General features: G+C 44.8%; 11 protein-coding genes and 2 long non-coding RNA genes across 22 annotated transcripts; 7 read left to right on the top strand and 6 right to left on the bottom strand.

Annotated features, from left to right (window-relative positions):
• The first annotated feature begins 4,537 nt into the window (after nt 1-4,537).
• Nucleotides 4,538-26,481, top strand: fn1a (fibronectin 1a). The gene is made up of 49 exons (XM_029137025.3): nt 4,538-4,938; nt 5,714-5,839; nt 5,921-6,055; nt 6,227-6,358; nt 6,473-6,610; nt 7,193-7,351; nt 7,825-8,007; nt 8,101-8,283; nt 8,382-8,558; nt 10,372-10,527; nt 10,847-10,975; nt 11,059-11,202; nt 13,184-13,305; nt 13,457-13,625; nt 13,749-13,934; nt 14,035-14,163; nt 14,263-14,352; nt 14,433-14,627; nt 15,606-15,884; nt 15,961-16,224; nt 16,314-16,408; nt 16,565-16,733; nt 16,822-16,908; nt 17,084-17,275; nt 17,863-18,135; nt 18,470-18,584; nt 18,664-18,740; nt 18,818-18,907; nt 18,992-19,258; nt 19,362-19,478; nt 19,570-19,734; nt 19,843-19,998; nt 20,079-20,192; nt 20,276-20,545; nt 20,683-20,894; nt 21,146-21,233; nt 21,323-21,508; nt 21,602-21,691; nt 21,779-21,970; nt 22,193-22,282; nt 22,822-22,930; nt 23,044-23,263; nt 23,395-23,565; nt 23,656-23,794; nt 23,968-24,135; nt 24,925-25,050; nt 25,144-25,250; nt 25,348-25,467; nt 25,558-26,481. Exons 1-49 carry the CDS (start codon nt 4,809-4,811, stop codon nt 25,624-25,626), a joined length of 7,500 nt encoding a protein of 2,499 aa, XP_028992858.1. The 5' UTR covers nt 4,538-4,808; the 3' UTR covers nt 25,627-26,481.
• Nucleotides 26,482-26,874: 393 nt separating this feature from the next.
• Nucleotides 26,875-30,596, top strand: umps (uridine monophosphate synthetase). Its single transcript, XM_029137694.3, has 10 exons — nt 26,875-27,126; nt 27,485-27,638; nt 27,875-27,999; nt 28,099-28,286; nt 28,385-28,482; nt 28,572-28,732; nt 28,816-28,933; nt 29,011-29,186; nt 29,422-29,536; nt 29,813-30,596. Exons 1-10 carry the CDS (start codon nt 26,977-26,979, stop codon nt 29,989-29,991), a joined length of 1,464 nt encoding a protein of 487 aa, XP_028993527.1. The 5' UTR covers nt 26,875-26,976; the 3' UTR covers nt 29,992-30,596.
• A 1,400-nt stretch (nt 30,597-31,996) lies between these two features.
• On the top strand, nt 31,997-33,368 carry LOC121201919 (uncharacterized). The gene is made up of 2 exons (XR_005897112.2): nt 31,997-32,058; nt 32,164-33,368. It is a non-coding gene; the product is annotated as an uncharacterized LOC121201919 (long non-coding RNA).
• Nucleotides 33,369-37,410: 4,042 nt separating this feature from the next.
• cryba2b (crystallin, beta A2b) lies at nt 37,411-40,067 on the top strand. 2 transcript variants are annotated; one of them, XM_029136757.2, is made up of 5 exons: nt 37,411-37,628; nt 38,231-38,449; nt 39,212-39,353; nt 39,444-39,586; nt 39,692-40,067. In XM_029136757.2, the coding sequence occupies exons 1-5, from the start codon at nt 37,411-37,413 to the stop codon at nt 39,837-39,839; spliced, it is 870 nt and encodes a 289-aa protein (XP_028992590.1). In that variant the 3' UTR covers nt 39,840-40,067. The 2 variants fall into 2 exon arrangements, with proteins under 2 accessions (XP_028992590.1, XP_028992589.1); XM_029136756.3 differs by having other exon boundaries at nt 37,498-37,624; nt 38,261-38,449.
• A 1,769-nt stretch (nt 40,068-41,836) lies between these two features.
• Nucleotides 41,837-46,899, top strand: fev (FEV transcription factor, ETS family member). Of its 3 annotated transcripts, none has more exons than XM_029137812.3 (3): nt 41,837-41,897; nt 44,258-44,329; nt 45,235-46,899. In XM_029137812.3, exon 3 carries the CDS (start codon nt 45,294-45,296, stop codon nt 45,765-45,767), a length of 474 nt encoding a protein of 157 aa, XP_028993645.1. In that variant the 5' UTR covers nt 41,837-41,897; nt 44,258-44,329; nt 45,235-45,293; the 3' UTR covers nt 45,768-46,899. The 3 variants fall into 3 exon arrangements, with proteins under 3 accessions (XP_028993645.1, XP_028993643.1, XP_028993644.1); XM_029137810.3 differs by lacking the exon at nt 41,837-41,897 and adding an exon at nt 42,909-43,630; XM_029137811.3 differs by lacking the exon at nt 41,837-41,897 and adding an exon at nt 43,789-43,922.
• A 6,293-nt stretch (nt 46,900-53,192) lies between these two features.
• cdk5r2b (cyclin-dependent kinase 5, regulatory subunit 2b (p39)) lies at nt 53,193-56,121 on the bottom strand. The gene has a single exon (XM_029137411.3). It carries the CDS (start codon nt 55,836-55,838, stop codon nt 54,951-54,953), a length of 888 nt encoding a protein of 295 aa, XP_028993244.1. The 5' UTR covers nt 55,839-56,121; the 3' UTR covers nt 53,193-54,950.
• Nucleotides 56,122-84,971: 28,850 nt separating this feature from the next.
• On the bottom strand, nt 84,972-102,566 carry wnt10a (wingless-type MMTV integration site family, member 10a). The gene is made up of 4 exons (XM_029137649.3): nt 102,106-102,566; nt 100,377-100,642; nt 96,771-97,144; nt 84,972-87,509 (listed from the first exon to the last, which is right to left on the bottom strand). Exons 1-4 carry the CDS (start codon nt 102,165-102,167, stop codon nt 86,985-86,987), a joined length of 1,227 nt encoding a protein of 408 aa, XP_028993482.1. The 5' UTR covers nt 102,168-102,566; the 3' UTR covers nt 84,972-86,984.
• A 3,097-nt stretch (nt 102,567-105,663) lies between these two features.
• On the top strand, nt 105,664-109,343 carry LOC129603528 (uncharacterized). The gene is made up of 2 exons (XR_008693447.1): nt 105,664-105,738; nt 108,327-109,343. It is a non-coding gene; the product is annotated as an uncharacterized LOC129603528 (long non-coding RNA).
• A 224-nt stretch (nt 109,344-109,567) lies between these two features.
• wnt6b (wingless-type MMTV integration site family, member 6b) lies at nt 109,568-124,427 on the bottom strand. Its single transcript, XM_029137562.3, has 4 exons — nt 123,386-124,427; nt 116,437-116,657; nt 112,752-113,053; nt 109,568-111,735 (listed from the first exon to the last, which is right to left on the bottom strand). Exons 1-4 carry the CDS (start codon nt 123,463-123,465, stop codon nt 111,274-111,276), a joined length of 1,065 nt encoding a protein of 354 aa, XP_028993395.1. The 5' UTR covers nt 123,466-124,427; the 3' UTR covers nt 109,568-111,273.
• Nucleotides 124,428-130,017: 5,590 nt separating this feature from the next.
• On the bottom strand, nt 130,018-140,853 carry cfap65 (cilia and flagella associated protein 65). Of its 2 annotated transcripts, none has more exons than XM_029137647.3 (35): nt 140,728-140,853; nt 140,396-140,539; nt 140,107-140,291; nt 139,893-139,995; nt 139,575-139,741; nt 139,118-139,323; nt 138,845-138,981; nt 138,532-138,757; nt 138,086-138,354; nt 137,854-138,018; nt 137,470-137,696; nt 137,192-137,348; nt 136,968-137,096; nt 136,557-136,808; nt 136,331-136,470; nt 136,101-136,185; nt 135,864-136,010; nt 135,485-135,650; nt 135,230-135,358; nt 134,926-135,139; nt 134,637-134,765; nt 134,442-134,532; nt 134,264-134,349; nt 134,117-134,183; nt 133,923-134,033; nt 133,595-133,786; nt 133,264-133,410; nt 132,982-133,125; nt 131,906-132,022; nt 131,677-131,811; nt 131,551-131,595; nt 131,237-131,460; nt 131,032-131,154; nt 130,522-130,881; nt 130,018-130,420 (listed from the first exon to the last, which is right to left on the bottom strand). In XM_029137647.3, the coding sequence occupies exons 2-35, from the start codon at nt 140,471-140,473 to the stop codon at nt 130,375-130,377; spliced, it is 5,199 nt and encodes a 1,732-aa protein (XP_028993480.1). In that variant the 5' UTR covers nt 140,474-140,539; nt 140,728-140,853; the 3' UTR covers nt 130,018-130,374. The 2 variants fall into 2 exon arrangements, with proteins under 2 accessions (XP_028993480.1, XP_028993481.1); XM_029137648.2 differs by having other exon boundaries at nt 140,396-140,475; nt 140,728-140,806.
• Nucleotides 140,854-141,025: 172 nt separating this feature from the next.
• Nucleotides 141,026-143,507, bottom strand: LOC114847301 (motor neuron and pancreas homeobox protein 1-like). The gene is made up of 3 exons (XM_029136867.3): nt 142,846-143,507; nt 142,157-142,317; nt 141,026-141,965 (listed from the first exon to the last, which is right to left on the bottom strand). Exons 1-3 carry the CDS (start codon nt 143,303-143,305, stop codon nt 141,684-141,686), a joined length of 903 nt encoding a protein of 300 aa, XP_028992700.1. The 5' UTR covers nt 143,306-143,507; the 3' UTR covers nt 141,026-141,683.
• Nucleotides 143,508-150,818: 7,311 nt separating this feature from the next.
• Nucleotides 150,819-195,496, bottom strand: myo1b (myosin IB). 4 transcript variants are annotated; one of them, XM_029135891.3, is made up of 32 exons: nt 195,161-195,496; nt 188,719-188,864; nt 186,036-186,151; nt 175,762-175,856; nt 173,381-173,485; nt 172,231-172,277; nt 170,920-170,983; nt 168,675-168,773; nt 167,558-167,661; nt 166,428-166,575; nt 165,906-166,024; nt 165,450-165,536; nt 165,270-165,335; nt 163,319-163,423; nt 161,925-161,987; nt 161,548-161,748; nt 161,250-161,476; nt 160,956-161,156; nt 160,009-160,102; nt 159,014-159,163; nt 158,855-158,923; nt 158,692-158,778; nt 158,292-158,378; nt 157,398-157,484; nt 156,764-156,850; nt 155,910-155,984; nt 155,676-155,810; nt 155,211-155,317; nt 154,955-155,087; nt 154,521-154,673; nt 153,915-154,045; nt 150,819-153,824 (listed from the first exon to the last, which is right to left on the bottom strand). In XM_029135891.3, the coding sequence occupies exons 2-32, from the start codon at nt 188,842-188,844 to the stop codon at nt 153,692-153,694; spliced, it is 3,501 nt and encodes a 1,166-aa protein (XP_028991724.1). In that variant the 5' UTR covers nt 188,845-188,864; nt 195,161-195,496; the 3' UTR covers nt 150,819-153,691. The 4 variants fall into 4 exon arrangements, with proteins under 4 accessions (XP_028991724.1, XP_055360875.1, XP_028991727.1 ...); XM_055504900.1 differs by lacking the exon at nt 156,764-156,850; XM_029135894.3 differs by lacking the exons at nt 157,398-157,484; nt 158,292-158,378 and having other exon boundaries at nt 195,161-195,492.
• Nucleotides 195,497-196,232: 736 nt separating this feature from the next.
• LOC114846806 (eIF5-mimic protein 2-A-like) lies at nt 196,233-204,727 on the top strand. 3 transcript variants are annotated; one of them, XM_029135897.3, is made up of 12 exons: nt 196,234-196,391; nt 197,269-197,342; nt 199,063-199,239; nt 199,441-199,535; nt 199,642-199,707; nt 199,816-199,951; nt 202,154-202,263; nt 202,364-202,534; nt 202,878-203,024; nt 203,275-203,413; nt 203,690-203,812; nt 203,929-204,727. In XM_029135897.3, exons 2-12 carry the CDS (start codon nt 197,279-197,281, stop codon nt 203,958-203,960), a joined length of 1,260 nt encoding a protein of 419 aa, XP_028991730.1. In that variant the 5' UTR covers nt 196,234-196,391; nt 197,269-197,278; the 3' UTR covers nt 203,961-204,727. The 3 variants fall into 3 exon arrangements, with proteins under 3 accessions (XP_028991733.1, XP_028991730.1, XP_028991731.1); XM_029135898.3 differs by lacking the exon at nt 196,234-196,391 and adding an exon at nt 196,525-196,571; XM_029135900.3 differs by lacking the exons at nt 203,275-203,413; nt 203,690-203,812; nt 203,929-204,727 and adding an exon at nt 203,114-203,264 and having other exon boundaries at nt 196,233-196,391.
• The last annotated feature ends 2,455 nt before the right edge of the window (nt 204,728-207,182 follow it).

The following is a 207,182-nucleotide window of genomic DNA, read 5'->3' as shown; positions in this document are numbered from 1 at the left end:
GTTTAAGAACATATTGTCATTCAGTTTAATGACGATCAGATCCCATTTTACGACCGATCCATTCCATTGTACTTTTTGTCCTTCTCGTACTCCACTGTGACCGTCAGCGACACAGTGTTCCGTCTCCAACCGAGCGCCTGACTCGGCTGCGGTTCCTCCGGCTTCCGCCCCTGGGTTCCCTGCGGGGGGTCGACAGCTCTGTGCATTACGTTGTGTGCCCAGGGGACAAACCAAATGCTGCGTTGTTGACATCACCGCGTCTGTTTGTTTACAGTGGAGAGATGGAGAGAGACGGGATGAGGGAAGGAGGGGATCGGGAGCAAATGTGGACAGTGGCATGTTAGGAAACATGGGAAAAGCCAGTGTGACACTGCAGTGGAAGGAGAATGAAGCAGCATGTGTTCATAAACCCTGAATAAGCAAATTTAACCTACTTTGCCTGATTGGTTTGTTTAGCCCTCAGAGTCTTCATTGAATAATCAAACAGTCACAGTAAGCACTTAGTGCCTGTTTGCTTTTAGTCTTTGGATGAGCTTTCAATTATCTGCAGCTTATATCAGTGTATTATTCTTTGAATAGCTGCAGGTCAGACTTGAGTTTGTTTGTTTGTTTGTTTCTTGGATCTCTGTAAAGTCGTCTAGTTTAGGAGCAGAGAAAACAGCCTTATTTCTATTATTTAACAGAAACCTAAGGTTATTAAGTAGTTTAAAGGGGGTTACAAGATTCAGCATCAGTAAAATGGGAGATACTGTAGGAGGTTGCTTTAGAGCAATGTTTTAGTCAGAGTTGGTGTGATCTGTTGCTTATCTAACACAGGATTTCGATGGTAGATGTTTTTGATAAAATAATAAAAAAAAAACTACTGACAAAGTCTTCCGTTGATGAGACTCAGCGCTCACATGGACAAACAGCAGCTCAACGCCGAATCTCACATTTTCCAAAACAACAAAACATTGCTCATTACCATGACAGTAACAGTGGAAGTGGCCCATGAGGTGTACATGACACACTTCCTGTCTGCCTGTTACAATTCAGCAGATGGAGATCTGAATCATCCATATCTGTGGTCCTCTAATGCTCGTGGAGGTGGTCGAGGGCCGTGATTCTCCCACGCTCTTTTGGCTGCAGCTTTCCAGCACGTCGCCACAGCAAATCACTGTGAGGTCACACGCGAGGGGGGGGGGGCACACGTGAGCACTTCCTGGGGGTGCACACACTCAGGAAAACATTTTTATCTATCAGCTTTGTTTGCTGGAAATGAGACGAAGCTTCTCGAAAGGAATCCCTGTTCACCGCCTGAGCTCAGGTTGGGACAGATGATGACGATGGCCTCAACTAAGCGTCTTAGTCCTTTAAAGGTGCAGAAACAAAGATAAACGCCGATGGGACCGATGATTTATGAAGCGTTTTGAAGCAAGGCCGCTGTTTTAAATACGGACATGCTTTTTGAAAATACCTTGAGCTAATCCACCCGGGAGAAGCGTGGAGTCTGAACTCCTAATCACTCCATCTTCCACCACTCAGACTGTGACCTCATCTCCCTTGAGGAGAGGGAGACCAGAGGAGGAGGAGGAGGAAGAAGAGGGGGAGCGGGGGGAGGGGCAACGGCAGAAACCCTGACAGGGAATAGGAATGGAATCAGTTTAACACACAAGGCATTCTTACTGCTTGTATAAGTAAGTTCCGGCAAAGGAGACAGAAGATAGAACTGAGAAACTGTTGCAATATCAGAAATCCTACAACAATCAAGCGAAGGATCCGACAACAGAGAGAAGTAGCGTTTTGTAAAAAGGGGGCTCAGGGTTTAGACAGAGCCCATAGCTCCACTTAAGCCCCTGGTCGGGCACTGGAAACAGAGATAATCCAAATCTAAACATTAGACGTGACACCTTGACACCATGGGGGGTTTGGGCGACATTGACACTTCATGACGCCACATTCACAGAAAGGTCACCTGAAGGGAAGCCAAACCTGGAGGAATGCTCAGAAAGGGAACCAAACAATGCAGCAGCTGTACAGAGGTTGCACAGCTGTGGTCGCTTTCCTCACCCATGGCCCCTTTCTGCGGGTGATAATTCCACATGTATTGTGTAACACCAGTCACGGTGTTACTGTATGATTTCCACACGTCAGCATGAAACAGCTTAAATTTCTCAACTCCCCATTCATTTTCATGAGCTCTCCTTGTTTTGCAGCTTGGACAGTCCGTTGAGGGTTGTTTCAACCTCCCGCAGCCTTGAACTAAAACCTTCTCCAGGGTTTTTCATGCTTCACTTTCTTTAATCTCTCAGCTTTCTGGTCTTTTTTCATGCACTCTGTCTGCTTTTCACTTTTTTCTACCTTTTATTTTCCCCTTTTGAGATCGTGAGTTTATCATAGTCTGGTGAAAAGCGGCCTTCGTGTCTGTGACAACTCGTAGTGTTATTGTCTTCACTAAACCAAGCTCCATACAACCTTATTCCCTTTTAATGGCAAAGTACCACTTAAACCAGTTGAATTAACCATAAGAGGATTTCTGTGCAGCCACAGTGGGCAGTTCGCTTGCACAATAACCAGATAATGGCTTTCGACGGGAATTCCTGGCTCCACCAACATTCATCACAACGCTGCAGTAGCAGAAGCGGTAACGACATGGTGACCGCGAGGAAATGATTTCACTTTGGGGTACAATGAAAATACTGGTCAAAATAAATGATTCACTTTTGCAGGGAATTGTTGTTTTACAGTAACTGAGTGTTGGGCTAAACTCAGAACATCACAGTATGAAACAGGACCAAGAAGCACAATTAGAAGCCACCACTCAGTAGAAGTACTGGCTTTGGTGGTTAGTTCTCTCAGTTAGTTTCAGTTCAGTGGATTATTGGCTTACAGCAAAACATAACTATCCCACTACATCACACTGATAACGCTTATTATTCTGGCATGAGCCAATGACACATGCTGGTTTCTTCTGCTCTGCCCAATTTTGATTGATTCTACAGGTTCAACACACTAAATCCTGTAAGAGAGGAAGGAAAGAAGGAAGGAACTGCAGTTTCATGGGAACATCACAGAGCCATCAGTTGTATACGCCGACAGATAAACAAGCAGATTGCATTTACACTGTAGCTCTGTAACTAGAAACACGTGTGGTGCTTTCCTGCTCAGTTTCCAGTTGAGCTGGATCATGTTTGTAAAACAGACGCTCTGACTAAAGCTGAAACACGGCCTTCACGCACCGCACGATCTTGATCCTGTGATCACGGCACGGATGTAACACATGGATCCATGTGATCATGGTGATTGTCTGGTGGTGATAAGTGAACGCTCCATGAATCAAACTGGTAATGATGATGTCATGGTACTGTACTGTAGATCTGAATGATGTCAACATGAAGTCTCTAATAACTCAAAAATGTTTTTGTGCTCCATTGATTTCCTCACATGCGACTAAATGACCCACATGTCCCCAGTTAAAACGCCTGCACTGTCAGTTCACCAAGGCTTGATTGACTTGATTTAACCCCTGACTGACTGATGGTGAAGCTGTTTTTCTGGTTTACTGCTGCAGACGTTGAGCTCATGGCACTGCATGGAGGAAATAACCACATCCAGTTTGCTGTTTTTCACTTCTTTCATGGCTGCATCGCCCTAAAAAATGTATGATATTAGGCTATATTTGTTTGATAGTGTGGGCTCTGCATTAAAACCAAGGTGGACATGTATCTTTAAGTCTTGCTGTTGCATCAATTACATCAATTACAACAGACTTGCAAATTGCATCCACATGAGTGTTTCTTTCCCCAGGATTATGTAGACGTGACAAAAGGGCTTTGAGAATGACGTTAAGAACAGAAGAGCTGCAGGAAAAACTTATGTTTTTGATAATCATTACTGGAGTTCCACTTACTGACAGCGTATTAACAAATCACAAGAAAAACTATAATCAGGTTGAAGGGAAAAGACAAAGAGGCAGTACAAAAAAAGACAGATGAGTGAAACTGAATGTAAAACCTAAAACCTGAATTTGTGCTTAGTCAAACTATATGAACTTTGAATGCACTCTGGGCTTTTCCCAATTCTCAACAATAAGAAGCTCAGACAGATAAGAAGCAGATAAGACGCAGCTTTACACAGATCTAAAACCTCAGCTTTTAGCCACAAAGAGTGAAACGGTGCTACCTCCTGGTTGCAAATGACACAAGTCAACATGTATCAGAGAGAATTCGGTTCAGTAAAGCTCCCTGGACACCTAAACACTTTCCAGACATTGAAACTTATGGCTAGGACACTGGAAACGCTCCAGACGCTGACGCCATGTGACGTCATTGCTGTAGATCACTGAGGGGACCGAACGAACCCTATAGACCGCTATAGTGGCCAGCATCACCGCTGATAGGAAGCACAGGGTGCCAGTGTCTCAGCGGGGTGTGCGTGGACCCGTTCAAACGCACAATCTGAGCTGGAGGTGGAGCCTGATGTTTGAGGAGTTCACCACGGTGAATTTCCTTACACGACATTTGCATGAACGTCCGCATCCAGGTTTTGAGGATGCTTGATTTGGGCGGACCCCCGTCGGAAGCGTTCGTCTGCCTCCTGCACGCTGCGTGGGCAGTGACACCCGACGGACCTCCCACCTCCCCGCTAAAAGCAATGGCCAGATAAATCACTCCCACAGGCTGGTAACCTGCAGAGCGCAGAGGAGCGGAGCGCCGCGGAGCGAGACGGGTCAGAGCCAGTCAAAGTTGCCCTGGAACTAATTGATCTCCGTCCCCGGCGCCGTTAGAGCCACGTCCGGCACCGAGCGAGGGCTCCGCGTTTAACCAGCCATGTCCGGCAGCACCTTCACCGCGGTGCTGGTCGCGCTCTGCATCGGGAGCGCGGTCCACTGCATGCCCAAGGAGGCGCACCGGGAGCGGAGACAGGCGCCGCAGCATCACGTCTCTTCAGTCTCTCAGGGTAGGTTTGTCCCGAACGGTTTCATGCAATTGAATTACCCACAAATGGTTCACAGACAACTAGGACACATTCCATTATTATTGCCAAATTCGACATTTTCCCCGTAATTAAAACCATTCTGTGCACAAAAGTCTAACCAGCTGTATTAATATCAGTCGGTTAACTTCAATATCAGCAACTTTCTTCATCTCTTTAACCTCGTGTGAATAGAAGAAGAATCAAAGGCCGACGAAAAAAAAAACATGAAATGAAAAAACATGTTGGCTTTGTTTTTAATTGTAGAAGGAATAGAAAACACTCTGTGAAGTCATGAGATGTGATCGGGAACATGCCCGGTGGGGGGAGAGAGGGCAAAAGTGGAAATTATTCTCCACGCTGTGGAACTGATTTATTACTCTGCCTGGAGGCCCTTTGAAGTCAGGTTAACACGTTCAGCGTCGGTTTCGCAGACACCAGTGAAGTCCTGTGCTACAATAAAATGTTTATTCCAATTTGTTTATCTTGGCATAAAATACCTTTTGCCTTTAACCCTTTAAAAACCTGCTGGTGTGTTCTGGTTAAACCATTTCCAGTGGCTCCGTTTGCCTCCCCAGTTTGAGGCAGGACATCACAAGCTGGTACAATATTTATGTGTGCATGTGGGTGGGGTGTGTTATTTTTGTTGTCTCACATTTTCCCTCTGCGCTATGTGTTTGCTGTGTTGGCAAAGGGACGGGGTGTCGCTTTTATTGGACCTCCTACTGGTTCATACTAGCTGTTTTAACTCTCCCATTAGATGGTTGTATAGAGAACGGCCACTTCTATAACGTGAACGACCAATGGGAGAGGCCCTTTCTGCAGAGCACTCTGATCTGTACCTGCCACGGAGTAGCTGGCATTAAGTGTAAAAGCAAACCTGAAGGTGAGTTCATTACTGCTGTGATCTTAAATCTCAGTCTATATTGCTTAATTAATTGCTTCTTCCATCGTTGTTGGTCTTTAGAGGAAAGGTGCCATGATAAGATCAACCAGCAATTCTACGCTGTGGGAGAAACCTACGAGAGGCCCAAGGATGGGATGATCTGGGACTGTACCTGCATCGGGTCTGGGAGGGGCAAAATCAGCTGCACCATCGCCAGTAAGTGTCTTCTCATGTGGTTTTGCAACTATGCTAATTTTCCAGACTTGTGCCAATAACAGATAGATAGGTAGATAACGGGACACAATGCGGCTCTAGCTTTTCTTTTTGTTAAGGCATGCACACGCGTCATCTCATGTCAAATCAGCGTTTTTCCTTCTGTTTACCCAGATCGCTGCCACGAGGGCGGGGCTTCATATAAAATAGGTGACACCTGGAGGAGGCCCCACGAGACAGGAGGCTACATGTTGGAGTGCGTGTGCCTCGGTAACGGCAAGGGAGAATGGACCTGCAAACCTGTTGGTGAGGAGGATGAACCCATTACCTTAGGTTACACTGGACAGCAAGGTTCAGTTAGCACAAGCTAAGCTAACAGGCTATTAATGGCCTGGCTGCCTGTTGCTCTGCTTCCTGCAGCTGAGCGTTGCTATGACAATGCGGCGGAGGCATCCTACGTCGTCGGGGAGACGTGGGAGAAGCCGTACCAGGGTTGGATGATGGTGGACTGCACCTGTCTGGGAGAGGGGAGTGGACGCATCACATGCACCTCCAGAAGTATGACACCCTTTGCTTTTTTTGTAACAAAACCTTCAACATTGAATAACACACCAGCATCATTTAATTTGTGAAGAACACTGAAGGCCACACACACGGAAAATTCAATTAAACACTGCTGAGATGCTGTCGCTTGTGAAGAAGTCACACATGTCTGTTCAGACGCTAATCCTGGTCAGATGTCGAACACTTGTCAGACCTCCAGCCTCGATGACAGAGCCTAAATCACTCAAAGTGTAGCTCGTTGGTGACTTTCAGCAAGCTGCAGGGGAAATGTTTACCAAATGGGGTTCCAATGAAACCTTTTGCTTGCATCCTTAACGAAAGTGACTGACGCAACACATTGTTGCTGCATAGCAGACTTCAGGGTGGCCTTGGAGATCTCATGTTGTGGATGAGATCATGAATAAATAATGTGATGTAACAACTTGAGAATTGCAAACATGGGAACAGCTGGTGCAGTGGAGTGCAGCTTATTATTTACGGTATCAGCGCTGATTGATCTGTACAATAGAAAAAAGCTGCACGTTGCTGTCTCCAAGTGTCTTTACGTTGAACCTCTGTCCCTTTGGCCGTTCGTAGATCGCTGCAACGACCAGGACACGCTGTCCTCCTACCGCGTTGGAGATACCTGGACCAAGACCGACACCCGAGGCCACCTGCTCCAGTGTCTGTGCACAGGAAATGGCCGAGGCGAATGGAAGTGTGAACGGCACGCCTCACTTCACACCACCAGCCTGGGTGAGAGCTGATAATGTGTCCTGTCCAGCCCCCCCAAGACACACACTCACACACACACGCATACACACACACACACACACACACACACACACACACTGACATAGACCAGCGACAGACTGTAAAGATAATAAATGCCAAGTGTCTATACGTGTTGAAGTAAAAAAGACATGTCTTGTGGCTCAATGCTGACCTCATGCAAAAGAAAGACAGACACGGAAAGAATGAGAGATGAACCATGGGAAAGTTCGTGGGAGCAGCGTGATTGAAGTGGTCTGATGTGATTATAGAGCGTGAGACATTATGTATTTTAGGGACGGTAAAATGAAGGGAAGGGTTTTTCTATAACTGAGACATTGTCAGTTTCAGCCTTATTTAACCTCTCTTTTAGACATTAAAAAGAAATAAACCATATTGTTTGAACCTCTACTGAACCCTGGATGTTGCTGGATGTGACTTGGCTTGTTGCATTTTAGGCACCGGCTCCCGTGTAATCACCAACATCCAGCCCGCGACTGATGCCAAGCTTCACCAGGACGGGCCCTGTCGGACAGACACGGAGCTGAGCTATTTCATCGGCCAGCGATGGATAAAGAACCAGGGGGCCAAGCAAATGATCTGTACCTGCCTTGGCGTGGGAATCAGCTGTGAGCAGTGGGGTAAGATGTGTATATTTGTCTGGAGGAGGAGTCGAAGCGCCGTTTGAAAGCGATCCCATTGACGCTCATATCTTTTTTCCTTTCGTCTCCCAGATGGACCGGCTCCGGTTTATGGGGGCAACTCTGGAGGTCAGCCATGCGTGTTCCCTTTTGTCTACAAGGGGAAGACCTACCACTCCTGCACCTCTGACGGCCGCAGTGATGGGCAGCTGTGGTGCTCCACCGCATCTGATTTTGAAACGGACGAGAAATATTCTTTCTGTACAGAGCAGAATGGTGGGCACATCTAGAATACCTTGATTTCTCACACTTCCATCCACGTTTGTATAAAAAAGCTGAATTGAGCCCCTGTTGATTTTTTTTCCCCCAAACAGCAATTGTGGCGACCCGCGGTGGCAATTCTAACGGCGCTCTGTGCCAGTTCCCCTACCTCTACAACGGGCGGAACTACACGGACTGTACCGCAGACGGACGCAGGGATGGCATGAAGTGGTGCGGCACCACAACGGACTACGATGCAGAACAGCGTTTTGGGTTCTGTCCCATGGCTGGTAAGTGGGAGCGTGTGAGTCTGTGTGTGTCTGTGTGTGGGTGATTGGTGGGGTAGTCCGGATGTTGATGTGTTGGTGTGAAGTTGTGTGTCAGTGGAAACTAGTTTGGTCTCCTGTTTTTTAAATTCCAAAAGAAGTCTGTCTTACGGCAGCCATGTTGTAATCATTGAAAAGCAACACATATTTAAATGTTAAAATGGCACCTTGTAAAAGGATCAAAATATAAATGTGTTCTATTAGTCGTAGCCAAACCTGGATCATCTGGCCATAGGGGTAACTAATGTGATTAGCACTGCTAATTGCAGTGTCCCTCCCAGTCTGAGTCAAAGAGTTAACATGGTCTTCAGTAAATAGACATCTGCTACGAAAACCATTATCAGAGTGACGTTAAAGCGGTTCCAGCTCTGATTGTGTGACCTGATCTCATTTACGGCTTTACACCTTGATTTATAACACGACCCGTCTCACACTCAAGTCGCTGTTGCCCTTTGAGAGATGCGTTGCTTTGTTGTTTAGGCGTCAATTACCTCCCTGTTGGCAACAAAAGAGTCTTGGGCGGCCGAACAGCAGGGGGTCTGTGGAGACGCCCTGAGATGGGAATGATGACGCCAACACCACGGCAGTCAAATATTCAACAGGAATATTATTATTGGTTCAGAAATCAAATAGTTATCAAGGCTTTATGTTAAGTCCAGGTTCTGTAAACACTAATTAACAGATAATGACCTCAACAAACGTTGATAATTATGCTCCTTTTTAAATGAGGTGGATTGAACTAAGTTTTATGGTTCCTTGTTTCCATCAGAAGTGTTTTCAATAGTTACACCAGTTCTGGGACAACACCCTATTGTTAGAAACACCCGCTTGTGATGGAATGGGGGTAAAAACGCTGATGCCTCTGGGCAGCGTCAGGACAGGTCGTCTACTGTAAACTCCCTCCAGCAGCTGGAACAGCAGGGGTCCCTTGATTTGATCGACATTAATGACTTCACAGGGATTGTCAAAACAAACATCGTTGTTGAGATGTTAATTGTGGAGTCTAAAGCGCCGTCATGGGTCTGGAGCCCCGTCTGCTCCACCTGTGGTTGATCTCCAGACAGCCCTGTCTCCCATGTGTTCTCGCCGTGGTGAGGGAAGGGTTTCCCGCTGTGAACCCACATCCAGGGGACGATGTCATTACGCAAACTGCACCATTTACTTCCACGGATTTCACTCTTTCTGAGCAGTTAGACTAATTAAAAGTCACAAGTCTTAAGTTCTGCATGTTAACATTACTGTGATGAGAGTTTGACCTGTCCAGGGTTTGACTTGACCATCTCCAATTGAGGTTTGTCTGAACACAGAGTATCTTTACCTCAGAACCAGACGACTCACATACACGTATATGTGTAACCAGATGTTCACAGGCCTGCATAACGTAACTGATTTATTTATTTCTGGTTGTGGTATTTGAAAACCCCAAATGTTTTCTTTCTGATTAGACAAAAGCTACCTCACTGTTTCAATAACTGGAAGTCACACACACTCATTCGTACCCAGCAGGAGATAAAACATCTGTTTCTGACTTTTAATCAAATCTTCTTTCCCGTGGGCCCAGGTGTGCCGTGACATTCATCCTGCAGAGCTTAGTGTAATAATTGTAGGGTGGAATCCGTTCTCTCAGTCCTCATAATGTGTTGTCATTTTGATAATAGCATGCGCTGTTTGTGTTACCAACCAGGTGTGTACAACATGTTGAAATGTGTTTGGTGCAGGGCCGGTGCGTATCTGGTGCTTTTCTGATGAGCTTTGTCTTGTGCGATTTGCCTCCCAGCGCATGAGGAAGTGTGCACGACGAGTGAAGGCGCCATGTACCGCGTGGGAGACCAGTGGGACAAACGTCACGATGTTCTAGGTCACATGATGCAGTGTACGTGCGTCGGCAACGGCAGAGGCGAATGGAGCTGCGTCGCCTACTCCCAACTCAAAGGTGTGTGGAACCGAGGAGCCGCGGCTGACTGTTACACAAGCGAAACATCTGTGGTCACGGAGGTGTTTTTCCTCTGTAATGACTGTAATGTCAGAGTTCTCTGAGTGAAAAGGTCAAAGGTCACGTGTCCTATAATCCCTCGTCTGACCAAAGGTTGAACATAAGCCTGCACACCTGCGCATTATGAGATCTGATTGCACCTGCAACACACACGCACGCACACACGCACACACACACACACACACACACACACACACACACACACACACACACACACCACCAGCGAGTCTCACCTTACCTTGGTCCCTGTCTCCTACAGACCAGTGTATCGTAGACAGTCTCACCTATGAGGTGAACCAGACCTTCACCAAACTGCATGAGGAGGGTTACATGATGAACTGCACCTGCTTTGGACAAGGACGTGGCCGCTGGAAGTGCGATGCCATAGGTAGGTGTATATAATGTATTAATATCTCATAAGCTAATGAATTTTTCCTGTGTGCTCAGGCTCTTTTGTGACTCCTCCCTCAGATCAGTGCCAAGAGCCAGAAACAAGAACTTTCTATCAGATTGGGGAGTCTTGGGATAAGGTCATCCATGGAATTATGTACAAGTGCTATTGCTACGGCAACGGCATCGGAGAGCTCAGCTGTGAGCCCCAGCAGTCGTACCCTGGTAGGATGATCCGTCTACACTCAGATCTGTTTGTTGTTCTTCCTCATGCCGTGAAGCTTTTCCACTTCATCCCTGTCACGTTGCCTCCTGGGTCTATTTCAGGACGGATGCAGTGACAGCTAGTGATATTTGAGCCACAAGGCCGATGACTTTCATGTACCACACACAGAAGGGAGGGAGTGTGACTTCCTCTCTAACAAGCACACCCCCATTCTGAGCCTTTGTTCTTGCTGGCATGCGTTGTGTCCCCTGTGCTGTTGCCACAGCTGTGCAAAATACACCCCCCAACCAACCCAAACTGACACACACACACACACACACACACACACACACACACACACACACACACACACACACACACACACACACACACACACACACACACACACACACACAGCATTTTGGGTGGATTCCATGTTATCAGTATTCATTAATACATTTCTAAAAAGTTGAATATAAGTTTGAATAGATTGTTATTCTGTGCTGCACTCGGTCTGTAAAGCCTCTCAGGCTTTGTTGTTAGCTTTATAATTATTTACATAAAGAGCGTGCATAAATACGTTGCTCCAAGTGAGAATAGGATGTTTTGCTACTGAACTTGTGAGCTGTGCGTCTGAAGCAGGTTGATGGTTGATGCAAAATCTAGGGCACTGTTCAGCCCTAAGTGGCCGTAATAGCAACCAGCTGTGAACTTGCTGTGTGTGTGTGTGTGTGTGTGTGTGTGTGTGTGTGTGTGTGTGTGTGTGTGTGTGTGTGTGTGTGTGTGTGTGTGTGTGTGTGTGTGTGTGTGTTTGCTTATGCATACAAAAATACAGTCCGCTAAGATTTAGGAGCGGCACATCCAGACTCAAAGTTAGTTTTCTTTCAGAGTAAAAGCACCATAAATGGGAAAACTGAAAACTAGAGCGAGGAATTTTCAAGGTTTGAACTGATAAGATGTCCTTTCTTCTCTGTTTTGTGAGTTTATCTCAGCTTGTCTGGAGCACATTTGGGGGTATTTCTTATTGTTACTTCCCATTTATGGAGGTCCTTATCACCGGCTTTCCATGCATGTTCCCTCATCATGACTGAATGTTGTGTCTATGTGCTCAAAGCAAAGGGGGCGGCGTGTGCGTTCAGGGCTCGCACACATGCAGTGAATGTGTGCGTCGGCATTTCTGTGCGTCCCACATCTGATTCTGTGCAGCCCTCACCCTCACCAGTGGCCTGTGGGTCTGTAATAGGCAGTAATTGGTCCCAGATTGTTTTTGAGGTCTGTGTATCTGCAAGCAACCTCTGGTTAACCGAGCCACTTGCTCAGAAACTTTGATTACAGCTCTGCTATTTGGAAAAGTGGTCAGAAAACCTCAGTTCTTTATAGAAGCTACCAGTTTCTATCAGCACAGTTTATGTCGGGTCTGCTCGCCACATGACTTCTGTATGATTTGATGCAGTTCTTTTTTCTGAAACCAATACAGACTGCAGTCCAAGCCATCAGTTATCTTTAGTTTCTAGCCTGCTAAGCCTTCGTTATTAACCTCCATGTTCTGTAAACTGTCTGTAAACTTTGTTTTCAAATTAGATCCATTCAACTCAACTTAACACTTGTTCTACTAAATACAAACTGAAATGGTAGCTTCACGTCTCCAGGAGAACATGGAAGATCAGAAATGGGAAAAGGGAGAAGGGAATGGAGCAGAGACAGTAGAATGGCTGGAATCTCACACGTGCCTGCTATTTTTCTTCCTCACTCTTTCTTTGCTCTATTCATGGAGATAGGGTTTAACACCCACTGAAACTTAGCAGCTGTCCTGTTGGAGGATGTCCTTATTTTCTTCAAAAGGAAACGTGTTCCCATCTTATTTGATCTCTTGGTTCTTATTGTCCAGGTTTATTTTAATTTTGTTAATACAGTGTGACATTCATACATCTGAGGTTCAATCCCATCACATTCCACTGTACGAATGCCTCACGCGCCGTCCGTGTGGTTTCTGTTCGACAGGTGGCCACCGTCCCGTGCAGGTGATCATTACAGAATCTGGAAACCAGCCCAACTCTCACCCCATTCAGTGGAATGCTCCGTCGTCTGCCCACATCACGCAGTACATTCTCAAATGGAGAGTGGTGAGTTCAGCCATTGTGCATCAGAAGGTTTCTCTTTAAACACGTGTCTCTCTCTCACTCGAGGGCCCCTGACTTTAATCTCCTCAACTTCTGGTTCCAGATCCCATGCTCTCAGCCTTCCCTCACGTCTTATTCTAATCTCCTTCTACAGAAAGACACCCGCAGCCCCTGGAGGGAGGTGTTTATCCCTGGCCACCTCAATTCCTACACCATCTCTGGTCTGAAGCCAGGCATCACATATGAAGGTCAGCTCATCAGCGTGCTGCGCTTCGGCCGCAGGGAGGTCACTCACTTCGACTTCACCACCACTTATGGATCACGTGAGTTGTGTGCATTCACAGTGTCCTTGCAACCCATTTAAATCCTAGTGTGCGTTGCCAGTTGTGATCTCACCAAATATCCAACTGTCCCATTATTCTCGTGCCCCCCTGTTGCTCCGGCAGTGGCTACAACCCAAGGCGAGACAACCCAGCCTCCGCCTGTGGTGGACACGTCCGAGTCTGTGACTGAAATTACCTCCAGCAGCTTTGTCATCTCCTGGGTTTCTGCCTCAGACACAGTCTCTGGTTTCCGAATCCAGTATGAGCTCAGCGAGCAGGGACAGGGCACTGGACAGCCCATGGTGCTAGGTAACTGCAGTACATACGAAATAATAACAGAGATGTGACCAAGAGAGTCCGCTCTCCTCTTCAGGAAACAGAAGATTTATTACCTGCTCCTTTCCCTCAGACCTTCCTCGTACAGCTACCTCTGTGAACATTAATGAGCTTTTGCCTGGACGGAAGTACACGGTTAACGTCTACGAGGTCATACAGGGAGGAGAGGACAACCTCATTCTTACCACTTCACAAACCACCGGTGAGTTATTTCCCATTCCTGCATCTTCAACTGGGTTTAAATAAGATGAGGCAGTGAGAAAAAACAGCGATTTTAATGTTTACCTCATTCGTTTCCAAGCACCTGATGCTCCCGCTGAGCATGAAGTGGAGAAGGTGGAGGAGACTTCCATTATGATCAGCTGGGAAAAGCCCCTGGCTCCCATCACTGGTACGTGAGTCCATCTGCCACCTCCTTTGCATCCACGTTCACCACACCCCGCAAACTCAGCGCGATCTCCCTCCTCTCAGGCTACCGCGTCGTCTACACGCCATCCTTGGAGGGCGAAAGCACGGAGCTGACTCTGCCGGATACCGCAACATCCGTGACCCTCAGCGACCTTCGGCCTGGGAAGCTCTACAACATCAGCATCTATGCTGTGGAAGACAGCCTGGAGAGTGAGCCCATCTTTGTGCAGGTCAACACAGCTGGAGATCCACTGCCAGGTAAATAAGTAGTCTTTCAGTTCTGTCTTATGAGCTATGGGATACCTTTTCCCTGCTATTATCCTGCAAGATGCTCAGTTTTCACTCTTGTCATCCAGAATTAAATTGCAAATCATCTTGTGACCTCTTGAGGGATTTACGTAAAAATTCCTCAGCTCCCACTACTAGGAGCAGAGACGTTTCCAACACAGAGTGAAGTCACTGAGTTTACAGCTGCTGTAGCTGCTCCTAATATGCTTGAGTTATGTTAAAGTCCTCAGTCTGCCAAGTTTAACGTGGTTTCGAGCCAGTCGAGCAGATGCTTGAAGCGCGCGTGTGTGCGTGTGTGCATGTGTGTGTGTGTGTGTGTGTGTGTGTGTGTGTGTGTGTGTGTGTGTGTGTGTGTGTGTGTGTGCGTGTGTGTGTTTGTGCGCTTATTCACTTGAATCTACTGAACTCCTTCTTCTCTTAGCACCAGAAGGTGGTGTGCAGAAACCAAAGAGTATTCTGTGCACCACCCAGAATCAGCCTGGAAGTCATTTTGTGGCCTGTTTAGTGATTTTTGGTTAAACTTTCCAAATCCCAATATTAGAAGTAAAGACTCGACCAACAGACGCAGAAGTCATTCAGGTTGCAGATGCTGTGCTCTGATTCTGCTCGGGTTATGTAAAACGTCTTTGTCTGCCAGGTCCATCATGGGTTCGGGCCAGTTGAGCAGATGCTGGAAGCGTGTGTGTGTGTGTGTGTGTGTGTGTGTGTGTGTGTGTGTGTGTGTGTGTGTGTGTGTGTGTGTGTGTGTGTGTGTGTGTATGCACTTGTTTGCACAGTATGATGGAATGAAGTCACAGTTAATGACCTATGAAACCCACTGAAGTTTGGAACTTCAATGTTCCAAAATCTCCAATGAATTTACAGTCTATTGGAACTTTCCTTCTCTACATATTCGTACCTTCAGTTTATAGTAATCCATGTGAGGTGATGCATTTTTCTGGCCCACAGATGAAGTGACGTCGCCCACAGACCTGCAGTTCTTTGAGACATCCGACAAAAAGATAGTCCTGACGTGGAGCGGCCCGGCCGGCGAGGTCTCCGGTTACCGCGTCACCGCCACCCCCATCGACGACTCCGGCTCCGCCCAGAGGGAGGTGACGCTGCCCGTCAGCCAGAACGCCTACATGGAGGTCACGGACCTGCAGCCAGGAACGCTCTACAGGTTCAACGTCTTCACCATCCACAACGGAGAAGAAAGTTTGCCCCTTATTGGCGAGCGGACCACCAGTGAGTGCGGGAGAACTCTCTTAGATTTGCACCATTGTTCCACATCTCACCCTGTCGGTTCCATCTCGTCCATCAGAGCCCGACGCTCCCACAGACATCCACTTCGCCAACGTCACCGACGTCAGCGCCGTGGCGCTGTGGTTCGCGCCGCGCGCCAAGATCAGCGGCTACCGCCTCCTCCTGTCCGAGAAGGGCTCCAACCCCTGGCAGCTCCGCCTGCCCGCCCGCCTCACGCAGTACACGCTGCTCAACCTGAGGCCCCGCACGGAGTACAGCGTCACGCTGCACGCGGAGCAGGACAGCGCGCTGAGCGAGGGCGAGACGGCGGCGTTCGCCACCGGTGAGTGCGAGGCCGCGTTGAAACCCACGCCCGAACACCCCATGCATGCGTGAAAGACGCCAACACTGGCCTTTTGTGTGCGTTTGCAGCTCCACCGATTGGCAACGCTCCTCAGTTCAGCACCGATGTGACTAACACCTCCATTGTGATATCCTGGACTCCAGTACCACATGTTGGATACAAGGTACCCTGCTAAATTATACTGTACAAGCACATCTCACCACACACCAAATATGTGATAGGGCTCACTTCCAAGTTTCTGGGAAGACATTGACCTCTGACCTTTACCTCCTGTACCCCCGATTACTATCCTCTGACTATGCTTGCGTTTACCTCCCAGCTGACCGTCCGCCCCAGTCAGGGAGGAGAGGCCCCCAGAGACGTGACGTCTGACTCTGGAAGTATTTTCGTTTCTGGCCTGACTCCAGGAGTGGAGTACACCTACAGTGTCCAGCCGGTCATAAACGGCCACGAGCAGGGAATGCCGATCACACGCCGCGTTGTGACCCGTGAGTTCGAATCATGTTTCATCCCCCTGTTTTGGTTTGACCTCTTGCTGTTTTTCCTCGTTTGACTCCTCTTCTTCTTCTTCTTCAGCCCTGTCCCCTCCCACTGATCTTAACCTGGAGTCTAACCCTGGCACCGGAGAGCTCACGGTCCAGTGGAACGGAGGCAGTACATCAGGTACACACACACACACACACACACACACACACACACACACACACACACACACACACACACACACACACACACACACACACACACACACACACACACACACACACACACACACCAGAGTCAAGATTACAACTAACATCACTGTAATGGGTCTTCTTTCTCCCTCTCACACTATAAGACATCACTGGCTACAAGGTGACGTGCACTCCCACCAACGGACAGCAGGGCAACAGCGTGGAGGAGTTTGTGGAGGCAGGTCAGAACTCCTGCACTTTGGACAACCTGAGCCCAGGGATCGAGTACAACATCAGCGTTTTCACTGTTAAGGATGACATGGAGAGTGCTCCTGTGTCCACTGTGATTACACCAGGTGAGATTTAGACATTCATGTACGTCCAGTTATTATAAAACAAAACTTTAGAGATCCTGAATCAGGGGGAGACGCCAGATGTTCTGACATTATCATGATCTTATGGTTTTGTTAGGCAAATGTATGTATGTGACCAGGTAAGAGTAAGCAGAAACATTTATATAAACATAATATCACTGTAATGTGCTTGATAATATTTTGAACTGCGTCTCATAAAATAACACCAGCTTTCAGCATTTTATAGATAAAATGCTGTATTAGTGTTGCTGCTCTAGCTTCTGGGTATATATTAATACATTTCAACAAAGAGGTTTTAGTTCACTGCTAAAACTTCACTAAATTATAATATATACCAGGAAACAGCATTAACTCTTCCACTGTTGTGATATATTGAATATCTCAAACCACTGGAAGTCAACAGTTTTAGTTGCTTGTTCTAACCACTGCTTCCACATGACTGTCTGTCTGTCTGTCTGTCTGTCTGTCTGTCTGTCTGTCTGTCTGTCTGTCTGTCTGTCTGTCTGTCTGTCTGTCTGTCTGTCTGTCCCGTCCTGGTGTCCCCGCCGTCTCCACTCTTACCCACCCAGACGTCCCACAGTTGACGGACCTCAGCTTCGAGGACGTGGGCGACACCAGCATCAGCCTCCGCTGGTCGCCGCTCAACGTCACGGCGGTCACTGGCTACAGGATCACGGTGGTGGCGGCCGGGGAGAGCGTGCCCATCTTTGAAGACATGGTGCTGCCCACGACGGGCCACTACACCGTCCACGGGCTGGAACCCGGCATCGACTATGACATCAGCGTCATCACCGTGTCGGACAACGGCGAGAGCAAGCCCAGAACGGTCACCCAGCAGACCTGTAAGAACCACTGTGATCAGACAGATTATTTAATGGAACACGGTCCTTATTAGCTCTAAGACCTGACTAAGACAAGCTGCTGCAAGCTGTGTTGTCAGCTTTTATAACCTTGAGTGTGTGCTTGCATGTGTGAGCGTGGTCCATCTGTTTTCAGTTGAGGGGAATTATCATACTGACTTTCCCTTTGCCCCCGCTGTGAAAACACAGCTCGTACTCTCACTTATAAAACGAACAAGCTGAAACCACAGCTGATTTTTTTTCCAATATAAGATAGAAGTGTATGAAGCAAATCTACTCAACATACAATTTTAACCCTGTCTGCTTGTTTTATTAGCTGTACCAGCTCCTACAGATCTGACGTTTGGCCAGGTTGGTCCTGACACGATGGAGGTCACCTGGGTGTCTCCCCGCGTCCCAAACACCGCTAACATCAATAGCTTCCTCGTCAGGTAGCAGGGAACATATGCTTCTTTCACTGTCTGCCCATATGTACATTATATATGAAACATTGTTGCTGGTTAAATTCAGGTATCACCCCATTGATTATGAAGATGACATCACAGAGACCATCGTTGGAGGCAGTGATAACCATGTGGTGCTCAGGAGTAAGTCACAGCTAGTGAAGTGTTGAAAATGATGCACAGACACACAAACAACTACATTTGTGCTTTTCTGTCCACAGACTTGCTGCCCAGCACCGAGTACCTAGTGAGTGTGGTGTGTGTGTATGAACAGAGGGAGAGCTCGCCAGTGATTGGCACCCACAAAACAGGTGGGGTTTATGAATGATGCTTTGTCTGTGTGTCCGTTAGTTGTTTCCTTGAATCTTCACGCTCTCTTTTCTGCACCGCTGCAGCTATGGATTCCCCGGTGGGCCTGCGGTTCTCCGAGATCTCCACCAACTCCTTCACCATCCACTGGCTCGCTCCCCAGAGCAAGATCTCCGGGTACCGTATCCGGTACCAGATGGTGGCAGGTGGGAGATCCAAGAACGAGAGGCTGCCCCCCTCCAGGAACCACTTCACTCTCACAGGGCTCACTCCCGACACCGAGTACTTGGTGAACATCGTTGCGGTGAGCGGGACCCAGGAGAGCCTGCCGCTCAGCGGAACCCAGAAGACAAGTATGGAATACTTGCTACATGCTACTGCAGGCAGTTGTCATATTGTCCTCATCGTTATTTCTATGTTTTTATGTATCTGTGTGTTTCTTTGCTTTTTCTACAGTCTCCGATGCACCTACAGACCTGGAAGTGCTGGACTCCACCCCAACTAGTATCACCGTCCGCTGGGATGCTCCTCCTGTCACCGTGCGCTACTACAGAATCACTCACGGAGAAACAGGTACAGTGAGTTAGGACTAAATGTTTTTATAAATAAAAAGAATGTTTTTGTATGTTTATTACATCATTGTTTATTTCTAACCTTCACCCAGGAGGTCACAGTAATTCCAAGGAGTTCACAGTGCCTGGCTCCCAATCTACTGCCACAATCTCCAGCCTGAAGCCTGGTACCGACTACACCATCACCGTCTACGCCGTGACCGGGAGAGGAGACAGCCCAGCTTCCAGCATCCCAATCTATGTCACGCACAAGACAGGTACCGTAGCCACCAGTGAACGCCACACGTTTCCAGCGATCCCCTGCCTCCCTGTGTTTCCATTCGTGATTTCCTCCGTTTGTCATCTCTTCCCAACTCCTCTGCCAGGCCTCGACTCTCCCTCTGGAATGGAGGTGAAAGAAGTGAACGACAACAGCGTCACAGTCAGCTGGAGCCCCGCCAAGGGTCCGATCAAGGGATACCGGATCACTGCAGCCCCTAGAAATGGGCAGGGCTCAACTTTCACTGAGGTGGTGGCTCCAGGTATGTTCTCTTATCGTGTATCCTAACATGCAATGCCCTCGGTAAAGGAAAGGCTAATTGTGTTTTTATCTAATTTCCAGACCAGACAGATTTTACCTTCTCAGGCCTGATGCCTACAGTAGAGTATGTTTTGAGTGTGTACACTCTTGGACAAGATGGGGAGAGCTCCCCAATGGTGGTGAATGCTGTAACAGGTGAGGGTTTCTCTTTTTCAGACATCTGACGAATGTGTTTGGGGAAAAAAAACCTCCTGACTTCTCCTACTTCCCCTTTTTAGAATTAGACCGTCCCAAAGACCTGAGCTTCTCAGACATTGACTCCACCACACTGCGACTGACCTGGGACAGCCCTGAGGGAATTGTCACGTCCTACCGCATCCTCTACTCCAGTTCAGAGGAGGGCGAGCGGGAGCTGCGTCCCGCTCCCAGAGGGGACGCGGAGTCCGCTGTGATTTACGGCCTGCAGCCTGGCACTGAATACACCGTCAAGGTCATCGCCCTGCACGATGACACCGCCAGCACGCCCCTGGTTGGGAAACAAGCTACAGGTATGGGGGGGGGGGGGGGGGGTGATTCACGTTTACAGGTGAATCTCATATTGAAAAAGCGAAGATAACATTCATTTGGGTGGTAACGCGTCCATCTCACAGATTGCGTAACCAGCATTTCTCTGCTCTTTTCTCAGCCATCCCCTCTCCCACCAACCTCCACTTCTCCCAGGTGGGCCCCACCTCTTTCACTATCCACTGGGCTGTGACAGGTCAGGAAAACAGATTGACGGGCCTCACGGGCCTCACAGGCTACCGTGTGGTGGTGAATCCCAAGGACAAGAGCGGACCCACCAAAGAGATCAACCTGGCGCCAGACACCACTCAGGCACACGTCTCTGGCCTGATGGTGAGTGTGGCTCTGTTTTAAAGGTCCCTTTGTACTGTATGTTTTTTATAACCTAAAGAGAGCAGCGCATTTTAAGGTTGTACCTCCTCTTTGCATACATCCACTGGTCTCGATTTGTGTATGTAGAGTGTGAAATCTATCCAGCAGATGTTTTGGATGAGATATCTTTGGCTATGGTTGAATTTGCTTGGTGGAGACTGTAAAACTAGAAACACTACTGGACAGAATTTTGTTTTTTTTTTCCCCATCAGATTGCAACTACTTATGAAGTCCATGTTTACGCCTTGAAAAACTCTCTGACCAGCAGACCAATACAAGGAGAGGTCACCACTCTGGAAAGTAAGTCATTTTTTTTTTAAAGGAATTTTCTATGTTTTTGCTTTAACTCAATCATAATGTCCTGGTTCTGTGTCTTCTCTCCTTCTAAGACATCAGCCCCCCTCGTCGTCTTCGCATCTCGGACGTCAACGACTCGTCCATCACCCTGACCTGGCGTTCCAAGACAGAAACCATCTCTGGTTTCCTGGTTGAGGCCACGCCCATCTCCTCCTCCAGTGGCTACGTACCGATTCAAAAGACCATCGATGCGGACTCGCGCATGTACACGATTAGTGGTACAGAGAGTTCACACACAACACATTCATGGCATCATCAGATTTTAAGAATCACACTTGCTTGACTGATGTGCCGATGTGTTTTCACTCCAGGTCTAGAGCCAGGAACCACTTACAAGATCAACATGTATACTCTGAAAGGAAATGGACGCAGCCCACCTCTCACACTCACTGCTTCCACAGGTATTTATCAGACATCAGCAGCAAGAGCATACGCCCAGGTCCTTTCATGGTGCACTTACTCGCCTCTTCTGCTTCTGTCTTCTTCAGCCAAACCAGTGGTCCACCCACCCACCAACATCCACTTCACCTCCCTGAACCCTAACAGCATCTCCTTCACTTGGGAGCCGTCTCGCAGCCCAAGGGTGACTGGGTACTATGTCACCTACGAGGAGGCCAGCGGTGTGCCTCGAGAACTCATCCCCAGGCCCCACGCAGGCCAGGTCTATGCTGTGATCGATGGTGAGTGATTTAACACAAGACCGACAAATACACCGACAAAATTACTCACCTGGAGGAACAAGGCTTCCAGGTATGCGCACACACACACATTACATGCACATGTCTACTGCTGGAGACTCGAAGACCATTCAGTAACACAAGACCGACAAATACACAGATTCAAAATGGAACTAATAAGAAACGTTTACAGGCTCTCGCTGTGAATTTGTTGTTTGGTCGCAGGTTTAAAACCAGGAACGGAGTACGTCATTAAGATTGTGGCACTGCAGAACGCTTTAAGGAGCACACCTCTAGTGGGCAAAGCCAGAACACGTAAGTACACCCGTTGTCTATCTGTTGGTATGAACAGATGGACTTCTGATCTTACAGTTTTTTCTTTTCTAAAGTAACTGCACAGCTGTAATGTTTAACGTGCTTTAGACTTTGCTGAATGGGGGAAAAAACTCATTTAGGATAAACTGAGAAGTTAATGAGTATTTCTACCTCTTTGCCTAATGTGCTTGAATTAAAACATTCTTACTGTACATTTTAACAGATTGCTTGTGGTGGTGAAATAATAAAATGTGCAGTCATTATGTTGGCCGCAAAAATGTTGATAGACCTGCAAAATCCAACATGGCCTTTTTTATAATACCCACTATCAGGAATGGTGAACAATGCAGCTCATGCAAAGAAGTTTAACTAGTGTCCACTAGTTAATGGTTTTCTCCACGCATAGTGGTTCCTATTTGAATATGACAATGGTTTCTGTTAAGGAAAACGATCCACATGTATCCAGTGACTTCAGTTTGAGAACTATGCAAAGCTGCCCCCTGCTGGTTTCTCTACTAACATACATCTTGTCCAATCAGAGCCTGCTACAAACCATGCGTTACTGGTCCCTGAGCTGCCTCAGCTTCCCAGTTCTCACAGACCCAGCCCTGACATCCTGGATGTTCCAGACTCCTACGATGACAAAATGTAAGAACTGATATTAATTAGGCCCAAGAGTTTTGAAGCGCTTACATCATGGTTTCTCTGTTTGAATTCTTTGTTTTCATGTTTCTTTTTATTTTCATAATCTCTCCTTTTAGCTTCAACTCCAACCATGTTCACTTGACTGGTACTAGTGGCCAGAACCAACCAGGTCAGCAGGGCCAGCACATCTACACAGAGTACCAGAGCCTCGGCCCCAACAATGGACTTCATGGCCCTTACAGTGGACCCAAAGAAGGCCAGAGGCCCACTATCAGGGAACCTCTGATCTACATTCCTGTACCAGGTCCTGATGGTAACAGAGTACCCTTAGTCAAGGTGTGTAAGACTCTTGACTTTCCCTAATTTTTAAGATTGATCAAAATCTTTATCCATAAAAGATTTAATTTGCTTTGGCCATAACTGTTGTAGTGTAATATTATATGTGTGCTGTGCGTTTGACCTTTCAGGTGAGTGATGGCCCTCTGCCAGGCCTTGCGTTTGGTTTCCCTGACAACGAGACAGAGCTGCCCCAGGAAGCAAAGACCATCACCACCATCTCCTGGGCACAGATCCCTCAGACCTCAGAGTATGAGGTGTCCTGTAATCCCATTACTCACCTGGAGGAACAAGGCTTCCAGGTATGCGCACACACACACATCACACGCACATGTCTACTGCTGGAGACTCGAAGACCATTCAGTAACACAACTCCTCCTTTGTACGCGTAGATGCGTATTCCAGGCACCTCCAACAGTGCCACACTGATTGGACTGACATCTGGAGCGTCCTACAATGTTGTGGTGGAAGCTATGAGGGGCGGGGCTAAAGAGAAGGTTCTGGAGGAAGTGGTAACCGTTGGCAACGCCGGTACAGTAGTGCACACTGGAATGAGTGTGCTTTCTTTTCATATTAAGATGAGCCTTAATATGTTTTTTGCAGGAAACAACATCATCATTGTGTTTGACAGAATATATATATATATTTATCTCTATATGTTGGTCTCTAAATATTCTGACCATATCTTTTCTTCTAACCCTTAGTTTCAGGTGACATCCCTCTTACCACTGGCCGTGACGTGTGTTATGACACGTTCACACACACCTATCATGAGGTGGGCTCCGAGTGGGAGCGCATGTCTGAGACAGGCTTCAAGCTGTGGTGTCGCTGCCTGGGCCTGGGCAGTGGCCACTTTAGGTGTGATTCATCCAGTGAGTGGCTTAACAACCTCATCCCAGCATGCTTTGCAAATGTTTAACACACCATGGAATTAGATGTCAAATGATTCTATGTGTTTTAACTCAAAGGAATTTATGAGAGAAAATTTTTTAATTAAATAAAATCATCTGCATAGCGAATAAATTATCTCTCTACTGAGCTCAAACAGCTTTACTCAAGAATTGTAAGTTTTAATTGGCTATTTTAAAGCATACTTATAAATTCCTTAACTATATTGTAATTCAGGCCATAGAATTCACATATTCTTTGTGCCATTGCATGCAGTAAGTAGACTTCAACTTGAGCAGCTTTTTATTTATTTCCTGTATAAATAAAAACATACCTGTGCATAGTAAAACTGGTTTACAGTTTGCTCTGCCTGTGGTTCACCCATGCTGGCCTCCTTGTTGTGTTTCTGCTGTGAAACCTTCACAGTAGGAGAGCTTGAAGCTAAGTGTGGCCCTGCTGCATTCTCAGTAGTTTTTATTGTCTGTGCAGCTAACCTGACAATACTAAAAACTGAAACCATTATCCATGTACATATCATTATATTGTCTGTGGACATTTAATAAAAGTGCTGCCTCTCCACTGGAAAAATGTGCATATTCAACTGGAAACCAGTGGAGATTGTTTGTTATATTTGTGACACTGAAATCTGACTATTGAATTGTTAACTGATGAAAACAATACATCCTGTCTCCTCTCTCTCACGTTTCCCCCCTGTGTGTTCCTCCTGTATGTGCTCTGCTTTTCTTCCCTTCTCTTTGCTTGTTCTCCATCAGAGTGGTGTCACGACAGCGGTAACAACTACCGTGTCGGTGAAAAGTGGGACCGTCGTGGTGAAAACGGTCACATGATGAGCTGTACCTGCCTGGGAAATGGAAAGGGCGAGTTTAAATGCGAACCCCGTAAGTGCAAACACACACACAGAAACATGCTAAATGTCCCAGCAGGGCATTCCATACCCTGGAAGTTTTTAATATATGACTATCATCTTCCAGATGAGTCCACATGTTATGATGATGGGAAGATGTACCAAGTTGGAAACCAGTGGCAGAAGGAATACCTGGGTGCTATCTGTACCTGTACCTGCTATGGAGGACAACAGGTAGGCAACACGTTTGTTTGCGTGTACGGCCAGAACTGATGATGACATGCGACATGATGGAGACCTTGTAACCAGGGTGTCCTCGTGTCATTTTCAGGGCTGGCGCTGTGAGAACTGCAGAAGGCCGGGAGGAGCGAGTGAGGTGGAGGCTGACCTGCTGCAGCCCGTTAGCTCAGATGTCTTCGACCGCTACAGAGAAAATGCTCTACGGAAACTGGTCGGTGTCTCACCACGAGTTTAAACTCACTGTTAGCTGGATTTGTAGATGATGCTAATTCCATCCTCCTCTCTTCTCATCCACGCCCAGAACATCCAGTGTCCGATCGAATGTTTAAGGCCGGAGCTGCTTGCAGACGCTCACGGTCCTGCTGAATGAGGAGGACTGGAGTAGAGGAAGAAGATGAAGTGAGACCTCTGACAGAGTCACAACCACTTTGAGGAACGATCTGGTTCTTGCTTTTTTAAAATAAGATGTTTCATCAGATTTGTGTTTTCAAGGGTGAGCCCAAATGACATCTTCGTGCCTTAAAAAAGACTTTCCAGCACCACCCTGTGTGCCTTTTCTAAGCGCCTGTCCAGCTTTTATGTTGGCGTTAGTCCTCGCTTCTTCATAAGGAACATGGATTTCTAAGATAAGATTTAAATCAATCACAGGCACAAATCCTGCTGCTTTAACACCTCCAACCTGCCTATGCCACCATTTACCAATGCACCATTCACACAAGCACACACACCCAATGCAATACTGTTGTGTGTCATACTGCAATGTTGCATTTTATCTGTTTATATATTGATTTTAAAACATTCCATTTCCGGTCACTGAGCTTTCTTCATTTACCTTAAATTCTTAAACATTACAATTATGAGCCTATGATACACTAAATTTAAACACTGTCTTGCCAATATCACAGTATATTCTCTTGCTGTCACCGGCTAGTGTACATATGGTAGAAAGCCCCAATTTGGGCTATGAAGCCAAAGCTGACCGACCAAAATAAATTTCACAAATAGATAGGAATTTGCCCTTATTTCTAATTGAAATGCCTTTTATTACTTAGATGTTTGTATTTTATTTTGTTTTTTTTATTTATCCCATTTTTTTAGGCATTTTGTTCAATGCTATTTTGGGGTGTACACTTTGTTTTTTTTTTATTAACTTGTTTTTATATTGTTGGTGCCAAACTCTGAACTACTGTGGACTGAATCTTTTTAATAAACAGAGAAAAATCCAGATTGGTTGTTTTATGTGCCAAACGGTCACACTTATATATAAATAAATGTCTTTTTTACAACGAAAATAAAAGTAAAAAATGCATATAATAAACACACAATAACAACACGCAATAAGATGTCATGTCAGCCAGACGTGTGCGTGCGTGCGTGTGTGAAAAACATTTGCACTTTTATTCTGAAATAAATAAATTAGCGGAAGTCACTTATTTCATGCTTTCAGAATAAAATAAAACTGCATAAATAATACATGTTATCGTGTCTACAGTCTGGTCCTATCCTAATCTACAATAATAATCTACAATACAGAACTCCGAGGTGACGTTAAGCCTTTATTCTAGAAATATCTAAGCGGAAACACTACTTTTGGTTCCGTCTCTGAGGGGGCGTGGAGTCAGTCCGGACTCAAGCGGAAACACAAATTGTGTTTCCGTCTGAGAGGGAACGTGAGTCCGGCCACAAGTGAGGGACCAGAACTGTCTGCAGAGTCTACGCGATGGAAAACGTTTGCGTTGAAAGTTTAATCCTGAAACTCCACGATGTGAACGCGGTGAAGTTCGGAGAGTATAAACTGAAGAGCGGCATGATGACGCCCATTTACATCGACCTCAGGGTTCTGGTTTCCCACCCTGCGCTCATGAATCAGGTAAACACGTGTTTCTGTTTCGCTCACCAGCGCTAATAAAGTGGGTTTGAGAGGGATAGAATCTAATGTAATGAATGTAAATATGCTGCAATTGTTCTGTGTAGATGAAAACTCTGTTTATCTTTACGGTAAATTGCCAGTTCCCGTATAACTGGGTGCGTACGTTATCAGCACTTTGTAAGTCCAACAGTAACAGTAATGGATTTTCAATCAACCACTCGGTTCAAAGGTCAAATCCGCATTGTCCCCTGAGGTCAGAGGTCATTCATAACCATGCCTAGTCTTCCACTTATAAGAAATGCATTAAAACAAGCATAATATGTAAATAATGTAGAATCTAATCCTTCATTGTCTGTAGGTGGCCAGTCTAATCTACCAGCGAGTCCAGGATGAAGGGCTGCAGTTTGACTCCGTGTGTGGGGTTCCGTACACAGCCCTGCCTCTGGCCACAATCATCTGCTCCAGGCACGAGCTGCCCATGCTCATCAGGAGAAAGGAGGCCAAGGACTATGGTGGGTGACGGAAAGGCAACACAAGACGTATCATTAATACTATATCGTTAACATAGCGCCGCTTGTGTGGCAACAAGTTTTACCAGCTCTTCTCCCCTTTCTGTATATTTCTTTGCGTTTTTAAATGTCCACTTCCACGCTATATGTGTGCTGTGTTTTTTCAACAAGATGGAAGCGTAATATTTAACAGGTTTTGTAATAGAGAGAAATAAACATTATCATCATCTTTTTCTTAGGAACCAAGCGTCTGGTGGAAGGCTCCTATCAGGAGGGAGACATATGTCTGATCATAGAGGACACGGTGACCAGCGGCAGCAGCATCTTGGAGACCGCTGAAGTGCTCTACAAAGAGGGGCTGAAGGTGCAGTGTGAATGAAAACATCACCGCGCTGGTCATGATGCGGAGCGACTGGATGGGATTTCCACAAACATAGGTTTTATCTGTATGGTGAATCTGTAGGTGACAGACGCCATCGTGCTGATGGACAGAGAGCAGGGCGGCGTGGCGATGCTGGCGTCGCAGGAAATCCGGCTCCATCCCATCATCTCCATGTCCAAGCTGCTCAACGTGCTGCTGGCGGCCGAACGCATCGACGCCCGAACCGCCCAGAGCGTCCGTAAATTCATCCAGGACAACAACACCTACAGGTGCGGTCGAGCCTTGGATTCTCCCGTCATTACAATCAGTGTTAGTGTGCACTTGGGTGTGTGATCATCCCAAAGAAATCTGCACTTCCTGGTTTCAGCCCCAAGGATGAGAACGGCAGCGACGTTCCTGCCACCAAGAAGCCATGTATGGAACAGACCCAGGAGCTGAGCTACGCAGACAGAGCCAAGCTACCAAGTATGTAGTACTATGGTAGTACTACTGTGTCAAATGTACGTTTATGTAGTGGTTGCTACTACTCTAAATCTGTTACCCGCTGCTCACAGATGTTCACCCTCTGGCGTCAAAGCTGCTGAAGATCATGGAGGAGAAGGAGTCCAACCTGTGCGTGTCTGCTGACGTGACCAGCGGCGACGAGCTGCTCCAGCTAGCCGACAGTCTGGGCCCCAAAGTCTGCATGCTCAAGACCCACGTCGACATACTCGAGGCAGGGGTTGAACAAGTTCCCAAGCATTGACTGCATTTGCTGCTAGGACGAACGAGCTGACGGGTTCTGATGTGTGCTTTCAGGACTACACCGCGGCCGTCGGCCGGGATCTGCAGGCTTTGGCCGAGAAACACAACTTCCTCATCTTTGAAGATCGCAAGTTCGCAGACATTGGGAACACAGTCAAGCATCAGTACGAAGGTAAAGTGGAAGCTCAACAACGTGCGAAGTGGTTATTTTTCAGGAAGCTTAATTCTGTTCCGATGTCTGTCCTGCAGGCGGTTTGTACCGGATCTCATCCTGGTCCCACATAGTGAATGCTCACGCGGTGCCGGGGCCCGGGGTGCTCAAGGGACTGGGCGCTGTAGGAAAGCCACTGGGCCACGGCTGTTTGCTCATTGCACAGATGAGCTCCCAGGGTTCACTGGCTACTGGTGAATACACCAAGGCTGTGGTGAGCATGTGGCTGGTTTTCTCCCAGCCTTGGATCAGGCTCAGTAGGGGAAAGGGTCAGACAAAATAGTGTTGTCTGCTTCATAGACATGTATAAAGTTAACAGAAGGTTAGAAACTCTGTCCTTGAACAAACATATGCATACTGTATCTTTCCACTGCATGTCTGTCCTTCTACCTCTTTCTAAGTCTACTGAAATATTTCATTGTGCGTGTTTGTTTTTTGGGTCGTTACAGCTGAACATGGCAGAACAGCACTCGGACTTTGTGATAGGATTTATCTGTGGCTCTAAGATCGCAAAGAGGCCAGAGTTCATCCACATGACCCCTGGGGTGCAGCTACAGGCCGGAGGTGAGCTGAACTTACTATTGTCCTGTAACAGAAGCAGTTGCATTATGGATTTCTGATGCTCTTCAATACACTGATGAGAAAATGCTACAAATATTTTAAGGAATTAGGAAATTTAAATGTAGCTATAGGTGTAAACTGTGGGTTCTGTTCTCTGATGTGACGTGTCTTGAACACAAGGTGGTGCTGCTATACCAGGAATTATCACTGGTCCTGCTCGACAACGTCTCCCCACTATTTAACTACTTGTCTCATCCCTGTGTGCCCCCCCCCCTGCAGGTGATGCGTTAGGCCAGCAGTACACCACCCCAGAGGACGTCATCCAGATAAAAGGCTCTGACGTCATCATCGTGGGCCGGGGCGTCCTGGAAGCCCCTGATCGGCTGAAAGCTGCTGAATTATACAGACAATCAGGCTGGGATGCATATAGAAAGAGAATGGGTCACACTGGAAAGTAGGGGGTCAGAAGCTGGAGCAACAGGAATAGTCCCTAATAAGCACCTTCTTATAAGAACCAAAGTGTATTTACATACTACCACATGTGTCTGTGCGTTACACTGCACTCCCCCATCAAATCGCACACCTGCTTGTGGACCAGCACACGGTTTTCTTAGCTGCCAGGTGTTGCTGACTGTTGCTGTTGCCTCTGACTTATTAATATGCTGCTTTAATTGTGCTCTTCCCAATCCCACCTGTCAATAGGCATCGCAGCCTCACCTGTCCTCTGATCTGCTGAGGGAACCAGTTTATCACTGGTTTGGGGAAATGTGTAAATATGTTTTTAGAGTTAAATCCTCCGATCTATGCAGGGTGGCATGGAATAGGGACTTATGAAGAACTGGCCTTTGAATCAAGGTGTTTTAATAGTTTTGTTCTTTTTTTTACCACTTACTGCTTCCAGTGAAGCCTTCCTTGGTTAAACGTCTAGCGTTCCTGTTTAATTTTGGTTCACTTTAATTTTTTCACAAGCCATCAATGTTGTGCCATCAATTTTGATCTGTAATAAATAAGTAGCGCTACTATAAATAAACATTATTAACGTACGTAACAACGTATTAAATAACGCCTCTATCAATTCTTTGTCAACTATGCATCATGGGTCACCTAATATTGTCTGGTCTGTTTTTGTTTAACTTGAAATGAAGGAACATTTCTTAGTAGTTGGTATTATTATTATTATTATTATTATTATTATTATTAGACAATCAGTGCTGATCTTCAATGTTTTACTCTAAGATCGTAAATTAAGTTTACACAACTTCAGTTTCACCTCTTCATTTAAAGTAAGAAACATTTATAAACAGTCCTGGGGCCAGCTGTTTGGTTAAGTACAACTTTGCTTAGTTATAGTTTAACAAAGTGTTCTCATTTTTGCTTTCCAGTGGATGTGAACTTTGACCCTATTTGCCATTTTCCCTTCATATTTTAATAGAAAAAAGCAATAAAATGGAAATGTTCATAGTTTCACGTTTAGTGGTAAATGTTGGTGTTTCACTCCTGTAAATATAATGGAATATGCATTAATGTTGTGAATGTTGTAACACTTGCCAGGTGACTCATGTCCAATCTCTTAAATGATGCTTCTCCACCATAGCTCCTATGCTGCTCAGGCTGGAGCTGCCACCTCTAAAAGACTTCAAATACAGCCCATGCTAGTTTTAAGCAGGACCTACTTTTTCCACAATATTATGTTTGCTTCACAACCAGAGTTGACAGCTCCATCAGAGCCAATACACACATCATCATCATCATCATCATCATCACTTAGGCGTCCGGAGGAGGGGTTTCCCTTAGTCAGAGATGCAGTAACAGGATTTCTGATAGTCTGCTATCACTGGCTGCTGTTAGATTGACGATAACACATTCTATCAAGCAATATTTTTGTGCGTGTTCCATATTTCTTTCTGGTTTCCCCGTCGGTTTTCCCCTGCAGTGTCAAACTAAACGAATATCAGGAGGAGCCCACGGGCAGCTTTCCCCTAAAGGTGTTGGTCAAGGTGAGCTTCACCGCATCAGAAAGTCATTTGCAAGGCATATAATATGGAAATCACACCCGAACACAGCGACAGAGCAAGTCGTCAGGTACAGTAGCTGCGGGACAAACGCCTTTTTATACGCAGATCAACGGGGGCTCTAGAGTCAAACATACATGTTGCCTGGCACAGATGCGGAGGATGTGAGTGAGAATAATTCATGTGTCCTGGGGGGCGGTCACACACACACACACACACACACACACACACACCCATCCCCCCTTTCTGTCAATATTGGATCAGAGCAACGCACCGTGCGACAGGTGTCTGTGCGCGCACTGCGCCGAGGATCCTCTCTCCAGGAGGGGAGGAGGGGAGAGAGAGAGAGTGGGTGTGTGGTGGTGGGGGGGGGGGGGGGGAGACAGAGGGAGGGAGAGAGCATTTAGAGGTATAAAAGGTGTATACCTGCCACACACAGCACACACTCAGTGCGCGTAAAAGGTGAGCCAGACCCAAAGAGAGCGCCGCCTTCAGGGCTTCGCGTTCCCCGAGGTAGGAGAAAACGTTTAGCGGCCCTTCTTTCCCCCAACCTCTCCTCAACTCTCGCAAGGTTTACTTTTGCTTGGTTTTCTAACTTTTCCTCATTTCCTCCCAAAGGTTTCCAGGAGACGCAGGCGTCCGTCAGCTGTTCGGCGCCCGGCGCATCCTCCTGTCTCCGCCTCCCCGTGCTTCTTTCTCTGGACCGCTGTCTCGGCGCCTTTTCCGTGTCCGTATTTGCTTCACGTTGAGCCCCACGTACAATACCTGAAGACGAAGTTTTGTTCGTTCGGCTCGCGTTACGCAGGTACGGGTTGGCAACTGGAAAAGACGCGCTCGTCACCGCCGACGCGGTCCGCGCAAATGATGGGACCTCGGCTTTATGCTTCAAAACATAGTTTAAGATGAATTTTAAAAAATAAATAGAAAAAATACACAATAATAAGATGTTACGTCAGCTTTTAAAGACTTTATAACAAGATGGCTGTGTTACCTGGAGCCCAGGAGAATAGAATATTTCACTGAATAGCCTTATTTGCATACAGGTGGCAACAGGCAGCACTAGGTCAACAAGCCACCTGACTGGTGGAGTCAGAATCATTTAGTAGGTGGATTTAAAGAAGCCTTATGGAGAAGTCATTGTTTGGCTCCTTAGAGGAGACAAGTAGACGCTTGTCTCGTTTGGCTCAATGGACCTGACCTTTAACAATAGGAAAAGCAAGGTTGCAGCAGGCGAGCGACTGAATTGATGAAGATGTTTAAAGTTAAAAAGGTCGTACATGAATTCATGCAGATGTTCTTGTTCAGGGTTTAACTACACATCTGTCTGCTCAAGTCAGCGTTTATACAGCAGCTCAGTGTCACCGCTGATAACATTGGGGAAGTGTCATTGTTCCGAGTCTTCATGAATCATCCTGGGTTGATCGTCTTCCTATTTGTAGCGTCAGGGTTGACATTTACAGCAGCAAAGACAGATGGAGGGAGACGCGTTCACAATCTTTTTCCCGCCGGCAGATTAGCGATGACGGTGTGTGTTTTCCGCTCGGGGCCCATTCATTACTGTCCACCTTCTACGTCAGCAGCGGCTGCTCCAGACGAGCCCCGCGGAGCGGGAGATGGACCTAATGGGAGGTTGTGTTAATCATTAACTAAACATTAAGCACAGGCTCAGCGGACACCTGATACAGGCCATCTGTCATTTGGATGCAGCATTCGGCCTTTTATTGCTTGTATTATTTATTATTTTGGAGTTTATGTCAGTGTTTTAATGTGTTTGTTTGACATTGTAAAGTGAATGATTTGACAATAAAAGGAGGATCCCTGTGCGAACGTGTCTTTCATCACTGTTTTATGTCTTTTGGATGAACAAAACCTGAAGCTCCACCTTCAAATACGATAAACCCATTTTGCACAGACCATGTTAAATACAGTACCCATCGATCTTCATCACCTAAAAACACCCACTTTATTTAATGATGCTGACCTTGAAAGAAACATGAATGAAGCCAGTCCTTCTTTAACCCCAGAGCCTAATTGCTTCTGCTCGAAGCTCTAGTCAATATTTGTTTAAAGCCATAAGGAGGCAACGCTCGCTCGCAGTCCTCCGTATCCTGGTTACGTTGCCCCGGTTCAGACTGACTGTCCCGACTGGTCCTGCTGCTGCTACACCCTGCCTGCCTGCTCTGGGAGCAACCTTAGCTCCTGGGCCGTTTGTTTAGGATTAAACGTGAGCTGCTTGCTCACGGACGTGTTTTTATTGCAAAGCTGTGAGCACCTGAAGAGTGCAATGTGAAATTTTGTCTTAAAAAAATGCCTGTTTGGAGTTTTGATGTGCATCAGTGTTTTTTTTTTAAAAAAAAGCATTAATCGGTATAAGAACCTCTAGTACAACTTGATTTGTTCTGTCAGCCCGTAAGAAACCCAAACACCTGATAGCTCCTGTTCCCAGAGTCCTGCCCCCTCCGTGACCCCGTGAACTCTGCTCTGCATCAGCTCCATTAAGACCACTGTTTGTATCTGTACGACAGAAACATGATTACATTTGTGGAGTCTGCCAAACTGTTTGCTACTATCTGTAATTGGTGGATCAAGTGCTCTTCCCAGAGGGTGTGTGTGTGTGTGTGTGTGTGTGTGTGTGTGTGTGTGTGTGTGTGTGTGTGTGTGTGTGTGTGTGTGTGTGTGTGTGTGTGTGTGTGTGTGTGTGTGTGTGCTGCCTGTAGGCCATGTGCTGTTTCCTTTGACAGTTACTGATAATGAGGACTCATGCAAATGCCCGAGGCCAACTCCCTGTCCTGCTCGGCTTGCTTTACCTTTGCTCTCTGACTTTTCTGCTGGTCTCTGTCTGACCTGTTGGTGAGTTACTAGATGATAATGTTTGGGATTTTAGAACAGGCACTTGGAATTGTAAAATTGATGGATCTGTGTCGATGACAATAAAAAGGAGGCTAGAATTGTAAAAAACAGTTTTGGAGTCTTGTTTTTTCTGCCGGCCACTTTGAAAGTTCAATTTTCCTGGCTTTTATATGGTCAAATACCAGACTAGCAACTGCTGCATTTGTTCATGTCTGTCATCACAATTCAATACTGATATTTAACAAACATGCAGCACACTATAAGAGAGGGGGTTTATCTCCACTGTTGCAAGCAAAGTTTTATTGAAAAACTGAAGTAATATTATATAAACACATATGTATGTGAGTGTATATTTTTTAAGTGGCTCCAAGTAAAGGCTTTTTGTGGAATATGTTGGGTTTGAGTTGTGTAAGGTCTAAAACCTTGTAAAGTGCATTTTGTGACCTGGCGCTTTATAAATAAAACCGAACTGAATTGGATGAGATAATTATCCTTTTGTCTCTTTTTGTTTCCTGTAGGTAAATCCAGCTGCTTGGGTGTCAGTGCAGAGATCAGGAGGGACAAGTGGAGGTGGTAGAGGCAGATGTCCTGCTCACATCATCTTTACCTGGATTAGTCGCCATGGCAACCTTCCACCTGAAGAAGGGCATTTATTCAGTGCAATCTGTGTGTGTGTGTGTGTGTGTGTGTGTGTGTGTGTGTGTGTGTGTGTGTGTGTGTGTGTGTGTGTGTGTGTGTGTGTGTGTGTGTGTATGTGTGTGTGCTCTTGCATGCAAACACATTTGTGTGTGTGTGCAGGTGGATTCAATGACTATTCAAATAGTTCAGACTCACGCTGACCCAGAAAACACGATCTCTCTTACAGCATCGTTAGCCCACATCGTGAACTGGAGCTGTTCTGCAGCTACAGAACGTTAAAATGATGAAATGAAAGTATTTAGAACTAGTTGGCCACATACTAGAGTTTTTTAAAAATACGGTGAAACATAAGGTGACACATTATCATTATGGCCTCTCCAACAATCCTGACTGTCTATATGTTTATTAATGATTAAAGGTTGCCTATCCTGCACTTTTGACCAAAATTCATGTAAACCAATCTGGGAGCCAGCAATATGTTTAAATTGTGGGATGTCTGCTTAAAGCCCCCTGGAGCTATTCATGGTAGGATACTATTACTGTAGACTCCAGAGCTCTAACTGGTGAATGGTCAGTAAAGGCGTCACGCGACCTGTCGGATGTAGTGAATGGATATTTTTTATAAAGTGAGATATGGATTCAAAGCAGAACTGTACTACCTTTGTACTGGACCTCACGATCTGCTCACTATCGCATGCAAATCACCCCACATGTATTTAACAGGGAAATGAGATACATACGTGTGTGTGTGTGTGTGTGTGTGTGTGTGTGTGTGTGTGTGTGTGTGTGTGTGTGTGTGTGTGTAAATGAGGAATGAGGATGAGATTGTTTAGCCTTCGGTGGAGGAAGATGTGTCTGTATTTACAGTTTACACATATAGTAGTTCAGGTAGAACAAACACATACAGAGATTTACCTTAATTCTCCTTCATCTGATTGACTCTAAAGTTGTGTGTAGCCAAAACTAAAGTAATATCCTCACCATAAAATGTAAAAACTTGCTTTTTGTCCCCAGCAGAACATTGACTCCTCACTGTCCACCTTTGTGAACAGGCTAATGCCCCTGCAGCATGTTTAACACACACACACACACACACACACACACACACACACACACACACACACACACACACACACACACACACACACACACACACACACACACACACACACACCAACATCTGTGTGTATACAAGCCTTTCCTTTCACCTGGCCATCACCTGCTCTGGGGGCAAGCAGGGTGACATGCACACATGTAACGAGACAATGAATGGGTTAACAGGACACAATGAGAAAGCTGTTCATACAAATACGCAGCTCCCACATGCCCACAGGTGAAGGGCAAACGTACACAAGCTGCATCCACACGGCCAAAGCCCAATTAATTAATTAAGACCTCCGCTGTATATTTAGTGAGAAATAGACATAGAGTTAATTACTTACACACATCCTGTGACATCCACCTGTCGCTGTTGCTAAGCCTTTTTGGAATTTGACACCTCCTCTAATTCCATCCCAGCTCTTTCTATGACCTCGTGAATCATTGCTGCTCTAGAGGTCAGAACAAGTTACGGATGACAAAATGTTCATCCATATTTATAAATAAAGTAAATAGACCAGACTCGTTTTACGACTCTGGCACCCTCGATGGCGATACACAACCTCGCCACTAGATGGAAGCAACGACGAGAGAACAATTCGTAGCGCATCACAGACAATCAAAAAAAAAAAATAAACCCGTTTATCAGTTTATCGTAACACACAAAAGGAACAAAGATAGTATGTATCTTCTTAATTTAATTTACAGGCTACGTGTTATAGTTTTAATCTGCAATTTTTTGTAGATGCTCTATATTTATGATATTCTCAAAGAGAATACAGGGTAATTCCTATCCCAATATTCTTATATACGCAGATACATATTATCAATTCCTACTTTGTAATACTTTGCTATAATAATCTATAATAATCTATAATAAGATATTACTATTATTAGTAAAGTTTGCCACATATTGGGGGCATAATGTTACTCATTTCTATGAACAAATCTGCATGTGGGTCTAAAAAAGCCAGACAGTTACACACTGGTGTAGTTTTGCCACTGCAGCGTTTGCTTCATTCAGCTTTTGCGATTCTACATCAGAAGTGAGATGAAGAAACCACTGTACTTTCCCACCAGGGGAACACCTTGGACCCCATTCCAGGATCCCATCCACCTACAGCAGACAGAGAGTGAGGGGGGGGGGCGGCGAGAGAGAGAGGGGATCAGCTCCCAGAATGTCTCTATTATCCAACCACACCAAACAAACTGTTGTGTCAGTGTGTTACCATTGTGTGGTCACGGGGCAGGTTGCCACTGAGCATGGCTGCCATACTGATGACTAAGTCACTTCAGGGCTCCGGGGACAATGGCGCTCTGGAGCCTCCACAAAGAGCGAGGCTAATGCTCCCCTTTCAGCGCGCCCGCTCAGCTGCTGAGTGTGCAAGGCTGCCGGGCAGCTGGGCCGGGGGGGCCGGCCCTATAAAAACACTGGCGAGGGTCTCTCCCCCGACATTGATTATACTGGATCTGTCCCACCTCAGTACTGTCTGTAAGTATATCAACACACTTCCTCAGACTCAGCTGAGACACTGCAGTCGGGAGCTCTGTGTACTGGGGTGGAGCCCGGCAGCCTCCGAGATGCTGCTGTAAATGCTACTTTAAACCGGGGCTTTGTTCGCCAGGGGTCAAAGCGTGGAAGCCGCCTTTTACCCTTGCCTGTGTCTCATACCTCTACAAGTAGGAGGACAGCTAGCAGGAGGATGTCCTAATTTATTAATTGAACTCTGATATGAACTCTCAGATATGCGGTTGCTGGTTGAGTCTCCAGAACGGAAACAGAAACAAATATGTCCTGTGGTGAAATTGAAAAATTATGACTGGATACATTTTTATTAGGAGATTTTTGGAGTGAGAGGTATTTCTTCACCGACTGTCTGCTCCAACTGTGTAACAGAACAGAAGTAGCATCTTTCTACTATTGTTTGTGCTTCCAGCTTAAATATTAAACTTATTATATTATGTAGTTGCAGGATATATTAGCTTAACATCAGCCTCTGCTGTGGTTAGTTACAGCTTTTTCTATGCTTTGACTCAACATCCCTGAAAGCATCCCGACACCACACTGACTCGAGGGCGACACAGTCGTGACATTTAGTTTGATTGTGAAAATCTCTGCATCCTCCAGAGAGTTACCCCCGAAGGGAGAAGACGCAGCCATGAACACTCAACAGATGGAGCAGATGGGCCAGTTCAAGATCACAGTCTGGGAGGAGGAGAACTTCCAGGGCAAGCGCTGCGAGTTCATGTTGGAGTGCCAGAACATCATGGAGAGGGGCTTCAACAAGATCCGCTCCATCAAGGTTGAGAACGGACCGTAAGTCAACGTTGTTGTTGTCTTTTAACTCTGATCTAACTTGACTTATGGGTTTTATTTATAAACTATAATGCAGCCTGTAGAAATGACACATTCATATCTTAGTAAGAGTAACTTAAGGTTTAACAACATGTGGTGAAGTATTTCATTAAATATTGAGGCCTAAAAACAGTGGCTCAAACACAATAAGACTATTTATTTACTTGACTTTTATCTGCTTGAAAAAGTCTAATTAAAGCAGAAATGTCTCAAACACTGACTGTGATCAACAACAAAAAAATTGAAACTTGAATTACCATTTATAGTGTTATTACATTGCTGGTGTGTGTGTGTGTGTGTGTGTGTGTGTGTGTGTGTGTGTGTGTGTGTGTGTGTGTGTGTGTGTGTGTGTGTGTGTGTGTGTGTGTGTGTGCGCGTGTGCATGCATCCATGTGTGACCTTGTTGTGATATGACTTGGCTGCGTGCAGCTGCCGGCTGACTGACTGATTGGAGATCAGATAAAAAAGCTCCGGGTGCAGCAGCAGCAGCAGCCGCAGCACCGACGGGCGGCGGTGGAGGCAGGAGCAGCAAGTGTTTAATGTTTGCTTTGTGCTCTGGGTGACAAAAGAAGCTGCGTGCTCTCCTCCCTATGCCGTTTAGTGGGCGTGGGGCTTCATGGTTGAATGGAAATGAGAGCTTTAGCGTTGTTACATTAAAAACCCCTTTGTGGTTATAACTGGCTGTCTTTTTTAGTTACATGGATTAATGCTTGTGTCCTGTAGTTGGGTGGGCTACGAGTACCCAGAGTTCCAGGGACAGCAGTTCATCCTGGAGAAGGGAGACTACCCCTGCTACGAGGCCTGGAGCGGAAACAGCAGCTACAGGACCGAGCACCTGCTTTCCTTCAGACCCATCAAGTGCGCTGTAAGTTAACCCCCGCCCCCCCCCCCCATCAAGCACACCTACCTTATTCCCATCTGAGCGTGTGCTGCCTCTGTGCGTGGGTCCCTGCAGAACCACAGTGACAGCAAGGTGACCCTGTACGAGTGTGAGGACTTCCAGGGCCGTAAGTTTGAGATGTGCGACGACTACCCCTCCCTACAGGCCATGGGCTGGTGCAGCAAGGAAGTGCCTTCCATCAAAATCAACTCCGGAGCGTAAGTTACACTCTGCTTTATGCAGCCAGATGTAAAATCATATGAATCTTTGCAGTCATTTTGAATATCTAGTATATAATCCCCCCTCTCTCTCTCTCTTTGCAGCTGGGTGGCCTACCAGTTCCCTGGTTACCGTGGCTACCAGTACATCCTGGAGAGAGACAGACACCAAGGCGAGTACAGAAACTACAACGAGTACAGCACCCAGGCCCACACCAACCAGGTGCAGTCCATTCGTAGGATCCAGCACTAAGCCTGCACTGACCCGACCCGGACCCCCCCCGCCACCCAAAATAAAAAACTCTCCCCGAACCCCTTCCTCCACTCGAACCCTGGACAGACCACTGTCACAGAACATTAGAGGGACACACCCTTTCTGTCGCTCTGTGGCTCTGCAAGTACGGATATCTAAGTACCCACTTCTACTACCATGCCAAAGCATGTTCTTGAAATAGGAAATAAAGGCTTTTCTTCAAAACTAGCGACTGTCGGTATTCCTTATTTTTCTTACAATAAAGTCCATCGACTAAATTGATTTACAAATAAAAGTCAAAAGATTGCATAGGCCAATGCAATCACATTAAATGGACTTTGACCTCCATGAATTAGGCTGTAATTAGCTTTTAAAGGTCATCATTTAGTCTTCTAGTGACCATACATGGAAGCATTCCATACTGTGAGGCTTTAGCATGTGTTATATTGTTCTTGTCAGACTGTGTTACTTATTCCAATAAATAACAGCACCAGATTGCATTTGCTTCTATTATTTGTTCACTTACTGCTGCAGGCAAAGGTTCACAAGAGGCCCGTTCAACATACATTTATACCTATTATGTTGATACAGCAACATTAAAAAATCCCTTTACCAAGAATAGATATTTACAAGGGGCCCCTTTAAACCACATAATTACAACTCAGTGCTAATAGCTCTACTATATAGTCGTAGCGATGTGACTTTGTGATCTACTGTATGTTTGATAGTCGGGCCAAGAAGAGCAATTATAGTTAAAAACATTTTTCAAAACAATGTCAAACTAGTGTCTGTTGATATTATTGGACTCAATCTGCTCTTTAATACTGGTGTTTAATGACACAGGCCCTTCATCCGCTCTATGGGGTCTATGTGCAGCCCTGCATCCTTGGCATATTTCTGCGGTACATGCCCTGTCCAAGGTGCTGAACTCTCTTTGAATAACAGGCTTGTTTTGCCCTCAGAGTAGTTTTTTTTTTACTAAAATAAAGACAGAAAGGGAAAAAATGGACGAAAATAAGCAAATAAGCAAAAGCTCAATTTTCTCTGGACAAGTCAGTAGTCTGGTTCTACCCAAAATAACCAGTGTTCATCTAATGAGGACACGATTGAAGGTAGAAAGCTCTCAAATAAGCAGCAGCTGAAGGGAAAATCAAGCAAAGCGTTGAGGGTTTCACTACATCAGACATATACTTATACGTTTTGTCCAAGCAGTTAACTTGTTAACTTTGATTTTTACACCTGAAACTCTTGACTTCATTTACATGTAGCATCAGTAGTATTTCATTTTTAAATTCAATTTGGTGGCGTAAAGAGAACAATAAAGAATCATCCCAATATTTATAGGTTAAACTAAATTTGAGGCCTCAGGTCTTCATCTGCTTTAACTGCTTTGATGACAAATACAAAACTCCCGCCCCCTGCTGGTACAGGAAGTAAGTTAGTGTTACTGTTCAGCACAAACAGAATACTTGTTTAAAGTTTTCTTTGAGCAGTTTCATATAGATGTGTTTTATACATGAAAACCAAAAATAAGTATCATGCAAACTACCAAAGAATAAATGAAGTGAATTAACAGCTGCAGATTGCAGAAGTGGCTGCAAATAAAAAGACTGACTTCCTGGCTACATTTACATGACTATCTGAACCCACACAAATTGCAGTATTTCACTTTTTAAAATAAACAAAATATGCCACAAGCCGTTCTTCACATTAAAAGTCATATTGTAGCATTTGTTTGATTATTCTAATACGACGCCATCACGTTTATTTAACACACGCCAGGATCCTGGAGTGTGTTTGCCTCCACACACACTCTTCCTGTAGGTCCAGGACATGGGATTCCGTGTTACACACCCAGCAACCTGCGCCGGCTCACGATCCCACACCCACAACACCAGGATCTTTTAATAAATGTGTAACTATGCGCACACACCTTTCTCAAATATACATTCCTCTGCAGACTGATTAAAGAGGCTGCTCTCCTGCTTGCAGAGCAGTGGCACTTCAGCAGCACAGTCGGTGGCAAGCGGGGTCACAACAACACTTCACAGCACCCAGGTAGGTTTTTAAGCTTCATAATTTGGGATGAAAGCTTTGTCAGATGAAGTTAGGATTAAATGTTTTGTTAAAACTGCACAAGTTTTGAATGTTGAATCTTTTTAAAACAGAGAAATTGTTTGGCTTGATGTTCTTCTTGATGAATACATCTGCTCAAAAATTAGGAATTTATATACAGTACTATGCGAACTGAAACCTTTGCTTGCTAACAATTTTCTGTTATACAACTCACACACCTGTACCAATTGTAAAATGAGCGTTTGGTTTCATTGAAGCTAAACAAACTTGTGCTTTGTGTAATCAATCCTATTCATTAATTGATCCATGAACATCTGACCACCTGCGGATCGCTGCCTGGAGGCTTCTCACCGGCTGCTTCGCTGGATACGGTCTCGCTTTCGAGGCTTGTTTTAAGTTGCCTGCGACTTGTAATTGGACACAGGCAGCTAAAGCAAGTCTGGGACGCCAGAGACACACCTACACCGCAACCTGGGAGGAATGACAACAATGTGAGTGCAGGAGAGAAGGACCTGCTGCAATCTTAACCCACCAGTTTAAGGTTCTGACCCATTGTAGGCCACCCGGTCTATAAGAACCACTGTGCTGCTTGTTTTGCCACTATCTCCGCCCACCCACTGCCGATTACGTGGATCAGGCGTGCTTGTCTGATCAGCAGCTGAAAAGGAAGGAATGGTAGAAAGAAAGAAGCAGGACGTGGCCATGAGGACGGAGCTTGCCAACAGAAAGCTGCTCTAAAAAACAAGACGAGAGCTTGAATAATCTGATAAAAGATGCCTTTATGTAAAATGTGCTATTAAATAAATTAAACATTATCTGTGTGCATTTGTGTTTTGTCGGAGCTGAATCAGTTGAAACATTGAGGGAAGAAATAAATGGATTATATGTCCCAGTCTGTGTCCAAGACTGATTTAAAGCTGTTTAGCCACAGATCAAAGATAAGAAATCCGACAAGCTCACTGCAACATTTCTATGAGAAATGTAAAATGTAAAAAAAAATGTAAAATTGGACGCCTGCAATTAGTAACATATCAGCAGAGAGGACTGTGCAGAGCCATAAGAAAACAAAGACGGGACCACGTCAGTCAGTATCAGAAGCCATGGTTTTAAAGTTAGTTACAACCTCATTACCCTCAGATTGAGGCCATATAACCCTAAACCCACAAACAGAAGGTCGGGCGGGATGAAATGTTCTTGTTTTCCCATGTGCAGTGAAGCGTGCACGTCAAGGTAAATATTCTTTTTTCAGCATGAAATAGGCCTTTGTTGATTGCCAAGAGGTAAAGAGGCGGAAAAGTGAGGAGGATCTGAACTGGTTTCCATGTCAAACACTTCAATTCACCATAGAAACTCAGATCTTAACGCGGAAACTTTATTAAACTGTGATGGTGGATTGATAAGGGCCGAATTTCTATCGGCCTCTTTTTATTGTGGGCACCAGGCGGGCTGACAGAGGTAAATTGCTCTTTTAATTAAAGCAATGCACCAGGGGAAATTGCTGTCTGAATATTGTCTCAGAGATGGGGGCCAGTGACAGTTGCCTGGAAACTTCAATCTGTCCACCCGCATTTATTCCAGATCACAGTTATGAGATAAAGTTTAATAAAAATCTTTTCCTCCGCCACCAACGAAATGAAATCCAACCCTTTCTGAACAAGCGAACACAATGAGACAGGACTGCGGAGGAAACCTCATGTTCAACATGTATCTCTCGGGTTCGTCACTTTGTCCAGTAAAGACTCATAGACGCAGCGTGTTATGATAGAATGTTTAAAATGCTGCCGTGTGTCGGTGTCTTGAGGCGGCGGTGCTCCGTTTCCAGCGCTCAGCATTGTTCGTGCTTTTCAATCTGAAAGCCCGTCTGCTCTTTTGTCGGAAATCGGAAATCCTTTTTCCTGGACGCGTTTCCTGGCTTCTCTCAGAGGAACCGGCGCAGACGACACGCTTCGCGCAGACTGCAACCGGACCGGGAAACAATTAGGATTTTAATCTGTTTTTTAACTTTAAGTGAGCTTTTGTAATCGTGAACATTGGGTTTTTAGTTCGGCAGCGCCGTGCAGCATTTTGGGTCCGCTTTCTTCCGGATCCTGTTGTTTTTACTGCAAACAGACACAAGGACTGTTTTAGTTCTATCGCCCATTCGTTTGTGGACGCGTTTGATTCCTCCTTGTTTTTAGAGTCTCGGCACAAATGAATTTCTTTTTCTTATTCAAGTGATGCAATTATTAATTACAAGTATAACATCAAATAGGAGACAGAATCACTGCATTCGTTCCAATAATGATGTATGGATTGTGATCATACTGATAAAATAAAATATTGATTTTCTGTGTTTTTTTCAGATCCAACAGAAAATCTGTTGAAAGAAAGCAAAGGAGCATCATGGGGTCCAATTAACACGGGAGTGCAAAAAGGTAAGATGTCTGGCAGGAACTGTGGTTATGACAACGCGGCATTAGAAAAGATAAAAAGACACAGATACGTATCAAAAGTGCGAATCTTTAGTTGCCACCAAACAGAATTTTTAAATCCAAGGAATTAAAAATAAAATGTAAAAGAAATAAATCAGATATGTTATCAAGATCAGGACCAGAAATCATTTTGGCTTTGTTATATGTGTTTTCAAAAATTGTAAGGCAATGCAAAACAAAATAAAACAACAATATTATACAAAAAACATAGTTTCTATATTATTATCCTAAAGTATCTGAACTGACTACTAAAATATATGCTAAGCAAAAATAAAACTAATACTTCTAATAATAATAACACTCTAATTGTGGAATAACCAGGTTAACGAGCCTTTAATTTAAACACAATTGGACAGAATAAAAGAGAAATTTACAACTAGAATCCAACATATACAAAAAAATGTGTTTAAAATTGATGTAACTGTGCCAACACTCAAACGATGTCGAAAACACACATCTATCATTTTATGGTTGAATACCCTACTAATATAATATGACCTAATCATTGTAAACAAAGAAATGAAATCTTATATTGACTGGAATATAAAATTGTATGATCTAAATGTAATCTATTAAATTTTATTAAAACAAATAAACAACCGTGTAATTTGCCAATTATATGTGAACCATATCAATAGATTGCACTTTTTAAAAACGCGTTTTTATTCGAATAATTTGTCAGACTTCGAACAACCGCCACACCTTTATTAATTAATAAACAATAACTACAGGCTAATAAATATGTCGTTTAGACAGATTTGTGGATGTGAAACGAAACAGATGTGTGTGGTTTTAATTAAACAGCTGCTTTGCTCCTCGTGCTTCCCGTTCTCGCTCCCTCCTCTCAGGCAGCGGGCAGATTCAGCTGTGGCAGTTCCTGCTCGAGCTGCTGTCGGACAGCGCCAACATGTCGTGCATCGCCTGGGAGGGCACCAACGGCGAGTTCAAGCTCATCGACCCGGACGAGGTCGCCCGGCGCTGGGGGGAGCGCAAGAGCAAGCCCAACATGAACTACGACAAGCTGAGTCGCGCCCTGCGCTACTACTACGACAAGAACATCATGACCAAAGTCCACGGCAAAAGATACGCCTACAAGTTCGACTTCCACGGCCTGGCGCAGGTGTGCCAGCCGTCCACCACAGAGCAGGCCATCTACAAGTTTCAGGGTAACTTCTCCCCGATTCACTTCTCTGGGATTTCCAAACTGAACCTCGTGGCTCCCGCCGTGGGGCCGTCGGGCTTCTCCTACTGGCCCGGTTCTCCTCCGGCCGCTCTGTATCACAGCCACAACCTCCAGCCTCCTGCGCCCTTTGGCACCGTGTCTCCGTCGCACATCAGCTGTGTCAACAACCTGAGTAACATCAGCAACCACTACAACTGACGTCCAATGTGTCTTTGGGAAAAAATGAGGGAGAGTAATGAGACGGGTGTGACGGAGAGCGCAGAAAGGTCTGTTGGGCTGAGTAGAAAATGACCTAGTTGGTAGGAATTAAACGTGTATGGGTAAATTCAGTAGCATAAAGTCCACACTTTTATGCTGCTAAAACGACAGTTTGGGGCAAATCACGTTAATTGCGTTTCTAATCAAAATGATATTTGTGCCTCCTGCAGGCCGACGCATCTATTCGCCAATTCATTAGGAGAGTTGCCTATCAAATTACGCATAGTGTTTGAACCTTTACGCGCGGTATTTCAATATTCAAATTAATATTATTTTAATCCATTAACTATATTATTTATATACAATCTCAGAAATTAAATAAAAAACTGGACACATTTCTTGACAGATAGGGGGGAATTTAGAAATAAATGAATAGTAGATTATTTTAAATTAATTAACATTGTGTTTGTTTTTGACAGTTTACGGTTATTATTGTTTTCGATGTTCTTATGTTTCCCATTTTTTCTTTCTTGAGCTCCAGTTCATGTATTGTACAAGTGTGTTAGCGCACGTTTTCAAACTGTTACTGGACTACTGGCGCCATCTGGTGGCAATTTAAAGTAGTGCAGCGTGCCGCAACTAAGACATGCAGTCAGGTTACTGCGTGAGCCTAAATGAACCATAGGTGTGAATGTGCGGGGACTCTCTGAACTGGTGACACGTCCAAGGTGAGCTCTCGCGCGTTAAAAGCGGTGATTTTCTGGCGAATTTATTATCACTTTAGTGTCCAAACTCACAAGCACCAGGACATTGTGTCATGAAGAAACCTGAGATATACATCATTACTGTACTGCATCAGTCCCCGAGGTCGCACCACGCCTTTCATGATCATTTACTTTGATTGACGTGCAATAAAACTCCTACTCTAATTGTACAGATTTGTAGTTTGTGTGGCAGACGTGCCAACGAGAATAGAAACAGAGGCTGTGATTCCGTGGCCCATTCTAAGATGGCACACAGGTAATTGCTGCGTTTTTGACCTTGAAGCGAATTAGAACGTGTCCAGTCACAAATGCTCACACTGTAGTAATGAAAAGCCAATAAAGTAAATAATTATAAAAAATTCATGTTATAGGCAGTAGCCCGAGTATCACTGTGTTGAATTGTGTCCAAACCCCTTTGCTCCATTCTCACCTGTGTCCTATTTTACCAAACGTGTTGTCAGAGTTGTTATTGTTGTGTTTCCTCAAATGTTTTCATGATATGGTTTTTAACTGATATTAAATAAAGTCAGGTGATGAGCTAAATAGCGCTTAGTGTTGCTGAAGCTGCTAAAACCCCTATCGACCACACGGCGGCGCCACAACTCTTCCGACGCCCGGTCATCATTTATGTAACTGGGCAATAACGGAGTTGGCTAAATATAGAACATAAAAGCATCTGCAAAAAGCAGATTACTCAGAAACCCTGTTGAAAGTCTGTTGAGGCTTAAGCACTTGGAGGCTAAGTATTTGAACCTGGAGTGGACATAAAATGAATTAAATGTAAAAAAAACAAAACAATAGTGTTGTTTCTCACTGTGCATATTTATAGACAATTAAACCAGAGTGCAGTGAAATAGGTCTGTCAGTGAACTCTCACCTTTGGATCTAATTACTAACCCACAGCACCATCGTGCCTTTGTCATCGTACTATAGGCACAGCTGGTCAAACTCAGGAACCAATGTTCTTGTCAGTGCAAGCGGTCGGTGACTTTCACAGCGTCGTGCTCATCGCGGTCTTCTCTGCCAGCTGCTCCGCTGCTAATCTGACGTTCCTATTGTTGTGTACCCGTCCTCGCTCTTCTTCTTGCATAACAAACCGGGTGGGTGTTTCTCATGCAAGCCGCAGGATCAACAATGCGCCTGCAAAAGACTGAGAAGTGAGAAACGATGCGAGAGGAGGAGGATTAAAGAGAAAATAATTGCATTTAACCCGTTGTGCTCTGACACACGACAGGAATGTTAATCACAACATCCGTAATTTATTCCCTTGTCTCAGGTTCAGCCAGTAATGTTGCCTCATAGCTTGAAGGACATGGGTTTGAGTCCCAGATTTGGCCAGATGTTGTACTGTATGTTTGGACGTTCTCCCACAGTCCTACACTGACTCAGTGGCAGCTGGGGTTGGCTCCAGCATCCCATGATCTTCACGAGGACAAGCGGATCCAATAATGGCTGAAGGACCTGCTCAGATTCCACCATGAACAATATATGAACAATACATGTAGCACCAGATAGCATGGAATAACACAAAGAAGCTAAGTGAATGTTTCAGAAGGTTAAGTGCAGTGGTTTTGAGCTGTTAAGCTCATTTTATACTGACAGGTATCTGTGAGTCACACATTCTGAGAAGAAACACAGGGACTCTTTGTACTAAGAGTGCAGACCATTATGACGAGGACACGGGGTGAGGCAGTCAGTGGGCTTCGTGTGACTTGTGTGAAGCGTTGCATTCAGTGAGTCATGCTTCCAGCTGGAGAGAGTGGTAATGAAGGCTCAGCCAAATTAGAAGAGTACACCTACATAGGGCTTAAATAGCCTACAGAGAGTAAGAGGCTGAGAACGGAGCGAGACCTACTGTAAAGACGCGATGTGGCGAGAAACGAAGAGACATAAAAAGACACACTGAAGAACAAGTAACCACAGAGAACTATGGCCTTTCGTGTGAGACGCCCACCTGTCTGACGCGAAGCCGCAGTAGATTCTGTGACCTAAAAAGCAACACAATGAACTCGGCGAGCTAAAATGCAACGCAGACCCACAATGTGTGCGTGTCAGTCAGCTGCCATGTCATCCACGTCAGTTACATAAAACTAACAGGGCGCATAATCATGCAAATTCATGCAGCGTGAAACGATTCACTGTCAAATATGGAAGGGGGAATCACAATCAGCTCTGTGTAGGTGTGTGGTGAATGAAGAAATGTGCACGGTGTTAGAAATGCGTTGCTTCTTACTGTATGTAATAACTGCTCAAATATAACAAAGTGCTACTTTACTTCCACATTAAAAGATTTTGCAGATGAAGCAGAGAACCTTTCTGTGAACTTGACTCGGTTCTTCTGTATGGAAGCCCGTTTCCGCCACTGGAGATAAAAAAGTGCCTATTTTCTCGAAATATTGAGATGCTTTCTTGAAATATTGACTTATTAACTCAAATACTGAGATGCTTCCTCAAGATATTGACTTACTGCCACCAGGAAGAAGTGTGTGCAATGGTCAGCTACCCGTGCGAGCGGCAAGGACTGACGGTTGTTTCCATTCCATGGTTTTGTACTTCATGAAGGCATCTTCTAGCTTATATTTAAATTCAACAAAACAATATAAACTATGTTTTTAATTATCCGTTTTCCACTTTAATGTTGCTTCATTGACCAACATGTGCCTTTTCATACGTGAGACACCTCAAGAGTACTACAGTGTTTTGCAGTGCGATGTTGATGTTGATATAACATCACACCAACCATAAAGCTACATAAACATACTGTACTCTACACGTGGCTTATGCAAAGTTACTACAAATTGTTTTAAAGTGTGACAATCCAGCCCTCCAGCCACTGGGGGTGCTGTTGTCTCTGTTCCATCTGGTGTTTGTGCTGTGTCACTTCCTGTTCTGTGTTCCTGCAATCGGGCACATTACCAACACCTGTTCAATAGCCCCTTATTTAAGCACTCATACCACAAACCACTTTGTCAGGTCACCCCATACGTTGTCTGTTGTGGTCCAGGGTTTTCTTGTAGTCGAGTCTTGTTGCGTTTTGTCCTTTGTGTTGTGTGTCATTTATTAAGTTAATTTTGCGGTATTCTTTCCTGCTTAGCAGTGATTTTCAGTTTACGTTTATTTTGTGTTCACTATTGTTGTTTATTTTGTCTTGTCTAAAATCAAATTTATTAAGTCAAGTTTTGTCATGTGGTCGTGCATTTGGGTCCTTCCCTCTCTGCTTGTTAGTCTGGTCTATTGTTCCCAGTGTGGGACTTTGGTTTGGTTTGCTTGGCCTAGGCTCTGAGTGAGCGGCTCTAGTAAGTATGTTACTATGGTCCTTGGTACAGAAGCATCCCTGGCGTGTGCAGCCAGTAAGTCCCGCTCTGGTTTGTGAAGTCAGAGCGAAGAGCATGTCTGTAACACTCTGCCTGGTGTCTTACTTCACAAATTCTATACCAGTTTTAACCTCCAGGTTTACTGATCGAAAATAACCTGCTGCTGCATCCTACCCCTGCTGAAATAAACAGGTGCAAGTATGTGTCTATAAAAATAATCCATTTTAGAAACTGGTATTATTATTATTATTATTATTATTATTATTATTATTATTATTATTATTATTATTATTATGGCAGTTCAATCTACTATTGCAAATATCTGCTTTCCACTAAACATTGAAACAATGGATAATAACATATTTCACATTGTTTTGCTGAATTGTCATTTAATGCAATACTTTGCTAAATATTTTACATTTTATCAGCAAAAATGTGCAACAACATTTAACATTGATGGTGTATGTCCAAAAAGTCCTCAGATGTTTCAGAGGACTTTTGCTGAGGAATAAATGATAATTTCTCTGCATAGAAAATACTCAGGAATCTGATTTGATCTGATCTGTTTATTTATTCTAAAATATCACCTGCCATCGTTTGGGTCAACCCCCATTGAAAATTGGTAAAGCTAACATAAGCTAGAAGATGCCTTCATGAAGTGCACATCCATGGAATGGAGACAACCATCATGAGGTGTTCGCAGTCTTTCTCGCCGCTCTCCTGAAAACAATCACGGGTAGCACGCCATTGCACACACTACTTCCTGGTGGCAGTAAGTCACTATTTTGAGTTAGTAAGTCCTTTATCTAAATGTTCTGACAAAGTGTTCCCTTTAATATTTTCTCCAGTGGCAGAAACAGGCTTCCATACTTTGGCACAACTCAGCTGCTAAACCAAATTCAAAGGTGGCGGCCAACTGGCTCTGACTGCGCCTCCACGCCTGAGGTAAGCTAGTTAACGGGATTAAGAGAAGAGACACTCCAGAGACACCTCCACTGGCGCACGTCACTTTTCCATTTGGAAGTCGGTGGAGGTGTTGGCAAACAAAACATGAAGACATTTTTACCCTTTTAATGTCCTAATGTTAAGATGTATTTAGATCCTTTGCCTGAACAAATGTAAAAATATGACCTAAAGCATAATCTGATGGGTTGGTATAGGTCCTTAATGAAATAAGAAACAAATGTTTTTGTCATAGACATATGTTTCTCAGATTTCATTTGTTTCTGTGAAATACACTAAATAAAGGCACCAGAACTGTTTTATAAGGTAGCTAGTGAGGCTCATGATGGTGTTTTTGCCTCCTTATCGTCCAGTTTTCGTGTATTATATTATTGTACTTTCCTTCATTCATTTTCATATCAGTCTTTTATTCTCAGTCATGGAAAGAAATGCTGCTGTCAAGAATCTGCCAATCACAACCCACACGGACCAGCAGAATCCTCTGTGGTACTGTACAGCGTCTAGTGACATGTGTGATTATGTAATATATAGTATAATGTATTTATTAATATCAATATTTAGCATCTCGTGTGTTTCCAGTTGATGTTTTACTGACTGGGTAAAACTGGCCGATCTCCTCTTCAATGCACAGTAAGAAGACGGAATAATGACTGTTGTCGGTTTGCTGGTGATTAGAGAAGAAACATGGAGCAGGGAGTAAAGCCGGCACCAGTCCGGCAGAACCCAGTCAGACGTAACCCAGTGTGAACGTGGACACAAGCCTGCGCCAGCGGCCGAGCGAGTCCTCTAATGATCACCCGCAGTGTGTTGTGCAGTGGCTCTGCCCCCACGCAGCTCACTTTGTCCAGCTCTCATTCACTTACCTTCCCGTTACTATAGAGACGCAGTGGAGAAGAATGCAGAAGGCAGGCGGGCAGACAGGAGACCTGGGCTGAATCTTAATCACGGAGAGAGAAGGCTCAGCACGCTGCACCGGGAGCCTCTTACATAACTCTGCAACAGAACTCTGCCGTGACCTGCAGCCTATAAACCTTCACAGAAATAAAGGACGCTAACAACAACAACAACAGGGCTATTTGGGATTTCCATCCGTTCCCTCTGACCTCATGGAACCGAATGAGCAATTCTGAGCAGCATATAGAAGCTGAATGCGTGTGGGCAGTTTATAAGAATGATGTGTTTGATTTTACAGAATAGATTCATTCATGTATATGAATTAACATATGCTAGTTATCAGTGATCAGTGAGGGAACAGTAATGGGCCGTTGTTCCAGAGTTTCAAGGCTGAAGATTCACATTAGTTTATTTAGGACCATTTAATCAAACTCCTTTTCATTATTAGTCTGACATTTGTCTCCTCTTTTCTGTTTTCTCTCACTTTCTTCATACTCTCATTCTCTTCCTGACCAGCAAACGAGCCCTTCATGCTACATATGCTTGTACATAGGTAGTGTACGTACACAGGCAGAGAGAAACAGAGAGAGAGAGAGAGAGAGTCAGACATTTGTGAGACTGCAGCAGATTCTAACCAATCACATGAAGGAACCCTCCAGCCCACGTGTCTTATTCATAAAAACAGGGGGACAGTCTTACCAATCCAGCTCCATTCTGTCATAGGGTAATTCATGAATTTGATCCTGTTTTAAACCATAGATGCTTCTGCTAATTCACCAGTTTGAACTGTGTCATAAACCATCCATTATCTCTGAAGATCTTTTAAAAAGTGTGCAATGTGTTTTTATACTGTATATACTACACCAAAGCCCTCTCTGCATTGTGGGGTTGTGGTGGTGAAGTGTCTTAGCGTTCAGTCGTCTGTGTTTCTGTTTCATCGCGTGGCCCCATTTGAAACACCCAAGACACCGAGACGGTCCCAAAAATATCCCTTATGTGTGTCAGCAGCCTTCATTGTCCTCTGTACAAGACGCTGCTGCAGCTCTGTGGAGGCAATGCGGCTGTTCTACTCATCTGCAGGTTAAAGAGGCGTTTGCTATATGCAGCACCTTTTGTGTTATCTAAACAGCTGAATTGGAAAAGCTACCGCTGCAATAATGACCCCTGTGATGAATAAGTTGGTTTCATGGCAACAAAACAAAAAAAACTCCTGAGCTTCAGTCTCATGGCAACCTGGTAACATCCCCAGCAGATCCCGGTAAGCGTGTTCGTCATGGACTTATTCCTATTGCATAACTGTGTCTCAAGAGCTCCCTTCAAGTCAAGGATTAGTGGGTGTGGAGTAAGCAGTGGATAAGAGGCTGTCTATGTTAAGTGCCGCTTTAGCAGGGTTTGTACAAACACGGCCCACAAGAGCACGGTGCATTGGGCTCTATGTGGGAATGCATTGAGGTCGATGTGGGAAATGAGCAACACAACGCAAGACAGGCCAGAGATCCTACATAAGCTTGGGTTTATTTCATTATGATCACCATAAACAATAACTGTATTGACCTTTTATTGACATGTAGTAAGAGAGACTGCAACCTTGGTGTGACATCACAGACAAACACGCACATCTAAAACATCCCCTTTCAAGGCCGACGCCAAAAAAAAAAAAAAAAAAAAAAACTGTACAAAAGCTATGCAGGAATTCACAGATGAAAGCGAGGACGGCAAAGACTCCAGCGCCTGAAAGGAAACACCGGCCCGTGGCCGATCGCGTCGTGCCGCCGTGCGAAAACATCAAGGGTTTGTTCACAGCTGTGCAAAATAGCAGCGTTACAGTCCACTTTTCCGAGCAACGGGCTTCACAACACAACAGCGCAGCGATCGCTTAGGAGCGACGCGGCCCCAAATGTTTGGTTTCCAGCGTTGGAGTCGCATCACGTTTAGCTTATGCAATGACATGTGCAAATGGTAATATTCAGTCACCTATTAATAAGAGTTGTACATTCAGTATTTACATTATGAGTGCGTGAGGTGCAGCAAGCCGAGGCCCCACAGCTCGCCGGTACAAAACAGGGCAAAAACACCATCGGACCACTGAGCTCTACGTGTCTTTGTCATGACTGAACTACATCATACGCAGCCACCTTCGAAACAGACAGAGGAGCTTGAAATAGGGGGGAATTTGAACATACTGTGGAATACAGTATGTACATGTAAACCATAGCGCTTCAGGCCAAGAATACTTTATTGGCACGTGTGAGATTTCAAAACAAATCTCTGCATTATGTCGAAAAGCACATCGCCACAGCGGCCGATGTGTAACTGAGAACCACACACAGCGGAGGCCCCAGGTCGATGGGCCAGTTTAGTGCATTTGATCACATTCCAAGGGGAAAATACACACTTCACATATCTTACATCTCTCCCCGTACCCCCCACTGGCTTGGGTGCGGTATGGAAACAAATTATTCCGAAGCAAAATGAGTGAGCAGAAAGTAGAGGTATGGTTTCTGCAGAAGAGGCCTTTTAACGTCTACGCTGTAAAGATGGACTCTATCCTTTTCACAAATACCTACAGATACACCGAGTAATGTTTTTTTGTTCCCTTAAACAAATGCTTCTGATACCTGTTGCATGTTTAGCAGCCTAAAGCCTAAAAAGAAGCACAATAAACCGTATACCTCTACTGACAAACGCTTAGGCTAATGCTGAAAGTGCACTGGGCTGACTCTGGTCTTCTTAAGGTGACTCAAATAGCAGGGAGCGGCAGAGGAATAGCTGCACAGGTCAGCACCTCGGACAGCTCCGCCTCTCGCCTTCTCACAAACACTGTTCTATTCTGGTCTCTTTCTGGAACCTCGCCTCACTGCGACACCCTCTCGCCCCAAACCACCCCCCCCCCCCCCCACACACACACACACACACCCAGAAAGTAGGCTAATCGTGAACGAAACGGCAATTTGCGCGTCACCGAGAATGTGATTTGGAGATTTGTACCACGGAGTCAATCCCTGCGTCACTCGAGGGACAAAGACAAAAGAAGGACAAGATCATTGGCATGCATTTATGAAATCCCCTACACTGTAGCCTAAACACCATAGTAAAGTTGTGTAACATGAGAGAGACATTCAGCCTACATTTCAGAAGCCTTCAATGTCGGCTCTTACATTCAAAACCACTGTTGTGTGATTTTGCGTAACATTCATCTTTTTTTTCTTTAAAAAAAAAAAGACACCAGTTTCTCGTTCGTGTCCAGATCAGCGGTCCAGGTTCGCCTCGACGGTCTCCCGTTGGTTTTTCAGGTCCTGGAAGACCTCGGTGAAAAAGTGCGGGTCCGCATTCAGCTGCAGCATTTTGGCACTCATCCTGTTGATGATCCGGAGCGACGTCTCCCAGAAAACGTCCTTGTTCGACTCGATCATGAACGGCTTGAGCGGATAGGAGATCTCGTTGCCCATGTAGGAGTAGGCGAGGTAGAGGCAAGTCTGAAAGGTGCCCTGCAGCTCGGCCGCGGTGCCGATGCTGTCCGCGACCGCGTCCTCGCACAGCAGGTACACGAACACCACGTTCGCCGGCGTGATGAAGCCCTGGTCCTGCCAGCCCTGCAGCAAAAGAGTCCGGTCGATGTTTCGGAACCAGAGGATCACCTCAGCGCTGTTCAGCTCTTTCAGTTTATAACACCTGCGGCACATAAACTCCCCCAAACAGCGCAGCAGCTCCCCGGTGGACGCCTGGATGACGATCCGCCGCGGGGACACCAGAGACAGGCTGCTGGGCTGCTTCTGGACCGACGCAAGCCTCCCGTTCGGGGCGACGGCGTCGTTGTTGTGCGTGGGCACCGTGGGCACCGGGACCGGAATGGGCGCTTTGGGCTTCTTCTCGTCGTTCTGGTGCGTCTTCCTCGCGTTTTCGCTGTTGAGCTGAGCCACCTGGCTGGACGGCAGCTCGCGGGCGGGCAGCGGGTTCGGGGTGACTTTCTTGGCACTCTTCTTGGCCGAATTGGCCACCAGCTTCTTCCAGGACAGAGAGACGAACATCGAATGCCGCTTGAGGCTCTTGTCGGCTTTGACCCCGTCTCCTGCGGCGTCGGCGTCCATAATAGACGCCTTCTTTGTCGCAGGAGATATGGAGAGGACGGTGCCCATGGCTGCACAGGAGAGAGCCGCGGTGGCGTGGATGCTGCTGCAACTTTAGCGCAGATTCTTCCGCAGGGTGAGAGGCGGCGAGGAGCGGTCACGACAGCGACTGGAACTCCATTTACGCGCGGGGCTGCAGTGGGAGATCGCTCGTCGGCGGCACCGAGAAGAGGCTTCGCGCGGCGGAGTTGGATCCCGGCGGATGCTCTGTCAGCGCCTCGGCACGGAGACGCTGCGACACAAACCCACGGCTGCAGCCCGAGCGAAGATTAGTCGCTTTGCGTAATTCTGGGGCTCGGACGAACCAGCGAGCGCGGCCGCCGACCGACAGCGCCGTCAGCCAATGAGGGAGCCGATCGATGATCGAATCAGGGGGAGTGTCGCTCTTAGGCCTCGGATGCCATTAATAGCCACGTACAGGTACTGTACTAAAACGAGCTGGGTTTCTAAAGCAGTCTAGGCTTTAGGAACACGGGTGTTACGTATGAATCAGACCAAACACCAGCAGCCAAAACCTTCACCCATCAATAATTGTGAATGAAGAGACGCAGCGTCCACAATGATCTGTGCCTCATCCTCATCATTTTTCAGAGCAAATTATCTCTATGGAAATGTTAATGACATACTCCTTAGTCTGTTTGACTGTATGAAAACTGAGCATACGCCCCATAAAACAAGGTAGATATAGGAGTCAACCACAGTTAATCTGTTCGTCTTACATGATTCACAAATTATAAATCATCAAGAATCTAATCACATTCTGTTTTGCTTAGTCACTCTGAGTTGGCATAGAGCTTTGTGACTGAAAGCACATGTTGCACACTTAAACACAGCCCATACGCACAAACAACAAATCACAAATTTAACATAGGGTCACAAAACATCACTCAAAGCAACAATCGAAGTGTAAAAAATATATCTTCATATCTTTTTTTCACTCAACTTGCAAACTGAAAGTAATAACTACTACATGAATTAGGTCCTTTTCCCTGATTCCATGACCATTCTAATCCCCCACACCTATAGAGGGAGCACATAATGTGTTTCGGTCGGTGGCTGATCCAATTACCCACAGTAGAACTGGCACCACTTTGATGCGTTACATGACCGACGGCCGTCTGATCTTTTAAATCAGTTTGAAGTGGAAACAGATACAAATAGCATTCGAGTCTTACGCTGTGGAGTTTTCAGAAAGGGCTTTCACTCTCAGCTGAGTTGGAAAGATTAGGTGTTACGTTCTACACTTAGAGTTTAACTGTATATACTGTAACTGTGCATGTATTCTTGTCTTCTACACCATATACAGGATAAAAACACGTTGCAGGTTAGTAATTTCCTGAAACCATGTCCTGATTTCACCCAAACCCTTTGGCCAACACTCAATCTGGTGGATATTACAATATACAGTTATTTTATAACCAGTGGTTTGGACACTTGGTTAAAGGCAGGAGCGGGTTCATCAGAGCCGTTTTTGCTGAGTCATAACTGCCAGGCTTAGAAGGCAACTGAAAGGACCATATTGATCAGAGTCCTCAGGCTGGAAAAGCAAACTAATTGAAAGCTAATTAATTCTGTGCATCTGAAAGAAACAGCTGAGTTAAATGTTCTCTCCTGTGGGTTTGTGGCTATGACACATGTTCATTAGGGCAGCTATGTTGACCATAAGTTGATTAAATCCAATACATACCAATACAATTGATACATATAAAAATTCGCTATTTGCTATCCAACAATTGAACGTCAATACAACTAATGATGAAATTTTAAAAAGTGCCTGGTTGACTGCTGCAGTTAAAAGTGAAAATTATTCTGTTGATCCAGTCGTTTATAGAAGAAGGCATCTGGAGACCATCATTCCTGGACATAACAGCAAGTTATCATGGGGCTGATTTATAAGAAGGTAGAAACTTTACAAAAAAACAACAAAAATGGGAAATGTCACCAGCGCTGGGTTTGGACAGTGAAGCTCAAGGTTTCTCTTTAGGAACTCAATAGACACTATTATTCAAGATTTAAAATTCAAAAAACCTTCTTAATCCCAGAGGGAAATTATTTTGCACACTTTGATCGCTGTCGCAGATGGAGGTCCACACAAGATGGAAGGGAGTTTAAAAATAAGAATGCTAACACATCTACACACACTCACACCTAATTACTAGCTAAAGTTTTATTATATATGTAATGGCATGGATGAAGATCAACCCTTACAGACAGAGGAGGAGTTGTAACAGGCTGATGGCACCGGCAGGAAGGATCTTCGGTGGCGTCTGTGGAGCACCTAATACTGATTAGCCTTTGGCTGAAGGTGCTCTTCTGTCTTCAAAGCAGCTCTGCAGAGCAACACTGTTCTCATCTGTCCACCTTTTAACAGTTTTAATGGTGGCAGGTAGCTTTTCAACCTTGTATTGTGGCAGCAGATGAATCAAATTGTGATCCGACTTTCCCAAAGGGGGGAGAGCAGTGGAAGAGTCAGCATCCTTAACATCAGGTCCAGTGGCTTCACACCCTCTGTTGGGAGACTCACAAACTGTGTGAATGTAGGAAGTGACTTGTGGAGGCTGGTGTGACCCTCCAACCAGCAGACAGGTCAGCTGCAATATGTTCAAAAAGAATAAGCTCAGGTTTGGATTCTGTGCAGTGTCTGTGTCTGCAAGAAAAATGAGGTACCTACTGGACAGAACACAGTCCCAAACACTGGGGTCACCAGTGTCCTGGCACGGTTGGATCATATACTGTTTACAAGATGTCTCCAACTCACTGGAAAATAAACTTTACCCATAGAGGGAGCAGAAAACACGACGCGCAAACATAACCTTACACTAATCAGTGAGAACAAGAAATCTTCCAGGTGGTTTTCATAGACACATGGGGACAGAACTTTTTGAGTTCTGCCATTTGTTGATCAGTGCCACTGAGTTTAACTGTGATCTATCAGGGTGCAAACTAACATTATTTATCACTTATCAGGTTTTGCAGGCTTTACATTTTGTTCCTTCTGATATACTGCACGACACAGACACATGCAAATAATAAAAAAAAACTAAACAAAAACATCTGCCTTTGTTTGAACTTTCTGATTACACAATCAGGTGTTTTCATTAAAAGCAGGACATCACTAGATTGTGTCTCCAGTTCCCATAGTTAGTTTGCCACCTAGTGGGAAGTTAGTGCAACTGTGAACACCCATAAATATTAGACTCTAGAATATATTTTAGACTGAATAAAAGCCAACATAACATTTATTAGCAAATTAAAATTTATTATCAATATCTGACACACAAACTACATTTTATCCTCTGACATGGCTTTTAAAAAATTACCTCTTATAGAATAAATTAAAAAAAAAGAATAAAACTGTATGAACTGTGTGAACTGTATGATGCAGCTGAATATTGCTGCAAACATTTGTAATATTTGCTGTTGCATTAAATCCTGTAAAATCAGCAGCTTCAGCGTTTTTACTGATGTGGAGGTATGAAAACACGATTCAGACCAAGCTGACCAGCGGAGGGCAGTCGCAGCCGTCTGCAGATCAGCCAAGACTGCGAGGAAATAACTGTCATGAATAACTTTCGAGTGACGCTTCCTGTCATCGGGCGTCTTCGGCACCTCGTCCTAGCACTTAATTAATTCTGGTGAAACCACGGCTCAGCATATCAGGAAGAGAGGAGGAGTGAAAGGTTTCTGAGAGCTCTGACTAATATTAGCTTTACTGACAGAACTCTGACATCAACTGAGCGTGTGCCAGCAGGACAGAAGGAGGCTAAGTGTTCTTATCCTGCTTTAATTGTTTTATGTGTGAAATGCACTCGTCATGACATTTTTAAGATTCTGTGCGTCCTGGATTCAAAAGAAGTAGCTTCATGTTCTAAAGGTATGTTAAAAATGATGAGTAATCGATTTCAATTTGCCTTTTTAATGAAGTATTCAGTGAAGCACTATGTGAGTGTGTTGTGTGTGTTTGTGTGAGTGTCGTGCGTTAGTCAGAGGCTCAGATGTCGTTCCTTATCGAAGATGTGTCTGTCAAAGCCAGTGGGAGGGATTAGCACATCCGATATGGACAGGTGGGCACAGAATAGGATCTACAGTGAGTGAGAGGCAGGTGGGGTCACACACACACACACACACACACACACACACACACACACACACACACACACACACACACACACACACACACACTTGCCAGATACTCATATATTTTCCCGTTCATGATTCATGAGGGAGCAGAATTGTTCACATATGTGTCATAGCACTGTACCACTGGTGTCAAGCTGCTTTATTGAGTTTCTCTTTTATAACTGCATTACTGCATCTACCATCCCTATGTTACATATAAAATCCTACATCTTCTGGACACTTTCTGATATTCTTTTCTTTCTTTCCAATCCGATCAATTTTATCTATTAAAATCAACACTACATATTCCAGCTTTGAAGCAGTTGCTGGCAAAGTCTGTTGCACCATCCAAACGTAACCAGCAACAACACAAAAGACAAAAGCTCCACCTGCTGCTTCCTATTCAATTATTTCACAAAAGGCAAAAACGGTCTTAATGAAACAAGGCTTTAGAAATGCACCAGCTCAATCAAACACAACCAGGTGATCAAAGGATACAACCCCCCCCCCCACACACACACACACAGGTGCAGGTCTTCCCCTCTATATATAACACCAGCCTGCTGTCTAATCCTATATAGTTATGGCTCAAAAAATCACAAACCCTGTACTGAGGACCAGCACTGTTAATATTTGACATATTTAAAAGGATTCAGAATAATGTCTGCGTGTCCTGACATTACGAGTCCGTAATGTTTTACTCCTCACGTCCACCAGGCTGTGCCATTATCTGGCTCTCCTGCTGTGACATATGAGAGCAATCAGTGCAGCCTGAGTGTGTGTGTAGATACTGTACACTAATGTGTGCATGGCTGCGTACCCGAGGGTCTGAATGTACACAATGACATACGCAGCGCGTCACGCTCGCATCCACACTCTTCGGCTTTTATCACATCGCAGTGCAGATGCTGCGGCGCCGCACGCGGGACCGGATCCAATCTGTTCCTCGGTCGGAGAGGGCGCCGAGCTGTTCACAGCGGGGATGGTTGAGCGCGAAGGCTTTGATGCTCGATGGGAGCTACTGAAAGGGAGTAGGCGGAGGACGGGGGGAAAGTGTAGCAGGACACACAAAGTGAAGAGATGCTGACCTTCTTGGAGTAAACTCAGATTGCTCCTCTTGGAAGGACCACAACATATGGGTAACAGATGTTGTGTGTTTTCTTGTCTCTGCTTAGACGTACCCACAGGGCCGAGGCGCTGTGACCTGTCCTGCTTTCTTTTTGAGCCTATTTACCTCCACCTCATTCTACACCAGAGGTTCATTAAGAGATTGCATGTTTGCAAAGTTGCAGGTGGTGCGTCCACATCACAAACCAGCTTGCAACTGCCTGCTCCTACATTGTACGCTTAATATTGCAACCAAATCCGAAGGCCTTAGGAGCTGCAATGCAAATAGACCCTTTTGAGTCCCCCCCCACAAGCCTCTGGCTGTTGTATTCGAGCCAAAGATCAGCGAGAGCTCCACAGGCTGCTGGCCAGCTGGCTCAGACGCTTCTATCAACTGGTGGCTATCTAACCTCTCCTCTCTATCTCATCCTCCTCTTTGTCTTTCCCACGTGTGGACAAACAGGAAAACACCCTCATAGAAGCAATAAGGCTGCTTTATCGTGAATGGTCACCGTTGCATTCGATGGTCTCCGATGAGTGAATTCATAAGGACCGCTTAAATGAACACATGCTACAGTTCGCGTTCGGACATTTCATTTGTTTGTGTAAGAATGAAAAAGTGGTAAAATCTAATCTTCGGGGGAGAAAATAACATAAAGCAACACAGGAGACAGCCTCTCGAGGGTCCATGACTCCAGCGTCCGTGACTTATCGACCTGCAATAACTTATGCTTTACACATTTTCTAGGAAATGAAGTACAAAAGTTGTCGCCCAGCCATCTAGGTCACCTCATGTGTCTGGGTTATTAACAGGCATTTAGTCCTTCATTCAGGGAGACTGGGCTGCTTGTTCAGCCCCGTTCTCCAGCGTGGGTTTAGCCTGTTCCCATTTAAAGCGAAAGCAGGAGCAGCCAGAGGTCTCAGAATTATCAATAACCAAAGGGCATCGACACTAGGAGAAACACTAGAATTCTGCCAGTGTGGGCTGGTTCCGAGGTGAGATACTCACGCCGGGACACATGGAACTGATAAGTGTGTACATGCAACTACTTATGTTGGATAGTCACAGTTGCCTCAGCCAACAACAGAGGGCAGCATTGCTTCTTTGTGTCAAAAGTTGGAATGCAAAGGCCTGCATTCTCCCACAGAACTGCCATGGTCCTCACCCAGGGGCAAGGAGTCATCCAAGGAAAACAAACCAAAGCGACCGAAAGGCTCTATTACTGGAACACGGGTTTGTTACACCCACCCCGATCCACCATCTTCTCAACAGGTGCTGAAAATATGGGGAGAACCATCTTCATTAATTGGAATAAGAAAACAAACACACAACAGTTTACATTGTAGTTTATTTTAAAAAGTTTAAATGTGTTTCAAATGATCAACAGCAGTAGTTTTAATGATCCGAATTTTAGGGCTTATGAGCTTATTAACAAATGCGTAAAACCATTTCGTCTGAAAACTAGCTGCTAACTACAAAGCTAGCGTAGCGTAGCCTAGCTTAGCAGCCAGCTCTCACGGCTGCTGCTAATGTGGATCTTGTTATTGCAAGGGTGCCCAGAGGAGCGCTTTCAGCCCCAGAGTGGGCCTCCTCTGCCGGGCCGCTATCGTCCCACATCGGGCCTTGATGTGGTTTGGGAGGACATGACGGGGCCGAGCGGGGCCCAAAGTGATCAGTCGCGCAGGAACATCTGAAACCCATTTCCCCACAATTAAAGAGAGAGAGAAACTATCAGGACCAAACATCGCCCCGTTTCCACGACACTGAGTCAAACATTTTGCACGTGTGTGTGTGTGTGTGTGTGTGTGTGTGTGTGTGTGTGTGTGTGTGTGTGTGTGTGTGTGTGTGTGTGAGTGGGTAAATGTCCTCACCACAATCTCTCACAGACACACACACACACAGTCTCTCTCGAACCGAACAGTGACAGAGCGTTTCCAAATGTGTTTACTTATAAAGAAAACCACTTGTCAAAAAAAAAAAAAAGAAAAACGAGTGAAATATTACCACTGATACAATTAGATAAATAAATGCGGGAGGGGAACAGATGCTGGGTTGGAGCTAGCAGATGACGTCTGGCTGGTTTCCCCGCACACCTGTGCTGCTAGCGTCGCGGCTAGGAGGAGGCGATGCCCTGCCCTGTCTGGGATTCCTCTGCACCATGTGTGCGTGTGTGTGCGCAGACAGCACACACATGCCCGCTGGACATCAAACGCAATAAAGTGGAATGGAGCTTGATTGCTATCGCGAAATGCAATCAAACCAATTCAACCCACGCAATCTCTCACATCTACACACACGCAGTCGCACACATCTTCTCCTGCTGCGAACCCAGACTGAAAGGCCACACTCTTCCACTCCTTTTGGGTGCCTCCTCCCTGGTTCAGATCATTGGTCATGATGGGCTTGCCATGTCGTTGGCGCGGGGCGCAGCACAGTCACAGAGTTCTGCTCTTTACTGTGGTATCAGTGGTCGGCCACGTTACAAACATCCTCGGAGAGAACCTGTCAGTGAAGTTTCTATCCAGCCGAGCCAAGAGCTGCAGCTTCCCATGACCCTCCGGCTTTCATGGGTGAGGCTGACCTAGGTTGAACTCACAGATGACCTTTTGGACCAGCGCGAGATCAGTTCGTCTGCTGAGTGAATGAGGCATGAACATGATAATATCAGGTCATGAAGAAAAGGCTCTTTGGATTCTAAGGTTATGTTTCCTTGCCCTCTATGATCATCTTGGCTCAGTGGCTCCTTATAATGACCTGGGTTCCCTGTGAGTGTGTATGTGTGTGGATCAGGGGGACGGACGCAGAAAGGGAGAGACGGAAACCGTCAAGTTGCATGTGTGAGTCAAAGAAGCAGATCAGGTTTGGAATAACTTGCACTTGATTAGTGAAATAGGGATATTTCACATGTCAGATGGTGAATTTTGGTTGAGGACTTTGGATGTGCTTGGCTCAGTAGACAGTTTAAGGGCTTTGAGCGTCTGTGTGGACATCAGACCCGGTCAAACCTTCAGCTCTCTGATCATACTCGAATTGGCAAGTAGCAGTGACCTAGCCGTGCGCTGATGAGAGCATGTGTGCCCGGGCACGCATGCTCCCAGGGAAGTGATGGTTTGTTGGCTCTCGCGCCGCGGTTGACAGCTTTAGACAGAACAATCTGTAACAGCACACAGCAGCAAACAAACCAATGAAATGCGATGAGGTTACGAGGACACAGAGGAATAAAGAGTGAGAGGAGACGCCGGCATGAAGACAGAGGGAGACAGAGACTAATGCAGCTGGACATGGAAAAGCAGACGTTGAGGTAGGACCCTGAGAAATCGGGACTGAGCCCAGTCAGAGCCAGACTGTTATTCGATGCCTCACTGAAACACGTGCAGTCTAAGTCTCCAGAAGTGAACAGTAGACATACTGGATGACTCATTTTTCTCCAGAAACCTCATCTCTGGGAGGGGCCTTCTCTAACCTTTGACCTTTTGTAACTTGGCAACAACCGTCCATAGCCTATCATCACCTATTCACTTTCTTAGGAGACAGGAGAAGCGCTGATGAGCTTGACATCAATTGGATGAGGGGAAATCAAACCCAACAAACCTGCTGTGGGTTGGGATTATATTTTTTCTGGAGCATGTGTATGAATTGAAAGTTGAACTGACTGATTATTAACAGAAGACAGCAGCTGCTTTATAGTTTTACCAACAAATAAAAAAACAATCTTATGACGATTAACACCATTTTTTTGTATTATAAGTTCTTATAACTTATAATACTTATATATAAGTTTGTTTTAAATTTTTAAAAAGTTTTCTTATTTCAAAATTAGATTTTTTATTTTTTATTTTTTTATTTAGATTAGATAGATACTTCAAAATCTAGAACACTAGATTCTCAATATACAAGTGTTCAGGTCATACTATAATATTGTTTTAGACAATCAATATAATGTAAATTATATATAAATAATTTTCTGCAGGTTTCACCTTTGGTGTTACCCTCGACTGGGTTATCCACACTGGCACACTGGGCCCCTTTGGCAGAGTCATATGAAACAGATTTACCTGGCCAGAGCTGTGAGAGAGGGAGAGAGAAAGAGAGAGAGAGAGAGAGAGAGCGAGAGAGAGGGAGGGTGAGACAAGATCCTCTGAGGGCAGCAGCTCTGGTTTCATCCGACTACTGATGCTGACTGGCAGCGATGTCAAACGCTGCTGATTTTCAAGTTCATCTTCGGGGCATGTCAAAGTAAAGCTTATTATACAGGGTTTGTTGAGGGCCTGGAATGTGCAAACGCACTAATTCGCATCCACAAACAGGCATATGGAGGCACACACACACACACACACACACACACACACACACACACACACACACACACACACACACACACACACACACACACACACACACACACACAACTTGTGACATGTAGGGATGATGCGTGCACTTTGTGACTGTCAGCATATGATCATCTTAGAGGGTTATTATCCCCACGTATTGAAGCATGGATTAACTACAATTACGGGTAAGACATCTCAATCTGGAGATTATCTCTGTGATGTACAGTGAAAAAGTCAGGACAAAGGTCTCATATATTTTTTGATCATAACACATGATGAATCACATGAAGGTTTGGATGGAATGTGGTGCATATGTGAGAGGTGCTACAGGACCATTGCTGGTGTCTTGGCAGCAAAATATTTTCTGTCATATGCAAGTGACAAACAGAAGAATGAGCTTGAGGCTCATCTTTTTTTATAGCCATTATTTAATTGTTACTCTTCCCTATTTATTCATTAAAACATAAATAAGAAATTGACAATTCTGAATTGTCTCAGTGAATTGGAGTCAGAATGATTATCTGCCTGTGTGTGTTATTACATGCACCTGTGCCGTACATTGTAAAAATATTTGACACATTCAGATATTTGTGAAGCACAGCTGTTTATGACAATATTAATATTTTTGTTTTGTACACTAAAAAAAGGACATACAGTAAGAGGTGAGCACAGAGATTGTTCAGGACAGTACATCCACGGGTAGTAAACCTGTACGGTATTGAATAAATCACCAGCCTTAGGTGTGATTAGTTGAACATGCAGCATCATGCCGATAAGGGCTTTGAACCTCTCGCCGCTAGTGGATGCTGACGTCATTGAGATGAAGTGAACGATGTAGGGAGAAAGGAGGAGATGGGGAAACGTTTACTGGAGGCAAACAATCATTGTCAATCACTTTTTATCCTGATTTCAAATGCTGCCAACAGCCGTCTCATGGATCGATAGCATAAACAACAACGAGGCGTCTGATCAGGTGAGTGAATTTGCATGTAATGTTTAACTTCAGACATGATGGACACCTGAAGCTCCTTTCCCTGTGGGTGGCGATCAGTCATTGCTCTGAATGGTCCATGCCTCGGCTTGTGTGGACTTATCCGTGTCTCCAGCGACCTGTAATGTGCACCGGTGACCTGTAGAGGGAGCACTTCCCTATGCTCCTGTGTGATCTCTGCTTTCTGCCACAGCTGGCGGTAACACCTGCTCCCCAGATGTCTTTGTCTCCTAGAGAGGAAAATGAGCTTGACTTTCAGACTCTGCAGTGCGTTCGCTGTCTCTAGCGCTCATTTTTTCTCTCTCTCTGTGGTTCTAAAAAAAGTGGCCTCACAAACACAGCAGAATTCTTCGCGACCTCTCGTCACCTACCGCTTCTCACCTCTGCTGTTTTTCTTTCGTGAATGTCTCACCCCTTCTTTTTCTATGCTGCGATTGTTTACGTAAAAATTTATAATATCCTGGAAGCAAAGGTGAAGGCTAGGTACTGAAGAGATGCAGTGGAACCTCTTCACGAATCAGCGAAAACGCCACTCCATGTTCTGTATAACGCATTCAATGGACTTAACTAAAGAATAAAACAATAACGTTACAAACAGTCACAGCAGTAACAAGAAGCTGCAGGAGTCAGTGAAGCGTTCCCGTGACTCTGGGCTGCTGGAGTGTAAGTCCTCTCCCCCTGTAGCAATTATCTACTGTGTGTTTGTAGTAAATCTGCACACATATGGCCCGGCCTTTGAAGACCCAGCTTCTAATCCTGTAACCCTGTCAGAGAAAATAGAGGGATGGAGGAGAAGGAAAAACTGAAATGCAGCGAGAGGGGAGAGTCCAAACAGAGAGAGCACACTTGTAACTGAAATTGATTTTAGAAAAATGTAGTGTCTGTATTTTACCAAACATATATAGTATGTACAGTATCTGAGGGGTTTCATTCCCAGTGTCAGTTTTACTTTTTCTTATTCTTCAGAATCTTACCAGATTCTCAAATAAATTGAAAACAAGTAACGCAGTGCAGGAGGATATGGATTTTTTTTTCAGTTTACTCCACCACGAAATGGCACACGTATAAAGGAAAGCAGAAATGGCCAAAGGGGAAGGCCAGGTCTTTAATATTTGTCAGGAGAGGGAAGCCACAGGGAGGGTGTTTCCCTCTGGCCCACGGGGCCGGTGCTGCGGTGACCGCTGCCTGCCTGTCGGGGCCGCCTGTTAGCAGCGATGTTTGATCCCGGGAGCCTGAGATCCCTGGAAAAGCTGAACTCCGTTTGCCTGGGTCGGTCCACTCCTGGAAGCAGAACAGTCAAGTCAGCAGCGGATTGGCCCCGATTCTGCGCAGCTGCTCGGGGAGCAAACACCGCGAGAACCACTCAGGGAACCGCTGGGGGAACCGCCACGGTACCGCGTGGAGAACCTCGACATGTGTCATAGCCACAATTTACAGAGCTGTGTGTTGTGAAGCAGATATATGATACCACGATACTTAACAAAGTTATTTTGGAAATGGTCTATACTGTACAGAATGTTGTGCTAACTATGAGCGTGAGTGCAGCCATATGAAACTTCCTCTTAAACCATGTTATGCACTTTTGTTTACATGCAGATGCTCGATGCTAGTCCACCACGCTGCAAAGGGCATCAGTGCACACATCAGAGCTGCTCGCTGTCAACAGGCGTCCTGTTGTCCTCAGCTATAGTGAAAGTCACACTGCACTGAGTAACATTCTGAATCATTCATCCACTTGGTTTCTTTTCTCCATGGATGACAGATACTCATCAGTGTCTGTAGTAGTCTTACTGTAGGAGTGGAGTGAAGTGATACAAAGAGGCCGGAGGCAAACCGAGCAGCAGGAACAGCTACTGTATCACCAGCCGGCAAACTGGTGATACAGTAGATATCTGATCGCCACCTATAGGCCAAAAAGACGTAACACAGTTCCAACGTGCTAAAAACAAGGTGATGCCGCATTGCAAATGAAATCTGAGTGCCGTAAAGGCAGACACCTTTAAGTGCTACGACTGTACAGCACTCAAAGCCGGTGAACAAACAATATCCCATACTGGAGTATGGGAGGAGCTCACTGACCACTACTTAGAGCCAGGCCAGAGCTAATGAACACATTAGGGGAGGGTTCCAAATGCAACAACCCACACACCAAGTGCAGCAGCGCTGTGATGTGAGCAAATAGAGACCTTAATACAAGTTATAGGCAGAGGTATAAATGATGATGATTACCAGAACAGGACACAAACAGGATTGAAAATCCAGACAAAATCGCTTCCATCAGGTACATCATAAGGAGAAAATAGCTCTGTATGTTAAAATATGCTCCCATTATTTGAGACGTTACTAAAGGAAACAGTATGGGTCTGGCTTGTGTTGGGGTCAAAGGTCAAAAAAGCAGGAATTCTAATATTGCTGTGGTTGTTATACACATCCTTGCCACAATGAACACAGGCTTTCACACAAGTAAACACACGACTAACGAGTAAAATCCAATTAATTATTTTCCATGATACATTAGAATGTCAGCAGGCAAACACAAGACATTGGTGGCCTATTGGCAGGAAAGGCTGTATAATCAAAAACATAGGAGAAGCGCATATACAAGGTCATGTGGATGCAGTGAATGAGAGATTCAATCGTTTCCCAGAAGGATTGATAGTGATGGCGGTGTACCATGCAGGGCTGGCAGAGCAGCTGCTCCTGCTATCGAGTAGAAATATTCCCAAACCATAGTCATGATACACAAATACATCATGATCCGTTGAGCCACATCAGCCTCCAAAAACATCCTGCCCGTACACACACACACACACACACACACACACACACACACACACACACACACACACACACACACACACACACACACACACACACACACAAAACGTTCCCAGACATCCCCCGTTAATGCGTGGAGCCTCATGCCCCCGTCACCACGGGCTGAGACCCGACCACATCAGGGTCTTTTGTCCCACCCTGCTCACCCACAGCATCCACAAATGTAACACGGATCAACACAAATATGCAAGCAGACAAACTGTCGTACACACTCTCCTACTGTACACACACAGGCATTCTCAGCTTCACCATGGACATATGGGACCATGCAGGGGTACAAACCAATAATGTTTTTTCAACTAAGACGTTTCACTGTGTAAATCTGGTTGATGTTACTGTGGTTCGGGTTGGTTTAAGAAATTTTGGGAAATCTAAAAAAATCGTGGGAAAGGAATGCAGCTAGAATTTGAATCCCCATCAAAAGGCAGGGTTAGATACATTAGATAGAATTTCTCCAAACTAATGGATGTTGTCCTGTATGTGCTGCAGCTGCTGTAGCTGTGCTACTACGTCGTACTTCTACTTGTTGATTCAGTAGACGAAGCTCTGAATTAAATGGGTCTTAGGATTTTACATCCTTCGAGTTAAAAATCAGTAACTAACTAACAAACTAACCATAGGGTTTACATGTATTCCTGTCTACTTATTTGAAATGATTTAATAATTATACCTATCTGTTCAGTATCATTACCACATGACCTGTTATCAGCTGGAACTGATTCCAGCTGTTACCCATGCATTGTAGGGCCACACATATACACTGACACCTATGAGCAACCTTACAGAGAAAGACTCCAGCAGGTTCGAACTCAGAATCCAATTTCCTACTGTATGTTATGAGTAGAAGAAGAAAATAATGACATTTACTTGCAGTATCTACAGATGTTTTTACGTCGGCATGTATTCGTTCAAAGTTCCGAGGTTCCAGGCCTTGAACTGACTAACCAAGTGGTGATGACCACCTTCGACCCTGCAGTGGTCACACATATTAGAGTGGTCATAAACTCTTTCTGTCAGTAATTAAAGGTATAAATGACCTGCTGACGATGACAGGGTGTTAATGGTGGTGTTATGGAGGATTAACAGGCAGGTGCTGCCTTTGTGCAGATGTAGATGACTGACAGTGAACCTCCCAGACATATACATTGTCGTATTATCATGCTAGTAAGTACCTAAATGTACCTACAGTGGTGGAAGTATAGGTATCTGTCAATGGGCAGCGCTCCAGGAACAAAGGCACTCTACACTGACGGTAGTTGAGAGTTGGGCTGGAGTAAAGTGAAGTAACCGTTTGACTCAATGGAAACACTGACCGAGTTGTCAACATCTCACCCCTTCGTCTGGACTTTTGGTCAGCTCGATAAAATCTTGCCATGATACCACATGTGCACACACACACACAAGCGCCCGACCGTCGTCGTCGGTGTCTGTGTCTTGCACGGTTGCCACGGCAACGGACGGCCGTGATTTCAACCATAACCAACCCTCGCACAGATCCAGGGGCGAAGCAACATCATGATAACCAGTGTCTGCTCAGGCGTGGCCAACTTTGTCCTTGGTTCCAGTTCAGTGATTCAAAGTGAAAACAACAGGAGAAAAGAGTCAAGTATGTTGCTGTAAACTCATTTTTACTGTCTTACCCCAAAATAGTGAAAAACAACTTTTCTCTGTTGGGGACTTAAATAAGATGTTATAGTTTTCGGAATCCTGCAGTGTCAAAATAAGTTGTCAACTGAGCAGAGAATGTAAGTGGAAAATATGATCATATAAACTTTTGCTGATGGGATTGCACGTTATGTCTATATTATGAATTGGACACGGTACTTTTTACTACTCATTCGTGTAAAAGCCCCATTTCTGTTAACAAAAGGCCTTTGAGTTAAAAGAAAGCTGTGAAAGCTGAAGGAAAATGTCACCACCCGCCCAACACGCTAGATTTAGATTGTATTTCTATGCATATTCAACAAGGACTGAGAAAAGACTCATCTGGGTGTGATTATGTCACAACTCACCCCTGGCTGTGAACCAACACCCCGACAATGACACTTTATTGATTTTTATTCTCCCAGGTCGTCCCCCACTTTCCGCCCTTCTTTCTTCTTCTGTATTTAATCTCAGGAGCCACACAAGAAGCTACAGGAAATAAGGTTGCTCCAGTCGAAGCCAGCCGGACTCCACCTGACCTTTGACCTTACGTCGTGAACAGCTCCAGAACAGTGACTCAAAGCAGACACAAACAGTTACCGTAACTCGAGGCCCGTTTTCCCGTAACATTTTCGACGGGACGCAGTTCGCAACTGTGACAACCGCGATATATAAATGTCGTAAAGCATCTGCTAGAGTTTTACTGGAAACTCTATCAACACTGCTGCAAAAGCATCTGGTTTCAAACATCTATATGTGAAGAACACATTATAAAACAGCAATTTAACCTCTTTTGAAAGCAGTTTACGGAACACTAGCCAGTCATTTCCCCTGCAGTGAATCTATCTGCCCCGACCAGATTAGTAATCTTAGAAAATGACTCATTTAAAATAAGTACAGAGATTATTCTCATTTTCTCTCAGCTTGTTATGACTGTGTCCCTAAAGTGTTGATCTTGAAGTGTGTGACCGTCCGAGCGAACACCCACGTGTCTACCCCGACGTATGTGTGTACATGAGAGCGGAACATTTAACAAATAACCTTCTCTTGATCCTCCTAAGTGACAGCCACTCATTCACCTGGTCTGAGAGTCGGCCCCACCCTATTATTTAGCTACAGCAAACAGCCTTCCCTTCAACACGGGTCAGGACTAACCTCTTCATCTAATGGCTCTCTAGTTATTACCTAGTCTGAGCTGAGAATCAAAGACTTCATCCCACATGCGGAGCAATTTACGGCCATTTCAGACATCTTAGGGGCCTGAAAGATTTATAGTGGTGACACACTATAAACGTAGCATATATATTTTCGAGAAATCAACTGCAACTGGTCAATTTTCTCTTCTCTGTAAATAAGAGATAAGCGAAATAAGCAGAGTAAACCTTCTCAGACAGTTTCCCAAACTTGTTCGATTTGGCACATGCCTTTTGGAATTACAGGCTCACTGTGGGACATGGCCTTATTGAATCATGAAGTCCATGTGTTGGCGCTCTAGACGCGAGCCTGTGACTCATTTTGGATCTTGGGTAATGACTCAGCCTCCAGTGGGGTGACATGTTTCGCCTGGGTCTTTGCTTATACTCAGCAATAATAAAAGGTTTGTACACTGTATATTTAATAAAACAAAAACATACATGTGACATTTAACCAAATGAGTCCTGTAAAGTACAGATGCCAACTCTGAGGACACATACATACATATTCATATTGAAGTCAAAGCTAGCATTTTTAGCACTTTGTGTTATTCTTATTGAACCATCCTTAATTGGAAACATTGTTGTGGAGGATGATCAATAACAAGCCTGTGTGAGCCTTAAATGGCTGCCAATGTGATAAAAGTGCAGTCGTGCCAACACAGATTGATGTGTCTTTCACTCTCTGACAGAAAGTCTTGTTTTTCATTTTTGATTTCAGGAAGGTTCTAAAAACCTATTGTGAATTGGTTTAGTTTGCGTCTGTGTTTCATCTGACGGAACGCAGATGTGGCCGGTGCAGCTAATACGTTTCCACTGCAAACCGCCAAGTTTTACCCTGGTCTCCACAGCGCGTCGTTCTATTTTGAGTCGAGTCACGACAAAGGCAAGACAAAAGATTATTTCAAATTCAAATTAATTGAGGGATAGCAAATATTTACACAAGTCAAATAGTCATTCCTCCCATCACCTGTTTCATGTATCAGCCATATGAACATCAAGAGAGAGAAAAAAAACTTCCCCTCGGTTTCTCTTCCCTCCTCAGTAGCTCCTACTGCTACTGATTAACCACATCCTGAATCCTCCCTGTGTTCCTTTGCATGTGATCAGTTATAGTGTGGGATGACAAGACGACTGCTTTGATCTCACCGTCACCTCCCATGAACATACACAGATGGTCCGGGTCTGTGTGTGTGTTTGTGTGTGAATGTGTGTGCTTTGTGTGTGTTTTTTTTGTATTTATTGTTAACAGTAAATAGAAGTTGAAAAGACAAGAATGGCGTTTTGTTGTGATTCAATTTTTGAAATGTGATTTGTTCAAATCTACTGTATGATGCACAGATCTGCATTTACCTCCCAAGCCTTAAAAATAAAGCAAATTTTAACACCTGGTTTCAAGACTTTGAGACATAATGAATCTTATTGTTGTGAATTGTGAGCAGTTTTGGTATTTAGTGTTTTCATAGTTGAGTATATTTAGTTTGTTCTACCCGAAGGCTCCTGTAACCACATACAAGGCTCTGTTGCATCGTACTGTATACACTGTCCTCAATGTAGCATGATGCTGTAGGAATGTGGAGCGCTCCCCTCCATTCCGTAATGCTACTCATGGGACCTAATGTTATACATGGGTCTGAGGTCTGAGGAACATTTGTTTCTTATATACAGATAAAATCTACAGTACATGTGAATTCATACAGTTTTGTCTGACTGAATTCATCTCAGGTGTCAGGAGGTGTGCAGCTCTGAAGCCGACAGCTATAATTACATTATTAAGTTAAGTTAAGTTATAAGTTACTTTGAATGTGTCCTTTAAGTCACAAACCAGTCAGTGTCCAGGCCTCTCTGCTGGCTCCTGTATGGGAAATAGAGATGTTATCTTATGTTTCAAAATTGGCTTAATAAAGGGTCAAATTGGTGGCTAGTGGAGGAAAATCAGTAGGTAATTTTCTTAAATCCAGGGAGATATAGAACATGTGACAGATATTACTCTTCATCCCTTATATATATAGATCCAGCCCTGCTTAGCCCCACTAAAGGCTCCCTCATGGCCCCAAACCTGGAACATATTAAGACACGGAGTGATTAATAAACAAAATGTTTCAGGGAATGACATGTTCACTAAAGATGGCAACGGGGGAAGATAACTGAAGGAGAGATCAGAGAGGGGACGAGCGACGGGGTGAGTCTGAATCTGGAGCGCCACGGAGAAGGAAACCGCAGAGAAAACCTCTGTGGCCAAAGCATCCATCATTCTCATGTTACTGCCATGGGAAGCGATCGCTGACCTCACCAGCAGATGTGCAGCCTGCGAGCTGGGCAGAGCTGGCCTGGGCTGGGCCGAGTCGACTTCCACTGGTGAACGCTGGTTATTATGCCAGTGCCTGAGCACTCACTGGCTTTTTCATTAGCCACAACTGTATACAGTCTAATTCAATCCAATATAGCAGCTCTGACATTAATTCTATATTTACTAAGTTTGTGGTACAGTAATAGTACAATGTTTACATTTACCTTATCAGGTTTTAATGTTTAGACCAGATGATTCCAATGCTCTTACCGCTGTATTTAAAACGACCGATGGAGCCAAAACAGCAGAACCATAATTGAGTTTTAATGCACTGCAATAAAACTCCAGCACCCACTGTTCTTTGCATGTTTCTATTTCTATTCAATTGTCCATAATTGAAAATTCATGGGTTCAGCTAAATGTGTGTTTGCTGAAGAGTTCATTGATTTGAAGGTTTGTGTCACTATTGTCAGAGCTGTACTGGGCTCTCCAGACACTTTTGAACTAACTGCATGTCAGCACAGGTCACAAGCCACCTTACACTTTCTTTCCAGTCTCTCTCTAGCTTTATCTTCAACCATTTTCCGATCCCACCGCTCTCGTTCGCCTCTTTTCCTGGGAAGTCCCCTGAGTTCTGCAGTAGCACCAGGAGCTGCAGCACTAGTGTTTGGGTCGTACAGTACTGGTGAGGGGAAGGCACGCCACGGGCAGCTGGCCTACCACATGAGAGAGCTCTGGTGTTTGTATGTGTGTCTGTGTGCGTCGCATGTGTGTGAGTGCATGCATGTGTGCACAATAATAAGAAGATAATAAGAGCCCTGCTGCCTCTCAGCCACAAGGCAGCAGCTGCTCAGGCCCACAGATTAGAGGCTTGCACTGCACTGGATGCCCTTAGTGAGTGGTTGGGATGGATGGATGGATGGATGGATGGATGGATGGATGGATGGATGGATGGATGGATGGATGGATGGATGGATGGATGGATGGATGGATGAAGTACAGTATCAGTTTACTGTGACCCACCACTCTTATGACCAATATACATGCTAAGTTTGCATATGTTGATTAGAGGCGGTAACTATTATACATACACCGATGAATTAAAGTAATATTTCAATCAATAACTCATTAATGTTAAACTTAATTTCTAATTTTCTAATGGATTAAGTCTCCATTCTCCACATTCTCTGTTTTCAGCAACACTGTAGCTGAAATTCCTGCTGCTTATCGGGCAAGTTGTGAAAAGAGTTGTCTGTGAAGTGATAAAAATGTTTCTCATAGTCTGTCACTCACCTGTAACTGTATCTAGACGAAAAGCTGGGCGGTGCCTCACAGCCTCCATGCAAACACAAGTTTGCTTCAAGCGGAAGGCCTCAGACCTCTGTTTGTGTAACATGTATGTATTATGACACGATGAGCAAAAGCATAATAACCTAAAGCAACATCTAGACTCAGTACTTTTACTTTAGTAAAAAATTGAAAGGTATTTGAAGGGTCCTTTATTGCCTGTGTGTAGGTACAGTAAACACTGTAACACAGTTTGCCTACAGGTGGGAAATGTGGATCAAAGACAAAACGTCTTCAAGAACAAAAACGAGACCGAACAAATTTAGTTGACGCTAAATAGAACCTTTAATGACCTGGATCAATGAGATCCCTCACAGATGGAAAACAACAAACTAAAGGCGATGTTAGTGGGTCTGATGCAATGTTGCTATCAATATAATATTCTTATCTTCTTTGTAAATTTAACTCACTAGAATAGATACAGTACAAATAGAAATGAAACTTAATACTAATATGAAATAATAATTCTCCTTATGTAGTATGATAAAAGGAACTGACTTATCTTTTAACTGCTGTTTGATGTGTTACAGCCTGACAGGACGCGTATTCAACCTCACAAAAACAACCTAAACAAGATGTAATTTCAGCTAGAAGAGTTAGTGCCAACGACTAAACCATCCCACAGAAGATGAAAACGCAGGCATTAGGTATGCATACCAACATAATTATTTTGGAGCTCTTCAGATGCCCCCGGGGGCAAAAATCAGCATAGGTGTGAAGTTCACCCTCAAGTCAAATTCTTTCTATTATTAACATTGTTTCAACAATGTCAGACAGAACTAAATAATTAAATGAGTCAGTGAGCGTGTGATTAAATTAATCGTCTAGTCTGAGTATGTTGTTGACAAAATCCCCTATTTTGTGTAAACGGGAACTAATTGTTGCAGTGTTGGTGAATAGGAAAAAGACTCAAAGGCTCATTTGATGTTTGAACTTCCCTTTGCAAAGTAAATTATTATTATGGTTCAAATAAAAATATTAAGATAATCCCACTTTAAGTAAACTCATCAACATAGACCATAAACAGACCTACAAAGACCATTCGTTGCCCACTTTCCTTTGATGTCATAGTACAATAGTGATGTGTAATACAGGTAGTTACCACTTCGGCCTACTCGCCTTCTTCCCAGAAACTACTCATCAGACAGCAGCTGCTCTGTGCAGCAGCTTTTTAATGTGTTAATGCGAAATTTAATTCCATTGCCAGTAACGTAAGAACCACGATATAAGATGAGATGTGCTGCATCCACCTGTGCATAAAGTCTGTTTTAGGGTGGAATTCCCCTTTAGCTGGGATTTATCCGTCATACACTGGAGCGCGGAGGTATCCCGTAAAGCTTCTGTTGTGGTTTCCCCGGGTGAGATGAAGGCTATTCCCGTGACACCAGTCGGTAGGCACACTCTCAAATGCTCTCTCGCCGCGTCTGATCCATCTGAGCTCTTTGTTCTCCACACTCTGGCACGTGCACACACCACATGAATGGGAAATACGCAAGCGCAAATGAATGGACGCGAGCACCTGCATGCGCACACGGTCCTGCTGAGACACACACGCACACACACACACGCACACACACACGGTGAGGCACAGGCTGTTTGTCGATGCTCCAAATGTCATAACCCCGATAAAAGCACTGCCTTCCAGATGTCATTGTTTCGGGCAGATCACGTAAGACACCACACACACACACACACACACACACACACACACACACACACACACACACACACACACACACACACACACACACACACACGTCACCCCGCCAGAAGGTGCGATCACGTCAGTGCCACAGCAGTGGTTAGAGACCATCAGATGCCTCATACAAAAAGGAATGCTGTTCAAAGGACCTCTGGCTCAGGTAAGGATGTAATCTGGTAAAATATTATGTCATCGCTAAGTGTAGCGTTTCGTTTACCTCATGTATGACATTCAATACACAATGACTCAACCTGTCACACTCTCCTTAACGTGTTGTTTGATAAATATGGGTTTTGCTTCACATCTCATCTTTGCTCTGTTGCTCTGCCGAGTACAGACAACAATATCAATATCAATCCTTTGCTACATGAATATAATAAGTTGACTTGTTGAATCTTGTGATCTCTGCCCACAAATTGCATTGTGTGTTGTCTGGTACTATAAGAGAGATAATAGATTCAAACAACAAAAGAAAAATAAACATCCTCCTTCTCCTTAAATATGATGTTAACAAACTAACTTAGACCAACTGATCATAATAATCTCTTAATAAACAAACTGAATCATGACCTTTAGGCCATTTAGATACTGCATATACAGTATTTTTTTTATGAAAGGGATGTACCCTTAACCAACAATGCATCTTTGCAGTAATGCTTTTTTTAAAGTCAGACTGTGTGACTCATCTTTAGTGTCTTTCTTTGTATAACACAAGTGTTAGAATTAGAATTCTCCTAAATACAGTAGGAGAATGCGTGTCCCTGGTTATGCACGAACCTAAAAACACACAGAGTACATGCAGGCAGGCTCGCAGACCAGCCTTCAGCATGGGACAGGTTTGAACACTGGAAGCAGTGGAGCCTCGGCACTCCCCTCCTGACATGTTCAAATCTGTCCTCATCACTGATTCTCCACTTAATCTGCGCCTGATCGCCCCTGTCTGTCACATCAAACGGCGAAACGGGGTGCGGCTCAAAGACGAATGATGCTCTCTGGGTGTTCTCCTGTAATGTTCCTATTTATTTACCAATGCAACGTCGGAAAAAGGACACATTTCGGTTAAACTGGAAGAGCCAGCGGTGGCGTGTGCCGGTTTCAACGTTAGAGGGGAGGCGGCGGCGCGTCCCAGTCACACCTGCAGGGAACAGACGGTGAACGTTTTGCGCTGCATTCCTTATGGTCTTCCATTTAGTTAAACACAAGGAATGCATGTACTTCAAATACTGTTGGCAAAAGAGTAAGATACTTTGTGTGCATGTTCGTGTTTCATGGACGAAAGAGTCTATATAGTATGAATCTAGGAGTCTTAAATGGGTTTAGAAATCACTAATTGACAGTTGGTTATGATCCACTGATGTGATGTCTATAAAACTGGCTAACACTGGCTAACACCTTAGCGTAGGTTAACTTAAAAAGCCCCTTCTGATCCAGCCCGTTCCCGGCACATCTGCCCACGTTGTGCCACAGTCTGCAGACGGCGCTGCCCTGCGGGACCATGGGAAAGGGAAAGGTGGGATGGACAGGAGGGAACGGAGCGGTGGAGGAATGCGAGGAATGAGGGGTGAGCTCAGCCCGGCAGGTCTGTGCAGAGACGGCGTGCGCGGTGAACTCCAGGTAAGATAGCAGCAGTGGCCTCAGGGCACGTTTTTTGCGCCTACCTCGGCACAAGGAGCGTGTTACTCGTTAACCTACTTATAATGGCCTCTCGCACTGTCTCCATGCGAGCGTCCCGTACTCATTATCTTATCATCGAGGCTCCGTTTGTAGCAGAGGACGGTTCTGCTAATCAAGAGAGTTAGAAAGAAGCTAATGATCAAATTCTGATAGATGAGTGAAATTCCACCGCAGTTTTACAACATATCGGCTTGATGAGGTTGGCGGTAACGCAGCAAAACTGTAGTTCAAGGAAAACCCAACTATACATTATGTCGTTTATGCTGAATCAGGCCCGCCCACCAACAGAGCAGACACTGTTGCTTTGACTTCTCCACGGAGCATCAGGGCCGTCATTATAATCCTTTGATGCACTGCAGGTCACTGAAGAATATCAAAGGCATAACAAGACTACAAATGAGAAATTACCCACAAATACAGTCATTCTGCTAACCACTGGTTTTCAGCTCTCCCTCCCAAGAGCCAGACCCCCCCCCCCCCCCGCCCCCTCCCACTGAGACCGGTTCGAGACCGTGGGTTGCAGTCTATCATGGGTCTGCAGAAAGGTGGGAGGTGGAAAGGAGCAGGGACATTAAACAACCATCTGAGAGGCCTAAGATTAAAGGGTAGCGCTGCTCGCTCCTTGTTGGGTATTAATGGCAAAATTACTAATTATACTGTCTCAGATGGTTTTGGGGCTTGGATGATGATGCGGCAATTTAGGTTGTTTGGTGCAGATAAGTGATCAAAGCAGGACGTCCGCCTGCTTCATAAATGAGAGGGTTGAGGTCTGTGCGACTGTAGAAGGGAACAGTGCTACGGTACGCGTGTATGATGCGAATGAGATAGAACTTAAAAACGTGGTATCAGGTTTAGTATTGCGTCTACACTGATTAGCACAGTGAGTGGATGGGTACGATTAAGCAGCAAACGAAAATCCTGTCCTCTCATCGGGTGAACGAGAGAATGCACCACTGGAAAGGAGACACGCTGTGATGCCTTGAGCAGTGATTCAATGGGAAACCCTAACTTTGAGGTGTTGACTTGACCTTTAAACTCTCCAGATCTCCATCCAATCAAGCATTTGTGGGATGTGCAGTACAGGACTTTAAGGGGAAACATGGATATATTAAAAATAAACTTACTCCAAACAAAAAGTTAATAGTGTATGCGTATGTGTATACACAGACTGTGTATATTAGGATATTTGCCTTTTGTTTTAGGTTCTATCAACTCCCCAGGAACACACAAAGCTGATTCCCTTCTGATTCCCTTCTTGCCCACCAGCTAAAGCTCATTTGTCTATCATTGCGTGCTGAGAGAGTCGTTCACTGTATGAAGGATTTAGAGAGCTTCCTTTGATGAGAACAGCTGTCTGCTGTGCAAACAACACTTTAGGAGGAATGAGAGTGAACCAATAAACAAAATGAAGACAGATTAATGATGAGGACTTTAATGACATCTACATTACTGCCTTATTGTACTGTATGTGGAGGTGGCACAGGTTTTACCAAAATGTCTGACAGATGAGGGAAAGAATGCAACAACGAGACAAATGTTAATAGTTCATTAACTGCATTCCTTTTTGAAGATATCTGCAAATCCTCACGTTTTTGACTTTTGACCTTATCATCTCAGGTTGGAGACAAAACATACTGTAAATGTTAAAAAGTTAGCTTCGCATGTAAATGGAAAAACAGCTGGTCACTGTCTTAATATACTTTACATCGCGACCTACTGTACAGAGTCTCTGTGATGGGAGACTAGTGAGTTCTAACTGCCTAGTGTGGAATGCTTAGATACTGTCACGATCTGGGTCTTGGGTCTAGTTGTTTCCTGTTTTATTTTGGTAGTCTCCTGGTTTCTGTTCCTGTTTTAGCTTCACTCCCGGTTTACGTCTTGTCACAGCTGTCCTGGTCATTACCCACACCTGCACTTTATCAGTAATTAAGTCACTTTGTATTTAGCCACCACCTGTTGCCAAGGTCCCTTGCCAGATCGTTGTTCGTGTGTCATCGTTGTTTCCCCAGTTCATTGTTCCTGCCGTGTCTTCATGTTTCCTGGTTTTTTCGATGCTCGACCTTGTTTGCCTGCCTGACCACGCTTCACCGCCTGACGTTTGGCATTGTACTCTCCTCCCGGTTATGATCTGTGCCTGCTCCTGACTACGTCTCTGCCTAATCCCATGTAACCCATCTGATCACCTGTGTATGACCCTGCCTGGACTTTACTCCGCATACTGGAATAAACCACACTCTTTAACGCCAGAAAATCGTGTATTGTGCTGTGCTTGTGGGTCCTCTTCCGAACGATCCCTGACAGATACAGTGTGTGGTTACTGTTCAGATGTCATGCACATGATTTTAAAACATGGTGAATAGTTGCTTGTGATGTTCTGCTTTATCTAAACAGACCTTCCACATGTGCACAGTGCTTGTTGTGCTCGTTTCAAATTCAGGAAACAGTGGAAGCGCTTAGTACAATTGAAGAATCTCCCAGATTAACATCAGGTACTGAGGGGAGCCAATCGTGAAGCTTTGTAGTCATTTTCAAGACATTCATGGTGAAGTGAACATATCTAATGTTTACATAAGATACAGTATGTTCACTGTTGGTATGTCTAAGGCTTTGGAAGGATCTTGGCTGCCTATTTAGTTTAGATTAGCTTTAGCTTTATTGTCATTACACGTGTACAAGCAAAAAGGCAACACAATGCAGTTTAACATGTACTCAAGATTGCAAAACAGGTACAGAATATACAATATTTACAATAGGTAGAGGATTATTATTGACCTAACATGCAATGGAATTTCAAATCAAGACATTCTACTATGCTATCCCTAAAAAAACAATAGAAATCCTTTCCAGATATTAGTCTAATTTTTTCCCACACAAGAACTATGGGTTTTATCTGACGCACACTTGAGCTGTTTTTTCTTGCATGTGCAAAAATATTATTTACTATTAATGACTTAAAAATAAATATTTGTACATTGATAATATTAATGCTGTTACAGTACTCATATAGTACAGAACCTACATTTCTTTTCAACATACATTATTTTCAATATTTACCGTATCTAGTTTAATTTCTTTGTTTGCTTTTAATATCTGTCATCCTTCTTGCATTCAAACAACTTCACTGTACAAAGCACATGTTTTTTTGGCTCTTTGGATCTTTGTGTAGAGCCAACCTTTGCAGGGGAAAACCACTGGACCAGAGGGAGCCTATCCTCCGTATATAGTCCTTTCCTATGAGGTCAAGTTTGACCCCTGCTAATAAATATTTCAGGAAATTGCTCCTTGTGTCACTCTTCATCTCCCAGGCTGACAAGGAAGTGATCATAGTATATACATGCTCCTGTGTGCGTGCGTGAGAGCTGAGGGAAAGCGAATGCGTCAAAAGGCCCATGAGAAGGCTGCAGCGTCTCATTCCGTGTCAGGCTTCAAGGAAGTGGAACTCAAATACTCAAATCCAGTGGCGCAAAATGTCAGCTTAGGTCGACTGGAACTTATTGCAAATGGTGTTAAAAGCATGTACTTGTTGGCCTCGGCTCTTAATAATTAATGTGAGGAGGCCCACAAAAAAATGATCCCTATTTCCTCTCTGATCCCTCCCTGGTGGAAGACAGCATGAATTAGTAACACAGATCAAACTGCAGCGTTAGCGCAGATCAAGCATTCGCGAAGAAGCTGAAAGGACTATATACAAGAGAGAGGCCCTGTGAGATAATATGGATGTGCACTGTACATGTTGCCTGTCCGTGTCACATTAACCTTTAATTTGGAATAGAACGCTTCTACATAACAATGATGAATTAGTTATGAAAACACAAGACCTATCTTTAGACAGCAGCGTCTTTGGAAAAGCCGCCTTTCTAAAGTTTGCATTACATAAAGCTGGAAAGCAACAGTGGCTGAAACGCTGACGCTCCAGGACTCTTGTTTTCAAGATTAAATATTGTTCTGGACATAATGAAGGGTGTCTCTTTTTATGTTATAACAATAATAATATCATGCAAATATACAACAAAGTAGTTCAAATATAATCATAAGGCCAAACACAGGTGCAGTATGAAAAAAAAATGAATCTTAAATCCAAATTGGACTCCACCATGTGAGTATATGAGGACAGGTAGCGGTGCCAGCTGCGCAGAGGCCCACAGTAGCAGTCGGCTGCATGTGGCACGCAGGCGCAGCACGTGTGGATTACCGCTCTAATACACCGCTCATTTTCTCACTTGTAGAGGCTGGTCTGCACATTTGTTCGCTTCAATCCGGCCTGGAGGGTAAAACGGAAAGGGCACGTTTCCTCCCCGCGGCGCCTGCGGCTCCTTCGTCGTCCCTCCTCATCGTCATCGCCCCTCCTGCCCACAGATGCCAGGCTGCGGTCGCGCTGCTTGTAGGAATATGTACAATTTATGCTTTTAATTAGTTTGTTGACTGCGAGGAGAGATTGGCTGTTAGAACGCTCTTTAGCAGCCAATCTCATGCAACAATTACAATTTAGGTTTAGGATTAATAAATGCACTTGCTGACAGCTCGGTATGCAACATCAGCATTGCCGGTATCACCGCGTGGCCTGTTATTTGCATGTCTGACTGCTGAACAGGCAGACTTTACCTTGAGCTGCTGGTTCATGCGAAAGGGATCACAGCATAATGAATCTCGTTTTCACCAGCGCGATGTTGTTTCAGCTCCAGATCTACAGTCACTCTGGGACTTGTTCTCTATCAAAATAACTGTCATTGTTCAAATAAACTCAAAGCACAAGTCCAGGCCTGGTGCTTCTGACACTCGCAGGCAACAGCTACTCTTGTTAAGATTAATGTTTTTTTTTTTGGTTTTGTTTATTTAGTGTTACAGTATGTTTTAAGGTAATGCATCACAGATTGTTTATGAAATTACTGAGCTCACTGACATGATTATTTGGCATTTGCCTCTTTCTGTGTTGCATATATTGTAACCCCCCCCCAAAAAAAACCAAACAAAAAACGCAGCTCCAAAAGGAACGAGTTTTTGATGAATCCCTGTGTTTGGCTGCAGCTGCAGGCCGGTGGCGGAGGAGCCCAGCAGGGCGGTCTGAGCAGGATATTCAACCGTGACTCCAGTTTTTTTGTCAAACGCGCAACGCGAGCGCACGTACGCACGCTCAGGCCGCCACTTAAACGCGTGCGCCCGCAAAAAGAAACACACGTTTGGAAAAACAAACATGTGCATGCGATTCCCACATGGGGCTGCCACCGCAAGTACACAACCACACATAAACTATTTATACATGTTGAGAGGAAGATGAGGAGCGTGTTCGCTTAAATCAGTGCGGGCAGAGGTGCAGTGTGCACAATAAAGCCAACACACAGATGGTGTGTGTGTGGGGGGGGGGGGGGGGGGGGGGGGGGGGGGGGCTGCTTCCTGTCCTCCCTGAATGTGAGCAGTACGCTCGGATAAGAATAGAACCCCAGGACTCTGAAATAGCACCTTTCCGCCGCACATCTGTTTACTGTGGAAGCGTATCTCTTGCATTCTTACACTTGACTTGGTGACTTCATCGCTTCCCTCCGGGCACAGAATATATAAGAGCCAGGACACCCCACAGGATTTCTCTCTGCACGCAAGCAGCGAGTGGTGGAGGAGGGTCTGCAGTCAGCCACAGACATGTGGCTTCATCTGACTAACCCACCAACCGGCCCATGCAGAAATAATAAGCTATTACAATCTGAAAGCCAACTGTTGTGATCCACGATCTTTGTTTTAGGGATTTCACTCAATGTGGAAACAATAAAAGCTTGAAGACATTGTTCAGATCAGATTTAACATGAATGGTATTGGTTGAGTTTTTTCCTACCACTCTACAGTCTATCACCACAACATAAACCTGCACTGTTTCCATTCAAATATCCACACAACATAACAGCAGACACAAGCATTTGAATGTAACGTTTATTGGTGAGGCGTCATGTTCTTCAAAACTCAGATAGCGTTGAGTCTAATATCCCTGAACTGGGAAAAAACAGTTCACAAAGCTGAAATAGAGTTGACTGCTTATGTTGACTACCTTGAACTCTGCCTATCTGTCATAATGCAATAATTCCCAGTGGTTGGAAAATGATAAAAATAATTTTATATTGCAAGAATAGAGAGAATCTTATCATAAATATTAGACTTATTACTACAGCAATAACCAAGAAAAGTCATCTTAATGAAATGAATGCCTCTCAAGTTATGACAAAATAAACTTACAATGGTTCTGGTATTTTATTATTTATCACAATAAAACCCCTTTCAAATATTATGTTCTTTATTGTCTTACAAATATTTAAGTTATCCACAAAAATAAAATAACTTAGATAATAACCATATTTAAACATACATTACATTATGAACACAAACACACATTTCTGATATTTTCCCAGAGTTTTCCTGAATGCAGCTCCGTACGTGCAGAGTCCACTGGATTTACTCCTGCTTTTGCCAGAAACATATCTTCCTAAAATAAATTACACCGTCCGATAAGAAGCCTCCACTCGCGCACGCTCGCTAAGACGGAGTGGCATCCGTCTTCTGTGCACAGGCAGAATGTGACCTCAACGCTGACGTCGCTACAGTCCGGAGCTGAAGCCGACGCCACAGTTTCCCCGTTGTGCGTGTGGAAGGAGAGCGTGGGTAAATTACAAGATGCTTACAGTGTCACACACAGTACAGGGCATCACAAAATGGGAGGGAAGGGAGCTGAAGGTGCGAGGAACTGAAGCTTGTCTGCATCTGAGACAATTTAACGTTATACAATATATAGGGACAATGCTGTCCTGACCATGTCAGGCAAGGGCTGATTTAGGGTTCGCTGTGAGCGCTGTGCCAACGTTTTCCTATAGTACATACACACAACACAGACCACACATGGCACATCTTGATAAACACAGTGTACAGTAATTATGCTGTGTTTTATTTAATTAACTTACAAAATGGATCTTCTACAGTGTTTGCTTTTACTTTGTGAAACCTTCAGTGGTCGAGGGTCTGATTTAAGTCAGTTTCAGACTCAGAATGCGTAGATTAAGCCATGAACTCATCATTAATTTGATGGTATAAATTGATAGAAACATCCTTTTCATTTAAATAATCTTGACACCTGATTTTGGACTGTTGTGTTTTTTCCCCTTCTTTTACACCAAAATGTGTAACTCTACTGAAGAGACTGAAGGTTTGCTACGGTACAACAGTAATACTGACTGACTCAGAAGAGCAAATCGATGTATTGTAGGTAAAAGAAAAAAACAGTCTTTAAATATTTAAAGCAGAATATTAAGTCTCTGGAGAAATACCCTTAAAAAGCACAAAGTCCGGACACATTGTGTTGTGTCAAGTCGTACGCACGTCTCTGCACATTATAAACACGAAACATGGCAGATATCATACATTATGTGTAACATGGCTGTTTAAGATGGAAGTCATCATACAGGTACTGTACAGGACAGACTCATGTGCGTTGCATTCTCTGCTCTGGAAACACGACATCTTTCCCAGATTAGAGTTTCCTGGGATGCAAACATCTAGAGCATCTTCTAACGCGTCAAAGCTGGCGCGTTTTTTTTTTTTTTTCTGCATGCAATGTATTCATTCGTTTCAACCTCCAGTTCGCTCACACCAGTCAACAATCAACTGTTTTTCAATTTCAATCGTCCTCCTTGAAGTTTTCAATAATTTAGTGGATATAACTCAGTTTGTCAGTAAACATCAAGCTCACTAAGCTGTGGCAGCATTGGACTCATGCTGCGCTGCGAAGTCTTTACCAGCGTGCGCTTCTTCCTTTTTCTGCTGACTCAGCTGCTTCGCACTCTGCCCTCTGCAGTCGGTGTCGGGCACGGGTGTCACTCAAGCCGTCCCTTCAAACGAATAGCCTCGATCCGAAAGCGTCTCCTCCTCCCCCCCCGTCGGTTCTTCATTTGCACACGCTGACCCACTCTGTTATCCTGCACTCTTCGCAGACCACGTAGCAGCACCAGTGGAACTTGCAGTTGCAGCGCTCGCTCCGCGTCTGCTGCAGGATGTTGTGGCCCCTCCCGCAGCACAGGCTCTCGCAGTTGTCCATGCCGGGACTGGTCTTGTTGCAGATGCGCCCCTGCGTGCCCACCGAGTCCGACCCGAGGTCTCGGTCGCAGAAGTCCGGGGACTTTTCAAAGTAGACCAGCTCGTTGACGCTGGGCCGCCGCCGGTGCGGGTGGTGGTGGTGGTGGTTGTTCTGGTGGTGGTGCTGGTGGTGGTGGTGGTGGTTGTTGTGATGGGAGTGGTCGAGCTGGCCCGTGTTGCGGTTGTGGGCCTTGATGAGCGTGGCGATGTGGAAGCGCTCTTTGAGGATGGAGCCCACCACGCGGAACTCTGGGGTGACCTGCCAGCAGGTCTTCAGCTGGCAGCTCCCCGACGTCCCGTGGCACTTGCATTTCCTCTTCATGTGGTCGAGCACCACCTGCAGAAAATATGGACGGAAAGAGTGGGAGGGGGAAGGAAGGAAGGAAGGAAGCAGAGGTAGGGGAGCAGGATTAATAACGTCCATCATTAGTGGTTGTGTTTGCAGCTTAACTTATATACACTTAGAAGATTGTATTGCAAGCTGCATTCAATTTCAAACTGCTCTCACTTTACTTTCCTAATCAGCACGTCCTTCTACTGTAAACCCAATGACACTTAATGCCCTCAAGAAACTGGCCCCGCATTTAAAAAAAATCCAGGTGGTCCGACTCCAAGCCTGTTGCCAAACGCGCTGATATCAAATAACACAGATGGATGCAGGTATTACCCAAACAAACCCCGGTGTCATCATTCATCCTTTGGCATCGGGTAATGATTCGAAGCACGGCCCACATGTGGTGGAATATTAAGCATTGGAGCATTACAGTATTTACATATTTCCACTGTAATGGTTATTTCTGGCCAGCAGAGTCATTGTGTTGTGTTTTAGTTTTAGAACATTTTAGGAAACAGCACGAAGGAAGGAATGAGAGTTATTTTGACACACATGTTGAACCCGTTCAGCTCACTGCGTGTCCCGACAGAGGTGGAAACAGTAGTCGGAGCCTTTACTTTTGTTTTATTGGCACACTATCGAGATGCAGGCTCCAAAATCCTCCCCTTAAATGCACCCACAGGTGTCACAAAGGACAAGCAATTTGTTTAGAGGTGTGTTTCTTTAAGTAGAAAAGCCACTTGACTCTTATGGGTTAAAATCATATTCAGTATGATTTTCATATATCAGTTTTTACTTTCAAAGCGTCCAGTCAAGTTTCATTACTTGATCAGTGATTAGAACCGTCTTCCAGTTTCAAATTCACCTGTATTCAGATACAGCATGACTCATCGCTGTACAAAACAAGTCCCGAAGTTGTCCATTAAATACAGCTGCTTGTGTGTACACTCAGTAGCCCCTGACACAGTGCTACTACACTACTCTGTTCTGAATCGTCTCTAAATGTTCTTTGAGATTTAACAAGCAACACTGCAGCACTGAGCATCTCTGTCCAGAAACACGCACCAATACAACTTACCCGGCGTAAACACTGTCAGTCCTAGCGACGTTCCTGCAGGCTATTTATATGTGCCGTGCATGTGTGTGTGTGTGTGTGTGTGTGTGTGTGTGTGTGTGTGTGTGTGTGTGTTTGCATCTATCAGTCAGCGCCCATTCTAAACTTTAAGATCCAATTACCAACAGGAACACCAGGCCACCCAGAGTACTGACAGATGCTGCTGCTGCAGCCGCCCCTATCCACACACACACACACACACACACACACACACACACACACACACACACACACACACACACACACACACACACTCACACACACGCACTGCAAACAACTTTCAGGCTGATTTCACACATGTGCGAGTGACATTGCTAATCTGCACATGCACACAGACAAACAACCCCCCTATTGAATGTCACCCCCACACAAAACATAAGGTTATATGACATAGTGGCATAATCAATACAAGGACAATCTGACATACAGGATGTGTGGGCGAATGTGGGCGTGGCTTCAACACTCAACTACGTCAATTGTACAAAGGCAGGGTCAATTTGAACCCATGCAAATAAAACTCCACATTGGTTTGGCCTTTCTCATGGAGCAGATTGTCCCCTGTGCTAAAGCTCTGTTTCAGGCTGAACAAAGGGTTTTACACCTGATGAACAGAAAGAAAAATATTGTCCTTTTTCTGAAGCGTGAATGAGTTCAGAGGCAGCTGACTCATCACTTAGGAACGACGAAGTACAGTAGAAAGCAGCGCAAAAGAAAACATTATAGGTATGAAAATCAACAGTGTGAATCAAACAAATCAAATAAATCAGGTTTGCTGTGAAGCATGAAAGATTCAGATCTGGATCTGAAACAACCGACTGCTTTACTAAAAAGAAAATATAGCACATGCTGTAGAGAGAATCTGCATTACAACAATTTTGCAAAAGAATTTAAAACAGTTTCCAGTGTCTCTATTATTGCATGTTTTGGTTAAACTGTGTGATTAGTCGTGACTAAAATACTATATGTTTAAGTTAAACGTGATACTAGCGTAATTGAGAGTGTTGAAAAGAAAAGCTGAGATGAACAGTGATCAGTGGGGAGCAGACAGCCTGCTGGAGGATGTTAGACTTCATAGTAAACAACAGCATAATGGCTCAAACAGCACTTGCACTGACTCCAGATTGCAGTGTTTGGCTTAGTTCTTGCACAGAAGCAGCAGCGCCGGCAGCATCACAAACGCGCCGGCCTTAAACACACAGCAGTCTTTAATCATAAAACGCTGCAGCCCACTTAAACCTTAAAGACACAAACTGACCAGGGAGTCGTGATTGCATCCACATTGCTACTGTTTGATGCTACATTCACCAGAGGAGAGGACTTTCAAAAGGCAGTAAAACCTTTTCATTTCGGGATTATTTAAAATAATGCTTTACAATTATAGTTAAAATAATAATAATAATAATAATAATTTGTTGGGGCAAATAATAAATCACAGCAGAATGCAAATCCTGAGTCCAATGGTGATTTTGGGGGAAATGCAAGACAATTAGGAGCTGTAGCCGTAAGAATTCACCAAAACCAGAAGAAGAGTTAAAGAAACTGTGCAACACGATGTAAAATATTTGCAGAATGTTGACTTCACAGCCTTTTTTATGCAATGTAAAACAAAGCAGCACGTCTCACTGACCATTAGGAGACCACTTTACTATATTTTACCATATAGTTTAATATTGTAGTCTAAGGACCAATGAAGCACTCAGCGTAAAACAGCTGTAAATGACTGTAGCACCAACTCTTAGTGGTTCCGTTTTAGAGAGACAAACAGCTGGCGGCTGAACATTGCTGGCTAAAAATAAAACGGTAATTATTGTCTAATTGGGAGCCTGTTGTTTCAAACTGTGCTAAAAATGAGCTCTGCAAGTCTGAGGGAAGGTCATCAAAGGCATTTCACATCAGCGTGATGCAGCGGCACAATAAAATGCTGCATTCTATTAATAACATTTGTTCCGTCAGATACAACAATGAATCTACTTTACTACAGCCCGTGTTAGCAGAGCCAAGCCGTGCGCTGTAACAGTTGTTTCGATTCGTAGACAAACAGAGCCTGACTTAAACTTTAACACATCTGCCAATGCTACATCAAAGGCAAAACATCTGTGGCTTCTGTTTTAGGGTGGAATAATCCATTAAATGCACGAGGCGTACTTCACGCCCTGCGCTCTGACTGAGTTTTGAAAAAAAAAAAAAACATTTGCAAGCTTCTGAATCCTCAACAAAAGAAAATAACTCCGGGTGAAAAGTGCTTTATGCATGTGGGAAATGTCAAACGTTTCGTTGACGTGCAGTTGAAAGGCGGCGGAGCACAGTCACGATCCTTAACAGCTAGTAGGAAATGGGGACGCTGTCTGCTCTTGCTGGGCTAGAAGAGGTCTGTCGCTCTGACATGTGAAGTGTTGATCTTTCTTACAAAAGGCCAGGATATGGGAAGAGTAGTTCAGAACATTTTGTACAAGTCACAATAAAGGCAGAGGGCACGCGTGAATCATAGGACTTATCTGCAAATTCATCCCTTAAATTGTCCATCAAGAATTTTGTTGAATCAGCAAATCCTTTTTTATTTAGGCGTGAACAACTTATTAAACTAAATTAATAAAGTTTGTTTTTAAGTTGTTATAAATTATCAAATCGATTTGGATAACTCATATTAAAATACCTTAATGTACCAAATAAGCCTAATATGAAGAGGACAGTGCTAATGACATTCTGTGACTTTGGCTTGTGTTGCCCGTAACAGAGATGTTACAGCTTCAAAGGCAAAGTTGGACCACAGCTAGAAACAAGCATCTGGCAAGTTTTAATGGTCCTAGAGAGTGAGACAGAGGCGTCCATAAAAGAGCCCCAGACGGAGATCAAATACGACTGGTTGGTGGCAGATTAGGACCGATGGCTGCGCGATACACTGGGGGACAGTGTATAGAGTGGAGGAGAGCAGACGACTGTGGAGGAGCAGAGGAGTGACGAAGTCAAGTCAACATGGGAGGATTTTATACAACACGGAGTTGAAAACAGAGTCCATTAATTAGGGCACACGGGTTTTACGAGAAGGAACGAAGGAAAAGGAGAGAGGATGGAAGGATGGAAGGAAGGACAAGGAGAGTCACAATCTGAAAGTTCATTTTAGTCAATTGTTCGAATATTAAAAAACAATTGTAGGTAAAAAAAAAATAATAATAATGTCAATATAAAAATTTACTGTAATTTTTATAACTTAATTAATATTTTGGTTTATATTTATGATTGATTTATATATTTTTGTTATTTTGGTGATTTTGCTTGTTTGTTTTAACATGTGCTGCAAACTAAACATACATATCATTTTGACTAAATCTCAGGATTTAGTTAAGTTGCTGCTAAATGAAGAAGCAGTGACTTAACAGAGAGAATGTCATGTTACATAACAAAAGCCAGAACAGAAATCAACAGGGAAGCATCAGTGAGCAGCAGAGCAACGTATCTGCTGTCACAACATTAATTACTGAAATGAGACTGGGCTCAAATATGAGGTCGACATTGTTAAATAGACTTGGTACCATGGTAAAAGTCTGTTTGTTGCATAGTTTAACTGCTTTTTTATAATCTTAGTATTATTCCGCATTAATAAACAAGACATTTTGCAGCATGCAACTTAAGCAACCGGTTTATATTCAGCAGCAGTTGAGCAACCCCACTGCCAGTCAGAGGCAGCTACCAGCGCCATTTAATTTACGACTTACTCTCTGTTTTGTTCGGTGCATTGGATTTAATCATTGGCCAATCCCTGTGTCATCATCGCTAACCCCTCCTGGGAAAATCCTCCTCGAGTGTCTCTGCATGTGTCCCGCACTCGACCCTTCTGGCTGCTACGCGGCAGGACCAGCCCAGTGTTCGCCAGTTCAAAGGAAAGCCACTAAAAGGTCTTTAAAGGCACGCGGAAAGCCGAGGAGATATGGAGGCACACAAACAAATCCCGAAGCGGCGCATTAAGCCCAGACATCACTTTAAACAAATCAAACGCCTCGCTTCAAAAGGACAATTACGGGTCCACGGGCAAACACGCATGCACGTATGCAAACACAAACACACAACGACATGCAATTACGGGATAAACTCATATCTCCAACACAAGACTAGGACCTGCGCATGTGTCGTGTTTACTCGCTGTTAACTGCACATAATGTCCACAGTTCTCATTTAGAGACTAATAAAATGTTATTACCCAGCGTAAGCGCTTCCACCTGCTGAGCGTGTGTGTGTGTGTGTGTGTGTGTGTGTGTGTGTGTGTGTGTGTGTGTGTGTGTGTGTGTGTGTGTGTGTGTGTGGTGGGTCAGATCAAACGCTCTGCCGTCTGACTGTCAGGACTCAGGAATGCTCCGCACACCACAGATGATATGAAAGGGTCCCTGCGTTGCACGGGACCGGCCCCCGCGCTAATGTTGCTATTTCTGATCAAACACACTGTGCCTTTCGTGTGGGCTCTGACTCAACAAATTAACCTAACAGGCTCCCCACAGCGGTTTATCATCGCTCAAGGGTTAAATTAGGCTTAAAAGGATCGAGAATTCCCACTGTGGCTCGTGTAGATCCAGCTACATGGGGTTCTGCTCTAGTTCATTGTGGTTTAAATATCTTTTCCAGAGTGCTTGTGCTCCAGTGAAGCATTGTTTTTGCCTTAATCCACTTAATGTAGGTCTTTAATTGCTTGGAAATCCAGATTAGAGCGAGTGGAAGTGCCTGAAGTTGTTTATCTAATCACAAGTCCTTCCATTTGCCACTAGGTGCTATATACAACACAGAGCGTATCACAGTGCATCAGTTGTTGGTGCACACGAGGCTGACATCTGGTGCATGTGAGTCCATTCACTAAAATGAGATTAATCACAACAGACCCAAAACTCAGAGGAGTTAACACATTTGATGGTTGGTTTTCTTTGGTCCCTGATACAATTATCACATATTTGACAGTAATTACGCTGCACTTTCCATTCACACATTACTGCATTATGGAAGTCAAAGAGCAAATAGAATGATGAAATATATCAGGAGAAAAGCTAACTCCTTTCAGCTTCATCCTGCCAGATGCCATTCCTGACACAACGCCTCTCAGGGGATTGAACCCAAAACCTGGGCAACAGGAGCACAATGCGCTAACCAATTGTTGCTATTGCTGTAACAAACTACTACTTGTCAAGAAATAACCTGGGAACATTTAGGCCAAAATTCACTTTCTTTTCTCTTCTTGAAAGATATTTGCCTTTAAATGATTGTGAATAATAGTTTGAGTTTGATCCCATACACATACACAATCTTCCATGCAGGTGTTCTGACACCTGGTGACTACATGCTTACTGAGCATGGACTCCCCCTCGCTGACCCCTGTCTAGCACAACATTCAAATTACCGGTTAGACGTCATGCCAAGATGCTGCTGCTCGAGGGATTTGAGTTTGACGACCTCTCATAACTACACACCGCTCACAGATTCGGTTTCATGCACAAATGCTCGACGGTTGCGCCTCCATTGTCTGTCGAAGCCAAAACCATCCCGCGCCATCGGACCCTCGTTGGCAGAAGTCCTGCTGCACCTCCACTGTCTTACGTTACCAGCTGTGCATGATTAAAAAGAGCTTGAGAAGGAGCGGAGGCATCTCTGCTTACTCCCCCGTGGTCACACGCTGATGGTAAATTGTAATTACCGAACAACACTTGCCAGTAACACAGCCGACTGTTGCAGAGGCAGCACTGTCACCACCTGCCTAATGAACGGACAGGACTCGACAGAGCCTCGGCTCGGCAACATGAACGCGGGGAAGCGTGCCAAGCGTTTGTTTCGAGGCGTGCTCGCAAAAAGATTGAGACTTGGCTGAGAAATTAGTCATAGGCAGCCGCTTTAAATGTGTAGTCATTTCAAAGTGCTCGCGCTGATCAGACCCGTGGAGGCTAAACTGTGCAGCATTGCAGTAAAATGAATCCAGAGTGCATATCCCATTAGCATTAGCATGGATATCCCATTAGCATATAGCATACTGTATACACTGTATGCATGTACAGTATGGTGTGCATGCTGACATCATGTGTCAGTTGCACTCGTTTCTTCTGCCTCCCTCACTTTCTGTAATCAACCCTGCTGGAGTGAATTTGTAGGAAGCCGGGCAGGAGAGGGGGAAGAGGGGAGGGAAGGAAGGGCGAATCTCTTTCTACTTTCCGCCCGAGTGTTTGAAGTCTAAAATCTTTTGCAGGGTTTTAAACATCTGTTTCCAAACTGCCAACAGCCACTAATTAGGGCTAAAAACAAGACGGGACGTCGTGAGAACCCTGGGGTGGGCATGAGGCGACATGCACACCCCGCTAGAAACCACTGCATTCCTCCGTCTAAAGACTACTGCTCTGAGAAGGGGGGGGGGAGTGGGGTCGGGGGGTGAATGGTGAATGGGGAGGAGCAGGGCGGGGGGGGGGGGGGGAGTAGGGGTAGTGGTGGGACGATGGTAGGAAAGACACTTGGAAGTTTGAGGCCCGGCCTCTTAATGCCTGATACCAGGAGGAGTGTGTGTGTGTGTGTGTGTGTGTGTGTGTGTGTGTGTGTGTGTGTGTGTGTGTGTGTGTGTGTGTGTGTATGTGTATGCACAGTGTTGGGGGGGGGGGGGGCTTTGTTGTGGTCTTCATGGTGTTTCACACTACAGCAGCTCTACAGTTACTCTACAACATCCTTTCTATCCTGATGCCCCCACTCAATAAGCAATAAGGCCAAACCTGTAACAAGTCGTTTGCCACTCTGAGCGACTCTGTTAAAGCTGATTAGTTTTCATGCTGAATCCCAACATAAGCCTCTAATTTCATGCCCCTAAAGCCCATGAAAGGCATCTATTAAGTAATTTGGAACATAATAGCCAGTGAGTTCAGATTCATCCCTTTCTCCAACAGAGGGTTAGCAGACATTTTCTTTTTTTATCCCACACAGTGCATGTGGGAGGGCAGAGGGCCTATGAAGGTCACTGGAGGTCACCGTGTCTGTGTCACAACACAAAAGGTGAAAATCTGAACCACCGCCTGTCGATTAGTCTCCGCTGCTGGAACAAGCCGTTTCTCGCTCTGCCAGAAACCATCAGGCTCTTTGATGGCGCATTTCCTATTTGATGGATGTTTCTGCCGCCTTGGCTGTGAATCTGCCGCCTGGCACACGGAAAGCAAAGATAAGAGCCAAAAAAATGTAGCTTTCTTTTCGCAAAGACTGAAATTATTATTTATTATTTTCCAGCTACTGTTTAATTAAAGATTAAAGGGTGTGATACAAAAGTAGTTTGAGTTTGAGAGATTTTCTTCAGGGCACTCCACCTGTTTGGTGGCCCGGACTGATAAACCTGTTCCTATTGTTCAAACCTGTATGTGTGTTGTATATCATGTCAAACTTCTGTCTTTTGTTGTAATTGCTTGACGAGCTGCATTTTTCATAACTGAACTTACTTCATTCAGAAGGAGAAGGACCCCATAGACAAATAATCTGCCTTCCTTGGCTCATATCAACCCCCCCACACCACCACCCACCCACCGCTAACTCCCATGATTGAGTTGATGTCACCGGTTTTACGTCTATGACTGTTTCTACAGCAGGGAGCACAGCTGTTGTTGGCGCTTCGCATGGGTGTTTTGTCTGTATAATCAAGGAAGCTCAGTAAACTGATGGAGAGATACGGCTCCAAATGACTCCAAAGGAAACGGAGAACAATGAGCAATTTACGGCTGCTTCTTGTCTCCGGGCTTATCATCGAGCTTGTGTCATTTGCATCTTTCTCTCACATTGCTTGAAACAGAAAAGAGACTACAGGAACTAAATTAGCTGGTTTAACTGGTATCGGCAAGCAACAAGCAAAAATAACATTTTTTTAGATTGTAAATTCCTTTTTTTTGAATTTTAAAACATAATCCAAGAATCTATGTTACTGGTTTCCATCTAGACTGTGAGTGTGAATAAATGATAAACAACCCATAAACAATTGAGCTTTTACTATTGAGCCATTCACTCTACCCGGTGCCTGTTATTGGTCAAGCTATAATTCACCGAATCCCATTATTCCCATAACTCATCTTCAGCAGATCTGACGCCGCTGACGCTCCGTGCGACGTGTAATCTGATCTGAATGCAGATGATTCACTTCAGAAGCAAAGCCACACTCTCACCTGTCTCCCCACTCGGTTGTTATGCAGCCTCATGCGGGCGTGGATGTCCCTGTAGGTCTCGCGAGCGTCCAGGAAGTCCCTGGAGAACTTCTCCCCAAAGTCCACATCCGGGCTGCAGCCGCCCCACTCCCAGGAATCCTGCGGCCCCGGCAGGTCGGCGGGGAAGTGCTCCATGACGCCGTGCACCATGCCCTTCCCCCGGTGGATGGCCTCCAGCTGCAGGCGGTGCAGCTTGATGCGGAAGGCCTCCTCGTCCCCGCGCCGCTTCTCGTCGCAGCCGCACGCCTTCAGCTTGCCCATGGAGCAGGCGTTGGCCACGGCGTGCACCACGCCGGCCGCCGCGATGGCGTACGCGAAGGCGCTCTCTCTGAAGCCTGGAGGGAGGAGGTGAGAAAATGGGAAGAGAATGAGACCGGGTCCGTTTATCTGTGGCACGTCTGCTATTTTTAAGCAAAGCATCAGAACAGCGGCAAAACATTTTTACTGCTCTCAATAAAGTTTAGTTGTAAAACTGGGTACAGCTTAAAGAAACAAAGGGAATTTCCTAGCCCTGAAGCTAAATGGGCAAAACCACGAAAAAAAAAGCCTTCTGTTACAAGGAGCTCCGCGCTTAAACGTCACTTCGCTGAGTCTGGGGTGGAAGAAAACAGCCTCCACGGTTCCGATAAGCTCACACATAGGAGTTCATTCACACGTTTATGTCAACAGCTGCCAAGTCCCATAAAAGCATGGGAAACATCTGGGACAATAGCAATTAAGTGTTCCAAACACTTGCGTATGTCATCTCCGAGGAGCAGGCGAACATGAACAGACACTCCCTTCAGAGGATCACAGGCCTCTGCACCCTCCTACTAATAACCTTGTCTTCTTTTGTCTTATATACCACAAAAACTACAGTTTTTCTGCTCGCATGGAGTTTGACAGTGTTTTTTCTGTTCAGTTTAGTTTAGTTGCTGAACTACGTGTTGCTCACGGAGGCCAGTTTTTACCTTGTGATCACTTCAAAGTGGCTCAGACGCACGACTTCATGAAAAGAAGGCGGATGAGGAGCCGGCCGGTGTTCGAGCTTTGACTGCATGTAATGAGTATAGTTCTAGACTTCTCTGCAAATGCATTCAAATATGCACGTTTCTGTTGGGAGTGTGGATGAAGTGCGACGGCAGCGTTTGCCCTCCGTTGAATAGCAGCTCACTGCCTGCGAGCGCGGAGCCCTCAGGTTCCTGTAAAAGCACAGTGACCGTCCTAATGGAAACTGTGAGAACATGAAAGGAAACCATTTGGGAGTTTAGAGCTCAGCGCTTGAAGGGGGGAATTATTCAGGCTGTTTGTTGGAGTCTGATACAGTAAAACCCAATAGCTGAAATTGTTTTTCATTAGCTGTTGCTTATGTGCTGTATATATGCAAGAAAAAGTGTTTGGGGAGATATGATGTAATGTTTGACAAAAACGATGACATGGCACTACAGATGTTTTACAGCTGTCATGATTATTACCCTTGGCCGCCATGTTGGATGTGTTGAAACAGTAACTGGACTGATCATTATCATCCCTGAACTACTCACTGTGAAATCGAAAATACGGTATATACAGAAACTTCTGTGTGTGTGTGTGTGTGTGTGTGTGTGTGTGTGTGTGTGTGTGTGTGTGTGTGTGTGTGTGTGTGTAGTATATAATCCATGGCAGGCTTGAATATTAGATCTTTGACTTTGAGAAGTTATGCATTAGGTTTGAATTGGATTTGTTGAATTGCTTCAGTACATTCATCCATTTCTTCTCACCAACTCCCACTGTGCGCCTCCTTCCATCACCTTGACCCACACCAGGAAGCGAGAGGGACCGCACTTAGGCGCATCCTCGTGCACGGAGAGCCTCTTTTAGCCACCGGCCGCGCTCCGAGCCGCTCTGGCTCTGCGACTCAGGCCCCCGGACGACGGGGAACAAATCAATCTAACAAATAATTCACCGGCTGCGGCACGCCCGGCTGAACTGATGGCAGAGGAAGTGGCAAAATGAATTAAAGATTCAAAGGAAACTGTCACTTTGTGTTACAGAAACCGACTAAACAGGTTTATGCTTTTGCCGCCGAGAGTTGGGAAAGTGCTGAGAGCAAATTCACAAGCACTTGCACTGGCAAGGGAAGTAAAAGCATTAGGAGCAGCCCAGCAAGGGAGGACACGGACACGGTGATAATGCAAGAACGACAGGAAGAAACACAAGGAGAGAGAGGGAGAGATTCTCCTGTTTCCATCCGCCTCCTAAAAGTTACCACTAGCTGCACGGAGATCAGTGGCAGGCGAGAAAATCGGATGTAACGAAGCTCGACGCTAAAGTGAACCCTGAAAGTTTTACAAAGATGACGGTGCCGCAGCGGCAAAAGGGTTGCTTCATCCCATCATTTTATGCACGAGCCTCATTTCATTTGGCACAGGAGACGCCGGCGTCCACCTCCGCTGCTCCGTTCAAGGGCCAAAGCGGTAGCCGCGCGCCGCAATGGCCGCCGCGCGTTAATTAGCATCCGCTCCTCGAGCTCCCGCGGAGCGGAACGCATCGGCATGTAGCAGATGAATCATCCGATTTAAAGAGGTTGTTTATGTCAGTGGTTTGGAGTTTCTGCACCCGGGGCAAACCGGGGATGCCAGACAACGAGCAACTGCCTCTGCTAATAATGACAAACAGCCGTTCGATGAGTCAGCGAAGGAGTGAAAGTACTGCAGGAGGCCAGAGGTGTGGAAGCGCACACGGGTTCCACAGCAGTAACGAGATATGAAGGGCTCGGCTGAAGTTTCATGATTTTATTGCCGACAGAGGACATAAATTATGACTACAACCCTCCAGGAAAGCTTTGAGGTATTTAATCAGTTTATGATGATGATGATGGTGATTATGATGATGATGATGATGGGAAATTCCATCAACATAGTGCTACTGTCTGGAAAGGGGACATTTAACACTTAGAGGTGCGGATGCATTTTATGAAAGCCTTGAATTCCGAAAACCCGAAGCTCAACGGAACCACCATGCACGCGGAGCTCGTCCTCAGCCCACGGTTGGCGGCTTCCCCCACCAGCCAGCTCCCCCCGGGACGGGTCCACCTCCGGGCTTCCCGCCTCCAGAGATCCGCTTTCATCCTTTGTGGCCGAGCCGCGACGCCGGAGGCGCTGCGAAGCCTCAGTAAACTGATCTGCATAAGGTTTGCGGCGTGGAGGTGAGTAAGCGCGTTCTGTACGAGACAATGCAGCGAGGTGGTTAGAAAGTGGATCTCGGCCCGCTCGTCGCCGGAAAGAACCGAACCGTTGAGACCTCATTCTTGTCAGCGAACAAAGTAGCTATGGTTGAATATGATCCCTTTTGAAAACACTACACCGACGCTTGTTTAGGATGCGCACCTTTGCCGTCACTAATCTTTCTAAGCTTGTTCTTTCAAGGTGCTCTATCAAAGTGTGTTTGAGGATGAAGCCACAGTCTGTTTGAAGATATCACCTTTTGAACCTCTGTTTATTTCTTGTCTCAAAGAGGTGACGCCGCCAAATTCAAATGAGGCCTAAAATGCACTAGAAACGTGTGACTCTCACCCCACACCTGGCGGGATTTGACCTTCGGCCTCACCTCTTTTAAACACGATGCTGTCGTAGGGTATCTTGTTGCGGGTCTCCAGGCTGGAGCAGTTCCAGCGGTGGCCCCTGAACTGGTGCTGACACTCGTGGATGGCGATCTGGATTCCCTGGATGGCCGAGGCCGTCACGTCCGGGTTGCGCATGCACACCTCCAGCTGGCGCCGCGTCAGGCCCGGCAGCGTCAGACACACGGTGTTGGCGTTCAGGATCGGGTCTATGTTGGGGAGCTTCAGGCCCAGAATCTCGTTGGCATCTGCCCTGCAGGGAGCACACGGGTCACGTTATGGACGAGAGAGACGCAAGGGCCGTGAATGCTTTTGGCAACTTTGCACATGATTTGACGGCCCCTAGTGCAGGTAGCTGCTGTAAAACCTCAGTAACACACTTCTTTGTTCGCTGTTGCATTAAAATGATGTTTTAACAGCTAACTGGTGTGTGATTCTAGAGGGATGTGGGTTCTTGCTCCAAAGCAGCTGACGTGCTGTACTGTAACTACACTGAGTGTTGATGAGGCCTGGTCCAAGTTTTATCACCTGATCATCACTTTGATGTTGACTTAACCCGGCGAGATAATAATTTGGAGGAATGAGGGAGCTGCGTCTCTTCCTCTGGCGCCCGTCCAGAAGCAGCAGTAACAGTTTTAGATGCACACGGGGAGGAAAAAGCGGATTACCTGCCTCATAAAATCACCACGGGAAATATGTTCGCCCGGAACTTTAACTTTTGACTTCTTATCTCTGCATTTACAGCAACTGGCTCCTGCTACTGTTTCACATCAATCAAATGAACAGCGGTAATTCACATGACAGCGACCAAAGCTCATTTGGTATAAAGAAACAGGCTTCACGGCGTCTTGAGGCATCTGGCTTCTCTTCTCATTGTCACCATAAAGCCTGACGTGTGTATCGTACGTGGCTGTGTGCCGCCGTCATACAAACAGTGAGACTGCACATCCAGGAACACGCATGGCTGTGGGGCCGACACACACGCACGCACACACACACACACACACACACACACACACACACACACACACACACACACACACACACACTCATGTATATAAACATGCTTGAGCACACCCAGACATTTACATGCAAATATCCAGGTGTGGAGAAAAGCGTACAGTCCCACACACACACACACACACACACACACACACACACACACACACACACACACGCTCACACAGCTGGAGCTACAGTGTGTGCTGCTTCATTCCAGTCTCCACAACTTTTAACAAGTCACAATTTGTGACAAAGAAACCAGCTTGAAGGACAAAAACACAGCTTGTGATCTCCACTTTCATGGTCCTGTCCTACTTTCTTGGTGACACAGCTTTTCGAACCTTTTGCCTCTGGAGTTCCTGTTGGGCGTCTGTTGCTATACCTGTTGTGTTTCACGCTTTGAGGGCAAAAACCTGTTTGAACAATTAACTTCTGAGAATTATTGTAGACAGTGTTCTTTTGGGTGGGAAGTAAAGAGATAATCAAACTGTAAACAGCAATATCTCAATTTATCCTCTTTATCTTAGGATTTTAGGAATTGTGTGTTGCATAAACATGTGTGATCATTAATTATTAATAACTTGTAAAGTTCTATACAATAAACACACAAAGCTTAAAAGGAGATCAGTTATGATGTGTTCTTTAAGTGCACTCACTAAGTTAAACAACAAAGACGTGAAGTAAATTGATTGATCATTGATCATTTCAACTCACCTTATATCCAAGAGACACACAAGCACCAAGACGCAGGCTAATCTGAGGAGCGAGTGTTCCATTGTAATGTGACAAAAAATTGAAGCAAAAAGTAAAATAAATGTGTCGAATAATGAAAAATGGTTCAAATTCCGCCTCAAAGTTTAGAGTTCGTCAGGAGAGGAGCTCAAGTCAGGTCCGGCGAACACTTGGCGCTGGACTTGACAGCTGCGACTGACCCGCGTCCAGATGTGGCTGCCAGCGGCGGTAGGCTCATTCAGGAAAAAAGTTCCATCCGCCCCGTAACTTACTGAATGGAGGAGGCTGCTACAAGTTTGGGGGAAAAGTCGGCGTTTGCGCTCACGCACGCGCCTCCGTGCACATCCCGATATGTCCGCAAACGACGCGTTCGCTTTCGCGTAACATCCGAGAGCGACGACATAGACGCTCCTAAACGAAGTCCGCCCGACTGCGGGATGTTTTCGGCGCGCACGGATTCTCCCCCGAACTGCCGCACTTAGCGCTTCGCCAGCCCACTTTGTTGCGTCACTCGGGGAGTAGCGCCCGGAGAGGTCAAGTGCCTCGTAAAGGAGGATAGAGATCATTGTCGATAAGGAAAGTAGAAACGCTTAGGCTGCGCCGCCTCGGAGGGAGAGCGTCCGCGCGCACTGGGCCGTCGCTGAGGTCGGTGACGACGGCAGAAATAGAAACACTTTGGGTGTTGGAGTTGAGGATTCTTAGATGTGGTGGGAATTGTGATAGCGACGACGGCAAAAACGAAAGTATTCGCACGAGGGCGATCATTACTGTATGTCGAGCGAGCTGCAGAGTAAGAGGAAGCTCACGTTCCACGTAATGAGCGCCGATTGTTTTAAGAATAGAAATGATTGATGGGACTTCTGGTGATTAGAGGGTGAAAATGGAAGAGATGAAAGTGGTTCCAGCTTCTGTTTAACGTCTGTGTTTGTGTGTCTTTACGCAGACGCTCGGCAAAACGGGGTAAAAAACCAAGAACAGCGCACTTCAAACGTCCCGTCTCACACTCTTCACCAAACACTGAAACTCACTCTCCTGCTGTTGAACTTGAACTCAGAGGAACCACCGGAGACGCACACGGAGCTTTGAAAGGGAATTCTACAGAATCTCTCTCATCCTTATTTCTTTCTGATTCAGAGCCGTAAAAGTCTTTACACAATCCTTTTCAAAGCCTGACATTCACTCACTGTGACACTTAAACTGACTTTTTGTGTAAAATAACTGGAGTTAGTATTTAATTTTTTTTGTTTGTCCTATAAGTACAAGATACAACATAAATAAACAGAGTCTGAAGTTTCCATCGCTCTCTGACCTTCCCTGCTTGTTACTGTCTTTAATCTCTGGATTTGAATTACTATAAAGCATAACAAAAAGCTCCCTTGTTGATGAAGACCACATGATATCACTCATCTTGAGACTTTATGAGCAGCTTCAAAAAAAAAAAAAAAAAAAAAAAAAAAGATGCAGTCACCACAAATAAAAAGGTTTTCCTTCACCACTGGAGGCGAGGAAACATTCTGCCAGCGTGGAGTCACCAGAGTAGTAAAATGCTACACGAGTGTAGCATTCAGAAGCAATTAAGCTGCCGTGTGCACTCAGAAGATGGGCAGAGCAGCCCCTCATCACATGTGCTGCTCCAGAGGGATCTGATAGAAGCTGCTGCAGGGACGGTGACTTTGTGACTAATCCTTTCAGGGCTTGTAAGGAAAACAGGCTTGTTAGTGGTTTGACTGTCGTTCTGGAGCAGAACACGGTGCACTCTGACACCCCGGCGGTTCTGTCCCACTTGGTCGCTTCATGATAGATGAAAGTCTTACTTTATGAATGTAGCAGCATGTTATGACCTGTTGAAGTCCTCCCATTAACCTACTATTAGTTGGTGGTGGACAGTTTGTAAATGATCAATGAATGAAATGAGATGAGAAAACATTGTGATGTACAAGCTGAAAAATGGAATGGACAACATCAAGACAAGGCAGAAAAAGAATAAAAACTTCCTTTTTTTGATTTCATCATTTATTTTTCAGCTTTTATGTCACACCTTATATGGTGTTAGTGTGATGTAAATTAATACGTCTATACTATGAATTTTATCATTTAGCTACTGTACTAATATTCAGAAGTTATTTTGGACCCTAATGTATTATTCATTCCTCTCTCTCTCTCTCTCTTTCTCTCTCTCTCTCTCTCTCTCACTCTTCCCCCCACACACACACCTTTAATTGCTTCCCAGTACTTCTTCAATTACACCCATTAACAAAGACGTGGGCAGAGGGTTCAGCGCTGTCCTCAGCGCAGCCTGACTCCATGTGTTCAGGAACATGAGGATTTGATTCCTGCTACACGTGCGTGCCAGGTTCATTGCACAGTTTCCTACTTCCAGCCTAAAGGTTTGTCTGTTTTGGAAAGATTTCCCTGTGGCCCTAGAAAACATTTCGTATTATTTTTACCTTGCACAGCTCACTCGTACTGACTGACTGATAAAACAGGAACCTGATGAACATTTAATTCAATAATAAACTAAAACACTGACTTTTCCCGGTGTCTGTGTTCTTTATCGAGTTGCAGGGTCTGCTTCAATTGAAACTTTATTGTCCTTCTGGGAGAGACGTGGCCGAGCTGGGATTTCACAGTTCGGTACTGAGTTTTATGTAAACACATTGGGTCATGCTGTATTTGTGAATATATGGTTATGGGCTCGTGTAAGCAGGCTGTTAACTTTTAGTGTGGTAGAATTATGGAACAGCAGTGATTTACCACTGTAGTAACATGGATTTTTATCTTTGGGGGGCTTTTTCTTAAATCTATTGTCACACACACACATTTTAGACTCATGGGGATAAAAACAAGGAGTGTTAAAACAGGATTTGCCGCCTTAGACGCTACAGAAGCTCACTCACACTGAGTCATTTTTTCCAGGAACAAACAGCAAATGATTTGTCGCAACCTGTATACAAATGAGACAAACATCCTGATTGAATGTCATTGACAGAGAATACTGTACCTACAAATCACATTGTACTTGATGTCTTGATGCTTGGCTGGAAACCTGGCAACTTTGGTGCGATTACGCGTTCCTGGCTTGTGACGTCAGCAGCGATAGGAAATAAACACGCTGGTGTTCTTTTACAGGGCTCCCGTTAGAATGGAGTGGCCTCAACTCATTAACTTATTGACTTCGTTGTCGCAGAAATAGCAGCGCTGGTGTCATGGTTACTTTCACCGCTCCGTGTGCAAACAGCTCCCGCCGTGGACTCCAAACCCACTGTCGCGCTCAACCTGGCATCCCACGCGGCTCAAATTAAGTAGAAGGTACCGAGAGGATTTATGATAGAAGGTCAGGAATAATTACAACATGCTTTCATATAAAGATAGCTTGCGGCTATTTGGCGCAATCCTCTCTCTCTTTGCGCGTCTCCATCATCGTGGCCTATCTCGGCGCACGCATCCATACGGCTGAACCGCCGCACAGTACATTAACTGACGCTACCCCCGTCACACCCTCGCCCTCTGCGTCTCTCCGAGAGGGCGAGTTCAAGCGGAGTTCACGTTTCTTGGAGAGTTTTGGACCGGACCGACGAAAATGAGCAAAGCAGAGGAGAGCGCGGTGGAGCAGAGGTTAGTCAATTACAAGGCTCCATCCTAGTAACTAACTTCTAACAAGCAAGTTCTTGGCTCCGTCTGCGTGTGTTTGTTTGAGTGCAGGGAGGGGAAAAAAAGTAAAGTAAAAAAAAAAAAAAAAAACACAGCGGGTGCAGCGAACCGTCAGCGAGCAGCGGTGTTTGTATGTTTTTGCTCGCAGGAACACGTGTTTTGTGTGTGAAATGCGGAGAACGGACAAACAGCGCAAAGACGGGACCGCTGTGTAATTATGCGACGGGGAGCCGGGACAAATGACAGGGCTGCAAGTCAAACAATCGGCGTTATGAGATCGATGGCGTCTCGGTTTGAAACAGTGAGAGTCAAACACAAAAACACAGGGAGCGCGAAAGCGGCGCTGTGTTTTTGTGGAGCTCCGCGCGCTGCGTCCAACTTTAAAACAACAGAAGCGAATTCTTTATTGTGATTGACACGTTAATCGTTTCTCGCGCGCCATAATTTATCCCCCGTTTCGTCTTAATCACCTCCACAACACGTGTCCACAGACGCCGTGTTGTGCTGCAGCCCTCGTGTTTGTTGTCGTTGTCCGCGCCAGGAACACACGCGTGTTGTTAGACGTGTCGCCGAGCTGCTTCTCGGCTCTAATGAATCGTGCGCATGTTGCAATCCGCGTGCCGAGACTGCAGTGTGGTTTTCATCCATAACCAAGATTTTGCAGCGAAAGAAAATATCCCGGGGTTGTGAGAACTGGCTTTATTCGTAATGATCCCGGCGGTTCGTATGGTACAGAGAACAGGTACCGGAGGGGAAGTTAATCTGCACCAGTGGTGTTTACACAACACATGTAAAGTTGAATGTTAATTGATCGCCCCCCTAATTAGAAATAAAGTACATTTTGTGGTTGTTTTGAAAGAAATAATGAGTAAATCTTGATCCAGGTGCCGACGCCTCACTATGGTCCAAAAGAACTTTCCCACACTCCAAGCATATTAAATGAAAACGTTTAAGTTTGTGTTTTAATCGGAAGTTTTAGTTAAAATGCTGCCATTTCAGCAGAACACACTACCATAAACCGATGATCTAGTTGCACTGTTGCACTATATTTTAAATATATACAATATAGCTGCTTCAGAACAAAATGACCGTATAAAGAGCAGCTGGATGGTTTTACTTTGCTGAGTAATGTTTTGTCCTATAATTTCCTGTTTACTTTTACATTTGCTATTCTTTTCCCTGTTTGACGTTTAGTTTCATTCCCTCTGATTGATATTTAATATTCTTTTGTGGCCTTAGTGTTATTACATGATCACACGCCCTACAGTCCATCACGAGGGACTTGGAGCGTCACACAAACTCAACTTTGTGCTCCAACGGCGCCATCTTGTGTTCATACACTGCAATGACAGCGTTTACTATGTAACGATGTAGAGTAATGAGGCTGGAAGTTGAGGTTTGAGTGGCTTTAAGGCCGAACACCGCTGATGTGCACAAATTAAGGCGGTTTTACATCAAGACATCCCACAACTAACACTATCTATTGTCCCGTCCTCGCACAGGAACCAACGCTGCCCCCCCCCCACACACACACACACACACACCATCAACCTCTGGCAGCCATGTTTTCACAGCTCAAGATAACAGAGAGAGAGAGGGTGGAGGGGCTGCGAAGACGCGGTTACGGCCCGGACGTTTGATGGATGACAACGAGAATCAGGAGTGAGATAGTGGACGGAGAGAGAGAGAGAGAGAGAGAGAGAGAGAGAGACAGGAAGAGAGATGTGGGACAGATGCGGGGAGATTTAGGGCAGTCGGGGTTAAGGAGACAGACGAGCAAAAGACACATTGCGAGGTCATCGCAGTGTTTATCCGCCCACGACAGTGATGTAGGTCGATGAGCGTTTCTCGGGGCAGCAAGTGTTGTTCCAGGATGTTGCAATGACGACAGGTTCCTCGAGGAAAGAACTCAGAACTCCGCGCCGTGTGCGTTTCCCAGGGAGGAGCGTTCGCTTCCCGTTGTTCTGCTTTTAAAGCGAACCCGCCGTAGCTGGACGTCATCAGCCCTGCGGTTTCTTTTGTCGCCGCTGGGTCCCGGGGCAGCGTTGGGCGCGTTTGCACCAGCGGCCTCGCTGGGTGGGCTGTGGCAGCAGCTGAGCCATCACCTCCAGGGCCTGCATTACCTCATAAAGATCACTGTCTCCCAAGCAAAGGAGAGGGTGTTTCTGCGTGCGCGCCAACGCGAGGCCCTGCGCGTCGCTTATCTCCCGAGCATGATAAATGATACTTTTAGTGCATTTTTCACGTTTAAAGGAAGCCCGATTGCTACATTTCGCAGTTTGCATTAAACATTTCTGTGCGTGTGAGTGTGTGTGCGTCGTTCTCTCCCACTCCTGTAATTACAGTCATTGGTATCAGATGAAAGCCCACACAGAGCTGATGCCGAGATGTGCCCTTTGTGTAAGCAACAGCTCACTCTTAGATTGATAGAGGACTGGAAGCGAGTTCACACAAATGGAGGCGCATTATAGTGTCGGGTTACCAGTAAGAAAGTCTCTGTCTCTCTCTCTCTCTCCTCTTCATCCTCGCGGCCTTTGTGCCTTATTTTGCAGAACATACAGTTTATTTTGAAGCACTGCATCGAGCGCTAAGAGCGGATCTGAGGACCACCATGACTCCGCGGCAGGAGATAAGGAAAAGCACTGACCTCAGGGAATGACTACACAGCGGCACTGTGGCTCTGTTCACAGCGGCAACCCTTCATTAATGCTTTGTACAGTGTGTGTAAGCACTTAGCAGCCGGTGTAGGTGGAGACCAAAGTCACGTCTAGGTTGAATTCCTCAAGCGCTGATTCTTTCTCACAGGGACAAATGGAAAAACACACCAATGCTAACAACCTGGCTGCGCACTGCCATGGATACACACACACACACACACACACACACACACACACACACACACACACACACACACACACACACACACACACACATACACATACACACACACATGCACACAGTGAGTGAGAGACGCATGCAGCCACATGCACACAGATGTCGACAGGCATCTCTATTTATACCATCGCTCCAATAAATCTATCTGTTCATTTGTCTATTTTCTCTGGCTTTGCTCATGGACTGGTGAATGGCTGCGAGAGGAGAGGAGGCGAGGGTAGAGGAGGCAAGGGGAGACGAGAGGAGACGAGACGAGGCGAGAGGCCTGCGGGACATATGAGGACACAACTGTCCGATGGCGTTTTCCTCCACTTCGGCCCTCCTCCATATCTTAGACACCACTGCTACACACCACCGTGCAACAGATTCCTGGAAAATATGAACTTGTGTCAACTTGTACGGCTCAAACTAATACAGGCCCACTTTTGCCTTTTTTTTCCCTCCCATCTTTTCAATTGTACAGCTTAAATACGTCGAAACAACACCTCTGTCTGCTGAGTGGTAAAACTGAGCTACTGTAATGGAGGCGAGGTGTGGACAGGATGCATTTAGGTGAAAAATCATCAGGAAAGCAAGAGCCAAACTAGACCACGTGGAGAAAAGATGTATAGAATACACAACTAATATAAGATGTTATAAATGAGCCTATAAATAAAATTAAATAAAGTTTTCAACAGGTTCAAGTCTAATATAATAACATAATATGCTTTTCAAGAAAGATGAGGTGCTGATTTCCTCCTTTTCATCCATATTTATTCAAAGAATCAGTTATTTATTGTGCATCTAAATATGTCGACATAGTAGAATGAGTTAGGTGTAATACAAACACAACAGTTCTATACTGCGAAAGTTTCAAACGAGCGTCTTCTCAATTCATGTTGAATGAAAAGTGCACAGGTGAATAAGAACTGTTTTCTCTTTATTTGAGTGTTCTGAATGTGAGTCATAAATAGGATCTAATGTAAAGTATAAGTAATTCCAGTTATCGATTTTCAGCACATTGAATGTAATACACAGCTGTCATAAAACTTTATAATTATTGCCACAGCTCGTTTGACAAATTTCATTAGACACATGCAGATATGGAAATGGCTCCAGGTTCTTTTTACTGGCAGGTCAGAAGCTCATAGGTTAAATTCTGCTGTCTTGGTGTTTCATCTGGTTTGTCTTGGGTGACCGTTTTAAGGTGTGACCAGTGCTCACGATTATTTCAGTGGCAAAGTATGAGTAAGATGCCAATCCAAATCCAAATCCAACCAAATCTGGCAACCGCCAAGCAGATTGGCGACAGTGGCTGTTTTACTTTGGATTCTTCTGCGATCACGAGTCAGATCTAAGTCAAAGCAAATCATTCTGACCACAAACTCTAACAGGTCTGAAGCTGAAGCAACACATTATTGTAGCTCAGTACTTTCTGTACATTGTCTGGAAATAACCCTCAAAAGTAAATGAGATGACATGATGCGTTCACGGGAGGCATCCCTTGAAACACAGCAATAAAAACATCTTTTCTGTCCCACGAGGAGTCAAACCGCTGTGTGCTTCTCATAACCATAACGCACGGATGAAGAAAAGCTGCCGTCCACAGGTGGACGTGGCGACAACTGGCCCGACTGCACAAACACCCAGCCACACACACACCACAGACACACACCTATGCACATAAAGCATCAAATCGAAGCCAACGTCCAAAGTGCATTATAACATCAGCCCTGTGTGTCATGACGGACAAACAAAATACACGTGTTTGTCGATAAAAAGGTTTTTCTTTTGGCTTAAACAAAACAGCGAAACCCCAAAGGTTACTGAAGGCGTCCAAAGTGCTTCTGAGGGAGACTGAAGGGAGTAGTCGTTGTATGTCAGCGGGCCTCGTCATCGTATCCTTAAATAAGTGACCTTTGCTTCACCTGCGGAACATGAGGGTCAACAGAACTCCTCAGACAGGATGAAATGATCCCATTTCCCCTTCATGCATATTAGCACTGGAAAAGTCAGGGTCTTTTCTGGAGTCTGGATCTGGAATTAGTGTGTCTAGGGTCGACTGTCACCTAGCAACCGTTTGCAGGGTGATACATTACAAAGATCAGTTAGTTTATAGTGATCATGGATGCCTACATATAACAAAGTCAAAGTAATGGACCACAAGTGAAATCTGATGACCCATTCTTTCTTTCTGACTCTGCAGGAGCAATAGCGCTAGAAAAAAATATTTAATTTAAAAATGCATAATTTAATCACAAGCATCACTGCGTGGTGATGTAAAAAAAAAAAAAACTCCTCCTTTCTGGTTTCACTGCGTTTTTGGACAAATGTCCAGAGCTGCTCATGTTAAGGCCACGTGTTTGGTCCATTTCACAAGCAAGGAGGCACAAATAGGTAGTTTGGACATTAATTTTTTCTCTGTTCTGGTGTCTTGTGGTTAGATTTCCTTTGCTTTAAACTACCAGGCAGCACTTGTCTGTTTGACGTTAACTTTCAGGGGAGTCCAGACCCTCTCCTTCTTCGACACAAACCAGACTAAAGCAAACACCCAAAGAAAAAGTAGCCAGAGTAACTCTAACAAACCCCCTCCAGAACGGCCCGCGGCCTCGGTCCGTCGGCTCGTCAGTGACACAGACTCAGCTCCTTTCGGACCAGGCACTTCTTGCACTGGACCACGCAGCACCAGTGGAAGCGACACAGGCAGTTCTCCTCGAACACCAGCGTCTCCTCCCGGTGGCCGCGCTCGCAGCACAGCAGGTCGCAGCCGCTGATGTCCATGGCCGTGCTGTTGCACGTGCGCCCCCGCGTGCCCAGCGAGCCCGTCTTGCGATTCGCCAGGCAGAAGTCGGGCGACTCGTCCGAGTAGATGAGGTCCTGCCTGTCCGGGGGCTTGATGTTGTGGCCGACCGGGATGAGGGTCTTGCCGTCGTTGCCGCCCATCACCTTGGAGGCGCCGTTGAAGCGCTCCAGCAGCCGGTCGCCCACCTCGCGGAAGTGCGGCATCTTCTTCCAGCACGTGCGCAGCGTGCACGAGCCGGAGAGGCCGTGGCACTTGCACTCGGTCCTCATGTAGAGCTTCACCGCCTGGGAGGGCGCGGGAGGGAGAGGGGAGAGGAGGTTCGGAGAGGTGAGCGAGGGCAAACAGGTAAAAAACAAAAAAAAACACACACACAGACCGATCAGACAAAGAACCTTTTAACCTTGTACCCTGAAGTGATGCAGAAACACTTTAGACAAATGACACCTTCTCTAAAGACGTTATTTATTATTGTGTTTTCATAATATATCACAGACAAAAGCCACCGGATCACACGCGCGCACACACACACACACACACACACACACACTGATAGGTAAGATAAAAGCAGACGCTATTCAGAAGGAATTCAACTCCCTCCCCTCCTCTCCCTCCACGTTGCCTCTGGCCTTCCTACATCCAACAAGCCTTGACAACAGATCATTCACTTATACTGCACATAATTAACCCATCACACACACCCACACACACACACACCTGTCCATGCAAACACATACGCATGCATGCACATAATCAGACGTTGGCTTTTGGAGAATTGAGCAACAGTTTGACTTTTCCTCCTCTCTCTCCCCCTCTGTTTGCTTTTGACCCCAACCTTTTTGCAGGTGAGCTTAACAAACTAGCAAACTCCGTCTTTTTTTCTGTGCTACGCTGTAAGTAGGAGCGGGCGCTCGGGAGCCGGTCGAGAGCCTCGGCCGTAACTCGCTGGGAGCCCATGCGAGCAACAAAGAGGAACTTTGGACGAGTACGAGGGCCGTGGAAACGTTAGAAGCCCTCCGCCTCGGAGGCTCCGAGGCGAAATGTGTGGCACGCTCTTCTTTTTGTGTTTCAGAAACCCGACTCTTGTCGGGAGATCAGCTTACGGTGCTACACGAATATGGCCGCGAGCGATGTCTTTCTCCTTTGCATGTCCGCGGAATGACGAACATTCCACAGGTCAAGCGACACCATTTCTAGGGAAGGTTGTTGCGTTGCAAACACCAGACTCACGTCTTATTCACGAAATGTTGTTTTTGCCAGGTTCCTACTCACTCCAGACTTTTATTTTGAAATCTCTTCTTACCAGTCGTCCAGCCTCGTTGTTGTGCAGGTCGACGAGCGTCCTGATGTCGCTCTTGCCCCTCCTCCTCTTGGCGTCCATGAACTGCTTGGACTTCTCGTAGCCGAACTCCACGTCGTCTCCACAGCCTCCCCACTCCCACTTGACTCCGTCGCCGGAGGCGGAGGACGGCGGCTTCGGGGGCGCCCTGTTCCTGGTGGCCTCGCACCCGCACTGCAGGAGGTCTCCCATGCTGCAGGCCTGGGTGACGGCGTGGGTCACCCCCGCGGCCGTGATGGCGTAGACGAACGCCGTCTCCCGAATGTCTACGACACAAGGAGGAAGAAGGGTTTAAATTCAGCTTCTCATCTAGTCGTCAATATCCCATCTAGAATCATAGAACAGGATGGAAGCACTTTTCTCCAAGTCCTGGTCCATCGCTACAATTTCAGGCACCAGAGGAATTGTAGTAATGACTTTCATGCACACCCATATTTATGGTCATACTGAACAGCTGCTGGTCTAAAGCTTAAAAGAAAGTCCAGCCACGACTGCATATTAAACATCTGTCTGTTGCTTGTGGCATTAGCATCAGTCTCAGCCTCAATCGTTTTCCTTGGTTATTGCATCTTGTGGAGAATCCCCGACTAAACAGGGATGTTGAGGCAGAACATACAGTAAAGAGCGTGTCTGTTCATGAGAATGAGAAAAAACATTAGCCACCTAATTTCACAGCATGTGTGCGTAAAGACTAACCAGAGGACTTTTATTCCTGACAGCTGGAAGGCGCTGGGCGTGCAGTCACCGCCGCCAACGCTGCCAACTCCATATCGCACGATTCCGAGAATGGGATTCATTAGGAGGGCTAACGCGCACACACACACACACGATGGGTGGCGTGCGACAAACCCTGCACACCCCAGCACGACAGGCGCGATATCAATTCCAGCTGTGCGACCCGACGCCCGGAGATGTCTCAGTTTAGGCTAGCGCCTGCGCGGCGGCGTGGGCCCTGAGCCTCCACGTCCGACTGGCTAATGACGGCGTGAACAGGTTCTGTTCATTTATTCGTACGCGACGCGGACTGTTGGCAGGTTGCATAAATCATTGGCTCCGTGCGTGCATGGCGGAACATGCACCGCGGAACAGTTCTGCAACTCTGTGTGTGTGTGTGTGTGTGTGTGTGTGTGTGTGTGTGTGTGTGTGTGTGTGTGTGTGTGTGTGTGTGTGTGTGTGTGTGTGTGTGTGTGTGTGCGTGCGTGTGTGTTTCATCTGGGATGGACCACACCTAATAGCTGCTGCCGCTCAGCAGAACAGGGATTTCCAGGAGCTCTCCAGACCCCAGGATCGACTCAGAAGCTGGAAGAGCCGAACAGCGAACTGATAAGCGACGCCTCCTGCCGATATCCCATCATCTAAAGACATAAGGGACACGGAGAGCGCCGAGAGAAACGCATTGCGCTGCTGTATCCGTTTAAAAAGCCAATCAAAAATAACACGATTTGTGGAACCCTGTTACATATTTTCCTCGGAGACATGAATTCCAAACAAATTCTCTGCCGCGGCGGGTGTCTGGGCCTGTCTGCGTCTGCTCCCGATCCCAAAAGCCCCATTCTGCAGGAATTAGCGCATATTCCCTCTGACTCTGACTGTGGTTCCTGACGACGTCTGGTGGGTTCGGTCGGAAAGCGTGTTCTCGCAGGCACCGGGCCTTCGCCCCGTGTTTGTCCACAAGGCCTGTGTCTCATCAGCCGTGATGCAGCGCGACCCATTCCCGGCAGGAGGAGATTTAACCAGCGATACGGACCGTTTTGGACGAGCTCCAGGTGCTACAGTACGAGAAACTAGACTGTCAACAAAAAGACGTGGCGGTTTGGGGAAACCGACCCACAACCTCAGCTTCTCCCACTGCTGCCACAACAAAGCCGGCTGACATCTACGCGCTGACGACGAGTGTAGTCGCGTTCCCGCCGTCGCACACAGATTGATACACGCATTTTAAAGGTCACACCATCCTGTGATGTGAGCGCCAGCATCGCGGCGCCGACTGCTCCGGGGTCCGCGTGTTATCTAAACACAGCGCGCATGAAAGAAAGGAGGGTAATAACACCAATTAATGGCATGAAGGCGGCGAGCCCGGCTTGTTCCGGACCTGTCTGTGCGCGAGAGTTCACGTCGTTTTCGGCGGAATTGCAGAATGGGCCGAAAAAAAAAAAAAAAAACCCGCGTCGTGCAAATTCTCGCACTTTTCCACCACTCGCCGTCCGGTGGCTTGGCGCAAGTGGGAGGTCAACATTCGCACCAGGCAGGTCTGTCTCACGGCCTCGCAGCTGGATGTGATACGGGTCTATCACCATGTTCATCACCCCATGACATCTTAATACAGACACACAGAGACACGTCACCGGGTCTTATCTCCCATTTTGGAGGAAGATTAGCCATTCGACACACTGCTCGACTAAAGTGCAGCAGGATTTATGTTTGAAGGGGGAATATTATAAAGGGAGGGAGATGCTGATGATACAGCCAGCGTGGTTGTGCTTTGGGGAGGGAAGTGTATGGTTTGAACCTGTGTTCTGCATCAGGTGGACGTCTGACTACAACTGTAAAGAAGCAGACAACAGGCCCGGTACCCCATGAATTAAGGAATACAGGAGAAGCATTATTATCACCGTCACAGAGTTAAACAAGGGTCAGGGAGGTTAACAACATCAGCGGGGGGGTTCCTCGAACACAAAACCACTTCTACTTCGTCATAAACTGCCATTAAGATGAGATCCAAGTGAGTGAAGACAAAGGCTTCTCTTATAGACAGGCAGGAATTCGTGATTAATTGCTGCTCTGCCTGTTGCTGGTGGAGTCCTGACCCCTTCGCTCCCTCCGCTCACCTGCCTGATCAGAAACACTAACAAACATCCACTGACGAGGGGTAAAAACATTGTTTAACCTGAACCTCACTTGTGATATCAATTACTACACAGCAAATTATTAAAATGGGAGCCCAACGTGGTTTAGTAACATCCCTGATCTGTTTTTGTTGAATTTTTAATATTTTTAATATCATTGTTCACTGTATGTTGAGTAAATAAACAGATAGAAGTCTGTAGTACAGGTTTAACAAGACGCAGGCAGCTCAATAAACACACACACACACACACACACACACACACACACACACACACACACACACACACACACACACACACACACACACAAACACACACAGTAATTGCAGAAGACCCAGGGCTGACCCAACATCAGTTAAATTGTGGACTTCAAAGAACTGGAGGAAGATGTTAAGAGATCTTACGAGAAATGCTAAGGGGAAAAAAAAAAAAAAAGCAATCTGGGCTGATCATTTTGAGCGTGCCCAATCTGATGAAGAGGAGAGTCAGTGGAGTGTGAATATGTCTGCTCTGAAACACAACAGCTGCCCTTGTCTGTGCCACTGCCATCAGACAGTGATCTGACCTCACGTTGATGTAAGGCCGCCGGCTGTGGTCATGAGGTCATAGGTTCAGACGCTAGAGGCACACACGACTGAGAAATGGGACGTGGCAGCGGCTTGAATGTGGCTCCGAGGCGGCAAATACCCGTCCATGAAACTATGAAATGCTTTTGGAACAACTGAAGGAGAGAGTCGGTCAACGAGCTCCTCGAATGAGGGTCTCAGATCAGTTTTGATCCCGCCTGTCGGCGTCCTACTCACCTTGCTGCAGTATTTTGCCGAAGTACTTGTTGTGGCTGGTGCAGTTCCACCGCCGGTACCGGAACTGGTACTGGCACTCCCGGACGCCCAGCCGGGCTCCCTTGGCCACCTCGCTGACGATCTCCGGCTGCGTCTGGCACAGCTCGGCCTGCTTCCCCGCCAGACGCTTGGCCTTCCTGCATATGCTGTTGGGGTCCATCACCAGCGGGCTGCCCACCGCCCTGGAAACGGGTCAACAGAACAATCACACCTGGTCGAACCCGAACACGCACTAGTTTACTGGAGCCGTTGTTCCGCGGTTCTGTGGCCTCAGCCGCGGGAGACGACCCAGCGCTGAGTTTCCCAGAGGCGCCTTTGCTCTGATGTCGGATCCAGAAATCTGCGTTTCACCGTTTGGACGGCACCGGTGCCGGTCCGTCCCCTCGTTACGGTTGAGACTAATGCTAAGTGCATTCTGGTCAACCAGAATGGCAGACTTTACAGATTTCCACACGATACAGCTTCTCTGAAGTGAAGAACGTTTTCCTCGAACGGTCCTTGAACGCCCCTCAGATTAAAACCTACTGCACAGCGTGTTATAGAGAAGCCCATTTTAAACGTGGCAGGAAAATCAAGCATCCCTCATCTATAGCAAATATTTAAAACATAAAAATACATATGCATGGGTCTTGTATTTCATGAATACTGACTCCGGACCTCCACAGCAGTTTTAACAGATGAGTGTATATAATAAAGATAAATTGTTTATTCCAACTGCTAATGGGAAAGAGCGACTTGGCGCTGACGCTTGGAGGCTACGCCAGCATTTGTGGAGACATAACAGTGAGGGGACTTTATTTCCATTCCTTCCTGCGGCTTCTTTCCACTCATTCCCTCTCGCTTATCTAGGTTTTAATTCACTTTCTCACTTTCTCACCCCCCGATAATTTGCTCCATTACACGTCCCCCCATTAAAGACCAGTAGAAGGATGTGAACGAGGCAAAGGACGTGGAGACTTTCATGTTAATTGCGCCGCCTGATATCACTCATCTGCTTCATGAGTTTGTTTTAAGAAGCAGAACATACACTTGACACCCCCCCCCCCACACACACACACACACACCTCTGAATCTGAAATATCTCAAAACCAAACTGTTTTGGTTCTAATGATGCTATTTATACAACAGACTCAAATGTCAGCACGGTGATACTGTGTGAAGGAGAAACAACTCATGGGACGTCCTGTGTCAGATTTGCCAGCGCAAAGACACGGATCCGCCCAAATAATGGTATTCACCGGCTCGTATATGATAATGGCACCTACGGTTTCCTCCTAATCCAGTCCAATAATTCAACTTGACTGAAGATTAGCAGGAGAACCTGCGCCTGATCCCATATAATCAGCCGTGATATCTGCTGCATAATGCGAGAGCCTCGCGTTCCACATAAGCGTGTGTGCACAACTGCATCTGTGTGCACGCCCCGAGAACGCCCACTGTCACATTCTTTCTGTTATTATTTACACCGTCGCCACGGCAACGGCACACGCGTTCAGTGTGTGTCTGCGTCTGCGTGCGGTAGTCACCCGGATAATTAAATCATACAGACGGTCTGTATGTGTTAATTAGCAGCTACACGTACAATACTTAGCAACACACACTCCCTCTCAACAACCACTTATCATCTCCTCGCAGCCAGGAGTGTGTGTGTGTGTGTGTGTGTGTGTGTGTGTGTGTGTGTGTGTGTGTGTGTGTGTGTGTGTGTGTGTGTGTGTGTGTGTGTGTCTTTTGATGCTACAGTATATGATCATGTTTTTATGGATGTGAGAAGGAAAGTTGACTGGCTTGTGCCTTCCTCTGTTTGTGTGTGTGTGTGTGTGTGTGTGTGTGTGTGTGTGTGTGTGTGTGTGTGTGTGTGTGTGTGTGTGTGTGTGTGTGTGTGTGTGTGTGTGTGGGCAGCGCAGGGAATGAGCTTCAGCCTGGCTTTTATAAAGGGAGGTGTAGTGTTGTAAAACTAGTGGACTGGATGGAGTTTGGTTTTTGAGTCCAGTGTCACTGTCAGAGAAACGAGACACGCGATAAAACCTTCCTTTTTATTCTGAACAATTTAAAATACTGGATGATTGATGGAGGTGACGTTTGTTATGTTTTTATGTGTGTATTACATATCACATTGCTGTTATTCAGTGTTTCCAAAAGGGGTAAGAGTTCCATTTTTGTTGTGATTGTGACTTTCTGAATCACTCCCACACCATCAAGGCTGTCTTCATAATCCGTGTCAGACTCAGCGGAACTTTCAAAATGGCTCAATGAGAAGAACGATAATGAAAGCAAGGTGAACTCAGGTGGAAACCGGCGTCGCTGGAGATATGCCCTAAAATGGGCTGCACCGATTTGATGATAGGATGATTACCAGACTGCCCAGCAGCATTTTTACCCTTTTTAGGTGAACCGAACGTTCATCCGTGAGAAGGTGAAAAGTGGAGCTACTTCATCACACTCTCTCTCTCACACATACACACACACACACACACACACACACACGGAAACATGTTGCAGATGCAAAGAAAAAGTGAAGAAAATAAAAAAAGGATGCAACAACTTGCTCAGCTCTTGGTTTGATGCAGTCTCAGTAAAGATAAGATTATGACAGGATGCTTCATTTGCACTCACAGTCTTGCATACATATACATATACATATACATATACATATACATATACATATACATATACATATACATATACATATACATACAGTATACATATACATATACATATACATATACATATACATATACATATACATATACATATACATATACATATACATATACATATACATATACATATACCCGCACGCAGGCGCAGGTGCATTTGCTATAGCGCAGACATGACAGATAAAGGCTCACACACACTTGTGAGGAGGAACTTCAAAGTAACCAGATCCTCTCCATGCAAAGTGCCACTGTTCCGCCGCCCTGTCATTTACAGCATGCCGCAATCACCGACAAGGACGCGCTGTCTGTGATTTTATCAGAGGTCTCACATGAGACGCTCCTGTGATAAAGCCCCAAAGCAGAGAGAGCGGGTTGATCAACCAGCACAGAGAAGAACCCACCAGGAACATGCAAATCAGCACTGAGCCCCACTACATGAGATGTTATCAAAATTTCTATTTATTTGTTTCAATGCTTGGATGATTTTTATCATTAAGCAAATGAGGTTTCAAATGAAGACTTTGGAGACTGATGCTTTACTAATCGATGCTCCTGTTCCTGAGCCCAGAGGCGAATCAGAAGGAGACTAAACCTCCTCTGTTAATGAAACTCAGGCTTCCTCAGTGATCTCACGGCACCACGGTCGAGGTGCTGAACTCCTTTTTATTTATTTTTTTCACCGCACCCGCGAACGAGTGAGTTTCATCCCTCCTTAATCCCAAAAGTATGTTGGAGAAGAGAAAAGTCACGGCAGGCGTTGGATGGAGAACGGGCCACACAGAGGCAGCGAGAGGAAAAAGATGCTGGAGGATCCACTGTGATAAGGAGGAGAGGCTACGAAGAGATGAGCAATGCTTTCAAGGAGCAGCGGTGGGAATCAAAACAAGTGTAAATTGTGTCTGGTGCCTCAAATTAATTTTGAAGACGGATGGGAAGAAATTCCGCACGGTGCCCTGTCTGAACAGCACAAGGTCAGCGTACCGATAATAAATACTGCCTGGGCCCAGTTGAGCAACCTCAACCTGCTCGACTGCGCTCTCTGTGCAGGAGAGGAGCGTTCGTCGCCGCGGAACAAAGCTCAGCCCTCATCGTTTATAATCCAGGCCCACTTAGACGGTAGCAATAAAGTGTGACCAGCAGGAAACCAACAGCGCCGAGCCAAACATCCACAGTTTGTTCTGTTGTAACAACAGTGGCACACCCAGGAGCACGGAGAGCCGGCAGATCAAACACATGTCGGCAGAAGAGGAGAGGCGGCGCTGAAAGTGCAGGACGCTCACACATCCATGTACTCGTATTCTACCGGGAATCCAGGATTGGGACAGTGGTGTTTCTTTTCTAGCATGTGCGGATCTACATATGGAGATATGCTGACATTGCGTAATGTTGTCTTATACAGGTAACCATGACGATGCTACCTACTGTGAACGCGGCATCTGAAGCCGAACGGATCCCGTCCACATTAAAAACCCGTTGCTTCATGGGAAAGCGTGTTTTTTCTTTTTTCTAAACACCAACACTGTGAAACACACCACGGCAGGGGAGAGGAGGACGAAGACGCCAACATTATGCAGAAATCTAAAAACCAAAGGTATAACATGTCAAGACAGCGTTTGATTGCACGGTTACATTTACATTCACTGGACTCTCGTGGGGACCATAAAGAACATTTTGACATCTCTTGGCTATTTGTGCACCCTGGCTGCTACTGTATATATTTCTGGCACCAGAACCTATTGTAGCACAAGCTTGCATACAATCACAGACCCACACACACACACACACACACACACACACACACACACACACACACACACACACACACACACACACACACACACACACACAGACTAGCGATGCCAAACCCACATTGTCATTTAATCTTTATCTGAACCCATCTCCCTGCTGCTGATTAGACATCCAGCCTTTCAGACCATGAGTGGAGAGGACAAGATAAGATCTGTTATGATGAAACTCCCCTCTGGTGATGATGGCAGTTCGGCGCTGCACGACCAAACGAGCGCATGTAAAACAGATTAACCACAGTCCGCCGCTCGGTCGCATATTTATTCTGACGCGCGCATAAACGCGGAGGACAGAAACTGAAGCACACCCTCACATCACACGAGCCCAGAGTGTGTGCACCTGTGACACACACACACACACACACACACACACACACACACACACACACACACACACACACACACACACACAGGACATTTGGCCCTGCTAAGCACCACAGTCACAACCAGTATAAGAGAGCAAAGGCATTCCTCACCCTCCTGCTCTCTGCTCTCAGGCCAAATGATTAGGGCGCCCTAATCAGCGGAGGCTCTGAAAGCACAGCTATCTCCCCAGCATTTCATCTCCCTCACCGCGGCCCTTTCTCCCTCCCTCCCTCCCTTCCTTCAGCAGCAACCTATCTCCGCGCTAGGTATTTTCCTCTGCGAAGGACAAGAAAGGCTACGGACGGGCTGATAGAGATAGAGGCATTCAAGAGGAGCGAACACAGACATATGACGGTGTGCGGAGCAGCTCTCAACACAGAGCATCATTGTCCCTGGCAGTGTGGGGAGCAGCCCACAGGTGTGGCTTCACCCCGGCTGCACCGCAGCCGTGAAAGAAGATGACAATGTATGTCAGTGGGGATAAGATTAAAGTAGGTGAAATCTAGTGTTGATTCTCCTAATCCACTGCAGCTTTGTCCTGAGACGGACAAGAGCCTCTTGATATTGCTGTTCGAGTGTCTTTTCGGCTGAAAAAGATCCAAAAAGGGTTCCAAATGTCCATAACTACTGTAATGGTGACAGAAATAAAGGATTGAATCATATTTTAGTTTGGTTGGAATCTGTAAAAAATTAAATAGCATTAAGCTCTAACGATGAATCAGAGAACACTGTTTTTCCATCTTTCCGCACAGCATTGAGTCCAGACAGTCTCCAGACAAAGATTTCTGCTTATGCTGTTTCAGCATAATTCATTTGTCTCATGATTTTATGGTAATAGAAAATAAAAAGGTTTAGAAATTTAACAAGGGCAGTTGACAGTAAAGAGCCGAAAGCCTAATACCATCTCTTACAAAAATTACTGTATATTTGTGTAGAAAGTAATTCTTCAGACAACAATAATATAATGAAAAAAGGTGACGAGGTGTTAACTGTCCTCCTCAGGTGGAGGCCAAACTAAAGTAAGGGATGAGCACACGTGCATTAAAAATCGCCACAAGCCATTTGAGTTGACAGCCAGACAATGTTGTGGAGCCGGCGACGCTGTCGGTCCATGTACCAGTCACACGAGTGCACGCACTGGCCTTACACAGCCTCTGTGACACCACATCCCACGCTGACCTTGACTGGGCTGTGAATGAACAGTGGGAGGATCTGCTGGGAAAAAAAGGGAAAACCACAAAGCTTCACATTCACACACTGAGCGTGAGTAAGCGAGAGAGAGCGAGGGGGGATCGAGACACAGGCACTGGACACACACACACACACACACACACACACACACACACACACACACACACACACACACACACAGCAACATGAAGGTAAAATATGTTATCAGCAGATCTGCGGGGTCTGTCTGTGACTGTCACACCACCAGGTTGAGCCTGTATGGATTGTTTTATGATGACATATCCGCTGCCTGGAGAACCACCTGACATTCCTCACCCTGAACCCCCTCTAGACACACACACACACACACACACACACACACACACACACCCTCCATCACTTCAGGCATCTCCTTCAGCTCGTTTCTCTGTGTTCATTCTCACCTGAGCTGCTGCAACACCTTAAGGATGAAGTCTGACGAACCTTTTCACAGTGGAAACCATTATTCTAACATAAAGTGACTTCTTTTGTTTAGTCAGTTTACAGAGAGATCAATAATCTTATATTGCATTGGAACATATAAAAGTTTCAGCTTCATTTTACATAAAAGAAACAGGTGAATTATAGTAGTTGTTATTTTTATAATATTATATTATTACTCTACCTCTTCGTTTATCCTAACGGTGATTTTTATGACTATTTCGCTTTTCCAAATATAAAATAACATTATTTGTTATCGGAGCCGACGCTCCAGCGCAGTCTGCCGCGACGGGAACATCTGTTGAGGTCAGACGCCGGTGACTTCAAAGTTACCTGCAGGAAAACGCCGGTTCGCTCACACCTTCAATCTGCGATCGTTAAATCCCAGACGACAGAGAAACGCGGCGCACGTGGTAAATAAAGAGCACTTACCACCAGAGTCCAATGATGTTGACGGGACAGAGCAGGATAAAGAACAGAGCCAGCTGGATCCGAGAGAGACGAACGGTCATGTTGAAATCCTCAAGGAGCAAACTTTTTTTTTCAAACTACTGACGAGCTGAGCCGAGTTGGATTATTTCTTAAAAACATAGAAGTTCCCAGTTTTCGGACGCGGCGGCTCAGTAGGAAATCTGACTGGAAACGGTCAGCGGGAGCGCGAACGGTTCGTCATCCAGCTCTTCCTCTGTCGGGCGCATCTTAGCTCGCGAAGCACAGCTGGTCAAGAGGCTACTGGGGAGATGTCCGCTTCCAAAGGTGTGGTTAACGTCTCCATTGTTCCCCTGCGCTGTCTGCCGCAGCACTTCACGCGCGTTGCACCCACGGTCTCGGGAGGAACGCGGAGTCACGCGACGGGCGATCGAGTCGGGTCCCGGCGCGAAACAGCGCACGACAGCCCACAATGTGATGCCACCGGGTAATACTGAACTTTTTTCCGAATATCAGAGCCCAGGAACAGTCGTGTTGCCCGGAAAAGAACCGCGCGTGGATTTGCGGGGCGCAGCTGGATGTTGCCTGCTCCGCGCGCGCTCTCCAGTGACGCGCTGGTGCGGTCGGTGGAGCGGTTTTGGGTGCGCACCGGCTGCAGGTACAGCGCAGCTGGAGCGGAGTGGGCGCCACGGCCTGCGTGTTTTCCTTGGATGATAAAGGGGGGAAAAATGCGCTCGCCGCCTTCCACCTTGGTGTGACGTCGCTCCGGGCGAAGCGAAAACCTCGCTGTCACTCAGAGAGAGAGAGAGAGAGAGAGAGAGAGAGAGACTGGTATTAGTCTTAGGAGGACACGGCAGAGCAGAAAGGGGATAAACACACACAGACACATGCCGGAGAGAGAGAGAGAGAGAGAGAGAGAGAGAGAGAGTGTGTTTGTGTTGGATCCAACTTATGAAATGAGTACAGGTGTGTTAGTAGTAGCCAAAGTTATGAGCTGTTCGTGCCAACAGACCAGTGTGGTCGTTTGTCCTGTGTGTGTGTGTGTGTGCGTAGTAGGACTATCACCTATCTGGCCAAGGGCATATCCATTGAAATTCAAAACCACTGTACTGCTGTCGCCCATAAAAGCCCCGACACCCAGCTTCGTTCCATTGTGATGATGCAATCAATCACGAGTGTAACGCAAGGCAAGCTCGGCCGCTCAAGTGCCGGCGTCTCACACGAAGGCCCGGCATCCTTTGACTGGCGCCTCGCGGGACGGTGGGTGCGAGCGACGGAGGGGAGTCCCGTTGTGCTCTAGATGGAACAAAAGTGTAAAGAGCAGAGTCTGCCCATAACGCGTGTGTCCCCAGTGGCAGGTTTCATTTATTTACCCAGCGCTTTCATCCATCGCCGTGTTTTTGTGTGTCAGTGCCTTATGTAAAGGTTAAGCTTGAAACCAATCCACCAAAAACACCGGAGTTTGGCTTGATTTGGCCCATTTTGCACTGCAGCCGACCACAATGATGTGCTTCGTCCTGCTGTTGCTGCTCGGTTCATACAATTCTGGAGGGTCCGACGCTGTCGGCCACAAAGGTGCAACTGAACCAGCAGCGACTGGATCGGTGACATCCATGTTTTTCAAGAGCTTCTCTCTTAACTCTGACAACCTTGGAGGTGCATTTGCTGGAATTCACTGGGCCGAGTCCTAACAGCAGCCCACGCACTTCTTATTCTCATACTGTGCCCTTATCTGCGCGGCTACAAGTCCAATATGAGCCCTGTTCCAGTTTCAGTCTAACCCATAGACTCTAAATGTGACGAGACTGATGGATGAGCAGTCTGTGAAATCCGCTGCTTCTGTGACTGAAGCAAATGATGAGTTGGCACCCTGACTTGTATCGTATGTCATATCAAAGTCAATATATTTGCTGTATAATGTAATGATCATTAAACTGTTCTGTGTGTTGTTATTATTTTTATATGCTGTTTCCACTTATGAGTGACAGATACCTGCTCAGGTGTGTCCTCTGCTCTATGTCTTTATAGTAGAATGTCTCCTATAGACAGAATGTTCCACATACACGTACTGTCGTATGTCATAATGAAGACAAAGCTCCAGTCTATATCGATATGTAACCGAGACGCACCACAAAATTAGAAAGTCATGAAAATGGAGTTATCTGTCACTGGGCTATAAATACGTGTGGCCTCGGGGTGAGCCGTGCTCTGTACCGGCTGTTCCCTCCGTGCATTTCGCTTCCAACCACATCAGCCGCACTTTCAACCACAATTTTCCCTCCTCACTTCTGCGTTTGTGTCTCCCTCCGCGTGCTCCTCTCCGCTGGATGAGTGTGTTTTGTTAGGGAGGGCTGATTCTTCATACTTGGCTGAGGCTTTATGGACAATAAAGATCTGATTTCAAAGTCCGGCAGGGTGTTGGGCCTGGGGTCTTGGCTCACAGCTCCAGTTGCCTGCTGGGAGGAGACTCTGCACAGACCCTGACCAGATGGCCCCCGGCCCACGTACAGCAGGTCCGTATGGTGCAGCCCGCTGCACATCCACCACGGCAGCCGCGAGGCGAACGGACGGGACGGAGCCGATGCAAACGAACGACTCGACGGGCTTCGAACCCACACCAATCGGAGCGGGAGCGCGCCGTCGAGTGTCCTGCTCAAGGGCACGCGGCTGCCAGCACAGGAGCCGGAGCTGGAGTTTGAGCTGACATTTCTCCTCCCTCCCTCCACACATTCCCATGACGCCACGTTGACCTCAAACCACTTTGTGATTAACTGGAGTCCCCTTAGTTGTTTATGGCTGGACTGTTTCATCTTTATCGCATAGCTCAGAGCGGAGCTATGCGACATCCAGCATGTATAATACATCCCCGGGGGCTTCCAGTGCAGCGTTGTCAGGGAGAACGCCCTGAGACATACAGCACAGTACACACAGACGGGTTCTGTTCACTTGGTTCGATGGGATAAATGACAGGGGTGAGCGGGTTCGCTGGTCCGGCTCCACATCCCAGGACCCCCACGTACTGTAGACCCTTAATACCCTGTGTGTTTCACTCGACGGCCTTAAACGCACATTCAGCCAAACACATTCACTTAATGGTACACCCACAAATACAGTGTCTCACAATCAGACTCATCAGAATCCCAATAATTCAACTAATTCCTGAAATAATACAGTGGATGAGACAAACAGCATCTGTGCTTTAAGTAGTGGAATATTGCTATTATACTGTAATAACACATGATGTCATTAGGTTTATCTGGATGAAGATCAATAATAAATACTAACAAACTAGTACATTACCACAGTTTGTATTTCCCAGAACTGCATTGGTCGGGGGTTACGGCGGGTTCCCTCCCTCCTATAAGTAACAGGCCTAACCCCTGTCCCGCCACACCTCTCACACACACGCTGCACACACATTCCCCCTCTCACACTGCTTTCATCTGGGCGTGAAACGGATTCCTAGCGTCTGCCAGAGCACCACCTATCTCTGGACGCGGTTCCCCTCCGCCCCGGCCCGCTCCGTGCCACACGTGCGAGCCCCTTTGTTTCTGCGCTGCACCATAAATAACCCGAGAAGTGTCCCGCTGCATTCCCGCCGGTGATTAGGATCGAGAACGATCACGGCCTACGATATATAACGCGAACGATATTTTATATGACATCTCGAATTAGATCTAAATCAGAAACACATGACGGCCCAAACCTTTTTAAAACAAACCACAGTCATCCCTGGAATCCCCAAGAGAAAGGCATGTTCATGGAATTCCTTCATGACTGGCACACACACACACACACACACACACACACACACACACACACACATGCAGTATAAAATATTGACACCTCTCGTCGCCACATGATTTTACATGTCCGCGAGCAGAACGTCTGTTTTCGGAGAGGAAGGAACTGAAGTTATGGAAAAATAATGGTCTTGTTAGAGCAAGTAATGAAAGTAAACCCGGTTCCAGGCAACCGCCTCTCACTGAGAGCGGCTGCAATGTGTAAACAAAAGCTACACGCCGCATTATCCTCAGCTTTTTTTTTTCTGGCCCAGACTGAGGTCCCCGAGCAAAGTCCGGACCCGATTAGGCTGCAGACACTCGACATAAGGCAGATGACCAGAACCCGACTGGAGGTGAATCTGGTTCCGCTTTGGCCTCCGTGCACGCGGCCAAGGAACGAGCAGGGAACACTTAAGCACACGGCGTCTGCGCTCGGGCTCGTGCCCCACGACTTTGGCAGGTTTCTAACGTGATCGCTTCAATCCGGGGATTTCGTGACCTCTTTGTAGGGGGAATATTTAATGGCTTTAAAGCCGGGGTTATGGAGCGCGAGCCCAACTCGAAGCCCCCGACTGGAAACACTCGGTCCATGAGTTCAATTTACAACATATGTTCAAATTTTCGTGCACATGGGGAATTTTACAAAATATTTATTCCACACGTCCACATATTAGAAGCAAATTGTTTATTGTTTCCGCATCTACATTCATTGTATAATAAATAGAGCTTGAAGTGGTTAGAAACTGTATAAATAATCCTCCATCTTTTGAGTATTAATATGATGAAGCACCAGACTTTTCTAATTTCCTAATGAGGTTAACTATTTGGAATGGCTTATTTAGCCTGACGGGTTTTCTCCAAATGCATCACATCAGTTTGTGAGTAATGATAATGTCATCATTGAACTTTTGGCACCAGATGTGGTGTGAAGTTAGAGTGAAAAGATTTGGGAAGTGCCAAAGTACATTTTGTAACAACAGGATTAAATTCAAATCATATTTAGTAAACCTTATTTTATTACCAGTGTTGCTTGTTCTGTATCTGCTTGATTTCCTTTTAACTCCTTTGAGAAAGTAAAGTAAAGTAAAGTTGTTTGAAGATTTACTACAGCAACACAGCAGACAGCAGGTTTCTCACTCTTTCGCTGCCCTCAACACACAGACACTAACAGACACACGCAGACAAACAGCCACAGTGACTGTTCAGTGTGATGCAGTGATTCATCAGCATTACCGGCAGAACAGTAACTTTATTATAACAGATCTTATCTGGTCTGCCCGTTTGAAAGCTCTGGGTAGTTTTACTCTTTCTTCTTTGTCCAACTCGTGTCCAGAGGGTTTGGGCTGTTACCACTTGTTTTTTTGCAGAGAGATAAAGGACCCACCAGACGGGTAACACACACACACACACACACACACACACACACACACACACACACACACACACACACACACACACACACACACACACACACACACACACACACACTTTTTCTAAAGCAAGGATGTTTTGAAGGTCTCAGATTCAAGAAGAGCAAGTATTTCCAAAGAAAAGAAGACATGACATGAATTGATTTTTACCTATTTGTTTAATTGTGCAGGTTTTCGGCTGTTCCCTCAACACACCTATTACAGCAACGACCTGCTGCCTCAGTGTGATTGAACTCCACCTGGTGAATCAGCTTGTTTGTATGTGGCACCACCTAGTGGAGATGTGGGTAGAGACGAACACTTATTCGACATGTCAAAAATCTATCAAGAATACAGTAGGTGAGAAAATCTATACATTCATTCAACAAAAAAATGTTCTATATGATTTTGCAAATGAAATACACATACAGGATTTTGTTTCTGGGCCAATTTACACAGGTGTTTTCTCAACATTTCTCGCCCTCTAGTACTGAGAATGAATGAGGTACTGAATCACCTGGGACATCAGGGTGGTACAGCGTTGTTACCAAGGTGACGACTAATGTGACCTCCTGAAAGGGCATCGGTCCATAGAGGTCACTTTCCACGGGTACAGCTGTAAAAGAGGCTGGTATCGCTCCAAGGGAACACGTCAGAGTCCGCTGCCTGTTGGATGCGTTACGGCCAACGACGGACATCAATGCTGTCTGCCACAAACACACAGAGAGCTGCTTTTCTGCAGTCTAGTCAGGGAAGCGTATAAGGTACAATAGAACCGGCAGCTGATTAGCATTGTGGATTCACCCGTGTACCTGGTGCTGAGGCTGAGCCACAGCGCTTCAAGGATCTTTGCAGCTGACGATGGGATAGTTAAGTTGATCCTCGTGTGATAAAGAGCTTCTGGCTGCTTTGCGGAAACATTTCTCTGATAAGATTTATTTTCCTTAAATGATAACAGCTAAATCTGTCTGTCTTGATTATATTTTATTTTCACATGTTGTCTGTTTTGGAAATGAAAATGTGGGTTATTAAGTTAGTAGCTAACCAAAACACCATGTGATTTATTGCACACTGTTGCACCTGCTCTATGCAAAGAAACTGTGTTGTTACAGGGATGTGTTAATATGCTTGGACCCGGAGGCAAATGTTACTGCTCCTTCTCTGTGGGATCTCAGAACTCTGACTTTATTCTGTTTTTGAACCAAATTAATAACAATACATACACTGTGTTTAGATTTGCATGATGGCTCGCTGCCACCTGTGCTCATGATTTAAGATAAGTGACTTTCTGACACTGAGAAGCTGAGGACGCAAGAGGAAAAGGTCCAGGATGTTCTACACTCATCTCAGTGATCACACAAGAAACACAGTGTGTTTACATACGTGACCTAAGACACAAAAGTGGTCCATGTTAAAGTGACACAAGCGTCTCACAGACATATACACGTAATAGCCCTTTATTCTGCATGCCCTACTTCATCTGCCATTCTCCTGTTCCCACATACTCAAAGTTTATCATGCTGTAATTGTAGTAAAAAAAGTAAATGGAAAATCTTTTGGATACATTTTCAGTAACATAATATTTTAATGATTTAGAATAGAGATTACAAACATGATACATCTCTTGAGTGCAAACCAACCATTTGTAATGAAACCGAAAAAATAATTATGAAATGTTGACGGAATCTGTGAGGAATTAAGTAGTAATAATAGTTGTGTTGGAGAAAACTGAATATGGGTTGAAGACATCTAAAATTATAATTGAATAAAAGTGTAAGGTAGATGGTGGGGTCCCAAATTAAATCCCAACTTTTTCAGCTGCAGCTCTGGCAGTCCTCCTTGTTCTAATGAAACACACAATATACTGTATGTTAGACATTTTTGTAAAATATTACATACTGTACTGTACAGTATGTGTGTGTGCACAGTGTGTGTTTGTGTTTACCTGGCAGAAGCAGGTGGTAAACTAACAGAGCGTGGATGTGCCGTAAGGACAAGTTCTCCGCTGACAGCTTCCAACATCAGGTTCTGGAGGGTGTTCCGCAAAACCTCCTCAGCGATGTGAACTGGTACATATGCTGTGTGCCGTTTATTCTGAGTTTTGGCTTCCAGCGTTCCTTCGGTCCCACTCGATACAACCTGAGCTTTCGGTTCAGGGTGAGGAGATGTGGGACAGGTAGTGAAATGTGGGGAGGATTGAATGGGGGGGTAATGAGGGCGGAATGGTTGTGTTGGCTGATAGATGATGGGTCTGGAGGCCACAGTGAGCAGAGACTGGCTGAAGGCTGAATCATCTAGGATGTTTCTGCAAGGAGAGAAGTAGTTCAATGCACTAAAACAAATCTACAGCAAATATAAATCTAGATTTAAGCATCCTGGTGCAATATTACATCATATTACTTCTGGTGAATGTATTGGATAGTGGATATACAGTATGGATGTCTGTATGAATTACTTTAGCAGAGACATGAGTATGGGAGCGGTGACGTCTTTTCCAGGCTCTTGTGTTGGTTGAGCAGCGACGTCTGTGGTTGAGAAAGCTGATTTAGGATTCTGGGACTTGTCTGACGAGAGGCATCTGCAGAAATGAAAGCACGAATGCTTTAACCAGTTTGATGGAGATCAGAGGTCTGAGGGATACAAAGGCATTCAGGCGTTACTTGTAAAGCATGCTGAACTGGTCGGGGAAGTGCGCGATGTAGTCCAGACACACATGGGAGCGTGCTGTAACCTCCAGATGCAGGAGAGAGGGCTGGGGGGGTTCAGGTGGTCTCCGTATCTGGCTAGGGGTTTCTCGTGGTGCACAACGCTCAGGTTTTGTTGGCCTCTGACTAGTGTCGCCCACTTGTTTCAAACGGCTACTCGAACAAATAGGCGGAAGAGTCTGGAGAAGAATCCAGAAGTCACAGAGAAAAAATCCAAGTCACAGTTTTATAGATAGAGCAGAGCTTACATCTGCCACAAAAAAAACTACCTTGTATTTCCTGAGAGATGGCCCTTTTGTGACTGAATGTGGTTCCTGTCACATAACAATAATACATGTAAAAAATAAAAAAAAGCTTTGCAGAGGTAGAAAATCATGACGGTTTGTGAATGGAACCTTATCTGTCAGATTCGCAGGGATATCCGTAGGGCTTTTGTCTGTAATTGTGAACTCCTCTTGCCGTCTCTGTCCTTCTTCTTCCCAAACCTTCAAGTCGTCATGATATTGAACCGTTGCTGCTTCCTGATCGACCTGGAATAAGATGCAGGGAAAAAGAGATCACAGTCCTCATCAAAGAATACTGATCAGTGTAGTGCATCTAACAGGACAATCTAATCTGGGGTACCTGACAGATGACGTCTAGCTGATAAAGTGCGGGGTAGTCAGCAGAAGTGAAGGTAAGAACGCAAAGAACACTCTCCCCTGGACACAGACGTCCTCTGTTGGGGTGAATCCAGACCTCCTGCAATAACACACACAATGACAATGGCCGTTGTACCATCTAGAGATTTATACGTATGCCCTTCCCTATTTCTTTTAATTAATCCATAGCCATTTTGAATAATTAAAATGTGTAACAGTAAACAATAGTGTATGCAGTGTGTAGTGTTAGAAATACATGCAAGATGCACAGACTTCATTCAATAATTTTGGTAATTGATTAATAGGTTGATTATTTTTTCAATTAATCAATTTGATTTTAATTTAAATGTATATGTTTTTTTTATTATAAATCTCTTATTAGGGTATTTTTGTAAAAGTATACTTTAAAAATGCAAAAGCCACATAGATTAGAGTTTCACAAAATTTTCTTTTTGCTTTTTAATTAAAGGTAATGATAATAAAAATTAAAGAAATATCCAAAACATAAATAAACAAAGCATGCATAGGGTTTTGTTTAATTGTGAAGATGAAGCAGCTCCACTCGACCTGACTATGCGAGAAAACCCACGTACTCTTCATTCTGTGAGGCAACAGTGCCAACCACAAAAAACTATTACATTTTAAAGTTGCTTTCTGATTCAATGTCTGAATTTGCACCGTTGTAAGTTGATCTATTCTACGATGGCGTCATTCATTGGCATCAGACGATTGTTCAACCATCCTTGAGTCACAGCAGGACAGAATCTAGTGCATGTGTCCCAGAGTCAGCAAGTTAACTTTTTACACAGTACCATTTAATGAAGTGTCTTAAATGTGATGGATACACAGCATTTATTACTGCTGCTACATCTGTGACACTGTGTTTCCTTCTCACGCGCTGTAGTATTTCCAAGCAACACAAGTTGAGCTTTGCATAACTTGCAGGTCTCCGTTACTGTAACCGTTTACTATGGATTGTTCTTGTGAAGGAATTAGGACTCAACATTTCTACCGCTGCAGATACTATTAGTTTGGAGCTTCAGGCCCACATCCCTGTACCTGCTGGTTCCTCTGCTGGGCCAGGTCCCAGGTGAACTGGAACGTGTCGGTGCAAGACTTGTTAGTGAGGAAGAGGATCCTTGAGCATTGACAGGACACTGGCATGTCACCTAGAGAGATGCTGTCCTCAGAGAGGAATACCGCCTACAAACAGTAAATAACTTCAATCATCACACACAATTTTAAATAAGAAAGCGATTGATGCACCTGAAATCAAAACATCACCCAAATAATGCTTTAGAAGTGTGAGCTTTATTTTGTGTTAGCCATAGATGCAGTCACCTGTCCTGCGAAGGACACCCTCTGGACACAGGGTACGGATGGCTTACTATCACTGTTTGGGGATCCAAGGGTCGGAGTGTCCAACCCACATCCCTCAATCCTCATCAATATCGAGTCTCCATCCTGGATGTGGATAGGAATTTCCATCTAGTGGGACACACAATCAGTCAAGTCAGAATCAGACTGGAGATCTTTTAGTACCAGCAATATTGTAGCAGAATGATTGTTATTCAGGGAAACAATGCAGAAAGTATGATGTTGGAGAGCATAGAAGGTGAAAAGGAGAATAGTAGGAATACATCTAGTAGGCAAAGTGTGCCCCAAACCATACATGATACATCCTTGGTTCTAGTGGAGAGAAGATCCATTCCAACGTTGCCACCTTGCCTGGTAGGACCTCTCCCTCTGGATTGAGGCAGCACAGTACAGGATGATTAAAGTTTTCCACCTGAAGCTGTGACAGCACGGACGTGTCTACTTCATAATGTACCAGCACTGCACCAGCATTGTGTACTTCAAACACCTGGGGGAAGATTTTGCATGGCTCTGTTACAGATGTTCACCTAGGAGGGTGGGGTTCTAGTCTGCATGTACAGTACATGTATTAGAACCAAGAAACTGTTAATATAAACTTCATCTTAAGAGAAAAATATACACACCTGCTTTGGAGGGCTGGTGTCCCCAATGCTTATAGGGCTCAAGACATGTTGATCTGACACAAAGTGGAGGTAAGGCCTGTGTCTCTCCACCGTCACTCCCTCAAAGTTCAGCTGTGCATAGAACCCCAATGATTAATGAATCTCCGTGGGTATTTAGTTAAAAATACAAGTAAATCTATCCAGATTTGTCTCACCAAGATCTCTCTGCCATGAGAGAGTTTTAGCACCACAGAAATCCGATCTATCCCAACAAATGTGTGGCTGTAAAGGACGAGGTTGAGTTCATTTACGGATCATCTTATTCATTTAATTCCAAGCACGCATGTGTAATAATCTCCGACCTGTACGTTAGGAGCACTGCCCTCTGCTGGCCAGGCTGCAAAGTTCCCGTACGAGGAGAAATGTTGAACAGATGATTGTCTTGAATCTGTCGATGACATCACAATGTTTTACCTATAGGCTTTTTGGGGATGCGATTGAAAAGTAGATGAAAACTTATTCATAGAATTGCTGTCTGACATGCATGTGGCTGAAGTCAGTGCTGTCCAACTCTCCTGTCTGTGCCCAGTACTCCAGCTCTATCTGTTGGTCCTCTGGAAACAAGAATGCCCTAATATGAAACCGCAAGATAAGAAGTTGTACATAAGTAGTTAGCGAACCAAACTAGTAATGGAATAAAAATTGGCCACTTGGCGGTACTAACTCTTTACTCACCAGTCTACAGGCACAGATCCAGGGTTATGAAACATCAAAACAAATGTCGATGGGTCTGAATTTAACGGAGCGGCACTAAAGTTGAAATCCACGTTGGCTTTGGTGAAGATCAAAGGAGAACTATGAAGACTAGTAACAGAAGGAGAACTCAGTGACTCAGTGTAATTATCTACCAAATGAGTGTATCATGGCACCGGTGTCCAACAGTGTGTGCATTATTATATTTATGGGAAAATAATAAAAAAATAAATCATCATAAAGAACATTCTCTATATATTCTGCCCCTCACCTGTGCCTGGTGGGGGTTCTGTAGGTGAGTTCAGATGACTCAGGGTTAGAGAGCAGGTGCTTGTTGAGCCTGTCCAGTGAGAAAAGTCCCCATAGATGGTGCTTGCTGAGTCTGCCCACATTCCCAGAGCTGCACACATCAATCACCTGTAGGGTGGGAAATACACCCTGGGCTCGCACTTCACACACTGCCCAGGAAGAGGACGACGCCAAGCCTGAGAAGAGAGACAAGAGAGGTCAGGTACGTTTAGAGGTCATACACACAGAGAAGCTGGATGAATTCAGGCGTGTGTGGCTCAACCTACCACTGGAGTTTAACGTCTGGTAGCTGATGGTCCACACGTACTGGGCGCGCCTTTGTGGTCTGACACTGCATTGAAGCAGCAGTTTGCATTGTGAGGCAATGGTTCCTCTCTTACAGTCCAGCTCTAGGGCTAAATGGATCCAACATTTTAGTCCACAACACTGGTTCAACAACTTATTTTAGCTCATTTATAGACAGAGAACAGCAGTTTTATAAGATAAACATAAACAACTACAAATCCAACAGAATAAAATACCACTAGGCTTAGTCTCTGGGTCATTAATAGGATCATCATCCAGGAGTTGCTGCTTTACAGAAAGGCAGAAGGACACAGAGCAGGGGCTGTCGTTGATTAGAGGAATTTCGATTGATCTGTAACTTCCAACCAAAATTTCCCCCACATCCACAACTGCCTCCTCTCCCTGGGGAGAAAACAAGTGGGTATTGTCATTGCCTAAATGTAAGTAGAATAGTGATTTTAAATAGCTTTAAAACCTTAACAACACTTTATGCACACACACACACACACACACACACACACACACACACACACACACACACACACACACACACACACACACACACACACACACACACACACACATATATATATACAGTATATACTGGAGCTCCACCTTTATAAAGCCAATGGAGCCTGTTCCCTCCACCTCAAGACAAAGCTGTGACCTGTCACATCCAGTAGACTGACTTGGCCAGAAGGTGAGAGTTGGTTTGACTCTGTATATTTTCTCTTCCAGTGGACTGAATGACCATGTCTGCACCTGAGAAGAAACAAGGTAGCTCTTTTTTGTATTTTCAAATTTCAATTGCAATGCATAACTAGTGTATATGCCATTCTGTCAGTCTCTCACTGCGCTCTCATTGGGATGCAGTTCGCCAACATCTGGTTCAACAAAGATAATCCCCTGGTCTGACTCTGGAATGCTCCACTGGAACCTATCATGAAGGACGATCAGAGAAAGCCAACTGAAGAGACAACTAATGATGCAGAGAAAAATCCAGACTACAAACATTACGCTGAAAAATCTCAGAAGCACAAGGCCAGAATAACACCACTGAGAAAACACATCAGCCAACCAACCGTAGAGGTAGACGACTGAGATTCCTGATGTGTTTGGAGCGGCGAGTTTGTGATCCCACAGCTGTTGGACGGAAATATAAACCGCTGTCTGCTTCCAGAGACACACACGGCTTTTCTGCCACACTGACAATTGTCAATTCCTAAATAAAAAAAAACTGTCAGCAACAGCATGCATCAGCATCATAGTATCGCTCCTCTGTGTGCTAGTGCACTATGAAAGTGGTACCTTTGTGTGTTTAGTTGCATTGAGTTGCAGCTGTAAACTGAAACCTTCCTTTGGACTGTCTTCTGTGGGGATTGTTCTGAGGGTCAGGATTTGATGATCACCGGGCTGAATAAGTCCACAGCTTGGAGTTACGTACACCGATTCTGTCAGGGCAGGGTTTGAGCTGTGGTCCCGACAGAAGGTGAGGGGTTGGACTCCACCATTCTGGAGGAGCACTGTTTGATAGGAAACAGCACTCAGAGCTGGAAAAACCTGGGTACAACAAAAGAGATATTATATATATATATATATATATATATATATATATATATATATATATATAACATCTGTATATAAAGTAAACATATAGAAGTAGAGATTCAATGCAACATTCCATTTAATTTCTGTTCTTTTTTTGTGCGTTTGTCTCACCACTCGAGCAGGCTTCAGGGAACAGCATGGGACGAAGTGCTCTTTGCCCAACTGAAAGGAGTGGCCAATGACTCTAACAGTCACACACCAAGGCAGACAGAGCAGTTCATTGCCCTTGTGTTGATTTTCCTGCAGCATCCAAAGAAAGGTAAGGACATGTGAACTCAAAACATAAAAGTCATAGTGTTTAGGCTTTTTTATTGTAATTTGCCCTAAAATGTTACCTTATTAAACGCAAAGCACTCGAGTTGTGCCCCATGCAGGGTGTTGAGTTGCTTGGGGTCATATGTGACTGTGAAAGAGGTGGACTTGAGTGGAGCCAGATGACATGATGTGGGTGAAACGGTAAATGGAGAGTCTTGGGCAACGGTCCACACCAAACTAGAGCATAATGACATGGCACAGGAGTTGAAGGCAAAAACACAAGTTTTCCTACCAAGCACAGTGTCACGCAAGACACAACCCAGTGGGATCAATGGGACAGTTCCATGGTGCACTTTACCTTAGTTTCCTTCTACTGCGGTTGGTGATGGAAACAAACTGACAGGAAGCAGACAAAGTAGTCACAGAGGAGGACATGTTGTGATTAAACAGGAGCTCGTTGGGAACCACAGATATATGTGGGGATGATAATGAAGAACTGGAGGAGATTCCATTAACATTCCATGATTGGAAAAATTCCTCCATTGGACTTCTTGACACAGCAGCACTGTCTGGTCTTTGGTTTGACTGAAAAAATACAATAAAAAATACCCTGTGTTAGCTTAACAACACTAAACCTAGATTAAGCCTTTTATTATTCACTGTGACTATTATAACAAATGTAAAATTTTCCCTCTATTGTACATATTTAAGTATGTCTGCATATCTTTCTGTGGCGCATCACCTCCTCTAATGTGGAAGATATGTCCTGCTGGTCCAACTGTACTTGCTGCATGGACGTGTCAGTTGGGATCTGTCCGCTGTATAAGATCAAATGTTCAGGTCTCAGTATGGCTGGTTGGTGAAAGTCCGAGTGGCAGGTACCAATCAAGTCGAGGAACAGAGGCTCCTAACGGGGAGATTGGTTTTGTATTAACATTCTGTTCATGTGCATATATCTACATTTAGGCTCCTACCTGGTGCAATATGAGACATGCTACTCTCCTGTGGTGAGCCCTAGCCTGCGTTGGCCTGTAAACGGCTTTCAGCATGGTATGGCTATGTGGGCACACGGTGCCACTTGCTGGCTGGATGGAGAACACACTGTGCCCATTACAGTCAAGATTACACTGGTAAAATGCCACAACAGGCGAAGGATTAACCAGCTTCAATGTCTGTTCGACTGTTCCTCCTTCCTTAACACAACCAAAGTCCACAACAGCGGAAGACAAGGAAACTCTGGGACCTAGTTACAAGTAGAAATACAGAAGTACACTCAGACTGCACACAAGTAATTATACAGCGTGAGTGTAAGACTCACTACCATTTTATTAAAAGAACATGACAAATATAAACATACATTATACAACAAACAACACTTATGTATTGTATTTATTGTAATATACATTTTAGAATACCTTACCTATACAGGTTCCAGTGAGTTTGAGCAGTGTTTCGCTGAGGGACCCTCCACAATCAATTGATAAGTACTCAACAGAGACAGTATCCACTACAGCAGGAAAATAGGTTACTGCAACCTGCTGTGATTCACCAGGCGCCACCTTCCCTGTGGTGACATCACAGCTGAACTCTGACCCAAACAAGGGCACCCCACCAGACAACCGTGACACAGAAAAGGATGCAGCTACCTACAGTTGATGTACAGGAGATTAAAGATGGGAAGGGATAGGTTTATTGAAATCAATGTGTGCTATAGTATTTTCATGCGTACTCACAGGAGAGGGATTGAAGATTTCAAACCGTTTCTGCAAACTCTGCCCGACAGCAAAAGAACCAAAGTTTAGCACAGGGGTCCCATTTTCTTCTTTCTCATTGGGGTCTGTTTTTCTCAGCTGAAGATATGGGTATTTGGCTAAAAGAAAAGGCGAGATAAAAAGCATTTAACAAAGTATTTGCTAAAATATCTTGTGGTTTAAACCTCAATAAAAACATGATCATTTAAAACCATGCCACGAATGTTAATATCATGTTGTGTTCTGTCATAGTACCTAGTCCCTGCAGTAGAACAGTGCAGGAGCTCTCTTTATTGTTTTCCTCTCCAAACATGCAGTTGGCCTGTTGCTGGTGCACTAGCGCCTCTTGTGGTCGGAAAATGACAGTGACTTGACACTCTTGATTTGGCTTCAGCAGGCCTTTCTCAGGGTTCATTTGAAACGGTGATTCACACACCCACTGGAACCAAGTCTGGAGATGACTGTGGGAAGAATAGTGTATAGAATATTGCAGTTTGTTATAACAATTTTTGAAATTTAACTAGAACTCAATAGACATGGTTTTAGGTGAACACACACTCTGGACCTTTTCTACAGGGTCCTTTAGCCAGACTAACTAATTTGATGGCTCATACCATCCTATCTTGACAACATCATACTGATTTTTTATAAATAGATGCGTGGCCAGTGTGTGGATGTATACGTTAAAAGTTAAAACAATTGTACTGTATACCTTGCATTTTTGAGCCTGAAGGTAGTATGCGTGGAGTGACTAACTGCACAGACTGGCAGCAGCACAGACTCGGGCACCTCCAGGGCATGGCAGGGAAAAGTGGCCCGGAGAAATACTTGGAAGCTGCCGTCTTTACCTTGAAACTCTATACTGTCCTCATACTCACACTGCCTCAAGAAACAATACAGTACTTAGAAAAGATACAAGGTTTTTTATGTTAGATTAGCACTTGTGTACCATTTAAAAACAGAAGAAAACAGATTTTGAAGTAAAAGTATTTTAAGCAGAAGACTGTAGCTATTTTGTAGTTTGTTTTACCCGTTGCAGTGGTTTAAAGATGACTGGCACTGTAAATGAAGTCCCTGGGCTCAGAAGAATTGTCTGGTTAATTACAGTGGAGAAAAACTTGGATGCTGGTGGTCTGTGAAGGAACAGTTTAGGTAAACATAGTAGTACTACTAATAATATTATTTCTATATTCTTATATCAAACTCGATTACTACTACTGTACTCTACAGTATGAATGTGTAACCTCAAGTGTAGTTTTTGTAGTTTGCTATAAACGTTCTTCAAGACTAGTGTTTTGGTGAACTCTCGTCCCAAGTCCCAGTCCTCCCAGACCAGCTCTGTGTTCACTTCCAAGCCTAAGAAGCAGCTTCTCCTGCTGGATGCCTGCTCCCTCTGGGCCCCCCTCCTCCAGCCCCTGCTTCCTTTATCCTGATACATAAAAGTTTGTATTGGTGAAGAAAACACAGATACATGACTGCAGGTAGCAAACTTCCACCTTAAATTTTGTAAAATCAAATTACAAAAATCATTACTTCGCCATCGTTTGCATCGGGTGACCTCCATGGAGCTCCGGGGCCCAAAGGGTCTCGACCCCGAGATTCAGCTGGCATGACTGAAAAAGGCACAAGGAACCACTACAGTCTGGAGATCGGCTCCGGAGCGGTTTGTGCTGTTATCTGTGATGACATTAACGGCGTGTTTAAGACCAGCGTTAGAGCTAATGGTTACGTCCTATTGGCTAGTCGGAGTTAATGCTCCTTATCCTAATTTTAGACAACTTAAATATTACGGAGCGATATTTGAAACATGCTGACGTCATTACTGATCTGAAGGCGGTTCATATATTGCATTATGATATATTTACCTTCGTTAGTACGTCACACGATTAAGACCATAACGTGCTAACAGCGAATTAGCGCAAAACGTTTGTGCCACCGCGTTACTATGGTAACAAGTAATAGTTTGTTTTACCATAATTACTGCAACCGAGGAGGGACATTTTACATTCGCGAAAAGCGAAACAATAAAGCATGTAGGTAATTTAAGAACGATCTAGTCCGTAACACATACAATGCAGCGTTATTTAAAAAAAGTTTTAACTATGAATAATAATTGTTAAGTTACATGTATACAAGCAGTTACTATATTATACATTCAAAACACAGTTATGAGCTTAACTTTATTTATCAAACAAGCACTATTTAATAACGTTGCACTTAAAGAGACATATATTAGATTATATCATTTAAATTACATCAGACACATCACATATAACATAAAAAAGGTTTACAAAACACAGACACATGCATTAAAAAATAATTATAATATCATAATCATAAAAACTACAATAACCTGAGTATAATTCCTCTGGTTACGCCCATATTTATGAGGTGAATGTGAAATTATAAAAGGTTTTTATTATTATTTGATTTATTGTAACAGATGGGGACACAGTCACAGTATATGTAAAACAGACGCTTAGTACCTTCCATGAAAGTGCTATTAAGTTCCCAATTCCTACATTATCAACACATTTGCATTTATATGTTAATATATGAATGAGCGCAACAGATTTCAGTTGGTTTAGGTTAAATTATACCTAAACCATGCATAACAATGCCAGGTCCATTTTCAGCAATTGGGAGTACTGGATATGACGCTATGGTTTGGGCTATGAAGATTCACCTTACTAGCTACGTATTCACCTGACCGACTGGTGGCGTTTGCCTCTCATAAACATACAGTGAAAAGAACGCGCATCTTCATAACTATGAGAAATCCCCACTTCTCGTTCTTGGGCCTCCCTCTTCCAGCTCATTCTCAGTACGATCCATAGCTGTCTGCTCTGCCTAGACCGTGCCTTATAAAGTTAACAGAGCTTAAAGAACCTAGCACTTCTATCTCCTCTTTCTCATCCTCGTCCCCTTCGAGCTCCTCTTCATCTTCAAAGCTGGAGCTCTGCGAGTCGCCCTGAGGCTTGGCACCGTGCATGTCCAACCCATGTTTTCCTGTATCAGTCAGTGAGGCGGCGGGAGCCGACAGCTCCTTGGCTTTGCGGCTTCTTTTCCACTTCATACGTCTGTTCTGGAACCAGATCTTAACCTGGTGAAAGACAGCAGATAATAATTAGTTGCAAGATCCTATATGCAAGAGTTTATATCCCATATCTCAATGTGACAATTGGTCACTAAATTAACCTTGTAATAACTGAACATAGTTATTAAGCGCTGACTGAGAGGTGACTCAACTCACACAATACTGTTAAATATTATACGGTAATTAGTGGCTCTCACCTGAGTCTCGGTCAACATTAGGGAAGTGGCCACCTCAAAGCGTTTTGGTCTGGACAGGTACTTGTTGAGCCTGAACTGGTTTTCTAATTCCAGCAGCTGTTGACTTGTGAAAGCTGTCCTGGGCCTACGACACTTCCCCAACAAGCCTGCATGGGCCAGAGCTGGTAAAGAAAGAGAGAAAAAAACGCTTATCTGTCATTATATTGCAAACCCAAATAAAGACATCTGTGCCATCAGACACAATAACTATTTGATATGTGTATTGTAAATATTCACATGACAAATAAATAAATGTATGCGATTCATATATTTCTCTTCTGTTTACATCTGACTGTTCTGATGTCAAAAGCCAACGTGCCTGTGTGCCTACATTACTGCCTTCCTCTGTCTGTCCCTTATCATTTATGGCCCTGATGTGAGGCTTTGCTGAGAGGATATTGCTTTGAGGGACCAATAAACCATCGCAGAGGTCCATTACCTTAATGAAAGCTGTGTAAATGTTAGAAATTGATTAAGCGTGAGGTCTTTTACATGTTTTATATTTACCATAACAGTTGCATGCTAAATAGTGAAGATAAATTATTTGACAATGTCATGGACCACGATCAAATCAGAGTGTCATAAATTATACATAAAACATAAAACAAAGTAGAGAAAATGTTTCAAATGACGCAGGGAAAGTCCCTCACCTCCATAATCTCCAAGTCTGGGTATCATCACCCCGGCTCGGACACAAGGTTCCAACGGGAACGTGCCGATCATCCGCTTCATCTGCTCGTGGAGCGGCTGGACGAGCTGCGTGAAGCCGGAGTAGAGGAAGGCCGGGTGCTGGCCCCCGAGGGCCGCCAGGGGGTACACGGAGCCCGGGTGCCCGCCGACGAGAGCCTCCTGCGCCAGAGAAGCTCCCTGCTGGGATAAGTTGAGGAGCTGCGACTTCGTCAGGATCCCGAGCTGGACCGGAGCATAGTTGGTTGTGTTCGGGTGAGAGGACGGCGTCTCAGACCCGCGGTTCGACACCGGACGGTCTCCGGGGCTCTCGCCGTAATAAAACGCCGAGGACGCGCCGTCGCTGCTCGTCCTCTGCTCCGCGTCGAGCGCCAGCAGCGCATCAATGCGGAAGTTTTTGGATTTCCCCACGGTGTTTGTCATTGCGTTTCAATATATATCCAGTGCGCGGCTGATGGGAATGAGGCCACTGGTTCTAACAAACACCGGGTTGTTTAAATGCAAAACCCCTTCGAACTTCAAACCCTTTTTCAAACTTTAAAGTTAAAGTGTCGGGAACCTGAGAGACGTCTTCGTCGTTGACCCGCTGCACTTGTGCCATGTGCGTAAAAACCACGTCACTAGTGCTCATCCACGACTGAACTGAAAAACAAATGAGTCGCGCCCAACAGCGTTATAAAGTCTGCTTGTCTGTGATTGGTCAGCGCTTTAGGGCAGGGTGTATAGATAATCACAATGAATTCTAACGTAACGTAATACTGCAAAGACATCAAGTTATTCATAAACTCTATGATCAGCTTCATCCTTGTCTCAGTTTGCTTGAGGTGTGCCTCTTTAACACACATTGTGTTACATATTCATCAGCACGTGAGACGCACTGACACACTTTATAATTGTATTGCCTTAATTACTGCATGGTAAAAAAAACACAATTTTACAACTAAGTTTTCATTAAATTATATTGCCCACTAAGGTTGAGAGAAACGCAGCCGTTCTTATCAGTGGTTCCTGCTATGATTATCCGTCATCACCACACCATGGGGCAGATAAAGAAGCAGTAAATTGACACAGGGCAAACAAATTTTCTCTCCAATCGGATCAGAACCTCGTAGAAGTGAAGCTGTCGTCTGTTTGTGCAGCCCTTGTGTTTTTACAAGCGAAGCATGGGTCTGAACGCCTCCTTGCAGATGGCACCGCCATTGTCAGACCCGACCCTCGGAGACACTGCACCTCATTGTGCACTAATGCGTCCTCACTGTAGACGTCTTTGAGAGTTTGGTGATTTCCTTCCAGGTTAAACACGGCTGATAAGAGACGGGGGCACAGGCCTGGGAACACAAGCTGCTATCTCCTCTAAGACAAACACAGCAACACCTGCTCATCTACCCAGCATTTGGACCCAGCGGGCTCATATGTGTTCAGGCATGTGTGTGTGTGTGTGTGTGTGTGTGTGTGTGTGTGTGTGTGTGTGTGTGTGTGTGTGTGTGTGTGTGTGTGAAGCCTGAGTATTATTAATATTATTTCTGGCATTCTGTTTTTCTCTTTGCTTATATTATTGTCACTTGTAATGAAATGATGATGAAATAAAGCACATGTGTGTGACTCACACAGACGCACATTCAAGAGGCTTTGATGTTCTGTGTGTAACGTTACCTCACAGGACACACTGGTTACTAATTTACAAATTTCAAAGCTTCTGAGTACACGACCATCGCAGATAAATCCACATTCACGTAGAGCGGACATTTTGTAGGTTGTTTAGGAACAAGTGACATGAACACTAATCAGAGGTTATAAAATTCTAAAAAGCATTTATTTACGACTGGTGACTTCATTGTAGTTATCATTGCCTGATGAGTTCCAGTAATGTCAGAAACGAGCTGTAAAAGCCCGCTGTAAAATAATGAATACTCTGTGATCTGTTGCCTATTAAATACTGTAAGTGGGAGAAAAGCCGTATCACGTACTGTAGCTAATAAAGCTTTTACAATCCACAAATAGCACATCATCGATGATAAGGGCCTCTAGATATAAAAGAGGTGGCGTGCTGTATAACATTTCACACCACTGAGAGATATTATTTTTGCTAATGTAATTTAATTGTGATTTATGGTCATTAGATTACCACTATAACAGCCTACAACAAAAGAGTCTTTGTGTTGCTATCGCCTATGTACATAGCTTTTATCTGCTCACTAAGCGATAGAGGTTGTGGTACTTTGTACGGTAATATAAGATATAAGGACGGACTGATTGGGTCAGTGAGGTCGACTTCCGGTATCTTGTCTGAGTAAAAACACCTATTGTCCGAATACTAAAACAATCACTGACGTTTGATGATGAGGATGAAGCCTTCCTCTTCAGCAGTACAGCATGTATTACACCAGGTGACAGCAGTCTGTACAGTTATGATGAGCTACATCCGCAGAAATTAAAATGTTGAGCAAGAACGGATCTGGGAGAGACCTGTTTGTCTGAAATGGACCATTTGTGTTTGCTCCATTCAGACACGAACGTATGAGAGGTTAAACCAGTGGGCGACGTCTGTCAGAGGTGAAAAGGTTCACACCAGAACATGGGGATAGATGAGCGAGAAAATTTGCATCTGGAAATTTGGAAGTCATGTTTTCTTCTTTTTTAATATTTAAAAGAGATAAAGCCTAGTTCTTTACCTTCTATGTACTTCAGCCACATAGACATATTCACTCACTGTGTTCTTCTGCCACATCCTCCTCACTTCTTTTTGAAAATAAAAAGTTCAGTTCTAGCTGAAACTCATAATGACCATCATCTAGCAGATAATTCCTTGGCAGGAGACGATAAATGAGTTAAACAAGACTATGCATCCCAGGAGACAAACTCCCCAACAGCGAGGCCTGTTGTTCTCCCGCAGCCTGTCTCCATTTGGGAGTTCTAGTCTGATATCTGCTTTTGGTTTCCATTGTCATATCTATTGTTGCTGCTGCTTTGCTCAGGTCGGCTCCGGGGAATAAAACGCTTCCTGGACGAGCAGGGATGGGTGTTCAGGGTCGCAAAGTTCAACTTTGTCCAAAATAGGTTGATTAATGACGGCCATCAAACCGGGGCCGAGACATAATGAAGGGGGACGAGGGGGAGGAGCGGAGGAGGGGAGGAGGTGGGGAGGGAGGGGACGAGGGCTGAGAGTGGATGATTATTACTTAGCACAGTAAACAGGGAGCTGACAGTACAATGAAAGGAGGCTTCAGGGCGACAGCGGGGGGAGAGAGACAGCGTCGCTGGGCTAATTAGCGCTAAACAGAGGCCTGTGAATGAGGGGAGGCGGCAGACACACGTAGCGCTGGTTAGCACACAAAGACGGAGGCAGTGACGGGGAGGCAGCGCGGTGGCTGCGGGGAGTAGTTAAGCATCTGTTGCTGGGTGGGACACCCAGGGTGCTTCCCAGAAGATACCCTGCCACCAACTATGTGTCTGAAGAAGAACGGTTCGATCGTCGCTCAGGTCATTGGGATTCGTACCTTATGCTCACATCAATGTCTGCGAAAACAGAGATATTTGAATCGGAATCTAAATCATGTGGGTTCAACCTCTGGGGATGCTGAGCATATCTGACAAACATGGCAACACCATCCAATTTAGAAATATTTTGGCCTGAGCACAAAGTTCATGAACGTTGCCTTATTTATCAGTTTTTTCTTGTTCGACCTCTCAACATCAGCTGATTTAGTTATCCTCCCCTTTTTTTCAAATCATTTTTTATCATATCATCTGTCCTAACACTCTCTCCGTCTTTCAGACAGTTCAATTAGCCTGGTGCTGCGCGGACACGCCCACCGATCCATGTCGGCGGGGGTCCGATCGGCAGCCTGCGTGTGTTTGCGTGCGCGTGTGGACGGTTTAGTGCTAGTTGATATCATATATCATATATCATAGGGTCGGCTTCACCTGACACTTCACATCATCCTCTGCCCTTCAGCTCCAGAAGTTCAGCTGAAACCACATCTGTTGAATAGATAAAATAATCCGAAAGTGCAGCCTTGGATTTGCGGTAATGTGTTTTTATTATGTCTTAAAGCCAGTGTGGATAAAAAGGCGATGCAGGAGTCAGTGGCACCTAGAGTTTATTATTTTAACAATAAGCCAGTTTCTTTCTATCAACATAAACTCATGCTTACAGCAGAAGGATGTGGTTAACGGCGGCCTTCGCTTCGCTCTAACTGTTCATTTCACCAGACTGTGGGCTGACAGGCATAGAGGAGGGGCCGTCACTGGTGATGTATACATGTCTTGTCCCCCTCTGAAGATGAGATTTCATTTCCCTAATTGATCCTCCCCTTGCCCTTACTTTACACCTTCCCTTGTGATTGTCTGGGTCGACCTCCTGCCAGCACCTCCTCTGTTTTCCGCCCTGCCTTTGCATTTTTCTCCTCAGCCTCCCCCCAGATGTTGCTTGTCTAATGGCCTTCTGAACAAATTAATTAGCTGGAGTCGTATGCAGTGAAAAACCAGGTGTTGGAATCATTAGCTGCATCACGGGCCATATGAACTCCTTGATGAAGACTCATTATTCTCACTCTTTCACTCTCGGCGTCCTCCGTAAACGTCTGATAGGCCATAAATAAGGCCTCATACAGTAAAGAGCTGTGCTTTGTAGCTCTGTTCAAAATAGATTTCTGTATAACAAAGGCATTTTAAGGAATAGCGTAATGCATAAAAGTAGATAGGAAAACCTGCGAGTGTGAATAAATAAACCAGAGCAAAGAATCATAGCTCATAGTAAGAAGTTGATGATACAAGTAATAACTGTCAGTGTAACAAAAAGCCCGACATCGGTCTGACAAGCGATTGATGCATGTGTCTCGGCTCCGGCATAATGCCTGCGAAGCACTGCCTGGTGATGTATGTGCAGCTATTTACTTATCCATATCAGCTCCACAGCTGCTTGTGTTCACACTTCTACTCGCTGTACTCCCTGTGTTCTGCTGTACAGTACCAGTGTGTTCTGGATGCAGAGACACAACAGCCCAAAATGAGACCAGTATTTTTACTAGTGGTTGTGACAAACTTCATGCTATATACAAGCTTATTTTAACTGATCAAATATTAAAAAATGATATTCTTAATATTAATGCTAAGGGTGCCTTCATCGATGACTCGGAATTAGGCAAACTCTATGTAAACTCATTATCCCTGAGAGGATTGATCGCATGACTCTGTTGAGGCCTGTTGAATTTTTTAGGCAAAACTAAACCTAAAGTTTTGTTATTAAAATTAAATGCCAATTACAAAGTGCATCATGTTCAGATGCTTCTTTATCTGTTTCACACTGGTGAATTCATTTGTGTCCTCCAGTATGATGAAGCTGTTCATTGTGACCTTTAATATGTGACATGGTGTACATTTATGAGCCTTATGTCACTTTTAGCAGGTTCGTTTTCTTTTTTTATATATTTTGTGAGTAAAGGCGCAGACGAACAGCGTTTACTTCCACTTCACTCATCCACAGATGGTGCAACAGAAGCTCTCGTTCCCCCTCAGTCCTGAAGTCTCCTCCATTCTCGCCTATTGATGTGATAATGGATACTAATTGATGAAGCCATTGAGTGTGTTGGTGACACGAGGGTGAGCGAGGACACAAACTCTCCACCACCCAGTCACACTCATTAATCAGACTTCTTCCAGCCGCTGTCCCTCCCTCTAGACAGCAGTGTGTGTGTGTGTGTGTGTGTGTGTGTGTGTGTGTGTGTGTGTGTGTGTGTGTGTGTGTGTGTGTGTGTGTGTGTGTGTGTGTGTGTGTGTTTGTGTTTTAGGTTATTTACCATGTAGAGCTATTTTACATCCATAGTGTTGATTGTTGTTGTTTTAAGTCTTGAGTATTGTTTTAATTCGGACACAGATTCATTCCAGTACATCACCAGTACGTCAGCTAGCTGGCCACCAGTGTGTTGACATCCACATCCTCTTTACTCAATAATTAAATCTGCCCGTGAAAGCTCGACACAATCAATGTGGTTAATTTGCTTTCACCACACACAGGATGCGTATGGATTAGTGAGTCTGGGTCCAGCAAACAGCCACAGAGTCTGTGTAAGATGTTGATAGAAGCACTACAAACAGATGCAAAACAACGATAGACGGGCATGAAAAATCCCCATGAGGGACAAACAGCAGGGAGGATAAAGACACAAAACAAGCAAAATAAGTACAGACAACTCTAAACACAAAACAAGATCTAAAGCAAACGCTACAAAGAGAAACCGCAGAAATACAACAGCTTCAAAGAAACAGTAGATAATTACAAATAGATTCTAAGTACTAAGAGATGAGAAATATTTATATCTTAAAAAGATCTGATATTTAATTAAAAGATATGCAACGTTAAATTAACAGTAGGCAGAAGAAGACTGAGCAGCATGTGGAACTGGCTCCTTTTGCTGTCTACTTATAGTGGACGTGCACCTTCCAAAGCCTCCACTGGGGGCGTAATGCTCTTAAAGAAGTAAGTAACTGGTGTTTAAGCAATTTATTGCTGACAAAGCAAGTTCCTAATAGTCATTTCCTTTTTTCAGTGTAACGCTTCTTTAAGGGACGTTATGTCCACTTGTTGGTTTTGACTGCCCCCTAGTGTCTGTACTCTATAACTACACATCCATTAATGACGTGGGCGCAACCAAAACGTTTATTTTTCACACACACAGTGTGCTAAAATGCGTCTGATGGCGGTTTCGGTGACCTGTGGGCGTTTGGCCTGAGGCTACTTTTAAAAAATACTTAAGCTGCCCCCAAAACAATAGATAACGATCAGCCATACTTAGAAGAGATCTATGCTTGAGAGGCGCAGGAAGGGACCAGAAGCCATTACAAGAGATGCTCGTTGGCCCGCCGTTTATCTTGACTGCTTCTATCGGGTTAAGTCTCCTGCAGCATCGAGGCACACTTCACTTTTCAGACAGCTTTTATCCCCAGACAATGGCTTTTTTATAGTCTGGGATTAATGGCCACTGAGTGTGTTTTTTACTACTCACCCATGACTGCTTTCATTTTTTTTACCCTACTCTGACATTTCTGTACCTCTTTTATTGAGTTTGGTTCTCACTGTCATTCTATAACCTTATTTATGCAATACATAACCTTGGGTTGAGGCCAACCTCTCTATAGGTCTAATGCAAGAGAGAATAAAGCCGTAGACCGGAATATTAGGTTTGAAGAATAAGTTTATTAATTGTGATAAAGGACCTACAAGTTTACATACTGTAATTCAGAAAATCCACCAAGTCACTATAATACAATTGTACTGCAGCTCCATCCAATTTAAGAGAAACAGAGACTGTGCTTGATCGATGTCCACTTTGTCCATTAATTACTAGACAAGGATCAGTTCTGTACAACAAAGTGGCGGCGTCAAGTCAGAAATGTCAAACCACCACAGACAGAATGTTGAAGCGCTGCCGTACAACCTCAGCACATTTTTGCAAACTTCGGGACATGTGTCAGTTTCTGTGGGGGATTTCAGCTCACGTCATGCTGCACTGAAGACAGAACGGTAATAAGACCCCAGCCATACGCGTGAGCACCGGCTCCCATCCTACTGTATTTGTACTGTATGAATTTCACATTTGCGGTTCGCCTTATTTTGGTTTTCACCATAAGAATTTGAGCAGGGTGCAGAGTTCGCACAGTGGAGTTCATCTAGTTGTTAAACAGACAGTACTTCTGCAACAAAGAGCGCTATTAAGATCCAATTACTGTAGCTGGCAACACTGCGGCAAAAGCATCATGTCACATTTCAAACAAGGAGCTTTTCAGGTTAAAGATGTTTGCAACATATAAATGTGCTTTGTTAAATACTCTGGACTAGAAGAGGAACATAGTTGTAATTTAACCACTTAAACATGAACAAGAGGAAATAAAGTTAATAAATAAATCTAAAAAACAAATCTGAAATATTTACACTAGAGAAGTTACATAATAATTTGTTTTAATCTATTAGAAGTACATTCACTTATAGTATATAATTAAAACCTCTGTCATCGTTTTGATTTATTTAATGCAATGTCATCTAAAGTCCATGTGGTGTCGCCAAAAGCTACTTAAACTCAGAGGAAGTGGAATCTTGTGCGCTCTGTTCGCCAGATCATCATAATATTGGAATGATTCTAAAAATAAAAAAGCTATAGCGCCTTTTCAGATGCCGCCGTTTCAATCTAAGCAAATATCTATAAAGCAGAATCCATTTTTCACAACGTGGCACAATAAACCAAAAGAATAAAACGTGACAAATATTTTTATTTTCCTGCTCGCTTGCTGTATTAACAAGGCAAATCTCTAAGACAGGAGCCGTGCTGTTGCGCTGCTTTGATGCAGCTCTGTGTGAGTCCTACAGGCCCTGCAGCGGCGCTCCCACTGTGGCTTGAACATCCACGGGGAGGCTGAGGCTCCTCCCCCGTTTCCCAGCCCGCTGAGTGGTGGGAACTGGGTACTGGGCAGCTCAAAACGCTCCGCGCTATTTTTACCACGCTGTACTCAATCCGAGGGCTGCTCCCCGGAGACCCGTTGCCTGCAGCTCTCCCCAAGCCGCGGAATTTAACCCTAGGACAGCTCTCCCCCAGATGTGATGGAAAACATCTGGCCAGCTGCTTGACTACAAGGCCCGGCTGTCCAGCCCCAGTGCTTCTAAAGACTCCCACTCCAGGCCGCCCCCCCGCTGATGCTGCTGATAACAGCCCAAAGGGCCTTTTAAAGGAATGCGAGATTTAATAAACTGATGTCTGATTTAAAATGTCGTCTGCGTGGATTACATAAACTACTGAAATGCTGGAGCAACGTGACCTGTTCATCATTCCGCACTGATTTAGTGATAGAAGTGTGATTCATTGCTTGGAACAAACAACAAACCCATATAATAAACAGATGCTGGGAAATTGTATAAACAATGAAAATTAAGAAAAAAAAAAGAAAACTGATACAGATTTTTCATTTATTTAATTAAAAAAAAAAAAAAGATTACCTGCAAGTAAATGTTACACTGAGTTCTGCTGAATTAAGTCCATGTCTCCGAGCACATGTTAACATGAGGCACACAAGAAGGCAGACGTCACTTTTGCAGCTCTAGCCACTGGTTTCAAACAGGAAACGGAGAGGAGAGAAAGAGCAGGAGGGTCTGGGCCACGTCGAGGCGTGTGCATCAGTAAAGGCCATCGGCTCCATTGTTCCCAATGCGCGTGACACGTAAAGAAAGAACCAAAACAACCCCCCATGTCCACCTGCTGCATCAGAGAGGGCGACGTCACCAATACTGGCTGTGTTGTCCCTTCACACGCCGACCAGCAAAGAAGGACCGGCTGGAAATGCACTCAAACCTGGCTCGTGCGAAAATAAAATGCCACATTCTACCAAACGCTGGTCAATGCCTTTGAATACATCAAGAATCTATAATAAAGGTGTGCTTGATATTCGGTCTGTCTCCTTTAAGAAATAACACAAAAGGTCAGAGAGGGTCAAGCACTATGATAACTCACGCTACGCTGCGCTGGCAAAAACGGCTATTTCTCACACACGGCAACTGAAATGATAACACTACAGAGAAACCCTTTGTCCTATGGAGCTTATGTACAGCTTTAGATACAGTGAGGTCGGCTGCTAAGGGTCCACTCACTAGGGGCCGTCTGGAGAGAGAGCGATCGAGACAAAGCTTTCATTTATTGCACGCACAAAAAAATTATTACCATTAAGGAAGTGTCTCCTGCGCCAGAGGAAACTCAGGATCAGGTGAAGACATTATGGAAGGTGTTGGCATCTTCACTTGTCGCGGTCGGGTGCCGTCCCTCCCACTGGAATGTCTGTTCTGCCCTTTTCGTTATCTTTCGTTGAGTCCTGCATAAAGCGAGGCGCTTCTTTGCCTCGTTGGTGGATTTTGCAATTTAACGGACAGAGATTCGGTTCATCGCGTGTCTTTGCAGGTAAAATGCAGCTCGGACACGATTCCCCCGCCTGCACTTTGCTTATGCAGCGCTGTCAATAACACATTACCACCACGGGTTGATGTACTCTCCCCTATTCTACAGCATGGATGTTGTCAATACGAGTGAATGGGGGAAACATGTGGTTTGTATTTGTGCATCGACATGTGACAAGTCATGGGACCTGTTTAGTGGCATTTGCACTGGTGGTTCACAATAAAATAACAAATTATATAAAACTTCTTAATGGTCCAACGTCTTGCTCTTTTTAACAAATGAATACAACATACCATCAAAAGTTTTTTTTTTTTCTGATCATCCTCTTTTTGGTTACACCAAGTCATAAACTAGTGCAGTTTTACAGAGACAAACCCAACCCAAAAGCTCCCACTTCATCTTTTTTAAGTCGCACGCTCAAAATCAGATGAGTCGGGGCCATTTGAGGCTGGAGCTCGTCACCCGGTTCTCACAATGGCATCGTCTCCGACTAAATTACCAGACAGGCAGAATAATCATTACATCCCCGCTGACGTGCAAAAGTCTCTTGTACTCCACCAAGACCTCTTCCTTCCATCTTCAGCTCTGTCGCCTAGTTTTACAAAACACCAGTGAAACTTTTTGCCAAATTTCTGTGGCATGCAACCCCCGCTAAAAGGGTTTCGCGGCACCTAACAGTGGTGCTGATGTAAATCTGATGACGAGAGACTGAAGAGACAACAACTTAAACGAGCCAAATAACTGCACTGTCACTTTTGGGCTCAGGGTGGGCACTGGGGTTGCGGTTTTGGATTTGGGGGAGGGGGGTGCTCCTCTCCTTTAACCCCCTCCTCCATGGGAGCACTCGGCAGCAGTGGACGTGCAGGCGGTGCAACTACGCCGTGTTGGGCACCGACACCTCCAGCAGGCGGTTGTTCTTGCGCTTGCAGGAAACGCTGTTGCCGTTCTTGGGGGCGCCCTGGATGAACTTCACGCACACTTTGTCGTGCTTGAACTGCACCAGGAACCTGTGGCACAGAAACATTATGAATGACGCCGTTTGGATGCATCGCGTGCGTCACCGAGGAGCACTGGCTGTTTTGCTCTCGTGCTCTTACTCGTCTGAGATGTCGACGCTGAGCTGGTCCCGGTCTGCGGCCGTGGCCCCGATGCGGTGCAGCTTGGTGATGATCTCGATCAGGCGCTCGCTGCTGAGTAAGAAGTCGCCTTTGGTAGCGGATGCTGACCCCTAATACAAATAATACAAAGCAACTGCCATTAGAAACTTTTTAACATATTTGGAATCAGTAAACGATTTGTATATAAAGTTACATTAAGAATAAATGTTACAACTAATAACCAGAACCACACCAACTTTTTTAACTTTTTTAAGTGTTACTGTGTGTTAGAGGGAGTTTTATGTTTGTGTGCGTGTGTGTTGAACTCTAAAATGTTCTTCTTTGTACTCATTTATATAAAAAAAAAACTATTTCTACCAGAACTTCCTGTGGCTAAAGGATTTCCCATGAGCATTTAAACCAACAGCATATTTTCACTCTGGCAACCAGAGGAGATCTATTTCAGTTAGAGGAAGTTACTGCAGGCTCATTCCACGTACAGTATGTGCTGCTTAGTGCAACCGTTCAGTTTAGCAGCCGAGAACCAAACACGAGTTATAAAAAGTCTCAGGGCACGAAGCGCCGTTCACAACAAGTGTCCCTCACCTCTTTGAGCTTCAGCGCGAAGAAGCCATCACTCTGGGTGCTGACGGACACGCTGGACAGGTCCGGCAGAGGGACGCTGGCCTTCACCTGACCCGTCTTCTGGTCGGCCAGGACAAAACTCTTCTTGGTCAGCAGGAAGATCCGGGCTGTGCCCTGCAAAGCCGAGCAGAAACCAGCGAGTCAGGGGGGACTTTAACGTGGTGCAGGATGCTGACATTATGGCAGATAGAGGGTCTCGCTCCGATCTGGAACCTGAGGCATGGTTAAGAATACAACACCTGCCCGGACAGAACAACAGCCATGGCAGCTCTTCAGCTGTCAAGGCATTAGATGGCTTCACTGCTGGGTGTGACCAGCGGAGCGACTCAAGCAGTCTGCGTGGAGGTCACAGAGCTTACATAAAGTAGATAACGCATAACAGTTGCATATGTTACCTTGCCATTGGCCCGGTTAATCTTGTTGACTACATCAGCCAGCAGAACCTTTTCGTCCACAGCGCTGCTGAGCTTCTGATACTTGGGGTTCTTGCTGATCTCCAGGTAATCTCCTTTGAAGGGCTGGCTCACGCTGATTCCAAGGACGACATCAAAGACCATCATAAGATGCTTTCATGTGTTTTGTGTACAGCGATTTTAGATACATCAAAAACTGATAATATTTATGTTCAAGATACAGAATGTTTGAGGGTACCTGCGCGGGTAAAGAGCCTTTTTATCCTTGAAGAGCTCACTTGCCTCCAGTTTCTCCTCATACACTGCCTTCCGCTCCTCCGTGAACTGGCTCCTGTATTTCTTGCACTGATCAGATGGATGAAAGTTAAGGCTTTTCACATTGATCATTTCTTACGGCTCATCAACACTGTTCTAGGAAATCTGGGAGCTTTAGAACGTTGGGGTTGCACAGAAAGCCTGTTAGCTCAGTGTTGGTCCCACCTCACCACTGCAAGTTTAATTTGTATTGTCTTTTATTTTAGATTTCTAACACAAGTGTAAATGCTGTAATTTGACGTTAATAAACCGTTCATAAACTCTACAAAATGAGAGGGAACATTGCTCATCAAATCATTTTTTAGTTCCTGTTTCTACTGTTTCTTTGTAGAAATGAGACCAGCAGCAGCAACGTCTTGAGTGAAGGTATTAGTTATTTGAAACTGACCCTCCAAAGATGGAAGATTTTCCGGAGCTCTGCGTGGACTCTGTCTAGGAAGCAATAAGGCCGAGCCGGCCAGTTCTTGTCTATGGGTGACATAGAGGGCACGGTATTCTTCAGACCCAGGAAGTATTTTTGCATCTGGAAAGAAATTTATACAAATGAGACCCCAAAATAGGAAAATCAAGTCAGAGTTGTCTTTTGAGTAATCTTAGATGAATAATACAAAGCCACACTTACAATCCTCTGGATGGTGAAGTCATAGATCTTCTTGCCTGCATTTGCCCTGAAATATTTTCTGTACTCTCTGCGAACCTGTAAAAGGTCAAAATAAATAAACCGTCAATCACCTAATCCTGCCTTTTAGTTTGACGTGAAGGAGGGAATGAAATGAACACGCTGGTAGGAAAATGACAGTATACACAAACAGCACACAAAATAACAGACACTGGTTAGTCACAGACACTGACCTGTCGGGACAAAACATACAAAGTAACCTCAACAGCTGCTGGAATGAAAATTAGTGACTGCTCAGTAATTACTGAGACGTGGATGACGGTTAATGACGAATGACCTTGACGCTGACCTTAATTGGATAAACTAAGCTGCAAACAGGTGCATCGTGCGGCAACTACAGTCGATTAACATGATGAAAAGATTAGCACGACAAAGTGTGATGACAGTGACAGATTATCGCCAAAACTAGGACACAAACCTAAAGACAATGGAACAGCAGGGCCGTCAGGGGTTAGTCGCACAGAAATAGAAGAAAAAAAGAAGTTGGGAAAAAAATATGCATTTCAGAAAGAGAGGACCTCTGCCATGTTAATCAGACTTTCAACACAAGTATCTACATTGTGTCAAATGAGGGCCTTTGCCAATGATTTCCTACTGAAATCATTTTTCTTCTGATGCAACAGTTGCGACTTTTGTGTAACCTGGTCTTAGTTTCATTATTTTAAAAGTGTGATGACAAAACGGGGCAGAGACTGGCTTCCTGAAGATTAATGCAAAGCAGGTTAATGAGGAGGAAGGCGACGGTGGGTGATGGTGGTGGTCTTGGTGGGAGGCTGCGTCAGGAGGCTGGCAGGTACCTTGAGTCCCTTCCAATAGGCCCAAATCAGAGCGACAGCACGCTTGCGTCTGGCCTCCTCCTTCAGTCGCCTCAGCTCCCTGCGAGCCTGTTCGGGGGGAGGTGGGCGGGACGAGACACACAGCGGGAATAAATGAAGCAGGAGAGGATGAGAGGAAGAAGGGGGGAAGACACCGTTTTGCCTGAGGTCAGCAAACATCAAATTCACACTGCACGCAAGGTCCGTGCGACGAGTGCAGCACCACTACTCCAGCTTCTAGAAGCGACTCTAGGGCACGACCGTTTACCAGAGGAAGTCAGAGAGAGAAGTCGCCCCGAAAATCCAAACAGTTCAACCTAAAATAAGACAAACTGTACAGAAATGCAAAAAGTAAACAAGCATTCGCTGAGCGAGCAGAAAAGCCATGCAGGAAGAGCGGCAGCGGCATGCGGGGCAGGAAGAAACCGGAAACTGGGCCCGAAATACGCTTTCTGTTCACAGCGCGAGCGGCAGACTGTGTCATTTGGCGTTCGGGACATTGTGTATGTTTATGATGCAAGACGCAGTGTTTGGAGGATTGGGAGGAGTGAGTGGGGGTGGGAGTCAATGAAGTCACACAACCACGACAAGTCAAGTCGACGGGCCGCCCAAATACCTTGGTGCCCTGCCAGCCGGCCCAAATGACCGACACGGCGCGTTTACTCCTCGCCGCCTCCTTCAGCTGACGCAGCTCCCTCCTGGCCTGGTGGAAACCGGTGGGAGGTGTGGACGTGGTTAATTTAAGGCACAATCAAGACTTTACTGCCCCCGGAGGGGCTCCGTGCACGTGTGGGACAGCATCGCTAGCTAACATGGACAGAGACGCAGTCTACAGCGAAGTGGTGCTCATGCTCAGGGACTCTGCTCACGTTTGACAGGGAGACTGTAGCAAGATGCCGGCCAATAAAACAACAGGTCACTTCTGCAGAGGCCAAAGGTCCCGTATGAAACAGGCCGACTGTTAGCAGCGCCAAATGATAGCAGGTTATGAAACCTTGGAACCAAAACACTGATTGGACCATCAAAGATATCGGACATGATAAGACGGAAGAGCAGTAAATCCTGATAAGATACTGGTCTTGATTTACGTGGACTGAGTGAACTCCATATGGGTCGTGATTAAACACACAAGAAGCAACGGGTGACATATTTGTAAGTAGTTATTTAGAGGAGGCTTCAGGTGTTTCACTGTCTGCATATTGGCACGTAAAGAGTCTCTCAGCATGAGCAAAGGCAAATCGCAAAGTGTGGTTGAAGTAAATGTCAATCTTTTTTAAACAAACACATTTATAACAAATGCGACACGTCAAGATGTGAAAGGTACGTAAGGCCAAAACCAAGACAACCAACCATAAAACAGAACAACAGGACAAACAGCTACGGGTCGGGTTTGTTACAGGATCTGCTACTCTAGGAGGCATTTCTACAACAAGGTGAAAATGGAGCGGGTTTAGGTGGACAGTGACGCTAGGACAGCGGGGACAGAACACGCTACGGCTACGTGAAGTACCTGGGTTCCCTGCCAGTAAGCCCAAATTACTGTCACAGCGTGTTTATTCCGCACTTCTTGTTTTAGACGTCGCAGCTCCGTCCGAGCCTGGTGGAAGGTGGTGGGCGTTAGGTACGACAGGTTGAGAATGCGAGACAGAGCAGCATCGAGATAGAACCAGGAGATAAAAAAAGGTAAATATATAAATGAATAAATTGGCATGGCAGAAAAAGAAGCAGGACAAAAAGGGAACGGCAGCATTGATACGATGTAAAGCAGAGTGTTGTTAGAAACACAGTTCCTGAAGGGCCACAGCGCCTTTGAGATTAATAAAGGGGTGTTCAGGCAATAAGCTCCAGTCCGTAGTAAATTAGCGCCGGCATCAGAGTGATGCTCTGCTGAGGTGGACAGGCATCAGTACCTGGGTGCCGTGCCAGTAGGCTGCAATGGTGGTGGCTGCCTCCTCACATCTCTTCTGATACTTCAGCTCTCGCAGCAGTTTACGGGCCTGGCGGGAACACAAGAGACGCTTTAACGGCCCGCGCTGCACCTTGAGCCACGCGGTCGGCGTGAAGGGCGCCCACCTGCCATCCTCGGGTGTAGGACTGCACCACCGTGGCGGCGCTCCTGATCCTTTGGTATTTCTTTTGTTGCTACGAGACGAGAGAAGGCAGGGCATGAACAACTAATGGGCCGACAGCTCGCCGTTCACGTCGGAGCGGCGCTCCGAGCGAGGGCCTCACCGCGTATCGACGGTACCACGCCGCCACGGTTATCTGACTCTTCTTCAGCAGCAGGAAGTGGGTGCGGCACTTCCAGCCCCGGTAGATCTTCTGAATAAGCGTGGCCAGGTCTTGCAGGCACTGTCTCCTCCTTTCCTCCAAGAAGAACAGCTACGAAAACGGGACAAGAATGACACATTCCAACGACAACATTACACCCACGTTACTTTCCTTTAGAAACATATAAAATGTTTAACTCTGCACGTCCAAAGGTTAAAGAGGATCACTCCCACTATGCAATCAGTAAAAACTATTTTTTTTATCTGGGTAAATAATGATTTACTAATATAACGAACAAAGTCCGATCTATCTATGGACAGAATAAGCCTTTATTGCTTGGAATTACAGCAACACAATAAAAATGACCTACGTAAATCAATTTATATTCATGAGAGATGTGAGGGCAATATTTTATGGTGGAAAAAAAAAATCATAAATTTTTAATTGAACTTTACCTACTTACCTTACTTTAACATCCTGAAAAACATATTATCTCGAATTAATTTTGCAAACTAATAGAAACCTGGACCAAAATGTGCCGACCAACTTATTATTAGTGAATTTACAGCTGAAGATATACTGCAAGTTGATCAGTAGAGAAAACGTAATTATAGAAGGACACGTTCCCCCAATATGAGATCATGCTACTTGAAACTCTTGTTTGTTCGTGGTCCATTCAGACTTTGCAGAAGAGGCTGCAAGTGCCGAGTAAAGGCACTCATTTCCCATGTAAGATGGGGATGACTAAGTGAAGCCATGTGTACTCAGAGCGGTGGTTGCATGCTAATTGCTGAAGTGGGGGCTCCGAGTGCAGCCCACCCTGCTTTACAAACATCTGACTGTGAGAAAGCGGGGCAGCTGAGCACCCTGGAATCAATTTAAAGACTTTCAAACGCAGCTTGATGTGCTGGAGTACACGGCGGATGCAGCGGCTGGCTCGACTGGGCTTTCTCTACCGTTCTCGGGTTCCTGATGAAGATCTTGGATCGGCCGTATGAGAATTCCTCGGCTGGAACCTGGGTGTCGCCCATCAGCACCTCCACTCCTTCCCTGTGGGGAGGTGGACCAGTCAGATGGGTGATTTAAAGCTCACTTAACTCTTTTAAAGAGGCCACAAACAATGTAAACAAGAGGATTTGGATGCGTGATGAAACACAACAACACAGAACATAGAGTTGAAGGACAGAGAAATCATGAACAAAGACTTTAAGGGGAAACTTATGTAGACACAAAGTAAGAAAACCACATGAAGCACAAAGGCATCGCTGAGCAAGAGTTAGTAACGTGTGGCAGAGAAGATAGTCATCAGCTGTTCAACAGCGCGGCAGATGAAGAATGAAAGTTGGGCAGAAATGAAACTGAAGCGACAGATAAGACTCACGTGAATCAACATTTTGTGGTTCTTCTTTGATGAACAGTGATCAAATTTTTAATGTATGGACTGCTAATATGTAAATGTGAAGATGGAGACCAACACAAACTCCCATAAGGATCCTTCATTGTTATTGTATTTCAAATTTCACATTTAATATGGTTAATTAGCCCTAATGGTTAATTAGCCCTAACACTATTCAGTACAGATGATTATTTCTTCCTTTGAGTCTTTTTTTTCCTGCAGAAACTTTTTCAAATTGCTTTTCAGGGAAAAAAAAGTGCATGCGTATTCACACAGCTCCACACAGTCTCACATGGGAGCTGACCACTCCCAACACTCCAACTAAAGTCCATTAGCGCTGGTCACAGCCACTCCGCTGGGAGCCGGCTGAGGTTCAGTGCCTTAGTTACACACCTGGGAGTGTTTCCACACTCGCATTCTTCACAGAACCCTTGGAGGGATTTGCTTTGGCAACCGGCCAGCGACCAGGCCCGTTCCCCCCAACTTCAGAATAAACACAACAATTACCTGGCGGGTCCTCTCCAATGGGGCCAGGTCTGTTTGCAGAGCATCTTGTAGCGTTCCAAGCAGGGCTCGTAAAGCTGGCGGAAGGCGTATCCCGCTCTCCTCACGCGCACGTTCTCCATCAGGCCCAGGTAGCGCACCTGGTGGCGCACCAGGGAATCGGTGAAGATGTGAGGCGCCTTCTTGTCGTTGGGCTTGATGCACCTGCGAAACAAGGAGAGAGCGAGAGAGTGTTGCAACAAGATGGGTTGATTTATCTGCAAGCTATTTTTTTCATAGAATCTTATGGAGCTTCACCGGATGTAGTTTGGGTTCTTGGTTTGCAGATTCCTCATCAGTGTCCCCACTGAAGCTCTGAACTGAAAACCAGCTGTCGGTGGTCTCTTCAGGTTGACTTTGGCCGGGTTGCCTTCAGGGAACAGCTGCTTGATGAGGCAGTGGTTGGCCTTGTACATGGCTTGTGATAAATCTCGATATAACAGGTCGTTGTTCTTGTCTACAAATCCTTCAGCCCGGTACAGCACCTTGTTAAGATATGAAATACTTAGTCCTGACAGTTTATTCACCATGTTTCCCACAAACTAATGCGCGTTACCTTGCCAGCATAGTGCTGAATGCGGAAGCAGTTGTGTGGCAGGCTGTGGTCCGTGAGAAACTTTGAATTCTTGCTGAGACGACTTTCAAAGTGCTGGTGCTCGGCACAGACGGTGTTCAATTTGTCCAGGAAGGTCTCGTCCGTGACCGTCCCGGGCCGCAGGCACTCCTCATCCAACATGGCCAAGATGCCGTTTTGGTTCTGGTCGGCGCAAGGCGGGTTCACATGAAAGGTGGTATAGATTCACGCATATAAAAGGTTAAGGAGCCCAATTCAACGTAATCTGCCAAGGCTGGAACATTCATGCTCTTTTCCATCTCACTGTCAGACTTGAAATGTGAGTTCACACTGATTTAGGGAGTTGTTGGCCGACTTACATTCTCAATGAGGTCGCAAATAATAGCGTTGTTGAAATACTCGATATTGGTCCACTCGATGCCCTGTGACAAAAAGACACGACAATCAAATATTTCAAAATGAAAAGACCTTTAAATAACACATAAACCTCTGTGTATCAACATAACAGAGAACCCAAAGGACCGACATCACTGCTGATCCCCAGCGACCGTGATGGTCTTCAAACCTTTATAATGCTAATTAGCTATTATGATGTCTGTCACTTACACAATGTAGGCTGTTTACTATGCAGATATTTGTACACAATACTTCCTGAAGGGCTGAGCAACCTTTAATGGATGCGATCTCCTGCAGCCAATAAAAAACATATACCGAAAATAGGTAGAGATAGTAAATTTATTCCAACCTGACATTTACAAAGAAGGCAAATGAGCAAACCAAAGAGCAACACAAATTAATTTTAGCAACGCTTAAAATAAATAATGAATAAATAAAGTGAAATTAAACTCCCCGTGAGCTAAATATGTTACATCAGTCATTGTAGCCATATTTCTTCTGTCCAGCACTATGTCCATCACAGTCTACTAATCATCTGAGGGAAAAGGACAAAAGGGAAAACATTTTCCATCTTGCCTCTGCTAGAGAAGCCCCCACGTCTGCCAACATTTAATTCACAGCTCCTAATGGGCTGGGAACATAGCTTCGGTTGATGTAGGCAATGCGACAGATATTCTGAGGGGAAGGGCACAAAAGAGGGCGGGGCCTAAGGTGAAGGGTGGCCGGCCACGTTCCTCATTGGTGCTTTATCTAGCACTGTGGTATTTTCCCATGCAGTGGGCTGGACAGGGGCCAGTAATGGAATATCATTGATGATGGTGATGTGTTGGGAAGGCAAGGGGGGGGGGGGGGGGGGTTAGTGCTACCCCACACACACACACACACACACACACACACACACACACACACACACACACACACACACACACACACACACACACACACACACACACACACACACACACAGCTTTGAAAACAAACAGAGCCTAAAGGCCCTCATTGGTGAGTGTTTACTCTCTCTGGAGTGAAGGATCACTTCCATCCCCAACAGGCACAGAGAAGAGGCCGGGAGGGAACAAACAGAATGTGATGGACGACAGGGACTCGGTGCAACGCAAGAAAGAAGCAGGAATGTGTTTGAGTCAAGGTCAAGAGCGCAGCAATTTAGCCTAAATAGAGCAAAATGTTAACCAGACGGGTGGCGCGAACAGGTCGAGCTCACGCTGCACAAAACACAGACACGTTGAATGACGTAAATGCACAGTTGCAGGCGACAGGGTTGTGCCAGAGCCAACAACTGGCCTGACCTGGGGTTCTTCATCTTAACTTATGTTTGTGTGTGTGAATATGGACCAACCTCTCTGATATATTCCTCCTGCTCCTCACGCAGGGTAAGCTCAATGAAGATTTGCTGCAGCTTCTCGTTGCAATAGTTGATGATGAACTGCTCGAAGCTGTTGTCCTGTTGAAGTGGAAACAGACCAGATGCAATGAGCACTTGCTATTAGGTTTCATGCTGAATCCTGGACGGTCACTACCGGTCCAATATTGTTTTCTTAATTGTAAAAAAAAAACCTGTTTAATTTCAGTGAAATTTCTATTTAAAAAATTGGCTCAAACTAATTGTCTCTCATTTAAATCCATATTTACAAGCATTCTCACCTCATCGCCACCTTTGGTCACTTCCATTAATTCCCTGCTGCGTTTAGTAAAATAAATGTTTTCAATGCAGTGATAAGGAAAGCATTAAGTTGTATGAGAATTACACCCGCCACGAGGCCAGTCAAATTCAGCTTTGAGTGTTTAATGCCATACATTAGCTTTGTAACATGTATGACAAGAGAACAGTAGAGTCAGTAGACTCTATACGAAATCTGCCTACATACATGAGTTTAAATGAGATGGAACAAACCCTTATCTCTAATCAAGCTTTCGGTACCTTATCACTGACAGCTGTTACTGAACAAACATTTACCCATTCTGAGCAGTGGTGCTGATCTAGCAGTAAGATTTTAATAATAAAAAAAAATAATATGTAACATGTTTATCTGTAAATTCAAAGACCATAAACACTGGCATTTATGCATTGGAGTAGAGTTAACCAATCAGATGCTTCCACCTTCCCTGACTTCCCGCAGTATTGTCGTCAATTACGACAGTTGAGGGTGAGTCATGCATTTTTTTTTGCGCTGGGTTATGTTAAAAATCGTTTTCCAAGGACACGACTATAGTTAGAGCAGCTCAGGGTGAAGGACGAGACAAGGTTTCTTTTGGAGAAACCAAATGTTTGTCTTCACTCCCAACAAGGACACACACACACACGCACACACAGTCAATATGCAAGCGGCAGCATACACCTGGCTGAAATCTATTGTTCTATGATAACTTCTTTATATTTCCCACATGTCGTCTTGTCATGTTTTATGAGAACATGTAGGAGACAGATTAGTAAAGAGGAAACAGCTGTTATGACACTGAAGAAAAGTAAATAAAAACCCTCCCAGTGCCTCCAAATCTCACTAATAAAAATATATCATGTCATATGCTACATCCTGTCATAAACCTCATAACATTTGTAATTAGCTTAGCAGTGGCTCTCTGTCATGTTAAGATAACTATCTGCTTTACTCAACATATGTGTTATCAGTGTAGGAGCTTCATTAGTGTCCTTCAGCCGTGTCGCTATGCTGCACACAAAGAAGCCTGAAGTCTTTAAAAGAGCAGCAGAATTAAGTCAAGAGGAGTTTAGATCACAGCATGCATGGTGGCACAGCAAACCGGCCGGTGCGGGGGTTACTTACTCCATTCTGGTGACCCAGACAACACAACAGGCAGAGGAGACGGAGGACTTGAGAGTGAGTGGGGTAAACGAGCATGGGTGTGAAACAAAAATCAACATATGGGAGCTGAAAGCATTACAACAAGGCCAAGGACATATCTGGTCAGTTTAATGTCCCCGTACAGTTCCGTCAAACGGTCTGCAGCACACAGCATGCACCTCCATGTCCGTGTGGTTGGTAGAACAGCTGATCATGCTGTGCTATGGGCCCGTACAAGCAGCACATTGATGTTCTGCCTATTTCACTGCAGCAGCTATATTGGTCTGTGTTGAAATCCTCTTGCCACAACAATCACCTCAGCCTTGGGAGCAATAAAGCATAACTAATCTCAACCTGTTTTGTTATCAACAGTCAGGTGTTGTTGATAAGCTCCTCACAGGTACCAAAGGATGCATGAAGCTGCCCAGGGCAAAATCCTTTTCAGTCCAATAAAAACGTTTGTGTAGTTTGGTTCCTACTTCCTCTTACCTCAAAAATCTCAAAGCCATAGATGTCCAGCACGCCCATAACCTTGTGGCGGGTCTTAGCTTGTGCCTAAACGGAGACACTGTTGTCAGTACAAATACAATGACTGATGGACTGTGCTACAGCAGAACTACTGACTATATTAGGTGAGAACCAATGAAATATACTCATGATATCACTTACTTTAATGCTTTCATTGATCCTGGTAACCAGCCAGGTAAAAAGACGGTTGTAGAGATTTTTAGCAAGGGCATCTCTGGCATAGTATGCCTGTGAAAATGATAGCAAACAGCGGAATTAATACAAGTGCAACTAGGTTTCTATGTAAAGCATTACAGAAGACAGCAACACATCCGAACCATATGTGAGGAGACTATTCTGTCAGGTTAACTCTCTGAACCCTCTCCTGTTCTGCCCTTTGTAGAATATGTACGTCTGAATATGACCTACATAGAAGTGCGTGAGGAAAGCTGCTCATCTATAATGGAAAGGTTTTCATGTAGCTGACTTGCATGAGAGTCAGCAGCCAGTGAAGCACAGAACTGCCTTTTCTATCTTTAAATGCTTTGCATTGATGTGAATACAATAAGGGCAGAAATGCCTGTGTGTGTCTGGTACAAGTGCAGCCTCTCCTCTGACCTGAGCCACGTTCAGCGTGGTGGAGACTTTCTCCAGCTTGGCCTCCACTGTGCGGTAGCTGAACGCCCTCTCCAGCACTGATTGTTCGATCCCCAGAAGCTCACACATCTCCTTCAAATCTGCCGAGTGGACAACAAACATATGCAAATTTTAAAAAAATATGGATTACGTCGCTGGAAAACGTGACAGCGCTGTCAATATCATGAAGGGCAATATGGAAATGCAATATTTGTTTAAAGAGAACAGCTGCGGGAGAGAGAAAAATGGCGCTAAATAGCTATTGTCACGCAAATGTTTGGTGAAAATTTAGTACAGCGGCCAACAGGGGGCAGTAGCTCAATACCAGGACATATGTTCTATAAGAGTGAAAGTGGGATGAACAAACTATTTCAGTTCCACACTCACTACTGTTTATACAAGTGGTGACATCATGCATTAGGATCATTCAACAGTGTTTTGGATCCGAACCCAGAGGAGGTTTTAATGAAGGACAACTTCCTGTTTGCCGTCTGTCAAACCCACCGTTTTTGTCCTTGACGCGGCTCTCGTCTGTCCCGTTACAGCGAGACTCCGGCTTGAACTCGATGTTGCCAAGCTTCAGCACGGCGGCCACCAGCTCCAGCACTGACAGCACCTCGTTCTCCATGAAGCCCACAATTTGCATGGCGTTCTGCAAATGCAAGACGGCGTGTTAACTGACGCAGTCGAACCTCGGTCAGGACTAAGGGAGCGTGTGTGAGACCATGTGAACAGACCAATGAACTGAAATGTTCTCATCAGCATAGGCTTGTCGCTGGTGATGTCATGATATAAACCTCATTCATAGTTGTGAGTGCTGAGAAAGTTCTATGTGTGTACAAAGTGTATGCGCAAGTTCACTGATCAATCCTGGGAATAATCACATATTCTAGATAAAACAAAACAAATGCAAATGTTGGCACCTGGAGGAACTTGGAAAATGGCCCTGTGTTTGTGTGTGTGTGTGTGTGTGTGTGTGGGGGGGGGGGGGGGGGGGGGGGGGGTGCAGCTGTATGGGAAATACCATGACTGCCGAGGGGCGATCAGAAGCAGGATGTGAAATCAGGGGAAACAAGTCGAGTAGAATGTAAAAAAACGGACTCTAAAGATTAATAGAGCAGCTGAGCGGAGTAGCTGCAGCGCGATGGAGAACAATCAAGTACGGTGGAAATGGTCCCTTATAGAAACAACATCCTATGTGTCAGAGTGTCAGGGGACAGAGCGGCGACCCGACGCGAATGGACCAGAGCCTGCGTGTAGATGCACAAACCGTATTCAAATATAAGGAAGCCGTTGGATATTCTACCTTATGTCCCCAAACAACTGCTGCCACACTGGCGTGTTTTATCAACACTAGGATTTGGGGTTTTAGTTTTCTTTTGAGGTCGAATTTAGTTCAGTTCCAGCGGTTTCCAAGAAGTGGTTTTGTGGAGGATGTCCTGAGGGTTAATTAAATAATAAACACCGGAGTGTGGTGCTGCCTGGGATGACTTGGGTTTTCTGGTTTGTCTGGTTTTTGTGCTTTTGCGGTTTAGTATCTGTCTGTTGCCCAGGACACAGGTGTACTTGTCTATGGGTGTTTCTACAGGTATTTTAGGTCAAATGTACTAACATGATGTGCGTGCAGTACTCACTTTGACTGTCCGGAAGTTGGCGGCATCATCCAGCCCACTGACCACAGCCGAGTCCAGGCTCAGGTAATTGTACTTGCTGAAATCCCGGTGCAGCTTCAGCTTCTCTGTGACACAAATCACGCGGTTGCCATTTAAACAACATTTGTTTAAAAGGTGGTCGGCAAAAAAAACAAATAAAATAAATTGAAATCTTAATAAAATCTGATGGAAGTCACAGGCGTACAGTTGGGATGCACCTGTTAAAACCATCCCTGCACTGAGGGAGTTGTGGTACTTAATATCATACATCAATGCATTTTACAATGCAGAACCGCATCGCACAAACACACTAAGCTGTTGTCAGTCCAAGCAGCAAACTCGTGCACGGCTCATGCACGCGCGCGCGCACACACACCGAGTTATTGCTGTGTGAACATTATTCAGGTGGATCAAATGGCCCTCTTAAAGGACTCCTACCCACTAAGCAAAGAAATCCATTCCTCTCGTGGGTGTGGGAGTCAGATTTCATTAGTGGCTGCATTAACCACAGCTGCATCAAACCCGTCTGATGTTTGTCCACTCTAAATGACCGCTATATTGTTCTGCTGTGCTCAGGACATAAAACAATGCCCACTTTCCACAGAGAAGCAAACAAGGGGGGGTCCGATTTGACAGGTTGTCTTTGTCTTCTTTAGTGTTTGTTAGACAGGAAGAATGGCTCATGGATGCATCAGCCAGGTGCTCATGCAGCTGCAACCCTGCTGGAAATTCCATTATGTAAGATTTCAACATAGAGAATAACGCGTCTTCGGATGATGTAGACAAAATTAAATTATGAAATGCAAGTCCCAGCTGCTTGTTCATGTTAGCCGCTTTGTTCCGGTGCATGATACACAAATTTACTTTTAAGAGGACAACATTGTGCGGCAGCCATGTGCACTTTACATAATTACTTCCTGTTAACAGGGATGTGGATGTCTAACAGGCTAAATATAGTAAAACAGCGGCCTGTGGTTTGGACTGGCCACATCACTTGACATTTTTTAAATAATTCCAAACTCCATTTATCTCCTTTAATCTCTGAGTAAAGCCTGCGCCGATGTGAAACATCGATTCCGTCCACTCGGCTCCCACTTACTGAGTGTGTCGTCAGAGGCTCCGGACAGAAGCTGATAAAAGACGTGGAAGTTCCTCTCGCCTCTTGGCTGCTTCACCACGCGGGACTTCTCCAGCAGATCTGGCAGAATGAAGAACAAGAGGTCACAATAGTGACACAGGAAAAGTTCGCGCTGCGATTCAAAAGAGGAATCCCTGAGTAGCAAATGCAGGGCTGCTAAAATTAATGGCAAGGCTGCATGCGCGGAGCTCAAACTGGTTCCTATTCCAACGATGTGCTTGTTACCAAGGGGACCAAACCAGTGTTTTGTGTATAAACACTACAGGAAGTGTAGCGAGACGTAACCGCTCAAAGATACTGACCGTCAGCCCTTTTTCTCTGGGCTACTGACCAAGTTCAACAGTACCTGATTAAAAGGGGACCCATCATCTGCTCACCGCATTAGACAGAGTATGATTTAATTAAAGACCTTCTGCAGAGCTCAACAGCATCTGGGGCCACTTGAGTTCCTCTTCGCTGCCTGTCTGGCCGAGTAATAGCTTTTCATTTGTCTGGCAAGAGAACCGTCCTATTCTACAGTTTAGACTTTACGTTTCACTCAAGTGAATGTTTTGGGGGGAGAAAACTCCCCTTATATGTCTATTTTAGCCATGAAGTGGAGCCTGAAAATGAGAACCGGTCCCGGCTTTGTCAAGACTTCACAAAGTCTGACTCACGGATCCCGGAGTGTCACTCAACACTTCATCGGCGGCTGCATTCAAGCACCTAACTAGAGGGCCCCTTCTCAGACACCAGGGCAGCAGTGGATCAGGCCCAATGTGAATCTGTGACACCCACTGGCCGTGAATCACAGAAGTGGCGCCATAAGAGCCAACACATCAATAATAGAACATCTACGGCCGAGTGGCTGTCAGCAGCAATGCAGCGCTCGGGACAAATTCACAGATAAGGCAGGAGAGACACGGAAGAGCCACTTATTTTCTTTCAGCATCTTTTTCATGTTGTTAACATAGTTTTTACCCAGATGGCTTTTTGACACCACTCTATCAGATGCTAAAGAAGGAGCCGTGAAGAGGCTCTCCTTAGTTGTATCCTGTAAAGACTGAAATGACCTTACACCTTGTGCCCAGTGAAACCACTCAGTCAGTTGTTAATACATTTATAGGGTCACAGTTCATTATCTGCCGTAAAGCCTCCTGAACTGTATTTATTGCGTGCTCTATTCACAACACGTTCCCTCTGACTTCGATAAGGAAAGCAGCAGCAGCCGGAGAGATATCCTGTCATGTTTTGACTAAAGAGCCAAGGGCTCCGGGGCTCTAACATCTAGGAGAGAAGTATGAAGAGACGTCCTACAAGAACGTCCTGGTCCAGTCACATGCCAGTGGCCAGTGTCACACACAGTCGCTTGTGTTGGACCGAGTCCGTCCAGCAGACAGAGGTTCACTTGTGTCCCAGCGCATCAGCTCCTCCTCTTTGTTTCCGTGACCTCTGGCGGGGAATCCCGCACAGACAAAACAATGTGAACAGAGGCAAGATCAAACCAAAACAGGGAGGAGAGGAGATTGGATTGGTGGAAGTGAGCTTTTTGTTCCGTCTGAGAACTACCCGCGTTTCAATCAAAGCAGAACCTGTTTCATAAGCTGAGAAAATGCACCTTGACAATGTAAAAATATAAGGCCGTCCGTGAATAAAAGAAATCAAGCTACTGCGGCTCAATCTACTTCTGATAACAATAAAGCTGCACCCTCGGACACTCACTGTCCTTAACTACTGCCCAAAGGTACTTCCTCTGTTGGTCTCGCTCATATTTCTCCCTTTTGTCCAGATTCTTTATTTTTGCACAGGGTTCCTCATCTGAATCAAGGATCTAAAGATAGAGAAGAATGTTGTACAGACTGTAGAATCTGTCACTTAACCACAGTCTAATAAAATATTGGCCAAAAGTGTACATAATGTACGAAATAATGTGGAATAATGTCAGTTTCTTCTTCTCTGTTGACAGCCTTTGATTCCACGCAGAGATTGAACCGTGCAGGATAAATATCCACTATGCAGAAGGCTTTGTGACTGTCATCTTCAAGCAGGAAATTTTGACAGATCAATATTTAACAACGCTGCCAGTGTTGCATCTGCGATCGTTATCAGAGCAACCGAAAGCTAAAGCAAAGATTAAGCAGGAAATATGTTTTTCCCTCATAACCCTGTATAAACATTAACAGAAATAATTATATTTTGGGGACATTTTCATTTTGGACCCACTCACAGTTGCTGATGACTCCGCCCAGAGGATCTCCTTTGAAGTCAAACTCGATGTCCATGTACTTCCCCTGTGAATCAGAGCCCAGCGTTTAGAGAAGAGAACTCCACTTCACAACCCACTATAGTCTTAATAATAAACATTTTATTACAGCTCTGTGTGTTTGAATAAATTGTTAATAGGAGACAGTTCTGTAGAGCATGCTACACCGTTAGTGAGTGGGCTCCAGCCAAATTCACTAAACCTGCTGCCCTCAGATTAATGAAGTGACACATTCAGTTATAATTTTCTTATACGCCGCTTGAGCTTTTTATGAACTAGCTTCTAGTGAGGCGTCCCGAGGTCCTTGTCTAGAGGTTTATGCCAAGGTTACCTAGATATAAACAGATCAGGGGCATAATCCTTTATAATGCTCCCTGTCGCGGCTGCACGTCCAAGCGCTGCCATCGAGGGTGGGGGAAATCTACCCAACGTTCATTTTAAACACGAGCATAGAAGAAATGATGGGGTAAAAACTACGATCTGATGTAATATCTTGTAACAAAAGGTGGGAACTGAAATCATCAGTCCTTCAAAATGCAGTGTGAGAATGACGTCTTGGGAAAAAGTAAAACACACCCAACGCCTTTCACACCGCTTTCTGGAACTGTACCTCTATATACAAAGACATATGTACATGACACCATCCCTCCTTCTTTAAAGACATTAGTGCCTCTATGGTTTCCCCTTCTCAAACCACACAGTGTCATGAAAATAATCTGTCTCTCTCATTATCTCACTAAAGATAATTGTCTTACTTTGGGAGACAAGTCAAATAAACCGCACAATGAAATCTGCGCAACTCTATGAACGTTGAAAGACACAATGCGATGGCTGTGCTGGAATCTGATCATGCTCTGAAGCCGATGAACAGTGCAGAGTATGGTGAGACAAAGGCCCCGTCCTGTACACCGTATGTAAAAACACAAAGTACGCAGGACCTGCTGTAATTGTAGCTGGGCATGGGCTCGTATGCCACACAGATCCAATGACTGTTTGTCTGTAGTTAATATGGGAACGATGGCGAAGATAACAGAGCATGCACATGACAAAAGCCATGACGTCGCTGATTACTTCCTGTGTGTTGTTTAAGTTTGACATCACAATACCGTGTAGAGACACGCATGAACAAAACAGAATGTTCAAACTTTTACTTGTGTCATTTACTGTATATTTAAAAGCAATTAGATGGCTTCATGGAAGAGGCTGATGACTGTGCATGAAACTAAGCAAATAAAAAATCTTAACAGTAGCTGTAGCTCTGGGAAGAAAACTTACAAATCTGGAAGAGTTGTCGTTCCTCACTGTTTTAGCGTTTCCAAAAGCTGTAAAGTAAGAAAAAAAAAGTCTCATAATCCATTTTGTATAAAGTGTAGTCAACATATTATAGAAATACCAAAGCATGTTTGCAGATTCTCTAAATCACATTATTAATGATACTTAACCGCGAGCTGTCAATCACACAGGGCAGGATGTCAAAGCCATTTGTGCTGATGAAGCCGCATAATTCTGTATGGATTAAGCAAAGCACCAGGGCTTTCCAGGCTTAGGAGTGACTGAGCATCGCCATCACACTACTTTCAAGCAACAGTGCTTCGGTGTGCATGCGTATGAATACAAAGAACCATCATTCATCAGGTGTGAACATATAAAACTAGTGTTTTATGCTTAATATTGACAGTGGGCCTCATATTGTGTGCATAGATTAGCTCTTTTTTAAAAGCATTTTCCATTCTGGGGAGCTCTTCATTTGCTCGTGGCCACAATTTTACATTTAAATGCCATTATTAATTTGTCATGCATCACAGGGCCATTAGCTTAACATCTTAATTGCTGATACCAGCTGATTAGTATGTGCTTAAAATCTGTTGTCGGTGTGTACGTGTGGGCTGCTGCTCTGGTACATCAGTAGCCGGAAGGCAGTTAGAGAGAATGAGAGAAACATAAACAGTAGGAGAGAATGATAACATAGAATGACAAATATGACATTATCAAAGACTGAGACTGAGATCGCAGAGGGCAAGCACCATGCGGCTACCGTGTGAAGCGCGACAACTGGGCCCCTCCGATCCGCTTTCAACAAGTAGACGGGTGGAAGCTAAACTCGTGCAGATGTTCGGGGCTTCTGCAGTGGCCCAGTCCAGGCACACGGCTTCATCAGTCAGGGGCATTTCCTGTCCACTGCATCCAATTAAAATACAGCTGTTCCTGTGCCCAGGACTGAGCGGTGGGAGCGTGTGAGATCGTGTGTGTTCAGGGGGATCAGTGAAGTCTATGCTGTATTTCTTTTAATGATCACTTAAGTTTGTCTGAATGTTGTGTCTCCTGAGTATTCAGGGTTTATAAGGTTTTCCATGACTTCCCACTAGAAACCTCCTAATGATCCAGCTCCTTAACTCACTTTGTGGATGCATGGCACATCACTTACCCTCCAGCACAGGATTGGACTGCAGCAGCTGTTCCTTGACCTTGTTCACCTCCTGGCCCTTCCCACACACGGCTGCCACGTAGGACATCACCAGCTTACTGGCCTCTGGAACACACACACACACACACACATAAATATTAGGCCAAAGCTCACGCTGGACATGATTGACGACCAGGAGCCGCAAGCACACCCAGAGCTCCATAGCCCCAGAATCCCCCCTTACATCATTCCCCCTGACACTCATCAGGACAGGGTGTGACCAGTCATTAGTCTGGGGTACAGGGCAGAGGAGCTCATTAAAGAGGCCTCTCTTTTTATACCGACAATCGCACTTATTGCATCATGTTCTCATCATTTGTTACGCATTTCACTGGGAACCAAGCGGGATGCAGAGGAGAAACTTTATTTTGATCTACAGATGTGTAGAGTTTCCTACATCAGACCACATGCTGCTCTACAACTAAGAAAATGATGTCTGTTGTGAATGACGCAGCAATTAATCAATTTAAAGCTAATAAAAAGGTATGAATAAAACACATATTTCAAAGCAGATGCATCAGGACATAACTTTCTGCATGAGAAATGCCATTGTGATGTGTCTGGAGACTAGTTACATGACTTCTTCCTGTCCAACACATCTTCCCTGGTGAGATGACGGTGACCCAGACGTGAGGATGTTTGTGGTGTGCCATAGAAAAGGGCTTGACAGTAGCTGTTGGTACTAACTACTGATGACTCCGACATGAACAGCTCCAGGCACGCTCAGAAAATGCACTGGAGTCGAGAAAGGTGTGCGGAGCGTGAGGAGACGATGCCTCACTGTTTCACTAAATACAAGCAAGCTGCTTCTTCACTTTATCACCCAGTCATCTGTCCCAGACAAAAACAAAATATTATGTCTCCTCTTTGCTATGCTGAAATTTGTCATAGCGCCTACACAAGCCACACAGAGCTCTCTCTCTCTCTCTCTCTCTCTCTCTCTCTCTCTCTCTCGAAAAGACATGACAAATTAACTCTCTATCGCTAAGTTAGGGGTGGGTCTTTCTATACCAATGAGAGGTGATGGCAGATAATAGATAATAAAACTAACCCAAGATGCAAAAGGTCTGCACTGTTAAAAACCATTATTCTGCATACAGAGCAAATTATCGAAGTTAGTGACAGTGGCCTATATTAAAAATGTTTGCGTGGCTCTGAGCCTTTGCAGCTGGACGTTCACGGCCAGAGTATGATGGTAGGAGAGCTCTGCTGTTAAATGTGCTTTAGACAGGGACCATTAAACAAAGCATAAAGTCACGTTATCAGTACAGAGCAGTGCTGCATCATCAGTGGATCAATAGTCCACACCATGAATTGCTAGTAAACACCCAGTTACAAAGTGTGGAAAGATCTCTTACTACACATGAGACACAAAATGTAGAACAGGCTGCCTTAAATACTATTTATTAACTAATAGTTAAATAATCGATAAATAAATTAAAAACAAAAAAATCACCAAACACAAGTCATGACGAGACTGTTGTTTCCTCAGTAGAAGGAGCATTAGTCTTCAACTATTCAGGAAACACTCCACTAGTGAAAATGCTGTGACAGTAATTTGGTAATAAAAAGGTATTTTCCCACCAATTGATTAAAACCACATGTTTAGTTGGAACCATATGGGAACCAAGTCCATTCATCAGCACAAATAAGTGTTGCAAATGCATTCCTACCAGTGTAACTCTCTAAAATTAGCAGAGCCCTGTCCTTTTTATAACAGGGACAGTCTGTCCGATGAGAAACTACTGTATGAGTGTGCACCGTGAAAGATGATGTCAAAGATTACGTCCATGTCTCAGAATTGCACTTCAACAACCTACTGCTGCTTTTTACCTGTGTTATGGTGCTGCCGAGAGAGAGCAGGAAATTCCATTCCTGTTGAATCTCTGTGAGGCATGTGAAAACGCTGCAGACCACGGGCACGCTTTCATAAAGAAAACAACACAAATACAAGGCCGGGGGCATAAACACAACGAAGCTGTCTGCAGCAAAGGCTCCATTCCATAGTTCTAGTCCAGTGCACAGTGACAGTTTGACTTTTGCAACTATATATAAAAAAGCTACAGTAATGTTGAATATAAGTTGTCTGCTGCTGGTTCACTGTGTTTTGTCTACCTCTATCATTTTACATGTACTCATTGTACAGGACATTACATCACATCGCATGTACCAACATGACAAAAGGGTAGATGTTATCCAAACCTGCACGGTTGCGACACTTATCGTACGTGAAAGATTGTTTTGACTACGCACCAGAGACGCGCTGACAAAAGGGTGATTTTCAACCATCTAGGGATCGACTGAGCACAATACAAGGAGCAGACAGAGACTTAGGCCCTTACCTGTTTTCCCAGCCCCACTCTCCCCTGTGATGAGGATGCACTGGTCCTTGTCCTGGTCCCTCAGTGAACGATAGGCCTCGTCTGCTAGAGCGTAACTGGAAGACGAAGGAAAAGGAAGATTTGCAAATTAATAGTGTAATTATTTCCCCCAAATAGTCACATTTTGAGCAGCGCAATGTCGTGGCTACTGTAGCCAATAAGACGAGGCTTTATTGGAAGATGACACGGCCACCGCAATGTGGTGGACTGTCATTTAGCAACATTAATAGTTCAATACAAAATACGATGCAAGAGTTTATTTTTAGTACTACTAGACTTAATTGAAAATTAATTATACTTTAATCATAACCTGGAATGAGCATTGCTCAACAACAATGTACAAAGCAATTAGATTGTGAAGCCTTTGGTGGATGTGCAAACGATTGAAGGGGGGCATAAGTCACTTTAAAGTCTGCTCCATTGTTATACATTCCAGGACAGTGATACAATGGCAAAGTGGGACTGATTTTGGCTGTCCTCATGCCCCCCCCCCAAAGGCTGAACAATATATTACTTGTTCTCTTCACGCACATAATCCCCTGCCACAGTGTGAGAGCAGGGTGTGGATGATGCGAGGACCACATCACAATGACAACTTTTTTTTTATAGCTTGTGTGGCATAATGGGCAGCAAATGCGATGTGCAACTACCCCAAAGAAAGGACCGCTGGCGGGTGAGGCTGCAGGAGTGCATCATTACTGTACATGTCTGCAAGTAGCAAGCTCCAACGTTCTCCTCCAGCAGCAAACCAGACTGAAAATTAGCTCGCTAGTTCTCCCGTACTTTGGCTTTCATTACCCAGGAATTCTTTCCAAAGCCACGTCTGGTAATAATAGCTGTGATCATGGAGGGAAATGTTTATTGTAGCATGCATTTTTTTTAAGTGCTGTTCAGAATGTTGGTACTGGGGGACACGTATCATATAAAGATGCAAATGTCCTAAAAAGTGACCAAATAAATGCCAGGTGTGTTAGAAATCATCCCAAGTGCTTACTTTTCCCACTATGGACGCCTAAAAGTCCTAGCGCTCAAAGTGAAGTTGGGTAAATGCACGATACCTTGCGGTAACTTTAGAGGAATGCTTCAGAACTGTCTCTCCCCAGTGTGCAATTTGAGCCGATTCTCTGCGTGCAGGGTGGGGGAACTCCAAGTCCCAGAGGTCTGAGTGAAATCATTAATCACGTATTTATAAGCACTAACTGTACTCGGCATGAATTCAGAAAAAAAAAAAGAAAAAATGCCACGCACAGAGGACGGTGATGGGGATTCGTGTGGCTGGGTATGAAAGGGGAGATCCAAGGTGTCGTTTCCTCGAGCAGCCGAAGCTGCGGTCAGATTCAGCCAGCGCTGTAACATAATGCACTGTGGCACCGAGCAGCAGGGTGTAAAACTGGTTGGGCAAGAGATCAAGTGACAGAGAGACTGATTTGTATTTGATCATGCTGATGTGATGCGAAACATGATTTTATTATTATAAAAACACGTCCAAATCTAAATAAGGACATAGTGACTAATATATTTGGGGAGTTATTGTTGGCTAGAAACACAACCTGGAGGCATTTAATCACATGGTGAACTGATAACAACCTCCAATTTGAAACTTAGGTGATTGAAGCAAGAAGCAATGGCAGAGATGGGCCAGATTAATGCATTCCAGGCAACGACTCAGAGTTAATGCTCCGACGGGACCGCGGAGCCGAGCTTCCAGTTCTGCACCATCACACGTCATTTTGGATCAAAGCCCTTCAGACCCCCGACCCATACTTTGCTTTGTTCCTCTGACCGAGTCGTTTCTGGTTCTAATGCTTGTACAGCTGGAGCTGGCTAATGTTTGCACATTAATGCAAGCGCAGGAATGCAAACGTGTATCATGCCTCCTGGTTTCGCACTAATCCACCGATCAGCAAGCCTGATGATCCAAACAGCATCGCAGGTTACAGCTGAATGTTCGTTTTAATGTCTGAAAGAGCCCCTCAAAAAAATCTCTGGCCGCCTAATCTCTCCTCACCACTTTTGCACAGATGAGACTTGCCACAGGACATTACGTCACTGCTGAAAGAGGCACCGCTACGCAGCAGATGTCTGCTTTGTGAAAACAGCCCCGTTGCCTGACCTAATCCTGACAATGATCAAACCATCACACCATTATCACGCTCCATCCCCCAACACTCCCCAAAAAGGGGTTAATGTGTGTGTGTGTGTGTGTGTGTGTGTGTGTGTGTGTAATAGCAGAGGGCTGGAAAATTAGGAGTGGGTGGTCTTTTGCCAGGGACTTTTCCCCAATGAGACACACATAAGGAAGCAGGCGTATGAATATGAATAGCCCTCACATAATCACATAAGGTTAGCAGAATGAGAGACCACACCCAGAAATAAAGTAAGTGTTTAGATCTCAAAAAAAAAAGTGAAGAGTAATACAAAAATATTAGTTTGTCCGTTTCAACTGTGCACACACAAGTTTGAAAGACGATCATACTCTCACTGAGACCATCAAAAAGGTCACGGACAGCAACTAAATATACCGCTTCAATAAATGTGGAAGTCAAATTGAGGATGAAGGGCTGAGGTCGCCATCAAAGGCAGCGGAAGCAGCGAGGGAGCCTCCAAATCCCAAGGGCCACACTGATCAGTGTGTGGAGTTGGGTGTGTGGGGGTTAGGCTGGGATAAGGCCTTGGACCATGAGTGCCGCTTGGCACCTCCCCTTTACATCTGCCTGCAGGCTGTAATTTGGACATGCACGTGGCAGCGGTGAACACAAAGCCACACTGGCATGAGGTAAGCAGCAGAAAATAGTCTAGTCAGTGCTTCTGACTACAAATCTCTGGTAACTGGGGCACAGGAGGGGATGATGGGTCTGCGGAGTGTGACCTGAATTTTGAGAGGGTGGAGTGCTTTGAGGGCAGATTCAGCACACTTTAAAGTCATGATTTGTAGATGCTAATGAAGCTGTAATGCATGGGCTGGAGCACAGCCCACCCAGCTACTGAGATGACAGTCTACAATAATAACCTCTCTCTCTCTCTCTCTGAGGCTGCTGTATTTATACAGGAAAAAAAACCTAAACGAAACAAACTGTGCTCCATTGCCTGGTCCAAAACTCCATTCATTACTTTGATGGTAAATTTAGTCGCGTTAGCCTCGTGTGTGCACGGGGGAGCAGTGCCGTGGCCTCTGATCTCGGTGTGATACGGCTCCTCGAGAGACGTCAGGAAATCCGCCGGGCTCCGGTAGAGCAAGGGACTAATTCTTCTGATGCTACATGAGCAGGTGGAAGAATGCGTTGGCAGTTGCATGAAATACACACACGCACGCAAATACAGTGTTATCCATTCAGAGACTCTTGGCAGACTGGCTGGTGGTGGTGGGCAGGGAGCAGATGCTCAAAAAGCTTTGGTCCGGGCACACGTGGCCCAGCTGTGCACCGGCTGCAATAAAGATTTGATTATCAATGTTACAAGGTGCCATAAAGAAATGTCTAAATTAAAAACCAAGAGTGAAGAACTGGTGCCCCAGATCTCTAATTTATTCCACACACACCTAAAAAACGTCTGGGACCTCTGCAGATACTATCCCACCTAAACTTTGAGGGGGTCCAAGGCTTTAATTTACTTTACTGCACAGCAATTTAGTGTTCCCCGGCAGGGAAAACGCAGGTCCAAGCTGTCTGTCTGATCCTCGGAAAAGCAGGAAACGAGCATGCTGAGCAAGGTAGCACAACATCCTCAAAGCAGTCGTGAAACAAAGGCTCCTCTGAGCCTCTTTAGGCTACGGCCTCATAGTAAGAAATAAAAAGAAGGGGGATTATATCAATGATACACAATTACCAGGTGTATAAAAGGAGTTTGGAAACTGGAAAAGGACACGGTGCTTTTAGCCTAAAAATATGGAAAAACACTCTTAAGGAAAAAGACAAGGTGTGCAGTCACAGACAGGATGAGGGGGCTGAAGGGCAAGATGTCTTGTTACAGTATACAGCATGGAAAGCACGAGCTTGGTCGGCTTTGAAGACTTCCTTTTCTTCATCCTGCTCACTATACAGTATGTCCCAGCCCTCCATTCTAGCTGTAGCTGCTGACACATGCAGACCAGCTAGGAAGGAGAGGACATACTAGTAGTTTTAGGACCATTTCTTCTAGAACTAGTTCTTATGATACTGTAATAATACCAGCAACAACACACAAGTGGGTGACAACTTCCTCTCCACACCAGGAAATGGGAAAGCTGCCCGAAGGAGGAGATTTTTACAAGAAGCAGGAAAAAGTTTAAAAGAAATATTACAGATCAAAAGTAACAGGAGGGTGCCTTGACTTCAGTTGTTTTCAAAGTTTAAAGATACAATGTCAGCAGCTGCCTAGATTACTCCATTCAATCCATTGGAAGCCACGTTCTCACAGGCAGTTCAATGCAACAGCCAGTCAAAGCACTGGGAGTTCTTCAGCTTTTAGCAAAAAGTAGAATAAAGGACTAAAGCAAACAAGCGTTTATTTAGCTCGTCAAAGTTGCAGAACCTTAGAAAACAAAAGAGCAGCATCTTCATGACAGCATCACGTGACTTCTATTTCCCAGAACCACCAATAGCTGACAGCCAATGGACAGTGACACTGATTTTACAGCAAAAGAATTAAGGAATGATGACTCAATCCACAGTATGAAATTACGATACAGAATGTATCTGGTTCATATCTTGCAAATTGTGAGAAATAGAATTAATAGACAGGACTACATTTCTTATTATGTTAAAGATATGAGGAACGTTATGCAGGGCCCATGTGAATTTTCGAACTTGAATCGCGTATGCTTCTCACGGGCTGTTATGCAAGCTGCGTTCGCCGATAAAAACTCGACACCCTTTGTTCTGCCTGTGAAAAGACAGATTGGCTTTTGGATAGTCACAGACAAAAGGAAATCTATTAAATAAAATCTTGTGCTCACAGAAGCTTTGCCTGCAATGTTTAATCAGTCAACAGGTGGATGCATTATCTCTGAAACAGAGGAATTCATAACCTCTAATTTAATGACTGCCACTGGGCTTAGTAATATCAGATAGCGCTGTGAAAACAGTGTCTGTGTTAGAAAACATTTATTGTGAAAGTGAAACAACTAAACATGAACAAAAGTGGTACCTCGAACTACTTTTATAATAATTATCAGAGCTCCAAACTTGAGCAAGTCACATTTTAGGATTTTTGGGAGAGAAGGAAAAAAAGAACAAGCTCTGTTTCTGGGTGTACGCAAGTAGAAATGGTTGCATTTTTCCAATTTAATACATTTACACATTTACATTTATTCTGAGGCTAAGGAGGTGGGTGGAAGAAGAACACACACACACAGTCATCTCGCTCCAGGTTCACTGAGCTCACCGATACGCCAACACACACGCTGGAGAGGACTCACTCTACCCACCTGAGTCAAAATGCCATTTCATCAAGTGCCCACTTAAATCTACCTACGTACAGGCTCTGTTTCCAGCGCACGCGGGCCGCCTCGAAAGCAACCTTGCTGTATAATAATCCCAAACAGAAAACACGTGCCACAACACCATTAGCAATGGTAAGAATGAACACAACATAGAGCCTCTTTCTCTCTCATATTTTACCTGAAGGCAAATAAAAATGATTTTTCCATCAGAAAATTCGACACAACTGCGACACCTGATTCTGATGCCATAAAACACTGCCTTCGCATTTGGAATGCGACATAACTGTCAAAAGCAAAGCATTAGGAATGACAAATCCGTTTGGCAGTTTAAAGAAATCTCATTTTAAAAAGGAAGCCTAACAACACCGACAAATTATGAGTAGAGTACTATTATACTACAAACTAAATTTACAACTTTTTTCATTGCCTTTTAAACCAACAGCCTGAGAAAGCAAACACGGAATCCTGCCATGTAGCAAATGGCTCCAAAGTCCATGCTGCAACCAATAAAACTGTAAACTGGCTTTTTTTATCTGGATATAGTTGATATGAAAGTCAATGAGGGTCAAAAATCAGACAAGAAACACACATGTAACACATGTCATGATAAAATCGTGTACTTATGGGAGAGATGCACAACAAGCGGCTACCATGGCAACCTGAACACGGGAGGCGGGGGCATACGGGAATTGTTACTCTGCATCATGAGAATATATGAAAAATAAAACTGCTAGAATCATCAGAAATGCCCTTAATGTTCAGATGGAAGAGGAAAAAGTTGACCGAATGTGATGCTCTTGCTTCAAATACTGTGCTACATAGTGGACTACGGCACATGAAGTCCCTTCAGAATCAATAAATCCACTTTATAAACAAGCCTTGAAATCCCTGGACAGGAAACCACAACAGTAACAACACTGTGACATTGTGTAACTAGTTAATACCATACACAGAGAGGAGATAAGCAAGTAGCTACAAGAATATTATTCAAATGGGCAAGTAAATGGATAACAAATGGAAATACCACAGGTCTTAACAAAAACCGTACACAAACAAGGTGATACTTCTCAGAAACCAGCTTCTTTCTACATCTCAGAGTCTCTTCAGTGTTTGTGACAAATTTATTTACAGCAGAACACAATCTGACGTGGGCATGACTCGTGTTCTAAGCCACAGATCGCGGTTTCTTCATCTATTTCAAATTAGTGGTCCACTTAAAGACTTTAATGCTACTTGATATATGCTATAACAGCAGTTGCAGAAGAAAAATCTTTACTAACCAGGTAAAACCCTGAAGGGATCAATAAAGGAGCTGCAGCCCCACATGGGTGCTTCTAAAAGGATGAGATGCTAACAGCCACTAAAATATTCCTGGACATCACCGTCTCTCTAACTAAGCAGATTTTAGAGTCAAGCTGTCATAACCATGTGCATGACAGCTGAGATCAGACATATGCTTTCAATGGGGCCTCCCTGCTCCATTAGCCGGGCCGCGATGCTCTAGTGGCACCGCGTATTGTGCACCGAGAGCACCGGGGGTCTCGGCACTTCATTAAACGAGGGGGAAATACGATCTTACCCCAGAGACACGGGGACGCGCACACATTTAGGCTTCTCAATCTGCGTCTGGTTCCAGCAGCGAGTAACACACAAAGGACGACTCTGGGCCATCTGCACCGCTGCTGTGCACAGAGAAAGGCCCTGATTAGATCATCTAATAGTGAGGCAGCACGTGGAAGGGTGGGAAACACCTGCCAGTTAATCATGAGGTGCCTCATCTGGGCAGGCAGCATTTGACTAAATTGGTCAGCAGAGGCTGTTAGGGCTGCGAGTGAGTGAGGCTCAGCAGAGGCAATAATGGACGAATGGATGAGCAGGAACGGATCTGGACGTGCAGGAGTAACTCTGCACCCGAATTTAAACGCATGTCCATTTGCTTTAAGGCTTTTGTTTTGCCTGTTTGTTCCCGTGCACAAACGCACAGAACATTATCTGACTTTTATATATGAATCGAATGTTGCATTCTGTAACATTGAAGCTACAATGCAATCAAACAATATTTACTATATCAATTGCTGGTTTGGAAACAAGCCGGTGTTTATTTGCTGTAGGACTAATTGAAAATATCATACAATTACTCTACAACAGGGGGTTCACGGTTTGTCTGAGGAGCACACGAGCACCTGCGCACGCTTCTATTTACTCATTTACTCCTGTCACACAAACATGTAATACGAGAACATCATTGGGAACAATAAGCCTGAAGCCACGTAAATGTGGTTTTAAACTATGCATGGTGACAAATTCTCATCACCTTAAGCACCAACTTAAAAGTATGTATAGATGGGTTGATGTGTTCTGACAATAACTGCTTTAGGCACAGTGTGTGTGGGAGAGAAGCATCAGCTGATGTTTTGTCAGCGTGCACCTCTTTTGTTCAGTGGATCTGACGATGTAAGCACATTACACTGCCAGCAACTCACTGAAAACAGACTTGTGACAGTGCGATGGTGCCGTCTATGACAAGGTTGTACGTGCGATTCAAAAGGTCAACTGGGTCCTGCTGATTGACAGAGTGGTGTTATTTACCCTGTGTGTGTGCAGAGAGGTGGAGGAGTTATCTGTTGCACGTTATTTGCTCTTTGCACTGACAAAAAGGTGAGAAATTGGATGAGAGTGACACTTTTTTTTGCATTTTTACACTGTTTAAAAGTCTGATGAGGATCAAAAAAAGGAAAGATTTCAAGGATCCATGTTGTTACTTTATTTGCCTGCAACAAGGCCAGCACTGATCCACATCAGCATTGGACAGTCACAGTAGCAATAACAGTCCCTCAGCTCATTCAAGCAGAAACAGATTCATTAAAAAAACATAAGTGTATGTAAACATTCTTATCCTGTGTCCAAAGCTCTGTGAAGCTCAAGCAATAGTTTCAGCATTCTGATTTATAATTAATTAAACAGAACTCAGAACGAAGTAGAGTTGCATAAGAGCTTCATCCTTTGTTTTAATTAATTGCCTTCAGAAGGAAATTTTGGACTTTACATAACACAGTAATAAGTGATAGCTCTAATGGTACAACAGCCAGTGCATTTAAATAATCTGTCGTGAGCAGTAGGTCCAATTCTGATTTAAATATCTGTCGAGTCAAATGCATTCAAATTACAAACGGTCAGCATTTACCCACCTGTGTCTAGGTTTAACATTTAATGCATTAAAAAAAACAAAAACAAAGCCTGACTAGTGTTGACGTGTGTCAGTGTGGAGACAGGTGGACTCATCTTTGTTGCGTCTACAGCCGCCAAGAGAATTTAATTAGAGCTCCATTCAACTTGTTTAGAAACTAGATAGAATAGTTTAACACAGCCACTGGCTTGGGCAAACAGCAGCTCAGAGGCTCCGTCCGCATAGTGAAGTTGACAGCTTAATGTTAGCACACTGCTTGTGTCAACCCCAGTGTGTGTATGTGATTGGGCTGCAGGTTTAACATTACTCGAGGATGATCAAAGCAGACCCACTCGGCCTGGTCCAGATGGCCTGGACAAGGGATTAAGATCAATTTATGTTGCATGTTGAAACAATCTGCCTTTGAATGACATTTTAGTCTTAAAAAAACAAAAAAAAAATGAAAATGGCCGCTTTACTTAAAAGACTAAAAGTAACGTGATGTTTAACAGAAGGTCTTTTTACTTACTTGACATGTGTGAAAGTGATCAGGTCACATATTCACTATTCTATTCCACTATTCCATTCACACTTTAGAAAACGCTGAACAGAGGGCACATTTCCTGTGGAAGCTGAGCAAAGATTCCATCTGCCCCCCCCCCCGTTAGGCACTGAATTGCCTCCAATCCCAGGTCAAAGCTCTTAGCTACTGCATCTTTCCATGACTCATTCATCCCTGCTCTGTGGATTCATAGTCCTGCCTCTCAGACGCCAGAGAAGGAACTGAATAGAATGCAACAAATAAAAATATATTTTCTTCAGCAGAGTGTATTTTTAGACTTCAGGTCATGGTCTCAAAAAGAACCAAACTATTATGTTTGATATTCTCTCTTTCATACTGTATATATATTTTAAAATATTTTGGAGCAGACTCTGGTTACATGTTTATGTCAGTACGGTATGAAAACGCTTTTGTAAAGACATACAGTCAGCTATTTGACCTTTACCTTCACTAACTATCCAACGTTATCTTGAGGCATTGCAGCTAAAACATTTTAAAAATGTTATCTACTAAAAAAAACAACATTTTTGTATTCGCCCATATTACCATCCTTAAAATCATACTTTTAGCAGTTCTCGTGTTTGGTATCTGCCTTTTATGATGACGCCTGAACTGAACAAGAGACAGGCACTGAAATACAGGAGAAGAAAATGGACTACGCAGTCTGAGAAAGTGCTGTGTCACTTCTATACAGCTGGCCATAAAGCTCAGCCAAGGAGCTCTCCTTTGTCTGCGGGGCGTGCGTCTGTTCTGGGAGAAGGGCACTTCTTGCTCTTTCAGTGGGTGTCTCTGAGGGGCTTTGCTGCAGCCTAGAGACACAGCAGGCTAATTGATGAGTGCTGGGCTTTGTTTTATCTTGGCACGCACCGGCCATGCTGACTTAATGGACAGATGGCATACAACCGTGCTGAAAGGCCACCAGAAGCTCCAGTCAGACTCCCCACACAGGAGGTGGTGTCAGACTGGTGTCAATACCTTCCTAGTGGTTTGCCTTAGTGACCGGGCCCAAGCAGAGAATCCCTAAAGACGATTTCTACCATCAGACAAAAAAAAAGGTCTCAAACAAGACTTATAGAAGGTGGACTCACATGTGGGGACTAAGCTCATAGAAGTTCCTGTTGCGATACTCTTCCACTTTATCCGGTGTGAAGATGGGCAGGGATCTGTAGGGGTTCATGGAGATCACCACGCTGCCGATGTATGTCTGGAAGGAAGAGACACAGGGAAACAGTGTGATCCATGTGACATTATCTTACCAACAGCCCTGCCCCCTCTGCGACCATTTGGGGGTCAGATACAGTAATTCTGCTTGCATTTCTCAGCTGGGTCTTCGTAATGCATTGTTGAGACATGCAGTGCCTGAAGTGAAACTTCAGACATGTGAAAACAAGGACAGGTTTATAGATTCTGAGGGCTAGGCAGTAATCAGACTTCAAAGTGGTCCTGATGCTTTTTGTGAGTGTATGTGGAGATGTAAGCAAATGTTGCTGCCGTGGCAATTGCAGTCTGGATATTAGCAAATGTCATTAAAACACAAAACTGTATTTGAAAGATTTCTGTGTCCGGTCAAGTTTCTTTTTCAAACATGGCAGAGTTTTTGAAAATCAAAAACCTGCAAACCTACAGTGAAGCGTCACTTTTGCCAGTTCACACTTTTACATAAAATAACACCTTTATGTAAGACTCACAGGTCCTTTCAAAGATAACACTTGTTAGGTATTTTTGAAAGCAAATGTAACCAGCCATCATCTTCATCATCCTCCCACGCTGAAAACAAAGCTCACATGGCGCTTTCAAACATCAACCTGAAACATTTTCCTTTGCTTTTCCACGGTAATGGCTGTTACATAACCCACTCTGACAAGAGTGGAGCGTGGCCTTCCCTGTGGCAACACCACAACCTCCCACAGTCTCTTGTTCAGTAGCACACTGGAGGCAGAATGAGGCCTTTTGAAGTGCAGAGGATGGGGAAAAGAATGTGTGTAATGCAAACACAGTATCATGTGTTAATGATGTGTTTCTGTTGCCAGACGAGGCGGCGCAAGCACAAAAGAAACATACCTACAACAACAACTATTTGTTAACTTCTGCAGATCGAAAGGTAAAATGTCTTTCAAAGTCAAGCAAGCATGAAATTGTGACCTTGTGCTACTGTGTGTGTGTGTGTGTGTGTGTGTGTGTGTGTGTGTGTGTGTGGAGGGGGGCGGGTGGTCTGTCTGCTACTGTGTTATTGCGTTATTGTGATGTGTGGCAAGGCAACAAATACCAGTTAGATATCTCTATAGGTTTCTACATTTCTGCTGCCTTATCTGCCCCCTCTCTTGCTCCGTCTCTCTGCTGCTGAGGTTTCTCAGCAATCTCTTGACCTCACTCACTGCACATAAAACAACTTTGGCAGCATGTCAAGCAAGCGTTACATTGTCTCAGCAGACACCAGTTGTTGAGTTGCCAGTCATGTTGCTGTTCGTATTCTCTCTGCATCTATTAAATATAATGAGACATGCGTTTACTGTATGTGCCTAAATGAATTTGCTGTCTCTTCGTCATTTCTACATTAAAAGATCACTGTGTTAAAAAAAAGTCATTATGGCAGGAAAATTAGCTTTTAAGCAACAGAAATTCAAAACTCGAGCTTGACTTTAAAAAGTGTTTTCTGATTCTAAATGATTCCTCTTGTTCGATAAGGCATTCGAGGCAACTGCTAACAGGGCAATTTACACCCCCTTTGACTTTCCACAGAGTTATTGGATACATGATTTGCCGTCCTTCCAGAAAACAAAGACACGCTTCTTCTGCTGTACGCGGTCATGCGATAGTTTGCGGTGGGGGTCGGGGTCATTTGTTAGGAACGATGCCACTTGAGTGAAAAATACACTCACATGCACCGACTGCTCACCACAGATTTATTGGATAAGTATAGGATCCAGGGCTCGGGTCATCATTCTTAAAGTGCACTCCATGATTCCAAAACCTTCCTTCGTAAACTCAGAATCATGCAATTTGTCTGTTGTTAGTTTTGAGTTAATACACAGCCCAAACACAAGTCAGAATACTACCAGTTTAATGAAAGCATGTCGAGGGAACTGAGAGCAAATCAGAAAAGAGTAGTCTCTAGTTTCACACTATTTGGTGAGCATCACACAGAGATAACCTCTTAGAGTTTGGGACAGAGAATTGAGGGCATCTGAAACGCAATAACTCCATACTCGTTTCTCAGCAGGATGTATCTCAACAAGATATCTAGCATACAGCTGAGGCGATCATTGCTAAATGAGATGACATCATCCCGCGGGCCCCGAGCCCAGCAAGCCAAGAGCAGTCAGAGTACAGCTATAATCATCTCGGCTGATGTCTAGACCGGCCAACCTGCCGAGCAGAGCAACCATGGCTTAGTGCTGCCACACTAAGCCCAGAACCAAGAGCATGAATGCAGAGATGAGGCTCAAACTGGCCCGATTTTTTTCCCAGAGATAAGCAGCCACGCACTCTGCCAGTTCTTCCTTGTCCCCAAGCTCTGGATTTCATGCCTCACTTAAAATGTATCATTTACATTCCTCGCTGATGTGATTTAGTGATTGGATGGTTCTTGTGGTATCTGTATCTATGCCACTTCTGGAGCTAAGAATAAAATAAGTGAGGATAGGGAAGAACAATAGGTTTCCTTAGGGAGGCTATTACCGGATTTGGATGCATGGGTGAAAACTGTATAATTCAACGATCTCACAGTGTCATGCAAATGACATTTAGTGGCATCAATAGTTGGAGACTTACGTAGATCTCATTGTGGTCAAAGCGTTTCCTCAGGTTCTCCAGGAATGAGTCCTCAGACAGGGGCTCTAGGAGAACCATGTCGCCCACCCCGATCATGTTGTCTAGAAGTGACGTCTTCACCTCCATTTTGGCTGTAGGTGTCCCCCCTGCACAGAACACAGGAAGAAGAATGTACATTACTCAAACAATAAAAAATTAATAACAACGACCAGAGATAAATCTTGTTAGACCTCAAGGATGTGCTCTAACACTGGGGGAAAAACATTATTCTAACAATTCCTTACTCCATTACACCTAAGAGGCCATTATTTTTTGCCCGTCCTTTATTTGTGGGGTCTACGGGAATGTTTTTGAGGCATGCTGTGATCAGAAAATAAACAGTCCTAAAGTTAGCTAATGAAAATAAACTCCGGAGTGGACATGTTTATGTAGCAGTGGTTTGACTCCAGGGGAGGAGCAGAGGCTTTTGATTGGCTGTGAAGTCTCGGTTTTCTATGGCATGTGAGAAAGTCCCATAGGCGATTACACAAGTGAAAAGCCTTGCCCTTGACTTTTGAGTGTCTGCTCAGCTGGAGCGCGCTCCTGTTTGAGGACTTCTTAAATCACCGATACGACCCCCAAAAAAGTTTACTTTTTTTTTTTTGGTTTAGCGTTTGCTCTGATTATATTGTACTCTGTTTTTTTGGGGGCCAGTCGAGGGTCTGGGTCAAAGTGCACTTGGACAAAAACAGTGCTAGGGGTGGCAGTTTTCATTCCAGTGTTGCCATCTCTTCTGGGGCAGTAATCCCAATGCTATGAGGCTGGAGATAAAAGAGGGGCCCAGTTTACATTCAGGGACCTGATGCAGGGCTTTGCTGGGTGCTAAAAAAAAATCTGTCTGCCGCCGTCTGCACCAGGCAAATAGATGAGGGCATGCATTCATCCATTGTTCATTGCTCTTGTAGTACATGTCTCCTCTTATGCACAGCTACAGAAAAAAAATGAAAATGTGGCAAGGCTACATGATTCACTCTGTTTAAAAGCAGCTTCACAGAAGCCCTTGCACTCTGGGGTAAAAAGGTACATGAAAGCCTGCTCAGAGTTTAGCAAATGTCATGTAAAAAAGACTATCCATTGGGTTCTCATGAGCCAAACTTTTACTTTTCGGGTAGAACTCTGGCAAACAGGCACTGGTTATTACCCCACTAATCCCACCCCTCCCTAAAGTAAGGCGGGTAATGGACTTGGACAGCTCTGCACGCTGCCACGGTGAATTTGAAATGAAACGTGTGAGCAAAGTAAAGGCCCACAAGCTTTAAATCAGGGGCTCTGACGAAGCGGCGGCGTTGAATGTAAGTGAAGTAGCCTGAAAGCTCTCTCTGAAGCAACTGTGTTTATTTGCTAATCAACAGTTCACTGAGGTCTGTCGCTTGCGTAACTTACATGAAGGCCTGATAGAGATTTGCCTAAACTTTTCCAGTGATAGTCCTTTGGACATTTATAAAGCACGTTTAGAAGTTGATGTCCTCCAAGAATGCTTGTGATCCCACAAATGGATGACAGCTCTTTATCTCACTCCATATACAACCTCTCTAGATCTCATAAAGCTGCTGTGCCACACAGACAAGCTTGTCACGATCAGTAATGGTCAAGAGAATTACTGCAAAGTTATCAACTACTAAGCTACTAAACATTTACTGCCCAACAGTAAATCCACACACGGGCAACAACCGAAAACTGAGTCTCTGGCATGACAAAACAACAGTTTAAACAAAAAACAGATGCTGGGGCTCTTGCTGACCTGAGGGAGGATATTATGAGTCTGTGTCAGTGCCAGTCTGACCAATCACACTGCCTCTGTCTGCAGCCCCGGATGCCCTCAGCTCCTCTGCCGATAACCCACTACCCCAGATTTGGAACTGGCTTTTAGGCAGCCAGTGACACAATCCCATTAATAAGAGTTGCTGCCTGCTGCTAACTGTTGTACTGCATCCAAAAGGGACGAAACCAGAAAAAAAGACCATGACAACCTTGATTAAACTCTGGGGATTATCCTCACTGCTGAGTGGAAGACAGGGAATGTAACCCAAATGTGTGTTAATGTGGGAAACAGTTGCTGCTGATTGCCTAATGTGAAGGAGAGGAAAAAACATTTTCAGATTTGTATTTTTTGTAGATTAGAAACAGATTTGCGAGATCTAAATTAAAAACGGTCCAAGCATGAACGTTTGGCAAATTATTCAGAGAAGCTGGATTATCAGCCTCCCCAGTGTATGTTTAGGGGGAAAGCAGCATGTATGCTTGTGTGGTTGAGCTGCTATTAATCTAAAAATCTAGATCCCATGAATCAGGGCTGTAGAAACACTTGTGACCAAACAGCCACGTCTGGATGCATGTCACTTTAAATGCTCTCCAGTGCATGGCTGGTTCAGTGCCTGTGTGGGAGTCATTCGCACATCATTTAATGGGACAAATAAGTGCTGAGTGAAGGGCTGTTATGAAAGGTCTTTAACATGGCCAGAGTTGCACGGGGACTCAACAATGTCAGGTCACTACTAGCCACTGACTTGATCCACCACGCAGAAGAGGTCAAGGCCCAGAATTAAAGCCTAATATTGGAAGTTAATCTATAATTCCTACAGAATAGAGTGCTATAAATAGAGCAGCTAAGACGCTCAATAGGAAAATAATACATGAAAGGGAATTTTTATCATCTAAATGGACCTGGACCTGGGATTTGAATGCAGCCCCTACATTATTATGAGACATGCTGTGCCTCCTACCTCTGACATTGACCTAGATTTCCCAACAAGATTGAGAGCTACAGGGGAAAACATGGAAAAGCACCATTAAATGTACATATATTATTTACAGGCCCTAGACTGGGGCCACGTGTTCAGTCTTTCAGCGTGAATAAAAAGTCGCTCAACCTAAGGTCAACGGCCGCGCGAGCACCCGCATGCAAAACACAAGGGGCGAAGATACAAAAAAGTAGAGCCAATAAACCAGCTGTTACTTGTTAAATCGTGGGTGCTTGATTTAAAACAAAGCAGCTCGGGATTGTTCACTTTCATTATTATCATCCACAACGCAACGTGAGCTTGCAGTCTATGCAGATTTCTGGTCCATGACAAAGCAAATGAGTGTTGAGTCACGCAGACGTGACTGATGTCATCCTGCCCTGGGAGTGGCCGTTTGACAGCACAGCGGCGTTTATGTACAAACAAATAATAATGAAATCTATTATGAAGCATAAAAGTCTTTGAATTCCCCACAGATGAGCAACCGGCGGGTGGAGGAGCCACATAGGGTGCTGCCCGTCATGGAGATTAAAGCCCTCGCTGATGCAACAGCAGGGTGTGAGGCCGTGAAGCCGAAACAAGGGAAACAAGGGTCCTCGACACCTCTCCAGGTCTAAACCTGCGCGGGCGCGATCAAGTCAAACGAGCATTTCATAAATTCAATTTTCAAATTTCAGTTGGGTGCACAGCCTGGTGACATAAACCTGTCACCCAGACCAACGCTGGCCTTTGTTTACAATGCAGCTCAGGCAGCATGGAGAACTAGTCGTCCTGCAAAACACCAGTCTGCAGCTGGAAAACTACGGGGCAACTGGTTAAACAACTTCACCGAGAACCACAGTGTCGTCACTGAAGTGAGACCAGATGTTGGCTCTAAAACTTCCCTAATCACGTTCTCAAAGTGATCAGAATTAGAACTGCTCTTTTCGAGAGTCACATGAGATCCTGCTGTATTTGGGTCTGAAGTGTGTAGAGCTTGGCCGCATCGATGGACCCGACCGCTTAGGTCTCAGAAGCAGCTGAATCGAATTGTAGGAGGCTTTGAAAGACGAGTTTAGATTAGTAAAAAGGCACCGCATAATGAATGTGCGTGTCTTTGTGAAATATCTGCATCTTGACGTTTAGCGACTTGTTGACGACTTGGTGAAGCTGGAAAGTTAACCGCTAACACGCTATCCAGCTGGGCTAGCAATAATCAGCATCCATAGCACGAGAAGCCATGCAATGGCAGCTCCTGTCTGTTTTATTGGTATAGTGCTTTATCCTTCACATTTTCTCACCACTGTACGTTAATTTCATTAAAAAAAAAAAAAAAAAAAAAAAAACTCTTGTTGGAATAACATAAAAATTTAGCTAATCATAGGTTACCAAGCTTGCTAGCTTACACAGCTCATTTGAAAAGGACATATTAATTATCAATAAACTTTTAATCTTCACCTTTCTGGCCTCATTTGGCCTCTGAAACTCAGGCTGAGTTTGATGCGGGTGACAGCAGCCATTAATGAAAGGTAAACCACAGGTATGAGTCCCAACATTACCAAGGGTTTGGTCCTAAATGGAATTCAGCCATGTTTGCAAACAGTGGTTTCCTACTGTACTGTCACATGTGAAACATGTTCGGTCAGATGGGGTGTTGTCTTTTTATGCAGCCAAATTTTTTTTTTGACTTGAAGATGCAAAATTAAAATATAAAATAGATATTAGATAGTGAACTTTTCTTTTCAACTCCAAAGCAAATGGAGGAAAAAAGTAAAAGATCACAAAAAAAAAAAATATTAAAAGGAAAAAATGCTTTTCAGAGGACATATGATGCTTCTTGGCTGCTGAAGGTTTTTTAAGGTTCATTCTGTGAAGATGCACGCGTAGCCGTCTGTCTCTGTTGATGCGGGGCTAACACAAGACACACGCCTCACTACACTAAGCTGCACGGGCGGACAAGTACAAACACCATTCATCACCATGGAGCCCACTGTAGGACTTTGTTCCTCCGTACACACCACATTAGAGCGTGGCGTCTCACCCCACAGTGTCCGGCGGAGGGGCTTTTGGAAACATTAGAACAAGCAGGTGGAACTTGAAGCAGAGTCAGTCAGGTCACACTGGGCAGAGCTACAGTCCCAGATGCTGTTATCTTCCAAGTCTGTGCGAAATGGCTGTGACTTTTTCCAGCAGTCTCTATGCAAGACACACACACACGTGCGCGCACACACACACACACGCACCACCTTTCACAGTCATCTTACAACACGATTTGTTTGATCAGCGTGGGTAATAAAGTCCCATCTGGTTTCCCAACTGAGACTCTGGCCAAGGGAGGTGGTACATATTTGTGGAAAGCCATAAAGACATAGATACAGTCTTTGCAAATAAAAGGCTCATCGGATCCTTCAGAGAACGAATCAAAAGATAAGCTGTGGCTTGTAAGGCATAAAAACTCGAAATCGGTAATATTTCTAATCAATGTTTTGGCTTAGTTACTGGCCCGTTTGTTGTTACTTTGTCAGTTCTTTACTACATGGAAACTCCTGTAGTTTGGACTAAAGGCAGCCGTGCAAGTGGAAAAAGCGGAGTTAAAGTCAAGGGCAAACATATGTTTAGTCTGCAGGTTCCGTAGGCCTTGAATCAAATCAGAACTTTAACTGCATTAACAAATACTTTACGATACAAGCAGATTGTGGTACTCTACTACTGATTCGCTCCCACTTTATTGTAACCTTTAATCTACTGTAATAGCAGAGTGTGTTTTATGGCGTTACAGTGCGATACAGCTCACTTTCTCAGGTTTGACTTCCCGTAAGCCATTCCTCTCCGTGTTTGATTTTATGAGTTCTAGTCTGGATCCCACAGGGAATCCCAGCAAAAAAAAAAAGTTGACTTTGACAAAGAGGAACTTTTCTCACAGAGGTGAATAGTTTTATTCATGCATTGCATGCTTGGAAGTAATTTATTCCATTCAGCAGCATTGGGGTATTTTAAACAGGAGGGGAAACCCACATTAGGTCCGTTTCTACAGAGGATGTTAATCATTTTTTGTATATACTTAATCAAAGTACATGAGTGCATGATGAATGCAAGGCTAATAAATCAAAACTAATCTGCTGCTTAACTTTAAAGAAATCACAAATGGAGAGTTTATAGTATGGACATTTGCTTCTATTGTGGATGTTTAGTGCTCACAATAACGACAGCCTTTTCAAACGCTTCCCAGTGAATGGGTTTGGGAGCTGACACATCTGCTACTGTCCTCTATCCTCGGCGGTGGGTTCGACTCTCCAATCGCAAAACTGCCGCTTTAAGCCGCAGATGTGGGCAATTAGCGACCACACGTTTCATTAACGTCGCTAAATGCGCGTCGGTTCGAATCCGGGCGCGGACAAATCGGGAAACTGCGCCGGGACAAAGTAACTAAACCAAGGTTTGTCCCGTTGGCGTTGCAACTGGTCCACATAGACAAAGAAAGATAAACACAGCCCCCCAACCCCCCTCCTCCCGTACGAAGTGGGGAGGAATGAATGACCTGGGAAGCAGACGCGCTGAAGCCAAGTAAACTTTGGTGAAAAGTTGCCGCGTGTGCGCCAACGTTTCAAATCAGAGCCAGAGCAAGAAGCGACCAACGTGCTGCGTTTCCAGTGCCGTCAAGTAGTAGGAGACGTCAATCTCACCTCTCAGTCTCAACAGGAGTTGCTCCCTCTCGTCCTAAATCCACTTCGGACAAAAGTAGGATCCCAGAAGTGTTTCCTCCGAGTCTGGAGTGGCTCCTGAAGCCCGTCCTCGCCTGTCTTCAGATGAGCGCGTGTCTTCCGTGCTGGATGAGGAGGAACGTGGCTCCCATCCGTTTCTCAGCACAATGAATGGAGCTGTGGCCGGACTGGAGCGCGAAGGGTGCACCGGGCGCAGGGAGTGGCTCGTGCGCCGTCTGGGACAGTCTAGCGCTCCCTAATCACCTCCATCGCGGGGGTAGGCTGGGCGGTGATGCCTTTAGGTGCTGTCGGAAATGTTCCGATTGTTTGACGCCCACTTGAAGTGTCGTTCACGCGTCCGGACACGATCCCAAAACTTTACCAACACTGATTATTTACCTAACACGTTAGACTATAGTTTATAAAATAGAACAGAAGACAAGAGCTGCCTTTTACATTTCTGATAGACCAGTGTTTTGGGGTGGATGGAGTTGGGCCTGTATGTTATAATGAGGTGGATCTGTGAGTTTAGTTGTTTAGTATCAACTTTTAAAAAAAAAAAGTCCAAACATGTCTTTTATTTGGTTTAAGTATCCACGATGAGATGCAAGATTTACGAGGTGAACAGTAAAGCAACATAAAAGTTTAGCCGTCATTTCATAGACAGAAACGGCACCTACCCGACAGCACAACACCCCCCTCCTGTGTCTTAATTCTAGATAGCAGCGACTTGTTGACAGATAGTTTAACTGTACTTGCTCTGGCTTCGCTTCGCATGTTCATAGAACGATCTAAATTGATAAAACTGATTATGTTACAGTTATACTTCTATTTGTTGTGCCACCAGGACAAATAATTTATTTGTTTTCCAATACACCGTCTGAATATATTTCTGTGAGGAGTTCTAATTATAAAAACGTTATATAAGTATACATTGTGTAACATACAGCAATATCAGACCTCTCATATCCAAGTGTACCGCATTGGATACCTAACCTTCGGACATTTTACTTTACATGTTTGTTTCAGTTTTGTATTAGTTGTGAACTCCAATCCTCTTTAATCAGTGTACAAGGGCAGTGACCCATATATTTTTTGTCAACGCGCATGCGCATTAGGTTGTGCAATTTCCTTTTCACTGGAACTGTGTGCTGGACTCCAGTGGTATTACTTTTTATTTCTCTGACAGTTTTTGCTCATCAAGAGGATTTCGGTGAGTCGGAGTTCGTTCGATTTCATTTATTGTGAATCAAGCGTTGGTCGCACTTAGGCTCACTGTCGTCGGGTAAAATGAAAGCGGAAACGCAATCTGACTCTACCGTTAACGTTAGCGTTCGTTAGCATTAGTTAGCTAGCTTATCATTACCCCGAGCCCACTGACGTCGGACATACGGTATATGCATATCTTTAAAAACGCATTGTTGTGTTTCCTGTTATTTCAACCAACCGTGTTTAGATAACGTCCCAGGACATATGTAGATTTAACAAATTAATATTCGCCTCATACGCGTCGTACAAACGTGTTGCTATATATGAACAACTGATACCTCGAGCTAATGCTAACACAGTTCTTACGTTAGCATTGGTGTGTATGTATATATACATATATTTATGTTTTAAATATGTGTGCGAGTGTGTGTGTGTGTGTATATGTATATGTATATGTATATATGTGTGTATGTATGTATACAGACACATACCATTAGTAAACAATTGATAATACGGAAGTAGCTAAAATGGATGATGCAGCGCTACTTGAGCAATTGAAGCCCAGGCACCAGGGATCATCGCAGGCCTTTCCAAAGCTAGGCCAGGCAGATTAGAAGGCGACTAGTGTGGCCTCTTTCTGTGCGAACTCTGATTACACACGCGTATGTAAGAATGTGTTGTTTACCGTCGTATTTTTAATTAATGCCTGTTTAAATAACGATTTATAACTTTCAATAATGTATGGCACTGAAGTTATTCCTGGGCTGTGGGCCTAATTATGCGTATTTGCAATTTCATTGGTAGATAAATAAATAAAGAGAACGGACATTTATCTAATATCCAAATTATGTTCTTGTTGTGTAATTTGTTTTATCTTCTAGAGTGTCTTTTATGAGTAATCAAAGGCAGCAGAAGCCTACGCTAACAGGCCAGCGTTTTAAAACTCGAAAAAGAGGTAAGGGGTTTTAAAGTCAGCTTTTTCCACACTAGAACTAAATATATTGCTTTATTTGATGTCCCCGTATTTACTAGCCAGTTCCTTCGCAACTTTATTCATGTTGCCCTAAAATTAGATGAGAAGGTTTCCAAGAAAGAACTTGGCAGTTTGGCACAGTGTGTTTGCAACTGTTACTCAAGGATTCCATGTTTCCTGGAATATTTGGAATTAGACTGGTGTTCTCGTCTTGGGGAAAAAAGTGTCTTCCACTGTTTGTGAAGGAAACAGCCAGCTCTCCAAATTCTACTTTGCGATTTTCTTTTGTACATTAATTTAATATTAATTTAACATTTTTTTAACCAAAGTTTTCTACATATGGAAAAATCAATGATTTCCTTGTTTGTTGTTGGTTTAGGCACTGGGGTTATGCTTGATTAGAACAAGCAGAAGGAATAAAAAGTATGTTGTAGAAACCACAACCATTATCATGTCAACACAGCTTATGACCAATGAGCCGAGATGTTCTCATACAGGCCCAGTCACACTTTGAGCTCTGGGACTGGAAGGCTGTTTAATGTCTGGTCCAATTCACATAATTGAGTAGATATTCAATTGGTATTTCTAATGCCTATTCGCAATAATAAGTTAATAAATATTTTTCTTGTTCCCAGTTATTAAGCTTCAGATTATGACATAGTTCTGTGTCAACAGTATTTGCTTAAAATTCTTGTGACACATTTATTCAGAAAGGCTTCGTCACATGTAACTAAGTGCCAGTGCCAGGCATATAAACTCAGTAGAGTCATTAAGTCCTCAACACTTTGATGACCTAATTGTGTTGTTGGGATCATTTGAATCAAATTGTGAACAACTATGCAGCTGCCTGGGGAGCGATTCAAAAAGCAGCTTTGTGAGTTTGTGACAGATTATGCCTTAGGCTACCTCCTCTGATGACAGGGGGTCTTTCCACTTTACCCCTTTATTCCACTTTATTGCCGTCAGTCTTTGTTGCTTTCAAACGAACGTCAGTAACTTCAAGCTAGTCCAGTTGACACAGAGTAGCACCTTTGGGATCAAATATGAAAAATAAATCCCTATGTTGTAGTTGTTGTTAACATCACCTTTTAAGACTCTTCCAAACTCCTAATGGCCCTAATTAACATCAGCAACACACAGGACCAATGTGTTTTAATACTTGCTGCAGTTTAGTAGTGGATTTGGGCTTCATCAGTGTTGTCTTTATGTATTCCCAGACTGATGCTATGATGTTTAGGGCTCTGTGGGGACTCCACTGGCTGTTGCTGTTTGTCACTTAAAGTCCCGTTAGCTCTCTGTCACCCTGAGTATAGGTTTGGGCCAATTGACATGCAGGCAAATAACTCTCTGACAGATCAGATGCCTCCCTCATGATTTTGTGGTATTGATAGCGGTCTCAACATCTGCAGTGTCAAGTGCCTTTCAACTTAAGGCAGAGAAGAGTGTGATCCCCATCACACACACCGGCATACGTGTCAATTAAAAAATATTTACTGATGCAGTATATATTTTACAATTGCACCTTGGGGGGAAAGGCAAAATATTACCTCCTCATAAATGTTTTCCTACTTAGTATCTGCAAAGAAATAAAGGCAGCACTTTGTATTTCCTTAAGATGAGCATGTTTGGATATGTTTTTTCATGTTCATAGCACTGGAAGCAAGCCATAGGGATGCACTGATTTGGATCTTTGTTCTCACAGATGAAAAGGAGAGATTTGACCCTTCCCAGTTTCAGGAGAGCATCGTACAAGGTCTAAACCAGACTGGCACTGATTTAGAGGCGATTGCAAAGTTCCTTGATGCCTCCGGTGCCAAGCTTGACTACAGGCGCTATGCTGAGACTCTGTTCGACATCCTGGTGGCTGGTGGAATGCTGGGTGAGTGCCGAAGCTCTACATAGAAGTGTTTCATGCTACTTTTAAGCATAATCCTTTTAATGATTTTAAGGATTTTAATGCATTCTCGATCTGCAGCTGTGCTTTGAGGTTTTACCTTTTGATAAAGTCCAATTGCAATATTATTTTCTTATAACTAGTGTATTCTTATACAATCGCAATATGAACATATGTCTTTTACAGCCCCAGGTGGTACTCTGTCGGACGACGTGACCTGCACAGACGTCTGTCTCTTCAAAGCTCAAGAGAACATGGAGACCATGCAGGCATATGCACAGGTGAATACAACCTACTGTAATAATTAACGCTACAAACTGAGAAAGGAACGTGAAACACCAATACCTATTCAGCACAAATACTAAAATAAAACTGTTCCTTTGTTAGCTCTTCAACAAACTGATCAGGCGTTACAAGTATTTGGAGAAAGGGTTCGAGGAGGAGATTAAAAAGGTTTGTCTGTTTGCTAAACATATGTCCAGGAACACACCCCAAATGTAGAAGTCATAACAATGTGTGACTCGTGTCAGACTACAGGACTGTTTGTTTGCTCTTTGGCAGCTGCTGCTGTTTCTCAAGGGCTTCACAGAGTCTGAGCGCAACAAGCTGGCTATGGTAACGGGAATTCTGCTGGCCAATGGCAATCTCTCTGCAGCCATTCTCATCAGCCTCTACAATGAGAACCTGGTCAAAGAAGGTACAGTTTTCCACCTTGGTGTAGCTAAGCACCTTTTGTTTTAGTAGGAAAAGGTCCACATGTAGAAGTAGCTGTACCAAAATGAAATAAGCCAAAGTACATCTAGCACCTTCTCTTTATGTACCTTCAATTATTAAAAGGTTACTAAATATTTATATATTTCTCAAAGTAACCTTTTTCTTACTTTTCTTCCTTTCTGCAAGTTTCAATTAGTGTTTCGTATGAAAAGTAATATATAAATAAAATGGACCATGACATTTGCAACTGCTGACCTATTTTAAACTTTTGTTTACTTTCTTGTTAATAATTTCCTAACATTTATCAAAAAAGTCATTTGCATGTTGGTCTAACATGCCAGGCTACCCTCAAAGTACTGTCAGCTGAAAGTCAAACCTCAGCTCTAACAATACTGGCTTTTTGAGGGCAGTACTGGAGTCTGGCCAATATTTAATTTACTTCTATATAAGAAATATGATTAGTGTCTAGTTAGTTTGGACAGAAAAGGAAATTGGCATGGTGTATAAAATATATATAAAATTAGAAAAAGAAAACGGCATACAAGGATACATACACAAAGGTATAAATAGACCGTGGCCATAGAACGGTCTAGTTGAGACCAGGACCAGTCGGGAACAAACTGTTCTTGTAGTGAGTGGTTTTGGTCGTGTCAGCTGCAGCCTCTTGCCAGAGGGGTGTTTTACAAACAGGTTCTGTCCAGAGTGGGAGGTGTCGGCCATGATCTTTTCGGCATCCTCTCGAGTCCAGGAGCGATGGCAGATTGCAGCCAATCTCGCACCACTGAGTGAATGGCACGCTGCTGTCTGCTCTTGTCCTTGGCATTGGAGGCACGGTACCAAACACAGTGACGGCAGCATAGGAGTGTTTTTGACTTTGTATTGACTTTGGCAGGTTGAACTTATCCGTGTGCATTCTCTGCTGTTTTCTTTGTTAGTGAGCTGATGTTATCCTTCTGTTTGGGGTCTAAGTTGTCAGGGATGCCCCGGGAGAATGAGGACTCCATGTTGAATACTGTGGAGCCACATTGCTATTATGGGGGCAGGATTCTTCTTAATATCAGAGCAAAGTAGAAATTCCTGGCAAAAATTCCACATACTTTCAAGGTGCATGGATAAAGGACACTTAAAAGATAAAGTCCTCAGCAGCTTTTGACCCTAATCATGTCTGTTAAAAGTAAATGCCAAAAAAACAGTGAATGTCAAACTTTCACAGTAGGACAGAGAGAAAAGGTCAGATGAACTTTTCCAGGGCCTAAAAAAAAGGTTGTCTGTTGTCAACATGAGCAGCATTAAACTAACCCCCGCAGAGCTGTTTGGACATGAACACTGTCTTCTTTTTGTTTCAACACTACCTGTAAGTCTGAATAAAGTCTTAGATTTTGAAGATGGACACACTGAAGAAATATTCTCTTCACAGAAAACGACAAAATCGAGTAATATCAGAAAGAATTAGACAATTAAATAGGGGTCTTAGACAAACTCTACATGCCATCAGCCATTTTCACAGACATAGAGGAAATCATGGATGATGGGATCAGAGTAGCAATATACATTTTTCAAGAAATAAGTTAAACCTTTTTTATTATTTTTTTTAGGAGTCTATTTTCAGAGGATATGACCATCATTAATCATCTGACATTCTAATTTGAATATTTTGTTTCTAAATTGTCCTTTTGGTGTTGTGTAACATTGTGTTACATTTTAGCATTTTATTATTGATATTGTTGCTATTTTTTTATATAACTTCCCAATGATTCCGAAACATGCTGGGCATTTTTTTTTCCACATCGGATAAATTTTAGGAGCTTTGTCCTGTAGCTCGAGATGCAACTGTTGGTTGGTGCTCGTGCTAGTAGAGTAGACATGAGGAATGTTTAGGGTCTATTGGACAGAAGTGTCACCTATATTTCTCCGTTTGAAATAATTTCTTGCCTCCTGCCCCCGTCTGCAATGGATAGATGGATTATTATGTGCACATTGTTCAGATGAAGATGCATATTTAATGTCCCTGTGGCCCAAACTAATTTTGCCGCCTGCATCGCTGTGCTCTTGAGGCGTTGTTCCCGTTAAAAACTGTCTAATCGCATCCTGTGGAGTTGTGTTTACAAGCGTATTACTGAGGCCTAACTTTATCCTGGCAGGTCTGTTATCGACAGCTGACTCACATTTTCGTGCATTTGCTCAGGTGTTTCAGCCTCCTTTGCCGTAAAACTCTTCAAATCCTGGCTTTCTGAAAAGGACATCAGCTCTCTTGCTAACAGTCTCCGAAAAGTTGGCATGGACAACCGACTCATGGTGAGAATTCTTTCTTTCAGGCAATTAATGAACAAAGGCCCCGTAATTGTCGCTCGCTCGCCGTAATGAATGGATTCTGATGCTTGGCTTGTATTTTCAGGAGCTGTTCCCTCCCAACAAGCGCAGTTGTGAGCACTTCTCCAAGTATTTCACAGACGCCGGGCTCAAGGAGCTTTCGGACTTCGCCAGGAACCAGCAGTCCATAGGTGCTCGCAAAGAGCTGCAGAAAGAGCTTCAAGAGCAGATGTCACGTGGGGAGCCGCTCAAAGATGTGAGTCTGCTTGGGGTTTCTGTCACTTTCATGCACGAGTCTTTAAAGAGTTTTGAGTCTTCTGTGGTGCAACACACTGAGAAGCAGTGGCTGAGATTGTTTTATAACCTCTAAGCCCTTTTGCGTTGAGGAGTTCTGGAGGAAAGGATGCAGTAAATCAATGACATGTTGCTGAAATCCACTCAACTTGAAAATACTATCTGTTCCTTCAAGGCTACAAACCCTGCCTGGTTTCCCCTACCTCAGACTGCTAAAGGATTCGACGAGCCTCAGCATGTGTCCGCGATTCTTTCCCTGCTTTGTTGATAACGTCCGTTTTGATCTCTGTTTCGTGGACCTTCAGATCATCGCCTACGTCCAAGAGGAAATCAAGAAGAACAACATCTCGGAGCAGATCATGATCGGACGAATCTGGTCCAGCGTGATGAGCTGTGTAGAGTGGAACAAGAAGGAGGAGCTCGTCACAGAACAAGCCATCAAACATCTGAAGGTGATACCCCTGTAATGTGTTGACTCTGTGGCGGCTTGGAGACGGGAGATCTAAAGAAACTTAATGTCACTTTTTAAATTCTGCCTCAGAGATGTTCTAGAATCTGGGCTGCTGTGGGCTTTGAACTCTGCAGAGAAGATAATTGATTCACTAACCTAAAGCCATTCCACCAGTGAAGTGGAAGTAATGTATGAAATCAGAAAAAATATCCTCCCACCTCTTGTGTGAATTTTCTCTCTTACATTCTCAGCAATACAGCCCACTGTTGAAGGCTTTTACCTCCCAGGGCCTCTCCGAACTCACTCTCCTGCTGAAGATCCAGGAGTACTGTTACGACAACATCCACTTCATGAAGGCCTTCCAAAAAATAGTTGTGCTGCTCTACAAAGGTGAGGTTTTTTTTTAATGTGTGCCCATAAGACTTCATTTTTCTGTCCTCACATTTGAGGAAAAAGTTGATTTGTTGTGGGAAGCTAAGTCGGCGTGTGTGAATGACGCCAGATGGCCGGAGATTATAGCCAAAAGTTTGTTGTGATTGATGTTGTCAACCTGGCTGGCGACATTTTGTTTTCTCGAGCACCTGCGGACGCATCTGTGCTGTTGGCGTCGTGTTTAATAGTCGTTTTTTATTTGTGTTTTGTTTTTTTTTTGTTTTTTTTTTTAAGCGGATGTCTTGAGCGAGGAAGCGATCCTGAAGTGGTATAACGAAGCCTGTCTGGCCAAAGGAAAAAGTATCTTCCTTGAACAGATGAAAAAGTTTGTGGAATGGCTCAAGAACGCAGAAGAAGGTAAGCGCCCCACGGTCCCTTCGTTTGGGCTCTAGTCACGCATCCTGTTCTTTCTCCTCCACATGGAAGTAGAACTGCTTTGCATACACTGATGAGTGGTGTTGTTTTCTTTCTAGAGTCTGAGTCTGAGGAAGAAGAGGCAGACTGAGAGCCACTTTACAGTACATCAACACAATTCTAAATGCAGTTCGAGTTTTTTTCAGAAATCTATTACTTTTGTTTTCTTTTTCTATTCTCTACCTCCACCTAAATTCAGCATAAGGGCTTTAATATTTTATTTTCAACAGTTTCTGACTAGATCGATGTGTGTATTCTCCTGTAACCCCTTTAAAATTAGCCAGAGTTTAGGCAAATTTCAAATATATTGTGTTTAGATGCGTACCTGTGACATCCTAGGTCCCAAACATGTTTCATACAAGTACATGGAAGTAACTGATGCACATCGGCAAGTCAACCCTTGTCCTCTGTGTCAGAACTACATGAGTGTAGAGGTAGTTATCTTTTTTTTTTTTATAATTATTTTAATATTTCCTTCCAATGCAGGACACACAGTGAACAGACAGAAGCTAACAACCCTTTCACTATTCGAGTTTAGCGGCAGGAGCGTTGCAAAGCGGATCGGGTCGGCTTTAGGTTAGTTTTCATGCTATACTGCCCCTAGTGGAGACACTCAGGCTGCAGCTTTTTAGTTTACTAGCCTGTTGTATTTGTGTAAACCGGGGCTTTATTGTTAAGGACATGTTGGCTAAATATTTGACAACTTTGAGTTTGCGGTTTTTAGATTTGGTCTCCTGTGCCGTTTTAAACAGCGGTAGTGTTTATGGCTGCTGAACCGTGTCAACTTGGTGGGATTTCATTTCCTTTGTTGTACAGTTTGGCTCTTTTAATAAATGGAAATAAATGGGTTTTAATTGCTGTTGTATTTATTATTATAAACTAAAAAGAAAACTGTGGTGATATATGGAGCTGGTGTTGTGGGAGGTTCTTGAGAATTCAGAGTAGTCCATTGGATGCACCGGAGACCAACATGTGTTCCATTGGTTGATCTCCCTAACGTCACCTAATAAAGTAATCAAAAAAGGCATCCTGGCATGCGTGACCTGAGGTGCAAACAATCTCATTCACTTCACTTCGCTTTTTATCCCACTTGAAATGGTAATTATGGTTCAGTCGAGCATGCAAAAATGAGAGTGAGATGGTGATTTAAGGTGTTATGAAAATGGAGGTCCGTGCACCTTCATTAGGACCGGGTCCATTTACGAATTCCAGAAGAGCAGACTGCTCCTTTTTTAATGGTTTGCTGAAAAGCGTTTCAGAATTTTGAGTGTTTTACCACCATTTCCTGGCCACTGATGTAGAAGTGTCAAATGTTTCTAAATGCCTTCAAAACTCAGTGGTTTACTGACTACTGTACAGACATTCAGAGGCGTGAAAGCCCTCTTGTTTAGAAGAACTACATGTCGGTGATTAGGAAAAAGCATTAGTTTGGGCCCTGCTGGCGTTCCTGCGTAATCCACACGTACCAGCCCCAGTCGGCCTCCTCCGGGTTATCGACAGCTGATCAGTTTCCCTCGGCTCCAACAGATGGCAGTAGGTCCTTAAGAGATGCTTCCTGCTATTAAAGCCCCTCCACAGTTCTACCGTCAAGCTCAAATAGGAAAAATGCCATTTTGAAGAAACCAGACTAGAAAGTATTAGACACAGGCGGAACTACAAAGTATCTGACATGAGTATTTTCTCTGTGTGTCTGTCCCAGGAGGATTTGTTTGCCTTTTGGTTTTATTTAGTCGCTCTAAAGAACATGAAACAATTTGGGGGAGTGACATGTTGGCGGGGGGGGGTTGAGAGGCACGGCTGCTTTGGAGATTTGCCTGTGAGAACGTGTGTGTGTGTGTGTGTAGCCTTTAGTGGTAAAGATGCCCCCCCTCCTCTTCATCCAACCTCCTTCTGTGCAAAGCATTGGCAAAAGCATCTTGGTGGGACTGTTATCTGCTTGTTAACAGCACTGCCTCACTTCACATCACACACACGCGGCTCCTCCCCGCATGTCACTGTGCGCAGGCATCGAGCTCAGCCGTGCGTCGAAGGATGCTCCGGTATAATGAGCTGTGCACAGTCAAACATCTGTTTGTTCTGCTTATCTGCTACTTTTAAGTGATTACACATGCCGCTGGATATACAGTGAGCATCCCAAGGCTTTTTTTTTTTCTGGGATTTGGAGCCCTCTCGCACCATTTGTTTGTTTTTTCGTTTCACGTCATACCTCTGTCCTGCAGCATTCACAACTTTATTTATATTTCACCGGCATGAAAAAAAAGATCATGTGACTAAAAAAAGGGCACAGGAACACAGACGTAATTTATTTTGGGAAATTTCTGTCTCTGTTGGACTTCCTGCTTGAAGCATCCGAGCAGTGCGACGTGCCAGGGAACGCCGGCGGAGTTGTGTGAGAGCAATTATTCTGGATTTCACACTGCGGCTTTGGTCAGTAAACATGACTAAGACTGCAGTGCAGAACTCATCTGAATAATGCTGTCAGGAAGCAGAGGGAGATGGGACAAAGGTGGTCATGAATGAAAAGACAGACTTGGGATAATTACTTGGTTTTTCAACATGGAATAAGGAATGTTACTACCCCCCCCCCCACCCCCCCCCCATAAAACAAACAGTCCCTCATGCAGTGATGCTCTGTTTTCGATGCAGGCCAGTTTTCCCTGCTCTGCTGCGTTTGTATTTGTGTGAGGCCACTCTGGCGCTCATCTTAGCGCCCAGGTGAAATATGGAAATGAGGGATCAACATGTTGACTCGCTAAACGCCGCCTGTTTGTCCTCGGATCAACTTCCCGCCAAACACCCTGAGTCGCCTCCGAACCTCGTCGCCGCCGCCGCATTCTGGACGTCGGAGCGCGTCTGTTCTGGGAAACGAGCGCTGAGCTCCTGAAGCCGAGTCGCCGGGTTCTCGCCGTGTGTCGGCCTCCATTCTTGGAGGTGAAGCTGCCGCCCCTCACCAGACTGCATGCAGCTGCCTTTTTAATGTTGTAGCCCCGAGCCATTATTCTCAAGGTTATCCATCATGTATAATATCCCTATTTCAAAGGCAGCTTAATTACACATGACAGCCGGGCTGAACCTTTTAGACCGTGGCTGCTTCCTGGTTGACAGCGCCACACATCCTTTGTGCTCAGTGCTTGATCGTGGGATCTCTCAGGTTCTGGCTGATGTCGGACCTGATTGGTAATCTGACGAACAATTTCAAGACTTCCATTCATTTCCTCTGCCTATTGTAGATGTTTGGGCTTCATTTTTTTCCCCCTTTACTCTTGCAGCTGGCCAACAGCTGCTCGATCCCCGTGATGAAAAGCAGCACATA

Source organism: Betta splendens, chromosome 21 (genome assembly GCF_900634795.4).
Source record: "Betta splendens chromosome 21, fBetSpl5.4, whole genome shotgun sequence".
Lineage (NCBI taxonomy): Eukaryota > Metazoa > Chordata > Actinopteri > Anabantiformes > Osphronemidae > Betta > Betta splendens.
Note: the sequence above shows the minus strand (reverse complement) of the source record. Positions and strands in the feature narration are given on the sequence as shown.

Excerpts from the sequence above, each read along its gene's own strand:
- fn1a (XM_029137025.3), top strand. The coding sequence starts at position 4,809 with ATGTCCGGCAGCACCTTCACCGCGGTGCTGGTCGCGCTCTGCATCGGG. Across the intron at positions 7,352-7,824 it reads ACTTCACACCACCAGCCTGG|GCACCGGCTCCCGTGTAATC; the intron begins GTGAGAGCTGAT and ends GTTGCATTTTAG. Across the intron at positions 19,999-20,078 it reads CACTGAGGTGGTGGCTCCAG|ACCAGACAGATTTTACCTTC; the intron begins GTATGTTCTCTT and ends TCTAATTTCCAG.
- cfap65 (XM_029137647.3), bottom strand. The coding sequence starts at position 140,473 with ATGCCAGCTGAATCTCGGGGTCGAGACCCTTTGGGCCCCGGAGCTCCA. Across the intron at positions 139,324-139,574 it reads TTCAGGCTCAAAAATGCAAG|TCATCTCCAGACTTGGTTCC; the intron begins GTATACAGTACA and ends TTCTTCCCACAG. Across the intron at positions 138,355-138,531 it reads ACTCACTGGAACCTGTATAG|GTCCCAGAGTTTCCTTGTCT; the intron begins GTAAGGTATTCT and ends ACTTGTAACTAG.
- cryba2b (XM_029136757.2), top strand. The coding sequence starts at position 37,411 with ATGACTAAGTCACTTCAGGGCTCCGGGGACAATGGCGCTCTGGAGCCT. Across the intron at positions 37,629-38,230 it reads CACCTCAGTACTGTCTGTAA|TTTGATTGTGAAAATCTCTG; the intron begins GTATATCAACAC and ends CGTGACATTTAG. Across the intron at positions 38,450-39,211 it reads ATCAAGGTTGAGAACGGACC|TTGGGTGGGCTACGAGTACC; the intron begins GTAAGTCAACGT and ends TGTGTCCTGTAG.
- wnt10a (XM_029137649.3), bottom strand. The coding sequence starts at position 102,167 with ATGGAACACTCGCTCCTCAGATTAGCCTGCGTCTTGGTGCTTGTGTGT. Across the intron at positions 100,643-102,105 it reads GTGTGTCTCTTGGATATAAG|GGCAGATGCCAACGAGATTC; the intron begins GTGAGTTGAAAT and ends TGCTCCCTGCAG. Across the intron at positions 97,145-100,376 it reads CAGCATCGTGTTTAAAAGAG|GCTTCAGAGAGAGCGCCTTC; the intron begins GTGAGGCCGAAG and ends TCCTCCCTCCAG.
- LOC114846806 (XM_029135897.3), top strand. The coding sequence starts at position 197,279 with ATGAGTAATCAAAGGCAGCAGAAGCCTACGCTAACAGGCCAGCGTTTT. Across the intron at positions 202,264-202,363 it reads GCATGGACAACCGACTCATG|GAGCTGTTCCCTCCCAACAA; the intron begins GTGAGAATTCTT and ends TTGTATTTTCAG. Across the intron at positions 203,414-203,689 it reads AGTTGTGCTGCTCTACAAAG|CGGATGTCTTGAGCGAGGAA; the intron begins GTGAGGTTTTTT and ends TTTTTTTTTAAG.
- LOC114847301 (XM_029136867.3), bottom strand. The coding sequence starts at position 143,305 with ATGACAAACACCGTGGGGAAATCCAAAAACTTCCGCATTGATGCGCTG. Across the intron at positions 142,318-142,845 it reads CAGACTTGGAGATTATGGAG|CTCTGGCCCATGCAGGCTTG; the intron begins GTGAGGGACTTT and ends TTTCTTTACCAG. Across the intron at positions 141,966-142,156 it reads TAATGTTGACCGAGACTCAG|GTTAAGATCTGGTTCCAGAA; the intron begins GTGAGAGCCACT and ends GTCTTTCACCAG.
- fev (XM_029137810.3), top strand. The coding sequence starts at position 43,582 with ATGAGACAGGACTGCGGAGGAAACCTCATGTTCAACATGTATCTCTCG. Across the intron at positions 43,631-44,257 it reads GTTCAACATGTATCTCTCGG|ATCCAACAGAAAATCTGTTG; the intron begins GTTCGTCACTTT and ends TGTTTTTTTCAG. Across the intron at positions 44,330-45,234 it reads TAACACGGGAGTGCAAAAAG|GCAGCGGGCAGATTCAGCTG; the intron begins GTAAGATGTCTG and ends CCCTCCTCTCAG.
- wnt6b (XM_029137562.3), bottom strand. The coding sequence starts at position 123,465 with ATGACCGTTCGTCTCTCTCGGATCCAGCTGGCTCTGTTCTTTATCCTG. Across the intron at positions 116,658-123,385 it reads AACATCATTGGACTCTGGTG|GGCGGTGGGCAGCCCGCTGG; the intron begins GTAAGTGCTCTT and ends ACCCGTTTCCAG. Across the intron at positions 113,054-116,436 it reads CGGCAAAATACTGCAGCAAG|ACATTCGGGAGACGGCGTTC; the intron begins GTGAGTAGGACG and ends CTTGTGTCGTAG.
- umps (XM_029137694.3), top strand. The coding sequence starts at position 26,977 with ATGGAAAACGTTTGCGTTGAAAGTTTAATCCTGAAACTCCACGATGTG. Across the intron at positions 27,639-27,874 it reads AAAGGAGGCCAAGGACTATG|GAACCAAGCGTCTGGTGGAA; the intron begins GTGGGTGACGGA and ends TCTTTTTCTTAG. Across the intron at positions 28,483-28,571 it reads AGACAGAGCCAAGCTACCAA|ATGTTCACCCTCTGGCGTCA; the intron begins GTATGTAGTACT and ends CGCTGCTCACAG.
- myo1b (XM_029135891.3), bottom strand. The coding sequence starts at position 188,844 with ATGGAGGTGAAGACGTCACTTCTAGACAACATGATCGGGGTGGGCGAC. Across the intron at positions 186,152-188,718 it reads TTGACCACAATGAGATCTAC|ACATACATCGGCAGCGTGGT; the intron begins GTAAGTCTCCAA and ends TCTTCCTTCCAG. Across the intron at positions 155,318-155,675 it reads AAATCTTCCATCTTTGGAGG|TGCAAGAAATACAGGAGCCA; the intron begins GTCAGTTTCAAA and ends CCATCTGATCAG.
- cdk5r2b (XM_029137411.3), bottom strand. The coding sequence starts at position 55,838 with ATGGGCACCGTCCTCTCCATATCTCCTGCGACAAAGAAGGCGTCTATT.